The 288,358-nt window shown below is 39.2% G+C and overlaps 3 protein-coding genes across 7 annotated transcripts; all 3 read left to right on the forward strand.

Moving 5' to 3' along the window:
• KIAA1429 (KIAA1429 ortholog) lies at positions 12,506 to 86,392 on the forward strand. 5 transcript variants are annotated; one of them, XM_021089100.1, is made up of 25 exons: positions 18,388 to 19,885; positions 22,737 to 22,852; positions 26,925 to 26,983; positions 29,028 to 29,114; positions 30,702 to 30,750; positions 32,757 to 32,925; positions 38,490 to 38,612; positions 39,627 to 39,899; positions 41,703 to 42,843; positions 46,303 to 46,794; positions 47,806 to 47,960; positions 50,847 to 50,929; positions 53,980 to 54,073; positions 54,217 to 54,761; positions 55,291 to 55,526; positions 56,004 to 56,256; positions 59,337 to 59,554; positions 66,885 to 67,017; positions 77,611 to 77,763; positions 78,209 to 78,369; positions 80,187 to 80,283; positions 82,518 to 82,684; positions 83,406 to 83,737; positions 84,754 to 84,897; positions 86,044 to 86,392. In XM_021089100.1, exons 9-25 carry the CDS (start codon positions 41,828 to 41,830, stop codon positions 86,196 to 86,198), a joined length of 4,434 nt encoding a protein of 1,477 aa, XP_020944759.1. In that variant the 5' UTR covers positions 18,388 to 19,885; positions 22,737 to 22,852; positions 26,925 to 26,983; positions 29,028 to 29,114; positions 30,702 to 30,750; positions 32,757 to 32,925; positions 38,490 to 38,612; positions 39,627 to 39,899; positions 41,703 to 41,827; the 3' UTR covers positions 86,199 to 86,392. The 5 variants fall into 5 exon arrangements, with proteins under 5 accessions (XP_020944755.1, XP_020944757.1, XP_020944756.1 ...); XM_021089096.1 differs by lacking the exons at positions 18,388 to 19,885; positions 26,925 to 26,983 and adding an exon at positions 12,506 to 12,786; XM_021089099.1 differs by lacking the exon at positions 26,925 to 26,983.
• Positions 99,564 to 219,490, forward strand: RAD54B (RAD54 homolog B (S. cerevisiae)). Its single transcript, XM_021089101.1, is given in 16 exon segments — positions 99,564 to 99,674; positions 116,671 to 116,786; positions 116,789 to 116,820; positions 136,722 to 136,890; positions 178,028 to 178,222; positions 181,111 to 181,386; positions 184,120 to 184,282; positions 186,236 to 186,461; positions 186,730 to 186,937; positions 192,671 to 192,810; positions 194,885 to 195,175; positions 199,451 to 199,626; positions 208,973 to 209,234; positions 211,008 to 211,074; positions 211,733 to 211,930; positions 219,057 to 219,490. Coding segments are annotated over 15 exon segments (2,721 nt in total). The 5' UTR covers positions 99,564 to 99,674; positions 116,671 to 116,686; the 3' UTR covers positions 219,275 to 219,490.
• FSBP (fibrinogen silencer binding protein) lies at positions 153,454 to 162,230 on the forward strand. The gene is made up of 2 exons (XM_003355021.4): positions 153,454 to 156,228; positions 160,901 to 162,230. The coding sequence occupies exons 1-2, from the start codon at positions 155,855 to 155,857 to the stop codon at positions 161,424 to 161,426; spliced, it is 900 nt and encodes a 299-aa protein (XP_003355069.1). The 5' UTR covers positions 153,454 to 155,854; the 3' UTR covers positions 161,427 to 162,230.

The following is a 288,358-nucleotide window of genomic DNA, read 5'->3' on the forward strand; positions in this document are numbered from 1 at the left end:
TTTCAGTCTTAGAAATGAGAAGACCATAAACCTAAGGAAATCCTAAAACCACTCACTAAGAGTCAAATTAAAGTGGGATAAGACATCAAACTTAGCCTGCAGCAGGTTCATAGGGTCCCTTGATCTGGTTGTGATATAGGAGCCAGAGTATAAAATAAAGTGTAGAAATCCCTATTACCACCCAGCTGTTTGACATTTAGAAGACTGTATATTATTAACCATGATTTAAGTTTGTAGGTTTAGCAATTAAGAGATTTTATCGCCCCCTCCTCTGCCAGCAGGTGGCAGCATATGTCCGCATCTACGCTTTGGCGTCCAAGATGTGACACTCTCACCTGAGATTTAAATTTGTGACATGACTTTTTAAAGTAACAATAATAAACTTTATTAAAATAGCTGAGGAATCCCCGTTGTGAATCAGCAGTAATGAACCTGACTATGCAAACTATTCCACTTGGAATGATAAGCAGGTGTTCCCTTTGTGGCTCAGTGGTAACATATCTGACAAACATCCATGAGGATGTGGGTTTGATCCCTGGCCTTACTCAGTGGGTTAAGAATACAGCATTGTCCTTAGCTGTGGTATGGGTTGCCTATGTGGCTTGGATCCCTAGTTGCTATGGCTATGGTGTAGACCAGCAGCTGTGGCTCTGATTAGACCCCCACCCTGGGAGCTTCCATATGCAGAGGCTGCAGCCCTAAAAAGCAAAACATAAAAAAATAAATAAAACAGCTGAATTTATTAATATCATTTTGTCTCCTCTTTACTTCTGTCACTGGTACTGACCAGAATCAGTAAACATTCTATGCACTTACGCTAATAATTAGAGACAATTATCTTAACCATGCACACACCACACACGTATATATACATATGTATGCCGAGCTTGTGGCATATGGGAATTCCTGGGCTAGGGAGCAAACCCACACCACAGCTGCTGTGGTGACAGTGCAGAACCCTTAACCCACTGCACTACCCTGCACTACCAAGGGAACTCCCCATAAGTTATTTTAATGACCTCTTTGCTTCTAGTCACGTTTTATTTCAACTAACTGTAAACATCCTGGGAAGGGTAATCTTTCCGACATCTTTTCTATAATTCCATTCTCCTCACAAAAGGTCCATGATCCACCTCAATTTCTCAGTTCACTCTCAGTTTGCAAAGCAAATTTCAGTGTGGAATTCAAGGAAATCCTCCACTGGACCTCAACTGACCTCTTCCATCTTTAGCCCCTATATTCAAACTCATTTACTCACTGATCACACAGGTTCCTCTGCTGTGGTTCAAACAGTTAAACCAACCAAGGACTCCCTCCCCTCCTCTCTGGCCATCTTGTTCTTATCTATTTTTCAGAAGCTATTCAGTTCATATTTCATTTCCATAAAGACTTAACTGACCATTCCGATTCTAATTTATTCAACAAATAATAGAGTACTTATCGTGTTCAGGTACTATTAGACAGGCAGTACCTTCCTTTCTTCCTTCAAGGGGTTTCCAGTTCCTAAAAGGAAGTTTAATTACAATGCAAGAATAAGTGATGCAGTAAAGTATACAGTAAGAGCATGTAGGAGCCCCTTGTTTGTATTGGGTGTGGTGGTCAGAGAAATTTCCCCAAGTCATGAAAAACGAATGGAGAATTAGTTGGCAAAGAAGAGACAAGAGCATTTCAAACAGAGAAAAAGAGCGTGATTAGAAGCATGGAAAAATATGACCCCTCAGGCATCCTTCTGGAGAATGGATTCGAGGAGAGTAAGACCAAGCAGAAGCTTGTTGCAGTACAATGGTCAAAGGCAGAGGAGCGAAGCAAGGATGGAGAGGAGTGGCCACAAGCAAAGGTCATTATGGAGGTGAGATGATCGGGACTGACTAATCAGGATGGGACGGGAGCAGAGTGACAGCCAGGTCTGGCTTAGGCAAGTGAAGGAAGAGGGGCAGAGTAAGGAGTAAGTGGATGGCAGTGTAAGGGTCCCCATTTTATGGGATGGGGGAACTGAAGATGACTGAGACTAAGGAATTCTTCCAAGATTACACAGAGAATGAGGGTCACAGCCCAGAGTACAGCTGTGTGTGTGTGTGTGTTTCTTTTTAGGGCCACACGCATGGCATATGGAGGTTCTTAGGCTAAGGGTTGAATCAGAGCTGCAGCCACCGGCCTACACCACAGCTCACTGCAACGCCGGATCCTTAACCCACTGAGCGAGGCCAGGGATCGAACCCACGTCCTCATGGATACTAGTGCGGTTCTCCAACCGCTGAGCCACGATGACGGGAACTCCAGTACAGCTTATTCTCTTTTTGCCCCTCCAGATCCATTTCCATCCACTCTGCCTGCTCTGTGATCTGGTTGGCTGTACACTGCATCACCTGGACCTCTCAGCCCTCTGGATTCTAACTGGGTTTGGCCCAAGGGAGAAACAGAGAGTGTGGGAGTAAGGAGAGACCAAGGAATTCATTTTCTGGAGGTCTCTCCTGAAACTAGGGTAAGCTGAAGTTTTATCAGAGGTTGAATTTCTCCAGACTGATGTTTCTCAAACTATTAGTGATGAATGATCTTTTTAAAAATTACCACCCATAATTAGTTAACAACTTAACAAAATAACAAAAATGAATTCATTTTTACTAGAAAAGTGAAATTTAAAAATCACAAAGACATACAAAATATAATCACCAGGTTTTATATTATTTGACTTCAGAAATGTAACATTAGTCTGTTAAATTGCTACAGAAGTTTCTAAATACTTACGCTCAGTTTCTTTTTACTCTTTTTTTTTTTTTTTTAAACACCTGAGGCATATGGAAGTTCCTAGGCTAGGGGTCAAATAGGAGCTACAGCTGCCAGCCTACACCACAGCCACAGCAACATCAGATTCTTAACCCACTGAGCAGGGCCAGGGCTTGAACGTGTAACGGTCATGGATGCTGGTCAGGTTCGTTACTGCTGAGCCACAACGGGAACTCCGGGAATTCTGTTACTTTGTTTCTGTACTTATCTCTCTTCATGGTTATAAATAGTTCATAGACTTGCTGGCCTCCTGTTTATACCTGCAGCTCTGTTGGTTTCCTGTCAAGGCTCCTTCCCTTGTTACCTTGGCACTGGGGGGTGTAATGGCTTCTCAGGACTGCTTGTTCATGAATGGTTTACCCTTGACTCTGTTCACACTTCTGTAAATAGTTCCTTCATTAAACTTTTTTTTTTTTTTTTTTTTTAGTTTTATTGAGACACAACTGACATTCAATATGTTTTCGGGATGTTTTCGGGTTTTTTTTTTTTTTTTTTTTTTTTGTCTTTTAGGGCCCTGCCCACGACATATGGAGATTTCCAGGCAAGGGGTCGAATTGGAACTGCAGCTGCTGGCCTATGCCAGAGCCATAGCAAAGCCAGATCCGAGCTGCATCTGTGACCTACACCACAGCTCATGGCAGCACCTGATCCTAAACCCACAGAGTGAGGCCAGGGATCAAACTTGTGTCCTCATGGATACTAGTCAGATTCATTTCCATTGAGCCACAATGGGAACTCCTAATATGTTTTTATTTTTCTTTCTTTCTTTTTTTCTTTTTAGGGCCACACCTGCAGCATATGGAGGTTCCCAGGCTAGGAGTCTAATCGGAGCTGTAGCCTCTGGTCTACACCAAAGCCACAGCAACACCAGATCCGAGCTGAGTTTGCGACCTGCACCACAGCTCACAGCATCTCCAGATCCTTAACCCACTGAGCAAGGCCAAGGATCGAATCTGCAACCTCATTGGTTCCTAGTCGATTCGTTTCCGCTGCACCACGATGGGAACTCCCTTTTTTTTTTTTTTTTTTTTTTTTTTTGCTTTTTATGGTTGCACCTGTGGCATGTGTAAGTTCCCAGGCTTCAGGTCAAATTGGAGCTACAGCTTCCAGCCTAAACCACAGCCACAGCAACTTGGGATCTAAGCTGCGTCTTCGACCTATACCACAGCTCATGGCAATGCCAGTTCCATAACTCACTAAGCAAGGCTAGGGATTGAACCTGAATTCTCATGGTTACTAGTCGGGTTTGTAACTCAGTGAGACACAATGGGAACTCCCTCAATATGTTTAAAGTGTATAATTTGCTGAGTTTTGACATTGTGCACTGTGAAACCGTCACTGTAATCAATATAATGATCATATTCATTATTCAAAATTTTCATTAGGGAGTTCCCATGTGGCGCAGCAGAAGTGAATCCAACTAGTAGCCAAGAGCATGCAGGTTCGAACCCTGGCCTTTCTCAGTGGGTCGGAGATCCGACATTGCCATAGCTGTGATGTAGGTCGCAGGCTTGGCTCAGCTCCTGTGTTGCTGTCGCTGTGGTACAGGCCAGCAGCTGCAGCTCTGATATGACCCCTAGCCTGGGAACTTCCATATGCCACATCAGTCATCTTTCTAATATTTGTTTTATTTCTACAACTCTATGATTAATTTATTTAAGATCATGACTATATTTCATTTTGTCACGTATATCCTGCTGAGCTCAGACTACTTTTTAAGTAGCTATTTCAATTTAGAATCGTTTGATTGCAAGAAATAGAGACCTATTCCAGCTAAATACAAGGGGATTACAGTAAGAAAAATTAATCTTAAACAACAGCAGTGACATGGCTGGCCCCCCCCTCAGTGAACCTGCTTCTGGAACATTCATCCTTTCTTTTTCCCCCTTTTTTGGCTGCCCTCAACACATGGAGTTCCCAGGCCAGGGATCAGATCCGAGCTGCAGTTGCAACCTACTCTGCTGTGGCAATGCCAGATCCTTAACCCACTGTTCTTGGCCATTGACTGAACCTGTGTCCCAGAGCTCCAGAAAGGCTATCGATCCTGTTGTACCACAAGCGGGCTCTCCTTAACACTCACCCTAGTCTAGTCCTTTGTCATTAACTTGACTCAGCTCCATTCCAAGATCTGCATCCTTCTGATCTGCTCACAGCTGGGAATTTCACACAAATCGCTCACCTTTTTGGGTTATTTATTTATTTATTTATTTATCCTTTCCGCTTCGCCCACAGCATACAAATATTCCTGGACCAGAAACTGAACCCCCATCATAGCAGCCAACACAACCTGCTGCAGTGACAATACCAGGGTCTTAACCCACTGCATTCACAGGAAAACTCCTCATCTTTTAGAATTAGGTCATATAAATCAGAGGTCACTGCCAATTCATGACTCCCCACAACCTACCTTATGCCTGGTGACTATCCTTGGTTAGATGGAGCTGGGAGCCCAGGTTACAGCCACCGAATTATTTAAGGAAGAGTTAGATAGGGATAGGATCTCAGATGTAGGAGCATAAGTGGATCCCAAGAGAGACAGAGGCTAGGGGTGGGGGGTGCGGGAACCTCATTAATATTTGCTAATCAATTAACATAAAATTCTTATATAAAAGCAAGTTTTAGCCAATTTGTTTCACTCTAACAGCTATCTTCAAATCCACCTAGCCTTTGGACTTATGCTTTAAGTGTGCTAAAAGAAAGCATCATCCATACTGTCACTAGCCTTTCAAAAAGCACAGAATAACGTTAAGGTTCTGGTTCAATGTGACAATGTAATAGGATCCTGACTGAGTTTGCCTCCTCCCATAAACACACCAAATATACAGCCACATATGGAACAAAGTCCTCTGGAAAACAACAACGAGTTGTTTTGTTTTGTTTTGTCTTTTTTTTTTTGCTATTTCTTGGGCCACTCCTGCGGCATATGGAGGTTCCCAGGCTAAGGGTTGAATCAGAGCTGCAGCCACTGGCCTACGCCAGAGCCACAGCAACGTGGATCCGAGCCGCGTCTGCAACCTACACCACAGCTCACGGCAACGCTGGATCCTTAACCCACTGAGCAAGGGCAGGGATCAAACCCGAAACCTCATGGTTCCTAGTCGGATTCGTTAACCACTGTGCCACGACGGGAACTCCAACAACGGGTTGTTAAGAGCAAGTTTAGATTAAGTTACAATGGCTAGTAGTTAAGTTAGAGAAATGTCATTTCTGCATATTTCAGAGCCTCCAATATGCGTGGAGGCATATTAATATTAATAGCTCTAGGAAGGTGCTATACAAAATTTCCCAAATTATTTTTGATCACAGGAATCTTTTTCCATGGGGCTTCTTTTTTCTTTTTTCTTTTTTTGCTTTTTAGGGCCATGCCCACAGCATATGGAAGTTCCCACGCTAGGGGTTTTACAGGAGCTACAGCTGATGGCCTATAGCACAACCACAGTAACAAGGGATCCGAGCTGCATCTATGACCTACACCACAGCTCATGGCAATGCCAGACCCTAGACCCACTGAGTGAGGCCAGGGAGCTAATCTGTATCCTCATGGATCCTCACGGATTCGTTTCTGCTGTGCCACAAAGGGAACTCCCTGTGAGGCTTCTGGAGGGAACATGCTTTGAGAAATTTTCGATCTGTTGAATACTAGAGCAACTACAAAAAAGGCAAAGTGCCATACATGAGACTTAGGGCCTATATAGTACCAGCTCTGTGGAACTGAACTACAGAGTTTTGGCTGTTTGCCTCTCTTTAAAATAGAGTGCTGGTGTATTATGCATTTTTGAGGCTGGAAAAATGTTGGAAAATAGCTGGGGTCATTGAATCTTTCCCAACAATTGGCACTAATGGATGTGCTTATTTCAAGATAATTTGTGTAGATAATAGTTTACAATCCATGTTTTTCAAACCTTTAGGTAATCTCCATACTACACTCAGAAGCATGATGTGGAAGGTTCACAGCAGGCCATCGGCAGTAGGGAATTATCATAATAAAGTCTCATGGAGAAAGGGCAGCAGCTGTTACTTTTAGTCAGTGTGCTGAGAGAGGGAGGAAAATGAAGGCCTTTTGTGTTCCCACTGGTGGATGGGTGTCATGCAGTTGGCAGTTTGCCAGGCTCCCAAATCAGTTGCTCTTGATGTACTTGATCTTAGGAGAGGCTGAAATGCTTGGCAGTTCCCCCCAATCCTCCTCCTGCTCTGTGTACTGGTGTGCATGTCAGTTGCCTTGGAAAAGAGCTCATCTGTTACCAAATAAATGCAACATAGACTTGTGGGCTGCTTACTTCTCCTACCACCTCTGCCTTTTTGTCAAGCTGCCCCTGGCAAGCATTCAGATTTGCATAAATTGCTTTTCAATTCTTGTTTTTCTTCAAACGGCTCTTTTCATTGCAGGGTGGTGGACACTGAAGAAGGAAAGGCACTGTAGCTGGTAAAACAGCAACAGCTACTATGGGCTGTTTATAGACCACTGTTTGGGGGTTGGGTTTATAATCTGATGAGCAAAACAGACACAAATGAAAGAAAAAGAATAGTACAGTCAAAGCATTTGATATATAAAAAACACGTATAATATATAGTTCTATATGTAATTTGCAAAAATGAAAAAGGAATCATTCAATAAACATTTTTGAGTGCTTAGGGTGTGTCAGGTACTGGGGACACATTGGTGATCAGGGTATAACACTATGTTGGAAGAAGCTCATAGGCTGGAATAGGGACACTAACCTATGAATAAATAAGAGCAAAAGCTGGTTGGGCACTAGAGTACTCCAAGTATATATATAAATGAGAAAATATCAAATCTGAGGACTGGGGGATTCATGGGGTGCAGGAAGTATGTACATACTGCATTTCATTTATGTTTATTCACTGAAGGGCCACTGTGAACACTGCTGCCATGAAAGTACAAGTATTTGAGAGCATATTTTCAATTCTTTGGGTATATGCAGTGCAACTGCTGGGTCAAAATAGAGTCATTCTAAATTTTACTTTTTGAGGAAGTGCCAAACTACTTTCCACAATGACTGTACCAGTTTATATTCCTAATGTACATAGTTTCCAATTTCTCCACATCCTCATCAGTTATTTTTTACTTTTTAAATTTTTTTTTAATTTTTATTTTTTGTCTTTTTGCCATTTCTTGGGCCGCTCCTGTGGCATATGGAGGTTCCCAGGCTAGGGGTCGAATCGGAGCTGTAGCTGCCGGCCTACGCCACAGCTCATGGCAATGATGGATCCTTAACCCACCAAGTGAGGTCAGGGATTGAACCTCCATCCTCATGGATACTAGTCAGGTTTGAAACCCACTGACTGAGCCACAATGGGAACTCCCAAGAGAACAGACTCTTATCAATCATTTGCAAATATTTTATTTTCTTCCATTTTTACAGATTGTCTTTTTTTTTTTTTTTTTTTCTTTTCAGGCATATGGAATTTTCCAGGCTAGGAGTTGAAATGGAGCTATAGTTGCCAGCCTATGCCACAACCACAGCCACACCAGATCCAAGCCACATGTTCGAACTACACTGCAGTTTGGGCAACACCAGATCCTTACCCCCTGAGCGAGGCCCAGGATCAAACTCATATCCTCATGGATGTTAGCTGGATTTGTAACCCACTGAACCACAATGGGAACTCCCAGATTGTCTTTTTACTCTCTCTCTTTTTTTGGCCACGCCAGTGGCATATGGATGTTCCTGGGCCAGGGATAGAATCCGAGGTACAACTGTGACCTATGACACAGCTGTGGCAACACAGGATCCTTAACTCATTGAGCCACCAGGGAACTCCTCTTTTTACTCTCTTGATAGTATCATTTGATGCACAAAGGTTTTTAATTTTGATTAAGTCTAATTTATTTTCTTTTGCTCATGTTTTTGTGTACTAAGAACACACTGCCAAATCCCAGGTGACGCATTTATTGATATGTTTTCTTCTAAGACTTTTATGGTTTTAGTTCTTATACTTAGGTCCTTTATTTATTTTGAGTTCATTTCTGTATATGGTAGAAGGTAAGGGTCCAATTTCATTTTTTTGTATATAGACATCCATTTATCCCAGCACTTTTTTTTTTTTTTCTGCTGTGCCCAAAGCATGCAGAAGTTCTTAGGCCAGCGATCAAACCTAAGTCATAGCAGACACCTAAGCCACAGCAGTGAGAATACCCAGTCCTTAATTGCTAGGCCACTCGGGAACTCCCAGCACATTTATTGAAGAGATTATTCTTTCCCCATTGAATGGCCTTGGCACCCTTGTTGAAAGTCAATTCATCGTATATGTAAAGGATTATTTCTGACTCTTAATTCTATTCCATTGGTCTATACATTTATCCTTATGTCATAACTAGAGTTTTACATTAAGTTTTGAAATAAGGAAGTGGGTATCCTTCAAATTTGTTCTTTTTTCAAGATTGTTTTGGCTCTTTGGGGCCCCTTGCAGTTCCATATATACTTGAGTATCAGATTTTCCATTTCTGGGAAAAAAAAAAAGACTTTTGGAAAGGATTGCATGGGTAATATGTAGATTGCTTTGGGTAATATTGTCATCTTAACAACATTAAGTCTTCCAATCCATGAATTGAGAATGCCTTATCATTTATTTAAGTCTTTAAAGATTTTTTTTCAGCAATATTTTGTAGTTGAATATTCTTTTTAGTTAAATTCAGTCCTTGGGTATTTCATTCTTTTGGATGCTAGTGTAACTCTGTGTAGGTTTTTGAAAACCATATCAAAGGGTTATATTCAAAGTAGAGGAAAACATGTAAGCAAAGACACAGAGATGTGAAATACCTATGGATTCAGGAGGCCTATCTAGATAGGAATCACTGAGTCATCAAAATGAGACAAGATGAAAGAGTAAGCAAGGAGAAGTAAATGTGGAGCCCTATACACTCTGAGAGGTGATGGATAGCTAATCAGGGATTCCCAGAAATCTGGTTAATACCTCTCTTCTTTGACCTTCTACACATCTTTCTGTCCTTTTAATTATAGGTGATGATTGCCCTGAGACTCAGAAAACATCAAAAAGGATTTCTCTTATTTCAGCACACTAAATCATCACTCCTATCTGCTGTGTACTTATGGATTCCTTCTTGCTTCTGGTTACCAGGGAGCAGGTGTTCTGTCTAGCAAAGATTACTTTCTTTTTTTTTTTTTCTTTTTTTTTTTTTTAATAGGGCCGCAACCAAGGCATATGCAGGTTCCCAGGCTAGGGGTCTAATTGGAGCTGCTACTGCCGGCCTACGCCAGAGCCACAACAACACCAGATCCAAGCCTCGTCTTCGACCTACACCACAGTTCACGGCAATGCCGGATCCTTAACCCCCTGAGTGGGGCCAGGCATCAAACCTGCAACCTCATCGTTCCTAGTTGGATTCATTTCCGCTGCGCCATGACAGGAACTCCAAAAGATCGCTTTCTACTTGGCCACCAGGTATCATCCCACCCATCTACTTGGTACTTTGCCACTTCAAATATTCCCATGTCTCTTCATCATCACCGTTTCTCTCCCCATGCTTCATTCTCATCAATCTACATGCTCTATTAGCCTCCATTCCAAAAATACTCTTTAAAATACTCTTTCTTAAGTCCACATTCCCCTCCAACAACCACCTCATATCTTTGTTCTATACAATAAAAGTTCTTAAAAGAGTTGTTTATACTCTTTTAAGTTATACAAGTTTTTTCTTATTCACTTTTAGAAATTTTACCTTTTATTAGGTAATACAATGTACATGGAAACAAATTCTATTTGTGTGCATTAGCCATCAACCCTGGAGGCAATAACAATGATCAGTTTCTTGCATAACTACTTCAGAGACAGTCTAAAAATTCAAGCATGCATATGGTATATATGTACAACACAACAGTGAAACAAACTATGGGCTTTAATTAATAACAATGTATCAATACTGGCTCATCAATTGTAATAAATGTACCACCTTAATGCAAAACAATAATAATAGGAAAATCTCTGATAGGTAAAAAGGGATATATAGACAGAAACTCTGTACTATCTGCTAAATTTCCCGTAAAACTAAATCTGCTCTAAAAATAGTTTATTATTATTAAAATCTACCTCACACTACTCTTAAGTCAAAAAAGAAAATCAAAGTTAAGAAAATGAGACTATGTAAAAAATATCAATAATAAAAGCACTCTATGGTTATTAGTTACAGTTGAAGCAGTGCTTAGAGAAGTGGTTGACAAAAATAACTATAGTAATAAACAAGAATATAAGTAACTTGGGCATTACCATAGAACTTAGAAAAAGAATAGCATATGAGCCTAGAGAACAGAAAGAAGGAATTAGCAAATTCAAAAGCAGAAACTGAAGAATCAGAAGACAGAAAAATGATAGCAATAATAAATATGCATGCAAGAATCATTCTTTGAAAAAAAATCAAATAGTAAAGCGATAACCTGTTAACTAATAGAGGAAACTGGATAACTGGATGGCTGAGGAAGGGGATGGACTGGAGATTTACTTTAAAAAATAAAAATTAATTCATTATTAAATGTTTTGGACATATCAAAAGGTACAAATAAAAATGTACAGCACACCTGTTTAACGACTACCAACCTAAAAAATAAAATGTTATCGGAGTTCCCGCTGTGGCACATTAGGATCAGTGGCCTCTTGGGAGCGCTGGGATACAGGTCCAATCCCAAGGCTCCAGCACTGCTGCAGCTGCAGCTAGGTCGACACTGCTGCTGGGATCTGATCCTTGGCCAGGGAAATCCATATGCTTTGAGGCCTCCAAAAGAGAAAAACAAAATAAAAAACCATTAACAAAGCATTTGAAGTCTATGTCCACTTCTCAATCACATCTCCCTCTGGTTCACTCTCTTGAAATTTTAGTATATACAGTTCTAATGCATTTCTTTTAAATTTTGCTAACATATTTTTATGTTAATTTATTTTATATGTTTTTGAACTATTTAAATGCTCTTTTATACTACACACTCTACAATACGTGCAAAATAGGTGTTTGCTTTATCATTTTTTAGGTTCTCCGTGTTAGTAGATATAGCACTAGTTCATTCTACCTACCATATACTGTTATATGGCGTAAACACCAGAGTTTACAGTTTACTAATGACGATTAAGTTTACAGCTTTTTAAAACTATGAAGAGTTGCCATGAATATTCTTGTATCTGTAGGTGTTTCTTTGGGCACATGCGCAAGAATTTTCCTAGAAGTGAAGTAGGCAGACGTAATTTTACTAGCTAATTCCTAATCGAGCTTCTAAACACTCGTGCTAATTTAGAACTACCGAACGGTTCCACTACGAAATAGTTCCAACCGCTCCCATGTTCATCAATAGGGAGACAGGAAGTCTTACTTCACGTTTTATAATTTTTTAAATCCTATTTAAATAAATCCTTACCCAGTCTGTGGGTTGGGTATTATTACTATTGACAATTCACATTTTGCAGATAAGACCAAAAAAAACCTTTTCATTTTGAAAGTTTCTTTTCTTTAAAAAAAAAAAAAAAAGAAAGGTCTTACTTTTCAACCTCGCTCAATGCACCTTTTTGCAGTTTGGAAAGGCTACTTGTTAGCGGGTTCACAGGGCGGGGTATCCAGAATTGGCAGCGCGGCTGACTCCGCCTCCGCCTCTCCAGAGCGTGCTTTGCACCCGGCCACCCCAGACCGTCGTGGCTGTAAAACGCAGTAGAGCGAGGGAGGTTTGACCCATTGGAGACGCCGTCGTCCCTTCCCTTTTCCCTCCGCCCCCTCGGCTCTCTGAGGGTGTCTCCGCCGCGCTGAAGAAGGCTGGGCCGGAGACTTCCGACAGCGCGACGCGTCAGGATAGGCCCAGGCTTGCGGCGCCAGCGCTCTGGTCACGGGAAGTCCCGCCGTCTCTCCGCGTCCCGAGCCGCTGTCGCCGAGCTGGGAGGGCTGCCCCGGAAGTCCTCCCCCTTCCCCCGCCCGCGGCAAACATGGCGGTGGACTCGGCGATGGAGCTGCTATTTTTAGACACTTTTAAACACCCCAGCGCTGAGGTAAGGCTTCGTGACGTGATTCCGACCCTGCTTTTCGACTTGAGGACCCTTACAAAAAATCGTTAGGTGTGCTTCGACTTTTCCTCGTGCCGATTGTCGCTTTAATTCCTTACATACACCCCCCCGCCCCCACCAACTTGGGTGTGGGCGCCGCGTCTGAGGGAGCTCCTGCATTTCTTTGCGTTACCTTATGCCCGCGTTGTCTTTGGTGGGTTTGGGTACTGTGTTCTCTTTGCTCCCCCACGCCCCGGGTCTGCTTTTGACCTGGAAAGCGGTTCTCATGTTTCCCTCAGGTGGTGTTCTAGAAGGAGTCTTGGACAGCCTGTGTTTGACAGTAGTGGTGGTGACTGAGTGGATCACGTTGGTTACGTGATTTCTAAATCCCGTCTCCTAGGTCTCTTTTCTAACGGGAGTTAGGCTACCCAGATGTGACACCCATTGGGTTTAGGATTGTGGCGGTTTCCAATTTGCCCTGAAACTTGAATAGTACTTCTCCCTTGCAAAGACTTCGCTCACTGGAACGAGAAATAGGTATATGGTACGTCCTTTGAGTGGAGAATGCTTGTGAAGTGGAGAGATTGTGGTTTGAGGGGAGAGAGTGGGCTGTTGTAATTCTGTTCTGTGTTAATTTGAGCGCCCCTGAAGGGCTCTGCGATATGTAAATTAATAGTTGACGAAAGCTTCCCTAAAACGAACAGTAATGAAGTCCCTAGAGAAATTTAAAGAAACCCCAGAGCTCCTTTTTCTCTTTCAGTGTTATCTTAGCGAAAACTTTCCCTTTGAAAAAATTGAGGTATAGTTGATTTATATTATATTAGTTTCAGGTGTATAATATAGCGATTGACAACTTTCATAGATTATACTCGCTTTAAAGCTATTATAAATAATGGGTATATTTTTTGTGCTGTACAATATATACTTGTAGCTTGTTTTATACATACAGTAGTTTGTACCCCAAGAGAGAACTTCTTTCAGAGATAGTGGTGGTAGTGGGTAGTGGTTGTACTTTGGTGCATGGTAGAATAAAAAGTTTAACAATCTTCTTTTTTTTTTTTTTTTTTTTTGTCTTTTTGCCATTTCTTTGGTCGCTCCCTCGGCATATTGAGGTTCCCAGGCTAGGGGTCCAATCGGAGCTGTAGCCACCGGCCTACGCCAGAGCCATAGCAACATGGGATCCGAGCTGCCTCTGCAACCTACACCACAGCTCAAGGCAAAGCGGGATCCTTAACCCACTGAGCAAGGCTAGGGATCGAACCTGCAACCTCATGGTTCCTAGTCGGATTTCTTAACCACTGCGCCACGACGGGAACTCCAAAAGTTTAACACTCTTGATCTTCTAATTATTTTAACGAGTGGTTTATAGGTCCATAAGGATCAGATGTTTGGAAACTTTAGGATATACTAAATGATTGATTTGTAATTTCTCATTCCATGTGGGTCAGTTAGCTGTTTGATCGATGACAATGCTTCTCTTGACTGTAATGCCAGCTAGGCTTTAGAAAACTCACAGTGGAGGCAGTAGTTGGCTAAGAACAAACCTATCATGAGTACAGAAATAAGAGAACAGTTAAAGATGAAAGAAAACCACATGATGAATTAAGTTAGCATTCTAGTTTAGAAAAGTTAGCATTCATACACTTACTGTATATTTAGAAATCTAGTATTTCTTCATTCATTCTTAAGCAAACATTGAGCACCATGGAGAGACTAGGACTTGTAGTAAGTAGCTTCTCCTGGCAATGATTGAGGAAGGCTTGGTAGAGATCACATTTGCACCGACTCTTGGAGGAGTAGAGTTTTTCTGGGATATGGAATGTTAAGATGTTTGTTCTCAAGGAGTTTATAACTAATATTGAAGATGAGGTCCATAAAATTATGATTGAAGTTAGATTATGATGAGTGGATAAAGAGACAGGTGGAAATTTTTTGGGTTTTGTCACCTTTATTTCCAGAATGCCCATCAGTGTCTGATACATTAGGACCCCAGTCAACATTTAGCTCCCTTTTGGTGGTACAAATAAAATGTGATTTCAGAGGAAGGACAGATTGCTTTTCACTGAGAGTATCAGGGAATATTTCATCAAGGCAGGTGGTATATGAACTTGGTGTTTGGTGAAAGAGGATATGTTCCACAGTTATAGATAGAAAGGAGGGCATTCTCCTGGAGTAGTTAGACCTCTGCTTTGCTGAAGTGTGACGTGGCACCTGATAGGCAGGCTTTTTTTTTTGTCTTTTTGCTATTTCTTGGGCCGCTCCCATGGCATATGGAGGTTCCCAGGCTAGGGGTCGAATCGGAGCTGTAGCCACCAGCCTACGCCAGAGCCACAGCAACGCGGGATCCAAGCCGTGTCTGCAACCTACACCACAGCTCACGGCAACGCCGGATCGTTAACCCACTGAGCAAGGGCAGGGATCAAACCCGCAACCTCATGGTTCCTAGTTGGATTCGTTAACCACTGCGCCACGACGGGAACTCCTGATAGGCAGTTTTGAAGCCGGATCACATAGTTCCTTGAATGGTCAGCAAAGGAGCATGGGATTTATAAGAAATAAATAGTTTTTTGTGTTGTGTTTTTGTTTTTAGGGGGCATGCCTGTAGCAAATGGAAGTTCCTGGGCCAGGGATCAAACCCAAGCCATAGCAGTGACCCAAGTGATAGCAATGACCAGGCCCAATCCTTAACCCACTAGGCCACCAGGGAACTCCTTTATAAATAGTTTTTGAGGAGTTCCCATTGTCACACAGTGGAAACGAATCTGAGTAGTATCCTTGAGGATGCAGGTTCGATCCATGGCCCCACTCAGTGGGTTGGCGATCTGGTGTTGCCCTAGCTGTGGTGTAGGTCACAGATGCGGCTCATATTCTAGTTGCTGTGGCTGTGGTGTAGGCCATCAGCTGCAGATCCAATTCGACCCCTACCTGGGAACTTTCATATGCTGCAGGTGTGTCCCTAAAAAGGAAAAAAAAATAGTTTTTGAGCAGGCAAATTATATGATTAGAAAAATTAAGGTAGGTTAGTACATTGGTACATCAGTAATGCCAAAAATGGTTCTGAAAAATTAGAGATGGCAAATTGAGAAAAGGGTGAGACAGTGAAAGCTTGCATTAGCAGGTGTGCATTAATCATCATTAGCATTTATTGAGTGCTTCTGTGCAAGATGCAGTGCTTTGGTAATTTAAATACATTATCTCTAATCCTTCCATTAATTTTGGAAGGTGGTTATCCCTATTTGATAGATAAGGAAACTGAGCATGAGAGGTTTGGTAACTTTCCTAAAAAGGCAAAGCACATTTTCCAGCTCTAAAGCTGTGCTATGCTATATTACAGTGAGATTAAGAAGGAAGGAATAGGTAGGTACAAGGTAAATTTTGATTATAGAGTTGACAGGATGGCAACTGATGGTGTGAGAGTAGTTAAAAATGATGGAATTCTAGTTATAAAGACTAGAGAATTGGTGGGACCATCGTTAGTCAGAAAATTCTGGAAGTGGGTTTAAAGTGTGTTTGATGGGAACAGGATATTTTAGTTTTTGATTTGTTTAGTCATACACCAAATAGATTTGCACAGTAGGAAGTTGGGAATCTGTTTAACAATTATTTATGAAAAACAGTTTCGGAGGCGAGTTATAAATCTAGAGGGGCCAGAGTTCCCGTCGTGCCTCAGTGGTTAACGAATCCGACTAGGAACCATGAGGTTGCGGGTTCCATCCCTGGCCTTGCTCAGTGGGTTAAGGATCCGGCGTTGCTGTGAGCTGTGGTGTAGGTCGAGGATTCGGCTCGGATCCCGAGTTGCTGTGGCTACAGCTCCGATTTGACCCCTAGCCTGGGAACCTCCATGTGCTGAGGGAGTGGCCCAAGAAAATGGCAAAAGACGAAAACAAAACAAAAAAAACCCAAAAAACTAGGAGGGGCAGTACAAGTAGCAAAACAAAAAACCCAAAACTCATTGCCTTTGCTTTCTTTTTCTTTGCTTTTTTTTTTTTTTTGCTTTTTAGGGCTGCACCCTCTGCATATGGAAGTTCCCAGGGTAGGGGTCTAATCGGAGCCACAGCTGCTGGCCTACACCACAGCTACAGCAATGCCAGATCTGAGGCGTGTCTGTGACCTACACCACAGCTCACAGCAATGCCAGATCCTTAACCCACTGAGCAAGGCCAGGGATCGAACCGGCAACTTCATGGTTCCTAGTCGGATTCTTTTCCGCTGCACCACGAGAGGAACTTCTTTACAGTATGTATGTATGTACGTATGTATGTATGTATTTTTTGCCCTTGCTTTCAAAGGAATTTGTAATCTGGTGGGGAAGTCAGGCATTTATTCAAGTTTCATAAGCGGACTACACATAAAGGTTTTGAGTAGTGCTAAATGAAGTACAAATTGCTTTGTGGTTTGTATGCTACTTCCTAAAAAATAAAAAAAATGTTATTTTAGTACATTTTAATTTCATTATAGTAAAGTTAGAAGGTACAGGAAGGCAAAGACTTTCATAATTCCACCTTTTTTTTTTTTTTCTTTTTTGGCCACCCGATGTCATATGGAGTTCCTGGGCCCGGGATCTGATCTGAGCTGCAGTTGCTACCTTTGCCACACCTGTGGTAATGCCAGATCTTTTAACCCCCTGTGCCAGGCTGGGGATCCAACCTGTGTCCCGGCACTGCAGAGAAGGTGCTGATCCCACTGTGCCACAGCAGAAACTTCAGTTCCACCTTTATTAATCCATCTATCATTAACAATTTTAATTTTTCATAAAGCCTCAAGTAAATATATATATATATATATATATAAAATGTATATATACACACACTTAAATATATACCCACTACTTACATTAAGGCACTGAGTTTCTTTTCTCACCCTAGCAATGTGTCTTGCATCTTTATAAATCAAGAAATATACCTAAACAGCATTTTAAAAGTAAACTTCATTTTCAAGCATCATCTCTTTTTTGAGTGTGTAATGCATGTATGAGGTATAAATTCAAAAGTGTGTACAGTAAAAAGTAAATCTTTCTCTTATCCCTATCCCTGTTTCCTTCCCAAAATATTCTATATAGTATCTTTTTTTTTTTTTTTTCTTTTGCTATTTCTTTGGGCCGCTCCCGCGGCATATGGAGGTTCCCAGGCTAGGGGTCCAATCAGAGCTGTAGCCACCGGCCTACGCCAGAGCCATAGCAACGCAGGATCCGAGCTGTGTCTGCAACCTACACCACAGCTCACAGCAACGCCGGATCGTTAACCCACTGAGGAAGGCCAGGGATGGAACCCGCAACCTCATGGTTCCTAGTCGGATTCGTTAACCACTGCGCCACGACGGGAACTCCTTTTTTTTTTTTTTTTTTTTTTTTTGGCTGTGGCATGTAGCGGCTTGATGTGGGAATCTCAGTTTCTCAGAACAGGGGTTGAACCTGTGCCACAGTGGTGAAAGCATGGACTGCTAACCACTAGACCACGAAGGAGGGAACTCCGCCCCACGTATAATATCATTTTTATTGGTTGTATAATATTTATCTAAGTGATAATACAATTATTTTTATATTATATTCTCATACATTTAGGCTTCTGTTTTTTTTTTTTTTTTTTTTAGGGCTGCACCAGCCTAAAACTTCAGCATATGGAGTTTCCCAGGTTAAGGATTGAACTGGAGCTGCAGCTGCCAGCCTACACCACATCTTTAATTAGTTCTCTATTACTTGCCAGAATGGAATTGCAGCTTAATATAGTCTTATGAGGGTGATGGATGCTAGAAAGTCCTACTTAATTCTGGAGTTTAGGAGGCCAGTTTGGAACTTATGCAAACAACAATGATGAAGGTGGCGGGAATAGATAGTTTAGTTTACCCCTAGGAAAGGGTAGAAAGAGAAGACAGGAGAGTAGCAGTAATAGGAAAGTAAAAAGGAATGGATAGCTATACTGTGACCTTTAAACACGCGATGACTCCGTTCTTAGATAAATGTGGCTGAGTGGTGGAATCTGACCAGTCTATTCTTCACTTTCCTATTACCTCCTTAATCATAAACCTTTCATGATTTCCCATGGTCAACCTGTCTTCCTAGGTTTATGCACTCCTCTAGGTATTTTAAGCCCCTAATCCACTATAATATTTTAAACTTTGGAAACACTATTCAATCAACTCTTACTAAGCACTTTTATTTGAAGTCTTTCATTCATTAAATGAATGTGCTAATTAAGCACTATGAATATAATAGTAAACTGAGACTTGGTTCTTATTTTCTTGAAATACTCTAACAGGAGTGATAAAAGAGGTAATTACAATTTAGTTCGATAAGCACTTATCTAGACTTGATCTGGCTTAGCTTTTAAGAGAAAGCTGGGACAGAGGAGTGTGGGAGGGTTCTAAGCAGAAACAGTAGCATGAGTGATGGCATAAAGATGAGAAAAAGCAGAGTATGTCGAGGCTATAAATTTGGAGTGATAAGAAGAGGCCATACTTGTTTATAAGACCAAGGAATTTGGCCTAGTATCTAGAAGTAGAGGAATGACATCGGAGATGGAGGGAAATACACTGAGAGCTGTTTAGAGGTTTAATCAGTAGAATGTGATGTTTGGATGAATGAATGATGTAGGGTGACAAAGAATGAGAAAGAATCCAAAGGTTTTCTGTTTTGGCAGTTGTCCGGATAGTGGTGCCATCACTGATGTAGGACAATTCAGTTTTGGACTTGCTAAGTTTTTGGTACCAGAGGGACATTCAAGTGGAGATGTCCAGTTGGCAGTTGGATATAGTGGTATGGGGCTTGGGAGAGAGGTCCTAGATGGAGACACAGATTTGTAGTTGACTTCTGGCAGTGGGTGAAAATCTTATTTCTTGTAATTCTATTGATTGTACTTAGGTACTTTGCCCTACTTTCCTCCCACGTTTTGCCCTCTAGCCTTGGTGAACTATGCTGGCAATTTCTTGAATCTTCCAAGTTCTCTTTTACATATGCTTCTCCCTTTGCCTAGAAAGCTCTTTCTCCCTCTGTTCCACTGATTCTTGTTTACCTTAAAGACTTACTTAGATCAAGTGGTACTTCTTTTGGGAAACTTTTCCTGATACTCTATTTCTCCCCCTACAAATGTTTGCCTATAATCTGATTTAGGTAAGTACCCCTTTGGATTTTCTAGTTTCCTGTTTGAGTCTGTCATAGAAATTTATCTGTTTGCCTGCCACCATAGATTTTACCTCAGTGGCAGAGATTATGCCTTGTCTTTATATTCTTAGGACCTAGCGCACCTTGTAACATTATAGACATTTAGTAAATGATTAGAAAAAATATTGAATAAAAGTGATAGCAGCTAATATAGAAACTCTTCTACTTACAAATAAAGTAGATTTTAAAAGGCTCTTATAAAACCTTAACCTCAGGTTTTTAGGTCCACCTGTGTCAACATCTTAACTACTGCTAACACTATTCATTAATTAGCAGAGGACGGGGTGGAGGAGCATAGGCAAGCTTCTGGTTTAAGCTTCCTTTGTAAACATGAATGAGAATTTTTACCCATATAAGCAAAGGAGCTTCTAAGAGTAGGCTTTTTTTTTTTTTTTTTAAATTGCCACACCCTCAGCATATGGAAGTTCCCCACGACAGGGATCGAATCTGGGCCGCAGCTGTAACAATGCCTGTGCTAGGCTGGGAAATCAAACCTGTGCCTCTGCAGTGACCCTAGTTGCTGCAGTTAGATTCTTAACCCAGCATGCCACAGTGGAAACTCCTAAGAAGGAAACAGAGCCAGAGTTTGAGGCAAAATGCTTATTTCATATAAATCTACTATAGTATTTGTTGAATACTGCAATATATTTGTAATAATTAGGATACAATTTCAGCTGCTGTCATAAAGTTAGAATAATTGTGGCTTAGATGGAGTTTTCTTATGGCCAGCGGGTTAAGGATCTGGCATTGTCACTGCAATGGCGTGGGTTGCTGCTGTGGTGCAAGTTCAATCCCTGGTGGGAACTTCTGTATGCCGAGGGTGTGGCCAAAAACCCCCCAAAACAGTGGATTATATAAAATAGCATTTCCTCTCTCAGTGTAATTGTAAGTATTTTAAGGCTAATGTGACAGCTCTACGTTATTAGAGACCCAGGTTATTCTGTACCGTTTCTCTACCATTCTTAGGATAGAGACACCAAGACACCTCACCATAACATGTGTTCTAGAAAAGCAGCAGAGTATTGAAGAAGAAGGAGTTTCTCAAGTCCAAACTTTTCCTTTGAGGACATAGCCCAGCATTGCCAGATTATTTACATTTACTTCACATTTATCAAAATTTAGCAACCATATATTCACACTGGCTTACCAGGATCTGGGAAATTTAATCTTTAGTTCACTTGTGCATAGCTCAAGTTTCTGTAGAAGAAGAGTTGTATTGGAAAACAACTAACAATCCGCCTCACTTTGCATTCGTCCTGTTTCTTTTATATCTTTGAGATTATAAAAGTACATTTGAATAGTTCATGTTTTATTAAGATTTCTATACCTATATGTTTAATTATGATCTCTGAGTTGTTTTTCTTTTTTGTTTGTGGGTTGCAGCATGCAGTGGCTTGATGTGGAATCTCTCCCAGACCAGGGATTGATCTTGGGCCACAGTGGTGAAAGTGTTAAATGCTAACCACTAGGCCACTAGGGAACTCCCAATTATGATCTCTGAATTTAAAATGCAAAATTGGAAAGTCATCCTCTGTCACATTTTAGGAAAGATTGATTTGTCCAATCTTTTGGTCTGTTGATTGATATGCACTGTATTCTTTGCAGCTTCAAGTGGCATTCAGGATTCAGTCTTTCTAAATGTAAATAACATGAACCATTTTTTTAAAATATTTTATTTTATTTTTATTAGAGAACAGTTGAAAATGAACCATTCTTATAAACTTTGGTCACTTAGGTACTGATGGTTGGCTAAACTGCTAGGAAAAGTTGATATAAAATAGTAGTACAGGAGTTCCTGCTGTGGCACAGTGGTTAATGAACGGGGTTTGTCACCGTGGTGGTACGGGTTCAATCCCCAGCCTGGTGCAGTGGGTTAAGGATCCATTGTTGCCCCAGCTATGGTGTAGGTCAGAGGCGCCTAGCCCAGGTGTATGCCGTGAGTATGGTCAAAAAAGAAATAAAAGATTGTACAAAAATAATATGAAAAATTTCTTTTTAAATTATTGATCACAAGAGCTACATTTGTCTGATCCTGTGTCAAGTGATATATAGAAATAATAAATGTACCTTAAATTAATCTATGTTTTTATAATAAACTCTTAGTTTATGGACTTTTTTCCTTTTTAAAATTTAAGAGAGGGTTCACTTTAACTATTCAGTACCTAGATGGCTTCCCTCAATCCCTTGATATTAATTGGTATGTAAGTTTGGCAAATTAAGCTAATTGTAGAGATCCACAATCTCTCATCTAGTTCAGAAATCCAAAAATGGCAGAAAAATCTGCCCTGAGTTGATTTGGCCATGTGCTCTGGTTTGAACAGACATGATGCTAGTTAAAATCTTTATTTAGTATGAATGTTTTTATATGTGACTGTAGAAATATTAATGTTTTGGTTGCATAGTGCTGCCCCAGGAGCCACTGGGGTGTTGAGTAATATGCAGTATTTGTATCCTGTTAGCTTTCTAAAAAATTTAAAAAGTCAGGATTTGGAAGAGCATCTGCCTCCAGAGGTTTCCAATAAAGGATTGTAGGTCTGTGTTGGCCTGAGCAGAAACATCAGCAGGGAGGCAAATGCAGAAAATGTTTTAATACAGATAGATTTAATTACATACATTTCATCATCAGCTATTTTTAAGAGTGGTTTTTACACCTTTGTAAGTAACATAAGTGTTTTAATGATACAGCATGTATTTTAAGATTATTTGTGACATTCTGAATGAAACAAATTGAAAATGAATAAATTTTGAATAGACAAAGTGTTTTGCTTACAGCATATTCTTCTCTGTCCTTTTCTTAAAGCAAAGTTCTCATATAGATGTGGTTCGTTTTCCATGTGTGGTTTATATCAATGAAGTTCGAGTCATACCCCCAGGAGTAAGAGCTCATAGCAGCTTGCCTGACAATAGAGCATATGGGTAAGTCAGTTTTCTTTTGTAAAAGTATTTTTTACTAGAGATGATCTAGAAACATGCTCTTAAATGCAAAAATTTAAGGTAATATTTTGTAAGCAAAAAGAATCTTAAGACTTTATTCATTTATGGTTATATTATGTACATTTGCAGTTGACTCTAGGTTTTCTGTATAATCCATATATTTTTATAATAATTGAAAAGAGTGATTATTTGACCTAAATACTAGATTAAATTTTTCCTTCCTTCTTTTTTTATTTTTTTAATTAGTAGAAACAGGTTTATGTTTTCCAAAATATTCTAGGGTCTCACAGTACAGTGGATGAAGTATTTTTAACCTGATCTTTTCCTTGAAAATGAATGAGTCTGAATATTTAGAAGTATATCTTTTATTACATTATTGTGTTTTTTGTTATTTTATAGTATCAGTTTTCATGACTTAATGGTATCTTAACCCAATACATGTTTTGTTTTTTTTTGTCTTTTTGCCATTTTCTTGGGCCGCTTCCGCAGCGTATGGAGGTTCCCAGGCTAGGGGTTTAATCGGAGCTATAGCCGCCAGCCTATGCCAGAGCCACAGCAACGCAGGATCCGAGCCTCGTCTGCCACCTACGCCACAGCTCACAGCAACGCCCGATCATTAACCCACTGAGCAAGGGCAGGGATTGAACCCGCAGCCTCATGGTTCCTAGTCAGATTCGTTAACCACAGCGCCACGACGGGAACTCCCGTGTATCTTTTTTTATAAATATATAGTTTCATGTTAGCCATTAGTTGTACTTAACAAGTGGTTATTTGACCATTGTTACTCTTTCTTAGGCTCTGTGGGAAATAAACTCAATGTAAGACATAGTTCCTGATGTGAAGTTGTTGGTAACTTTAACAACTGACATAAAACAGAAATTTGATCTTTGTTGCAATGTAAAAAACTGTCATCTTCTGTTTTTAATTATATGAATTGCAGATAAAAGCTAAATTTTGGTTGTAGAAACATGTAATAAATATATCTGTGAGTTTTTATCTAGGTGTTAATCTCATGTGTCATTGCCACATTTCATTACATGCATGCTGTGATGGCTCAGTTTCTATTACATGAAAGCGTTAAGTCAGCTACATAGCGGTGATTGTTATGTTACAAATTCAGAGTTAAGGGCTCATTTCTTCAAAATTGTGAAAAGTAGTTGGTTATTTGTAGAAGTAGGTAGAAAATCTTCAGATGTTTCCAGGTCATTCAAAGGTAAAACAAATATAAAACAAAGCAATAAGAATACTTTTTTTTTTGCTTTTGAGGGCTGCTCCTGCAACATGTGGAAGTTCCCAGGCTAGGGGTTGAGTCTGAGCTACAGCTTCTGGTTTATACCATAGCCACAGCCACGAGAGGTCCAAGCCTTGTCTTCAGTCTACACCATAGCTCATGGCAAGGCCGTGGATTGAACCTGCATCCTCATGGATACTAGTCAGGTTTGTTTCTGCTGCGCCACAGTGGGAACTCCACAATAAGAATACTTTATATATTTATTTATTTATTTATTTTGTCTTTTTGCCTTTTCTAGGGCCACTCCCGCGGCATATAGAGGTTCCCAGGCTAGGGGTCTAATCGGAGCTGTAGCTGTCGGCCTACGCCAGAGCCACAGCAATGCCAGATCTGAGCCGCGTCTGTGACCCATACCGCAGCTCACGGCAACACCAGATCCTTAACCCACTGAGCAAGGCCAGGGATCGAACCCGCAACCTCATGGTTCCTAGTCAGATTTGTTAACCACTGCACCACGACGGGAACTCCTCTTTTTTTTTTTTTTTTTTTTTTTTTTTTTCTTTTTAGGGCTGTACTTGAGACATATGGCAGGGGTAAAATTGGAGCCACAGCTGCCGGCCTGCATCACAGCCACAGCAACTTGGGGTCCAAGCTGCGTCTTTGACCTACACAACAGCTTATAGCGATGCTGAATCCTTAACCCATTGAGTGAGGCCAGAAATTGAACCCTTATCGTCATGGATAGTAGTCGGGCTCATTACTGCTGAACCACAACAGAAATTTCTGATTTCATAATCTTTTTTGCCATGTTTAAGAAAATAAACACTCCGGTTTTCTTATAATTTCTTTCTGCTTTTCTTGTGCTTCCAATCTTTCTAGGATGGGAAAGATGGAGTAATGATAGTGTATCCAGCAGTCTTCTCTATTCGCACCATTTTTGGTCAAGAGAGGTCTGTTGCTGTATAACAAATTACAGCAAATTCAGCAGCCTAATCCCACACTATTTCTGAGGGTCAGGAACCCGGGAGCTGCTTGATTGGCTCGTGTTCCCTCATGAGGTTATAACTAAGATAGAGGCCTTGGGATGAAGTCTCAGAAGAATTGACTGAGGCTGAGAAATTTTAGAAGCCTGCTCACATGACTGTTGGCAGATGATTTCCAATTCTTTGCCAGGAGACCCTTTCTTGAGGTTTGCCTGGGTCACAGCATGGATTCTTCCAGGGCGAGTGATCTAAGAATGAGAATGAGAGAGCACGCCTAAGAAGGAAACCACCGTCACTGTGTTTTATAACTTAATATCAGAAGTGACATACTTCAATATACTGCTTTTATTATATTCTATTGATTTCGTATTCTGCCAGGACAGTGTGGGAGGGAGGGTGTGACTATCAAGAAGCAGGGGTTTGGGAGCCATGTTGGAGGCTGGCTGCCGCAAGCAGGCAGAATAGATCTCTGCCATTAGCTACAGTGGGTAAGAGTATTTGTTACATTTCCCCTCTTCTCTCTCTCCTTTTTCTTAGCTGGGGGTGAATGGCAGCTTGTGTTTTAATAATTCCAAATATGAGATTATTATTGGAAACAACTTAAACACAGTATGTTATAGAACAGTAATACAAATGTAAGATGCTGGGAAGCCTGAAATCTCGAGGTTGAAAGTCATGTCAGAGATCAAATGATATTTGTGCAGCATACTTTATGATAGTTATTTTCCTCATTGTAAAATTAAAATCCTTATGGAGTTCTCTTGTGGCACAGCAAGTTAAGGATCTGACAGTTGTTACTACAGTGGCTCAAGTTAAATCCCTGGCTCGGCAACTTCAACATGCTGTGGGTTTGGCTAAATCAAAACAAAAACAACAAAAGATCTTTTTAATCGTTCTATTCTGAGAGAGGGCGAATCTTAACATTTGATGCATTGTGTTTTTAAGTTTGTATATGTGTGTTTTTATGTGTTTTGTTATTTTTTTGTAGAAGTGGTGTCATATGAGGCTAGGTTTTAGAGTCAGCAAGTTTTTTAAGATCAACGTCTAGTGCAGTCAAATTACGGTAGGTTAATTAAATCACTTTTCAGTGCTAGGTACCTGAATCTTTGTTGCCTCCAGAGGAAATAATTTACATTTCAGCCCTTTTTCCCTTCCTTGAGATATTGGAGGCCAGGGTCTGGTTTGAAGTGGAAGGATAGGAGAGAGAGATGAGAGTTGTTGAGCATGTATGTTGAATTTGGGTAAGGTAAATATCTGGTGCCGCTCTGACCCCGTTGTATACTATTCTTTGTGTTCTTTTATTTCATTTAACATTATGTTGGGAGTACTTCACATCACTTAATTTTATTTGAAAATACAGTTTCTAGTGACTGCAGAATCTTCTTTTTTTTTTTTTTTTTTTGTCTTGTCTTTTTAGGGCCACACCCACGGCATATGGAGGTTCCCAGGCTAGGGGTCGAATTGGAGCTGTGGCTGCCAGCCTGTGCCACAGCCCACAGCAACGCTGGATCCTTAACCCACTGAGTGAGGCCAGGGATTGAACCCGCAACCTCCTGGTTCCTAGTCGGATTCGTTTCTGCTGCGCTATGATGGGAACTCCATGACTGCAGAATCTTAACAAATGAATGTACCATCATTTACTTGGCTAGTTCCTAATATGGGGACCATTAGATGGTTTTTAGTTTTCAAATTATTAGTCTAATGAATCTCCTGTTGGGAAGAAAAAAAAAAACTTTGCACATCAGTATTTCCATAGAAACACTTTGTAGATAAAAGTATTTCTGGCAAATGGTGTCAACATTTTTTGTCTCCTGAATTTTATTGCCATATTGTCTTTCAGAAGGATCACACCTGTTTGTACTTCTACCAGGAGTGCATAAGGGAATCTCTGATAGTACTGTGAGCATTACACTTTTTGCCATTTGAATTTTTTCTTTTTTTACTCTTTTTTTGCTTTTCAGGCCTGCACTTGTGGCATATGGAAATTCCCAGGCTAGGGGCGAATCAGAGCTACAGCTACCCACCTATGCAACAGCCACAGCAACATGGGATCCGAGCCGCATCTGGGACTTCCACGCCACAGCTCAGGACATCACCCACTGATCGAGGCCAGGGATCAAACCCACATCCTCATGTATACTAGTTGGATTTGTTTCTGCTGAGCCACAATGGGAACTCTGTGAATTTTTTGTTTGTTTTTAATTTTATGGCTATACCCACAGCATATAGAAGTTCCTGGGCCAGTGAATGAATCCAAGCCACAGTTGTGACGTATGTGACAGTTGTAGGAATTCTGGATCCTCTAACCTACTGCGCCAAGCCAGGGATTGAACCTGCAACCTCCTCTGTGACCCAAGCCGCTGAATTCAGATTCTTTTTTTTTTTTTTTTTTTTTTTTTTTCTTTTTTTGCTATTTCTTTGGGCTGCTCCCTCGGCATATGGAGGTTCCCAGGCTAGGGGTCCAATCGGAGCTGTAGCCACCGGCCTATGCCAGAGGCACAGCAACGCGGGATCCGAGCCGCGTCTGCAACCTACACCACAGCTCACAGCAACGCCGGATCGTTAACCCGCTGAGCAAGGGCAGGGACCGAACCCGCAACCTCATGGTTCCTAGTCGGATTCGTTAACCACTGCGCCGCGACGGGAACTCCTGAATTCAGATTCTTAGCCCACTGCACCATGGCTGGAACCCCCCCATTTGGATTTTTGTAAATAAACAATAAATCATGCCTTGTTTAAAATCAAGATTTTAGTTGAGCCTAAGGAATTTCAGTGAAGGGTAATATATATACATATATAACAGGTGTAGCAAGATTCATTCTAATGCAAATTAAATAGGCTTTAATCTTGACTATATAAATCTATAGTAAAACCAAAATGTTATGCAAATTGTGCCATACAAATTTCAATTTAGACTTTAGGTCTAAATTTAGGGCTCTGATTCTCAAATTATTATAGTCATATGAATGTGGGTTAAGTTGAAATCAAATGGTAGTTATAATTTACAACCTAAAATTAGTTAACTCTTTTTTTGTCTTTTTAGGGCCGCACCCATGGCATGTAGAAGTTCCCAGGCTAGGGGTGGAATCAGAGCTGTAGCTGCCCTCTTACACCACAGCCACAGCAACTTGGGATCGAAGCCGTGTCTGTGACCTACACCACAGTTCACAGCAACACCGGATCCTTAGCCCACTGAGCGAGGCCAGGGATAGCACCTGAGTCCTCATGGATGCTAGTAGGATTTGTTACTGCTGAGCCACATCGGGAGCTCCAAATTAGTTGAATCTTGATTCTTGTTGTTAATAGAATAATGATATGAAGAATTATAAAACTAGATAGCACAATTAGTTAGCACATGCTGTTAAAATACATTAAAATTTTAAAATATTTATGTGTTTGAAAATGGTCCAAGTAGCAGGTGAAAGATATCTAATGGCTACTTTTTTTTTTTTTTTTTGTCTTTTTTTTATCTTTTACTAGGACCGCACCCGCGGCATGTGGGGGTTCCCAGGCTAGGGGTCCAATCAGAGCTGTAGCCAACAGCCTACGCCAGAGTCACAGCAACTTGGGATCCGAGCCTCATCTGCAACCCACACCACAGCTCAAGGCAACGCCGGATCCTTAACCCACTGAGCCAGGCCAGGGATCAAACCTGCAACCTCATGGTTCCTACTTGGATCCATTAACCACTGAGCCACGATGGGAACTCCTATAATTTTTTTAATAATACTCAAAGTGCATAGTTGACCTTTTTGAGAATTGGATGTGAATAAAATTTCAGAAAATATTGTAGTTAACTGTTTTTATTATTTAATTTTAAATCTTAAGAATATTGTATATTAATTCTAGAATTGATCTTAAATTTGTACCTACTTTGTTTTTTGTTTTAATTTAGGGACTGATAATTATAAAGGCTGACATTTCAATTCTGTTTCATTTACAGGGAGACATCACCACACACATTTCAATTAGACTTATTCTTTAACAATGTAAGCAAACCAAGTGCCCCAGTTTTCGATAGGTTGGGAAGGTATGTACTTACTAGGTAATTTTATCAGAAACTCATAAGTTAGAAAATAAAACCTTTTTATTCATTAGATAGAAAAAAAAGGCTACATATGGTGATAGACCCAGGAACTCAGGGCTTAATTTTTTCAATTGACAATATTAAGGAAATATCAAGTTCCTAAGAAGATGTTGGGTTTATTTTTAAAATAAAATTGTAAATGTGTGAAACATTAGCCATGTTTTATTTTTTATTAATGTATGCATTTCATAAACATATCACATGATTTGATAATAACCTAATTAGTAAACAATTCTATTTTGAATTCTTTTTTTTTTTTTTTTTTTGTCTTATCTTTCTTTAGGGCCTCGCCTGTGGCACATGGAAGTTCCCAGGCCAAGGGTCCAGTCGGAGTTTACCTGCTGACCTATGCCACAGCAACGTTGACTCTGAGCCGCGTCTGCAACCTACACCACGGCTCACGGCAGTGCCAGATCCTTAACCCACTGAGCGAGGCCAGGGATTGAACCCGCAACCTCATGGTTCCTAGTGGATTCCTTTCTGCTGTGCCACGACGGGAACTCCTGTGTTTTGATTCTTAAACTAAATAAACACATTGAGATTTTGTCTGTGTTTTTTTTACATTACACTAGTGTGTAATTTAAAATTCCGTAGTTACATTTTTGTAAAGTGAGAATTTTGTTAATAGCCCCCATTTTGATTTATTTAATACATACTAGGTATTACTAATACCATTTGTTTTGATATCTGCAAAATAATTAACCATTAAATGGATTACTCATTTATAAAATAAAAAATTTTTAAAGGCATGTTAGACATGGAAATTTTTCTGTTCTCAGGAATTGAGTTTTTTAGACTTTGCTTTTTTTTATTGATTCTTCACTCACTTATTAAATTACATTGATAATTTAACCTTTGAAGAAATTTTAATTTATTTACTTATTTAGTTATTGCTTTTTTAGGGCTGCACCCGTGGTATATGGAAGTTTCCCGGTTAGGGGTCGAATCAGAGCCTGCACCACAGCCACAGCAACCTACAGCACAGCTCATGGCAATGCCAGATTCCATGAGTGAGGCCAGGGATCAAACCCGCATCCTCATGGATACTAGTTGGATTTGTTTCTATTGTGCCATGATAGGAATGCCAGCCTTTTTTCATTTAAACGAAGGGAACCTAGATAATCTGAAGTGGCCAATGTTTAATACTAGAGAATGTTTTTCTTATGTCAGTACCTGCCTGATAAAAATAGATACTTTTTGAAAATTTTGATTCTGATATATACTTTTTTTTTTTTTGAAGACTAAATGCTGTAATTCTCTACTCTGGCTGTACGTTAGAATTACCTGGGGTGCTTTTAAACAAATATTGATACCCACATTCACCTCAAAGCAGTTAAACCAGAATCTCTGGGGCTTGGGGGGGCTTGTCTTACACTTTTTCTTGATTTTATTTCTTGATATTTAAATGAGGGTGGTTTATTAAAACAAAAACCTAGCATTTAATTAAAATATATGAATGTAGAAAAGCTTCTTCAAAAACTATGATGTTCAGTGTTTGAGCCTATTTATTTATTCCTACTCTTTTGGCAGCCTGGAATATGATGAGAATACTTCCATCATCTTCAGACCCAACTCAAAGGTAATTGTGGACATCAGTTTTCAACTTATTTCCACTGTTGTTTTCACATGCATTCAGAGCTTTTGACCCAGATACACCAGTGATGCAGAATGTTAGCTTACTTGGTTTTAGTTTTGCAGAATACCATCATTTTTTATCTGATTCCTCTTGTATTCCAGAAGCCATTTTGAAATGGAGTAAAGACATTGTAATGCTATTTTCTACTCATATAGCTCTTTTTTTCTAATTTTATTCTTGGGTCAGGAAGAAGCCAGCATCTGTGCTTTTCCTTCTTTCATTTAGGTGGGCAACTTGAGAAGATGACAGGCAGGTAAATTATTATTAGGTATCATTGTACTTTAATTAAGGTTTCTTTTCTTTGTCTTTTTTTTTTTTTTTTTTTTTTTTTTTTTTTTTTTTTAACGGCCGTACTTGCGGCATATGGTAGTTCCTGGGCAAGGGATTGAATTCAAGCTGCAGCTGTGACCTATGCCACAGCTCAGGCAATGCTGGATCCTTAACCCACTGTGCTGGGCCAGGAATTGAACCTGTGCCTCTGCAGTGACCTGACTCGCTGCAATTGGATTCTTAACCCACTGCACCACAGTGGGAACTCCAAGGTTCCTTTTAAAATACATATTTCATACTTTTTCCTTGCATGTCAAAAGTATGCTTTTTTCTTGATACACCAAGTGCCAGTCTAAAAGATCTAAATCATGGAAGACCCAAACTCCAAAAATAATTGTGATCTAGTTTGGGAATACTCGTCCTACTTGTTTGTTTTTGGTAAGAGATGAGTATTTAATCCTCTGCACTTTGTTTAGACTAAAAATTATCTTCTTTATCTATTTATCTTCCTTCCAATGAGTTTGTTAATCTGTGGGCATAGTCTTGGAACCTTTCTTTTGGTCCCCAGTTTCCCTTTGCTAGAGTTTGACTAGGAAGGAGAATAATGGTTTCTTTCTTCCTCTGGAAGGAATACCATCACCACTTATTATTTCATCTTTACCCAGCATTGTAGAATGGGAGAGCTCAGAAATCAGGGCTTTGGTTTCTAGTCCAGGTTCTTCTCCTGACATTCATTTTCTGATTTATTGATAATGTTCACTCTGATTACTTCTCATAGCTATTGTGAAGATAGAATGGTTAATGTAGATAAGCTCTGGGAAAAAAAAGTCATTTTTATAAGGAAATATTGAGGGTTAATGGCATTGATAAGGTCTCTGATCTTTTTAGGATAAGTTTATTTGCAAAAACAATTTGTTTAATGCCTCTGGTTACCATTTTAAATACAGTATAGGTACATAAAATATACCTGCATGTATGATTGGTCATGTAAAAAGAATGCTGTATAATTTTATGGGCTTTATAATGGCTTTATAATAATTTGTACTTTTGTGTGCCTTCATGACCCCTGTAACTATTGGGTTTAATTTATTAATTGGCAGTAACTCTTAATTTCATTTTCATTTCTCTTCTCTTGGTTGGGAATCTGGTTGTTCTTTTTATTTATTTATTCATTCATTTTTTTGTCTTTTTAGGTCCGTGCCTGCGCCATATAGAGGTTTCCAGGCTAAGGGTTGAATCGGAGCTGTAGCTGCCGGCCTATGCCACAGCCACAGCAATGCCAGATCCGAGCCTCCTCTGCAACTATAGCTCACTGCAACACTGGATCCTTAACCCACTGAACTAGGCCAGGGATCGAACCTGGGTCCTCATGGATACTAGTCAGATTTGTTTCCACTGAGCCACGATGGGAACTCCTTGTTGTGATTTTTGAGTAGGATTGGCTAAAGTATAGGATTGGGGAGATGTAGACTTGAGACAGTTTTAGGTATGGTAGCTCTGGAGGGCCATATAAAAGTTGTGCCTCTGGGTGGATTTCCACCAGTAGTGACCTTTGCATTTTCAACATACATTGAAAGACTTTAGTTGAATCATAAAGTAACTTGATATCAGTTTATTTCTGATATGTTAAAACCTTAGTTTGTAAGATATCTCTTCCCTTCCCTCTCTCAAAAAATCAGGTAAATACCGATGGTTTGGTGCTAAGAGGCTGGTATAACTGTCTGACACTGGCAATATACGGATCAGTGGATAGAGTCATAAGTCATGATAGAGACTCTCCACCACCTCCACCTCCACCTCCACCACCTCCCCAGCCACAGCCAAGTTTGAAAAGGAATCCAAAACATGGTGAGAATTTCAAATTTGCTTTTTTTAGTGATACTTATGTTCATTATAGTAGGAAAAGGTAATTCAAAGAGCTCTTCTACCTTTCGAATCTTGTTTAATGCTTATAGGTTATTTCTCAGTCTCCCATTCTTGCCTAGGAGAGTTTCTTTTTTTATTGAAGTGGTTGTATTTTATTTTCTTCCTCTACCTTCCCAGATGCTTTTTTAATTGGCCTGAAGTTGTTTTTTTTTTTTCCCGTTTAAAATATGTAAATGATCCATAGTTACTTGTGGTTTACTGTGAAGATTTCTCTAAAAGAATTGAAGAATAGGCGATAAATTTGGTATATGTTTTGGAATATTCATGTTAAGAGTATTTGTTTTTTCAGGACTACATTTCACATTTGCTTAGGTATCTAAATTTTAGCTAAGGCAGATTTTCCCATTCTTGAGAATCTTTTGCTCATTAACTTGAGACAAGAAAAATGAAAATAGACTCCAGTGACTTTCCTTTTCTGAAACAGGTAGCTGGACTCATGTTTCCTAGGGTCTCTTTTCCTCACTCAAGTGTTACTCATTGTAAGCTGTTCAAAAAGGAGATTTGAGAATAAATTCTGAAGTACTTTTTTTTTTTTTCTCCTTTTTATGGCTGCACCCATGGCACATGGAGGTTCCCAGGTTAGGGATCAAATAGGAGCTGCAGCTGCCAGCCTATACCACAGCCACAGCAACACAGGATCCAAGCCGCATCTCCCATCTACACAGCTCACAGCAACGCTGGATCCTTAACCACTGAGCTAGGGCAGGGATCAAACCTGGATGGATACTAATTGGGTTCATTACTTCTCAGCCACGACAGGAACTCCCATTGGTGGTTATTTTTAGATTTGCACGTATAAGAGAGACCATATGAATTAGTGGTTATTTTTAGATTTGCACATATAAGAGGGACCATATGATATTTGACTTTCTCTGACTTATTTCACATAGCGTTGTGGCCTCAAGGTCCATGTTGTTGCAAATGGCAAGGCTTATTTCCTTTTTTATTGCTGAATAACATTCCATTGTACATTAGAAATATTTTTTTGATGAGGTAGAGCATTTTTTTATGTACCTGTTGGCTATCTCTATGTCTTCTTGGAAAAATGTCTGTTCAGATCTGCCCATTTTTTAATAGGGTTGTTTTGTTTCGTTTTCTCTTGAGTTAAACAAGTTTTCTTCTCTTAAAAAAATTTTTTTTTATCTTTTAATGTTTTATGGCAACAGTCATGGCACGTGGAAGTTCCTGGGCCAGTGTTTGAATCTGAGCCACAGCTGTGACATACACCAGATCCTTTAACGCACTGCACTGGGTCAGGGATTGAACCCCTACCTCCATAGCGGCTTGAGCTGCTTCAGTCAGATTTTTTTTTTTTTTTTCCCCCAGGGCCACACATGTGGCATATGGAAATCCCTAGCCAAGGATTGACTGAGCCACTGCTGTGGAAATGCCAGATCCTTAACCCACTGCACTGGGCTGGGGATTGAACTCTTGCTGCCACAGAGACACTGCCACATCTTAATCTGCTGCGCCACAGTGGGAGGTTCTGGACATTTTATCTTTATTAATTCTTCCAGTCTATGGGCAGAATATCTTTTCATTTATTTGTGTCTCCTTCACTCTTTTTCATTAATGTCTTGTGGTTTTCAGCATACATATCTTTTACATCTTTGGTTAAATTTATTCTTAGGTATGTTATTCTTTTTGATTAAATTGTAAAAGGGATTGTTCTCTTAAAATCTCTTTCTCTGGGGGAAAAAACTGTAACTGCAATGTATACATCTAAGGATGACCTGACCCCCTTGCTGTACAGTGGGAAAATAATAAAAAAAAAAAAAAAAAAAAAAAAAAACTTAGGAATAAAAAAAAAAAAAAAATCTCTTTCTCGTAGTTCATTATTGGTGTATAGAAATGCAACCAATTTTTGTATATTGATGTTACATCCTACAGATTGACTGTATTTGTTTATCAGTTCAATAGATTTTTTTTTTGATCGTGTCTTTAGTGTTTTCTATATGTAATACAAGTTTCCCTTGTTATCTGAAAGTAGAGTGTTCCTACGAAAACTTTTGTAAGCCAAAATGGAATAAAATGAAGGAACAGTTACTTTAGGATGTGTCTTGCTAATGGATGCAGAAAATAAATTGAGATAAAGCAGATGCTCACAGACATAATTCAAAGCTATGGCGGCTTAATGCTGAGATGTTGAGTGTAGCTGCTGGGGAAAGAACTTGGCAATACTACTTGCTCCTTAGGATTATACTGCCTCCGTAATAATTCACTGCCAAACAAATGCTTAACACTGATTTTCACTTTTCACATTTTTTTCTAAAAGAGAAAGAAGTGAAAATCCTCTTTGGAATTTTTTTTTTTTTTTTTTTTTTTTTTTTGTCTTTTTGTCTCTTTAGGGTGTCTTTTGTCTTTTTGTCTCTTTAGAAGCTTGTGGAGGTTCCCAGGCTAGGGATTGAATGGGAGCTGAAGCTGCTGGCCTATGCCACAGCCACAGCAACACACGATCCATGCTGCATCTGCAACCTACATCACAACTCACGGCAACGCCAGATCCTTAACCCACTGAGTGAGGCCAGGGATCGAACGCGAGTCCTCCTGGATGATAGTTGGGTTCGTTAACCACTGAGCCATGATGGGAACTCCTGGATTTATTTTGACAGTGAAAACAGGTACTAATATAGGTCTTTTGTTAAAGTAAACTTTCGAAAAGCAGGGTATGCCTCTGTCTTGTTATCTGCAAAGAGTGATAATTTTATGTCTTTTTAAATTTGGATGCCTTTTATTTCTTTTTCTTGCCTAATTGCACTAGTTACGACTTCCAACACTACATTGAGTAAAAGCAGCAAGAACAGGTATCCTTGTCTTGTTCTTGATCTTAGAGAAGAAGCTTTTAGCTTTTCATCATTGAGAGTGATGTTAGCTATGGGCTTGTCATAAACAACTTTTATTATGGTGAGGTACATTCCCTCTATACCCACTCCTTTGAGAGTATTTATCATAAATGGATTTGAATTTTGTCCAGTGGTTTTTCTGCATCTGTGGAGTTAACTAATGTGCAGGTGTTGAACTGCTGTTGCATCCCTTGGGATAAACCCCACTTAATCACAACGTGTGATCCTTTTAATGTATTATAGAATTTGGCTCGCTGATATTTTGTTGAGGATTTTTGCGTGTATATTTATCAGGGATATTGGCTTATAACTTTCTTCTCTTTAGGCATCTTTGTCTGGTTTTGACATTAGGATAATGCTAGACTTGTAGAGGAGTATGGAAGATTGAGAAGGATTGGTATTAATTCTTCTTTGAATGTTTGGTAGAATTCACCAGTAAAGCCATATGGCCTCTGACTTTTGTTTTGAGGAGGGTTTAGATTACTGATCCAATCTTCTTACAGTAATTGGTCTGTTCAGATATTATAATCATGATTCTGTCTTAGTAGGTTGTATATTTCTAGGGGTGTATACATTTCTTCTAGGTCCTCTAATATGTTGGTGTATAATTGTTTATAGTAGCCTCTTATGAGCCTTTGTTTTTTGGTGGTATCAGTTGTAATATCTCTACTTTCATTTCTGATTTCATTTTTTTTTTTTTTTTTTTTGTCTTTTCGTGTTTTCTACGGCCGCTCCCGAGGCATATGGGGGTTCCAAGGGTAGGGGTCTAATAGGAGGTGCAGCTGCTGGCCTATGCTAGGGCCACAGCAACATGGGATCCAAGCCGAGTCTGCAACCTACACCACAGCTCATGGCAACGTCAGATCCTTAACCCACTGAGCAAGGCCAGGGATCAAACCCGAAACCTCATGGTTCCTAGTTGAATTCGTTAACCACAGCGGGAACTCCTCATTATTCTTTTCACTTTTTTTTTTTTTTTTTTGTCTTTTTGCCATTTCTTGGGCCACTCCCGCGGCATATGGAGGTTCCCAGGCTAGGGGTCTAATCGGAGCTGTAGCTGCCAGCCTACGCCAGAGCCACAGCAACGCAGGATCCGAGCCGCGTCTGCGACCTACACCACAGCTCACGGCAACGCCGGAACCTTGACCCACTGAGCAAGGGCAGGGACCGAACCCGCAACCTCATGGTTCCTAGTCGGATTTGTTAACCACTGTGCCACGACGGGAACTCCTCATTATTCTTTTCTATTGTGTCTAGTCTTATCACCTTGTCTGACATGTATGTTACTTATGTATAGTTACTCTAAGTTTTGTTGAATTTACTGACTTGTTTGAAAATGAAATAAAATGGCAGTTCCCATTGTGACTCAGTGGTAACAGCCCGATTAATATCCATGAGGATGCAGGTTTAATCCCTGGCCTTGCTCAGTGGGTTAAGGATCTGGAGTTACTGTGAGTTGTGGTGTAGGTCACAGGTGCAACTTGGATCCCGAATTGCTGCAGCTGTGGTGTAGGCCAGTAGCTGTAGCTCCAATTCAACCCCTAGCCTGGGAACCTCCGATTGCCTTGGGTGAGACCCTAAAAACAAACACAGAGAGAGATGTAAAATGAACACTTAAGCTCATATATTGTACATATGTTTGTGTATATGTGTATATGTTTTTAACTTTTTATTTTGAAATAGTTGTAGATTTACAGGATACTGCAAAGAAATGTATAGGGAAGTCCTGTGCGCTCTTCCCCAGGTTCCCCCAGTGTTAACATCTTTTACAACTCTAGTACAAATCAAAACAAAATTAGCATTGTTACAGTCTGTAGAGCTTGTTCAGATTTCACCGTTTATTCACGTACTTATGTGTTTGTGTGTGTAGAGCTCTTTGTAATTTTATGTCATGTCTAGTTTCGTGTAACCATTACTGAAGTTAAGTTTTTTTTTTAACTCACTAAGCAAGGCCAGAAATTGAACCTGCATCCTCATGGATACTAGTCGGTTTTGTTATCACTGAGCTGTGACGGGAACTCTGCAGTTCAGATTCTTGATTGTATCATCAAAAGATTCCCTGGTGTTACCTCTTTGTAGCCACACACATCTTATCTGTTCTAATCTTTGGCAATCAATGATCTAGTCTCTGTCTCTGTAATTATTTCATGACTATTACCAAAAAATAGAATCATGAAGTTGGAATCAAGACATTGAGATTGGCATTTTTCATTCAGCATAATTTCTTTGAAGTTTATCTACTTTTTGTATTAGTAGATCATCCTTTATTGTTGTTGAGTAGTAATACATAGTATAGATGTATTATAGTTTACTTAACTGTTCAGTCATAGTGTCCAGTTTTTGACTTTTGCAAATAAAGCTATTATGAGCATTTGTTACATCTTTCTTTCAGGAAAATAAGTCTCCATTTCTCTGGGATAATGCACAAAAGTTATATACATTATATTTTGGCATATGGGAACTCAGAAATTTTCACTTTCCCCATACAAATTAATTCACAAAATTTCTGTTAGACATCAGAAAGGAAGTTTATAAATTCTGAAGATGAAAACTCAAATGATGAATAGCATTTTTTTGTCCTGCATTTGTTTTCACTATACTTTAATAATTTGAAAGTTCTTTTTCTGTCTCTAATAAAACTAGCTGATGGGGAGAAGGAAGATCAATTTAATGGAAGCCCTCCAAGACCACAGCCAAGGGGACCGAGAACTCCACCAGGACCCCCTCCACCTGATGATGATGAAGATGATCCCTTGCCATTGCCAGGTAGAAAAAATATTAATGGTACCTTTTTTTTTTTTTTTTTTTTTTTTTTTGTCTCTTGCCTTTTTAGGGCCACACCTGCAGCATATGGAGGTTCCCAGGCTAGGGGTCGAACCAGGGCTACAGCTGCCGGCCTATATCACAGCCACAGCAACGCGGGATCCGAGCCGCGTCTTGGACTTACACCACAGCTCACAGCAATGGATCCTTAACCCACTGAGCGAGGCCAGGGATCGAACCCGCAACCTCATGATTCCTAGCCGGATTCGTTAACCACTGAGCCACAACGGGAACTCCCAAGATTAATGTTAATAGTACTTTTTGATTAAAGAAAAAAAATTTAGATGCTGGTAATCAAATCTTAATGAATTTGTCCTGCCCCCATCCCGTGCAGTGTTTTCTTGCAGTTTTTTTTGTTGGCACGTGAACTTGTTTAAAAAAAAAAATTGGCAATGTTGAAGCAACATTGCTTTGAAAATAAAATGTTAATGTGCTATAGCGGTATGTACAGAACAGCACTAGTATGTACATAAAATGTAAGACTTGGAAGAGATAAAAATCTGTATAGTTACTTAATAGCTAAAAAGAAGATTATTGAATTAGAACATAAAATAGCATACTTTATTAATTCTCACTGTATAAGGTTGTGCAGTGTATATTCTTAATATTTTTTCGAAGCAAATAATTCTACTGCTATCTGTTTATTTATTTATTGCTTTCTTTTAGGGCCGTACCCACAGCATATGGAGATTCCCAGGCCAGTTGGAGGACAGCTCACGGCAACGCTGGATCCTTAACCCACTGAGCAAGGCCAGGGATTGAACCTGAGACCTCATGGCTGCTAGTCAGATTCATTAACCACTGAGCCATGACAGGAGCTCCTCTACTACTTTTTAAAAAACAGTGTTTATGAGCTAAGTCATCCATGATGTCATTAAGTAGTTGTGATACCAGTCCTTCTGCCTCATGTTATTTAAGCCATTAAAATAATCTGTGCCTTAAATCTCAATTTTTTAGTGTCTGGTGACAAGGAAGAAGATGCTCCTCATAGAGAAGATTACTTTGAGCCCATTTCTCCTGATCGGAATTCTGTTCCCCAGGAAGGTCAATATTCTGATGAAGGAGAAGTAGAAGAGGAACAGCAAGAGGAAGTAGAAGATGATGAAGATGATGGGGATGTAGAGGAAGAAGAGGATGAGGATGAGGATGATCGCCATACAGTAGATAGTATCCCTGAAGAGGAAGAGGAAGATGAAGAGGAGGAAGGTGAAGAAGATGAAGAAGGCGAAGGTGGGTTAAATTAGCTAGGACGTCTTGGTTTTAAGTGCTAGAAACTAGCTTGATGTAGCTTTGAGCAATGCAAAAGAATTTATAGCAGAGATAAATGGCTTTCAAGAAATCCAAGAATCAGTTTGTAGCTGGTCCTCAAGACTTGACTGAAACTGGGATTTCCATCCTTGCTTTGTGTTTCTAGTTTATATTCTGTTAACTATTATATTTCTGTTCACGCTCTATCTTTGATCTTCTCTCTTAACCAGTCAACCTAAACTACGTGGCTATATCTGAGATTCATTTTCAGTTTTCTGGGAGAGATACTCTGTTTATCTTGCTGTGGTATCAGCTGCCCTCTGATAAAATTGGCTTTGTCCAGGGAAGCAGGGATATGCAGTAAATACATGGTGATTAGGGATTTGGTAGTCTCTTTTCAGAGTAAGGATTGGTTTTTTAAGCTGAATGGAATTCCTAAATATGTCTGCAACCTAGGTATTTTGGCAAAATGCTACATTATTTTTAGAAATTCATGGAGTTCCCATCATGGCTCAGTGGTTAACGAATCCGACTAGGAACCATGAGGTTGTGGGTTCAATCCCTGGCCTCGCTCAGTGGGTTAAGGATCCAGCACTGCTGTGAGCTGTGGTGTAGATTGCAGATGTGGCTCAGATCCTGCGTTGCTGTGGCTGTGGTATAGGCTGGCGGCTATAGCTTTGATTCGATCTCTAGCCTGGGAACCTCCATATGCCACGGGTGTGGCCCTAAAAAGCAAAAAAAAAAAAAAAAAAATAAATAAATAGAAATTCAGAAGGAAAAAAATCTCAATTACATAGGGATGTATGGCAGTATGATGCAGTCCTTTAATTAGGCTTTATTTTTCATTTGAAAGCAAAAAGAGATATTCAAACTAATTGGTTCTTAATTTGTCCGAGAAATAGAATGTAACATTAAAGCATTTATGTAGAGTGACAGCTCATATGCCTTAAGAAAATTTTGTTTTGGCAAAGTTGAGCACTTTCTTTATCTTTCTTTTTCAGCCTCACCATTGCATATGGAAGTTTCTGGGCCAGCGATTGAATCCAAGCCACAGTTGCAACCTATGCCACATTTGTGGCAATGCCAGATCCTTAACTCACTGTGGCACAGTGGGAACTCCTAAATGAACAAATTTTTGGAGTTCCCTGGTGGCCTAGCAGTTGGAGATCTGGTGTTGTCACTGCTCTGGCTTGGGTTTGATCTCTGGCCTGGAAACTAAAAAAAAAAAAGAAAAAAAATGTTAAAAAAATGAACAAATTATCTTTAAAATGTAATAAAAACTGTGAAACTGTGTGACAGTCAAGGCAGAGAAGTAAAAGTTAAGGAATATGAAGTTCGTGTTATAAAAAGAACCTAGAATGTTTTTCCTGAAAATATTTGATCTAGTTTTGTAATTATGATATTCTTAGTTAATTTAATAATTTCGGCCCATCATTTAATTTTTCCCATCTGAAAAATAACTTTCTCTTGAGGGCAAGCTTAATTTCTTCGCTCCTGGGAAAGGTATTTTTGGATGTTTTTGAAACATTTCTAATTTTATTGCTGTGAGGAAAAGTTCTGTAGCAGAGTTAGTTGTAAAGGTAATTATTAGAAATTCATAATTATTAGAAATTGTAAAATGCTAGTAATTGTTGATAAGATATTGGGACAGAAGTTCATTTTATTGAGAAATCATTAATTCTTATTTTTTGCCATATTATTTAAACAATTTTTTTGACTAACCAGATTTTTTTACATTGAGCAACAATGATGTAACAATTAAACATTATTCAAACTAATTTTTAGGGGATGATGGTTATGAACAAATTTCCAGTGATGAAGACGGAATTGCTGACTTGGAACGTGAAACATTTAAGTATCCAAACTTTGATGTTGAATATACTGCCGAAGACTTAGCTTCAGTTCCTCCTATGACATATGATCCATATGACAGGGAGCTTGTACCACTCTTATACTTCAGCTGTCCATACAAGACTACTTTTGAAATTGAAATCAGTAGATTGAAGGATCAAGGTCCAGATAAAGAAAATTCAGGGGCAATAGAAGCCTCAGTGAAGTTAACTGAACTGTTGGATTTGTATCAAGAAGATAGAGGTGCAAAATGGGTAACAGCTTTAGAAGAAATTCCAAGTTTAATAATAAAAGGATTAAGTTATTTGCAGTTGAAAAACACAAAACAAGATGCCCTCGATCAGTTGGTAGACTGGACCATGCAAGCTTTAAATTTACAAGTAGCCCTTCGCCAACCCATTGCCTTAAATGTCCGACAGCTCAAAGCTGGGACCAAGTTAGTGTCCTCACTAGCGGAATGTGGGGCTCAAGGAGTCATGGGACTGCTACAAGCAGGAGTGATCAATGGATTATTTGAGCTCCTGTTTGCTGATCATGTCTCATCTTCCCTTAAGTTAAATGCATTTAAAGCTCTGGACAGCGTCATTAGTATGACAGAAGGAATGGAAGCTTTTTTAAGAAGTAAGCAGAGTGAAAAAAGTGGCTATCAAAAACTTGTGGAGCTCATACTTTTAGATCAGACTGTGAGGGTTGTCACTGCTGGTTCAGCTATTCTTCAGAAATGTCATTTCTATGAAATTTTGTCAGAGATTAAAAAACTTGGTGATCATTTAGCAGAGAAGACTTCTTCTGTTCCTAACCACAGTGAACCCGATCATGATACAGATACTGGACTTGAGAGAACAAACCCAGACTATGAAAATGAGGTAGACGCTTCAATGGATATGGATCTTTTGGAATCCTCAAATATAAGTGAAGGGGAAATAGAAAAGCTTATTAGCCTCCTAGAGGAAGTTTTTCATTTAATGGAAACTGCACCTCATACAATGATCCAGCCTCCTGTTAAGTCTTTCCCGACCATGGCACGTATTACTGGACCACCAGAGAGAGACGATCCATACCCTGTTCTCTTTAGGTAAGACATTTTTGGCTTTGGGAAATAATATTACATTTATTAGTGGCAGTTTTATGTGGTTGTTTTTAATTAGGTAATGCATAAGGATACTTGATATTTCAAAATAAGTTTTATTAATACTTAAAGTAGTAATAGCAACTTAAAGATAATAATAATCACAAGAACCTACTGTATATCATGGGAAATCTCAGTAGTTTGTAATAACCTGTATGGGGAAAAAAAAGGATATATATATATACACACACATACACACATATATATATGCACATATATATATATATACACACACATATATATACGCACATATATATATATGTATAACTGATTCACTTTGCTGTACACCTGAAAATAGTACAACATTGTAAGTCAACTATACTCCAATAAGATTTTAAAAATATATGATCAGTATGTTATATATGTATGCAAATATAAAACTGTGAAAAAGATAGTAATCAACAACGGTGCTTATATAAACATGTCTGAGCAAGAATAAATAAGAAACTGCCCGAGAGGCTTCTCGGAAGGTAGTACAAAGAGGATGGCATGAAAAGGAGAGAACTTTTCTGTGTAAACCTCTTTACCTTATCACTCTAATGCATTGTAAATTAAACTGTTAGTTTACTAAATTAATTTTACAGTCCTGGTTAAAGATATATTAAAGGTTCAGTTACCACTTGTTTTTGCCATCTAACTTTTTAGTTACCTCTTGGTACAATTTTACCGTTATTAAGTACCCACAGTAGATTTTTTAAATTTTGTTGTAATTTTTGAGAATTTCTTTTTTGGTGTTTTGCCAGTAAGTAATTTTTTAGGTAATGTAAAAAATTACATTTTGATTTTATTCCTTATTTCTGTGGTTATTTTTTTGCCTTGCTTTGGAGCATAATGTATTAACAGGAAATGAGTACTTGCCATTCTAAAATCTTTATCTATCCATTCCTGTTTTTAGCTGAAACTATCAGATCTTAGTCTTAGTTTGAGTTTTTACAAGACTGTTAAGAGGATAATTGCTAGAGCAAGGTCTGGTAGGGGATGAGATCAAAAGTACAAGTGTAGGGTTTGTCTTTGAATAGGGTACTTATGAGTGTGCAAATATAGATATCTTTGGAATGTGGAGACAGTAGAGGAGACAACGCTTTTTTTTTCCCCCCTCCTTTTTAGGGCTGCACCTGCAGTATATGGAAGTTCCCAGGCTAGAGGGTGAATCAGAGCTGCACAGCTGAGGCCTCTGCCACAGCAACAGAGGATCTGAGCCGCATCTTCGACCTACGCCGAAGCTTGCAGCAGCGCCAGAATTTTAACCCGCTGAGTGAGGCCAGCAATCAAACCTGCATCCTCACAGAGTCAATGTTGGGTCCTTAACCCTCTGAGCCACAGCGAGAATTCATCATATCTTTAATAAGTAGGAAGTGAAGTCATGCACTGAGGATGACTGAATGTAGGGAAAGAGATGATGCTCTCAAAGTTTTAGTCATTGACGGAAAACTAGTAATTAATGCCCTACTAAATATTGTTTTTTCCCCTTGTAGTTGGAGGAGGTACATTTGATATTAGGCTTTAGGAAATAAAGGGCTTTAATTGCTGTGCTAAGGAATTTTGATTTTGTTTTTAGAATGTTGTAAGTTCTTGGATATTTTGGAGTAGCAAATCTGATATCAAAGCAGTGTTCTAAGATTATATTATAATTACAAGATATATTGTGATAGAAGAGAAATGGGAGTTATTAGGTAGATGAGCGTGTCTGAATATTCTAGGTATTAGGTGTTGTGCTAAGTACTTGGCCTAATAATGTGGCACTTTTCAGAGAATGGGAAGACAGACAGATATTGTGCTAATATTGAGAGTTTTTGCGAGAGCATTACTAGGACTTTGCAACTGAGTTTAGTAAGATATAGGAAGGACCTAAAGATACTTTGAGGTTTCTAGCTAGGGTGGCTATTGGAACTGTGATTTTTATGGACAGAAACTGGTATATTAGGAAGGAGAGTGAATTTTGAAAGAAGAAAACATTTTGAAAAGATTAGTTTGAAGTGGCGGCATTGCTCTAGTGTTCCATGTTGGCATCTCCAAGATAACACCCTAGATTTGCTAGGCAGACTCGTAGGACTCGATGCTGTACTCACGACTATGATTTATTACATCAAAAGGATACTAAACATGATCAGCAAAGGGAAGAGGTACATGAGAAGAAGCCTGGGGAAATGCAGAGTCCTTTCCTAGTTTAGGCACACAGAAACCACATAAGTCGCCTAGCAACAATTTGTGACAACACGTGTGACATGTTGCTTTCTGAGGAAGCTCATTAGCTTCTCAGCATCCAAGCTTATAATTGGGGTACCAGAAATCCTAGTACCTAGCATGTACCAGAAATCCAGAAGGAAAGGAGGTGTTTGGTGTAAAGCATATTGTTTTCATAAACAGTTTGGATGCATTGAGTATTCTTATCCGTTGGTGGTTGGGAACCTTCCCCTAATCCAAGTTCCCAGAGGCCAGCCAAGGGCCAGCCTTGCAAGCAAGCCTTTCTAAGAAAGAATAAGCATTCTGAGGCCTGCCATGTTAACTGTTTTCTGAATACTCCATTAGGTGGCTAAGAGTACTGTTAGGGCGTAATAATGTTTGCCTTTGTGATAAGTTAGTTACTGGGGGTGTTTATTATCATGATGTAGAAGCCTGAGTTTAAGCAGAAATATGATTGAAGGGGCAGTTTTATGCTGTGTGATTGCAACTATATGATACTCTGAAAAAGGCAAAACTCTGGAGGCAGTAAAAAGATCAGTGATTGCCAGGGCTGGGGAGGGAGGGAGGGATGAATAGATGGAACACAAAATATTATTAGGACAATGAAAATACTCCAAATCAGTAGCAGTTTTGTCTATTTAGGCATGTTAGGTAAATTTTGACTTTTTTTTTTTTTCCTACTAAAATCACATATATTAAAAAATGGCTCTTGGATTTGATAGAAGTATGGTGGTATTAAATACTAAAAGTTGATAATTTGACTTTTTTCCCCCTAGAGGTACTAATTGAGATACATGGCCTATAGTAAATCTGAATATACTACACGTGTTTTATAGTAGATGTACTATATTCTTCCTAGATATACGAATTCAAATATATGGATATGCCATGAGTTGAATAGGTCTGTGGTTAAAAAGGAGTATTTGATAAGTGGCCAGGAATGAAAGCCTGGGATTTAAAGTCAAGGTGGACTCTGGAAAGAGAAAACTTTTCCACAGTTAGTTACTTATTGAACATCTTTTGAATGCTAGGAAAAAGCCTTACAGAACTTTTACTTTTGTTTGGCCCAGTGGAGAGAGATTTGCTACTTACATTATGTTTTTTGTTAAAGCAGTAAATTGTTGAGGATAAGAATTATGGCTGTAAAAATTTTTACCTCTCTTCCTGCCTAAATGAAGAATGTTTTGCACTGACTTAACATATATCTTACTTCTTCTACAGGTATCTTCATAGTCATCACTTCTTGGAGCTGGTTACCTTGCTTCTGTCAATTCCAGTAACAAGTGCTCACCCTGGTGTGCTGCAAGCCACAAAAGATGTTTTGAAGTTTCTTGCACAGTCTCAAAAGGGTCTTCTTTTTTTTATGTCAGAATATGAAGCAACAAATTTGTTGATCCGAGCTCTCTGTCACCTTTATGATCAAGATGAAGAGGAAGGTCTCCAATCTGATGGTGTTATTGATGATGCATTTGCTTTGTGGCTACAGGACTCAACACAGACATTGCAGTGTATTACAGAACTGTTCAGCCATTTTCAGCGTTGCACAGCCAGTGAAGAAACTGACCATTCAGATCTCTTGGGAACTCTTCACAATCTTTACTTGATTACTTTTAATCCTGTGGGAAGATCAGCTGTCGGTCATGTTTTCAGTCTTGAGAAAAACCTGCAAAGTCTTATAACTCTAATGGAGTACTATTCCAAAGAAGCCTTAGGGTAATTTTATCCTTAACTCCTTAAATTTTCAATTTTATTGGAAAACTACATCACGAATGGGCTAGTGTCTTGAAAGAATGTGTTGTTTTGAAAATAAAAACTATAATTTTTTTACATATAACGTGTTAATTAAGGGTTAGAATGACAGGAACCTTAAAATATAAGATGTGGGTGTAGAGAAATGAAATAGCAGCTTCTTCCAGCTTCCCCATGGTGTTGACAAAGATTCTAACTGTAGTACTCCTGCATATTGGTGTGGAGGTGAATCCTAAGGCATGGGAATATGCACGGACCTTAAGAGTAAGGAGGACTATCTTGCTGTTTTTTGCCCTCACCTTCTAAACTATTCATGGTTCTCTGATTTCAGAAGTGTTTTGACTGGATGAGAGAGATTGAGATGAGTAGTTTTCAAGACTTTGCCCTGTAGGGCAGAGGTTTTTAGTGTATGAGAAGAGAAGCATGCTCTTCCTGGTTCATGCCATACAAAGCAGTGGCATCCTTCACATCAGGGTCTTGACATCTCTCCTTGAGTGACAGGTCTTTTTGAGGGGGCCTATAAAAGGCAAACAACAGTGGCTTCAGTGCCTAGCTGTATCTTAACAGTTCTATAGTGTAAGTCTGAGTAATGATGGTGGCAGGTTGATTCATCACACTTGTTCCCATTTATCCAGAGTGAACAAACATTTTAAAGATCAGTGAACTGTGCTTCCTAATCTTTCATTGCTAATGAAGTACAGTTGTTAATATTTCATTGTTCTTCTAATCTTATTTCTTAACAGAATTTCACTTTCCATTGTGATGCATGTGCTTTGTTATTATACACTTAAAAATAGTGGTTTCAGGTGAATTGGAGGTGGAATTTTAAAATGCGATTTCCTGTTTTTAGGAAGTTAGTCATGTTTCATTGTAAAATTCCTTGGTCTTTTTAAAACCAAATAGGAAAAAGTGTTTAAAATTGTTCCTAAGAAATTATTTTCGTACCCCAAATTTAAAAACCTTATTTTGTTTCAGTGATTCCAAGTCTAAGAAGTCAGTAGCTTATAATTATGCATGCATACTTATTTTGGTGGTGGTTCAGTCTTCCAGTGATGTCCAAATGCTAGAACAGCATGCAGCATCTCTCTTGAAGCTTTGTAAAGCAGATGAAAATAATGCTAAATTGCAAGGTATGGTACTTGAAGTTATTTTAAGCTTTTATGATAAACGAAAGAAAAAAAGCCTTTGAATATCTGTAGTTAGTACTTTATCATGTTTTGATGATATACCTATAATACTCTGTTTTTGGCTTCCTGAAAACAAAATACTATTTATAGAGGTATTTTATATGGTGTTTTTTTGTTGTTTGTTTGTTTGGTTTTTTTGGAGGGGCTGAGCCTGTGGCACGTAGAAATTCCTGGGCCAGGGATCAAACCCACACCACAGCAGTGACCTGAGCCACAGCAGTAACAAAACGGGATTCTCAACCACTAAGTCACCAGGCAACTCCTATATGGTGTTTTTAAAAAGATTTTTAAGGAAATTGTTTCAAGTTATTTATTCTGGAAAGTCATGGAAATTTATGGGTGGTTGAAGTTCAAAGTAGAAGTAAGGATGAACTCAGAAGTTCAGTTTTGTGTATAATTTGCATGTGTGTGTGTGTTCTATATATATATTTCTCAGTACAACACTGTTCTAAATAAGTACATCTTAAAAATCCATGTGTTTAATACATGTGCTATTCTCAAAAGTGAAGAATGGTAAGTATGAACATTATTTTCTAAATGTTATGTTGAATGAAGTTTATGGTTGGCCTTATTATGTGGGCAATCTTGAAAAGTTTAAGGTATTTAATTACAATTTTTTGTTATTTTATTTTCATCACTGGCTTTCTGACTTCTACCAAGCAGAATATTTGATAACATTGAGCAAATGTTATAACTAGTATATGACTTCTTTTCTTTTTAATGCTAGATTTTATGTATGATGCCACCAGTAGAAGTTAGATAGTAAACTCAACTTAGCAAATTGAAAATACTTCCCCTGAAATATGTCTTTATAAAAGAAGGGTATGCAGCATTTTCAAAGGTATTATTACCGCTTTACTACATATTCTAGGTGATGGGTACACTCATATTTTATTTTATTATTCCTTATATCTTTCATTTGAGCCATATACTATATGTATATGAGTTGATTTAAAAATATATAGGAAAGGAGTTCCTGTTGTGGCTCAGTGGTTAACGAATCTGACTAGGTACCATGAGGCCGTGGGTTCGATCCCTGGCCTTGCTCAGTGAGTTAAGGGTCTGGTGTTGCCGTGAGCAGACGCGGCTTGAATCTGGCATTGTTGTGGCTCTGGTGTAGGCTGTCAGCTTCAGCTCCGATTGGACCCCTAGCCTGGGAACCTCCATATGCCGTGGGTGCGGCCCTAGAAAAAGACAAAAAAAAAAAAAAAAATATATATATATATATATATATGAAAAAAATGCTCAGATGTAAACAGTTGTAATCCTCATGGAGTAATGTAGAACCAAGGAGAGATGGCTACTATTTTCAGTTTCCTTCAGTCGTTCCTGTAAAGTATCTAGAACTGTTATATCATGTATTAAGTACATTAGAATACTTTTTTAGGAGTTCCTAAAGAACTCAGCAGTAAAGAACCTGATTAGTATCCATAAGGATGAGGGTTTCAGTTCCTGGTCTAGCTCAGGAGGTTAAGGTCCAGTGTTGTCGTGAGCTGTGGTGTAGGTTGCAGATATGTCTTGGATCCCCAGTTCCTGTGGCTGTGGTGTTGGCTGGCAGCTGCAGTTCCAATTCGACAGCTAACCTAGCTTGGGAACTTCCATATGCTGCAGGTGCGGCGCTAAAAACCCCCCCAAAAAACTTTAAAAATATTTACGGTCATAGAGTATAGGTTTTATGGCATAGCTTCTAGGAGAGTTTTGAATTTAGCGCAGTAAGTGGTATATATTTCATGTGTTTGTTTTATAAACAAAGTTTGCTATTATTTTGGGGTCGATAGTGATTAATTTTACAAAGGCAAACTAGGAAATTGACAGAATTTAAAATTCATGTTAAGGGAAAAGGCACCCAACATATATTTCTTCATGAGTTTGATCCTGTTAGAAATTAATACATTTTGTGTATGCTTTTGGGGGTGTGTGGGAATCAATAGCAGCATTAGGTGAATAAACACTATGTTATTAGTTTATGAGCAATCAAGTTTACAAAAATTTTTAATGTTTTAAGCTGATTGCTTAAAAAAATTCAATTTAATTAGATCGTCTTTTTTTTTTTTTTTTCTTTTTTGTCTTTTGTTGTTGTTGTTGTTGCTATTTCTTGGGCCGCTCCCGCGGCATATGGAGGTTCCCAGGCTAGGGGTTGAATTGGAGCTGTAGCCACCGGCCTACGCCAGAGCCACAGCAACATGGGATCCGAGCCGCGTCTGCAACCTACACCACAGCTCACGGCAACGCCGGATCGTTAACCCACTGAGCAAGGGCAGGGACCGAACCCGCAACCTTATGGTTCCTAGTCGGATTCGTTAACCACTGCGCCACGACGGGAACTCCTAGATCGTCTTCTTTAATCATGTTTTCAGAAACCAAATAACCAAGAGTGGTCACCTCTTATTTCTAAACCAGTATAGTAGGATGTTTTATATTTCATTTTTAAACCTGTTTGAAGAATGAAACGTGAAGTTCTGCAGTGACAGAGTGGGTTAAGAATCTGAATGAAGCAGCTCACGTCACTGCTGAGGTGCAGGTTCAATTCCCAGCCTGGTGTATTGGGTTAAAGGATCCATTGTTGCCGCAACTGCAGCAAAGGTTGCAGGTGTGGTTTGGATTCAGTCCCTGGCCTGGGAACATCCATGTGCTGTGGGTGTGGCCAATAAAATTAAAAAAAAAAAAAAAAAAGAATGAGGCATAAGTTCATCCATGTCTAAAATTTAGATTATTGAAATGAATATTGATCTGATAATGTTTTTCTCTGGAAAATGCCTTTGCTTCCTTTGTTATAAAGGCTTTTATTTTAAAATATTATATTGTGAACTTATTCTTTTTGTTTTTAAGAACTTGGCAAGTGGCTTGAACCTCTGAAAAACCTTAGATTTGAAATTAACTGCATCCCAAACCTAATTGAATATGTTAAACAGGTAAGTAAAACTTAAAAGTGCCTTGATTTTTGTAGAACTGTGTGGTAGTACATAGTAATATTGTATTAAGTCACCTGTATAGAAAATGCAGTTAAGGAGTTCCCTTGGTGGCTTAGCAGGTTAAGGATCCGGGGTTGTCACTGCTGTGGCTTGAGTTGTGGCTGTGGCGTGGGTTTGATCCTTGGTCCCAGAATTTCCAATGCCGATGGTGCAGCCAAAAAAAAAAAAAAAAAAAATAGGTAATGCATTTAAGTGCATTTGGTTGATTTAATAGTCTGGTGGGTACAGATTGGTACTGGATATAGATGGGTGTGTAATTGTATATATACATGAGCACAGATGCACATAATCGTACTGCTTTCTACTACCAGATTCCTATTTTTTTCCCTCTCAAATAGAAATAATATTATCTACTGTTTTGATACATTTGTGGAAGTGTTTTAAAGCTAAATGTTATGACAATGTAACATAATTGTTTTAATCTTGGTGAAAAATAATTTCCCTTGAAATTTTTAGATCAAGTTTGATAGTCAATTCCTGATAATTGCAGTGGGGGCTGTTTCTGTTTGTTAATTTGGGATGGTCAAATCTGCGATTGAGATAATTTATAGAAGTTGAAAATCATAAAGTTTATAATATTGCAGTTCAGAAATTCACTTATAATTCATAATGAAAAAGTTCATTGAAGTCATTGAATCATTAGCTTTAGAAGTTTAATGTTTTCTTTGCTCCTTATTTGATCCAATGTGTATCATAGGAAGAAGGGCCTCTAAAGGTGCTTATAGATACATAAAAAGTTTTAAATGAGGGGCAGAATGGACCTTGAATTATCTGCTTTTTCCTTTAACAGATGAGCTTTATGTATTGTATATATGTGTGCGTCTGTGTGTGTGTTTAAACCATTTTGGTCTTGGAGCTATAGTGTATGTGATTGGAGGAATGTGTATTATCTAATCTGTTGCTATTTTTACCCACCAACAAAAGGGCTGTTTGGATTTATCTGCTTCAGATTTCTCTTTTCTTAACTTGTCTGCCCATCTCTTTTTCCTCCATCTCACCTAAGAGTACTTTTGCCTCCTATAGTGCCATCATATTCTTCTGTTCTTTATGCCTCAAATGATATCTAGAGCTTTTCCTTATATTCAGTCTTTTATTTAGCAGAAGTACGTTTAGATGAACAGGTATTTAGGGTATTTGTGCATGGTGAGAATATATAAAATATACAATAAATATTAGATGGCTTAGATAAAAGTTCTAACCAATTAAAAAATTCAGTTCTAGAAATTTGAATTACATGCTGTAATTAAGAGTTTCAATTTTTTTTTTGTTTTTTTTTTTTTTTTTGGTTTTGTCTTTTTGCTATTTCTTGGGCTGCTCCCGCGGCATATGGAGGTTCCCAGGCTAGGGGTCTAATCGGAGCTGTAGCTGCCAGCCTATGCCAGAGCCACAGCAACTCGGGATCCGAGCCGTGTCTGCAACCTACACCACAGCTCATGGCAACGCCGGATCGTTAACCCACTGAGCAAGGGCAGGGACCGAACCCGCAACCTCATGGTTCCTAGTCGGATTCATTAACCACTGCGCCACGATGGGAACTCCTCAATTTTTATATAAATCCTTGTCTAATTAATTATGGTTATTACAAGTGACTTACATTCTAAGATGTACTAAAAACAAGTTGATCTAAGACTGAAATTCTCTCTGTGGCTCCATGCTGCCTTACATAATTTGTGGAATTATTGAAAGGCAGCAAGAAGAAATTAGAAGAAGAGATAACCAAAGGTGGGAAGCGTATGAAGGAAATAATTTTCTTATTTTTAGATTTCTCCTTTGAGTTTGAGAAGCTGAAATAGGAACTTTTGTTTTTGTCCTTTTGCCACACCCTTGGCATGTAGAAGTTCCTAGGCCAGGGATAGAACCCTTGCCACAGCAGTGACAATGCTGGATCCTTAACCAGCTAGGCCACCAGGGGCCTCCCTGAAATAGTAACTTTTTTCCCCTTCATTTCTTTTTTATTATTTTTTTTAATTATAGTTATTTACAATGTTGTGCCACTTTCAGCTGTACAACAAAGTGTGTATCAGTCATATATATATTTTTTTCTCGTACTATCTTCCATCATGTTGAAACAGTAACATTTTAAAATGCTATTTCTAAATTTTTGTAACCATCTATATGCTACTCCATGGAAACCACAAAAATAAAGGAACTTAAGCATAAGTATTTGTTACTTGGAGACATAGCATGGGCAGGTTCTGAGGATATAGGCAACTATACTTCTTTTTCCTTTAGCCATGCCCAAAATGGCCATCATAACTAGATTCCTTTGGTATCTGCATTTTTCGAAATTACGTTATATAGAGTTAAAACATTCCCTGATGCTTCCTCAGTTTTGAAAGAAATTTAGTACTCACAAGGCTTTGTAAAATCAAGTCATTGCTTCATTTTTGGGAAAGAGGATGTGTAGAAAGGGTATCTAAAAAGAAGCTATTTTAAATTCTTAACACACAAAGTTTCATAGATACCTGTATGCAACTTTGTTTTAGTCAATACTTTTTAATAAACTCACCTTTGTAGTTATTCATTTTATATACATAATATCATATATGGTACATATATGCCAAAGATCAGATAACCTTTATAAAGCTTATTAGCCTTCTTCATGTTTTAAATTTATTTAAGAAGTTTAACATGATGTGAATACTTGAAATTCTTTTTTTTTTTTTTAATGGCCACACCTGTGCCACATAGGAAGTTCCTGGGCTAAGGGTTGAATCCGAGCTGCAGCTACTGGCCACAGCCACAGTCACAGCAACGCCAGATCCGAGCTGCCTCTCCAACCTACACTGCAGCTCACATCAACACCACAGATCTTTTAAGCCACTGAGCAAGGCCAGGGATCAAACCCACATCCTCATGGATACCAGTTGGGTTCTTAACCCACTGAGCCACAATGAGAACTCCTAAAATTCATATTTTTAAATAATTGCCTTCTCTGGGTCTGTTAGGTACCAAGAAGTTAAATTTCCTGTTCATTTTTATTTTTAAAGAATATTGATAACTTGATGACCCCAGAAGGAGTTGGCCTTACCACTGCCTTACGTGTTCTCTGTAATGTGGCATGCCCACCACCCCCTGTTGAAGGTAATGTGGCTACTATACTTTAAAACTGCTAATTTTTAAACATAGTATTAATATCATTTATTAAATAAAACATTCAAAAATCTTAACCAGTGATTATTAACATGTAAGTAATTAAATTTTTTTTCTCCCTTATTTATATAAAGGTCAACAGAAAGACCTGAAATGGAATCTTGCTGTTATTCAGCTTTTTTCTGCTGAAGGAATGGACACCTTTATTCGGGTGCTGCAAAAATTGAACAGTATTCTGACTCAGCCTTGGAGGCTCCATGTCAACATGGGGACTACCCTTCACAGAGTTACTACTATTTCAATGGCTCGCTGCACACTCACTCTTCTTAAAACTATGTTAACGGAACTCCTGAGAGGTGGATCCTTTGAGTTTAAGGACATGCGTGTTCCTTCAGCACTTGTGACTTTACACATGCTCCTGTGCTCTATCCCTCTCTCAGGTCGTTTGGATAGTGATGAACAGAAAATTCAGAATGATATCATTGATATCTTACTGACTTTTACTCAAGGAGTTAATGAAAAGCTCACAATCTCAGAAGAGACTCTGGCCAACAATACTTGGTCTTTAATGTTAAAAGAAGTGCTTTCTTCCATCTTGAAGGTTCCTGAAGGATTTTTTTCTGGACTCATACTCCTTTCAGAGCTGCTGCCTCTACCATTGCCCATGCAAACAACTCAGGTATCACTTCCATATAACATGCATCTTATAAGTGACTGCAGTAAATAACTCTTTTTAAAAAGCCAGTGATTTTGTTAAAAAACAAACAAAAACAACCCTCATCTCCTTCCCCTAAGAAAGACATAAAATAATTGGATGAGGGTGAGATAAAACTGAAGCAAGTTGGTCATTAAGGAAATATGGGAGTAACATTTTAAATAAATATTTGTTAATGTGAATTTTATTATGCTGTTATGTATACTTGTACTTTTGTTATTTAAAAATCCTTCCCTCCTTATCATGTGTTAGACTTTGCCATTAACTAGGTTACTTCACCAACGGACTCTGCTCTACTGACTGCTAACCTGAGAACAATAATTTTTTAGATGCACTGAATTCATGCAAATGTTTAATTGTGTAACAGAAAATTAAATGTTTTAAGCATGCAGTAAAGATGTTCTTTTCATAACAGTTCTTCCCGAACAGTTTTTGTGACTGTAAATAAATATTTAAAAAATCTACGTACACACACATTATACTTTTTTAACAGGTTATTGAGCCACATGATATATCAGTGGCACTCAACACCAGAAAATTGTGGAGCATGCACCTTCATGTTCAAGCAAAGTTGCTCCAAGAAATAGTTCGCTCTTTCTCTGGCACAACCTGCCAGCCCATTCAACATATGTTACGGCGTATTTGTGTTCAATTGTGTGACCTTGCCTCACCAACTGCACTTCTGATTATGAGAACTGTGTTGGATTTGATTGTAGAAGACTTGCAAAGGTATTTTCATTTTGCATTAAAATTTTTTTCTTCAAGTTATTTTTGACACATACATTTTTTTAAACTTAGAATTTGGAAACCAGGGTTTAAAATGCTCAGATAATATGTGTACATATAAATATACACGTATACATATATGCCCACACAGACACACGTGTGTATATGAATATGTATAGATAAATTTTAAATAGAAAGTTTATTTCATTATTTTATGTGCAAGATACCTTGAAGTGTTTCAAGATTTTGGCTGTTTGAAAGGTGGACTATGAAGTACTCTGATTTAAGAAAATATGTTACTGAAAATCTGAATTTACAAAATTTTATAGTAATTGTAAAATTCCAGAGAAATTGTCATATGCAAAGAACGAAATGTTTTATACAAGATTTGTATAAGCTGATATGTATTGAAAAACAAATTATGAAATAATGCCTTAAAATCAAGAATATTGTTTACTAAATGTGTTGATTTTATTTCAGCACTTCAGAAGATAAAGAGAAACAGTATACTAGCCAAACCACCAGGTTGCTTGCTCTTCTTGATGCTCTGGCTTCACACAAAGCTTGTAAATTAGCTATTTTGCATCTAATTAATGGAACTATTAAAGGTGATGAAAGATATGCAGAGATATTCCAGGACCTGTTGGCTTTGGTGCGGTCTCCTGGAGACAGTGTTGTTCGCCAACAGTGTGTTGAATATATCACATCCATTTTGCAGTCTCTCTGTGATCAGGTATTTATAGTTATTTTATAAATTCTTTGTGTGTATATGTTTTTTTAAAAAGCTTTTTTTGATGTAAGTCTTGGCTGTTAACAAAGAGATCTCACCTATCTCATTACTCTTTTTTTTTTTTTTTTTTTTTTAAGTATAGTCTCCATTTTATTGTCTTTTTAAAGGATAGAATTCCTTCAGTCTCTAAGAACTCAGTTCTTTACATGGGCTTTGGTGGAGGTCGTGGGGCAGCACCCGCAGGTCTAAATCGGGGTGGAGGTGTTCTATCCTTCCGGGCTTCACGAGAACGATTCCTGACTACCTTGCTGTGAATCATTACTCTTATTCTTGTTTAGGGAGATAAATTTGACCAGTGAACCAACAATAAAATGATTTGTTGCTACATAACTTTCTTTGAGTTTGTACTTCCCAGCTTTCTCTGAAGAGCTTTTTTCATTTTATGAGATTGTGTCTTTGGATATTTGCTTTATGTGCTACTGTATTCTTTGGGGTTGCTTATGTCTAGTGTGTTCATTTTCCTTCCGGTTATATTATACACCCATTCATTCTTGAATATTGTAGTTTTGTGATTGGTTGAATTACTATATTCTCTTGTTAGGAGAACTTTTGCCGGCATCTCAGGCTACTACAGTTTTAGTGGCTTTAGGCTACTGTGATTTTGACTGACAGTTTATAGTAGTTTTTCTTCCTGCTGTCTATATTATTGACTTCCACTTTATAATTTTATGAATTAATGAGAATTGTTTTTAACTGGTTTTTTTCTTTTTCTTTTTTTTTTGGTCTTTTTAGGGCTGCACCCTGGGCATATGGAGGTTCCCAAGCTGGGGGTCTAATCGGAGCTGTAGCCACCAGCTTATGCCGCAGCCATAGCAACTCCAGATCCGAGATCGCATCTACACCACAGCTCACGGCAACGCCGGATCCTTAACCCACTGAGTGAGGCCAGGGATTGAACCTGCAACCTGTAGTTCCTAGTTGGATTCCTTTCCTCTGCGCCACAATGGCAACTCCTGTTTTTTGACTTCTAAAGCCCATTGTTATTGGGATCTTTAGAGATGTCTATGCCTAATGGCATTTTAGCTTGTCAGAATGCTCCTGCTATCTGATCAGTCAGATATAATTTTCTTTCAGCCAGAATATTTGTAGTAGGATCCCATGTTGGAAGATTACTTTTTTCTACCTTTTTCTATAATTGAGTTTGGTTACATTTAACACTCAAGTCAAGAAGGAACATTTTGGGGGTGACTTGTTTTCACAAAAAGGTGATCTGGTAGAACATAGTTTTGGACTTGGTAAAAAGGCTGTTTTAAGTCATTATACCTCAAAATGTCCAGTCAACTGGTGTTTATTTTATAGTTCATGTTGGGTTGTATGACTATGCTGAGTAACACGTCAGCATCCTAGCTGCCATCACCATATAAACCTCATTCTTGGCCTCACCTTATTATATTTCCCTTCTATTCAAGTTTTATTTTGTAGTTCTGACCCACATTGTACACTGGTTTCCAGTATGTTGAAGTGATTTAAAGTGATAATACATACTTAAAAAACTGTAAAATTTATTTTACTTCTATAAAAAGAGTAGTAGGAATTTTTAGCTATTGTTAGATAAACTTGCTAACATTGAAAAACTTGAATTTTAAGTGTATATTAAAAACTAGAGGAAGAGGCTGTAAATACACAAATATGACCAAGTGTTAATATGTTTGTTATACAAAGAGCTTATCCAGGTTGATAAATAATAGATAAGTGGGGAAAAAATGAACAATTTGGAAGAGGTGGAACTGGTAAACATGGAAGGAAATAGGTCAGTTTCAGTACCGTCAAATAAATGCCAGTGAAAGAAACTACCATTTTTATCTACTACACTTGAAAAACTCAAAGAAAGAGGGAAGGAAGGAAGGAAAAAAGGAAAGAAAGAAGACTCAATGAAAACAATACTTGGGCTGGCAAAGATATACTCTTGTGCATTTGGGTTGTTGTGTAAGTCAGTGTAAAACTTTCAAAAGTAGTTTGACAGGCAGTCTCCAAATCAATAAAGGCACGAATATCTAGTGAAAAAAACTAGAGGAAGATATTTTGTTGGAAGACTGCACATAAATGTTTTTTTGCTCCATCCATTTCTTTGTCTGATGTTTAAATTAAAAAATGGACATACTTATTAAAATTTATTTCTCTGGCTTTTCATAAATTAAAAAATATTCAAATGAATGAGTAGTTCAGTAATTTACAGTATTTTAGTACCAAGAGTACTAACCTAACCTTTTTTTTTTTGTCTTTTTAGCACTGCGCTTATGGCATATGGAAGTTCCCAGGCTAGCGGTTGAATTAGAGCTGTAGCTGCTGGCCTACACCATGGCCACAGCAACTCTAGATCTGAGCCAGATCTGTGACCTACACCACAGCGCCAGATTCTTAACTCACCAAGTGAGGCCAGGGAGTGAACCCGTGTCCTTACGGATGCTAGTCTGGTTCATTATCACTGAGCCATGACGGGAATTATAAAAACTACACTTAGTGTAATTCAGAAGGAAAATTTTCTTTTTTTTTTTGTCTTTTGTCTTTTTAGGGCTGCACCTGTGGCATATGGAGGTTCCCAGGCTAGGGGTATAATTGGAGCTACACCGGTCTGCCCATGCCACAGCCACAGCAACACCAGACCCAAGATGTGTCTGTGACCTGAACCACAGCTCACAGCAACGCTGAATCCTTAACCCACTGAGCAAGGCCAGGGATCGTACCCATAACCTCCTGGTTCCTAGTCAGATTCCTTTCTGCTGTGCCATGACGGGAACTCGCAGAAGGAAAAATTTTTAACGAGATGTTCTTTTAAAGTGAAAATATTGTGAAGCAAAATATTTGTCTTTATTTCTTTAGGTGTGTGTCCTTGTATTAACCTTTATGGAAGGGCAAAACAACTCCTTTGTACTTAATGTGTTTGAATCTATGTTTGGGATGGTACAGTAACTAATATTTTGATAATTATTAAGTATTAATATATTTCTGAAGTAAAAACACTAAGTGATAGTTATAATTATTTAAAAAAATTGTTTTTTCCCAACTTCCCTCCTCCCTCACAGGACATTGCACTAATTTTGCCAAACTCTTCTGAAGGTTCTATTTCTGAACTGGAGCAGCTCTCCAATTCTCTACCAAACAAAGAATTGATGGCCTCAATCTGTGACTGTCTCCTGGCTGTGCTAGCTAACTCTGAGAGCAGTTACAACTGTTTACTGACATGTGTGAGAACAATGATGTTTCTTGCAGAGCATGATTATGGATTATTTCATTTAAAAAGGTAATGCTTTGTCTAATTTAATATACTCGTATTAATTCGTAGCTGTTGTTGAATATTGAAGGTGTGATTTCTCTCACGTGGAGAAGATTTGTATTTATGGAAAAGATTTATTAGCAATGAAATATACTAGTAATAAAATCTTTAGGGCTGAAAATATAAATCAAGTAGATAAATATATTACTGTGGGCATCTTACAGTGTTTAAGCAAGAAATCGTATTGTTCCAGGGTTGCTAATTCATGCTCTAAGATTTTTTTTTGTTGGCATATTCACCTGTAGTTCTTCAAAGATGATGGTAATGTGATTTTTGTGGACCCTAAAGCTAGAAGTGCTGATTCTGTGTTTTTTATTCTCTAGAGTAATGGCTGAGATGAAATAAATATGAAATGATGTAAATCTCATGCTGCTCAGTCTCTCAAGTGTAATTTCTGCTCTGGTCTCTGTGTCCATGCACCCATCTTTTTCTTCACTAGGGAGATAGCTGGTGGTAGTTGATTGATTTCCTTGGGAATTTGTAGAAGTCTGTAGTAGTATGAGATAGAAAGGATTAGGAAACATATTTGTGTCTCTCATTGATTCTTGTAACATTGGATGAAAACTTAGGTTCTAAGTACTGTGTTTGATACCGGCCCCTACTTTCTCCACCTCCTTAGCCTGTCTCTTCTCCAGTGTTCTCTCTCTTTCTCAGTTGGTGGCACCTGCTACACATCCATGTTCTTCCCCCACCATTTCCCATTCTCTCACCAGAGTCCCTAAGTTTTACTTTTTGAGTGTCTTTTTCCTATTGCCTTGGTATTAACTGTATATCTTTTTAAACTCACCTTAGACACTGCACATCCAAAGCTTTCCTTGGTTTCTCCATTCTTAACTGGGTTAACTACTCTCAGAAGTATAAGATGCATACCTCTGTCATCTGTGATGTTGCTGGTTCTACTAGATTCATTTTTTTTTTCATCCTAAGTCACTGTAACCTATTCCCTTTTCTCTCCTTAGTTCTAGTGTTGATCTTTCTGCTAAGTAAGTGCCAAGTAACCCATATATTTATTTGACATCTCTGCTTAGTTATCTAGTGGGCATCCAAACTGAACTAAAGCAGAGCTCTTGATATTCTTAATTCAAACATGTTTCTGTCTTGCTCATCCTGGTAAATGTTAAACTCCAAATTCTTGATTCTTCTCTTTTCCTCACTCCCAGCATTCAATCCTTCAATAAGTCCAGGGCATTATGTCTCTAAAATACATCCAAAATCTGAGCACCTTTTCTCCACTTCCATAGTTACAATTTCTGTCCAGTCTACTGTCTTTTCTTATCATGACCCATCTTCTCTTTTACTTCCACTATTGTCCTGGTAAAATATGTTTTCTGTCTCTCTCTCTCTCTTTTTTTATTTTGTCTTTTTGGGGCTGCACCTGTGCCATATGGAAGTTCCCAGGCTAGGGGTCGAATCAGAGCTGCAGCTGCCAGCCTATACCACAGCCACAGCAACACAGATTCTCAGCTACATCTGCAGCCTGTGCTGCAGCTTGTGCCTGTGCAGATCCTTAACCCACTAGCGAGGCCAGGGATCAAACCTGCATCCTCATGGATACCCGTCAGGTTCTTAACCTGCTGAGCCACAGCAGGAGGCCTCCATAAAATACATTTTCTTAGCACTCAGACAGATCTTTTTATTTATTTATTTATTTATTTTTTGTTGTTGTTGTTGTTGTTGTTGTTGCTATCTCTTGGGCCGCTTCCGCGGCATATGGAGGTTCCCAGGTTAGGGGTTGAATCGGAGCTGTAGCCACCGGCCTACACCAGAGCCACAGCAACGCGGGATCCGAGCCGCGTCTGCAGCCTACACCACAGCTCACGGCAACGCCGGATCGTTAACCCACTGAGCAAGGGCAGGGACCGAACCCGCGACCTCATGGTTCCTAGTCAGATTCGTTAACCACTGCGCCACAACGGGAACTCCCCAGACAGATCTTTTTAAACTTAAGGCAAGATACATGTCACTGTTTCAGTTAAATCCTTCTGATGACCTCCTGTTGCACTGCAAATAAAATTCAAACTATAATGGTCTTTAAGGTTTTATGTAATCTAACCCTTTCTCATCTCTTTGACATCTCATAGCTCTTTTAGCCTCAGTTTTGCTCCCTCTTCAGACACCCCCCCCCCCAACTGCTTTTCCTCTAGTTCTTCTAGGGCTTGTTACTTCCTCAATTCACTCAGGTATTGTATTTTTCCTGTCTAAATGTCTGTCTATGGAGTTCCCTGGTTGTTAAGCAGGTTAAGGGTCTGGGGGGTGTTATTGCTGTGGCTTGGGTCACAGTCGTGGTGCAGGTTTGATCCCTGGTCTGGGGAACTTCCCACATTTTTGGTGGAGCCCCGAAAATACATAAATTCCTCTCTAAAATAACCTATTTTTTGTGCCCCCATTTCTTATTCTCCTTTAAATTTTTCACTGTATTTATACTGTTTGAGATTACATTACATAGGCTTATTACTATTTGGTTGTCTCCTTCATTCGAATATAAGCTACATGAGGACAGGGATAGTTTTCTTGACTATACTGTCCCCAGCACCTAGAAACCTGATTCATAGTAGGTACAATGAATGAATACTAGAGTTGTTTAGTTCACAGATATTTATGGAATGCCCTTTCTCTGGGCCAAGCACTGTTTTAGGTGCTGGATATGTAATTAAAATTTTAAAAACTAAAAAAAAAAAAAAAAAAAAAAACCCTCAGGGAGTTCCTGTTATGGCTCAGTGGGTTATGAACCTGACTAGTATCCATGAGAATATGGGTTTAATCCCTGGCCTCACTCATTGGGTTAAGGATCCAGCATTGCCATGAGCTGTGGTCTAGGTTGCAGATGTGGCTCAGATCCCATGTTGCTGTGGCTGTGGTGTAGGCTGGCAGCTGCAGCTCTAATTTGACTCCTAGCCTGGGAACTTCCATATGCCACAGGTGTGGTCCTAAAATGCAAAACAACAACAACAACAACAACAACAAAAAAAACCCTCTCCTTGATCCATTCATTCTACTAGAGGTAGACATGATAAACATGTAAATACAATACATAGTATGTTACAGGAAAACATAGGTAGAGGGATAGTGAGTGCCAGAGTGAGGGTGAGAGTTGCCGTTTGAAGTATATGCGAAGGTGATCAGGCAGGGAAGTCCTCACTGAGAAGGTGACTGTCCCTTGATGACCGAGGGAGGTGAGTGAAACATGTTAATATCCTAGAGCAGAAGAATTGCAAATAGCATGCCTAACTTGTCTGAGAAATAGCCCTGAGGCCATGGTGACTGCTATTAAAGTGAGTAAACGAGGAGAAAAATAATAGGGCTTAGGGTCTGTAGACAAGGAGAAAAATAATAGGGCATAGGGTCTGAGAAGTTATGGCCGACTGAGGCAAGGGTAAGTCATCAGGGGCCTTTAGGGTTATTTGTAAGGGCAATTGGACAGTTTTGAGCCATAGCATAATCTGGCTTTTTTTTTGGGGGGGGTGTCGATATTTAATTTGAAATTTTTTCTTTTTTTTCAGTTTTTTATTAAAGTATAGTTCATTTACAGTATTCTTTCAGTTTCTGCTATACAGTAAAGCAACCTAGTTACCCATACACACACATTCTTCTTTTTTTTTTCATTTTCTATCATATTCTAACCCAACGGACTAGATTCACTTCCCTGTGCTGTACATCAGAACCCCGTCACCCATCTGTTCGAAATGAAACAGTCTGCATCTGCCTACCCCAAACTCCCTGTCTGTCCCTCTCTCTCCCCTCCTGCCTCCTGGCAAACTCAAGTCTGCCCTCCATGTCCATGATTTGTTTCTGCTTTGCAGACAGATCATTTGTGCCATATTTTAGACTCTGCTTATAAGTGATATTATATAATGTTTTATATGAGAATCTCTGGTTCCATCCATGTTGCTGCAAAAGGTTTTATTCTGTCCCTTTTTATGGCCAAATAATATTCCATTGTATATATATATATATATATATATGCCACATCTTCTTAATCCATTCATCTGTCAGTGGACATTTGGGTTGTTTCCATGTCTTGACTTGGCTTCTTAAATAAAAGATTATTATATACTTTTCACAAAGTTCTCACAACAACCCTGAAGCAGGTCCCACTCAAAAAAATTTTTTTGAGATAATTTTAGACTTTTAGAAGAATTATAAAGATAACAGTACAGAGTTCACATATACCCTTCATCCAGCTTACCCTTATGTTATTTTCTTATGTAACCGTAGAATATTTATCAAAACTAAGAAACTAACCTTGGCATAATACTATTAACTAGAATATAGGATTTATTTAGATTTTACCAGTTTTTCCAGTAATGTTCTTTTTCTATTTCAGGATACTTTGCTTTTAGTTGTATTCTTTGTCTCCTGTATCCATGTTTTTCATGACTTTGACATTTTTGGAGAATTCTTGTAGGGTGTTCATCAATTTAGCTTGTCTGGTGTTTTCTCATAATTAGATTGAGAATATATTTTATTTAGCCTGGATACTACAGAGGTAATGTGCCTTTCTGAATACACCATATAAGGAAATATATTAGGAATATATATATATATAAGGAAATGTATTACTGATGATATTAACCTTGATCACTTGACTAAGGTGCTGTCTGCCAGGTTTCTGTACATCTAACTTAACTAATTTTCTGTTTTAATTTTATTTATTGGGGGGGCGGTGCTGCACCAGTGGCACATGGACATGCCCAGGCTAGGGGTCGAGTCGGTGCTGTAACCACTGGCTTACACCATAGCCACAGCAATGCCAGATCCAAGTCTCATCTGTGACCTACACCCAGAGCTCATGGCAATGCTGGATCCTTAACCCACTGAGCAAAGCCAGGGATTGAACCTGTGTCCTCATGGATATACTCATCAGATTCGTTTCCTCTGAGCCACGATAGGAACTCCAGTTTTCTGTTTTTAAATACTAAACATTTTGAAGAAGAATTTTCTTTGAGCCTGTGTAAATATCCTGTTTCTACTTAAAACTTTTATCCACTTATTTTAGTATCCATCACGCAATCTTAGCATGTGGCAGTTATTACTGTGGTGTTCTAATAGTGATTTCCTGTTTTTCTCATTCCCTTTTCATTTGTTAATTATCCTTCTTAAGGAAGAATTTATCACTTTCCCCTCATTTATTATTTGGGTATTTATACAGAAGATATTAGGACGTTAGACATATGAGAAGATTCACAGACATTATTTTTTTTCTGGCATAATAATCTAACACTATTGTTATTTTGTTACTTAGCTTGAGTTACTGATTTTAGTTCCTCTTGTTGGATAGAGCTAGGAAATATATGTGTGTCCTAACTCATGCATACACACATCTACGTTTATTTTTTTGTATCTATTTATCATATATATTTATTTTAAAAAATGAGTCCATTCTGGTACTTTGACTCTAATCCAATATCAGAAAGTTGATTCTAGCTCTCCCCCTTTCTCTATAACCTTGTCAGTATTTTACGATGTACAGTTTTGTGAATTTTGACAAAAGCCTAGAGTCATGTATCCAGCATTACATTTTCATGTGGAGCCATTTTCATCACCCCAGCAGTCTAGTGTGCCATCCTTTTATAGACAACTTATCTACACGTTAACCAACAAAATGCCATATTTTGGTATTGCTGATTTTTTTAAAATTGTAAACATTCTAAAAGGTACATAGTTTTTGATAGACCATCAAAATAAGGCTTATTCTTAAGGTAGTAAGTAGAAGCTAGTAACTGGTATAGTCCATTTTCTAACTTATCCTTTTTCCATTAATTGTATTATTTTTGTATTTAGTTTCATTCCTATTTGTTGTGCCTTGTCACAAACAAGTCTTATTTTATAAAGTTCTCAAAAGCATGAAACTTATCTTTCTCTTTTGTATTGCTTTACCTAAGTCCTATATGATGGCAACTAAGAATCTAGTCACATTTTTTGAATGCAAATACTGCGTGGTTTGCTTTTGGTTTTGTTTTTTTACAAGTCTTTTTGTGGACATGTATTTTAATTTATGAATTTTGGGGAGACATAGTTCAACCCATAACAACATCTTAGCATGTTTGTTTACTGTTAATATTATACTTACTTCATTTTGGCTAATTATGTCACAACTTAAAGGACGTAATTGAATATTAGAATACTTTGGCCTTAAAATTGCCTTTTGAGCAACTAAGAAATTTGTAAGTGTATAGGATAATTTTAGCAGGACTGTATATTGTCATGATTTTGAATACCTATCATGATTGTTTTTATGCTGGAATCTTTCTGTATCAGGGCTTGCCAAACTATGGGCCATAGGCCATTATCTGGCCTTTATTGTAACATAGCCAGCATTTATGTGTTGTCTCCAGCTTCTTTTCCACTACACCAGCAATTTTGACTAAGACTGCTGTTTTTAAAAGATAGTCTAAGTTGTGTATAACTTGTAAAGTTTAAAATACTTATCAGGCTCTTTTCATATAAAAAGATTGCTGATGTAGCAACATGGATGACCTAGAGATTATCTTACTAAGTGAAGTAGGTCAAACAGAGAAGGACACATATCATATGATATCACTTATATGTGGAATCTAATTTAAAAAACGATAGAAAAGAACTTATTTACAAAACAGAAACTCACAGATTTTGAAATCAAATTTACGGTTACCAAAGGGGAAATGTGGGCTGGGGGGTAAATTAGAAGTTGGGTATTAACACATACACACAGCTATATATAAAACAGATAACTAACAAGGACCTACTGTATAGCACAGGGAAATCTATTCAGTATTCTGTAATAACCTCTATGGGAAAAGAGTCTGAAAAAGAATGACCATATGTGTATGTATAACTGATTCACTTTGCTATATACCTGAAACTATTACATTATAAGTCAACTACAATAAAATTTTGAAAAAATATTTTTTGCTGATCCCTACTCTACCCTTAATTTCTTTCTGTCAGATTACAATCTAAATAAAGATAATCATTCTTTGCTATGACCTCTTTATGTTGTAAAGGCCTCGGGTTATAAAAAGTGTAAAAAAAGGGAACCTGCAAGTTTCTTTTGCTTAGTTTTATGTCTTTACTATGGGGGGGAGGATTTTTTCATTCATTTCCTTTGAAGGTTATCGTTTTTAAAAGGAGATATCAACCATAAAAATTCTTTGTCATGTGGTTCGTGTAACAGATACACCAAAGTACTTTTTTACATTTTTTGAAATGTAAAATTTTAATTTTACTAAATTGTATTCTGTCTGAACTGAGTTCATTTCTTATACTGGATTTATATACTCAGTTTTTAAGAAATTGCCTCTGTTTTCTTTATTTACAGTTCTTTAAGGAAAAACAGTAATGCTCTGCATAGTTTATTGAAACGAGTGGTCAGTACATTTAGTAAAGACACAGGGGAACTAGCGTCTTCATTTTTGGAATTTATGAGACAAATTCTTAATTCTGATACAATGGTAAGTGTATTACATGTATTCAGTATTTCTTAAATTTATAAACTTACATATGTTAAAAAAATCACTTGAGTTCAGAAATATCTTGGAATAATGTGTTTTAGAACTTGGAACTTAGAATGCTATTTTTTCTATTTCCTCACCCAAATATAAGTATAGGTTTTTGACTTATAAAAAAAAGATATTTATGAGTAGAATTTATTGAACTCTACTTTATTACATATCATTATTAATTTATGAATATGCTATGTATGGCTTTGCATTTTTTTAAGATAGAAAAAAATACTACCTCTAGTACATTCTTTTTTAATTTTATTTTAATGTAATTCTTTGCATTGAATTACCTTGGTAGGGTCACTTAAAATAGTCAAGTTTTATCAGTCTCTTAATCAAGTATTTACTTACTGTCATTTAATTGAACATTTACTGGCCCTGTATTGGGTGTTGTGATTTGGGGTGAATGTAAAGTTTGTTATAGTGGAGTATTTGGGATTTGTTACAGACATGAATTAAAGATTGTTTCCCCATCTCCCAAAATCTTATTGTTAAAATCTACTTAAATTTTCTCCCATTAATATTTTCCAAAATCATGATGTATATTTTAGATACAATTCTAGAAGCCGAGTAGTAGGTCTGCCTTTATAATGTGTTTGTGGTTTGGAAATTTCTTCCCAAATGGAGCTTAACTGTATACATTAGTATATTAAAAGCTCTGAAAGGTACTGGATAAATAGATACTGAAATCTAATCCAGTTTTGTCCAGATATGTTGCCTGCAAAATTTGTGTGTATGTCTATATGGCTGTTAACATCATATAGGTTGATATTCTGTTGACATTGGTTTATGAAATTCAGCTCATATTTAAGATTTCTGTTTAGAAAGTTATAGAGGACCTTTTTATTAGTGCAGTATTAATAAAATAAGTGTATGTGATGTTTTCATAAGAAAAAAATAAATTTACTGTTTAGTATATTTCTCTTATGTATATAATTTATATGGAGACTCTTTCCTCCAGTAAGCTCTTTTCGGCTGCCTGTTGAGTTTGTAGTTATTGTTGGGTTGACTTTATTGGCAAATTAGTGTTTATTTTGTGTTATATATAGTTTATTAAAGTGATTAAATTTACCAGATGCTTTGATTCTGAAAGACTGGCATACTTAACAGTAGGACTGGAGTTCCCATCAAGGCTCAGCAGTTAACAAACCCAACTAGTATCCATGAGGACATGGGTTTGATCCCTGGCCTCGCTCAGTGGGTTAAGGATCCTGCATTGCTGTGAGCTGCAGTGTAGGTCAAAGACACAGCTCCGATCCTGTGTTGCTGTGGCTGTGGTAAAGGCTGGCGGCTACAGCTCCAGTTGGACCCCAGCCTAGGAACCTCCATATGCTGTAGGTACGGCCCTAAAAAGTAAAAAAAAAAAAACCAAACAAACAAAAAACAGTAGGACTCTAGCTACCCGAAAGAGATTTTAGAGTTTTTTTGCCACACCCACAGCATGCAGAATTTCCTGGGCCAGGGATCAAAGTTGGACCACAGCTATAACCAGAGCCACAGCAGTGACAACAGTGGAGTCTTAACCTACAGAGCCACAAGGGAACTCCAGATTTTAAAGTTTTACTTGATGGAAAACTACTTATTAGTTTTATCAGATTCTGTGTGACATGTTAATTTGTTTGACAGATTTTCTTAAACATGTCATTGAGCAGTTCTTAATAAAAAAAAAAAAAAACCACTAACCAGTGTTCATTCAGAAGCTGTTTAGGATCCTTCTGGGCCTTCAGGACTGCTAATAAATGTTTTTATTCATCCCTGATCAATGCATTTCCTTTTATTGCCTCCTTCATTGAGACAATCAAGGCCATCCTGTTTAATTTCTAAATCCTTTCCTGCTTCCCTAGATTCTTTCCCTGTTCTTTCTTCTCTTGTTATTTGTTTCCTTAATCAGAGGAAAACGTACCCTACATTACTTCATTTCTATCTATGATGTAGATGGGGGGTGCTTTCATTGCAGTGTCTTAATATGGGATCTCAGTTCTCAGACCTGGGCAGTAGGAGTGAAGGTGCTGAATCCTAACCACTAGACCACCAGGAAACGCTCTATGATTTAGATCTTTACCCCTTTTAATAACCTGCCTCATTCATTTTCCCTCTTCTGTGTTTCCCTCTCCTGTCTCTCCTTGCCTTAGGCTAGTCGGTAGAATCTCTGAATATCCAAAAATCAAATACATTACCTTTCCTCATAAACTTGATTCATCTTTTATGTGCCCTGCTTTTTTTTCTGTCTTTTTGCCATTTTCTTGGGCTGCTTCTGTGGCATAAGGAGGTTCCCAGGCTAAGAGTCGAATTGGAACTGTAGCCACCTGCCTACGCCACAGCCACAGCAATGCGGGATCCGATCTGTGTCTGCGACCTACACCACAGCTCACGACAATGCCGGATCCTTAACCCACTGAGCAAGGCCAGGGATCAAACCCGCAACCTCATGGTTCCTAGTCGGATTCGTTAACCACTGCGCCACGACGGGAACTCCCTCTTACTCCTTTTTCATAATTTTTTTGGTTATAATCCATATCCCATAAAATTCACCCATTTAAACTGACAATTCAGTGGGTTTTAGTATATTAATAGAATTGTGCAGCCATCACCATGCCACTGTCTAATTTCAGAATGTTTTCTTAAGTCCAAAAAAGAAGCTCCGTCACATTAACAGTTTCTCCTCATTAGGAGTTTCTCCTCATTCCCTCTTTCCCCTAGCTCCTGGTGGCCACTAATCTTTTCTGTCTCTGTGTCCATGTCTGCAGAAAGACTGCTGGGATTTTGCATGGGATTGTATTGAATCTGTAGATCTGTTTTGGCAGTATTACTATCTTTAGTCTTTATAGTTATGGATATGGCATGACTTTCCATTCGTTTATGTTGTCATTAATTTCTTTCTATGCTATTTTGTAATTTTCAGTATACAGATCTTGTATCCCCTTTGTTAAGTTTATGCCTTTAAATTGGGAATTTTTTAAAATGCTGTAGTAAATGAAATTGTTTCTTAATTTCATTCTGAATGTTCTTTGGTAGTGTCTAGAAATGCAATCAATAAACAGCTTTACTATGTATCTACTAAGATTTTCTGTATCTTCTTGAGTCAGTTTAAATAGTTTGTGTCTTGGAATTCCCATCATGGTGCAGTGGTTAACGAATCCGACTAGGAACCATGAGGTTGCGGTTCGATCCCTGCCCTTGCTCAGTGGGTTGACGATCCAGCGTTGCCATGAGCTGTGGTGTAGGTTGCAGACGCAGCTTGGATCCAGCATTGCTATGGCTCTGGCGTAGGCTGGCAGCTACAGCTCCAGTTGGACCCCTAGCCTGGGAACCTCCATATGCCGCGGGAGCAGCCCAATAAATAGCAAAAAGACCAAAAAAAAAAAAAAAATAGTTTGTGTCTTTTTAAGAATTTGTTTCTCTTCATTCAACTGGATTGCTAACTTGATGGCACACAATCGTTCATAATATTTCCTTATAAACTTTTTTTATGTCTGTAGGTTGTTAGTGATGTCCTTTTTTTGTTCTTGATTTTAATAATTTAAATCTTCTGTCCTTTTTTTCTCCCCTTTCATTACTCCAGCTGGAAGTGTGTCAGTTTTGTTGCTCTTTCCAAATAACGAAGTTTTGGTTCCTTTGATTTTACTTCTATTTTCTATTCTTATTTCATGTGTTTCTGCTTTAATCTCTGTTGTTTCCTTCTTTTTACTAGCTTTGGAGTTAGTTTACTCTTCTTTTACTAGTTTCTTAAATTGGAAGATTAACTTACTGATTTGAGATTTTTCTTCTTTTGTTTTTTTAGCTGTGCCTGCAGCATGCAGAAGTTCCTGGACCAGGGATTTAAACCCATGTCATAGTAGTGACCTTAGCCATGGAGTGGCAGTACTGGATCCTTAATCCACTGAGCCACCAGGGAACTCCCCTTCATTTAAAAAAAATTTTTATTATGGTTGATTTACAATGTTATGTCATTTCTGCTGCATGGGTAAAATGACCCAGCCATGCATTCACATACCTTCTTTTTTTCACATTATCCTCCATTATGTTCATCATAAGTCATCAGATATAGTTCCCTGTGCTATACAGCAGAATCTCCTTCACTTTGAATTAAATATTTACAGGTATAAATTTCCCTTTGTGCACTGCTTTTTGTACATCATGTTTTTTTGGTTTTGTTCATCTCCAAGTATTTTATAATCTTCCTTCTTTGGCCCATTGATTATTTAGGAGTATATTTAGTTTCCTCATAATTGAAGTGTGTTTAATTCCCACATAATTGTGAATTCCCCAAATTTCCTTCTGTAATTGATTTCTAATTTTATTCCATTGTAGCCAAAGACATTGTATGATTTCAATCCATTTAAATTTATTGAGGCTACTTTTACAGCCTAGGGTATTTTCTATCCTGGAGAGTTTTTCATGTGCGCTTGAGAAGAAGGTGTCTTCTGCCATTTGGAGAAATGTTCAATACATGTCTGTTAGAAGTAGTTGGTTTATAGTTATTCAAGCCTTCTGTTTCCTTGTTTATTTTCTGACTAGTTGTTCTATCCACTACTGAAAGTGGGGGACTGACGTCTCCAGCTATTATTGATTGTCTGTTTCTCCCTTTACTTCTGACAGTTATTGTTTCATGTATCTCAGGGTTCTTTTGTCAGGTGCATATATATTCATAATTATTATATCTTCCTGATAGATCGACCATTTTGTTGTTATAAAGTATCCTTCTTCTCTAGTAATAGTTTGTTTAATTTTATATTATTGGTCTAGCCATTCTAGCCTTATTTTGGCTATTGTTTTTCTAGAATATTTTTTGCTATCCTTTTACTTACACATTATTTGTATTTTTTTAAATCTAAAATTTGTCTCATCTTAAAAAAAAGTGTTTCCTAGTGGCCTAGCAGTTAAAGGATCTGGTGTTTTCCTTTTGCGGCTTGGGTCACTGCTGTGGCACAGGTTCAATCCCTGGCCTGGGGACTTCTGCATGCCATGGGCATGGCTGAAAATAAATAAATTAAATTTGTCTCTTATGAACAGAATATATTTGGATCATGTTTTGCTTTACTTTGTTTTTTACATTCTGCCAGTTTATCCCTTTTGATTGGCATATTCAGTCCATTTATGTTTAATTATTGATAGGTAGAATTTATGTCTGCTGTTTTGCTCTTTACGTATGTATCTTTTTTGTTTCTCTTTATCTCCATTACATTTTTTTGCATTAAACAGATGTTTTCTATGTACCATTTTAATTCCCCCTTTCTTTTGCTTATTTTTAAAAAGTTATTTTCTTAGTGGTTGCCCTGGATACTACATTTAAGACCTTAAGTGGGGGGGGGGGGGAAGGGCATGCCTGCAGCATGTTCCCAGGCCAGGGATTGAACTTGAGCCACAGCAGTGACAACAACAAATCCTTAACCACTAAGCTACCAGGGAACTCCAAGACCTTAATTTAATTGACTCTAATAGTTCTGTTTTATCCCAACATAATTTCAACAGTATACAAAAATTGCACAATATAGCCTTGTTCCCTTCCCTTGTGCTGTTTTTTCATACAGATTACAATTTTATACATTATGAGTTCATCTTCACAGTTTTATCATTATTGCTTTACTCTGTTGTCTTTTAATTCAAATAGAAGAAAAGAGTTACAAACAAAAATATGTTTATACTGCCTTTTACCTAGTCTTTACTGATACTATTTCTTCATATGGGTTCAAGTTACTATTTAGTGTCCTTTTGTGTCAGCCAGAAGGATTAGTTTTTTGTTTGTTTCTTTCTTTGTCTTTTTAGGGCCTCACCTGTGGCATATGGAAGTTCCCAGGCTAGGGGTCTGAATGGAGCTACACCTGCTAGCCTACACCACAGCCACAGCAGTGCAGGATCCAAGCTGTGTCTTCGACCTAACCTACACTGCAGCTCGCAGCAACACCAGATCCTTAACCCTCTGAGCAATGGCCCGGATCAAACCCACATCCTCATGGATACTAGTTGGATTTGTTTCCACTGCACTACAACGGGAACTCCCAGGATTAGTATTTTTTGTAGAGCAAGTTTGCTAGTAACAAGTTCTCAGTTAAAAAAAAAAAAAATGAGGAGTTCCCGTCGTGGCGCAGTGGTTAACGAATCCGACTAGGGACCATGAGGTTGCGGGTTCGGTCCCTGCCCTTGCTCAGTGGGTTAACGATCCGGCGTTGCCATGAGCTGTGGTGTAGGTTGCAGACGCGGCTCGGATCCCGCATTGCTGTGGCTCTGGCGTAGGCCGGTGCTACAGCTCCGATTCAACCCCTGGCCTGGGAACCTCCATATGCCGCAGGAGCGGCCCAAGAAATAGCAACAACAACAAACAACAAACGACAAAAGACAAAAAAAAAAAAAAAAAAAAAAAAGAGAATGTCTATTTCTCTGTCATTTTTGAAGGGTACTTTTGTCAATTTATAAGGTTCTTTGTTGAATATGTTTTTCCTTGAGCACTTTGATTATGTTTTCCTACTGTGTTCTGGCTTCCATGGTTTCTGACAATGTATCAGTTATTAATCTTTTATTAGTTGTGTCACTTCTCTCTTATTACTTTCAAGACTCTGTTTTTGGCTCTTGACAGTTTGATCATGATCGAAGAGTGAATCTCTTTGAGTTTATTCTACTTGGAGTTCTACTTGGAGTTTGTTTATCCTCCTTAAAGTGTCGATTTTCATCAGATTTGGCAAGTTTTCAGTCATTATTTCTTCAGATTTTTTTCTGACTCTTCCTCTCTTTCCTGCTCTTCTGGGACTCTTTATTATGTGTGCGTTGGTGTTTTTTTGTTGTTGGTGGTGGTTTTTGTCATTTTAAGGCTGCATCTGTGGCATATGGAGGTTCCCGGGCTAGAGGTTCAATCGGAGCTGTAGCCGACAGCCTACACCAGGGCCACAGCAACGCTGGATCCAAGCCGCATCTGTGATCTGCACCACAGCTCATGGCAACGTTGGATCATTAACCCCCTGAGCTAACTTTGCATCGTCATGGTTGCTAGTCAGGTTCGTTAACCACTGAGCCATGACAGGAATCCTGGGTTGGTGTTCTTGATGGTACTCCACAAGTCTCCGAGGCTGGGGCTGTTCTTGTGGTTCTTTATTCTTTTTTCTTTCTGTTTCTTAAAATGGATAATCTCAGTTGACCTTGTATAAGTTCATTGATTTTTTTTATTTTTTTGCCAGCTCAAATCTGCTGTTGAATCCTTCTAGTGAATTTTTTTTTTACTTATTATATTAATATAAACAGAAATTATATTCAGTATTTTGGTAACTCATATGTGTATTGATCTTGCAGAGTATTGCATCAGCCTTTTTTCCAGTTTCCTTCCAAACGTTTTCTTCTTTGATACATTCTGAATAGTTCTGTGTGAGTCCCTAACTTCCTAAAGTAGAGATCAGATCACGTCCCTCTACCTTATACTAACTTTTGGTATCTATGGAATAAATTCCAAATGTTTTAGCATGACATTCAGCACTGTTCTTTGTATGGCCAAAAAGCTGCCGTTGCCACTACTTATCCTTACTGGGAGCCATCATCTATAAATCTCATCTACTTACATGTCTCTCCTTGGCTATACTTCTCTTAGCTTGTTGTTTTCTCTCTCTTGGTTGAAATATAATCTGTTTATAGAGCCTGTTTTAATGCATACCAGTTTATAACGCTATTTGATACTACTTTTCTTTCTGCATATTTCACAGCATATTATTAGATTTCTTTTTGTAGATCACTTATATGCCTATTTACAATTTCCTGCTCCACTATCTGAATATTGGGTCATTTAGGTCAAAGACCACATCTTACTAGCTTTTTCCCGGTGTACTTGTCCAATTTAATAGCTGAAGTATATGACAAATGATTACGGAGATTTTTTTGAAAAATAAAACATGAGTTCCCATCGCGGCTCCGTGGTTAACAAATCCGACTAGGGGCCATGAGGTGCGGGTTTGATCCCTGGCCTTGCTCAGTGGGTTAAGGATCCGGCGTTGCTGTGAGCTGTGGTGTAGGTCACAGACGTGGCTCAGATCCCGCATTGCTGTGGCTACGGTGTAGGCAGGTGGCTACAGCTCCAATTAGACCCCTAGCCTGGGAACCTCCATATGCCAAGGCAGCAGCCCTAGAAAAGACAAAAATAAATAAATAAATAAATAAATAAATAAGCTCAACCATCATCAACCCATCCATAATCCTCACCTCCCAACAGAACAAATAAAACTTGTAGGGAGTTCCCTTGTGGTGTAGCAGGTTATATCACTATAGCAGCTCAGGTTGTTGCTGTGGTTTTTGTTCAGTCCCTGGCCCAGAAACTTCCACATGTCATGGGCGCAGCCAAAATTAAAAAAAAAAAAACAACAACAATTCCTCATTAGAACTGTATGTCCTCTTCAAAGCTTAATACAACGTAAATTACTTCCTCAGTCTAGTGTTTTTTTTTTAATTATTTTTATTTTTTTCCATTATAGCTGGTTTACAGTGTTCTGTCAATTTTCTACTGTACAGCAAAGTGACCTAGTCACACATACATTCCTTTTCTTACATTATCATGCTCCATCATTAAGTGACTAGATATAGTTCCCAGTGGTATACGGCAGAATCTGATTGCTTATCCATTCCAAAGGCAATAGTTTCCATCTATTAACCCCGAATTCCCAGTCCATCCCACTCCCTCCTCACCCCTTGGCAACCACAAGTCTGTTCTCCAGGTCTATGAGTTTCTTTTCTGTAGAAAGCTTTATTTGTGCTTCTAGATATTAGTGATACTAGATTCCAGATATAAGTGATATCATATGGTATTTGTCTTTCTCTTTCTGACTTACTTCACTTATATGAGAGCTTCTAGTTCCATCCAGGTTACTGCAAATGGCATTATTTTGTTCTTTTTTAATGGTTGAGTAGTATGTGTTTTCTGAATGGAACAAATGTATTTCAGGCATGGTATCAGTTTGAGTGGCAATCTGTTAAGAATAATTTTCATTTAGTTTTCACTGAAATGTGTCTAGTTATAGGACAGATAGTAGAAGCTACAAACAAAATTTTAATTGTTACTGAGTATTTAAAAATACTAAATCGTTAAAAAAATATGTAAATATATACTAAATCGTGCATCTGGATTGGTGGAACCAATATCTGTTTTGAGCCACAGGGCTGGGAGTTCCCTTTGTGCCGCTGCAGAAATGAATCCAACTAGGAACCATGAGGTTGTGGGTTCGATCCCTGGCCTTGCTCAGTAGGTTAAGGGTCGGAGTTGCCTTGAGCTGTGGTGTAGGTCACAGACACGGCTCTGATCTGGCATTGCTGTGGATGTGGTGTAGGCCGACAGTTGTAGCTCTGATTGGACCCCTAGCCTGGGAACCTCCACATGCTACAGGTGCAGCCCTAAAAGGCAAAAATAAACAGACAAAAAACCAAAACAAAACAGGGCTGTGTTCTAAAGATTTGAAACTGCTTGTGTTCTTTCATTTGTGTCTATGTGGATGAATTTATTGTCATGAACCGAGATTTGTTTTGCCTGATGGACTTTCTCACCATTCCAATGTTCATTTTTATTATGCTCCATATACTTTTTTTTTCTTTTTTTTTTTTTTTTTTTGCCTTTTTAGGCCTGCACCCACAATATATGGAAGTTCCCAGGTTAGGGGTCGAATCAGAGCTACAGCTGCTGACTTATGCCACAGCCACAGCAGCACAGAATCCGAGCTGTCTCTGTGACCTACACCACAGCTCACGGCAACACCAGATGCTTAACCCACTGAGCAAGGCCAGGGATTGAATCCACATCCTTATGGACTAATTGGGTTCATTTCCACTGAGCCATAATGGGAACTCCCTATGTTGCATACTTTGTGTGTGTGTGTTTGTATTTTTTAGGGCCACACCCATGGCATATGGAGGTTCCCAGGCTAGGGGTCAAATTGGAGCTATATCCTCTGGCCTACACCACAGCCACAGCAATGCCAGACCCAAGCTTCATCTGCAACCTACACCACAGCTCATGGTAATGCTAGATCCTTAACCCACCGAGCAAGGCCAGCAATCAAACCTGTGTCCTCATGGATGCCAGTCAGATTTGTTTCTGCTGAGCCACGATGGGAACTCCTGTTGCATACTTTTTAAAGCAGAAAACATCTCTATATGACGGTATATAATCTTAAATTTCATAGTGACTGTTTTCATTAATTGTCGATATCCAGAAAGAGAAATCCAGCATATATTAGTTATAATGCCTGTTATAGCAGGCATTTTACTAACTCGTGTATCAGTTAGTATATTACATTTCCTGGCAGTGCCAGTGTGTTTGTCATTCAGTATTTTTGTTGAGAATCTTGGTGCCAGTAAGTTGAATACATGTGTTTATCTTTTTATTTCTTGAGTCCTAGCTCACAGAAAACTTATTTCAGTTCTTAAAATGACTAAATTCTTAAATCTTGCCATTTGTACTGATGTAAAAACCAAAACATTGAGAGGAAGATTGCAGCAGTCTTAAATATCTGAGCAAGTTTAGAAGCATCTTTGCAAATTTCTCTGCTCTCCAGTTTAACTTGTGTGTGACCTTTACAGGGATGTTGTGGAGATGATAGTGGTCTCATGGAAGTAGAGGGAGCTCATCCATCGCGGACAATGAGTATTAATGCTGCAGAGTTAAAACAGCTTCTACAGAGCAAAGAAGAAAGTCCAGAAAATTTGTTCCTTGAACTAGAGAAGCTTGTTTTGGTAAAAAAAAAAACAAGAAACAAAATAAAAAAGCTTATTCCCAAGATGTATTTTCTTCTCAATTTGACTAGTACACGATTTTCTAGTGCCTTTTCAAAATAGTAAGCTCTCAGTTAGGTATTTATACTCTGGATTAATAATTTGGAGTGAAGTTCTGCATACTGTTGTGAATTCTAAGGAGTACATAAAGGCAATACTTTTTGAATTATCTGTTGTTTGAATGTAGGGTCCCCCTTCTCCCATTCTTTAGAAATAGAATGAGAAGTGTTTTTGGTATCTGTTTTATATTACTATGTTTAATATAAAGTTGATAGTTTCTTAATGGTGCTCCAAATTTCTTAGTAATGAAATAATGCCATCTTGTTTACTAAAGAGTCAGGAGATTATGGACGTAAATGTTCAGGTTTTACCTGTGTATTCTTATTCTGCTTTTGTTTGTATCTAGGAGCATTCAAAAGATGATGACAATCTGGACTCTTTGTTGGACAATGTGGTTGGACTTAAGCAGATGCTGGAGTCATCAGGTGATCCTTTACCTCTTGGTGACCAGGATATAGAACCAGTACTTTCAGCTCCAGAATCTCTCCAGAATCTGTTTAACAATAGGTAAAACAAGCAATGTTTTGTGTTCACGTAGATACTGTGTATTTAATGGCTGGGATCTAGAGAGAACTAGCAAATTATTTTTTCTGTAAGGGCCAAAGAGTAAAAAATCTAGGCATCGCAGGCCACATTCAATCCCTGTTCCATATATCTCTATAGCTTTTTGCTTTCTTTTTTAAAAAAATGCTTTAAAAATGTACAAACTGGGAGCTCCTGCTTTGGCACAATGGAGTCAGCAGCATCTTGGGAGCATTGGGATGCGGGTTCAGTCCCTGACCCAGCATGGTGGGTTAAGGATCCGGCATTGCCACAGCTGTGGCTTAGTTCGAGGCTGTGGCTCAGATCGGATTCCCGGCCCGGGATTTCCATGTGCCGCGGGGCAGCCAAGTAAATAAATAAAATTTAAAAATGTGCAAACGATTCCTAGCTCATAGGCTGTACAAAAACAGGCTGACAAAATGAGGGTAGTAGTTTACTGATTGCTGGTCTGGAGGATATGCCTCTTGATCTTTGGAGCACTATCCTTTTAGAGCATGAGTATTTAATGTGATGCAATTATTCTCTAAATTTAGAGAAATTCCACATTGCTGCTATGTAATAAACTTGGCTTTTTGGAAATAAAGGTAGGGCTCTTTTATTTTATTGAAAGATGAAGATTTTTTACAAACAGGGTTAGTTTCCAAGTTACTGTTTTTTTATGTGTTTTTTTGTTTTGCTTTTTTTAGGGCCACACCTGTGGCATATGGAGGTTCCCAGGCTAGGAGTCCACTTGGATCTTCAGCTGCCAGCCTGCACCACAGCCACAGCAACATCAGATCTGAGCCTCGTCTGCAACCTACACCACAACTCATAGCAATGCCAGATCCTTAACCCACTGATTGAAGCCAGGGATTGAACCAATGTCCTTATGGATACTAGTCAGGTTTGTTCACCACTGAGCCATGGTGGGAACTCCTAGAGGGTAATTTTTTTTTTTTTTTTTTTTTTTTTTTTGTCTTTTTGCCATTTCTTGGGCCACTCCTGCAGCATATGGAGGTTCCCAGGCTAGGGGTCTAATCGGAGCTGGAGCTGCCAGCCTATGCCAGAGCCACAGCAACGTGGGATCCGAGCCATGTCTGCGACCTACACCACAGCTCACGGCAATGCCGGATCATTAACCCACTGAGCAAGGGCAGGGATTGAACCCGAAACCTCATGGTTCCTAGTTGGATTTGTTAACCACTGCACCACGACAGGAACTCCAAGGGTAATGTTTTTAATTTTACTATTCACAAGTTTTACTTAGAAGTTAAGCCAAAATATTTGGTTTTGGAATTCCACTATTTTTTTCTTTTTCAGCCACCCCTGCAGGATATGGAAGTTCCTTGGCCAGAGATTGAATCTGAGCCAGAGCTGTGACCTACACCACAGCTGCAGCAATACTGGATATTTAACCTGCTACGCTGGGCCAGAGATTGAACCAGTGCCTCCAGGGAGACAAGCTGAATCAATAACCAAAGAGCCACAGTGGGAACTCTTGGAATTCTACTTTTTTGTGTGTGTGTCTTTTTAGGGCTGCACCCATGGCATATGGAAGTTCCCAGGCTAGGGGTTGAATCAGAGCTGCAGCTGCTGTCCTATGCCATAGCCACAGCAACACCAGATCTGAGCTGAGTCTGCAGCCTACACCACAGCTCATGGCAATGCCAGATCCTTAATCCACCAAGCGAGGCCAGGGATCAAACTCGAGTCCTCATGGATACTAGTCAGGTTTGTATCCACTGCACCACAGCAGGAACTCCTGGAATTCTACTTTTTAACAAATACTTTTCCTGTTCTAGAACTGCATATGTGCTAGCTGATGTCATGGATGATCAATTGAAATCTATGTGGTTCACTCCATTTCAGGCTGAAGAGATTGATACAGATCTGGATTTGGTATAAGTAACTTTATTACTAAATATTTATAAAAAAAGTTATTGGGTTTTTGTTTGTTTGTTTTTGTGTTATTAGTACTAAAATAGATTACATATTAACATGGCTGTTAAAAGTCTGTCTCAGAACCAGAACTGTATTACTTTTATGTCATTTGCTTGCCTAATGGTATTTAGGACTCCCAGCTTTTTATGCTGCTTATTTTGCCACTTTCTAGTTAGTGATCTGTGTATTTGAGAGCAAGGGGAAAATTACATTTTTGTGTAAGTACTCGAAAGCACTTTGGTTTCTTAAATTTGTAGGTTATAGAATAGTATCCCACAAAATTATTAATTCCTGTATTTGGGTACAAGGAGAGGACTGGGTTGTGGTATTTACTCTTAATTTGGGGAAATGTAAAAAATATATTTGTTAAAGTAATATAGTAGGAATGGAAATTGACATTTTTTAACGTAATACTGAGTAGATAAAAGTATGAAGACTTTAGTGCATTTTTTTTTTTTTTGCTTCTCTGAGATGTATTAAGATGATTTTAGTCACATCCTATTTTACCTTGTATTGTTTTTACAACATTAAATTTATTTATAAATCAAGGGGAAGAGTACTCCAGAAGAGGAATATAGTTGAAGAAAGAAATAAGTATTTCCTGGTCCAAAAAAACTAGTATTCATCATGTGCAATAAAACTAAAGAATGATTTGCTGCACATTTAAGGTGTATTTGATGTATTGAGGATTCCTTTTCCTTCTTTAAAATACACATGCAATTGAATAAAAATTGCATTAAACAATTTTTTTAATTCAGATTGTTCAGGGAGTTCCCGTTGTGGCGCAGTGGTTAACGAATCCAACTAGGAACCATGAGGTTGCGGGTTCGGTCCCTGCCCTTGCTCAGTGGGTTAACGATCCGGCGTTGCCGTGAGCTGTGGTGTAGGTTGCAGACGCGGCTCGGATCCCACGTTGCTGTGGCTCTGGCATAGGCCTGTGACTACAGCTCCGATTAGACCCCTAGCCTGGAAACTTCCATATGCCGCGGGAGTGGCCCAAGAAATAGCAAAAGACAAAAACAAACAAACAAAAAAAAAAAAAAAAAATTCAGATTGTTCAGTGATTCTTTAGAACTGTGTTGTTCAGCAGAACTTTATGTAGTGCGAGGAATGTTCTATAATCTGTCCAGTATAGTAGCCGCTAGCCTCATGTGACTGTTGAGTAATGAGATGTTGCTAGTATGACTTAGGAGCTGAATTTTATTTTGATTTAATTTTAATTCAGATTTAAATAGGCATATGTAGTTAGTGGCTACCATATTTGGTATCACAGGTCAAAAATATTTTTGTCACTAGTTGTTCTTTTTATGGTTATGTTGAATCACAACTGTATTGCCATGATGGTTTTGACCTTAAGTTATTTAAAGAAATTTTCAGTCTTTTAGGTTTAATAAATTTGAATAAAACCTAAGTAAACATAATTTTTATTTCTCTGAAAGTTAGGTTGGAACCTCTTTAAAGTCATAGAACTTAGAGATCTGTGGCACATAATCTTTTTTTTTTTTTTTTTTTTTCTGGGCCACTCCGACGGCATATGGAGGCTCCCAGGCTAGGGGTCAAATTGGAACTGTAGCCACTAGCCTACACCACAGTCACAGCAATGCCAGATCTGAGCCACATCTGCGACCTACACCACAGCTTATGGCAACTCTGGATCCTTAACCCGTTGAGCAAGGCCAGGGATTGAACCCGAGGCTAGGGATCGAACCTGCGTCCTCATGGATATTAGATTCATTTCCTCTGAGCCATGACAGGAACTCCGACATAATCCTTTTATAACAGATATATTGACTATAGGCTTGTGGAATTATGGTTTTTTCAGATTCATTTCGAAGAATTCTGGAGATACACCACTGTTTATATATAGAAACTCTGAGTTCTTTGTCAGGCCGCAGAGGCCTCCCAGATTAATAGCACTTCTTTGAGGAAGAATGCTACCACCCAAGCCTACCCCACCCCCAAAATAAAAGCAGCTGAATTCCTAAGATTTTGAAAAAACTGCCAGTAATGTTGCTTTTTTTTTAAGATTAGGGAAAGATGAGGCAGGCCTATAATTTATTTGTTATGAGAGTCAAATTTATAGGAAATAAATTTCTGTAATCAAATGTTATATTAATATTTACATTTAAAGTATAATGATACATTAATAGTTATATTTAAGATTTGTTTTTCATTTTGTTTTATGACTGCAGGTAAAGGTTGACTTAATTGAGCTCTCTGAAAAGTGTTGTAGTGATTTTGACTTGCACTCAGAATTAGAGCGCTCATTTTTGTCAGAACCATCATCTCCAGGAAGAACCAAGACTACTAAAGGATTCAAACTTGGGAAACACAAGCACGAGACCTTTATAACTTCAAGGTAGATTTTACTTTACTGAAAATCTTGATTAGGGTCAAGTAAGCTTATTTGTTTTAATATATTTTAAGATAGACACATGACTATTAAAGGAAAAAGAAAGTTGACATAATAATTAAGTCGTGAATATTGTTTTGAAGTTTTTTTTAAAGGTAACTTGTCCTGGACATATCTTGTAAATTTGTTAACATTGTTTTAGTTTCTAAGAGTTTAGAAGCTTTGAAAAAGAGCGAACTGGGTTGTTTTTAAAAATTGTTTTCATATCAGTAAAATGTGAATACCATTCCTTTTTTTTTTTTTTTGTCTTTTTAGGGCTGCACCTGCGGATATGGAAGTTCTCAGGGTAGGGGGCCAATTGGAGCTACAGCTGCTGGCCTACGCCAGAGCCACAGCCACGCCAGATCCAATCCAAGTCTGTGACCTACACCACAGCTCACGACAACACCGGATCCTTAACCCACTGAGTGAAGCCACGGATCCAACCTGCAACCTCATGGTTCCTAGTTGGATTCATTCCCACTGAGCCACAACAGGAACTCCATGAACACCATTCTTAACTAGTTTTATTTTGTTTCCCTGGAAAGTAATAGAGAGAAGTACAAAGTTAGCAAAATTGTGATAAGAAATAATTGAAATGTAGCTTACAATGTTGCAAAGAATGACATATTTTCACTGGCAATGTGTAAAAGAAAAAGTTTTCATGGAGTATTTTTGTTTTTAATAGTGGAAAATCTGAATACATTGAACCTGCCAAACGAGCTCATGTTGTGCCACCACCAAGAGGAAGGGGCCGAGGAGGATTTGGACAGGGTATACGACCTCATGACATTTTTCGTCAAAGAAAACAGAACACAAGCAGACCACCATCCATGCATGTGGATGACTTTGTTGCAGCTGAAAGTAAAGAAGTAGTCCCTCAAGATGGGATACCCCCTCCAAAACGGCCACTCAAAGTATCACAGAAGATTTCTTCTCGTGGTGGATTTTCAGGCAATCGGGGAGGACGGGGTGCTTTTCACAGTCAGAATAGATTTTTTACACCACCTGCTTCAAAAGGTAACTACTGTGTATGTTTTCTAATGCGTTATTCTGATACTGGAATATTAAAATACTGAATAGAAGTGATTTAAATGGAAGCAATCAAATAAAGTATTTTTCTGTTATTATAGTTAAGCTACCTTTAGACCAGTGGTAGGTAGTACTATTTACAGAGTACTTTATTGGATAGAAAAAAACAATTTCTAGTTTAACTTTTGATTAATTGCATATTTAATGATGAGCTTAAAAGAAGTCTTACCTAATTATTTTCCTTTTTGCACTGAGAGTTGTGTTTTTCCTTTCTGAATAATACCCATACATTATTATAACAGTTGTACTTATCAGCAGTTTCCTGAAGATAGTTCTGTGTAGTTCACTATTGACTCTCTTATCTACTTGCTTCCTAATGTTATGTTTAATATTTTAAATTACTTCAAGATTTTAGAAACTGAGTTTCTAACATATAAACTTATAAAAATTACACTTTGTCAGTGGATTGATGACATATTTTCATGATTATGAGGATGAAAGAGAATAGGCATTTACATTAATAGTAAACATATAGTTGTGTTAGGAATTTTTTTTTTTGGCTGCACCCACGGCAGGGGGAGGTTCCTGGGCCAGGGATTGAACATGTGTCACAGTCGGGACCTGCACCACAGCTGCAGCAACGCTGGATCCTTAACCTGCTGTGCCACACAGGAACTTCCAAGAAACTATTTTAAGCATTACGTATAATACTCTCATTAACTCCATGAGGTAAGTTCTTTTAGTGTTACCATGTAATAGAAAACTTGTCGGTCAGCTGACCAGGATGTGTAAATATAGGTGGCAGAACCAGTATTTGAACCCTGGCAGTCTGCTCCAGAGTCTTCTAACTACATGTAATGCTGCCACTCCACCTGTATCCCATTTACAAAATTTCATGATTTCACTTCCATTACTTTTGAAGATTAAGTAAAACCTGTCATAACTTCCTTAATCCAGTTGAAGTTATGAAAAAAGTAGATTTTGATTGCGTTGCCCGTGTTTAGGAAACTACAGTCGTCGGGAGGGAACGCGAGGCTCCAGTTGGAGTGCTCAGAATACTCCTCGAGGAACTTACAATGAAAGTCGTGGCGGCCAGAGCAATTTTAACAGGGGTCCTCTTCCACCATTACGACCACTTAGTTCTACAGGTACATGTTTTTCCTGCTTGATACTGTTCAGAAAGAGGGAGGTGAATCCTCCTTTTCAGATTGTTGAATGTCATGTATTCTCTTTCTGGGAGAGAATAGTTCAGAATGTAGATATATAATTCTAGTCCATTTTATATTTATGAATGAGTATATATCTTCTGTATAAATATTCAAAATTTTAGATTCTAAACTGTATGTATAATCTGAGTGGTTTCATGTTTATGTGCTCTGTTTTTATAGTTCAATAAAGAAAGAAAATCATTTAAGATACCTTCTTGACCAAAGTAAACTGAGATATCTTCATAGAATATATATACAGGTTGACTCTTGAGCAATATGAATTCGAACAGCAAGGATTATCCACTTATATGTGGATTTTATTTATTTATTTATTCATTTATTTATTTATTTATTTTTGTCCTTTTAGGGCCATACCTACAGCATATGAAGGTTCCCAGGCTAGGGGTCAAGTTGGAGTAATAGCCACAAGTTGGAGCAATAGCCACAGCAACTCAGGATCTGAGCCTCAGCTGCGACCTACACCATAGCTCATGGCGATTCTGGGATCCTTTAACCCACTGAGCAAGGCCAGGGATCAAAACCTCATCCTCATGGATACTAGTCAGGTTGTTACCGCTGAGCCACAGTGGAACTCATCCCTGGAAATTTGTAATAGTAGATGTTACAGTACTTCATGGTCCATGGTTGGTTAAAATTGAGGATGTGGAAGAACCTCCAGATATGAGGGCTGACTGTAAATTGTACTTGGATGAACCCTCATGTTGGTCAGGGTTCAACTGTATTACATTTTATTTACAGTATTGTCTTGGGTATGTAAGCATTTTTTTTTCCTCCTCTAAAACATTCCTATATCAAGTTCAGAATTCTTCTGGTCAGACGTACCTTTTGGTTTCAAACGGACCCTTTTTTTAAAAAAAAAAAAAAAACAGCTTTATTTGAGATGTAATTCTTACACTTAGTTTACCCATTTAAACAACTTTAACACATTCACATAACTTGGACGTGAATTTTAAAGCAGCCAAGGGTAATCCCTGTCTCGGTTTGAGCTTGGTGTTATAGATTTGTATTTATATAATGAGAAAGAAAAGGATGTTGCAACTGAAAACTGTATTTTTTCTTTTATAGGTTACCGCCCAAGTCCTCGTGACCGTGCTTCCAGAGGTCGTGGGGGACTTGGACCCTCCTGGGCAAGTGCAAATAGTGGCAGTGGAGGCTCAAGAGGAAAGTTTGTTAGTGGAGGCAGTGGTAGAGGTCGTCATGTACGATCCTTTACACGATAAAAAAATTCTTTTGAGAACTTCTGAGTGTATATGAACATGTCATGAGGACAATAAAAATGAAACAAGACATTGGAGGACCAATTTAGACCTAGCAGTTATCTGGATACATCTGAGAGAATATTTTTATCTGAAGAAAGCAGATTTTGTTTGATACCTAACACAAGATTTCAATAAAAATCCAAACTTTGTATGTATGTTTGTATATATTTTTTTCCCCTTCTTATATGACAATTTAGAAAATTTCTTGGTAGAAAATGAACACTGAATGACTTTTGTTTTAGTGTATTTCTTGCCTGTACCGCAAATGTCCCCAATACTTTCTTAGCTCCTGGTGCCCTTTACTGTTTCAGTTGTTTTTTCACAACACACCTAAGACAAAAGAAATGCCTATTAATTCCATTCATTAAGCAGTTAAGTCCAAACAACTTAATGAAAATTTATGTCCTAACCGCTAGTAATGGTAGCTGTTGCATAACTTCTCAAACGTTGAAATTTGCCTGAACACTGCTGGTATTCCTGTTCCACTGTTTTTTGCAGTGTACTTACCACTGAAAATCTAGTTTTGCAAAGTTAAACTGCCATGGAAAGAACTAGAGTGCTGTCAAATATTGAAATGTAAACTACCTCAAACTAGGATTTTATGTTGTGTCCAACAGATGTGTTCTCCTCAAAAATTTAAAATATCCTATAGCACTCATGTTAATTTACTAGGGGGACCTAGTGCAGTTTTGGGAACCTTTTGACTGTACCAAAAGAAAACATAACATTCTTCTCCTTTACATTAGAAAGAAATACATATGTGCTTTGTGTTTTAGCTTTATACCGACTTATACTATTTTATTATGCAATTTTTTAAAGCCTAAAATGAGGCATATCTTAATACTGTTATTTTGGAAATCAGAAACATCTAATAAAGTCTGTACTTTATATCAGAAATAAAGTTTATACTTTGAGAAAATAGTCATATTTTTCCCAAGAGATATCTTAACACACTGAGCCTATATAATCTGGCATAAAATATAGAGTTCTCTTAAACAACAAAGGAGTGTGTGAGTCTCATTCCATTCCCTTATTATGCTGTTTTGTCAAACTCTTTTTAAGTAGAGACCTAGTTTGTTTGCTAGGAAAACCTGAAGAAAAGCTCAGTTCGAAAGATTCTGAAACTTAAGTGAAAGGTAATAGAAATCAAAAACCCAGGATAACCTAAACCTCTATTAATCCTGAAACTAATAAGATCATCTTCTCTAAAGTTGCGTTTTCATAGTAGATAGAATTTGAAGTTTGTACCTAATGCCTGACACAAATATATGTAAAAACAATTGTTTATATTTCTTAAATCATAACATATGGCTACATAGAGAGATGGTTTTCTTTAAAAATTTTTAGTAAAGAGTTTCTGTTGTGGCTCAGTGGAAACGAATCTGACTAGCATCCATGAGGATGCAGGTTTGATCCCTGGCCTTGCTCAGTGGGTTAAGGATCTGGCGTTGCTGTGGGCTATGGTGTGAATCGCAGATGCAGCTTGAGATCCTGCATTGCTGTGGCTGTGGTGTAGGCCAGCAGCTGCCGCTCTGTTTCCACCAGGAACCTCCATATGCCACAGGTGCGGCCCTAAAAAGACCAAAAAACAAACAAAAAAAATGTTCATTGGCGTATAGTTGCTTGGTACTGTTGTGTTTCAGGTACAGAGCAGTATGAATCAGTTATACATACATGTACATTCATTTCTTTTTCAGATTCTTTTCCCATATAAATTATTACAGAATATTGAGTAGGGTTTCCTGCTATACAGTAGGTCCTTGTCTTATCTATTTTATATATAGCGGTCTGTATATGTAAATCTCCAACTCCTAATTTATCCCCTCACCCCAACATTTATCCTTTGGTAACCATAAGTTTGTTTTCAAAATCTAAGTCTGTTTCTGTTTTGTAAATAAGATCATTGTTTCATTTTTAATTAGATTCCACATATAAATGATATCATATTTGTTTTTTTCTGTCTTCACCTAGAACCATAATCTCTAAGTCTATCCCTATTGCTGCATAGATACATTTCTTGATCTTTTTTTTTTAAGCTTTAGGTTGCATACAAACTCAAATCAGAGCTGTTTCTGCTTGTTAGGTTATTGGCCAGTAATTCAGGCCAGCCATAGTAATAAATTATTAATGTAGAAGCAAATTAATACCAGGTATATGTCATTTAGTCTAGCAAAGGAGGTCTTATCCTAACTTTACAGATGGAGAAAGTTTAGGAGCTTTATTCAAAAGCAATAGAAATAGGACTTAAAACCAGGTTGGCTAACTCCTAATTCTTTATCTCTCCTTTCCATTTGGAGGGCTAAGAAGCTACTTTTTAGGTTGTAAGGTAATAGAGAGGAAGTGGAGTTCCAAAGACCTAGCACTGTTTTATCCATTTCAGCAGTGAGCCGATATGTGCTGGAGGATAGTACATACAGATCATACACATTTAGGTCTATATGTAAGACCACATACCCTCAAAAGTAAATAACAGTTTTATGAATATTCTGGTAGACTAGGTATGTGTTGTTTGCAAACATTTGTTTTACATAAGAGATTTCAGGAAAATATTTGGTGTTTAGAAATTAATGAAATATGCACCTCTTCATAAACGTCACAGAAGCCCTCACCAAAACTGAGAAGGCCTAGTATACGGTCAATAAACTATACAAAGAACAAATGCATAACGGCTAGTAAAAATAAACTGTAAGGCCATTCAGCTAGGCTCCTTAGTAATGACCAAAGAACCAAGACAGGAAAAGGCCTTTGGAACTGTGAGTTTAACAAAGACAGTTTCTTTTTAAAAATGGCTGGGTGGGGTGGGGGTGGGGGGAGTTCCTGTCGTGGTTCAGTGGTTAAGGAATCTGACTAGGAACCATGAGGTGGGTTCCATCCCTGGCCTCTGTGGGTTAAGGATCCGGCATTGCCGTGAGCTGTGGTGCGGGCTGCAAGCATTGCTCGGATCCCACATTGCTGTGGCTCTGGTGTAGGCCGGTGGCTACAGCTCTGGTTGGACCCCTAGCCTGGGAACCTCCATATGCCACAGGAGTGGCCCTAGAAAAGACAAAAAAAAAATAAAATTAATTAAAAAGTAAAATATGGCTGGGGGTTTAGGACGACTTGTAAAAGGGCGTGTGGTGTTTGCAAGGGCCCTGTCTGACTGCCGAGCTCCCTCCTCACCCAACCTCCCTCCCCAGGCCTGGGGCCTCTTTGGGTTAAGGCTAGAGTCCCACCCATGCCTGCAACCTCAGTTCTTAAAGTGGAGGTAGCTGCAGAAAGGCCACCAGGGACCCAGACGCAGGCCAAGCCAGGGTGGCTGGGCACCTGCTTGAAGAACTGCCTCATGGCTCCAGAGGGAGATAGTGGGACACGAAGTCTTCCTCGAAGGTGATTGGCTCCTCCTGCAAAACAGAGAGAGGAGGTTGAGAGAAGCGGAGTGAGAGCATCAGTTCCTGACCTCAGTTCACCTGCTGATTTGTCTAATTCTCACCAGCTGACGTGGCTGTTATCAGCGATGGCACTCTACTCTTCAAATGAGGAAGCTATTCAAGAGAGGAAAGGACATCTCTCAAAGTCACAGCACTGGCAGGAGGCAGGGATTTCAAACCCCACCTCCGCCCCTTTCCTCTTAGCCATAGTCATATCCCAAGAGCAAGTTAGGGGATGTTCCCTTTGATGGGATTAATTCCAAACCTTACCTTTTAGGAGAGGAAACTTTACTTTATACCGCACTTTGTGCAGAAGGAGCCCTACTACACTCAACAGCCCAACAGCTCTGGGGACGCTGGGGATGGGTGTGGTGGCTGGGCGGTTTTCTCCTCCCCCGCCCCTCCCCCCAAAGACACCAGCTGTGGGACGCAATTTGAAAACCATTCACAGAGAACTCTTAACCAATAACAAATTATAATTTATAATTATTTATATTAAAAAGTAGAGACAATCAAAAAGAAAAATGCAGAATACTTTTGGGAACAAAAAACATTCTTTTTTTTTTTTTTTGGTCTTTTTGTCTTTTTAGGGCTGCATCTGCAGCATATGGAGGTTCCCAGGCTGGGCGTCAAATTGGAGCTGTAGCCACTAGCCTATGGCAAAGCCACAGCAAGTTAGGATCCAAGCCGCACCGGTGACCTACACCACAGCTCACGGCAACGCCGGATCCTTAACCCACTGAGAGAGGCCAGGGATGAACCTGAGTCCTCATGGATGCTAGTTGGGTTTGCTAACCACTGAGCCATAACGAACTCCCAAAATATTCTATTTACTGTATAATACAAGGAGTCGATAGAATATTTGTATTTGTTTTGTAAGAATAAGAAAAGAATGCTCTGGGAGTTCCCTGGTGGCCCAGCAGGTTAAGAAAGTAGCATTGTCACTGCTGTGGCTCAGGTCGTTTCTGCGATGCAGTTTCGATCCCTGGCTTGGGACTTTCACATGCTGTGAGTTCAGCCAAAAAGAGGAAAAATGCTCTGGAATATTGCTTCATTTTAAAAAGCAATGTTGCTGGAGTTCCTGTCTTGGCACAGCAGAAATAATCAGACTAGGAACCATGAGGTTGCAGATTCAATCCCTGGCCTCACTCAGTGGGTTAAGGATCCGGCGTTGCGGTGAGCTGTGGTGTAGGTTGCAGACGTGGCTTGGATCTGGCTTTGCTTTGGCTGTGGTGTAGGCCGGCAGCTGTAGCTATGATTCGACCCCTAGCCTGGGAACCTCCATATGCTGCGGGTGCAGCCCTAAAAGGACAAAAGACAAAAATAAAAACAAAAAATAAAAACAATGTTGCTGGCAATAATCTGGCTGTGTGAAGCAGTGCCAGTTCCAGTTTAGCTTTATTGCTTAGCATTAAAAAAAAAAAAAATCGCAAAAATACAGAGATTGAAAATGCAGGAAAGAGAGTATGTCTTCTAGGTTATCTACTGTGTTCCATACCCTAGTATAGACTTGGGAACATATGGATGAACAAGATGCATTTTTTGCCCTCAGGAAACTCTCAATCTGGGAGTTCTGGCTGTGGTGCAGTGGGTTAAGAATCCAACTGCAGAGGCTCAGGTCGCTGTGGAGGCTCAGGTTGGAACCCCAGCCTGGTCCCGTGAGAAGGCTGTGACATCACTGCTGCTGCCTCGTATGTTGCAGCTATGGCTCAGGTTCAGTCCCTGCTCTGAGGACCTCCCTATGCCACAGGTGCAGCTATGAAAGGAAGGAAGGAAAGAAGGGAGGGAAGGAAGAAGGGAGGAAGGAAGAAAGAAACTAATAATAGAGAAAATAATCGTGTAAACAACTTTTTTTTAAAGTAAACTTAACAGGGAGTGTATGGAGATGGAACAACTTGGAGTTCTTGAATCATCCAATTTGTACATTTCAAATTGATGTTTTTGTAGAGTTTTTAAAATAAGTGTATTTTTTAAATAGCCAATAAGAGGGATAAAAAAGACTTGACATTACAATATTTGTTGTTATTACCATAAATAACATTTTTGGAATTATTTTTGTGTAAAGACTAGTTAAGATGGAAAAATTATTTTAAAAATTTACATGTGATTTTTATTTTTGAATTTTCAAAGGATAGATTGGGAAGTAATGAGCAAAATCTTGTAAATGTCCTGTAAATTCAGGAGTTAGAGAAAAGGATACAAAATCAAGTACTAGCTGTGGCCTTGAAAGTCAAAGAAATGACAGAAGAGGACCAGGTGAAGGATACACAGTGAAAACTGGGGAAGAGTTGGCAGTTGACCCTTTGGCCTCGATACCAGGGAGAAAACTGGGAGAGCTGGAGGAGGTGGCCCAGGAGAGTGTCTGCCCTGTTAAACTACTCTTCAGCTTTAGCTGATTGCTTGGAAAACTGATGGATCCAATGCTGATGCATCTTCTAAAAAATTTTTTTTAATATTTTGTTTTAAAATCAAAAAATTTTTGGAGTTAATGAATCCGAATAGGAACCATGAAGTTGCGGGTTCGATCCTTGGCCTTGCTCAGTGGGTTAGGGATCCAGCGTTGCGTGAGCTATGGTGTAGTTCACAGACAGCTTGGATCCTGCGTTGCTGTGGCTCTAGCGTAGGCCAGAGGCTAGAGCTCCGAATTGACCTCTAGCCTGGGAATCTCCATATGCCACAGGAGTGGCCCTAGAAAATGCAAAAAGACAAAAAATAAATAAATAAATAATTAAAAAATTAAATTAAATTAAAAAAATTTTATTTCTAGTTAACACAAAATTGGAGTTCCCATTGTGGCTCAGCAGTGATGGAGCTGACTAGTATCCATGAGGACACAGGTTCGATCCCTGGCATTGCTCAGTGGGCTAAGGATCCAGTGTTGCCAGGAGCTGTGGTGTAGGTCGCAGATGTGGCTTGGATCCCATGTTGCTGTGGCTGTAGCGTAGGTTTGTGGCTACAGCTCAGATTTGACCCCTTAGCCTGTGAACTTCCACATGCCTCAGTGCAGCCCTAAAAAGCCAAACAAACAAACAAATAAAACCCACAAAATTTACCATCTTAACCATTTATAAATGTACAGTTCAGTAGTTTCAAGTATATTCATGTTATTGTGCACCAGAACTTTTTCATCTTGCACATCTGAGACTCTGTACTTATTAAACAACAGCTTCCCAGTCCCTTCTTCCTCCAGTCCCTGGCACCCACCATTCTACTTTCTCTGAATTTGACTATGTAACGCATATAAGTTGCATTTATCCTTTTGTCAGTGGCTTATTTTATTTAGCATGATGTCCTCAAGGTTCATCCACTCTGGTACATATGTCAAAATTTTCTTCCATGTAAGGCTGAATAACATTCCATTGTATGTATATACGGCATTTTATTCAGTCATCTGTCTACTTTTTTGGCTATTATGAGTAATGCTGCTATGGGTATATATGGGTATACAAATATCTGCTCAAGACCCTGCTTTGAATTATTTTGTGTATATACACAGAAGTAGGACTGCTGGATCATATGGTAGTTTTCTCTCTCTCTTTTTGCTTTTTTTAGGGCCTACAGCATATGAATGTTCCCAGGCTAGGGGTCGAATCATAGGTACAGCTGCCTGCCTACACCATAGCCACAGCAACATGGGATCTGAGCCACATGTGCGACCTACACCATAGCTCACAGCAACAATGGATCCCCCACTCACTGAGCGAGGCCAGGGATTGAGCCCAAAGCCTTGTGGATACTAGTCAGATTTGTTTCTGCTGTGCCACAGTGGGAACTCCTTGGTAGTTCTTTTTATAAAAAAAGTTTTTTAGGAATAGCCATACTGTTTTCTGAAGTGTCTGCACAATTTTGCATTTTCACCAACAAGGGTTCTGATTTTGCCACATCCTTATCAACATTTGTCATTTTCTTTTTCTTTGTTTATTTATTTTAATAGCAGCCATATTAGTGGATGTGCTTCTCAGTATTTTTTTTTTTTTTTTTTTTTTTTGGCTGAGCCTGTGGCATGCAGAAATTCCTGGGCCAGGATCAAACCCATGCCATAGCGGTGACAAACCAAATTCTTAACCTCTAGGCCACCAGGGAACTCCTGGACTCTTAAGGAGAAGCTGAAGATCTGAATCATTAATGTGTACTCAATTTTCAAGTTTGGCAATTGAAATTAAATAATTATAGTAATAATTTTAATGTATGAGCTAAAAAAGTGGGAAGGTGGGTTCAGGCCTGAAGATAGGATCTTTTTTTTTTTTTTTTTTTTTTTTTTACAGCAGCACCTGTGGCATTTGAAAGTTCCTGGGCTAGGGGTGGAATCAGACCCACAGCTGCAGCTCTATGCCATAGCCACATCTGTGATGTACGCCACACCTTGTGACAACATGGTATCCTTAACCCAGTGAATGAGGCCAGGGATTGAACCTGCATCCTCACAGACACTGTATCATGTTTTTAACATGCTTAATGTGCCACAACAGGAACTCCCACTTTTTTTTGTTTTGTTTTGTTTTTCTAGGGCCACACCTGTGGCATATGGAGGGTCCCAGGCTAGGGGTCTAATTGGAGCTATAGCTGCAGGCCTATACCACAGCCACAGCAACTCGGGATCTGAGCCACGTCTGCGATGTACACCACAGCTCAAGGCAAGGCTGGATCCTTAGCCCACTGGGTGAGGCCAGGGATTGAACCCGCAACCTCATGGTTCCTAGTTGGATTCATTTCCACTGCGCCACGATGGGAACTCCTAATATCTGATCTTGAATCTCTGCTTGCCACACTAGGTTTGGAGATTAAAATATGTTTTTCTGGAGTTCCCACTGTGGCTCAGTGGAAACGAATCCAACTATTATCCATGAGGACACGGTTCAGTCCCTGGCCCTGCTCAGTGGGTTAAGGATCTGGATGTGGCACAGGCTGGCAGCTGCAGCTCCAATTTGACCCCTAGCCTGGGAACTTCCATTTTCCGCACTGTGGCCCTAAAAATTAAATTAAATTAGATTAAATTAAATTAAATTTTTTTTTTTGCCATACCCACAGCATGTGGAAGTTCCTGGATCAGGGATCAAACATGTATCACATTTGCACAATACCATATCTTTTTTTTTTTTTCCCCCGCACCTTTTCTAGGGCCGCTCCCACGGCATATGGACGTTCCCAGACTAGGAGTCTAATCGGAGCTGTAGCCGCCAGCCACAGCCACAGCCACAGCAACCTCAGATCCAAGCCGCGTCTGCGACCTATACCACAGGTCACGGCAACGCCGGATCCTTAACCCACTGAGCACAGCCAGGGATTAAACCCACAACCTCATGGTACCTAATTGGATTCGTTAACCACTGAGCCACAATGGGAACTCCACACAATACCAGATCTTTAACCTACTGCACCACAAAGGAACTTCCTATACTTTTTTTTTTTTTTGTCTTTTTTCCTTCTTTTTTTTTTAGGGCCACACCTGCAGCATATGGAGGTCCCTAGGCTAAGGGTCTAATTGGAGCTGTAGCTGCTGGCCTACACCAGAGTCACAGTATCACCAGATCTGAGCAGGATCTGCAACCTACACCACGGCTCATGGCAATACCAGATCCTTAACCCACTGAGTGAGGCCAGGGATTGAACCAGCAGCCTCATGGTTCCTAGTTGGATTAGTTTCTGCTGTGCCACGATGGGAACTCCCAGGAACTTCCCATACTTGATTTTTTTAAAAAAATGTAGCACAATGTTTTGGTTTTTTTTGTTTGTTTGTTTCTTTTTGCAGAGGCATGTAGCAGCTTGACGTGGGATCTCAGGCCCCAGACCAGAGATTGAACCTAGGCTGCAGTAGTGAAAATGCTGAGTTCTAACCACTAGACCACCAATGAACTCCCACCAATAATGCTTTAAATGTTGTTCCAGCCTCTACTGCCTGGAAAAAAAGTACACCAAATATGACATACTTATTTATTTATTTATTTTGGTCTTTTTTAGAGTCACTCCCATGGCATATGTAAGTTCCCAGACTAGGGGTTGAATTTGATCTGCAGCTGCCAGCCTACACCACAGCCACAGCAATGCAGGATCCGAACCGAATCTGCGACCTACATACTTACTGTTAAATTATTTCTGAAGTCATTGAAATTAGTGCCTGCTAGGAGTTCCCGCTATAGCACAGTGGAAATGAATCCAACCAGTATCCATGAGGACATGGGTTTGATCCCTGGCCTCGCTCAGTGGGTCGGGAATCTGGCATGGCCATGAGCTGTGGTTTAGGTTGCAGACGCAGCTCGTGTTGCTGGTGCTATGGTGTAGGCCGGCAACTGTAGCTCCAGTTCAACCCCTAGCCTGGGAACTTCTAAATGCCCTGGGTGCAGTTCTAAAAAGGAAAAATAAATAAATAAATAAATTAGTGCCTGCTTACGAAATATGTGTAAGTTATGGACATAGAATTATACCAATTTGTAGTTGTCCCAATTCCGATGTGTTTTTTAAGGAGATTTTTAGTTTAGGGACACTATTTTATAATGGTCTTATGGACATAGTTGTAAATGGAGATAGTCCACTTTCTGTCTGAGAAGTGCCGCGGTTGGGAGTTCCTGCTGTGGCACAGCAGAAACGAGTCTGACTAGGAACCATGAGGATGCAGGTTTGATCCCTGGCCTCAGCTCAGCGGGTTAAGGATCCGGTGTTGCTGTGAGCTATGGTGTAGGTGGAAGACATGGCTTGGATCCCAAATTGCTGTGGCTGTGGTGTAGGCCAGCAGCTGCAGCTCCGATTCCACCCCTAGCCTGGGAACTTCCGTATGTGGCAGTTGGGGCCCTAAAAATGAAACAAAAGAAAAAGAAAAAGAAATGCATATTGATGCTTAAATAAACCTAAAGAAATGAAGGTGGGGCCTAGCGATGTGTGCTTTAACAAGCCCTGCAAATGATTCTGCTGAAGTTTGATGAACCACAAGTTTTGTGTATCAGTGGTTTTCAAATATAGGAATTATCTATGGATGTCACTAAAAATGTAGGTTCCAGGAGTTCCTCTTGTGGCTTTTTGGGTTAAGAACCAGATTGGTATGTGGCTTAGGTAACAGGTGAGGCTTGGGTCTGGCATTGCTGTGGCTGTGATGTAGGCTGGTAGCTGCAGCTCTGATTCAACCCATAGCCTGGGAACCTCCATATGCCTTGGGTGCAGCTCTGAAAAGAAACACACACACACACAAAATAGGTTCCAGGGGCCTACAAATCTATTTTTAAAAAGCTTTCCAGGAGTTACCACTGTGGAATAGTCAGTTAAGAATCCAACTGCAGCAGCTTGGGTCCTTGTGGGGGTTCAATCCCCCACCCAGCACAGTGGGTTAAAGGATCCCATGTTGCTGCAGCTGTGATGCAGCTGGTGGCTTAGCTCAGATTCAATTCCTAGCCCACGAACTTCCATATGCCATGAGTGCGGCATATGGAAGAAATAAAATAAATAAAATAAAATATAGTAAAGCAAAATAAAATAAAGTAAAATACAAAGCTTCTCAGGAGATTCTCTTGATCAGCCAGGTTTGGATTCCATTAAATCCTAGATGAAAAGTAATGTCCTGAGCTAAGACAGTGAAATGGAAATGGAGGGATCAAACAGAGAAGATATTTCTCAGACACTGTAGTCCTCTAGAATTATATTAGGCCATGATGGCATAAAATTATACAAAGCAGTTACTGATTTGAAAATACTTTCTGCTGTGGTGCAACAGATTCCGTGGCATCTTGGGAGTGCTAGGACATAGGTTCCCTCGCTGGTCCAGTACAGTGGCAGCTTAGGCACATCCAGCATAGCTGCAGCTTAGTTGAAATTTCGTCTTGGATCTGATCCTTGGCCTGGAAGCTCTGTATGCTGTGGGGTGGCCAAAAAGAAAAAAAAGAACATATAGTGGGAAAGGGCAGGTGCTTGAGCAGAATGAGGGAAAAGCATGTCACTAAAGCAGAGTTGAAGCAGCACAAGACACCTGAGGTTTTGCGATGGTAAGCAGTAACACATGCCCCAAATGATTACTAAAGATGAAGTTTAAAAGACGCCTAGATTTGCAGTTTGAAAAATTTTATAACTTTTGTGATGGCAATTTCATTGGCGTGTGAACTTGGGAGAAGATAAGCAGAATCCCTAATGCTATTTGTAGCATGACTGAGAAGTGAGAAAATATATAGATTCAATTTGTGGGGAACTTGAGAGGAGATTGCTAAAAGCTATGTGGGCCAATGCCCTCCTCTTGCCAACAGTTTTACAAATTGCCTTTGGTTTTGTGGTCCTAGACTGTATCTGCATAATCTAGTTGTGCATTTTGTGTGAACACATTTTTTTATTTTGTTTTTGGGGTTATTTTTGGCCACACCTGGGGCATGCAGAAGTTCCCAGACCAAGAATGATTCCCAGCCATAGCTGTAACCAGAGCCACAGCAGTGACAAGACTGGATTCTTAACCTGTTGAACCATGAGGGAACTCTGCTAACACACATTTAACTACAGACTCTTTGGAAATTCCATTTCTGATCATTGTTTTCTAAGTTCTTAAATCTGCTTCTTTCTTAGCTTCTTTCATATCTAAATATCTAAGATGTTCTTAATTATGCTGCATTGTCTCATGCTGCGTAAGTATCCTCCAAGTGTAATTTTTTTTTTTTTTTGTCTTTTTTTAAGGGCCACACACCTGGCATCTGGAGGTTCCCAGGCTAGGGGTCAAATAGGAGCTGTAGCTGCAGTCCTATGCCACAGCAACGCGGGATCCAAGCCACGTCTGCGACCTACACCACAGCTCACGGCAACTCCAGATCCTTAACCCACTGAGTGAGGCCGGGGATTGCACCTACGTCCTCGTGGATACAAGTCGCCTTTGCTAAGCACTGAGTCATGATGGGAACTCCTGGACTATTTTTAAAACGTGTTTGCTTATTTTGGCTAGGTACCTTAAAGAAATATATTAACAGTTCTGGAGATTTAATGCATAGCATAGTGATTATAGTCAACAAAATTATGATATATAAACTGTATTAAATACTTCAAAGTTGCTAAGAGACTAGATCTTAAATGTTCGCACCACACACACAATAATAACTATATGATGTGGCAGAGGTGTTAGCTAAAGCTGTAGTGGTCATCACAAGGTAATACATGTATCATACACTTAAATTTACATAATGTTACATGTCAATTGTATCTCAATAATAAAAGTGAACATAAGCAGGCTATTAAAAATATATTAACAAAGTTGCTGAAATCATCTCATCCCTAAAATGAGATATAGGGTAAAAATCTATTATATTTGTATACTATTTTTCTTTTTTTTTTTTTTTTTTTAAAGTTTTATTTATTTATTTATTTATTTTTTTGTCTTTTTTTTGTTGTTGTTGTTGTTGTTGTTGTTGTTGTTGCTATTTCTTGGGCCGCTCCCGCGGCATATGGAGGTTCCCAGGCTAGGGGTTGAATCGGAGCTGTAGCCACCGGCCTACACCAGAGCCACAGCAACGCGGGATCCAAGCCGCGTCTGCAACCTACACCACAGCTCACGGCAACGCCGGATCGTTAACCCACTGAGCAAGGGCAGGGACCGAACCCGCAACCTCATGGTTCCTAGTCGGATTCGTTAACCACTGCGCCACGACGGGAACTCCTGTATACTATTTTTCAAAGCAAATATTGCCATACAGACCATCAAACTGCATGAACATATTCGTATAGATATTCTCAGATTTAAGAAGTATATCTCTCTGCTCTAGGGTGTGGTCTGCACCCTCAGCATCTACATCACGCCTGACAGTAGGCACCAAATAAATATTTTCCGAATCCAGCCGTAAACCTGAAGCACCCTTGGAGAAACACAAAGGCACTTGCGCGGTGCTGCGATGAGGTCGTCCAATCAGAGTTGAGCTGGATGAGACGCTGCGGCCGGAAAGTAGTGCGCACGCGCAGTGGGCTCGTTTGCAATTGGCTGCGCTGAGGCGGGAGCTTTGAGATCCTCTGGAGTTGAGGGGATCGCTGTGAACTCCGGTTTCTCCTACCTGGCAGCGCCGCTTCCTCTGGACCCTCGCTGGTGCGTTCCCGGAGGGGAAGGCTTGTGGGGGACAAAGAGAGGAAAGGCGGCGTAGTAGCCTTAGACGGAGGAGGGAAGGCGGCGGAGTGGTTGAGGCCGCCTCCTGCGGGTTTGGGAGCGCGGTCTCAAGTATGAGAGAAGCACTCGCTGCGGGCCCGGCGGTGGCTGGTGGTGGAGGGCGGGCGGTGGGGGTGCGTTCGTGGTGGGGAGGCCTCCGGGAGAGGCGACTCTGAGTAGAGGTGCCTCCGCCTCTGCTCGGCGGTCCTCCAGCCCTGTTCCTGTGGCGCTTGGGTTTCTATCCCCCAGGATTAATCCTGCGTTAATTAACTCGTGAAAGATTTTTGTAGGCCTGTGTAGCGGGGCCCCAAAGTCGAAGGAGCGGCTTAAGCCACGAAGTGAAAAAACTACTACCTAGTGTAGTTGGAAGGCGAAAAGCGGAAACAGCAGGGGAGATCTGCTGCAGGCTCTTGGCTGTTTTATTTACATCCTTCCTAGAGGTTTGATGGTTGCACCCCATCCCTCCCTTCAGAGTCAAACCGAATCCGTAGATTCTGGTCATAATCCTCTTTGACGAACTTCATCCTCCACTAGCCCCCTCACAGCACCTTCATTATCTCCACCCTCCTAGGGCCTTATGTATTAATTGTTATAGATAGTAATATTACAGAGAACATTGAGTGCTTACTCTGTGTTGAACTTGGTTCTTAGTACTTTAAGTATTTCATTTAATCCTTCCAATGGTCTTGGGTAATTATTACACCCCCTGTTAGAGATGAGGAAAGGGAGACACAAAGAGGTTATGTAAACTCTGCAAGATCACTTGTTAGCAAGTGTCAGTCCAGATTTATATTCAGGCATTTGCCTCCAAAACTGTGTTCTTAATTATTACACAGTACACTGTATTAAATTGCCAAGTAATGTAGGCCTTCTGATGTGTTGTCAGCCTCAGTTTGCCATTTTATTTGGGAAGAGAGAAGCAGGTGGGTGTTATGTAGCAAAAGTGAGAGCATTCACAGCAGGGCTGCCAAGTGGGCTTTATTTTTAGGGCCTGGGAGAAGGGCTAATTTAAGAATAAGGATCCACATATTTAGGGGGAAATATATTAATTTTTGTAGTTTACTTTGAAATGCCTCAACAAGTTGGATGGCTTGATGGTTATATGTAAATGGCAGAGCTAGAAATCAAGCCAAGGTAGGCTGGCTCCAGAGTCTATTTTTTTTTTTTTTTTTTGTCTTTTTGCTATTTCTTGGGCCGCTCCCGCGGCATATGGAGGTTCCCAGGCTAGGGGTCTAATCGGAGCTGTAGCCACCAGCCTATGCCAGAGCCACAGCAACGCAGGATCCGAGCCGAGTCTGCAACCTACACCACAGCTCACGGCAACGCCGGATCGTTAACCCACTGAGCAAGGGCAGGGATCGAACCCGCAACCTCATGGTTCCTAGTCGAATTCGTTAACCACTGCCGAATTCGTTAACCACTGCGCCACGACAGGAACTCCCGATTTTTTTTCTTAACCACCACTCTGTCTGCTTCTCACATGCTTGCATACTCAAATTCATTATTATTTTCTTTAGTTTACAGGATAGATAGAAAGGTTGGGAAATTAGACATCACGTGTTAGGTGTAGAAAAGCTTAGGAGTTCTTTTGTGGTGCAGCAGTTAAGGATCCAATATTGTCACTGCTGCAGCACCCCTGCCCCCCAAAAAAGATAGCCTTCTGGCCAGAGAGGGAGTGGATGGACTGGGAATTTGGGGTTAGTAGATGCAAATTATTACTTTTTTTTTTTTTTTTTTGGCCCTGCCTGCAACTTATGAAAGTTCCTGGGCCAGGGATCCAACTCTTACCGAAGTAACCACCCAAGCTGCTACAGTGACAACACCAGATCCTCAATCTGCTGAGCCACAAGAGAACTCCCAAACTTTTATATTTGGAATGGGTAAACAATAAGGTTCTACTATATAGCATAGGGAACTATATCCAATCTCCTGGGATAGACCATGACGGAAAATAAGAATAAAAATAAATTTAATAGAGAATGTATATATATGTATGATTGAGTCACTTTGCTGTATAGCAGAAATTGGCACAACATTGTAAATCAATTATACTTTAATTAAAAAAGAAAAAAAAAAGGAAAAGTTTAAGGGTTTAAGGTGGTGATTCTTAGAATTTAGTATTGGGTTGCTGCTGTGGCTCGGTTTTGATCCCTGACCTGGGAACTTCCACATGCTTTGGGTGTGGCCAAAAAGAAAAAAAAGAATTTAGTGTTGAAAGAAGTTTTAGCATCTAGTCTGTTCTTTTTATTTTGCAAGTGAAAAAGTTGATATCTAGAGAGTTTAATAGCTTGCCCAAAGTTTCTGTGACTATTTATTTTTCTAGTGTTCCTCTTAGAAAGGTATCCCTTAGAATTTTCGCAGTACTGCAGAGTGGTCTGACTAAATGCAGTGAATGGAACCTATTCATTTCATGAGATTTATTTTTATTAATGATATCTAGAATTTGTTACATTAAGTAGGCTTATCATTATTGTGTTATTTCAGTTGAGCTGTAGTTATCTAAAAGTCTTGAGTTTTTCATCTAAATGTCCCATTGTTCTATTTCATTTGATTAACTGGGTCTAAATTCAGGGCCTAACATTTGCCTGTTTTTAAATCATCTTGTAGCAGTTATCTTTTGTCAGTTTCAAGTTTATGTTAATTGCATATCTAGAAACATATACTATTCTGCTGAATAAAAAGGAAGTGAGTTTTTAAAATAATTCAATGAATTATGTTATATTATATTATATTATTATGGCCATAATCACAACCTTATTTTAGAGCATTTCCATCCCAAACCCCCATTCCACCCTTCTCTCCCCTTCATATGTCCCCTTTGGTAACCACAAGTTTTTCGAAGTCTGTCAGTCTGTTTCTTTCTTTCTTTTTTTTTTTTTTTTTTTTTTTTTTCCAGGGCTGCACCTGCTGCTTTGCGGAAGTTCCTAGGAAGTTCCCAGAGATTGAATCGGAGCTGTAGCTGCCAGCCTACACCACATCCACAGCAATGCCAGATCTGAGCCTCGTCTGCGACCTGCACCACAGCTCATGGCAATGCTGGATCCTTAACCCACTGAGCAAGGCTGGGGATCAAACCTGCATCCTCATGGATGTTAGTTAGATTCGTTTTCACTGAGCCACGACAGGAACTCCAGTATGATAATTTCTAAGTCCATCCATGCTGCTGCAAATGCCATTATTTCGTTCTTTTTTTTATGGCTGAGTAATATTCCATTATATATATGTACTACATCTTCTTTATCCATTCCTCTGTCCATGGACATTTAGGTTACTTTCATGTTTCGGCTATTGTATGTGGTGCTGCAATGAACATTGGGGTACATTTATCTTTTTTGAGTCATGGTTTTCTCCAGATGTCCAGGAGTGGGATTGCTGAATCATTTAGTAATTCTATTTTTAGTTTTCTGAGGAACCTCCATATTGTTTTCCATAGTGGTTGCATCAGTTTAGATTCCTACCAACAGTGTAAGAAGGTGCCCTTTTCTTTGAACCCTGTCCAGCATTTATTTTTTGTATCCTTTTTGATGATGGCCATTCTGGCTGGTGTGAGTTAGTATACCTCATAGTGGTTTTGATTTGCATTTCTCTAATCATGAGTGATGTAGAACATCTTTTCATGTGTTTTTGGCCATCTGTATGTTCCTTTGGAGAAATGTGTATTTAGATCAGCCCATTTTTTGATGGGGTTATTTGGACTTTTTTTATATTGAGCTGCAGGAGGTGTTTGTATATTTTGGAGATTATCCCTTGTCAATCACGTCATTTGCAAATATTTTCTCCCATTCTGTGGGTTGCTTATGGTTTTCTTTGCTCTGCAAAAACTTTTAAGTTTAATTAGGTCTCATGTCTCATTTGTTTATTTTTATTTTATTGTCATCACTCTAGGGGGTGGATCTGAGATATCGCTGGTTTTTGTCAGAGGGTGTTCAGCCTATGCTTTCCTCTGAGAGTTTTGTAATATCTGGTCTTACGTTTAGATCTTTAATCCATTTTGAGTTTATTTTTGTATGCGGTATTAGAATGTTCTAATTCCATTCTTTTACCTGTAGCTGCCAAAAAGGAAGTGAGGTTAAAGAGGTTATTTTGGCATGACTTGTTTGGAAAGAATCTGCATTGACAATTGCTATTGGTAAATACTACTTCTAAAGTAACATATAATCATGAGCCATCTGTTTAACAATTTGATGTAAGATTATGCTAATAGAGATCTATTTTGCACTTTATTGATCTTAAACAAGTAGACTGCCAAGTAATTCTCTAGCAAAAATGGATTTACTCAGGATCAGCAAAGAATTGCAATTCAGGGTCTCCAACAATGGTGAGCCACATGCATATCCTGCACAAGGAGAGAAGACCTCTTTTGTAGAGAGAGGAAAAGAAAATTAAAAGGGCTGTGGTAAATGAAGAGTCTGCAGGGAGAATCCAGAGTTTGAAGTATCATGGCTTTTATTGGCTGAGTTCTTGCCGGGGAAGAGGAGCTCTGTTATCTCATAAGGCATGAGAGCTCCCTCTTCTGGCCTCCTGACTCTACGATAATTAAATTTCTATTGATTAATTTTTATATTTTCCCCTTTTGCTTAAGATATTTTTCTGAAAGCATCACTTATCAAGAGTCAGTCAGGTTTTTTGGTTTCAGTGGCTCAGTGTCCAGATGGACCTTTCCTGAGTATCCCTTGTTGGAGAGGAAAATGCACAGGTTGGAAAACTATTGGGGTCACATGGGAGTAACAAGAGTAGGAGGAAGAACTCTCAGACACTTTTAATTTAAAGTCCGTATGTTATCAAAATCCTAGACATTGAAGATCACCTGTAGTGTTACATCATCATGAAAGGGACAGCAGATAAACTTCCAACAGGCCTGGTCTGGTTATCTTTGGAAAGCTGTCTCATCAGATGTCATCTGCTTCAGTTCTTGGAAATCTTTACTTTTGGGTCACCAGATGATGTGTAGGTCCAGTCAGTGTTTGGTGCTTTCTTTCGATGCATCACTTGAATCCAGAAGTTGACCCCTCGGGGTTGGGTTGCATACGCATTGGTTAGTAGTACCTGCTAGGGGATTTGACTTCGAGGTTGGAGAGAGTTGTTCTGGAGGTGTCTTTTCCAATAGATGAAATCTCCAGGTTGCGAGGTATGATGCTTAAAGTTTTCATCTTAGAGTGCACTGTGAAAAAATTGCTTTACCAAAACATAGTTATTTTTATAGAAGCAATTTGGCATTTGCAATATTGGACTGTCTATCCTATTATATTGTATTATATTGTGGGTTAAAAGAGCTAAGTGCATTGTGACTATCTCAAAGGGTGAGAATTTATGAGTTTCAAAAAGGGTGGATCTGAAGATTTAGAAGGACCAGTGGCAGTGCTTTTGGCCAAGGTATTTGAAGGGCCTCTGCAAATTTTGTCAGTTGAGGTTTAATAATGCCATTAGTATTTTTGATTAAACCAGAGCATTGGTGTTAAGCACACTGAAAGTGCTGTAAAACTGGCCAAAAAAATCAGACTAATTGAAGTGCCTGACCAGGAAAATTGGTTCCATAAACTTTTTTTTTTTTTTACTTTTTTGGCCACCCTGCGGCATGTGTAGTTTCCAGGCCAGGGATCAGAGCTGAGCCACAGTTGTGAGCTATACCACACTGAGGCAACACTAACCCACTACGCACTTAACCCACTGCGCCACCCTAGGGATTGAACCTTCGTCCTGGCACTGCAAATATGCCACCAATACCGTTGTGCCACAGTGGGAACTCCATCGAACATTTTGAAGTTTGAGAGGAGTTCTCCAGGTTGGGACAGTCTTTTCCAAAGGGACTTTAGCCACAGAAGAGTTGATATCTTCCAGTAGTTTTTATATGGAGTCCTTAGGGTTTTCTATATATAGTATCCTGTCATCTGCATAGAGTTGATTAGTTCTAGTAGTTTTTGTATAGAGTCCTTAGGGTTTTCTATATATAGTATCCTGTCATCTATATCTCTTCTCTTCCAATTTGGATACATTTTATTTATTTTGTTTGTCTGATTGCTGTGGCTAGAACTTCCAGTACTATGTTGAATAAAAGTGGTGAGAGTAGGCATCCTTTTCTTGTTCCACATTTTAGTGGGAAAGCTTTCAGCTTTTCTCTGTTGAGTATTATATTGGTTGTGGCTTTGTCATAAGTGGCTTTTATTATGTTAAGGTATGTTCCCTCTATACCCACTTTAGTAAGGGTTTTTATCATGAATGGATGTTGGATTTTGTCACATGTGTTTTCTGCATCTACTGAGATGATCACGTGGCTTTTGATTTTCTATTGTTAATGTGGTATATGACATTTTGATTGGTGTATTTATGTTGAAGCATCCTTGTGAACTTGGGATGAATTCCACTTGGTCGTCATGTATGATCTTTTTTATGTGTTGTTGGGTTCATTTGGCTAAAATTTTGTTCAGAGTTTTTGCATCTGTATTCATGAAAGATATTGGCCTATAGTTATCTTCTATGATATTGGCCTATAGTATCTTTGGTTTTGGTATTAGGGTGATGTTGGGTTCATATAATGTCTTTGGGAATGCCCCTTCTTCAGTCTTTTGGAAAAGTGTAAGAATGATGGTTATTCTTTGTATGTTTGGTAGAATTTGTCTGTGAAGCCATCTGGTCCTGGACTTTTGATTGTAGGGATTGTTTTTTGTTTTTTATTTCGTCTTTTTAGGGCCACACCTGTGGCATATGGAGTTTCACGGTATATGGAGTTTCCCAGCCTAGGGGTCAAATCAGCTACAGCTGCTGGCCTGTACCACAGCCACAGCAAGGTGGGGTCTGAGCTGAGTCTGAGACGTACACCACAGCTCATGACAATGCTGGATCCTTAACCCATTGAGCGAGGCCAGGGATTGAACTCTCGTTCTCATGGATATTAGATGAGTTCATTAACCACTGAGCCATGATGGGAATTCTGGGAGTGTTTTTATTACATATTCAATTTCATTTCTAGTGATTGGTCTGTTTAAATGATCTATTTCTTCTTGATTCAGTTTTGGTGGGCTGTATGTCTCTAGAAAGTTGTCCATTTCTTCTAGGTTTTCAAATTTGTTGGCATATAATTTTTTTTTCTTTTTAAAATCAGGCATTTATAAACAAGAAAGCATACATTAATTATATAAAAATAGTTTTTGAACAGTAGAGTAAGTCATATTATCATTAGGCATATAATTTTTCATAGTATTCTCTTATTTTTTTTTGTATTTCTGAAGTATCCATTGAGATTTCTCCTTTTTCATTTCTTAATTTGTTTATTTATGCTCTCTCTCTCTCCTTGGTGAGTCTGGCCAGAGGTTTGTCAATTTTGTTCATGCTTTCAAAGAATGAGTTCTTGGTTTTATTGTTTTTTTCCTATTTTTTTTTAAAGTATCTGTTTTATTGATTTCCTCTCTGATCTTTATGATTTCCTTCTGCTGACTTTAGCTTTTGTTTCTTCTTTTTCTAATTCTTTTAGGTGGGAGGTTAGGTTGTTTATTTGAAATTTTTCTTCTTTTTTGAAGATCTGTATTGCTATGAACTTTCCTCTAAGAACTGCTTTTGTGGCATCCCATAGATTTTGTATGGTTGTGTTTTCATTGTCCTATGTCTCAAGGTAGTTTTAGATTTCCCTTTTGAGCTCCTTGTTGATCCATTTTTTATTTTTTGGTAATGTAATGTTTGGTCTCCATGTTTTTTTCTCATTTCTTTTCCTGTGATTGATTTCTTTTTATTTTATTTTATTTATCTTTTATTTTTTTATCTTTTTTTTTAAAATCACATCAGTAGTTGTATAATGATCATAACAATCTGATTTCACAGGATTTCCATCCCACAGCCCAAGCACACACCCCCCACCCCCCAAACTGTCTCCTCTGGAGACCATAAGTTTTTCAATGTCTGTGAGTCAGAATCTGTTCTGCAAAGAAGTTCAGTCTGTCCTTTTTTTAGCTTCCACATGTCAATGAAAGCATTTGATGTTGGTGACTCACTGTATGGCTGACTTCACTTAGCATGATAGTTTCTAGGTCCATCCATATTTCTAAAAATGCCGGTATTTCATTCCCTTTAATGGCTGAGTAATATTCCATTGTGTATAGGCACCACATCTTCTTGATCCACTCCTCTGTCGATGGACATTTAGGTTGTTTCCACGGCTTAGCTGTTGCAAATAGTGCCGCAATGAACACTGGAGTACATGTGTCTTTGCGAGTCATGGTTTTCTCTGGATAGATGCCCAGGAGGGGGTTTGCTATATCAAATGGTAATTCTATTTTTAGATTTCTGAGGAATCTCCATATGGGTTTCCACAGTGGTTTCACCAATTTACAATCCCACCAACAGTGTAATAGGGTTCCTTTTTCTCCACACCCTCTCCAGCACTTATTGTTTGTAGACTTTTTGAGGATGGCCATTCTGGCTGGTGTAAGGTGGTACCTCATCGTGGTTTTGATTTGCATTTCTCTAATCATGAGTGATGCTGAACGTCTTTTCATGTGTTTTTTAGGCCATCCGTATGTCTTCTTTGGAGAACTGTCTGTTTAGATCTTCTGCCCATTTTTTGATGGGGTTGTTTGTTTCTTTGGTATTGAGCAGTAGGAGGTGTTTATAAATTTTGGAGATTGATCCCTTGTCCGTCGATTCACTTGCAAAGATTTTCTCCCATTCTGTGGCTTGTCTTTTCGTTTTGTTTAGGGTTTCCTTTGCTGTGCAGCAAACCTTTTAAGTTTCATTAAGTTCCATTTGTTAATTTTTGTTTTTACTGTCATTACTCTAAGAGGTGGATCTGAGAAGGTGCTGCTGTCGTTTATGTCAGAGAGTGTTTGGCCTATGTTTTCCTGGAAGAGTTTTATAGTGTCTGGTCTTATATCTAGGTCTTCAATCCATTTGGAGTTTATTTTTGTGTATGGTGTTAGGGAGTGTTCTCATTTCATTCTTTTCCATGTGGCTGTCCAGTTTCCCAGCACCACTTAACTGGACAGGCTGCCTCTTCTCCAGTGTATATTCTTGTCTCCTTTGTCATAGATTAGTTGGCTGTAGGTGCATGGGTTTAATTCTGGGCTTTCTATCCTGTTCCACTGAGCTGTATGTCTGTCTTTGTGCCAGTACCATACGGTTTTGATGATTGTTGCTTTGTAGTGTGGTCTGAAGTCCAGGAGCCTGATTCCTCCAGCTCCATTTTTCTTTTTCAGGATGTCTTTGGTTATTCCGGGTCTTTTGTGCTTCCGAACAAACTTTAAAATAGCGAGTTCCGTGAAAAATGTCCTTGGTAATTAGATAAGGATTGCATTGAATCTGTAGATTGCCTTGGGTAGTATGGTCATTTTGATAATATTGACTCTTCCAATCCAAGAGCATGGAAATTATGTCTTTCCATCTCTTTGCGTCATCTTTGATTTCTTTCATCGGGGTCTTATAGTTTTCAGAGTGCACGTCTTTTGTCTCTTTAGGTAGGTTTACTCCTAGCTGTTTTATTCTTTTGGATGCAATGGTAAACGGGATTGCTTCCCTAATTTCTCTTTCTGATCTTTCATTGTTAGTATATAGAAATGACGTCGATTTCTGTGTACTGATTTTGTATCCTGCGACTTTGCCAAATTCACGGATGAGCTCTAACAGTACTCTGGTAGAGTCTTTAGGGCTGTCTAGGTATAGTATCATGTCATCCGCAAATAGTGATAGTTTTACTTCTTCCTTTCCAATTTGGATTCCTTTTATCTCTTTTACTTCTCTGATTGCCGTGGCTAGGACTTCCAAAACTATGTTGAAGAGTAGAGGCGAGAGCAGACATCCTCGTCTGGTTCCTGATCTCAGCGGGAATTCTTTCAGCTTTTCACCACTGAGAATGATGTCTGCTGTGGGTTTTTCCTATACGGCTTTTATTATGTTGAGGTAGGTTCCCGCTATGCCCACTTTCTGAAGGTTTTTTTTTTTTTTTTTTAATCAGAAATGTGTGTTGGATTTTGTCAAAGGCTTTTTCTGCGTCTATTGAGAGGATCATGTGGTTTTTATTCTTCAGTTTGTTAATGTGGTGTATCACACTGATGGATTTGTGGATATTGAAGAACCCTTGCCTCCCTGGGATAAATCCCACTTGATCATGATGTACAGTCCTTTTAATGTATTGTTGGATGCAGTCTGCTAGTATTTTGTTGAGGATTTTTGCATCTATGTTCATCAGTGAAACTGGCCTGTGGTTTTCTTTTTTGTGTGGCGTCCTTGTCTGGTGTTGGTATCGGGGTGATGGTGGCCTCATAGAATGAGTTTGGGAGTATCCCTTCCACTGCAATTTTTTGAAATAGATTCAGAAGGAGAGGTGTTAGCGCTTCTCTAAATGTTTGATAGAATTCACCTGTGAAGCCATCTGGTCCCGGACTTTTGTTTGTCGGAAGTTTTTTAATCACAGTTTCAATTTCAGTACTTGTGATTGGTCTGTTCATCTTCTCTCCATCATCTTGGTTTAGTTTTGGAAGATTGTACCTTCCTAAGAATTTGCCCATTTCTTCTAGGTTTTTCGTTTTATTGGCGTACAGTTGCACATAGTAGTCTCTTATGATCCTTTGTATTTCTGTGATGTCCGTTGTTACTTCTCCTTTTTTGTTTCTAACTTTATTGATTTGAGTCCTCTCTCTTTTTTGCTTGACAAGTCTGGCTAAGGGTTTATCAATTTTGTTGATCTTTTCAAAGAACCAGCTTTTCGTTTCATTGATCTTTTTTCTGTGGTTTTCTTCGTTTCTAGTTCATTGATTTCTGCTCTGATCTTTATGATTTGATTTCTTTCTTTCTACTAACTTTAGGTCTTGTCTGTTCTCTCTAGAGCTGCTTTAGATGTAAAGTTAGCTTGTTTATTTGAGCTTTTTCTTGTTTCCTGAGGTGGGCTTGTATTGCTATGAACTTTCTTCTTAGGACGGCTTTTGCTGCATCCTATAGGTTTGGGAGTGTTGTATCTTTGGTGTCATTTGCTGTTAGATATTTTTTAATTTCCTCTTTGATTTCTTCAGTGATCCATTGGTTGTTTAGTAGCATGTTGTTGAGTCTCCACGTGTTTGTGTTTTTTGCAGGTTTTTTTCTTGTTGTTGATTTCCAGTCATATAGCGTTGTGGTCGGAAAAGATGCTTGATATGATTTCAATTTTCTTAAAGTTACTGAGGTTGGATTTGTAGCCCAGGATGTGACCAGTCCTAGAGACTGATCCATGTGCATTTGAGAAGAATGTGTATTCTGTTGCTATTGGATGGGATGTCCTATAAATACCTATTAGGTCCGTCTGGTTTAATGTGTCATTCAGGGCCTGTGTTTCCTTATTGATTTTCTGTCTGGATGATCTGCCCATTGCTGTAAGTGGGGTGTTAAAGCCCCCCGCTATGATTGTGTTATTGTCGATTTGTCCTTTGAAGGTTGTTAGCAGTTGCCTTATATATTGTGGTGAACCTATGTTGGGTGTGTAGATATTTAAAATTGTTATATCTTCTTCTTGGATGGATCCTTTGATCATCAGGTAGTGACCTTCCTTGTCCCTTAAAATATTCTTCATTTTAGGGTCTATTTTGTCTGATATGAGTATTGTCGCTCCAGCTTTCTTTTGATTCCCGTTTGCATGGAATATTTTCTTCCATCCTCTCACTTTCAAGTTGAATGTGTCCCTAGAAGTGAAGTGGGTCTCCTGAAGACAGCATATATATGGGTCTTGTTTTTGTATCCATTCAGCCAGTCTATGTCTTTTGGTTGGGGCGTTTAGTCCATTAACATTTCAGGTAATTACTGATATGTATGTTATTATTGCCATTTTATTAATTGCTTTGGATTTGTTTTTGCTGCTCTTTTGTCTTCCCTTCTCCTCTTGTTCTCTCCTCTTGAGGTTTGATGACTATTTTCAGTGTTGTATTTGAGTTGGCTTTTCTTATTTGTTTGTGTATCAATTGTAGATTTTTGGTTTGCTGTTATTTTGAAATTTTGGTGTAGAGTCTGTACACACACACACACACACACACACATATATATGGGATTGTTTTAAGTTGTTGGTCTCTTAATTGCAAGTGCATCTCCAGTGTCCTGCATTTGTACCCACCTCTTCTCACGATTTCTGATTTTGGTGGCATAATTGTGCGTGGATGACTTCGTATCTTTACTGTATCTATACCTTTACTGGTGAGCCTTGTCATTTGTGGTATTTTTGTTTCTGGTTGCGGCCTTTTCTTTTCTGCCTGGAGACGTTCTTTTAGTATTTGTTGTAAGGCTGGTTTAGTGTTGCTGCATTCTCTCAGCTTTTGCTTATCTGTGAAGCTTTTGATTTTTCCTTCAAATCTGAATGAGAGCCTCGCTGGGTAAAGTAGTCTTGCTTGGAGGTTTTTTCCTTTCATCATGTTAAGTATATCCTGCCACTCCCTTCTGGCCTGCAGAGTTTCTGCTGAAAAATCTGCCAGTGACCTTATTGGGGTTCCCTTGTATGTTATTTGTTTCTTTTCCCTAGCTGCTTTCAAGATTTTCTCTTTGTCTTTAATTTTGGTCCGTTTGATTAATAGGTGTCTCGGGGTGTTCCTCCTTGGGTTTATTTTATATGGTACTCGTTGTGCTTCCTGGATTTGAGTGAGTGGTTCCTTTCCCATGTTAGGGAACTTTTCGGCTCTTATCTCTTCAAATATTTTGTCTGTCCCCTTCTCTCTCTCTTCTCCTTCTGGCACCCCTATAATATGGATGTTGGTGCGTTTAATGTTGTCCCAGAGTTCTCTGAGACTCTCTTCATTTGTTTTCAATCTCTTTTCTCTTTTCTGTTCCGCATCCATGATTTCCACAATCTGTCCTCCACCTCGCTTACTCTTTCTTCTGCCTCCTGTATTCTGCTGTTGGCTGCTTCTAGCGAATTTTTTATTTCAGTTATTTGTATTTTGCATCTCTTCTTGCTTAAGTTTTATATCTTGCATCTCTTTGCTCAGCATTTCCTGTAAGTTATCCTTTTTTTTTTTTTTTTTTTTTTTGTCTTTTTGCCATTTCTTGGGCCACTCCCACGGCATAGGGAGGTTCCCAGGCTAGGGGTTGAATCGGAGCTGTAGCCACCGGCCTACGCCATAGCAACGCGGGATCCGAGCCGCGTCTGCAAACTACACCACAGCTCATGGCAACGCCGGATCGTTAACCCACTGAGCAAGGGCAGGGATCGAACCCACAACCTCATGGTTCCTAGTCGGATTTGTTAACCACTGCGCCACGACGGGAACTCCAAGTCATCCATCTTTGCCTCTAGTTTATTTCCAATGTCTTCCATTATCTTCAGCATCAACAGTCTAAAGTCTTTTTCCTGGAGGCTAAGCATCTCCTGATCACTTTTCTGGGGTTTTTTCCTTTCTCCCTTATCTGAGTTATAGTTCTCTGTCCTTTCATTTTTATAGGTTTTTGGTGTGGTGACCTTTTTATAGATAGTAGAGTTGTAGCCTCTCTTACTTCTGGTCTCCGCCCCCCTTGTGGCTGAAGCTGGTATGGGGGCTTGCTGTAGGCTTCCTGATGGGGGGACTGAGGCCTGCCCACTGGTAGGTGGAGCTGATTCTTATCCCTCTGGTAGGTGGGGCTTTGTCTCTGGATGGGATTAGAGGCGGCTGTGTGCCTTGGGCGGGGGGGGGGGGGGGGGGGGGGGGTCTTTAGGCAGCCTGTTTACTAAAGGTTGAGGCCGTGAGCCCACCTGGATGGTTGTTTGGCCTGGGCCTTCTCAGCAGCTGACTGATGGGTGGGGCCAGATTTTCCCAAAATGGCCACCTCCAGAGAAAGGCACACTGATGACTATTCCCAAGAGCTTTGCTTCCAATGCCCTTCCCCCACAACAAGCCACACTCACCCCTGGTTTCCCAGGAGATCCTCCAAGAATGGCAGTCAGGTCCGACCCAGATTCCTATGGAGATTTTGCTTTGCCCTGGGACGCGTGCACATGAAAGCCTGTGTGCGCCTTTTAAGAATGGGGTCTCCGTTTCCCCCAGTCCCATGGAGCTCCTGTGCACAAGCCCCACTGGCCTTCAATGCCAGATGCTCCGGGGGCTCTTCCTCCCAGTGCCAAATCCCCAAGCGTGGGGACTCGACGTGGGGCTTAAAACTCTCACTCCTGTAGGTGCGTCTCTGTGAACCAGTTACTTTCTGGTCTGTGGGGCTTCCCACCTGGGAGGTATGGGGTTGCTTATATCTCGCAATCTACCCTCCTACCTCTTGATGTGGCCTCCTCTTTGTCTTTGGGAGTAGGATATCTTTTTGAGATTTTCCAATCCATTTGGTTGAAGATTGCTCAGCCTTTGGTTGTAATTTTGTTGTTTTTAGGAGAGAAGTTGAACTCCGGTCCTTCTATTCCACCATCTTAATCCCCCACACCAAACATTCTTTTAAAATGTGATTTTCTGGGAGTTCCTGTCGTGGCGCAGTGGTTATCGAATCCGACTAGGAACCATGAGGTTGCGGGTTCGGTCCCTGCCCTTGCTCAGTGGGTTAACGATCCGGCGTTGCCGTGAGCTGTGGTGTAGGTTGCAGATGCGGCTCGGATCCCGCGTTGCTGTGGCTCTAGTGTAGGCCGGTGGCTACAGCTCCGATTCAACCCCTAGCCTGGGAACCTCCATATGCCGAGGAACCGGCCCATGAAATAGCAACAACAACAACAACAACAAAAGACAAAAAGACAAAAGAAAAAAAAATGTTATTTTCTTTCCCATTAATGCCTGAAAAATTATTGATTAACAAACAAATTGTTGAGTTTGATTCTGGCAAAACAGTGATGAATGGATTGTACGACTTCCTGCCTGGTCTAGGAGTTACAGCTTGAGGGAATTAATAGGCAGTTTCATTACAGTGTGAAAAGTGCTTGTGTAGTCCACACATAGGAAGATTCTCTGATGTAATCTTTGAGGGGATTTAATTTGAAATTTTCAGACCAGGAAAAAATGGGTAAAGGCATTCCCAACACTGTATAGGGGAAGGTTAGTGCAAAGGCCTAGAGGAAGAGTACATGTCTTCCTTGGGACACTGCAGTACTACTCATTGTTTTAGTGGTGTGTAAAGAGAGTGTATTCTGTTGTGTGGGTGTGACATATGATATAACTTATTTATCTACTACCTTGTTCTGGACATTTACATTTCCTCTTTACCTCTACTATAAGTAATATTGGCATTATTACATTTATACATAATTCTTTGAAGCTATCTTTGATAATTCCTTAGGGTAAATTCCAAGAAGTGGAATTTCTGTGTTAAACAAGTAATTTTGGTACATCCTTGGTGATGGCCTTTTGGGTAGTGTTTTGCGAAATTGCCTTGAATAGGAGTGTTTGCTAATGTCCATTGCAGGGGTCTGATGTATGCGTGTAAGTTTGTTGTCTTTTATTTCTCTCACCTGTGTCCTTCTGGTGGAAGTAATACTGAAAGTTAAGAATCCTGGGATTTCCCATTGTGGCACAGCAGAAACAAACCTGACTAGTAACCATGAGGTTGCTAGTTTGATCCCTGGCCTCGCTCAGTGGGTTAAGGATCCGGCATTGCTCTGAGCTGTGGTGTGGGTTGCAGATGCAACTCAGATCCTGCATTGCCGTGGCTGTGGTGTTGGCTGGCAGCTGTAGCTCCAATTCATCTCCTATCCTGAGAATCTTCGTATGCCGCAGGTGCAGCCCTAGAACGCAAAAAAAAAAAAAGAAAAAAAAAAAGTTAAGAAACCTGGTTCTTCTGGTTTTCTTTTTGTCTGTACCCATGGCATATGGAAGTTCCTGGGCCAGAGATTGAACCTGCAACACAGCAGTGACCCAATTCACAGCAGATCCTTAACCCACTGAGCCACAAGGGAATGAATGCCCAAGAAACCTGGTTCTTATTTCCTGATTTATATATTTAAAATATTCCACTGTTTTATTATTTTTAAAAATTTTTAATGTTTTTTGTCTTTTTAGGGCCATGCCCAGTGGCATGTGGAGGTTCCCAGGCTAGGGGTCACATTGGAGCTGTAGCCTTCGGCCTATGCCACAGCCACAGCAATTCCAGATCTGAACCACCTCTGTGACCTACACCACAGCTCATGGCAATGCCAGATCCTTAACCTACTGAGTGAGGCCAGGGATCGAACTTGGGTCCTCATGGCTACTAGTCAGATTCGTTTCAGCTGAGCCATGTTGGGAACTCCAATATTCCATCGTTTTAAAAGTAAATAAGATGATAATAAATTGAACTGTAAATTTCTTCTTTTAATTGCCAAGATTGTATTCACTCATTTAAAAATATTTGTTAGTGATGGTAATATATCTGGCATTGTGGTCGATGCTCCCCTCTGAGTGATGCAGAAAACAAGCATGATGCAACCCTCATGCATTTATGGATTAGTAGAATAGAAAAAAAGCAACACACTTGATATATATATGTGAATAATTATATTTCCTTTGATTTTGAAACTGTTATATAAATTGCATTAAAGTCTGTATCATCATTATCTAGTCTATATTTTTATCAAAAGTGATACAATGTATGCTCAGATTTGCAGCATGTAATTTAAATCTTACATACTTTTCTAGAGCTCTTTGTCATGAAAAATAAAATGTTACTAGCTGTTGAACTTATTTTCTAAGACTTTTTTTTTTTTTGGCTTTTTCGGACTGCACCCAGGGCATATGGAGGTTCCCAGACTAGAGGTTGAATTGGAGCTGCAGTGGCCAGCCTGTGCCACAGTAATGCCGGTTCAGAGTCATGTCTGTGATCTACACCACAGTTCATGGCAACACCAGATCCTTAACCCAGTGACTGAGGCCAGGGATCGAACCTACATCCTCACGGATATTAGTTGGGTTCCTTACCACTGAGCCACAACAGGAACTCCTCTAAGGCTTCTTACAGGCTTATTCTTTTAAGATTTTAAAGATGTCATGATTGTAGTGATGATATATTTGGAGGTGATTCTAATCAGACTTCTGATTAGGTGGTTTTTGTTTTGTGTGTTTTTCAGGTTGATACTGCTCAATATGAGACGATCTGCAGCACCAAGTCAGTTGCAAGGGAATCCTTTAAAAAAACCAAGATTTATACCACCAGCAAGAAGTGATCCAGGTCTGAATGAAGAGGTAAAAAGCTGAATTCAGATGTAAAATTATTTGAGGTAAAAACCAAAAAAATTGAAAAGGAAGCATAGTATGGAGAAGCATGTATTTTTTACAAAATGCCGTTTAAACAGTTAACAATACTTACTGCCTGTAGGAATTTTCAGTATCTCTGACAAAGTCTTCTAAAAACTTTAGAAATAATGAGTAAATACATATACATATTTTAAAGGAATGGCCTATAATTAACTTGGGTTAGGTCTATAAAGTGAACTTTTGGTAACAATGAAAGGTAACCTCTGCAAGGGTAGGGGTGGAGATTTTTGTAAAAAAAGAATTACTCTGATTAGTGTTCTTCTTAAAGGTATCAAATAAGTGAACTCTTTAGATAAGGCAATTTAAAGACAAAGCATATATAAATAATGATTTATATCGCTGTACTGGACATTTCCTTTCATTTTTACTTATAAAAAGTAAGTGCTCAAAATAGTCATAATATGTATTCTTTATTGCTATGAGAAAGGATTGTTTTGGTCCTAGGTATATTAATGTATATCAGGGTTATAGAAAGCATATAAAATAGGCAATCTTCTCTATAATTTTCTGATTCATTTGTGTTACAGAGATTAAAGTCTACTAGTCTTTTTTCTCTTTTTTTATTGTAAAATATAGATAACATAAAATTGGCCATTTTACCATTTTTAGGCTTGCAGGTCTGTGGTTGTTAATTATAGTCTCAGTGTTGTGCAATGATCACCACTATCTATCTTCAAAACTTTTTCATTACTTTAAACAGAAACTTTGTAATCATCAGGTAATACCACTATTCCACTGTCTCTGTGAATTTGACAACTCTAGGCACCTCATATAAATAGGATCATGAATATTTGCCCTGTTGTGTCTGGCTTGTTTCATTTAGTGTACTGTCATCCATGTAGCAGGTATCAGAACTTTAGTGCTTTGTGTGGTTGAATAAATGGTATACCATTTTTTATTCATTTATTCATTTATTGATAGATACTTGGATTGTTTCCAATTTTTGGCTACTGTGAATAATACTGCTGTGAATATTGGCATGCAGATTTCTCTTTGAGGACCTATTTTCAGTCTTTTATCTATGAGTGGAATTGCTCAATCATATAGGAATTCTATGCTTAGCTTTTGAGGAACTATCAAATGGTTTTCCGTAACTACTGCACCATTTTACATTCCCACCAGTAGTGTGTTAGAGTTCCAGTTTCTCCACATCCTCAGCAATATTGGTTAATTTGTTTTTGTTGCCTTTTTTTCTTTTTAAATTATTGTCATCCTCGTTGGTGTGAAGTGGTATTTCACTGGGATTTTGATTTTCATTTTCTTAATGACTAGTGATGCTAAACACCTTTTTGTATATTTATCGGATATTTGTCCTTTACAGCTTTTGTTTTTATTTATGTTCTTTTTTGGCCACACCTATGGCATGCATAATTCCCCAGGCCAGAGATCAAACTCAAGGCACAGCAATGACAATGCCAAATTCTATTTTTAATTTTTTTTTATTTTTTTGCTTTTTTTAAGGGCTGCACCTGCAGCCTATGGAGGTTCCCAGGCTAAGGGGTCTATTGTAGCTACAGCTGCTAGCCTACACCAGAGCCACAACAATGCAGGATCCGAGCCATGTCTGTGACCTGCACCACAGCTCATGGCAACGCTGGATCCTTAACCCACTGAGCGAGGCCAGTTATCGAACCCGAAACCTCATGGTTCCTAGTCGGATTCGTTTCTGCTACACCACAATGGGAACTCCGACAATGCCAAATTCTAAACCACTAGGCCATCAGGGTACTCCTTAACCCACTGAGCTTTAATTGATTAAAGGCTTTAAATTAATTGTCTTTTTGTTTTGTTTTGTTTTGTTTGTCTTTTTAGGGCCACACACTCCGCATATGGAAGTTCCAGGCTAGGGCTCGAATCAGAGCTATAGCTGCAGGCCTGTGCCTTAGCCAGATACGAGCCATGTCTGCAACCTACACCACAGTTCATGGTAATGCCAGATCCTTAACCCACTGAGCGAGGCCAAGGATCAAACCCATGTCCTCATGGATACTAGTTGGGTTCTTTACCACTGAGCCACAATGGGAACTCCTGATTTTTTGTCTTTGTGTTGAAAACATCTACTAATTTTTGACTCTGTGTTTTTTGGTATGCATCTGTTTATTTTTATCCTACATTCTTTTAGAATCCTGGCCATAATGTAAAGTGAAAACAGTTTTTCACTTCAAATAAGGTGTTTTTTTTTTTTTTGGTAAAAGTAGCATTGTTTAAATACAGTTCACATACCATCTAATCTACCGACTATAATTTAGTGGTCTTTAGTATGTTCAGAGTATGCAGTGATCACCAAAATCAATTTTAGAACATTTTAATCATTTCAGAAAGAAATAGCATATGTCAGCGCATCCCAATTCCCCAGCCCTTAGCAACCACTAATCTATTTTCTATTACTATAGACTTGCCTGTTATGTAAATGGAATCATACTTATAACCTTTTGTGACTTTTTTTCAATTAAGCTAGTGCTTTCAGGGTTCATTCATGTTATAGCATGTGTCAGTAATTTATCCCTTTTTATTGCTGAATGTATATTCTCTTGCTTCTGTAATAGATTGCCACAAATTTAGTGGTTTAAAACTATGCAGGTGTTTTTTCTTATAGGTCTGTAGGTCAGAAGTTTAACTCAGGTCTCACTGGTCTAAGATCAAGGTGTTAGCAGTGTTGCTTTAATTTTTGTAGGTTTTAAGAATGTTTCCTTTGCCTTTTCTAGGTTCTGTAGGCCACCTGCATTGCTTTGTTCATGGTCCTCTTCTTACATTTTCAAAACAAATGTTAGCAGTTTGAGTCCTTATATTGCCATCTCCTTGGTTCTTTGAAACTGGAACTTATTTGGTTAGATTGGGCCTGTCTGGGGTAATTCAGGACAATCTCTCTGTTTCAAGGTCCTTAACCACATCTGGAGAGTTCCTTTTGCCGCATAAAATAACATATCCACAGGCATTATTCTGCTTACCACACTGAATAATATTTCATTATATTAATATACCATGTTTTATTTATGCATCTATTGGTTGATGGGTGTTTGGGTTGTTTCTATTTTTTAAATTTATGAGGTATTATGACTAATACTGATGAACACTGGTTTATAAATTATTGTGTGAACATATGTTTTCATTTTTTTTGGGTACTTTCCTAGGAGTAGAATTGCTGGATCATATGAGAATTCTATGGTTAACTTTTTTTTTTTTTTTTAAAGATTTCTAAGTGTGTTTTAAAAATTTTTTTGTCTTTTTAGGGTCACACCCATAACATACGGAGATGCCCAGGCTAGGGGTCAAATCAGAGCTGTAGCCAGTGGCCTATACCGCAGTCACAGCAACTTCAGATCTGCAACCTACACCACAGCTCACAACAACGGCAGATCCTTAACCCACTGAGGGAGGCCAGGGATTGAACCTGCATCCTCATGGATACTAGTCAGATTCATTTCCACTGAGCAACGATGGGAACTCCAAAAATATTTTTTTTTTCTTATAGTTGATTTACAGTGCTCTATCTGTAACGGTTAATTTCTGCTGTACAGCAAAGCGACCCAGTTATACATATATATATACATTTTTCCTCACATTATCCTCCATCATGTTCCATCACACGTGATTAGATATAGTTCACCGTGCTGTATAGGAGGATCTCATTGCTTATCCACTCCAAAAGTAATAGTTTGCATCTATTAAACCCAGACTCCCAGTTCATCCCACTCCCTCCCCCTCCCCCTTGACAAGAGCACAAGTCTTTTTTCTATGTCCATGAGTTTGTTTCTTTTCTGTAGATAGGTTCATTTGTGCCATATATTAGATTCCAGATATGTGATATCATTAATCCTATGGTATTTGTCTCTCTGACTCCACTTAATATGAGAGTCTCTAGTTCCATCAATGTTGCTGCAGCTGGCATTATTTTTTTCTTTTTATGGTTGAGTTGTATTCCATTCTGTATATGTACCACATCTACTTTTTTTTTGTCTTTTTAGGGCCACACATCCCAGGCGAGGGGTTGAATCAGAGCTGTAGTCGCTGGCCTATGCCACAGCCGCAGCAACTCCAGATCTGAGCCATGTCTGTGACCTATATCACAGCTCACGGCAATGCCAGATCCTTAACCCACTGAACAAGGCCAGGGATCGAACCTGTTTCCTCATGGATACTGATCAGATTCGTTTCCTCTGAGCCACGATAAGAACTCCCTGTACCACATCTTCTTAATCCATTCATCTGTCGATGGACATTTAGGTTTCCATGTCTTGGCTATTGTGAATAGTGCTAGTATGAACATAGGGGTGCATGTGTCTTTTTCATTGAAAGTTTTGTCCAAATATATGCAAGGTGTGGGATTGCTGGATCATATGGTAGTTCTATATTTAGTTTTCCGAAGTACCTCCATACTGTTTTCCATAGTGGTTGTACCAATTTACATTCTTTCCAACAGTGTAGGAGGGTTCCCTTTTCTCCACACCCTCTCCAGCATTTATCATTTGTAGACTTATTAATGGTGGCCATTCTGACTAGTGTGAGGTAGTTTTGATTTGCGTTTCTCTAATAGTGATGTTGAGCATTTTTTCATGTGCCTGTAGGCCATTTGTATGTCTTCTTTGGAGAAATGTCTCTTTTGGTCTTCTGTCCATTTTTCATTTTTGCTTTTGAGTTGTAAGAGTTATTTGTATATTTTGGAAATTATGCCCTTGTCGTTTGCATCATTTGAAACTGTTTTCTCTCATTCCGTAGGTTGTCTATTTTTTAATGTTTTCCTTTGCTGTGCAAAAACTTGTCAGTTTGATTCGGTCCCATTGGTTTATTTTTGTTTTTATTTCTACTGCTTTGGGAGACTTACCTAAGAATATATTTGTATGGTTGATGCCTATGTTCTCTTCTAGGAGTTTTATGGTGTCTTGTCTTATGTTTAAGTCTTTAAGCCATTTTGGGAGTTCCTGTTGTGGTGCAGAGGAAACAAATCCAATTAGTATCCATGAGGATGTGAGTTTGATCCCTGGCTTTACTCAGTGGGTCTTGTAGCTGATGTTGCCCTGAGCTGTGGTGTAGGTCGCAGATGTGGCTTGGATCCCGAGTTACTGTGGCTGTGGCATATGCTGGTAACTGTGGCTCCAATTCGACCCCTAGCCTGGGAACTTCTATGTGCTCTGGGTACAGCCCTAACAAGCAAAAAAAAAAAAAAGCCATTTGAGTTTATTTTTGTACATGGTGTGAGGGTGTGTTCTAGTTCTGTTGATTTACATGCAGCTGTCCAGTTTTGCCAGCACCACTGTCTGAAGAGACTGTAATTTTCTCATTTTATATTCTTGCCTCTTTTGTTAAAGATTGTTTGACAGTAAGTGTCTGGGTTTATTTTTGGGCTCTCTATTCTGTTCCATTGGTCTGTTTGTCTGATTTTGTACCAGTATCACACTATTTGATTACTGTAGCTTTGTAATAGTGCCTGAAGTCTGGGAGAATTTTGCCTCCTCCTTGTTTTTTTTTTTTTTTTTTTTCCGCTTAGGACTACTTTGGCAATTCTGGGTCTTTTATGGTTCCATATAAAATTTTGGATTGTTTGTTTTGGTGTGGTTAACTTTTTAATGAACTGCCAGACGTATTGTTTCATTCCCACCATTACTGTTTGATGAATACTATGTTCCACATCCAGGTCGACAGGCATTGTTGTTGTCTTTAGATTATAACCATGCTATGGGTGAGGTAATCTCTCTCTCTCTTTTTCCCCCCTCTTTCAGCCACCTCTGTGGCATATGGAAGTTCCCAGGCTAGGGGCTGAATTGGAGCTGCAGCTGCAGGCCTATGTCATAGCCATAGCAATACCGGATTGAAGCTTCCTCTGTGACCTACACCACAGCTTGAGGCAATGGTGGATCCTTAACACACCTAGTGAGGCCAGGGATCAAACCCGAATCCTCACAGGCACTGTATTGGATTCTTATCCAGCTGAGCCACAATTGGAACTCCTCATTTGGGGTTTTGACTTCTATCTCCCTGATGGGTAATGTTGTTCAACATCTTTATATGTGCTTATTGGCCATTTTTGTATCTTTGGAGAATTGTCTTATTCATATCCTTTGTCTTTTTTTAAGTTGAATTGTTTACTTTTTTTTAAATTTTTTAAAGAGTTGTAAGTGTTCCTTTTTTTTTTTTTTTTTTTTTTTTTTTTTGGTCTCTTTAGGGTTGCACCTGCGGCATATGAAGGTTCCCAGGTGAGGGGTCAAATTGGAGCTATAGATGGTGGCCTATACCACAGTCATAGTAATGCCAGATCGGAGCCATGTCTGCGACCTACATCACAGCTCTCAGCAACGCCAGATTCTTAACCCTCTGAGCAAGGCCAGGGATCAAACCTGTGTCCTTGTGGATACTAGTCAGATTCATTTCCACTGAGCAGAACAGTCTATAAGTATTCTTTATATACTCTGTACAGACATTTCTTATCACATATATGATTTGCAAATATTTCTTTTGCTTGTCTTTTCTTTTCTTTTTTTTTTTTATTTTTTTTATTTTCCCACTGTACAGCAAGGGGGTCAGGTTATCCTTACATGTATACATTGCAATTACAGTTTTTCCCCCACTCTTTCTTCTGTTGCAACATGAGTATCTAGACATAGTTCTCAATGCTATTCAGCAGGATCTCCTTGTAAATCTATTCTAGGTTGTGTCTGATAAGCCCAAGCTCCCGATCCCTCCCACTCCCTCCCCCTCCCATCAGGCAACCACAAGTCTCTTCTCCAAGTCCATGTTTTTCTTTTCTGAGGAGATGTTCATTTGTGCTGGATATTAGATTCCAGTTATAAGTGATATCATATGGTATTTGTCTTTGTCTTTCTGGCTCATTTCACTCAGGATGAGATTCTCTAGTTCCATCTATGTTGCTGCAAATGGCATTATGTCATTCTTTTTTATGGCTGAGTAGTATTCCATTGTGTATATATACCACCTCTTCCGAATCCAATCATCTGTTGATGGACATTTGGATTGTTTCCATGTCCTGGCTATTGTGAATAGTGCTGCAATGAACATGCGGGTGCATGTGTCTCTTTTAAGTAGAGCTTTGTCCGGATAGATGCCCAAGAGTGGGATTGCAGGGTCATATGGAAGTTCTATGTATAGATTTCTAAGGTATCTCCAAACTGTTCTCCATAGTGGCTGTACCAGTTTCCATTCCCACCAGCAGTGCAGGAGGGTTTCCTTTTCTCCACAGCCCCTCCAGCACTTGTTATTTGTGGATTTATTAATGATGGCCATTCTGACTGGTGTGAGGTGGTATCTCATGGTAGTTTTGATTTGCATTTCTCTTATAGTCAGCGATGTTGAGCATTTTTTCATGTGTTTGTTGGCCATCTGTATATCTTCTTTGGAGAAATGTCTATTCAGGTCTTTTGCCCATTTTTCCATTGATTGATTGGTTTTTTTGCTGTTGAGTTGTATAAGTTGCTTATATATTCTAGAGATTAAGCCCTTGTCAGTTGCATCATTTGAAACTATTTTCTCCCATTCTGTAAGTTGTCTTTTTGTTTTCTTTTTGGTTTCCTTTGCTGTGCAAAAGCTTTTCAGTTTGATGAGGTCCCATGGGTTTATTTTTGCTCTAGTTTCTATTGCTTTGGGAGACTGACCTGAGAAAATATTCATGATGTTGATGTCAGAGAGTGTTTTGCCTATGTTTTCTTCTAGGAGTTTGATGGTGTCCTGTCGTATATTTAAGTCTTTCAGCCATTTGGAGTTTATTTTTGTGCATGGTGTGAGGGTGTGTTCTAGTTTCATTGCTTTGCATGCAGCTGTCCAGGTTTCCCAGCAATGCTTGCTGAATAGACTTTCTTTTTCCCATTTTATGTTCTTGCCTCCCTTGTCAAAGATTAATTGACCATAGGTGTCAGGGTTTATTTCCGGATTCTCTATTCTGTTCCATTGGTCTGTCTGTCTGTTTTTGTACCAGTACCACACTGTTTTGATGACTGTGGCTTTGTAGTATTTCTTGAAGTCTGGGAGAGTTATGCCTCCTGCTTGGTTTTTGTTTCTCAGGATTGCTTTGGCGATTCTGGGTCTTTTGTTGTTCCATATAAATGTTTGGATTGTTTGTTCTAGTTCTATGACAAATGTCATGGGTAATTTGATAGGGATTGCATTGAATCTGTAGATTGCTTTGGGTAGTATGGCCATTTTTACAATATTGATTTTCCCAATCCAGGAACATGGAATATCTTTCCATTTCTTTACATCTTCTTTGATTTCTTTGATTAAAGTTTTATAGTTCTCGGCATATACGTCCTTTACCTCCTTGGTCAGGTGTATTCCGAGGTATTTGATTTTGTGAGGTACAATTTTAAAAGGTATCATATTTTTGTATTCCTTTTCTAATGTTTCATTGCTGGTATACAGAAATGCAACTGACTTCTGAATGTTAATCTTACATCCTGCCACTTTGCTGAATTTATTAATCAGTTCAAGTAGTTTTGGGGTTGAGTCCTTAGGGTTTTCTACGTATAGTATCATGTCATCTGCATACAGTGACAGTTTTATCTCTTCTCTTCCTATATGGATGCCTTTTATTTCTTTTGTTTGTCTAATTGCTGTGGCCAGGACTTCCAAAACTATGTTGAAGAGCAGTGGTGAGAGTGGGCATCCCTGTCTTGTTCCAGATTTGAGTGAGAAGGCTTTCAGTTTTTCCCCATTGAGGATTATATTTGCTGTGGGTTTATCATAAATGGCTTTGATTATATTCAGGAATGTTCCCCTATACCCACTTTGGAGAGGTGTCTTTTATTTTCTTGATGATATTGGCAGCACAAAATTACACATTTTAATGAACTCCCTTTCATTTAATTTTTTCTTGGTATACTTGTGGTTTTAGTGTTATATCTAATGAAGTTATGAAAATTTACTGTATTTTCTACTAAGAATAGTATAGTTTTAGCTCTTATATTTCAGCCTGTGATTCATTTTGAGTTAGTTTTTGTGTACGGTGTGAGGTAGGAGTCTGATTTCATCCATCCTTCATATCCTTTCATGGGGATATCTAGTTGTTCCAGGAATATTTTTCAAAAAGACTGTTCTGGCCCCCACTGAATCATCTTGACACTCTTGTCCGTAGGTTTATTTTCTGATTCATTCATTTCTTCTTATAAATTAATAGCAAGAAACTAAATAATCTTTAAAAAGAAATGAAATAGACTTTTTTGAAATTATACGGCTGTTTTAAGCAGGGCAACATGCAGACCTTTGTCAACTTTATTGTTGCTTTGCTTTGTCTACTCCATTCTTAAATTCTTGTTTTAAAGTTATTTCTCATCTTAGATTGAATTAATTCATACTAAGAAAGTATTATTTTGGTGACTGAGTTTGTTTTTTTTTGTTTTTTTTACTTAACTGGTCTGATAAATACAAAATCTGGGACAAATCGAGCATCAAAATAAATATACTAATGAATAGTCCCCCGGATCAGAGGTTCCAGAACAGTTGTACCAAGGTGGCGGGAGAGAAAGCGTGGTCCCCTGTACAAGGAGGGTCTCAGGGATCAGTGACCTTTGAGAGTGTGGCCATGACTTTAACCTCAAGTTCCCGGCCAAGAAGATCTAGCCCAAAGGACCCTATACCAGGAGGTGATGCCGCAGAGCTGGAAGACCTGCTTTGCTGGGGCTTGGCTTTTCACTGAGTGCTCCATGTGTGTTTCAGTGGGGGATAATTCTCAGCTCTCCTGCCTCCACTCAATCATTGAGGTCCACACTAGTGATCTTATAGCAGGCCCATGGGAAAGAGTAGGCAGAGATGGGATTAAGATGGTGGAATAGAAGGACCGGAGTTCAACTTCTCTCCTAAAAACAACAAAATTACAACCAAAGGCTGAGCAATCTTCAACCAAATGGATTGGAAAATCTCAAAAAGATATCCTACTCCCAAAGACAAAGAGGAGGCCACATCAAGAGGTAGGAGGGTAGATTGCGAGATATAAGCAACCCCATACCTCCCAGGTGGGAAGCCCCACAGACCAGAAAGTAACTGGTTCACAGAGACGCACCTACAGGAGTGAGAGTTTTAAGCCCCACGTCGAGTCCTCATGCTTGGGGATTTGGCACTGGGAGGAAGAGCCCCCGGAGCATCTGGCATTGAAGGCCAGTGGGGCTTGTGCACAGGAGCTCCATGGGACTGGGGGAAACGGAGACCCCATTCTTAAAAGGCACACACAGGCTTTCATGTGCACGCGTCCCAGGGCAAAGCAAAATCTCCATAGGAATCTGGGTCGGACCTGACTGCCATTCTTGGAGGATCTCCTGGGAAACCAGGGGTGAGTGTGGCTTGTTGTGGGGGAAGGGCATTGGAAGCAAAGCTCTTGGGAATAGTCATCAGTGTGCCTTTCTCTGGAGGTGGCCATTTTGGGAAAATCTGGCCCCACCCATCAGTCAGCTGCTGAGAAGGCCCAGGCCAAACAACCATCCAGGTGGGCTCACGGCCTCAACCTTTAGTAAACAGGCTGCCTAAAGACCCCCCCCCCCCCCCCCCCGCCCAAGGCACACAGCCGCCTCTAATCCCATCCAGAGACAAAGCCCCACCTACCAGAGGGATAAGAATCAGCTCCACCTACCAGTGGGCAGGCCTCAGTCCCCCTATCAGGAAGCCTACAGCAAGCTCCCATACCAGCTTCAGCCACAAGGGGGGCGGAGACCAGAAGTAAGAGAGGCTACAACTCTACTATCTATAAAAAGGTCACCACACCAAAAACCTATAAAAATGAAAGGACAGAGAACTATAACTCAGATAAGGGAGAAAGGAAAAAACCCCAGAAAAGTGATCAGGAGATGCTTAGCCTCCAGGAAAAAGACTTTAGACTGTTGATGCTGAAGATAATGGAAGACATTGGAAATAAACTAGAGGCAAAGATGGATGACTTGGAGTTCCCGTCGTGGCGCAGTGGTTAACAAATCCGACTAGGAACCATGAGGTTGTGGGTTCGATCCCTGCCCTTGCTCAGTGGGTTAACGATCCGGCGTTGCCATGAGCTGTGGTGTAGTTTGCAGACGCGGCTCGGATCCCGCGTTGCTATGGCGTAGGCCGGTGGCTACAGCTCCGATTCAACCCCTAGCCTGGGAACCTCCCTATGCCGTGGGAGTGGCCCAAGAAATGGCAAAAAGACAAAAAAAAAAAAAAAAAAAAAGGGATAACTTACAGGAAATGCTGAGCAAAGAGATGCAAGATATAAAACTTAAGCAAGAAGAGATGCAAAATACAAATAACTGAAATAAAAAATTCGCTAGAAGCAGCCAACAGCAGAATACAGGAGGCAGAAGAAAGAGTAAGCGAGGTGGAGGACAGATTGTGGAAATCATGGATGCGGAACAGAAAAGAGAAAAGAGATTGAAAACAAATGAAGAGAGTCTCAGAGAACTCTGGGACAACATTAAACGCACCAACATCCATATTATAGGGGTGCCAGAAGGAGAAGAGAGAGAGAAGGGGACAGACAAAATATTTGAAGAGATAAGAGCCGAAAAGTTCCCTAACATGGGAAAGGAACCACTCACTCAAATCCAGGAAGCACAACGAGTACCATATAAAATAAACCCAAGGAGGAACACCCCGAGACACCTATTAATCAAACGGACCAAAATTAAAGACAAAGAGAAAATCTTGAAAGCAGCTAGGGAAAAGAAACAAATAACATACAAGGGAACCCCAATAAGGTCACTGGCAGATTTTTCAGCAGAAACTCTGCAGGCCAGAAGGGAGTGGCAGGATATACTTAACATGATGAAAGGAAAAAACCTCCAAGCAAGACTACTTTACCCAGCGAGGCTCTCATTCAGATTTGAAGGAAAAATCAAAAGCTTCACAGATAAGCAAAAGCTGAGAGAATGCAGCAACACTAAACCAGCCTTACAACAAATACTAAAAGAACGTCTCCAGGCAGAAAAGAAAAGGCCGCAACCAGAAACAAAAATACCACAAATGACAAGGCTCACCAGTAAAGGTATAGATACAGTAAAGATACGAAGTCATCCACGCACAATTATGCCACCAAAATCAGAAATCGTGAGAAGAGGTGGGTACAAATGCAGGACACTGGAGATGCACTTGCAATTAAGAGACCAACAACTTAAAACAATCCCATATATATGTGTGTGTGTGTGTGTGTGTGTGTGTGTGTGTGTGTGTACAGACTCTACACCAAAATTTCAAAATAACAGCAAACCAAAAATCTACAATTGATACACAAACAAATAAGAAAAGCCAACTCAAATACAACACTGAAAATAGTCATCAAACCTCAAGAGGAGAGAACAAGAGGAGAAGGGAAGACAAAAGAGCAGCAAAAACAAATCCAAAGCAATTAATAAAATGGCAATAATAACATACATATCAGTAATTACCTGAAATGTTAATGGACTAAACGCCCCAACCAAAAGACATAGACTGGCTGAATGGATACAAAAACAAGACCCATATATATGCTGTCTTCAGGAGACCCACTTCACTTCTAGGGACACATTCAACTTGAAAGTGAGAGGATGGAAGAAAATATTCCATGCAAACGGGAATCAAAAGAAAGCTGGAGCGACAATACTCATATCAGACAAAATAGACCCTAAAATGAAGAATATTTTAAGGGACAAGGAAGGTCACTACCTGATGATCAAAGGATCCATCCAAGAAGAAGATATAACAATTTTAAATATCTACACACCCAACATAGGTTCACCACAATATATAAGGCAACTGCTAACAACCTTCAAAGGACAAATCGACAATAACACAATCATAGCGGGGGGCTTTAACACCCCACTTACAGCAATGGGCAGATCATCCAGACAGAAAATCAATAAGGAAACACAGGCCCTGAATGACACATTAAACCAGACGGACCTAATAGGTATTTATAGGACATCCCATCCAATAGCAACAGAATACACATTCTTCTCAAATGCACATGGATCAGTCTCTAGGACTGGTCACATCCTGGGCTACAAATCCAACCTCAGTAACTTTAAGAAAATTGAAATCATATCAAGCATCTTTTCCGACCACAACGCTATATGACTGGAAATCAACAACAAGAAAAAAACCTGCAAAAAACACAAACACGTGGAGACTCAACAACATGCTACTAAACAACCAATGGATCACTGAAGAAATCAAAGAGGAAATTAAAAAATATCTAACAGCAAATGACACCAAAGATACAACACTCCCAAACCTATAGGATGCAGCAAAAGCCGTCCTAAGAAGAAAGTTCATAGCAATACAAGCCCACCTCAGGAAACAAGAAAAAGCTCAAATAAACAAGCTAACTTTACATCTAAAGCAGCTCTAGAGAGAACAGACAAGACCTAAAGTTAGTAGAAAGAAAGAAATCAAATCATAAAGATCAGAGCAGAAATCAATGAACTAGAAACGAAGAAAACCACAGAAAAAAGATCAATGAAACGAAAAGCTGGTTCTTTGAAAAGATCAACAAAATTGATAAACCCTTAGCCAGACTTGTCAAGCAAAAAAGAGAGAGGACTCAAATCAATAAAGTTAGAAACAAAAAAGGAGAAGTAACAACGGACATCACAGAAATACAAAGGATCATAAGAGACTACTATGTGCAACTGTACGCCAATAAAACGAAAAACCTAGAAGAAATGGGCAAATTCTTAGGAAGGTACAATCTTCCAAAACTAAACCAAGATGATGGAGAGAAGATGAACAGACCAATCACAAGTACTGAAATTGAAACTGTGATTAAAAAACTTCCGACAAACAAAAGTCCGGGACCAGATGGCTTCACAGGTGAATTCTATCAAACATTTAGAGAAGCGCTAACACCTCTCCTTCTGAATCTATTTCAAAAAATTGCAGTGGAAGGGATACTCCCAAACTCATTCTATGAGGCCACCATCACCCCGATACCAACACCAGACAAGGACGCCACACAAAAAAGAAAACCACAGGCCAGTTTCACTGATGAACATAGATGCAAAAATCCTCAACAAAATACTAGCAGATTGCATCCAACAATACATTAAAAGGACTGTACATCATGATCAAGTGGGATTTATCCCAGGGAGGCAAGGGTTCTTCAATATCCACAAATCCATCAGTGTGATACACCACATTAACAAACTGAAGAATAAAAACCACATGATCCTCTCAATAGACGCAGAAAAAGCCTTTGACAAAATCCAACACACATTTCTGATTAAAAAAAAAAAAAAAAACCTTCAGAAAGTGGGCATAGCGGGAACCTACCTCAACATAATAAAAGCCGTATAGGAAAAACCCACAGCAGACATCATTCTCAGTGGTGAAAAGCTGAAAGAATTCCCGCTGAGATCAGGAACCAGACGAGGATGTCTGCTCTCGCCTCTACTCTTCAACATAGTTTTGGAAGTCCTAGCCACGGCAATCAGAGAAGTAAAAGAGATAAAAGGAATCCAAATTGGAAAGGAAGAAGTAAAACTATCACTATTTGCGGATGACATGATACTATACCTAGACAGCCCTAAAGACTCTACCAGAGTACTGTTAGAGCTCATCCGTGAATTTGGCAAAGTCGCAGGATACAAAATCAGTACACAGAAATCGACGTCATTTCTATATACTAACAATGAAAGATCAGAAAGAGAAATTAGGGAAGCAATCCCGTTTACCATTGCATCCAAAAGAATAAAACAGCTAGGAGTAAACCTACCTAAAGAGACAAAAGACGTGCACTCTGAAAACTATAAGACCCCGATGAAAGAAATCAAAGATGACGCAAAGAGATGGAAAGACATAATTTCCATGCTCTTGGATTGGAAGAGTCAATATTATCAAAATGACCATACTACCCAAGGCAATCTACAGATTCAATGCAATCCTTATCTAATTACCAAGGACATTTTTCACGGAACTCGCTATTTTAAAGTTTGTTCGGAAGCACAAAAGACCCGGAATAACCAAAGACATCCTGAAAAAGAAAAATGGAGCTGGAGGAATCAGGCTCCTGGACTTCAGACCACACTACAAAGCAACAATCATCAAAACCGTATGGTACTGGCACAAAGACAGACATACAGCTCAGTGGAACAGGATAGAAAGCCCAGAATTAAACCCATGCACCTACAGCCAACTAATCTATGACAAAGGAGACAAGAATATACACTGGAGAAGAGGCAGCCTGTCCAGTTAAGTGGTGCTGGGAAACTGGACAGCCACATGGAAAAGAATGAAATGAGAACACTCCCTAACACCATACACAAAAATAAACTCCAAATGGATTGAAGACCTAGATATAAGACCAGACACTATAAAACTCTTCCAGGAAAACATAGGCCAAACACTCTCTGACATAAACGACAGCAGCACCTTCTCAGATCCACCTCTTAGAGTAATGACAGTAAAAACAAAAATTAACAAATGGAACTTAATGAAACTTAAAAGGTTTGCTGCACAGCAAAGGAAACCCTAAACAAAACGAAAAGACAAGCCACAGAATGGGAGAAAATCTTTGCAAGTGAATCGACGGACAAGGGATCAATCTCCAAAATTTATAAACACCTCCTACTGCTCAATACCAAAGAAACAAACAACCCCATCAAAAAATGGGCAGAAGATCTAAACAGACAGTTCTCCAAAGAAGACATACGGATGGCCTAAAAAACACATGAAAAGACGTTCAGCATCACTCATGATTAGAGAAATGCAAATCAAAACCACGATGAGGTACCACCTTACACCAGCCAGAATGGCCATCCTCAAAAAGTCTACAAACAATAAGTGCTGGAGAGGGTGTGGAGAAAAAGGAACCCTATTACACTGTTGGTGGGATTGTAAATTGGTGAAACCACTGTGGAAACCCATACGGAGATTCCTCAGAAATCTAAAAATAGAATTACCATTTGATATAGCAAACCCCCTCCTGGGCATCTATCCAGAGAAAACCATGACTCGCAAAGACACATGTACTCCAGTGTTCATTGCGGCACTATTTGCAACAGCTAAGCCGTGGAAACAACCTAAATGTCCATCGACAGAGGAGTGGATCAAGAAGATGTGGTGCCTATACACAATGGAATATTACTCAGCCATTAAAGGGAATGAAATACCGGCATTTTTAGAAATATGGATGGACCTAGAAACTATCATGCTAAGTGAAGTCAGCCATACAGTGAGTCACCAACATCAAATGCTTTCATTGACATGTGGAAGCTAAAAAAAGCACACAATGAACTTCTTTGCAGAACAGATTCTGACTCACAGACTTTGAAAAAGTTACACTTTATAAATGATACAGGGTGGCGGTGGGGGATATGCTGGGGATTTGGGATGGAAATGGTATAAAATTGGGTTGTGATAATCAGTGTACAATTATAAATGTAATAAATTCAGTGAGTAATTAAAATATGTATACTAATGAATAATAGCCTATGGAATAACATGGAAGTCAGAATCCATGCCAATATAGGTGAATATATAAATGAGGAGAAAAATAAGCTCTGTCTTAGAGAGTTTTGGTAAATGATAAAAATAGAAGTAATGATTGTGTTGCAAAGTATCACTGGCTTTCAAAACTAGCGAGTGAATGTTTGCTCGGGAAATAGGATATATATATATATATATTTATTTTTTTTGCTTTTTAGTTCACACGTGCGGCATATGGTTGTTTCCAGGCTAGAGGTTGAATCTGAGCTGTAGCTGCTTGCCTACACCACAGGCACAGCAAAATGGGATCCGAGCTGTGTCTGCAACCTGCACCATATCGTCAACCCACTAGAGAGGCCAGGGATTGAACTTGTGTCCTCATGGATACTAGTCATGGTAACTACTACTGAGCCATGATGGAACCTCCAGGAAACAGGGTATTTGAATAGACTCAACCATCTCCTTACAATATACTTTTAAAAATTACAAATAGATGGGAGGCCCCTTGTGGTACAGTGGGTTAAAAAGATCCAGTGTTGTCACTGTGCAGTGTTTGACTGTTGTGTCAAAGGTTCAGTTCCTGGCCTTAGGATCTTCCACATGCTGTGGGCATGGCCAAACAAAAATTACAAATGGAAAAATCTAACTTTGCAGGGATACCTAGCAGATACCACTTTAATCAAGTGAATTGCCTCCTTTAATGGTACAGATTGATATGTGCCTCCTGATATGATGAACTGTGATATTCCTGTCTAAAATGCATAACCTAAAACTAATCATAAGGAAACATCAGAGAGTTCAAATAGAGGGACATTCTACAAAATAATTGGACTGTATTCTTAAAAAATGTCAAAGTACAAAAGATGAATAGAGGTTAAGGAACTAGTCTAGAAACATGCTGACTAAATACATATATGCTGCGGCCAGTGCTGCAGGGCAACAGGAGATCTTGGAAGAGGTACAGCGCAGCATGATAAAACACACAGACTCTTTTACATCTAGAAGGTAGGGGATCAGGAGGCATTCTGTTCTGCAGAACAAAGGCGTCTAGGTTTTAGCCCACATGGCTTTTATTAGGGAAGGTGACATAGGTTAATGAGCAAAATCAGGTGCAGGTAATGATAAAGCTATCTCTTAGTGGTTGTGCTTTTGCACGTGTGCCAAATTTGTTTACTGCATCATTTCAACAGTTTAATGATCTCTAATACATGTATGATCTGGGATTGCATCCTGACTCAGAGAAAAAACTATAAAAAGACATTATTGGTGTAATTGACTACATTTGAATATGGGCTATAGGTTAGGTAATAGTTTTATACTATCAATGTTAAATACTTGGTTTTGATAATCCTGTGATTATGTAAGAGAGTATTTTTGCTGTTTGAAAATACACTTTGCAGTATTTAGAGGTAAAAGAGCACAGTGTTTCCAGCTTATTCTCAAATACGTAGAGACGCGCACGCACACACACACACGCATGGAGGAGTAAAGAATATATGAGACTTCCTTGTGTTATTTCTGGAATGTTTCTGCAAGTTTGAAGTTATATCAAAATAAAATGTTGCAAAAAATTTATTAGCTTCATTAGTTTATTGCCAAGATTTACTTCTAAAATCTTATCAGATAAGTGTTTGAATGTCTCTGAAATTTATTATAATGAACATTTATAGGGATGTGACAACTATGTCTGTTACTAAGTGTTGTTATTTACAAAACATTTCAAACATACTATGGTAGGCAGAAAAATGGCCCTCCAGAGATGTCCGTGTCCTAATCCCTGGTACCTGTGACTATGTTAACTCCTATGGCAGAAGGGACTTTGACTAAGTGACGAATGTTAAGGACCTTAAGATAGGGGAGTTAACCTGGCTTATCCATGTGGGCTCAAGAGAATCACAAAGGACCTTAAAAGTAGAAAAGGGAGATAGAAGAGAGAGTTAGAGAAAGCAATGCGATTATCGAAGGAGGGTCATAGTAATGAAAAAGATTGATTCTGAAGTGGCGAAATGGAGCCACAAACCAAGGAATGTGGGTGGCTTTTAGAAATTTGAGAAATCAAGAAAATGTATTCTCCTTTAGAGTCTCCAGAAAGAAATACAGCCCTGCTGATAACCTTGATTTTATTTTTATTTCTTTTTGTCTTTTCTAGGGCTGCACTCGTAGCATATGGAGGTTCCCAGGCTAGGGGTCTAAACAGACCTGTAGCCGCCAGCCTATGCCAGAGCCACAGGATCTGAGCCACGTCTTTGACCTACACCACAGCTCACGGCAACGCCGGATCCTTAACCCACTGAGCAAGGCCGGGGATCTAACCTGCAACCTCATTGTTCCTAGTCGGATTCGTTAACGACTGAGCAACAACGGAAACTCCTGATAACCTTGATTTTAGACCAGTGAGACCCAAGTCAGAGTTCTAACTTAGAGAATTATAAAACAATAAATCTACAATGTTTTAAGCTACTAATTCAGTGGTTATTTGTTACATCAGCAACAGAAAACTAATGAATATACAAAAATAGAGAAAATAGGATATGAAGAATCCCATTATTCAGCCTTAGCAATTGTCAGGTTATGACCTATCTTGCTTCACCTCTCCACTTCCCTTCCCAGTTCTTCCCCACTTATTTTGATGCAAGTCCCAGGAATATTTTTTCATTTGTAAATATTTTAGTATTTCTCTCTCAAATGTAAGGACTCTTAAAAAATAACAACACACTGATGGTATCATTATCACACCTACAAAATTAACTATATTAAAGTGTTGCTTTTTGTTTTGTTTGTTTTGGGTATGCCTTTGGCACATGGAAGTTCCTGGGCCAGGGATCAAACCTGTGCCATAGCAATGACCAGAGCTGATTTAGTGACAAGGACATATCCTTAACCTGCTATGCCACAAGAGAACTCTGAAGTGTTGCCTTTAATATTGAGAAATTTAGTGAAAAAAAAACCTAATTGACTATGAAAATGGCATATTCTGACTTGTTTAAAAACTCATTTCATACATTGCTTAAAATACAGTGTAATTATAATCATAATTTTCATTCTGTGATATCTTTCAGCCTTTATAAAATAATAAAAGTAGTTTAAAAAGCAAACAGTAGAATTCCCTGATGGCTCAGTGGGTTAAGGATCTGTTATTGTCCCCGCTGTGGTGCAGGTTAGATCCCTGGCCCAGGAACTTTGGCATGCCAAAGAAAAAAAAAAAAAAAAAAAAAATCACTTCGCTTTTGACGCAGCAGGTTAAGGGTCCGCCATTGTCATTGCAGCAGTCTTGGTTGAATTCCTGGCCAGGGAACTTCTGTATGATGCCAGTGCCACCAAAAAGCAAAGCAAAACAAAACAAACAATAAAAATTAGAATTTTAATTTATTTAAAAATATCTATTCCCTATTTAGATATGAGAAACTAGTACATCATATTTTAAATTAGGAATCTATTATATAGAAATGTGGGAAATTAGATTTAATTTCAGCATAAAATACATGTTTTGTTCTTTTAGGTTCCTGCAAATAAGAATGCATTTCTCCAGTCACAAAATGATCCCAGAATATGCAGTTTTAATCTGCCTCCTGAAGAAAGCGCTAGAGAAATTAATCGTGAGGATAATTACAGGGAAAAATATCATTTGGAAGCTTCTGCAAAGACAACATTAGATCCACATCATACAGGTAAGACTGTACTTTTTGTTTTTGGTTTTGTTTTTTTGTCTCTTTAGGGCCACATCTATGGCATATGGAAATTCCCAGGCTAGGGGTCGAATTGGAGCTGCAGCTGCTGGCCTGTGCAACGCCAGATCTGAGCCATGACTGTGACCCCCACCACAGCTCACAGCAATGCTGTATCCTTAACCCACTGAGTGAAGCTAGGGATTGAACTCAAGTCCTCATGGATACTAGTCAGATTAGTTACCGCTGAGCCACAATGGGAACTCCAAGACTATACTTTTTGTTAATCAGGTTTACACTTCACTAGTCTTACTACAATATGATTTAAATTGATATACAAGGATGAATATGTTATATTTGAAAATAGCTAATATAATACCACTAGATTGTTGACAATTCAGATTTTTTGTAGTCATAATTTATCTTTAATGATTAGATTAATCATATAATTCAGATTTTATACTTTGCAATAGGCATATGTCTAAGATTGTTCATCGTAAACTTATTGTTCAAATAATGGTCTTTTTCTCAAGTATGAAAATAAATTGTGTTAAAGATTTGGTTTAACAAAAGTCTGAAGACATTAACTACTGATATTGGAGAAGTGAACTTGAGTAAAAATTTTTTTTTTTTTTTGCTTTTTAAGCACCACATTTGCGGCATATGGAGGTTCCCAGGCTAGGGGTTGAATTGGAGCTACAGCTGCAGGCCGACACCACAGCCACAGCAATGTGGGATCCAAGCCGTGTCTGCGACCTACACCACAGCTTACGGCAACACTGGATCCTTAACCCACTGAGCAAGGCCAGGGATCTTACCCAAAATCTCATGGTTCCTAGTCGGATTCGTTTCCACTGTGCCACGACGGGAATTCCCCAGAGTAAAATTGTTAATTCATTCCAGATACCAGTGCAAATTAATAAAGATACAAACCCAAATCAACAAAGTGTTTAAACCTTCTAAAGGAAGTTTTTGCGTATGAATGGGTTTATTTCTTAATGGCGAAGAAAGGACTTTCCCAACTGGCCGGGATCCTTGGTCCATTTAGTTCTCCTCATGACTTTTCAGATCGGTAACTTGGGTCAGCACAAAGTTGGGAAAGACTTTTGGAGCTGGTATCAATTTAAAGAGATACCTAGAGACAGCTCTGGGCATAGCAGTTGAGCTTCTGCCTTGGTTCACTGATTTGCCCTTGTCACCTTTCTTTACCTCTTTCCCTTTCTCTTCTTTCCATCTTTGTGAGGTGAATATTGCATTTTCTTCTCTATCGTTAAGCTGTGGCAGATAATGATCTAACTATGCCAACTTCATTTTTATTGTGGTGGCTAATCTCTTTACCAGAGAATGATATTTAGACTTTATAATACATTTCATGTTACTGATTTGGGGCTTTATTTGTGTTCTTCTATAGTTTCTCATTCTCTTCTCTGCTGAATGTGAGAAGGGAGTTAAGAGTTAAGATAAATTGAAGAAGGAGTTAATTTACTCAACGGTTAATCCCTTAATCCCCTTCTCTGATTTAGTACATTCACTGGACTGGGGAACCTGTGCCAACCTCCTGATACCCTCTGCCTCTCATTTAGAGAGAGAGGTTAACTGGGGAAAAGAGCATTGTGAGAAATATCTTGCTTTCTGTGGTGATTGCAGTAGAAGAAGGCTGTATATAGAAAAGTAGGGAGATGAAAGACCTGTATAGCATATATTCACCATTTGACATTCTTTTAATGCTATATGTGATCCACCTTGAAGTCAGTTCCAAGTCTGTATGTACTAATTAAAATATGTGCTTGTTCCCCATTGCCTTTTTATTTTGAAAAATCTTCTACTTATAGAAAAATTGAAAGAATAATACAATTATCATAGTAAATTCAGTGGTTGTTAACATTTGATCTCATTTGTGGGTCTCCCTGTGTATGCAGTTTGTTTTTTTCTGGACCATTTGAAAATAAATTGCAGATGTTGTGTCACTTCACCTCTAAACACTTCAGCATGTGTATCTAAAAATAAATGCTTTCTCTTAAATAACCACATTATTAAACCAAATAAGATTAACTGTAATTCATAATATTTATTCATTTATTGAAATGTGAAAACATTTATTCATAATACCATCCTCTTAGCCAAATTTGTTGCATTTTCAATTTTTTAATTTGATTCTTTGTAAAATTTTTCCCATTTTTTTGTTAAAATTTTTTTTTGTATTTCTTATAATTTCTTTTTCTTTTTTGGGCCACACTCGTGGCATATGGAGGTTCCCAGGCTAGGGGTCTAATTGAGCTGTAGCCACCAGCCTACGCCAGAGCCACAGCAGCACCAGATCTGAGCCTTGCCTGTGACCTACACCACAGCTCACGGCAACACCGGGTCCTTAACCCACTGAATGAGGCCAGGGATCAAACCTGCAACCTCATGGTTCCTAGTCGGATTCGTTTCTGCTGTGCCACAATGGGAACTCCTCGTTTCTTTTTCAACTGAAAGAGTCCTAATAAAGTATATTTTCACTCTGTTGCACTTCACTGGGTACTTCAAATCTTTTCTTTTCAAATCTGTTGTGGTCATGCTGGATTAGGATGGACCCTAAGTCCAATGGCTAGTATCATTATGAAGAACAGACACAGAAATACAGAGGGTAAAAGGCCTGTGACCATGGAGACAGAGATGGGAATTTTACAGCCACAAGCTTAGGATCACCAAGGATTGCTGGCAATCACCAAAAGCAAGAAAGTGCCGTGGAAGGATTCTTCCCTAGATCCTTGAGAAAGAGAAAGGCCCTGCTGCATCTTTTTTTTTTTTGGAGGGGGGGCCGAATTCAAGGCATATGGAAGCTCCCAGGCTAGGGGTCGAATCAGAGCTACAGCTGCCAGCCTACATCACAGCTACCGCAACAGAGGATCCAAGCTGCATCTGCAACTCACACCACAGACCACGGCAACTCTGGATCCTGAACCTACTGAGGGAGGCCAGGGATTGAACCTGCACTGTCATGGATCTCAATCAGGTTTGTTAACCCACTGAGCCACAATGGGAACTCCAGCCCTGCTGACCTCTTGATTATAAACTTCTGGTCCTCAGACTGTGAGGCAATAAAGTTGTTTTAAGTGTTTGTGATACTTTGTTACAGCAGCCCTTGGAAATTAATAATTAATGAATAATTAATAAAGGAAGCCTTAGACTGCCTGTACTCATGGCTATACTTACATTCTTTAGAGCAACAGAAATTCTTTCATTTTTTCTTGATTCCTTTTCATTGTGATGAAGTATGGGACCATTAATTCACCCTCAAGCTGTTCAACTGTACTCTCAATTTTATCTGTTTATCTGCCTCTTCTTTGCTAAACTGTGGCATGCAAAGGCAGGAACTTTCTCTTGTTCAGGTTTTAAATCAGATAGAAGGAATTCAAAAGTATTTTATGACTGAATGAAGGGCTCTTGAAAAATTTGTACTTAAGTCCCTTGGTTAAGCCCTTTGACTCTGAAGTGCTTCAGAGAACTGAGTCATCATTAAGAAGATACTGGTACATTACAGCTTGGAGGTATTGGTAATGTTTGAGAAAATTCAGAAAGTGTTTAGAACAAAAGTCATATTGTAATGGAAATGTGATGAGTGGAAACAGGCAAATGAAGGCAGTAGATGTAAATCAATAATGTGTATAAATCAATAAAGAAATTTGGTTTTAAGGGGGAGAGTAGTATCTTGAGGAGTAGCAGGCAACCAGAGAGGCTTTTTGGTTGTTTTTAAAAGGCAATATGTTATAGGTTGAGAGGAAAGAGCTAATGAAGAGGGGAAGGTTAAGAATATAAAAAGGGAGTGATGAGTTCCCACTGTGGTGTAAAAGGATCACCAGTGTCTCTGCAGCACCAGGACTCAGGTTTGATCCCTGGCCTGGCAGGGTGGGTTAAAGGATCCGGTGTTGCCGAAGCTGCAATTGTGGCTCACATCTGATTCCTGGTCTGGGAACTCCATGTGCCACAGGTAAGCCAAAAATAGGGGGGAAAAAAAGGGAGTGATAAAATATCTCTCTGGTGGAGAGTTGAGTGTTTTTCAAATGGGTTTTAGGTCCCTGGAGATGTACAGACATATTCTCAAGGGTTTATAAATTCTCAGAGAAACTTAGAATTTTGGGTTTTATTTTAAATGATATGAATAAAAGTATATAAGCATATGCTGGATCTTTTGGATAGTCACCATAAAATTGAGTATTATTACAGGATCTCATGATTGCAGGTGAGAACAGAGGTAGGTAGAATGGGGTATACTCCTACCACATAAAGGTTTCATATATTCACATTAGGAATGGTCAAAGTATTGAGCCTTCATATGCCATATTGGAAAAGTTTGTTGAACACTAAATACTTTTATGTACCATATCTGTTGGTACCATATTTGTATTGTGATTAGCAATTTAATTTCAGTAAAATATCACTATCATATTAAATTAATGTGATTTTTCAATTTTAGTGGTTTATAATTAATTTATAAATATTTGATTTTTTATTGTGATGTAACATACATAACATAAAGTTCACCACTTTAACCTTTTTAAAATATACAATTCAGTGATACCTAACACATTTACAGTGTTGTGCAACTATCACCACAAATCTAGAACATTTGCATCACACTGAAAGGAAACCCTGGACCATGAAGCAGTCAAACACCCCTTTCTTCATTCTATTCCCAGCCCTTGGTAACCATGTATCTGCTTTCTGTTGCTATGGATTTGCCTATTCTGGAAATTTCATAGAAATAGAATCATATAATAAATTCCTTTGTCACTTAAAAAAATGGGTAATGCATGCACATGGTCAAAAATTCAGAAGTCGTGAATAATATAGCAAAAAGTCTTTCTTTCCTGATCTCTAGCCATTTAGTTCCCTTCCCCAGAGGCAACCATTTGCCAGTTTTTATTGGCATCTCAGAGATACTCTGTACATCTGGAAACATATTTGTGTGTATTTTCCCCATAAAAGTGAATGTTCATAATCGCTGTCGTACACCTGTAACTTAAACAATATTATACATCAACTATATATCAATTTTTAAAAAGTTCACTAGCTTCATTGTTCTCGACATTGAATTTTTCCTGTAACATTGTATCTTTGAAATCTTTTCATCAGTGCATTTAGAACTACCTCATACTTTTTTTTTTTTTTTTTTTTTTTTTTTGCTTTTTAGGGCTACACTGCGGCATATGTAAGTTTTCAGGCTAGGGGTCTAATCAGAGCTACAGTTGTCGGCCTAGGCCACAGCCACAGCCACAGCTACAGCCACAGCAATGCCAGATCTTTGAACCCGCAACCTCATGGTTCCTAGTTGGATTTGTTTCCGCTGCACTACGACGGGAACTCCTAGAATTACCTCATACTTTAAAAAAAGTTCATAATATTCCATTGTGCAGATATGTCACATGTTCTTAACCAGTGCCTTGTTAATGGATATTTAGATTGCTTGGCATCTTATTATAAATGAAGCTACAATGAATATCTATATATTATAAACATATGTGAGAATATAATCATAGGGTAAATACCCTGGGGTAGGGTCCCAAGGTATGTGCATTTATCATTTTGATGGATAAGGATGAATTCCCTGGAGTTCCCGTCGTGGCTTAGTGGTTAACAAATCCGACTAGGAACCATGAGGTTGCGGGTTAGATCCCTGGCCTTGCTGAGTGGGTTAAGGATCCGGCGTTGCCGTGAGCTGTGGTGTAGGTTGCAGACTTGGCTTGGATCCCGAGTTGCTGTGGCTCTGGTGTAGGCCGGTGGCTATAGCTCTGATTCGACCCCTAGCTTGGGAACCTCCATATGCTGCAGGTGCAGCCCAAGAAATGACAAAAAGACAAAAAAAAGAAAAAAAAAGAAAAAAAAAGAATGAATTCCCTTTGCAGAGGTTAGTACAAGTTTATATTCACACCAGCAATGTATAAACAATGTATATATCATTTATTGTGATGCTCCATCTTTATGTAAGTATATACTTATATTTTATGATATTTGATGATCTAATCATTAAAATGTTTTGTTGTGCTTTTTCTTTTTTTTCTTTCTTTCTTTTTTTTTTTTTTTGTCTTTTCTAGGGCCACACCCACAGCATATGGTGATTCCCAGGCTAGGGGTCCCATCGGAGCTGTAGCCTCCGGCCTATGTTACAGGCACAACAACTGGAGATCAGAGCCACGTCTGCAACCCATACCACAGCTCATGGCAATGCCAGATCCTTAACCCACTGAGCGAGGCCAGGGATCGAACCCTCAACCTCATGGTTCCTAGTCAGCTTCGTTAACCACTGAGCCATGATGGGAACTCCCCTGTTGTGCTTTTTAAGTTAAACTTTTTAACGTTATATTTTGAGATTATTTCACGGTAAAATTCAAGAATATTATTTTACAGAAAAATTCAAGAATAGTACAAAGAACTTTCACACATTTTACCACATTTGTGTGTGTGTAATTTTTCTGAACCAAATGAGAATAAGTAGCTGACATGATGCTTCATTACTCTCAGTATGTATTTACTGAAGTATGCTTTATAGGACAGGCTTCTATATAGTAAAGTACAAAAGTGTATCAAAATTAGGAAATTAAACTTGATACAGTGATATCATCTGATCCACAGAGACCATTCAACTTTTTTCACTTGATCCAATGATGCCCTTTATGGCAAAAATAAATTTGAAAAAATGAATGAGTAAACATTTTTCCTGCTAGTCCAGGATTACGTATTGTATTTAGTTGTGTCCCTTTAATGTCCTTTAATCTTGAACAATTTCTTAGCCTTTGTCTTTGGTGTAGCATTTTAATATTCTTAAGAGGTATAGGCCAGTCATTTATAGTATTCCTCAGTTTGGGTTTGTCTGATGTTTCCTCATGAGTAGATTTATGTTATATATTTTTGTCAGGAATATCACAGAAGTAATTCTTAGTGTGTCATCAGAAGGGATATGATATCAATTTAGCCTGTTATTGGTGATACTAAGTTTGATTGTTTGAATAAATTGGTGTTTGCTGGGTTTTTTTATAATAAAATTATTGTTTTTGCCTTTGTACTTAATATCTATAGGGAGATACTTTGTATAGATATCTTGTATTTAATCAAACTTTCACTCAGTAGTTTTAGCTTTCATTGATTCTTTCCTAAATATGATTACTATGATTGCTGCCAGATGGTGATTTACTAATTCCACCTATATTCATTAGTTGGCATTTTGAGGTAAGCAAGAGATTTTCCTTCTCCCACTTATTTGTTAATCTTTATAGAGTCATAGTGTTTATTTTACTGATTGGTTTATAAACTGTTATTGTTATTTATTGTGATGTTCAGATTGGCTCTAGTTTGACCAATGCCATCACAAGGGCTCCTGTGTCCTTTTGGCAGCCCCCTTCAATTTTTGAGCAGCTTTCTGCTTTCTGGTATAAGATCTTCCTTGCCCTAGTTATTGAAATTAACCAAGGGTTCTGATTCCTTTCTAATGAAAAATGGTATTTAAAAACCAAGATCTGGGGACTAGATATGCTCGTCATTACTGCAGTGTTACTGCTTTTAACCCTTCCAATGATCAATGTTAGGATATATATTTACATCTGTATTTTTTTTTGTCTCCATGTTATAAACCATGATTTTATACCAATACTCTAATTCCAATTTAGTGCCGCAGGATTCAGTCTAGTCTTTACTCTTTACATACTTAACAGTACCTTCTTTGATGGTCAAAAAATTGGTTGTTCCAAATATATTTACTTGTTTATTCATTTCACTTGTATGTAACCAGTCTGTCTACCAAAAAGGGACTAAAATTAGTAGTAAATGTTGTGAAGAAAAGGAGTTTGGATTTTATAGCCTTATGAAAAATGGTTATTTGAACAAAATTTAGATTTTCCTCATGAAAATTATGATGGCATGGTAAAGCATCTTTTGTTTCTGTATGACTTTATTGGCTTTCTTAGCACCATCATAAAAATGATTATTTTTGCAAAATATTTGTGGATTTCTTAACTCTTCCCAAGGACCTAAAATCCTTTGATATTCAAATCAGTCTGTTTTTAAGCACCTATTTTGTCAGCTTTTTACAGTTGATTTTCATTGTATTGTAATGTGGTCTTCAAAGAGACTTTGGTATTATAATTAAGCTTTAAAGGATATTTAAATGGGAACTATGTTTTTTAAATTTATGATCAATTGATAGGTGAATATTTTTTTCTCTTACAGTGACTTTTTTTTTTTATATAACTGTAAGGAATCAGATACTGAATGCTCAAACCCATCATCTCCTTTTTCTCCCATAGAAAAATATTAAGAATTTAAGATGCCATCCTTTGTCCTTTAAGACTCTTTTATTGAAGATTTGGGTCAGGGAATAAGTAGGTCTTATGAATTTGGGGGTATATAAAATTATTTCCCAGTCCAGATTACTTAACAATGTCAGGAGCCCAATCTGCTGAAGAGGGAGAACATGATAGTCTTTTAAAAACTCTAGTGAAGATAAGTCTCCCCCCAAATATTTGCCTTTAGTTCTCAGGAAAAAGAATGGCTTTTGAGGCAACCTGCAAACTGAGACTATTATTTCGAATTCCTGCATTGAACATAATTGAATACATTTGCTCAGCTTTATCCTGGAATCAGTCCAGTAAAAAACAATCCTGGTCATTTGAGTATTGTTTGTCCCGTATGCATCTCTTCAAGTCATCTTGAAGCATGTTTGAAACTACTTAGGTGTTATTCAGGACTCAATTTTCTAGGAGATTGAGTTATCAAATTCTCTCCTAAGTATAGAGCATTGCTTGCTTCTTTCCTAAGATGGGGCACTCATGGGAAAAGGCAACAATCAGATAATATACATATTGAGCAGTGGAGTTGTAGAGGTGTGTGTGTGTGTGTGTGTGTGTGTATTTGTGTTTGTGTATGTGTTTCTATAGGGGAGGGTGTGGTGTAAGACCTAAAATTAAGGCTCAATATTATGTGTTGCTTTGACATCTGGTTGTTAAGTTCATCCCGGGAAAAACAAGACTTCGCTCTAGGCTCTTGCCCGGCTCCTGGAGACACATGACTAAGACATGACTAAGTCTTCCCCGAAATCATGTGACCCAATCTTAAAGACTACCCTGCTACCCAGGAGAATGTCTAAACTTCTGTTCATATCCTACTAACAACTCCCCCAAACTGATTGGTCTGTTCTTTTTCACCCTATTTACATAAGAAATGGCCAATCAGCTTCTGCACAGAAACCCTCTTTCTTGGCACCCACATATAACCTCCTTCTTCAAATGGCTAACTGCTGACCTCCCCTTGTGAGTCAGCCCGGCAGTATACCCTGCTAATAAAGTCTTTTATGCCTGAATTCAGGTCTTGTCCTTTTGGCCGACCTTTCACTGGTAAAATCAGGAGGGTATTGAATGGCCTAACTGCAAGTACCCCTCCTCTGCTCTCCTCCTGAGGATAAAACCCCCTCTTTATTTAATGAATCAGGTGCAGTTTCTGCTTATCCATGAGCTGCAGATTTCAGTTCCCCACCAGTCACAGAATTATTTAAAGAATCCAGTCACGTCCTCTGGCAGGAGCCAGGGTGCACTCTGCACTCTTGGTATTACAAAGCCTGCTTTCTCACAGCCCCTGGTGGTTCACTCTGTTCCAGAAGGCAATCCCCATGTGGTCCTGGATGAGTGTGGTGTCCTCTTCCCCAGGGCTGTGGGTATATGTGACTGCTGTTGGTCGCACCTGTGTAGTGTCAGGTGTTTTGTGACATGCCATTCCTATGACACTAGAGCAGGAATCCCTTCCTCACAACTGGGTGAATAGGAGGAAATTAAAACAGAAGGGGACATATACATGTGCATTTTTTTAAGGAGTTTTAGAGTTTTGCAACCTCAGTAAATTCATTTTTTAAAAGTGAGATAGATGGATGAATAGACTTGCCATCTCTCAAGTCAAGAAAAAAAAAAATCTACTGCTGAATAAACTTTGTGAGATATATTCCCTGAGCTGTTTCTGGGAAAATTTCTTTATTCCCTAGCTTGTAATTTGGTCTAACATTTCTTTATTTACTTGGATTGGGTGCCGACAGGACTGTTCCTGTTGAGCAGACCTTCAGTCTAGGAATCTGCTTTACACCTTTGGGAGCGCAGTATAGAATAAGTGAAATCATGGGGGGAGTTCAACCTCTATTTTTTAGGGAACGAACTGCCTCTTACTGGAATCCTCATTTAAAAACAAAATGTAGAGAAGTGATTTAAGCAAGTTAAAATAGACAATCAGGATAAGCACAATGGAAAGAAAGACACCCCTCCCTCCCATTTATATCAGTTAATATGCTTTTGGTTCAAGTATTTGATAAAAATACCGCTGATAAAATTTTATTGGCATGTGTAACTGGAAATTGCAGACTTTAGGATCAACTGGTCTAGTGGTTTAAAAGATGTTATCACGAGCCCAGTTTCTATCTCTTACGTCATCCACAGGATTTAGCTTCATTCTCTGAGTGGCTCCTCTCATCACATGTTAAATAATAGATCCTAGCAACCATTAGGGCCACATACCTTCTTTTTCTCATCTATCAGATGACATGTTCCTACTCATAACCACTAAATAAGGTTTCTTAACTTTAGGCTGATATTGGGCCACTTTCTTGTGACTAGAGGAATTCCTAACCTTAGACCTAGAGTACCTCAGTGAAGAAGCAGCCTTACTGACTTCTGAGAATCATCAGTGTGTTCATTTGCTGTATACTTTCCATCTCTTTCCTTGGATGTGGGAGCTATCTCACCCAAATTTCCTGGCTGCTGCACACTGGGGGAATATCCATAATGTTAACTGCAGTGAAAGAGTGATTAAGTGAAAAAAGGGATAAAATAAAGATTGTTGTCGTCTCTGCGTGCAGGTAAAAAAAGAATTCTCCAGATTTAAACCTAGGTGTAGAAAAGACAAGTTTATTGAGGCAAGAGACGTTATTAACACAGTGGGCCGACATCCTGATAATCAGGGAGAGCCAACTCTAGTATGATCTTGTCCGTTTTTTATAGGCCAAAGACAAAGGAGTGTGAGGAGTAGTCTTGCCATACACCTGTTGACCTGTTGATTGGTTGGGAAAGAATAGCATCTTCTGATACACTTACTGGTTGGTTGGGGAAGGGAGGGGGTTTTCTGATACACTTACTAGTTGGTTGGGGTATATGTTGACCCTATAGGGGTGGGGTAAGGAGTGGGCTACGTACCTTTTCTAGTGGGGGGCAGGAAGGAATTGGCCAAGTTGCTGGATGGGGGAGGTCCTTAGGAGCATTGTAACAATTACAGTGAGACAGATGGAGTGATAAGGGTCTGGCAGTTCTTACCTTGGCCGGAGACTTTTTTGAGTTTTATCTCCTTAGAGAGGTTTTGAAGTCCCACAAAGATGAGTAGCTTTAGTAACATTTTTAGTGTACAAAATTTGACTAAAGACTAGATTCCTGCCAGCCAGCTTCTGGGGCAGAGGCTCCTTTAGCTCACCATACTTTTACTTCAAAGATAAGACTTGGCCAGAGTTTCCTCATGGCTCAGTAGGTTAAGGATCTGGCATTGTCATCACTGTGGCTCTGGTTACAGCTGTGGTATATGTTCAATCCCTGGCTTAGGAACTTCTGCATGCCATGGGCTCAGTCAAAAAAAAAAAGACAACACTTGGCCAAACTGATTGCCTTCGTAGGTGGCTGGGAGCTATTTGATGAAAATGTGTGTTAAATTTAGAGTAGTTTAAGTAGTTTAGAGTTTCACCCTCCTTGGCTGGAGTAAATTTTTATAAATTCACTCTGAGGTAATTGAAAATGTCTGTATTGGTTTCTATCCCCAATTCCTGAAATAGAGTTGCTAAAACTCTTGTAATTTCTTCAGTGATAAGAGCACTAGGAGCATCTTTTTATTCTAATATTTGGTCTTTGACTCCAGTTCCTGACTCAGAGCTCCTAAATCCCTTGGAATTTCCTGGGTGTTGGGAATGTCTTTTGTTCTAATGAGGTGACTCTGGATGGGCTCCTGGATGGGGGCTGGTCACCAGAAAGACTAAGCCATGATTAGAAGCTTGAAATTTATAGCCCCATACCCATTCTCCAGAGAGAGGAGAGCTGGAAATGGTGTTAAATGATGGGTCATGCCTATGTGATGAAGCCTCCACTAAAAATCCCAAAAGTATGGGGTTCGGAGAGCTTCTGGGTTGGTGAACATGTGGAGGTGTTGAGAGAATGGTGGGGCCCAGAGAGGTTATGGAGGCTCCAGGCCTTTGCCCCATACCTTGCTCACTGATGTCTCTATTGGAATGTTCATCCTTTTTTTTTTTTTTTTTTTTTTTTTTTTGTCTTTTCTAGGGCTGTACTCATGGCACATGGAGGTTCCCAGGCAGGCTAGGGGTTGAATTGGAGCTGCAGCCGCCAGGCTACACCAGAGCCATAGCACCACCACATCCGAGCCCTGTCTACGACCTACACCACAGCTCACAGCAATGCTGGATCCTTAAGCCACTGATCTAGACCATGGATCAAACCCGAAACCTCATGGTTCCTAGTCGGATTCGTTAACCACTGAGCCATGACGGGAACTCCAGAATGTTCATCCTTTATCTATCCTTTTATGATAAACTTGAGAACAGTAAGGAAACTGTTTTCCTGAGTTCTATGAGCTGCTTTAGCAATTTTTTTTTTTTTTTTTCTTATCCTTTTTTGGCCCTCCTGCAGCAAGCATATGGAGTTCCGGGACCAGGGAGCAAATCAGATCTGAGCCATAGCTGCAGCAATGCCAGATCCTTACCCACTGTGCTGCCCGGGATTGAACCTGTGTCCCTGAACTCCAGAGATGCCGACGATCCCGTTGTGCCACAGTGGGAATTCCTCTCCTCCCACTCCTCTTTTTTTGGCCGGTCCTTGGTGTGCAGAAGTTCACAGGCCAGGAATCGAATCCACACCACAGCACCAACTTGAGCCGCTGCGCTGACAGCACTGGATCCTTAACCTGCTGAATCACACGGGAACTCCTAGCAAATTAATTGAACATGAGGAGGAGGTCATGGGAACCTCTGATTTATAGATGATTGGTTAAAATCACAGCTGGCAACCTGGACTTGTGATTGTCATCTGAAGTGGCATGAGGGCAGACTTGTGGGACAGAGCCTGTAACTGTGGGATCTGACACTATTTCCAGGTAGAGAAAAAAAAAAATTTAGGACACCTAGTTGGTGTCAGAGAATTGCTTGGTGCAAGGAAAGCTTACACATCTGGTAGTAGAAGTGTCATTTGTGTGAGAGCAAAGGAGAAACTTTGGAGGAGCACTGAGGTTTTCCTTCTTAGACGCCTTCAGTTTTTTAAGGGTTTTCAGGATCCCTGTAACCTAGCTTTTTGACTGTCTTGAGTTCTTAACATTACAGACTGTCTTCAAAGCACAGTGGTGATGTATGAAATGTAAATGCTATAACTGAGAGTGATTCTTTTAAACCCTATTTCTTCTTCTTTTTTTTTGCTTTGTAGGGCCAAACCCAAGGCATATGGGGGTTCCCAGGCTAGGGGTAGAATTGGAGCTGTAGCTGCTGGCCACAGACAGAGCAACGCAGGATCTGAGCCCCATCTGCGATCTATATCACAGCTCCCGGCAACACTGGATCCTTAACTCATGAACAAGGTCAGGGATCAAACCCTCATTCTCTTCGTTGCTGCTGAGCCACAGTGGAAATCGTTTAAACCCTATTTTTATGTGGCAGATTTTTTTTCAAATTTTCTGAATAGTTTATATTTTGTCTTTTTAAAAAAATATAAAAATTCTCCTTGAAATTATATATATATGTGAATTTTCAGTGTAAAGTTTGGTTTATTTGAACCAAACTCTTTAATCCACATTAAACCACTGGGCTTATTAACAAATGATAGGGAGTTCCTGTTGTGGTGCAGCAGAAACAAATTTGACCAGGAACCATGAGGTTTCGGGTTCGATCCCTAGCCTCACTCAGTGGGTTAAGGATCTAGCATTGCCATGAGCTGTGGTATAGGTCACAGATGTGGCTTGGATCCTGCATTGCTGTGGCTGTGACGTAGGCCAGTAGCTGTAGCTCTGATTCCACCCCTAGCTTGGGAACCTCCATACGCCAAGGGTGCAGCCCTAAAAAAAGCAAAAAAAAAAAAAAAAAAAACCCCACAAAAAACAACTCCCCCTCCAAAAACAAATGACAGTATACTTGCTTATTCTTTTTTTTTTAACCTTTTTTTTTTTTTTTTCTTTTTCTTTTTTTTTTTTTTTTTTTTTTCTGGCTGCACCTGCAGCACTTAGAGGTTTCTGGGCCAAGGATCAAACCCAAGCCATAGCTGTAACCAGAGCCACAGCAGTTACAATGACAAATCCTTAACCTGCTGCACCATAAGGTAACTCTAAATGACAGTATATTTGAATTGTGTTAGTGTATTTAGATTTCATACAGCTTTCATGTCTTAATAGGAACTCATTTTAAAAGTATCATTTTCACAGTAAAATTATATTTTTACAAAGATCTTTCTCAAAACTATCATCTACTCTTTGACACTACTGTAGACTGCCACATTCATTAATTTATAGTGGATATTGAGTGCTCTCAGGTCACAGAAGGAAATGAAGACAGAATTTGTTTTGGTCTTTTTAAGACCGCACCCCCAGCATATGGAAGTTCCTAGGCCTAAGGTCAAATTGGAGCTGCAGCTGTGGCCTATGCCACAGCCATGGCAACACTGGATCCAAGCTGCATATGTGACCTAAGCCACACCTTGTGGCAATGATGGGTCTTTAACTCACTGAGCAAGGCCAGGAATTGAATCTGCATCCTCCAGGAGATAATATTGAGTCCTTAACCTGCTGAGCAACAACAGGAACTCCAGTTTTCTTTTTTATGCAAGAAACTAAGCTATTTTATGGCTGGCTAAAGTTACAAGATCAGACTTTGTTATATATAATTTCAAAATATTTCTGGGGAGTTCCTTGGTGGCCTAGCAGTTAAAGGATCCGGTGTTATCAGGTGTTGTCACTGTTATGGCTTGGGCCACTGCTGTGGTGAGAGTTCCATGTCTGGTCCAGGAATTTCATGCTGTGGGCATGGCCAGAAAAAAAAAGGACACTTTAAAAATATATATATGGAGTTCCTGTCGTGGCGCAGTGGTTAACGAATCCGACTAGGAACCATGAGGTTGCGGGTTTGATCCCTGCCCTTGCTCAGTGGGTTAAGGATCCGGCGTTGCCGTGAGCTGTGGTGTAGGTTGCAGACGTGGCTCGGATCCCACGTTGCTGTGGCTCTGGCATAGGCCAGTGGCTACAGCTCCGATTTGACCCCTAGCCTGGGAACCTCCATATGCCGCAGGAGCGGCCCAAAGAAATAGCAAAAAAAAAAAAAAAAGAATATATATATATATATTTCTGGAGGCTGGCAGCTATAGTTCCGATTCAACCCCTAGGGTGGAAACTTCTATATGCCATGGGTGTGGCCTAAAAGAAAAAAAAATTCTGGATGTTTAATTCTGATTTGAGGTGACTAAATATTAATTTTTATTTGTTTAGGGAACTGCCTGTCATATTTACTATGTATTTGTTGATAGTGTCTCTGAGTATCGTCTAGTTTATTTTCTTTATTTTCATTAAATATCTTGTTCCTGTGGTTCTGCTGTAGCAGATTGCATTCGGTGTCCAGTGTAACATTTGCCATATGCTTTATTCCATTCTCTTTTTCTTTATTGTTCCAATAAGAGTAGTAACTTTGGCCTCTGCATTTGATTCTGTATAAATGGTATACTTTTTATATTACAAAATTCTTATTTTTTCAGCTAGAAAAATAACATATGATTAAGACAGAATAATTCAGTTAGTAATCAATTAAAATTGATGAAGAGTAGCCTATAATATGTGCTGTCTGAATAAAATATTCAGAGTGATCCATTTAAGTTACATCAGTGCATAGGAAAAAATAATTTAAACAGGTGATGGTGATGTGACTATGTGTAATGTCAAAGAAAAATTGTACCAGGTAAGTTAAACAGGCAAGAAGACTTAATCAAGACTATTACAATAAAGGAGAGAGATTGAAGTCAACTCCTAATACAACAGGGATTTATAGCCAACAGGCAGGGTAAGGGAGTCAGTGGGTGGAAAATTACTAAGTGGAGCTTGGTTAGGTGTTAAGGATAAGTGTATGAAGAATTTGGTTAGGGGTCAAGAGTAGGAGGATTCTACATAAGCAAACAAGTTGTGGGTAATGGAAAAATATGCTGCTTCAGTTAAAAAATGTTGTTTAATTAAAATTGAATAAAATTAAAAATTTAATCTCTCAGTCCCAGTAACCACATTTAAAATGCTCGATAGGCACATGTGACTCATGACTCCTATAATTGGTGGAGTTTTAGATCTTTTTGGAGTGCATTTTCATACATATGTACCTGAATTCTGTAGCTACATACGTATTTTCCGTACCTACAGAAATATTTGGCCTTGGGTGTTTTTTGGTAAGCGTAATGGGATTGTATGTATTTTTGTTTTACTTGTTTTTCACTTATGTATTTTGGATCTTGTCAATACATAGAAATCTGCTTTAATTTTTAAATTTTTATTTATTTTACTTAAGTATAGTTGATCTGCAATGTCTTTTTCATATTCTTTTCCATTATGGTTTATCACAGGATACTGAATATAGTTCCCTCTGCTATACAGTAGGACCTTGTTTATCCACTCTCTCTGTAATAGTTAGCATCTTCTAACCCTAAACAACCAGACCATCCCACTCCCTTCCCCCTCCCTCTTGGCAACCACAAGTCTGTTCTCTATGTCTGTGAGTCTGTTTCTGTATCATAGATAAATTCATTTGTGTCATATTTTAGATTCCACATATAAGCAATATATGGTATTTGTCTTTCTCTTTCTGACTTACTTCATTTAGTATGATAATCTCTCCATCCATCCATGATGCTGCAAATCTGCCTCTTTATTTTAATGCTGCCCACAGTAGACCATAGTGTGGATATACTCTAGTGACTTTAACTTGTCCCAACTGATGTGCAACTGCCAAGAAGGCTTTGTTGGTGTTTGGTGTGTATTTTTCAAGGTAGATTCTGAAAAGTAAAATTACTGCAATTTCAGAAGCTTTTACACATGTAAACTATTAATATATACTCTTAAATTGCCATCCCAAATGCCATTTTACACTCCTGTGAGCGGTACACAAGAGTATTTTTTGCTCTGCATCTTCATCCACTCCAGACATTTTCAGTCTTTAAGAATTTTGCTGATCTTAAGGGTGTGTACATTTCCTTGACAGTGAGATTGAACTTTTTTCATATTTCTATTAGTATTTCATTCTTAACACAATGCCCATATTTCTTCCAAAAATAAAATGTTATTTAAAGACAGGATATATTCTGTGTTCTTGTTTTCCTTTGAGTAACTGGTTAGGTTGTTGGAGCAGGTCAGTTTTCAGTTTGCATCTCTATGACAGGAATCATTTACAGTACTATTTTGTACAGTTTTACTCAACAAAAACTGCTCAAAAACAATGAAAGGCTAGGACTACTAAAGAATGAGATTACTTAGTAGGGTATGTCAGAAAACACCTAGCATTCCATAGAGCTCCCAGCAACCTTTCACTTTTTTTTTCCCTGACAGATAACACGTTTAAAGCTCTTAACCGTATTGTCTGGCTTATAGTGAGAATTCAGTAAATTTAATTCTCTTCCATTAAAAGAACGAAAAAGAAGGCAATTGAAAATTTATGGCATTTCTGTAGAACTGTAGTTCTCTGGATAGGGCTGTATCTAGATTCACTTGTTTTCCTTGGACCTTGCTCAGTACTTGGGAACATTTTTAATGGGGGTTCAGTAATTGTTTGATTGAATGGAACTGTGTTCAAGTATGTTCTAATTCATTCTCCTATCGGACAAACACGTATATCAGGAGAAAATAAGCTTATTTCTTTACATTGTTATTTATCACTTTTTCAGACAGGGATTAGAACATATACTCTAAGCACATAAATTGGTGGCCTTGCAAATGACTACAACTAGCTGTTTCCTTTCATAGTCCAAATTGCGTGAATATAGCTAAATAAAAATCCTCCTCTACAACAATAGCAAATGCGATTTTGTTGTATTCAGTCTTAAGGCATTATTATGCTGTTCTCACTGTGAATGGTGTTTTTTTATACATGGTAAAGCAGGCTAGCATATTTATGTACGTTACAGCTGGAATAATCCATTGCTTTAAAACCCTAATTTTTATCTGTTTTTTAGATTTAGTGTTCAACAAAAATTTCTTAAGTAACTGAAGAAAACAACGCGGTGGCTACTGTAGACTGTAAAATGAAGGAGAAGCTTAGCTTTACTGTGGAGTCTGAGCTGGGTGTAACCTAACTAGCTAGAGGATATGTAATTCCTGATTGACAGCAGGACCAGCATTATGCAGATTTTGTAAGAGAGAACAGCAGCTCAGAAACAGTGATTAGGGGCTCTGTTAGGAATCACTAACATTCACCACTCACATCTTTAGTTTTTCATTTTTCTGTCTACTGGATTTATAAACAAATAGCACAAAACAGTTCCTCTTTTGTTTTTATTAAAGTGATACTGCACTGCAGTTTCAGTCAATCAGCTAGGCAAACGTGTTGAAATTCGATATTCTCACTAAATTAGCTAATTTTTAGCTGTGCTCCATGCTTATCTCTAGACCTTTGTGTATTGAATCCTATCTCGAGCTGTTCTCTTTATACACAAGTGTGTTTTGCTTGTGCCTTCCTGTCTTCTTCAGTGAGAAGCTTTATGTAGGTCAGGCTTGGCTTAAGCAGATTTCCTGAACCTGCGTCAGCTTAAGCTGGAGGAATTTTAATAAACCCTCCCCTGTAGGCGTGGGCCTAAATGAGGCTAGCCTAGTTAAGCCTGATCTTTTTCTGTTTGTGAAAAGAGCTGAGCATAGCTGAAGGCTGCATGGTGGTTTCAGAAACTGCCTACTTAATTTGAAAAGAACAATGGTAGGAAAAGCTAGATCTTCCAATTTTACCTTACCTGAAAAGCTTGATTTGCTAAAGCTTGTGAAGCCATATGTTAAAATTCTGGAAGAACACACTAACAAACATTCAGTAATAGTGGAAAAGAATAGATGTTGGGATATCATAGCAGTTAACTATAATGCAATTGGAGTAGACCGCCCTCCTCGAACAGCGCAGGGCCTACGCACTCTTTACAAAAGGCTCAAAGAATATGCCAAACAGGAGCTATTGCAGCAAAAAGAGACCCAATCAGATTTTAAAAGCAATATTTCTGAGCCAACCAAGAAAGTTATGGAGATGATTCCCCAGATTTCCAGTTTTTGCCTGGTAAGAGACAGGAACCACATACAAAGGTAAGCTTTATTTTATTTTGTTGTGGAAAATTATGGCGCCTCCTATCTATTGGGTTCTGGCTTAGATGTGATAGAGGTATGCATAGTAAGCATCCCCACTAGGGGAGAGTGAATAGTGTCTTTGTTTTGCATTCTTAGAAAAGTGAGGCTATAAGGAGTTTTTCTGCTGCATTTGATTTAAGCCACTTTTTATTGTCTTCCCCTCCCCCTTCCCTTTCTCTGTAGTTTTTAAAAAGTAGAGGTTAGGGAGGAATAAATGGGATGCAGTTTTTGACATCACCTAATGAACTTTTTAAGCTTTAAAATTAAATTGTTTAATTAGCTTCTGAGAGATACCTTTTTCTTATTTCATTAAAGATTACATTTCATTGGAATTTTCAATTTTGTATGAAGTTAGCAGTTTCAGGAGAAAGGAAACCTTTGCTTTTTTAGGAATTATCACTGTCTACCCTTACTGAATATTCATTGAGCTAGAAAACCTAAAATCACCAATAAGTAAACTCGTTAATGGCATCATAGTATGTATTAAGATAGTTTAAATCATTTTTCTAACTTATATTTAAAGTTAGAAACACAAGAAAAAGAATTAATGCCTAATTAGGGATACAGATTACTTAATAAAATTAAAATTTTTCGTTGTTTTTACTTGTTAATGGTCTAGTTTCACTTTGATTTTAGGCCATACAGGAAAGGATAATCTGTCCCATACTGTTTTGCAAGGGTAGCAAACTATGAATTTTAAAATATCAATGAGAGCAAGTGGATTAGAAAGTTTTTTGGTTGAATTAGTGCTCTACTTAATTACTTGCCTGGAAATCTTCAAAAACTATTATCTTACTACTAATTCAGATTTTGACCCCTGGCAAAAAATATGAACAGCAGCTGCATGCTTCTGAATCATTTAGGATAATTTAAACAAATTGCGAACTCCTTGTTAGTTGAGGAACCTTTCAAACAAAACTTTACAGGGTACTTTCTTATTGGTGGAAGAGTCATTATATAAGCAAAATTATTAATTACCTGTGAAATCCCTTTGAAGTTAGGAAAGAAATGGGAAAAACCTTTTTGAGCCAAACATATTTGTCATTTGATAATTTACTAGGATAATATATTTGAGCCCAGCTTCTTACTGTGTACTTCCTATTTCTAGTTGATAGCACAGTAAAAAATAGCACCAGTGGGAATCCAAGACATGGATATGCAATATATTAATTCATGGGGTCACTGCTAAAACTGTTCACTGTGATGACAGATGATTAAATCATAATATGTTGAAGGTCCAAAAAAACTCCACAGTAAGACTTTTTGCTTAAGAAAAAAATTTTTTTCCCCTCTTTGAACCATAAACAACAGTGGTTTTGCATTTCAGGTATAAAGCTACCTTTTGGAGATAGGCTTGTATAATTTGAAAACTACACACAGAAACTAGTTTAATTAAGTCATGTATTTTAAAAATAGAGTAATATAGAAGATAAATAATATATAAGATACAAGTATCTGTTTACAATTTTGACCATTTGTGTGTGTGTGTTATATATACACATACATACGTATAACATATATACCTACCTACACATTCAGTCTTTAGGATACCAACATTTTTCTGATAAAATGAGTTGACTTATTTACACATTTCCTATTGTTTAGACAATCAGTTTTTTAGACTTTAAAGGTAAGAATATCAGAAATATGCCACTTAAATTCTTACTTATGTTAGTGTGTCTGTACTGCCATTTTCTATACTGGCATTTTCATTTAATGTATTTGTATATTTAATATATTAATTGACATCATCTTGAATCTGAATTATCTTGGAAGTTATACTATCAACTTAATTATTCTTCTGTATAAATGTGCCTGTTAATCTCATCAAACTCTATATACTTAATAAACTATTACTACTTATTTAATATGTTTAAGGATATACAACTATTTGTAAGGCTAGTTCTACAACTCACATTGATTTATGTCTTTATTTTTTACTTCTTGCTAACATCATATTATATTATTGCATTTTTGTAATCTATGGCTCCTCAAAGTTCATGTTCATACATTTTAGAAGTCCTTTTCTGTTTTATCATTTTTGTGACCTTCTCTAGATCATTTTTAAACTTTGTTATGTCTTATTTGTAATGTTTTAGCTAAAATGGAATGTCAGGATTTCCTGTTGTGGCTCAGTGGTTATCGAATCCAACTAGGAACCGAGAGGTTGGGGGTTCGATTCCTGGCGTCGCTCAGTGGGTTAAGGATCCGGCATTGCAGTGTGCTGTGGTGTAGGTGGAAGACGCCACTCGGATCTTGTGTTGCTCTGGGCTCTGGCGTAGGCTGGCGGCTATAGCTCCGATTCGACCCCTAGCCTGGGAACCTCCATATGCTGCAGATGTGGTCCTAAAAAGGACTAAAAGACCAAAAAAAAAAAAAAAAAAAGGAATGACATATTCCAGATATAAGATATATTTTTAATTTACATTGAAGTATACTGTTTGTTTAACTGTGTTTCATACTCATATATACTAATTAGGAATAGCTATTATGTGAATTTTTTAAATTTAATTTTCATCTATTAAGTTTTTCCCATTCTAGGATTTAGAGATGTAAATAAAAGCAAATCCTACTAATCTGAATTACATTCATTTACTTTGTCTTTTTAGGGCCACATCCACGGCACATGGAGTTTCCCAGGCTAGGGGTCAAATTGCTGCTGTAGCCACTGGCCTATGCCACAGCCACAGCAATGCCAGATCTGAGCAGCATCTGTGACCTACAGCACAGCTGATAGCAGTGCTGGATCCCACTGAGCGAGGCCAAGGATCAAATCTGCATCCTCATGGATGCTTGTCAGATTTGTTTCCGCTGAGCCACTACAGGAACTCCTGAATTACATTTGTATTCCATTGTTTTACTTTTGAAAATCATAAAATGACAAAAAAGGGACAAGAATGAAAATGAAGGAATTTATATAATCTACAAATAGATTTTTCATAACATACTATATATCTTATTATTTAATTTGTACCCCTTAGACATATATCTAATATTTCTGAACATTAAATATTTTGTAAGTTTATATTTTTTTGCTTATGTTCTACTTGAACTTGTCCCAGCATTTTAATCATCCATGTAGAATTCATTCTTAACTATATTATTTATAGTTTATAAAATGTTCTTTTAATAATATTAAGTATAGCATTTTTCTTAATCCAATAAACTCTTGGATTAAGAGTTTAGGCAGAAGTGTAAGTTAAAAAACAAAAAAACTAAAGCCTCAGAGTTCACTGATAGCCTAGTGGTTAAGGATCTGGTGTTGTCTGGCTTGGGTCACTTGCTGTGGTGCAAGTTTGCTTACTGGCTGGGAAACTTCTGCATGCTGTAAGCATGGCCCAAATCCCCTTAGCCTCCCTCAAGAAATTTATTCTTTTTTTTTTTTTTTTTCTTTTTAGGGCTGCACCCCGTGGCATGTGGAGGCCCCCAGGCTAGGGGTCCAATTGGAACCATAGCCACTGGCCTACACCACAGCCACAGCAACATGGGATCCGAGCCACGTCTGCGATCTACACCACAGCTCACAGCAATGCCGGATCCTTAACCCACTGAGTGAGGCCAGTGACCCTCATCCTCATGGATGCTAGTCGGATTCGCTAACTGCTGAGCCACGGCGGGAACTCCCAAGAAATGTATTCTTAATTCACAGCTTCATGTTATACATGAAATTATTTAAAAAACTGACAGAATTTTAAGATACATTGTGTTTGTCATAACAAATACTGTTATGTCAGAGTTTAAATTATGCTAAAACTGTAGTTGCCTCTGAAAGGAATGCATATTTTATGGAAATTTCATGTAAATTTAATAAACTTTGAAAATATCATATAAAGGCCATTTAAAAACATTCCATTAAAAAATTTCATTTATTAATTATTCAACATATGATGAATACCTACTAGGTTCCTAGTACACTGTTATGCTGGGTGCTGAGGAAACAGTGGTGGCTATAAACCCTTGCCCTTGTGTGCTTCACCTGACCACTGGTTGAAAGACTTAATAATTAAGAGCGCCTGAGACATGTGGTTTAGGCTAGCTAAAGGGGAAATACTATTGCATTTGAAATGGAGAACTCCCTGATGGTTGGGTATACCCAAAGTCATAGACAATCTTGATTTTTTTTTTTTTTTTTTTTTTTTTTGGTGACAAATACAGAAATCAGTACCTTTCAGAGATTGCCTTCCATTGTCCTCATGGATTTCATGGACCTTGGTGATTTTTAGATCAGTCAGTACAGAAGAGAAGAAGCAGGAGGTCTAGGAGTGTGGGGATAGCAAGACCTGTAATGAATTAAATGACACTTTACAGCATTTAAGGACCTCAGGCTTGTAGGGACAACTAGTATTTCTTTGAGAGTGTCAGAAATGCCTTTTCTTTGTAACATCATGTCCTTTTAAGAGCCCAGTTTTAAAGTTAAGGGTAGGAGAGAGCTATATATACATATATCTATAACCAAAATTCTAATCTTAGTAATCACTTTATTGTTTGAAGGGTTAAAATTTTTTTGTTTTATAATTTTCTTATAGCTTTAAAGCTTGATAATTAATATATATTAAATGTGAAATTATGCTCTAAAATGCTCTTGGCTTCATTTGATTTACATTTTATAATGCTTTTTTGTGTGCTGTAGTGCAAACTTGGATGAGGAAGCACAGGCTGGTACCAGTTCACTACAGGTAATGTTGGACCAACATCCAGTTGCTATTACAGTGGAGGTGAAGCAAGAAGAAGACATTAAGCCCCCTCCTCCACTGGTTTTAAATTCTCAACAGAGTGATACTTTAGAGCAAAGAGAAGAACATGAATTAGTACATGTTATGGAAAGATCTTTGTCACCATCACTTTCCTCTGTTGATATGAGAATGACATCGTCTCCATCTTCTTTCCCAAGGAGAGATGATTTTTTTCGGCATGAGAGTGCAGAACATTTTAGGTCACAATTAGGGTATGATCCTCAGATTCTGCAAATGCTGAAGGAGGAGCATCAGATAATTTTAGAAAATCAAAAAAATTTTGGATTATATGTTCAGGAGAAGAGGGATGGATTGAAAAGAAGGCAGCAGCTAGAGGAAGAGCTGCTAAGAGCAAAAATTGAAGTGGAGAAGCTGAAAGCAATTCGCTTACGGCATGATCTACCTGAATTTAATAGTCTTTAAGATTTTTTTTTCAATATTGTAATTTGATGATTTTTATTTTGGCCAAATTACTTTTGTTTGAGAATATCCTGAAGCAGAGTACCTACTCTTAAAAAATATTGTGAATCTCTGTTATAAAAAAGCTTTTTTGACATGATTTTCTAATTAATTTTCTTTTGTGATATATTAAAACGCTGGATTGACATGGTTATAAGTTTTTGTCTTCCAATTTTTTCTAAGATACTTAATTGTTGGCCTTACAAAAGATGTTTTACTGTGATCATTATATAATGTGCACAAATACATATGTGAACACGTAAATATTCCTTCAAAGTTGTGAATCCTTAACATTTTGAATTGGCACTTTCAAAGCTGTAGTTCAGGGCTTTTTAAGTCAGTCTAATTTAAGAGCAATACTAGCCTAATAGAAGCTTGTCGATATGACATTGATTTTTATGCTTTCATTCTTGGAAAGGAGTAAGTCCTAGGATTTTAGGGATGGACAGTATTTGGAGAAAACTTTTTCCCATCTCTGCTTAAAAGTAATGAAACTGAGGTCCAGGGAGAACCCAGTGAGTTACTTGGTGTAACAAAGCTCTTTATGGCAGAACAAGGACAAGCACTCAGTTTTTGTTTTTCTGTAACGTCCTCCCCCTGTTAGCCCATAGAAGTTAAAATCCACAAAAATACCTACATGTTAAAAAATTAGAAACATCTATTTCACAAAAAAAGTTTAGAGTTATGAAATCAGGGGAATTGTGTCAATTATCCCCATTCTTTTTTTTTTTTTTTTTTTTTGGTCAGGCAAAATAAACTATTGTATTGGAGCTGTTATATATTTTGATTGTAAGATTTAATATGTCAATTCATTTTAAGTGACTTATTCTGAAAAAGATTTCTTTCATGTAAAATCACAGAAAAACTTTAATGAACAAAGTTAAAATCTTCCTTGGGATAAAAATAGCAAAAAAGTATATGTTTATGATTTATGATATCTGTAGTCTTATGTTTTTGTAAATATTGCTATTTTAGTATTTGTGGAAATAAAACCTTGATTATTAGAGCACGCATATAACTTTTATGTTAAATCTTTAATATGTATATTACTTAAGGATTTCTATTTTTGCCAGGCTTCATGGAGGAAGAGTATTTAAGCCAAGCTTTAGACAGGGTAGGTAAGATTTCAGCAGTGTAGGGGAGAAAGGATGTTTATGTCAGAGTGAGCAGCATGAAAACAGGCATGGAGATTGGGAAAAAGTGGGTCAGTGTGTATAATTAGAGTGCTAACCAGGTGATTTAAATGAGTATAGAGTTGGAGTTCTCTTTGTGGCTTAGTGGGTTAGGAACCAGACTAGTATCCGATCCCTGGCCTTTCTCAGTTGGCTAAGAATCCCAAACTGCGTCTTAGGTCCCAGATTTGGCTCAGATCTGGCGTTACTGTGGCTGTGGTGTAGGCTGGCAGCTGCAGCTTCAATTTGGCCACTAGCCTGGGACCCTCCATATGCCGTGGTTTTGGCCTCAAAAGACAAAAAAAAAAAAGCATAGAGTTGACCAATTTAAGGCTGTGATAATCTAGAAGAGGACATGTACCTTGACTGATTAGAGTAGCTACTGTTTATCTCTAGCAGAATTTTTAGATGCAGAAATAAGCCAAAAATCTGCATTTTTATGAGAATTTTTTTTTTGTTTGCAAATAATTGAAAATGTTTAAAATAGTAAATAGACAAAACATGTGGGTGGACCTCATTCAGCCAGTGGGCTTCTGGCTTGTGGGCTTTGGTGTAGAGTAATTGTTCACCAAAAGTAGATCTTAACCAGCAGCATCAGCATCACTTGAGAATTTGTGAGAAATGTAAATTCATTCCTTTTTTTCTGGCTGCACTTTCGACATGTGGAAGTTCCCAGGTCAGGGACTGAACCTGTGCCACAGCAGCGACAACAAGCCACAGCAGTGACAATGTGGGATCCTTAACTCGTTGAGCCATGAGGGAACTCCTCCATTCCTTGTGGATCCGCAACTCAGTGGGTAGAGTCTAGCGATCTATTTTAATAAGTTCTCTAGAGATTCTGATGAAAGCTAAAAAACCACTCAAGGAGCCACTGGAATGGAGTATTTTGGAGCCTAACATGGTGCCTAAATCATACTAGATTCTCAAAAATTTTTGTTGAAGAGTGGATGAAGGCAAATTGAGGGATATCAGTTTGGAAGTTGGAAGCTGATTGGTGCCAGATTATGGATTATATTAAATGCTGTTTTTAAGAAATCAAATGTGTATATGTAGTGGGAAGCCATGGAAGGCTTTTGACTAGGGGCATATGATTCAAGTTTTGATTTAATGTCATAATAGCATTATTTCAGGGTAGACATTGTAGTGAGAGGAAATTAAATTTGAAATTTAGGTTATGGCTATAGGAATAGAAAGAATAAAAGTAAAATGGACTCTTAAATGGTACTATTTTAGCTTGTTGACTGCTTAATTTCAGTGGCATTTTATATCTGCTATTAGAGTTAAATATTTTATTATAAAATGCCTTGAATGTAAAAAATGATATATCTTTTTGACAATTTCATCTCATTTAATCTGTGCTGTGACTTTTCTTTCAGTCTAATGAATCTTATAACTCTTATTTGAAGTAATATTTTTACACATAATTCTAGTAAATCTTTACAGTAGTAAGCTTTAACTTTTTGAAATTATAGAGAGCAAATTGCCATACAGAATGTAATTCATATTATAATCTTAGTTGATACTACTCAGAATTGTTAATGAATATTCAATTTGAATGCAGCTAAATCAGTTTTCCAAGTGTGTTCTTTGGAACATTAATTTTATGAGATTGTTTCAGCAAAGAGTTATGTGTTCAAAAAATGCCACATACATGTTTTTTGGTTAGATTCTAAAAAAAGTGAGGAAGGTAAAATGTATACTGTACAAAATGGCCCTTGAAATTTTTTTGTTGCCCAGGAAATAGTGCAAACATAGTCTGCTACAGTTATATTTTTCTCCAGCAGTGTTCAAAATTATTGTTTTGTTGCTTATGTCAGGTGACAAATTTGTTAGCATTTAGGGACCAAATAAAAAGCCTTATTTTTACCTATTTTAAACACCAGAATTACACTTATTGGAGTGAGGTTACTGCAGCAGTTTTTCCAAGTCAATCTTGTTTATTTTTAATCTGCAAAAATTAAAATGCATGTGATTCTGTTCCATTTTCATTGCTCTACCTCCATGCAACTATAATTAGCACAGTTTATGAGAATTCCTGAATAAAGAAGACTTATTTGACCCTTGAACTTTTTTGGAGGCTGTTTATTGTTATCTTGCAGAGTATCTTAGGGAAATTCTGAGCTAAAGCTTTTTACTTTTCATATTGAGACTTTTTTTGAGTTTTTGGCTCCTTCCCAACTTACATTAGCAGCTTTTGCTGAGGACAGGTTTCACTAAGGGGAATGTATAGGGGCAAATTCTATTAGTACCAGTGGAATACAGCTGAAACCACCAGACATCCTACATTCTATAGAGAAGTGTTTCGGGCCATGAGCTTTATTTATGAAACGTTATGCTGGGAAATAGGCTAGAGTGATTTTATTTTTAAAATGCAGACTTGGTTCTGTAGAAACACATTACATTTGAAAAATATACTAAGTCAAAAGACTTTCCTCTAATATATTAATGTTATATAGTATTAGTAATATATTAGTAATTTAGATAGTGGATTGGTTATTCTTGCCACCTTGTTGTCTTTTCTTGTTCATGTGCACTTAAATGGATACATTATGTGTCTGTTTTACAACCTATGGTTTTCTAAACCTAGGGATGTTTTATAATGGCATCCGGAAAAAGTTAATGAAGCGCTTTCATTTCTAACAAATGCCACACTTCTTAAGATATTCAAATTAAATACTTCTTTTTTTGTATAATGAGACATTAACTTGGTGTTATTTTATTTTTGAAAGATTAACTCTACCCTATTGCATATTTACTTATGTAAAAATGTTTAACATATGAATTATTTTCCATGTGCCTTCTTTGAGAGTAATGTGAAATTTTAAATAGCTATGTTTAAATAATTGAGTGTGGTAAACTGTAATTAATATATACTATAGATGATACTGGTTAAATGCTTTGTTAATACACTGTCTTTTAAATACAAGGTAATACATTGTACTGATTTGTGTGTGTGCCATAAGACAAAGAATTCAGTACTATAGAGGTTAAATTTTTGATGGGGCATTAATTGAAATCAGTTTCTTTAGGTGATTGTGCTGTAATAGATGCTAAATATACTGTGTCTAAATTTCATAATATATATATTTTTTGAAATGTTAAGATCTAATAATCTCAAAATCAATTAAATATTTGATGGTGACTTTGATTGTAAATAGTTAAAAATAATTGGATGAAATATGGTTGCAATACTTACAAATACAAAAGAAGTAAATCCTTAAAATATGCAATCTAAACTTTAATAGTCATGCTGGATCTTTGTATATGATTTTGAGAAATTGGCTTAATATTTTTATATGTCTTAAGTAGTTTATTTGAAAATAATAGCTATAATTTGAATTTGTATTATTTATTTTTTTGTTTTCACTTCTGTTCTAATGGAAAACAAAGTAAATAAAAATAAAAATACCACCCAAGTTATCCCAAACAATTTAAACTAAAATGGATGTATCATTAGATTTACACTTTTACTTTTATTTTGGCTGTGCCCACAGCATACGGAAATTCCTGGGCCAGGGATCAAACCCATGCCATAGGAGCCTCTGAGCCACTGCAGTGGCATGCTGGATCCTTAACCCGGAAAAAAATTCCTAGACTTCCACTTTGTTAGTTGCTCTCTCATCACTTAAAATTATTTGTGAATTCACTTCTGTTACAAAGATTAAGAAACCCTTTATATATACTGAAAAAGTTGAAAGAATTTTATAGTAAATATTGTATGCTTACCACCTACGTTCTATAATTGTTTTGTTGTATTTGCTTCTTGGCATATTTATCCACCCATAAATTTCATTTTTTTAGAAGAAAACTATTATTTTAAAACAAGTTGTGGAATTAGAATACTTTATTCATAAACACTTAAGCATGAGTATTGTGAACTGGATTTCAATATTTATTTGGGTGTGGGGTTTTTTAGGTAAGAATTACAAACAGTGAAATGTGCAAATCTTAAATGTATCATTTGATGAGTTTGACAAGTGATTATATCTGTGTAGCTTAAACCCACATCAAGATTTAGAATGTTATTGTTACCCCTCAGAAAGTTCTCTCCTGCCCCTTTCTTTTTTTTTTTTTTGATATTTATAACTTGTATCTTCTCATTTTTTTTTTTTTTTTTTTTTTTTTTTGTCTTTTGTTGTTGTTGTTGTTGCTATTTCTTGGGCCGCTCCTGCGGCATATGGAGGTTCCCAGGCTAGGGGTTGAATCGGAGCTATAGCCACCGGCCTACGTCAGAGCCACAGCAATGCGGGATCCGAGCCGCGTCTGCAACCTACACCACAGCTCATGGCAAGGCCGGATCATTAACCCACTGAGCAAGGTCTCCTGCCCCTTTCTAACCAATCCCCTGGCACCTCAGGCAACCAGTTTTAATTTTTAAAATCCATGCATAAGTTTTGCTTGTTTTAGAACTTAATTTAATTGAAATCATATAGGTTTTTTTTTTTTTTTTTTGTCTTTTTGCCATTTCTTGGGCCGCTCCTGCCGCATATGGAGATTCTTAGGCTAGGGGTCTAATCGGAGCTGTAGCCGCTGGCCTACACCAGAGCCACAGCAACTCGGGATCCGAGTCGCATCTGAGTCTACACCACAGCTCACGGCAACGCTGGATGCTTAACCCACTGAGTAAGGCCAGGGATCGAACCACAACGTTATGGTTCCTAGTCGGTTTCCTTAACCACTGCGCCACGAAGGGAACTACCCATACCGTATTTTTTTTTTTTCTGCACCTATGGCATATGGAAGTTCCTGGGTGGGATTGAATCTGAGCCACAGCTGCAATTTCCTTTAACTCACTGCGCCAGGCTGGGGATTGAACCCACACCCCTGCAGTGACCTGAGTTGCTGCAGACAGATTCTTAATTCACTGCACCACAGCAGGAACTCCAAAAGTCACACAGTATTTACCTTTGCTTCTGTTTTCTTTCATCCATCTGAATGTTCTTAATATTTATATATCCACTTATCAGTAGTTCATTGCTTTTTGTTGCTGAGTAATATTCCATTTTATAAATAAACCACAGTTTGTTTATCCCTTATCTTTAGATGGGCTTCTGGGCTATTTCTGATTTTGGCTATTATATATATTCTTGTATAAATTTGTTATGGACTTAATGGTGGATTGGGGAAGATACATATTTTAAGTTTTTAAGAAACTGCCAGATCTTTTCTCAAAGCAATTATACCATTTTATACTTCTCTCAATAGTATATGAATTATTATTTTTTAAAATAAAACTTTGCATGTACATTGATTAGAATGTCAGAAATGAAATCAATGAAAAGCTTTTCTGATATTTAAATGAATTAAAAATGCTGGGCAGATAGCTTAGATATCTGGAAATATTGTAGTTTTATGGATTGTTTTCTATTTTAGCACTTATTGCACATATGCTTTGACAAGAGGTATTGAGAAATATGATGAAATATATAGACTCTGCTATGCTTATAAAGTATTCTGAAAACTAATGCAAAGAAATATCTTCTATGTTTGTTTTACACATGATACTTGTACTTAGTTGATATTCATTCTTTTTTGTTAGGTAAACAAAACTATAGATGATTACCAGTTAGAAGGAATTTGTATATTAATGTTTGTGTATTTTTTAGTGTAATAAAAATTTTATGTTTCAAATCTTAAATTTATATTACAGTTATATGTTAATGCATATTAAAAGTTCTGGCCGCTTTTGGTAATTTTGAAACTCAAAAAATACAGTCTGTAAGAGGATTTGCATTTTTTTAAATTGGATTTGATTATATGAGACATTTTATGTTTTATATGCACCATTGAAAACAGAGTATGTGTTTAGAATCGTTAAGAGGGAAAAAGAAAAGGAATATTAAAGCTTTGGGTTTATGGAATATATAATTAAGCCACCTAACTCTAGTGTTAGAACTCATTCATTATGATGATAAGGTCCACTATTAATATTAAAATGACAGTCTCCTCCTTCCTCTTTTATCAAAGCATGGTTTTAAGCTTTCTTGTGCATCTTGCTGTAGCCATTCAACTCTTCTTTTTTTTTTTTTGTCTTTTTTTGTCTTTTTTTGCTATTTCTTTGGCCGCTTCTGCGGCATATGGAGGTTCCCAGGCTAGGGGTCTAGTCGGAGCTGTAGCTGCCAGCCCACGCCAGAGCTACAGCAATGCAGGATCCGAGCCGAGTCTGCAATCTACACCACAACTCATGGCAATGCTGGATTGTTAACCCACTGAGCAAGGGCAGGGATCGAACCCTCAACCTCATGGTTCCTAGTCGGATTCGTTAACCACTGCGCCACGATGGGAATTCCTCAACTCTTGTTTATGAAGACTATTTTTTTTCTTTTAAAAAAAATGATTGAAGTGTAGTTGATTTACAGAGTTGTGTTAACTTTTGCTGTACAGCAAAGTGATTCACTTATACACACACACACGCATATATATATATATACACACACATTCTTGTTCGTATTCTTTTCCATTATGGTTTATCACAGGATATTAAATATAGTTCCCTGTGCTGTACAGTAGCAGCCTGTTGTTTGTCCAGCCTCTGTATCATAGAGTTTACATCTACTAATCCCAAACTCTGAATCTGTTCCTTGCTCCTTGGCAACCACAGCATGTAAACCATTTTTGGTATTGATTTGGGAAGTACATTATAGGGTTAAGAGAAAAATAGGTCAGAACCAACGTTAGCAATTAAAATTGCAGGTTGAGTGGAATTGTTAGGGGTGATCAGTCTGAGGTTTAGCAAATTGGTCAATATTTTATGCATCACAAGTAGTCTATATATAAGAAGTTATGTTCCATATATGTTTAATTCCTAGTTATCTTCATTCTACTTTTTTTGTACTTATTCACCCTGTCCCTTCCCTGCCCTATGGCCTACATTTAAAGTGGGACTGAATGGGAAAGGGACAAGGGCAAGATGATGCTGATGGTAGTTGACATTCGGAGACCACTTATTGCATGACAACCACTCTTCTCAGTGTTTTACAAATGAATATAATAGGTATTAGTATTATATTCATTTGGCAATTTATAAACTGGCAGAGGGGTAAGTAATTTGTCCAAGGTCACATAGCTAGTAAGGAGCAGACTCAAGATTCAGATTCAGCCTGTCTGGCTCCAGAGTTCATGCTTTTGTCCTCCTTTTGCGATTCTGCAAAAGAAAGGATACAAGTCTGAACATCTTATGTTATTTCAAAGTTATTATAAGAAATTCTCAATTCTCTCACAGTAGCTACTGTCTTTTGTTCTAGTCAGCTTTTTTTTGGGGGGGAAGTATTTGACTCTAGGATGTTTTCCCCAGCCATTTTGATGAAGAGACTGTTTTTATTCCCTCTTTACAGCGATCCTAAGGAATTGCATTTTTCTCTTGGATAACCAAATAAAAAACAGGAACAAATTTTAAAAATGCAGAAAGATATTGTCATTCTTTCATTCAGTGCACAGTGACTACCTCTGGTAGAAATAGTGCAAAAAGAAAACTAATTAAAATTAGCTAAAATTGCACACTACAAAATTTTTTAGAATTCAAAAAATTACCAAAATATCTTGTCTTTTTCGTTAATGCTAAAAACCTCAAAACTTCGTTTGAAAAAATCAGGGTTGGTAAAACAACAAGAATAACACATGACGACTAACATCTAAAAATTGGTAACTTTTTGACTAAAAAGTAATGGATTAATACAGTTTTGATTATATTTGTGCAAAATCTGACCTAGCAAAACTGCATTTGGTAGAAATTATGGTTATAAAAGAAAATTCTTATCGGCAAGAGCTAGTCACTAAAATAGCATACACGGAGAAGTGACGAAGCAAATCTTTGTTATAAGGTTCCTTGAAAATATCCAGAATGTACAATATGTACAATAATGTAGATGAGTTCAAAGTTAATTTATAAGGCTACTTTCTGAATGGAAATTACTTTTAAGGTAATTCTGTTTTAATTTAATATTTTTATAAACACGAATTAAAAATGTGCCTAGAATCAAAATGGCAGTTTTGAAAACTACCTGTTGTTATGGAAATATGGTGGTGAAGAAGATTAAAACAGACCCTCCTCTCAACACTGTATAGTTTAGTGGGGAAGGCTGACATTAAATAATTTATTGCATAATTAGTATCTGAGTTAATACTAAGATGATAAGGCAGATTGATATAATTTAGCAGTCAGGGAAATAATGATTATATATTAAAAAGTCTCACCACTAATAATAAAATTCAAATTAAAATGTTAAGTAAATGCCATTTCTTCCTACTAAATTGGTAAAGATGAATGCTCACACAAAAATCTGTGTATAAATGTCCACAGCAGATTTATTTGTCATAGTCAAGAGCTAGGAACACCTCAACTGTCTTTCAGTATTCCCAACAATAGGAACAAACTTTACAACTTGGGATGGATCTTAGAGATACTCTTGAGGGGGAGAAGCCAGCTTGAAAGGTTATTTACTGTATGATTTCCATTTATTTGACATTCTCAAAAAGACAAAACTATATCGGTGGAAAACAGATAAGTAATTGAATAGGGTAGGGGTGTGACTATAAAGGAATAGCATGAGGGAGTCTCTTGGAGCGATGGAACTCCTCAATATCCTGATTGTGGTGGTGGTGAAATGAATTTATATGTGTAAAATTTATAAAACTGTACACCAAGAGAAAAGGTCAGTACTGTATGATTACTTTAATAATAAAAAATACAGAAAGAAATTTGATAAGGTGATGCTAATATATGGTAGTGGATTGGAGTCTTGGTTATTAGGAATATCATTGGTAATATCGTGCTGCTGTTAAACATTTTTTTAAATTTAGTGATATGGGAAATATATTCATAATAATATATGAAAAGAATGGAAAAATATATAATGTTTCCTAGTATATTAAAGGCACATTTACCCCCAAAGAAAGATATAAAAATTACCCTTTGTTCATACAGCCTCATTAGGGGAGGAAGGCCCAGAAACTGGGGCCATGGCATGGCACTTAAGCCCTTTGCCTACTTGGCTTCTGTTCAGGATTTCAGCAGCCTGAATTTTTTCAGGGACTGATGAGTTCATTGGGCCATGCATTCTGGCCACAACTGACTCAGTTGCATATCAATCATAGGATTTCTCAGAAAAAAACCTTGATGGTTCTGAGGATAATTTATTGTTTAAAAATAGTAAAAATTCACTTTCTAAATCCATAATGCCAATGATGAACATAGGAATTATCTGAATTCTAGTAGTGACAATGGGTTTTGGGCTTTTAGGAGATTGGTTTACCTGGCTTGAAGTTGTACAAGTTTTTTTTTAGACGTATGTTTTCTTTATGTTTAACTTTTAAAAACTATTGAGTTGTAATTCACATACCATATAATTCACCCATATAAATTGTATAGTTCATAATTTTTAGTAGTATATTCAGTTATGTGCAACTATTACCATAGTCAATTTTAAAACATTTTAAATACTTCAAAAAAAACCAAAACCCTGTACTCTTTTTAAAAAAAGTATTTTTATTGAAGTGTAATTGATTTCTAATGTTGTGTTTTTGTGTATAGGAAAGTGATTCAGATATATACATATATACATTCTTTTTTGTTATGGTTATAGGATATTGACTATAGTTCCATATGCTATAGAGTAAGTTCTCATTGTTTATCCATTCTTTACATAATAGTTGCATCTACTAATCCCATACTCCCATTCAATCTTTTCCCCCCAACCCCTTGGCAACCACAGGTCTGTTCTCTCTGTCTGTGAGTCTGAGGAAACTTGCACTCTTGAGCTTTCAGCCCCACTCACCCCAAATTTCACCCTTACCTCCCAGCCCTAAACAACCACTAATCTACTTCCTGCCTCTATAGATTTCCCTGTTCTGGACATTTCATATGAGTGGAGTCACGTGATTTTGTGATTGGCTTCTTCCATTTAGCATAATGTTTTCAAGGTTCATACTGTTGTAACGTATCAGTATTTTCCTTCTTGTAGCATCAGTTTAATGGACATTTGGGTTATTTCTACCTTTGGGCTTTTGTGAATAATCCTGATTTAAATATTTATGTGTAAATTTTTGTGTGGACATTTTTTCATTTTGCACTTGGGCATATACCTAGGAATGGGACTTGCTAGGTCATATGGTAACTCTAGTCTTTTGGGGAATTGCAAAACTGTTTTCTAAAGTGGCTGCAATATTTTATATTCCCACCGGCAGTGTCTGAAGATTCTAATTTCTCCACTTCGACACCACACATTATTATCTATTTGATACAAATCATCCAAGTGGATGAAGTATAGCTTGTGTTTTTTGCATTTCCAAGATGACTAATGATGTTAAACATCTTTTTATGTGTTTATGGTATATAGTTTTACTAAATTATCTGTTCATGTCTTTTGCTCACTTTCTATTCATTTTTGTCTTATTTTTTAGATGTAAGACTTCTTTATTTTTTTATTTTTATTTTTTGCTTTTTAGGGCTGCACTTGCGGCATGTGGTTCCCAGGCTAGGGGTTGAAGCAGAGCTGCAAATGCCAGTCTACACCACAGCCATAGCAACACAGGATCTGAGCTGTCTCTCTGACCTACACCACAGCTTGGGGCAACACTGGGTCCTTAACCCACTGAGCGAGGCTAGGGATTGAATCCATATCCTCATGGATGCTAGTTGGGTTCGTTACCACTGAACCACAATGGGGACTCCAACATAAGAATTCTTTAGAAAAAATTTTTTTAGAGTTTCCATTGTGGCTCAGTGGGTTAAGAAACTGACATAGTGTCTGTGAGGATGCGTATTGAAACCCTGGCCTCTCTCAGTGGGTTAAAGATCCCGTGTTGCCACAAGCTGCAGCACAGGTTGCAGATACTGAAGATGCAGCTCAGATCTGGTGTTGCTATGGCTGTGGTGTATAGGCTGTCAGCTGTAAGAAAAAGAAAGCAAGAAAAAAAGGGAAAAAATTTTATGTAAAATATAGTTGATTTACACTGTTGTGCCAATTTCTGCTGTACAGCAAAGTGACCCAGTCACACACACACTCATATATATATATATATACACACATGCACCCATACACATTCTTTTTCTCATATTTTATTATGTTCTATCCCAAGAGACTTGATATAGTTCCCTGTGCTATACAGTAGGATTTCTCATTGCTCATCCATTGTAAATATAATAGTTTGCATCTGCTAAGCCCAAACTCTTGAGTCCATCCCATTCCCTCTCGGCAACCACAGGTATGTTCTCTTTGTCTCTGAATCTGTTTGTGTGTTGAAGATAGGTTCATTTGTGCCATATTTTAGGTTCCGCATATAAATGGTATCGTATGGTTTTGAGACATAAGAATTCTTTATATATTTTGGAGACAAGTCCTTTGTCTTATGTAGGTGTTGTGGTTATTTTTATCCTTCTATTGCTTACCTTTTTATTTTCCTAATAGCATCTTTCAAAAAGCAAAATTTACAAATTCTGATGAAATTGAATATATAATTTTTTTTTGTATTTATTTATTTATTTTTGTCTTTTTGCCTTTTCTAGGGCTGCTCCCTTGGCATATGGAGGTTCCCAGGCTAGGGGTCTAATTGGAGCTCTAGCCACCGGTCTACACCACAGCCACAGCAACACAGGATCCAAGCCGCGTCTGCGACCTACACCGCAGCTCACGGCATCGCTGGATCGTTAACGCACTGAGATAGTTAGTTAGGCCAGGGATCTAACCTGCAACCTCATGGTTCCTAGTCGGATTCGTTAACCACTGCACCATGACGGGAACTCCAATTTTTTGTGTTTTTTAATGCATTTGTTTTATAACAAACTTTTGCCTACTTCAAGATTACAAATATTTTTTCCTACAACTTTCTCGTACAAATCTGTAGTTTCAGGTTTTATGTTTAGGCCTGGGATCCTTTTTGAGTTAAATTTTGTGTACAGGATGAGTTGATGGTTGATGTTCATCTTTTTCCATGTAGATATCCAGGTGACTTAACAACATTTGTTGAAAAGACTGTCCTGGAGTTCCTGTTGTGGCTCAGTGATAACGAACCCCACTAGTATCCATGAGGACATACATGAGGACATAAGTTTGATCCCTGGCCTCAATCAATGGGTTAAAGTATCTGGCATTGCCGTGAGCTGTGGTATAGGATGCAGAAAGCTTGGATCTGGCGTTGCTATGGTTGTGGTGTAGGCTGTCGGCTGCAGCTCTGATTTGACCCCTAGCCTAGGAACTTCCATATGCCGTAGGTGTGGCCCTAAAAAAAGACAAAAAAAAAAAAGACAAAAAAAAAAAAGAAAAAAGACTTTCCCTTTCCCACTGAATTCATTTCATCAGTTTTGTTGAAAATCAATTGGCTGTATCCATGACTGTCTATTTCTGGCCACTATTTTGTTGCATTGATCTGTATGTCTTTTTATTTTTTCAGTACCAAAGTATCTTTGTTATCATTGCGTGATAGTAAATGTTGAAATCAGTAAGTCCTCCTACTTTGTTCTTTTTAAAAAAGCCACTTGATTATTCATGTTCTTGTGTTTTCATATAAATTTTATTTATTTATTTAGTCTTTTTGCCTTTTTTCTTGAGCCGCTCCCACAGCATATGGAGGTTCCCAGGCTAGGGGTCGAATCCGAGCTGCAGCCACTGGCCTACGCCATAGCCACAGCAACGCGGGATATGAGTCATGTCTGCGACCCACACCACAGCTCACGGCAATGCCGGATCCTTAACCCACTGAGCAAGGCCAGGGAACGAACCCGCAACCTCATGGTTCCTAGTCGGATTTGTTAACCACTGCGCCACAATGGGAACTCCTCATATAAATTTTAGAATCGACTTATTTTCTACCAAAATATCTTGATGTTTGATTGGTATTGTGTTGTACATAGAAATTATTTTGGGGAGAATTGCTGTCTTAAAATTTATATATCCAATCTGTGAAATAGGAGCTTTTAAAATTTAGATTGTTGTTAATGTCTTTAATTTTCACTGTAGAGGTCTAGATTTTTTTTTTAGATATATTCCGAAGTATTTCATACTTTTTTGGGGGGGGGAAGGGGCTATTGTGAATGGAGTATTAAAAATTTTATTTTCCAATTATTTATTGTTAGTCTATTATGAATACAGTTGATTTTTACATAGGAACCTGGCGTCCTGTGAGCTTGCTAAATTTGTTTCATTAGTTCTAGTCATTCGTTTTTAGGTTCCATGCGTATCTCTATGCAAATAACTTTATTATCTGAACATAGGTATATTTTTACTTCTTCCTTTGTTTCTTTTTTCATGTTTTTATGGCTGCACCCATGGCATATGGAAGTTCTCAGGCTAAGGGTCAAATTGAAGCTGCAGCTTGCGGCAATGCTGGATCCTTAACCCACTGAGCAAGGCCAGGGATCAAACTCTGTGTCCGCATGGATACTAAATGGGTTCTTAACCACTGAGCCACAGCAGTAACTCTCTTAATTCTTCCTTTCTGATCGTCATGCTTTTTGTTTTTATTGCTTTATTGTATTGGCTAAGACTTCCAGGAAAACATTGAATAGAAGTTGTGAAAAATGGGTTTTCTTCCCCCCACCCCCAATCTCAAGGTTTTTTTTTTTTTTTTCATTTTCTTTCCCTGTTTAAGTAGATAGTATATTTTAAAAGGTAAAGTAAATTTTTTTTTTTTGAAAATTCTGTTGTTTTGATAGCATTGCGGGGTCAAGGGTGGATTTAGTAAAAGATATAGTGAGTATCTCTTCAGTAATGTGGGAATGAGATTTTGTTCTCTTCAGCTAGAGTAACTTTAATCTAGTCATTGAAAATATAGTATACAAGTTAGGTGAGAAAAAGGAGCTAGGGCTCAGTATGAGGGTGGTCTGTCTTTCTCATAGAGGTGCTGGTATTCTAACGGCCAAGGGAAAAAGAAGAAATAAGCAGAGAAATAAGGGGGGAATTTTGTTTCTAGTGCTAAGTGTACTTTGAATTAATAGATAACTTTAGAGTGTTTTTGCTCCAAAATACTAAAAGATACCATCATTTAGAATATCATATACATACCTTTCAAGCTATTCTGCTGTTACTCTTTGTTTTATTATGTTTTAAGTTGAAGCATAATTTGCCTGCAATAAATTATATAGCTCTTAATTGAGCAGTGATGATTCTTATTAATTGTATATACCCATGTACATACACCAGTCAGAACAAGTTCCTTTCTCCTGTCACTTTCCAGTCAATTTCCCAACTACAGAGGCAGCAACCACTTCCTGGTTTCTATCACCATAAATTAGTTTCCCCATTGCCGGAGAATTTTCTGTGTTAGGCTGTTTGGATATATATATAATGATTTTTATTTTTTCCATTATAGCTGATTTACAGTGTTCTGTCAATTTTCTACTGCACAGCAAGGTGACCTCGTCACATATAGATGTATACATTCTTTTTTCTCACATTATCATGCTCCATCACAAGTGACCGGACATAGTTCTCAGTGCTATACAATAGGATCCCATTGCTTACCCAATCCAAAGGGAACAGTTTGCATCGATTAGCCCCAAATTCCCAGTCCCTCCCAGTCCCTCCCCACCCCAACTCTCGGCAACCACAAGTCTTCTCCATGTCCATGATTTTCTTTTTGGTGGAAAGGTTGATTTGTGTCATATATTAGATTCCAGATATAAGTGAAATCATATGGTATTTGTCTTTCTCTTTCTGACTTACTTCACTTAGTATGGGAGTTTCTAGTTTCTAGTTTCTAGTTCCATCCATGTTGCTGCAAATGGCATTATTTTGTTCTTTTTTGGATATGTTTTTATAAGGTATTACTAGAAATGATTTCAAGACAAGTATAGACCTTTGTAAAAAGAAACTTTTTGTTTCCTGATATGATACTGAATTCTAACATTCAGTGGCCCAAACTAATTGTTCTCTAACTAGGAGAGAGTATTTTAGTGAAATTTAGTCTGATTGCTAATTTGTTGTTTTACCTTTGTCTTTATTTAAGAAAACCACAGGTTCTTCTTTCAGAGAACTTTGTGATCTTAAATTCCTTTCCCTTGATTTATCATGTCACTGTTAACTAAATTGGTTGTTTATTCAAAATGTGATTTTAAGTATTTTTTCATGGATACTGAAATTTTAACTACTAAAGGTTAAAATTTTGAAGTAGTTAGAGAACTACTAGATCTTTACTAGAGTTTTAAAAAGTTGGCAGTGATTATTATGTTATTCTACTTCAACTGAGTTTATACAACTTTGGGATGATAGGAAATTTACATTCATTGTACTCATGGTAGTACTAGTACCTGACATTTGAATTTCTATGTTTATAAATTGCTAACATGAGTATGAGAAAAGTATTCTTTCCTACGTAATCTGACTTGTGTTTTTATGTTGTTGAATGATCTTACTACTTAAAGTCATCTTTAATAATGTGGCTTTTATTTTTTTATTCTAGCTCATTCAGCCCCTAAAGAAGTAATGGTGTCTAATGGACAAGAAGAGGAACCTGATAGCCTGGTTAAATATTTCAGTGTTGTTTGGTGTAAGGCTTCAAAGAAAAAACACAAAAAGTGGGAAGGTGATGCTGTTCTTATTGTAAAAGGAAAGTCATTTGCATTAAAGGATTTGGAAGGCAAAGACATTGGAAGAGGTATTGTGATATTACCTGATGTTGATTTGGTCTAATATTACTATCTTATCTCTGGCTATGAATTGAAAGATAATTGGGTTTTACAAAGGAGTTCTTTAATTGACTTTCATGTCTAAATATCTCATAAACAAAATTTTCTCATAATAGTCAGTCTGACAATCTGCGTTTACTGGCTCAGTGAGGTGAGTCTCATCCCATGATTTCATTTTCTCCAAAAACAAAGTGGCCAGACAGGTACATATATAGTTATTTTGGAATTTTTCAGAGATGAAACAGTTTGTCTTGGTGTGGTTTTCATCTCTCTCTTTCTCTCTTTTTTTTTTCCCCAGAATGCTGAGTGAGTAAAAGTTAAAAAGATTGATATCAGGAGTGGAATGATATTTAACTTCAATGATACCTAATAAAAGTTTGAAAATAGCAAGGAGATAATGGCTAGGCATAACCTAGATTATCACATCTAAACTGGAGTTTACCATTGTTTCCATTATAAAATCTTGCCAGCATGATTTGTACAAGTTAGCCCATAAATCCAGAGTACTAAACACCAACCATGGTTTTTTTGCATTGTCTCTTACTGTTCAGTTCTGAGCATGGTGCATAATTATAGAATCTATTCTCCCTGCTCACCCATTCATTTGAAAATATCACAGTTTTTAGTTTTCAGTAACTGTCACATGCTAAGCACTATGCTAGGAGTAAACATTCAAAGATAGATGTAGTTTATATTTAGTGGGGAAGGGACAATGTAATTGACTATTAGGAAGCACTAAGATAATTGTTTCAGTGAGAATTTCTGCCAAGCACAATAAGAGCATGCATAGAAAGACCATTTAAGTCTGCCTAGGAGGCTAGGGGAAAACTTCATAGGTGTTACTGTTTAAGATAATATTTGAAGTATGAATAGTGTTGTAGGGTATGAGAAAGGGGAATAACATACGCACAGGCATAAAGGTAGGAGAAAGTTAAAATTACTTCAGTGTTTCAGGGGTGTAGTACGTGAAGGGCAGTGACGGAGGGGCAAGAGTTGAAGCTGAATGGAATTATCAGCAATAGAATTTTTTATTGAAGTAGAATTGATTTACAATATTGTATGCAGTAGAATCTTTTATCATAAAAATATTGAACAAATATTATATACGTAGTGTTATGCTTAGTGTCTAGAGAAAATAAAAAGAAAAATTACGGTATACATTCCATGTTGTTGCTTAAGGTAGATTGAGCCTAAATTTTGGGAGAACTTATGTATATGTATTAGGTGAATTTATATTTTAAAGTAAAAATTATCAAATTATCCTGTAATATCTCTTACCCATAAGATGTAGTATATATGGTTAGTATATATGTATAGTTTGTGGTAAAATAAACTTTCCATTGCAAGTAGCCAAAAATGCAAATTATTTTTTTTAATTTTTTATTTATTTATTTATTTTTTGTCTTTTTGTTGTTGTTGTTGTTATTTTTGCTATTTTTTGGGCCGCTCCCGCGGCATATGGAAGTTCCCAGGCTAGGGGTTGAATCAGAGCTGTAGCCACCGGCCTACGCCAGAGCCACAGCAACGCGGGATCCGAGCCACGTCTGCAACCTACACCACAGCTCACGGCAACGCCGGATAGTTTAACCCACTGAGCAAGGGCAGGGACCGACCCCGCAACCTCATGGTTCCTAGTCGGATTCGTTAACCACTGCGCCACGACGGGAACTCCCAAAAATGCAATTTAAATTATAAACAGTTTGTTTTTGCTCTGAGTACATACGTAGTATCACTTACGGTGCTTTTAAAACAATGCCAGTGCTTAGTCCTTGACCTTGGAGGCTGTGATTATTTGGTCTGGTTGGTGGGGATGGAGACTGGACATAAATATATTTTAGGTTTCCAGGTGGCTCTCATACCCAGCAGTTGAAAAACACTGGTTTAAACACTGAATGAAGTTTTATTGGCTTTCAAAGTGAAAACATCCAAACATAAGACTTGGTTGCTTAATTATAGGAATAAATATATCAACCTGGAGATAATCTTGCAAGTTATTGCCTATAATGCAAGCAATTTTTCTTTTAAATAAATTGGATAAACAGCATTTAAATACATTTTCCTACATGGAAAAGACACTAGGAAAACTGCAGACTGGAGGGAGGGCTGGAATTGCAAACATTTTGTGATAATGTAGTCAGATTCATTTGACTCCATCATTACACAATACCCAGAAAAGAACAAGTGTGGGAAACAAAGTTCAGGAGTTTTAAGAAAGCCTTGCGGAGATTTAGAGATGTTTGAGACAATCATATGATTCAAAATGAAATGAGAGATCTTGGAGTGACAGAGGCTGCTGAAGATACCTCAAAATTAAGTTTATTCCTGTTGCTCATTTTCAGGTCATTAATAGTAATTGGATCAATAGTGTTGGATTCTACGTGAAGATAAAACTATAATTGTCATTAATGTGGAGAGATCAACACTGCTGTTGAATTGAGCTCTTTTGGGGAATGGAGGAATCAGTCTTTGGCATTTAGGAACGCCAGCCAAATAACTTCTTATATCAGAGGTTTATCATAAGTGATTGAAGGATATATATTGTGTGGTTACCAGTTGGCACAGATTGTAAATATTAGCTCATATGCCGTGGGTGTGGCCCTAAAAAAAAAAAAAAGCCTTGCCTCTTTAAAGCTTGGCTAATTTTTATACATGTATAATTATTTGTTCTTTCTGATTTGTGTGTACGTGTTTAAACTAAAATGATAAATTATGTTTTTATTCTGGCTAATGGGTTATACAAGGCTATTTATGTTCAAAGTACAGTTTTCATTCTGTACAATTATAGGAAGAGACTATGGTTAACACTTAGTCATCTTAGAGTTTCAATAAATTAATTTTCTTTCTTCTCAATTTAAAGGCATTGGATATAAATTTAAAGAACTTGAAAAGATTGAAGAGGGTCAAACAATGATGATTGGTGGAAAAGAAATAGAAGTCATGGGTGTAATCTCTCCAGATGATTTCAGCAGTGGCAGATGTTTTCAGCTTGGACTTTCTGGGGCCTTAAATTCTTCTCAAACTCCCAAGAAGTGTACCTCTAACCCTTTTAAAAGTGTCTGTAAACTAAGTTCAAAGGAAAATAGACAGAATGGCTTCCAGAATTGCAAACCACGTCATGATCCATATGCACCAAGTAAGATTTAACAGCTAATTTGAATATTCTGTTTATACTGTCTAAAGATTTTTTTGGTATGTGAATTTAAGGTTTAAGTTTTTCTTTCAAGTTTTTTCGGGGGAGCTCCCACTATGGCGCAATGGGATTGGCAGCGTCCTGGGGGTGTTGGGATGCAGGTTCGATCCCTGGCCCCGCACAGTGGGTTAAGAATCCGGCACTGCCACAGCTGTGGCTTAGGTTGCAACTGAGGCTTGTATCTGATCCTGGCCCAGGAACTCCATATGCCACTGGGTGGCCACAAAAAAATTTTTTTCAGGTGAAAGTATATATATTCTTCATGTAAATCTAACATAAGGGATAATGTTGAAGTTGAATGACAATGTGGTTTGAGAATTATTTCATAAGTAAATGTACAGTTCCAAGAATATAGTAATCAAGATGCTATACATGTGTTGAAGGAAGATTATACAACTTGTAGATGTATACACACATACGTACATATGTATGATTTTGAAAAGAATCTTAATATCTTTAGTAGGGAGAAAAATTAGTAAATTCATGAATTAGGAATATTTTTAAACTTCCATTTTGAAGACCATGTGCTTTGATCACATGTATTAGTGAGTAGCAGTTTAATTCAGCATTAAAGTGTTGAAAGGTGAGATGTCATATAAAGAATTAAAATTTTATTCATGAGAATTCAATCAAGTCACTTTTTACATTAATACGTTTTTTTTGTCTTTTTTTTTGGTCTTTTCTAGGGCTGCCCCCGTGGCATATGGAGGTTCCCAGGCTAGGGGTCTAATTGGAGCTGTAGCCGCCGGCCTACACCACAGCTACAGCAACTCAGGATCAAGCCAAGTCTGCGACCTACACCACAGTTCACGGCAACACTGGATCCTTAACCTACTGAGTGAGGCCAGGGATCGAACCTGCAACCTCATGGTTCCTAGTGGGATTTGTTAACCACTGAGCCACGACGGGAACTCCTGTCTTTTGTCTTTTTAGGGCTTCACCTGTGGCATATGGAGGTTCCCAGGCTAGGGGTCTAATCGGAGCTATTGCTGCTGGCCTACACCAGAGCCACAGCAATGCCAGATCCGAGCCCTATCTGTGACCTACACCACAGCTCACTGCAACGCTGAATCCTTAACCCACTGAGCGAGGCCAGGGATCGAACCCACAACCTCATGGTTCCTAGTGGAATTTGTTTCCTCTGTGACACCAAGGGAACTCTACACATTAATTAATTTAATTTAAAAGTTACATTAAAAATGAAACCTAGTCTGTTTACGACTTTAAAATTTGATTGTTCAGTCAACAAGTATTTCTTTCTTTCTTTTTTTTTTTTTTTGTCTTTTTGCCATTTCTTGGGCCGCTCCCGTGGCATATGGAGGTTCCCAGGCTAGGAGTCGAATCGGAGCTGTAGCCGCCGGCCTACACCAGAGCCACAGCAACGCGGGATCCGAGCCGCGTCTGTGACCTGCACCACAGCTCACGGCAACACTGGATCCTTAACCCACTGAGCAAGGGCAGGGATTGAACCTACAACCTCATGGTTCCTAGTTGGATTCGTTAACCACTGAGCCACGACGGGAACTCCTGGGGCCATTTCTTGATTAGAAATCCACAAAGCATGTCTTATTTTGCTCCTGGGATATAGGGTAAAACCCAAGGGTTATGTGTTCTATTTTTACTCCTTAGTCCCCTACTTGCTAGGAAATGACCTCAAAAATGAGAGCTCCTTTTGGTTGCTCAGAAACCTAGGAAGATCCACAGAAAACTTTCCTCCAGGTGATTGCTATGGGTAAACATGACCAGACTCTCATTCCTATGACTTTATATTTCTGCACTGATGGATATTTATTTAATCTCCTGGAACCTATTTTTTTAAATTTCCTTTTCTCATATTTATTCTTCTCTTTTTGTTTGTCTGTTTTTTACAATCTATTTTATTTTTTTAACCGTGATGTACATTTAACCAAATGTATCCAAAAAATAATTTTGATGAGTTTATTATCTCATTTCAGATTTATAAATTGTGACCGGCTCTCTAGTTATATTTAATTTTGGTTTTCGAGTGATTTTTAAAATAAATCTTTTAAATCGTATTAGCATATTTCTAAAGAATTACATTATTTGATGGTTACTTCATGCTGCTTTGCAAAGACTCATGAATGAAGTAATTAACTTTAAGCAAATAATGTTGGTGAAGTCAATGGAAAATTTGTCATTCTTTTCAGTTCTTCCGATTAATAAGAGTAATGGTCATTGTTAGTGGGTACAGGACTGAAAATAAAGAGACCCTTTATATTAAATTTGGAGAGCCTTTCCAGAATAAGAAGCTGTGAGCGTTAGCAGGAACATCTTGGCAAAATTCCAGCCTGTGCTTTCAGTTGGAAATAGTTCTTTTTGTTCTGAATACTGAACTGTTAAGTGTTGTGGCTTACTAAATTCTTTATTAGACAATAGTGAATTTCAGTTGTTTCATAAAGTTTGGAAAGCTCCTTGCATTTAAGTTTGGAAAGCTCTTTGTAATTCTTTGCATGAAATCTTACATCCATAAGTCATGAGATTTTTCTTTTTTAATTTTGTACCTTTGCTTAGCATTGATGTACTGAATTTCAAATTTTTTTTTGTCACAAATGATGGCAAACAGTTCTACCTTCTGAGTAACTGAAGCAAGATGATTTAATTACTGACAAAGTGAATTGGAATATGTTTATAATTATACTTTACTTTTTTCTTAAGATTCCCTTGTTATGCTACGACCAGATAATAATCACCAGTGGATGTTCAATAAGAACCATTTTCCTATTGTGGATGTAGTAATAGATCCTCACCTTGTGTATCACCTTCGACCACATCAGAGAGAAGGAATCATATTCCTTTATGAATGTGTGATGGGAATGAGGTAGGAAAATAATTTGTTTAGTCTAATCTGAACTTTACCTTGTAACATAATGGTTTTTTAGGAAGAGCCTGATATATAATGCATCTCAGTGGGTACATCATGAATTCTATTTTGGTAGGCATGGCAAATGGTAATTAATGTGTGCATTTTTTCCACAAGTGGTTCTTGATGCTGTGTGCCAGACATCTTGCTAGGAGCTAGGCATATAGCTTATGAGGATTTTGGAAAAGGTTTTCTTCTTGTCTCAGCTCTACTTAAAAAAAAAAAAAAAAAAAAGAGTCCCTCCTCCCCTTTTACTTTGTTTGTTTGTTTGTCTTTTTAGGGCCACCCTGCTACATATGGAAGTTTCCAGGCTAGGGGTCGAATCAGAGCTGTAGCCGGCGACCCACACCACACCCCCAGCCACAGCAACGCCAGATTTGAGCCGAGTCTGCGACCTATACCACAGCTCACAGCAACGCTGGATCCTTAACCCACTGAGCGAGGCCAGGGATTGAATCTACATGCTCATGGTTACTAGTCAGATTCATTTCCGCTGAGCCAGATGAAAACTCCCCTCCTCCCCTTTTAAAATTGAATTTTCTTAGAGAATTGTAGTTGAAGTACCAGTGAAGTAGAAGACACACACACACACACACACACACACACATACATACATTCCAGACAAACCAGGTAGAAAAGAATCAAAGGTCTCTGCTAACATCTTAGTAGATTTCCTTCCAGTCCTTTTCCGCTTTGTTCTTAAAGCATAGGACCTTGATTTTTATATTGGTCTTAGAGTTGGGATTGTAAATTGCCTTAGACTCAAAGAAGCCTTTGAATGGTGACAAATTCAGGGAAAACTATGTCCTAGAAAACTTTCTAGATTCATGTTCTCTCTCAAATCTGCTCTTCTTTGTGGAGATCTATCTCAGCTGGCTTGAGAATTCATCTTTGATTTCTTCTCTCTCATCTTCTCTATCTAATCAAACCTGAACTTTTAATTATTTTGACCTCCCAAGTATCATTTGGTTTCTAATAGTTCCTGGCACCTCACTGTAGCAGCCCTAGTAATGGATGCCATAAAATTATATTTTATATGGATTATGCAATGGCTTCTAACTTGTGCATCTTCTTCTGATGCTCCTCAAATTCATTCATTTATTGCCACCAGCTAGCTTTTTCTGAAAACAGTTCTGAACATGGCATTTCCTTGCTTAAAATTATTACAGCTGAGAGCAGTGTTTCCTATTCTGCGATATGCACTCCACTGGGTGGTGTGTGGCATCATTTTAGGTGTACATGACAATGCCAGATCTGTAACCTGCTCGAACCACCAGGGAACTCCCTATTTTTAACTTTCTTTTTTGGGGGGGGCGGTGCACCTGCAGCATGTGGAAGTTCCCAGGCTAGGGATCAAACCTGCACCACAGCTGCCATCCAAGCTGCTAGAGTGACAATGCCAGATCCTTAACCTACTGTACCACAAGAAAACTCCTGTAGTGAATTTCTATTTACCTTTAAAACTCTGCCCAAGGTTCATTTTCTTCCAGCGAAGCCTTCTTGCTCCCTTCCCTCCACTGTGAAAGGGTGGATCACTATTTTCTTTCTGCCACTCACTATGTTTCAGTTAACTGGCATCTTGCAGTGGCAAATTGTTGAACTAAAATAATAATAATAGTGGCTATAATTCATGTTTGTAATTTTTTGGTCTACACTTTGAAATGGAAAACATAAAATTGTTAATTTCAATTTGTTTTAGTAATTTAGTTGACAATAAGTACATCATAAATATAATTACCAGAGATGCAAAAGAGGGGTATGTCATAAATTAGCTGTAAAAGTCTTTAGTGGGGCTAGTATTCATCCTAGTTACAAAATACTAGCTTCTGGTTCTTGACTAATAGGTAATGATATTAGGGACATAAAATATATTCACTTCTTGATTAAAGGAAGTGTAATTATTTCTAACAGGGTGAACGGCAGATGTGGAGCTATTCTTGCTGATGAAATGGGTTTAGGGAAAACATTGCAATGTATTTCACTCATCTGGACTCTACAGTGTCAGGGACCCTATGGCGGGAAGCCAGTAATAAAGAAGACACTTATTGTTACACCTGGAAGCTTGGTGAATAATTGGAGGAAAGAATTTCAAAAATGGTTAGGAAGTGAAAGAATCAAGATATTTACTGTTGATCCGGTAAGAAACTTTTAAAAGTTTAGCCTTGGTCATTTTCTAAATCTCTAGCTTTTCAAATCAATTCTGCAGTTTCATTCTCTATGTGGTGGCAGTTTTTAAGTATATGTAACTCTCCCACTCCTTTGCAGGTAAATGGAATCTTGCCCTGTAATTTGGTTATGAGTTAACATATTCTAATACTTAGTTAATGGTTGTCAGGCATATGCTGCTTAAGTTTGATCTGACAGTTTCTACCCGTGATTTTTAAGTATTACCTTTTTGTTTTTAGGACCACAAAGTAGAAGAATTCACCAAATCACCTTTGTATTCTGTTCTTATCATCAGTTATGAAATGTTACTTCGATCCCTGGATCAAATTAAGAATATAAAATTTGATCTTCTAATTTGTGACGAAGGGCATCGTTTGAAGAACAGTGCCATTAAGACAACTACAGCCCTCTTTAGCCTCCCTTGTGAGAAAAGGATAATTCTAACTGGTCTGTATTTACTTTTGGGAAGACATGATAGAATTTTTGCCTAGCAAATACACAACACTTTTAATATAATGTTTGGCATCCAAAGAATTGATGGTGTTGGATTGAATTCATACTAATAAGCCTGAGTTAGCTGAGTCTTGATAGGATTCTGAATTATCACATCCCTCTGTAATGTTCTGCAACCCAGATTTTGGAGGTTTTTGTTTTTTTGGTTTGTTTGTTTTTTGTTTTTGTCTTTTGGCCATTTCTAGGGCCACTCCCGCGGCATATGGAGGTTCCGAGGCTAAGGGTCCAATCGGAGCTGTAGCCGCCAGGCTACGCCACAGCAATGCCAGATCTGAGCCGCTTCTGCGACCTACACCACAGCTCACGGCAACGCTGGATCCTTAACCCCCTGAGCAAGGCCAGGGATTGAACCTGAAACCTCATGGTGCCTAGTCAGAGTCATTAACCACTGGGCCACGACGGGAACTCCAGATTTTGGAGTTTTTTGAGGAATAAATGCAATGGTATCATGGTATAGAAAGGAGGAGATGCGGCTGGATGGCCTATGCTTGGTTTTCAAGTATGGCATTTATAGTTAGGCAACTTTGGGCAATTTATACTTTTCTGTACATCAGTTTCCTAATGTATGAAATAGGGATGGTTATTCCCTCTATTTCCTGGAGTTGTGTGGGTCAAATGAGTCAATCCACATAAAGTTCTTGGAAAACTCCCCTATACATGATAGATGTTTAATATAAATACCTGTTATTTTTCTATCTTTGTGCTCTATGTATATAGTTTATTGCTGGCCAAAACTTCTGGTCCAGACTCTCTGCTCTGGAAAGGTGAGATAGACTGTGTGTAAATACAAGAGTCCTTTTGTACTCATTCCTATTAAGCTTAACGCCTAGACTCAAATTAGACATGAGTAGCTCAATATAGCTTTTCTCCCACACCTCACTGTGGGCTTGTGTGGCCCTTGCAATTTGCCATTCTGGTAGCAGAAGAAAGAAGGGAATTGTATTCATTACTAATGTTTATACACCCCCCCCCCCATTTTCTGTTCAAGGCACTCCTTGAGTAGCTACGGAGTTAAAAAGATTAACATTCAAAGGGGAAAGAAAAAGAAATAAAAGAGTGATAACTAATATTACTTTTAGGTAATAATAATAATAGATAATAGAATAATAGATAATGTCCTTTAGCAAAAAATGGACAGTTTTAATATTCTCAATAATAAGCAAATACCAATTCAACTAGTATTATGAATTAAATTTAATATTTTCAGTAGAAAATGATGCTGGGGCTTTATTTGAAGGATTGGCCTAATAGTGACCACTGAGATAATTTCCTTTGAGGAATTGGCTTTGCCCCCTTATTTGTACTTTGCCTTCTTCAGCTTGTTTCTGCTTTCCTGTCCTTGTCCCTGTTGCTCTTGAGCTGTGAATTTATGTGAAAACTAGCACTAATAAATCTTTTACATTTAGAAATACTTACAGTTGGTTTTTATCGCCTTGGAATTGCCCAAATAAATTCTTCTTTTTCATAGTGGCAGGATATCTCACCACCAAGGTGATTTGTGTCTTACTCTGGTAGTAACATTTGTGTATGAGTATGTTCAGTGCTACGTACATAATAGATGCTCAAAAACTAAGAATCAAATGAAAGTAATTTTGAGTTTGTTTCCTGGTATTGTCTAGCCCAGTGCTATGGAGAATATTTAGTTACCATTTACTGGAATGTGTAGTGGTTAAGATTCATTTTGCTTAATAGAGGTGCGTTAGACTTCTGGGGCTGCCATAACAAAACACCATGGCACAGACATACACACAGAGATATGTATATATATTGTTGTGTTATAACATTCTTAGAAACTAGAGCATGGAAATCATCCTCTAATCTCAACTTCTTAATAAATGTTAGCACTTTGTTATGTTTCATTATTCACATACACACACATGCAGAAAACATGAGTCATATTTCTTTATTTTTATGTATACATATGAAATACATCTTTATAGGCATATATATGCACATAAAAATATACTTAATGGGAACATTTTCCTATGGCTGCTGCATAATTTGAAATGTGGTGGTGAATATCTATTACAAGCATATGCTTTTTCTATATAGATGCCAAAAGTGGAATTATAGAACCTAAAGGGAAAGTAGTATGAATATGTATAAAGAGCTTTTAGAGCTTTTTTTTTTTTTTTTTTTTTTTCCACACCTTTGGCATATGGCCAGGGATCAAATCTGAGCTGCAGCTGCAACCTATGCTACAGCTGTGGCAATACTAGATTCTTAACCTGTTGCACCAGGTCAGGAATTTAACCCTTGCCATGGAGACAACACCAGCTCCTTGGCCTGCTGTGTCACAGCAGGAATTCCTGTTAGAACTTCTTATGGAGATAATAAATGAGAATATAGGTGTAGGTTATTGGTAATCTTCCAGTTCTTGGGTTGGATGGTAGATTTATGCCTCCTTAAAAAATAAGCAATTGAAAAAAAAAGCTTTTATTGCTGGGATGGCGGTAGGTTAGGAATTTTCTGTTTCCCTAGAAGTTTTACTTCTATAGCTCTGCCAGTAGTTTTAGTAAACAAAATAGTTTTAGTAAATGAAATAGTTTTAGTAAACAAACTTTACTTGAAAATCTTCAGTGTTTCTTTTTTTCCTTTCACAGGATATCGCTGCTTAACTTTACCTTTTTCCTATAGGTTCTGCCTAGTCTAGAATTAGAAAAGAATACTAAAAGCAGTGAACTGGGGACTAAACTACTTCTAGGCAACATTTGTGACAATTTCTTTTTTTCTGTCTTTTGACCTCTTAGGGCCGCACCCTTGGCATGTGGAGGTTCCCAGGCTAGGGGTCTAATCGGAGCTGTTGCCGCTGGCCTACATCAGAGCCACAGCAACGCCAGATCTGAACCACTCCTGCAACCTACACCATAGCTCATCATTTGTGACAGTTTCTTAGAATGGTACTATGCTAGTGTATTGACTCCCTTGTAGCCCCTTCTTTCCCCTTCTTTTCTTTAAAAAAAAAAAAAAACGAATGAATGAATAAATGAATTAGGCCATGCCCATGGCATGTGGAAGTTACCTGGCCAGGGATCAAATCTGTGCCACAGCAGTCACCCAAGCTGCTACGTTGTTAACACTGGATCCTTAACCTGCTGTGCCATAAGGGAATTCCCCCTTTCTCTTCTTTTCTTTTTTTCTTTTTTTGGCTGCAGTGGGCAGGTGCTTGATGTGGGGTCTTAGTTCCCAGACCAGGGTTTGAACCTGGGCTGCAGTGGAGAAAGCACTGGACCACCAGGGAACTCTTCTTTTTTTTTTTTTTTTTTTTTTTTTTGGCTGTCTTGAGACATATGGAATTCCTGGGCCAGGGATCAGATCCAAGACACAGCCATGACCTAAGCTGTAGCTGCAGTAATGCCGGATCCTTAACCCACTGTGCTGGGCTGGGGATCAAACCTGAGTCCCAGTACTCCCAAGATGCTGTAGCTGATCCTGTTGCAACACAGGGGGAATTCTGGGAACTGCCTCTTCCTTTCTTCTTTATTGTCCTTTGGCCAGATCCTAGACACATGGAAGTTCCCAGGCCAGGGATGGCGCCCACACCGCAGTTGTGACCTGTGCCACAGCTGTGGCAACCCCAGCTGTGGCACAGGGGAACTTCCTCCCCCTCCCCTTTAAATCATCCATTGTATTTTCTGCTCTAAATGCTTCTTCTGATGCCCTCCTGTGTTCTGCCTTTTTTTTTTTTTCCTTATAATTTCGCTTTTGCCTCTTTCCCTTGTGTATCAGTTGAGGTAATTTCAGGTGCAGGTAACAGATATCTGAACCAAAGGTGCTTATTCCCCCACATAACTTCAGGTCTAGAGCTAGGAGAGCTTCCAGGAGTGGTGATACAGCAGCTCCACAGTGTTGTCAGGGATTCTGGTTCTTTTTGTTTTCTGCTGTGCCATGTTTGTGTTTTTGACTTCATCCCCATGCTTGTAGCAGGTGACCAGAGCAGTTCCAGACATCACATTTAGCTGTGGTGATATTTAAAGGAGAGCAGGGGCTGGCGCTACCTTTTTCTCTATCTTTAAGAATAAGGAGACTTTCCCAGGCTCCTCTCTGACTTACTCTTATATCTCATTGGACAGGATGAGTCACTTACTCTTGGTGGAAACTGTTGGTGCCCTCTCTAATTCGCCTTTTCTGGGTTGTTACACCCATTCCATAGCTGCTGGGACTACTGCTTAAACAACTCAAATCCCCTGCTTTTCCTCGAGAATTCTCATTGGTTGAATGAGAGCTTCGTTTTCCCCCTGCATCTTGGTCAATGATTGACTCGTATAGAAGATAAGTAAAAAATGCAAGTTCCTTTGCCTCAGGGTAATTTCAGGACTGAGTTTACAGTGCAATTTATGCTTTAAGGCTCCCTGTAATTTAGCTTGAGCGAAATTGTTAGTTTCTTCCTCTACATTTTCTGATTCCTCCATTCCCTTTCTCCTGAGAGTTCTCCCTCATTAATTATGTGTAGCTTAATCCTTATCTTAGGCTCAGCTTCTGAGAACTCAGTCTAAGACAAACCCTTTCCTCTCTTTTCCTTCCTGCTTTTCCCACTCCCCCATCTTTATTAATTATTGTCATGGATATTCTTTTAAAGGCTTAATAAAATGCATACTTATATAATTAGAGTTATTTTCTCTAACTCTGATGCAGCTAAACAATTTAGAACAAATTAGATGTTTTAAAAAATTAGTAAGCATTGGTCCAACATTGGGTCTACCCATTTAATTTTGAATTCTTTTTTTTTTTTTCTCCTTTTTAGGGCTACACCCAAGGCATATGGGAGTTCCCAGGCTAGGGATCAAATTGGAGCTACAGCTGCTTGCCTACACCACAGCTACAGCAATGTTGGATCCTTAACTCACTGAGCAAGGCCAGGGATCTAGCCTGCATCCTCATGGATACTAGTTGGGTTCTTACCCCACCATAGTGTGAATTCCTATCCATTTAATTTTGAAGGAAGTAATTTTGAAATTCCATAATTGCTTTTTTACAATTCTATTTTCTGTTACTGAAATAAGTGTATTTTTCCAGTCCATGTCAACCTTTAAGATTAGTGAAGATCCCAATTTTATTCAATAACTTCATGAAGCGATAATAATAGATGCCATTCACTATTGCTACTAAATGTCAGGCACTTCATATCCACTGTCTCTACTTTTCATTGTAATACCACTGGAAAATTGTCTTCCCACTTTTATAAGTGAAAAAATCTTTAACTTAAAAGAGCTTAAGCAGCTTGTCCAGAGTCGTACATTGATGATAATAATAACAGCAGTTATGGGCCATTTCTTGTGCTCCAGGCGCAATATGAATTGTATATGAAATAACTCATTCGATCCTCACAACCTTAGGAGCTGCTATTATTATCCCTATTTTACAGCTAATAAAATTCAGGTAAGTAGCTTTCTCAGGGTTACTCAGAGAGTAAATGATGCAGGTAGGATTCATTCCCACACAGTCAGCCTCTAAAGCCTGTACTCAGCCACAGTGGATGATACTTTAGTTCACTGTTAAAACCAGGAAAATTAATATGATTATTATTTAAAAAAAAACTTGATTTAGCTGCTCTTTCTTAGACACTTTGCTTGTATTTAGTTGTCTTGGGGGGAGAGTACAAATTTCTATAAAGACCTGACATTGTAAAACACAAACTTGACTTTCTCATCACTTTTCTCTCTTTAGGTACTCCAGTTCAGAATGATCTCCAAGAATTTTTTTCATTAATTGATTTTGTAAATCCAGGAATATTAGGTTCTTTGTCATGTTATAGAAAAATATATGAAGAACCCATCATTACATCAAGACAACCTTCTGCTTCTCAGGTATAACTTACTTTTTAATAAATAGGTTAGAAAAGAGCAGTACATCTGGGAATATTATCCATAACTTGGGTATTTTAATTTTGGAAAAATTAAATTAATAGAGTGATTGTTTTATTTTTGCCACAATCTTTCAATTCCTCTTACTTAAATGACAGTAAATATATAAAAATGTTCATCCTTACTGGTATTTAAAAAGGTAAGCCAAGCCATGAAGTATCTATGGATGTTTTTGTTAGTTGGATTTACATAGTAATAGCAAGTGTACCTGAGAGTACTCTCCTCTACTGGTTGGTATATAAATTGGTACAACTGGAGGATAATTTGGTAATATGCATCAAAAGCCTTAAAATTGGGTATATCTTATGGCCTGGCAATACCACCTTTAGGAATTTATTATAAAGAAATTATCATAGGAGTTCCCGTCATGGCTCAGTGGTTAACGAATCTGACTAGGAACCATGAGGTTGCGGGTTCGATCCCTGGCCTAGCTCAGTGGGTTAAGGATCCGGCATTGCTGTGAGCTGTGGTGTAGGTTGCAGATGCGGCTCGGATCCCACATTGCTGGCTCTGGCCTAGGCCGGCAGCTAGAGCTCTGTTTTGACCCCTGGCCTGGGAATGGCCTTAGAAAAGGCAAAAACACACACACACACAAAAAGAAAGAAATTATCATAGATATTTGAAAAGATTTAGCTGTATGGGTAAAAAATTAGAAACAAACTGAAGAAAAAAAACTAATTGGAAATAAACATTTCCAAAGGCAGGAAAATGTAACTTAGACTCTGCATTATCTGTAGGTACTATATTTCACTGAGCCTAAGATACTGTTAATTCTAGGATGCATCATTACTTTCTATACCAGTAAGGAGAACATGCTATCAGTTATAATTGTAAGAGGTCATTGATTATAAAAGCATCCTATTTCAGAGAAGTTAAAGTAAAATATACCTTTAAGTCTGAGAATTAACAAAATGCTATAATTAGTTAATAAACATTTACTGAGCAATTCTCCATGAACCAGGAACTATATACAAAAAATGGCTTATGCATATATTTAATAGCATAGAAAATGTTTATGATACATTATTTAAAAGTAAAATAACGTTATTTTTTTTACTCCACACTTATGTATTAAATACCTAAAGTGGGCAAAATGCTAAATGCCAGACACTGGGGAATATGATAAGCCAAACTGGTTTCTTGTTCCCATGAAGCTTTATGGTTTGAGATCCTGTTACAAATATAAATAAAAATAAGACACCAGATACATTTGCATATCTGTGCAAACAAAACAATTTGAATTTACGCATAAAAGGTCTTGATATCCTTGGTTGTTTCTGGTTGGTGAAAGCCGGTTTTGGTTTTCTTATTTTTTCATAACTGTATTTTCTAACCTTTCTTCAGTGAACCAGTTTCTTTGTAATAAAAATGAAAAATAATTTTAAAATATAAGGGACATTTTCTTTGATTTATATAGAAACAAATATGTACCTATAAGGTTTGTTTTAAGGTTCACTGTAAAATTCTATATACTCAAAAGATTCTGTATGGAGAATTTAAACATATATTTCAACCATACTGTATATTGACTTTAAAAATGTACTGTAATGAACAATGTGTATTGATTATGAAAGTGTCAACTGTGCTTCGTGCCGGTAATTCTTATAGGCTTAGTTTTAGGATCAATAATTTGTCAAAATATTTTCTTCCAAGCATTTGTTGTATGATTGCTTAGCTAAGGATTTTAAGAGTATGTACCATTAGTCTTCACATAATAGCTTACTTTCAGAATAATTCAATTTGTAGGTTATTGACTTCCAGTGACTCTCAATGACAGCAATAGCCAAACAAAGATTAGGAGATTGTAGCTTCATTTAATTAAATGATAATGCTAAACGTATAAAGAGACAATGGCTAGTTTTTCTATTCTAAACTTGTAGTTCATTTCTTTTGTTAAAAAAATGTGAAGGGAAGCAATTAGTAAATGTTGATCATTATAAACTGTTTAATGTTCATTTTAACTCTGTGTATTTTTTTGGTCTAAAGCACTTTTATTTTTAAGTCTATTTTTCCATAGGAAGAAAAGGAGTTAGGAGAGAGAAGAGCATGTGAACTTACGTGCCTCACTGGGCTCTTTATCCTCAGAAGAACCCAAGAAGTCATAAATAAATATCTTCCACCTAAAATAGAGAATGTTGTCTTTTGCCGACCAGGAGCACTACAGATTGAACTGTATCGAAAGCTGTTGAATTCTCAGGCTGTCAGATTCTGTCTTCAAGGACTGATGGAAAATAGTTCTCATCTAATATGTATTGGAGCTCTTAAAAAACTGTGCAATCACCCCTGCCTTTTGTTCAGCTCAGTAAAAGTAAGTGGAGTCTGAGACTGTGACAGGGATATGAGCCGAGGGTCTCTTCTGTATGAACCTAAGAAGGCAGATTGGACAGATTCCCTATGGTTGTGTTTGTGGGTTTTCCAAAAGCTGTGCAGTGCCTGCAGTATGGTTCTGCCCCAGAGCCTGTCCAGCCTTCTTCTTGGTCCTCTGAGCAGGCCCATGTTCACAGAGCTAAACTAGGGATGGCATGGGTGTCAGGCTCTGCCTTCCACAGTTTGCACCCCTTGCCCTTTGGAGCCTGGTCCTTCTTTCCCTTCCTATTTTATTTTATTTAAAAAATTTTTATGTATCTTTTTAGGGCTGCACCCACAGCATATGGAAGTTCCAGGGCTAGGGGTCAAATCAAAGGTGGAGCTGCTGGCTTACGCCAGAGCCACAGTAGCGGGATCCAAGTCCTATCTGACCTTCACCACAGTTCACGGCAACAATGGATCCTTAACCCACTGAGTGAGGCCAGGGATTCAACGTGCATCCTCATGGATACTAGTTGGGTTCATTACTGCTGAGCCATGATGGGGACTCCTGCTTCCTGTTTTATATGAATAAACCTAGACAGTTTTGTCTGCTTGGTGCTAACAAATATAAACTTTACGATGAAAAAATAGTCTATTTTTTCATCTTTATAAAAGAAATACATGATTATTTATGAAATTTATAAAATTCAGAAAACTGCAAGGAAAGAACATAAAGATCACTTACTGGTTTGAATGTAAATTGGTACAATTGAGAGAGAGCTTGGCAATGTGTATCAAAAATCTTAAAGTTTTATATACCTTGTGGCCTGGCAATACCACTTTGAGGAGTTTATTATAAAGAGCCAAAGCTGTCCAGCCAGGTAAAACCATGTTTTGGCATTAATAATCTTGGCTAATGACACTTATTAAGCACTTACCATGTACCAAACACTAAGTACTTTTCTACTACTATTTTATTTATTCTTCAAAAAGTTCTCTGGAGTAAGTATCTTTTTTTTTTTGATGAGGAAACAGGGACTCAGAGACTGCATATATAATTTTTTTCTGGAGAAACTTAATTTTTTTTTTTTTTTTTTGTCTTTTGTCCTTTTAGGGCCACACGAGCAGCATATGGAGGTTCCCAGGCTAGGGATCTAATTGGAGCGTTGCTGCCAGCCTACGCCAGAGCCACAGCAACATCAGACCTGAGCAACATCTGTGATCTATACCACAGCTCACGACAATACCAGATCCTTAACTCACTGAGTGAGGCCAGAGATTAAACCTCATGGTCCCTAGTCGGGTTCATTTCCGCTGCGCCACGACCAGAACTCTGAGAAACTTAATTTTAATGATGCTATGCTTATTACTTAAAAATTTAATTTTTGCTAAATCAATGTGAATGTTTCACCAGATTAGATGTCTTCCACAAGTTTGAGGTTTTTTTGTTTTTTTTTTTTCTTTTTAGGGCCACATCCGTGGCATGTGGAGGTTTCCAGTCTAGGGTCTGAATCAGAGTTATGGCTGCTGGCCACAGCCACAGCCACAGCAATGTGGGATCTGAGCTGCGTCTGCAACCCACAGCACAGCTCACGGCAGTGCCGGATCCCCAACACACTGAATAAGGCCAGGGATTGGACCTGCATCCTCATGGATGCTAGTCAGATTCGTTACCAGTGAGCTACCATGGGAACTCCTGTTAAGCAGCTTTTAAAGAAATTGATTCTATACACAATGATAAAAATTAAACTGTTTTAGCATATCATGCTTAGCAAAAATAGAAGCCAAAATTCTCCCTTAATAGGAAGACTTTATGGGAGTTCCCGTCGTGGTGCAGTGGTTAACGAATCCGACTAGAAACCATAAGGTTGTGGGTTTGATCCCTGGCCTTGCTCAGTGGGTTAAGGATTTGGCATTGCTGTGAGCTGTGGTGTAGGTCACACACGTGGCTCGGATCCCGCGTTGCTATGGCTTTGGCGTAGGCTGGCAGCTACAGCTCTGATTAGACCCCTGGCCTGGGAACCTCCATATGCCGTGGGAGTGGCCCAAGAAATGGCAAAAAGACCAAAAAAAAAAAAAAAAAAAAAAAGGAAGATTTTATGATGGCCCAGAGTGTACCACTTAATGAAGAATAGGCGTAGGATACTCACACATATGGTACATAATTTATAATCTGAGACTTATTCAGTAAAGCCTTTTTTCTAACATAGCAAATAAGGATCAATATAAAATGGCCGAAGTGAGCCTTTAAGTAATGGTTTATAGATTTGTTCCAATTGAAATTTGACTCTTTCCCAAGTTCAATCAAGATATGCATTTTTCGGGAGTTCCCGTCGTGGAGCAGTGGTTAACGAATCCGACTAGGAACCATGAGGTTGCGGGTTTGGTCCCTGGCCTTGCTCAGTGGGTTAAGGATCCGGCGTTGCCGTGAGCTGTGGTGTAGGTTGCAGACGCGGCTCGGATCCCGCGTTGCTGTGGCTCTGGCCTAGGCCAGTGGCTACAGCTCCGATTCGACCCCTAGCCTGGGAACCTCCATATGCCGCGGGAGCGGCCCAAGAAATGGCAAAAAAAAAAGACAAAAAAAATAAATAAATAAAAAAAAAATAAAAAATTAAAAAAAAAAAAGATATGCATTTCTCGGAGTTCCCGTCATGGCTTAGCAGAAACGAATCTGACTAGTATTCATGAGGACTTGGGTTTGATCCCTGGCCTTGCTCAATGGGTTAAGGATCCAGCACTGCCGTGAGCTGTGGTGTAGGTCACAGACACGCCTCGGATCTGGCATTGCTGTGGCACTGGCGTAGGCCATCGGCTACAGCTCCAATTTGACCCGTAGCATGGGAACGTCCATATGCTGTGGCTACAGCCCTAAAAAGACAGAAAAAAAAAATATGCATTTTTCTGTAGAAAATGTGAATGGGATGTAAATAGTAAAAATATAACAACTCATAACTGGAAGGCTCTTGAGTTGCATGGAGTCAGGGAAGAGATTGCTATGTCTAGCTGATATGAAAAGTCTAGCTGATAATCTGCATAGTGCACCTCCATACATCAGGCTGTCACGGCATAAAGATATCTGTTAGTTGATTCTTTTTTGGGGATGGGGGTGGTGCGCCTGTGGCATGTGGAAGTTCCCTGGCAGGGATCAAACTTGCTCCACAGCAGTGACCCAAACTGTTGCAGTGATAGTGCTGGATCCTTAACTTGCTGTGCCACCAGGGAAATCCTGTTAGTTGATTCTTTTTTGGTCTTTTTGCCTTTTCTAGGGCTGATCCTGTGGCATATGGAGGTTCCCAGGCTAGGGGTGGAATCAGAGCTGTAGCTGCTGGCCTACACCACAGCCACAGCAACTCGGGATCTGAGCAGCATCTGCAACCTACACCACAGCTCACGGCAACGCTGGATCGTTAACCCACTGTTCGAGGCCAGGGATTGAACCCGAAACCTCATGGTTCCTAGTCGGATTTGTTAACCACTGAGCCACGACAGGAACACTGAATTTTTTTTTTTTTTTTTTTTTGCTTTTTAGGGCTGCAACAGTGGCATACGGAAGTTCTCAGGCTAGGGGTCTAATGGGAGCTACAGCTGCTGGCCTATACCACAGCCGCAGCAATGCCAGATCTGAGCCATGTCTGTGACCTACACCACAGCTCCTGGGAATGTCGGATCCTTAACCCACTGAGTGGGGCCAGGGTTCAAACCTGCATCCTCATGGATATTAGTCGGGTTCATTACCCTTGAGCCATGATGGGAAATCCCTCGGGTAGCGATTTTTATTTAAATAATTCAGCGAATTTTACTGTATTTCTAGTTGTACAACCGTTATCACAACCTAATTTTAGGACGTTTCCATCCCAAACTCCCAGTTCACTCCTCCCTCTCCTCTGCCTGTCCCCTTTGGTAACTGTAGATCAAATAGCTTTACTTATTTATTTAGTCTTTTTGCCATTTCTAGGACTGCTCCTGAGGCATATGGAGGTTCTCAGGCTAGGTGTCTAATTGGAGCTGTAGCCGCCGGCCTACACCAGAGCCACAGCAATGTGGGATCCGAGCTGCGTCTGCAACCTACGCCATAGCTCATGGCAACGCCAGATCCTTAACCCACTGAGCAAGGCCAGGGATTGAACCCGCAACCTCATGGTTTCTAGTCGGATTTGTTAACCACTGAGCCAGGCCGGGGACTCCCTCAGATAGCTTTTAATCTTCAGGTTTTTTCCCCCATAATTTTAGCATTTTTTTCCCTCTCCATTTAAAAAAAAGATGAACCAGTGTTGACAGTCATCCTTTTGAATAGGAAAAAGAGTGCAGTTCAGCTTGGGATGAGAATGAAGAAAGAAGACTGTATGAAGACTTGCTAAAGGTGTTCCCCCCTGATTACAACCCGCTCATGTTTGCTGAGGAAGAGTCAGGAAAACTGCAGGTGCTGTCCAAGCTCTTAGCTGTTATCCATGAACTTCGTCCTGCCGAAAAGTAAGATTAATTTAATAGACCTCTTATATGTGCTCATGGCTTAGACATGTTTTTATTCCTTGAGGAAAACATTAAAAACAAGTTGTTTTCTTCTTTGCAGACATGGTCAGCTCCCAGTCTTTTGTAAACTTACATTAATAATGAGTCTATGAGTTTTTATTTAAGAAAAACTAAATGTGAAGTAAATAGGGATATTAAAAAAAGCCCTAGAGATATCTTCTGATCTATGACACCTAACATGTTTCTTTATCTCACTCAGAATCCTTTCTTCTTTTCCTGCCCCTAAATATTGATACTCCAGAGGGTTTTCCCTTTAGCCTCCTTCTCCCTCTAAACACCCTCCCTGGCTTGGATCTACTCCCCTAAGTTTCAGCTGTCATCCATGTAGTACTGACTCCAAATCTCTAGACCAAGCCTCTCTTCTAGTTTCCCCATCCTTTCTGTTTGATGAACATCTAAATCTGTCTGGATATCCTGTTGGACCTCAACCTTCTCATGAACCAAACTGGATTCATCATTTTGCCTCTGCAAGCCTGATCCTTTTCTTTATTCCTTGGCTTGAAGAATGGTACCGTTATGCAAGCAAAAAACCCTTGTCATTCTAGACTCACTTTTCTCCCTCACTCTCCTAATGTCATCAGTCTCTACAGCCTGTTGATTTTATTTCTTAATTTCAGGAATCCATGTACTTTCTGGTACCAGAAAATTTTTTTTATTCTTGTAATTCCTGATTGCGTTATGATGGTCGCATATGAACTGTGCCCCATTGCATATCAATATTGTCCTAAATTGTATTTCTTAAATACAGATGTGAACATGTTATTCCTTTTCTTCAAAATTATCCAGAGGAGTTCCTGTTGTGGCACAGTGGAAACGAATCCATATGAGGATGCGGGTTCGATCCCTGGCCTCGCTCAGTGGGTTAAGGATCTGGCGTTGCCATGAGCTGTGGTGTAGGTCATAGATCTGGCGATGCTATGGTGTAGGCCAGTGACTACAGCTCTGATTCGACCCCTTGCCTGGGACCCTCCATGTGCCATGGGTGTGGCCTTAAAAAGCAAAAAAAAAAAAAAAAAAGAGAAAGATTCCCAGCAGTCTTCCAGAAATTCCCAAACTCTGTAACACACTAGACAAGACTGTTTCTGACATGAGTGGTGCCTCCTTTTCCTCATCTCTCTGGATTCCTTCACATGTCCACTCATACTAGACTATATGCAGAACCTAGTTTCTCTGCTTCTTACTCTTACATCTTGCAGGCTCCAAGGCCTGGTATACCTCCACTTCTCATTCTTCTGGCCAACTTTCTCTTCATTAAGACTCAGCTCAGATACTTTTTCCTCTTGGAAGCCTCTGGCCTCATATTGAGTTAGATGCCCCTCTTCAGTTCTCCCTTCCCATCTTGTACCTCCCTCCAATGGACCTCTTCTCACACTGTATGGTAATCATTCATTCTCTTCCATGTCAGCACCTATGGTGCAGGGATTGTTGTTTTATCTTTGTAGGAAGTATTCAAAATAATTTTTTAAAAAAATATGTATTATAACCACACCTGAGGCATATGAAAGTTCCCAGGCTAGGGGTTGAATCAGAGCTGAAGCTGCCGGCCTACACCACAGCCACAGCAAATCTGAGTCCAATCTGTGACCTACACCACAGCTCATGGCAACGCCAGATCTTTAATCCACTGATCAGGGCCAGGGATTGTACCTGCAACCTCATGGATACTAGTTGGGCTTCTTATTGCTGAGCCACAACAGGAACGCCAAACTGTTTTTGAATTAAGGTGAAAATGTATCTTATTGTACAGCACAGGGAATTATATCCAGTCTCTTGTGATAGAGCATGATGGAAGATAATATGTGAAAAAAGAATGTGTATATGTGTGTGTGTGTGACTAGGTCACTTTGCTGTACATCAGAAAATGGCACATTATAAATCAACTATAATTTAAAAAATACATAGAAAAGATCACAACATAGTAATTATATTTAATTGTTAGGGAATCAAACTTAACCTCTTTGGAGCATTAATCGTATCATTTGACTTGTGCAAATTTTTAGACATTTTTCATAATTCGTTACTAAAACAAGGAAACTTTCCATGAACTCTTTTTTTTTTTTTTTTTTTTTTTGTCTTTTTGTCTTTTTTGTTGTTGTTGTTGTTGCTATTTCTTGGGCCGCTCCCGCGGCATATGGAGGTTCCCAGGCTAGGGGTTGAATCGGAGCTGTAGCCACCGGCCTACGCCAGAGCCACAGCAACGCGGGATCCGAGCCGCGTCTGCAACCTACACCACAGCTCACGGCAACGCCGGATCGTTAACCCACTGAGCAAGTGCAGGGATCGAACCCGCAACCTCATGGTTCCTAGTCGGATTCGTTAACCACTGCGCCACGACGGGAACTCCTCCATGAACTCTTTAATTCAGTTTGATTGAAATTTTTTACTAGATAATATTTTATCTATACAAAAGAGTGTGTATGTATGTGGATCGTGACCCACATCCAGTTTGAACTTAGAGTGTAAACTTTTACTTAGACTGTTTTCATCTTCTTTTTGCTGGTTTTTCCCCCTTCTCCGAATGGGGGATAGGTGGTTGTTTTTTTGTTTGTTTGTTTTTTGGTTTTTGGTTTTTTTATGGACAAGGAATATGAGTGAACAGAATTTTAGAGGAAATGAGAAGAGATAAGTTGTGAATGTAGGTATGAGAATTTATCCTTGGTGATTTTCTAGGGGACAGTTTCCCTCTAGTGGTGGGAAGGAAAGAATGAGGGGGAAAAACAATTTGGGGGTAGAGTTTGAAATGGAGTCATTTTGACTGCTTGTGGACCCTAAGAAAACTGAATCTTGTCTTGTCCCATGAAAGAAGAAACAGCACTTCTGTCAGTGGCACAGCTGGGATTTTATTCTGTTACTTCACATTATCTGAAGAGATGGACTTTTCTGGTTTTATTTTGTTTTAAATTGTGTAAGTTTTACATACTCATAAATTTAGCCTCTTAATTATTTCTAAGTGTATTGTTAGTTACATTTGTATTGCTAGTTGTTGCATTTGCATTGTTGTGCAACCAAGCTCCGGTACTTTTTTTATCTTGCAAAACTGAGCTGTACCCATTAAATAACGACTCCCCACTCTTGCTTTTTCCCAGCCCCTGGCAACCATGAAGACAGAAACCTGTCTATTATTGTAGGTACCTTATATAAATGGAATCATAGAAGGTTTTGTTGTTGTTGTTGTTGTTGTTTTCTTTTTTGTCTTTTTAGGGCTATACCCGCTGCATATGGAAGTTCCCAGGCTAGGGGTTTAACAGCAGCTGTAGTTGTTGGCCTATGCCACAGCCACAGCACTGCAGGATTCGAGCTGCATCAGCAAGCTACACCACAGCTCATAACAATGCTGGATCCTTAACCCACTGAGCAAGGCCAGGGATCGAACCTGTGTCCTCATGGATACTAGTTAGGTTCATTACTGCTAAGCCACAGTGGGAACTCCAGGTTTTGTCTTTTATGACTAGCATACTCTATTTAGCATACTGCCTTCAGGATTCATCCATGTTGTAGCATGTGTCAGAATTTCTTTCCTTTTATTTTTTTAAATTTTTTAGTCTTTTGTCTTTTTAGGGCCACACCCTAGGCATATGGAGGTTCCCAGGCTAGGGGTCTAAATGGAGCTATAGCTGCCGGCCTACTCCAGAGCTACAGCAACGCCAGATCTGAGCCGTGTCTGTGACCTACACCACAGCTCGTGGCAATGCCGGATCCATAACCCACTGAGCGAGGCCAGGGATCGAATTTGCAACTTCATGGTTCCTAGCCGGATTCGTTTCCCCTGTGCCAGGACGGGAACTCCAGAATTTCTTTCCTTTTAAAGGCTGAATGATATTCCATTGTATGTATTTAACATTTTGTTTACCTATTCATTTGTGGACAGACGATTGGGTTGCTTCCACCTTTTGACAGTTGTGAATAATGCTGCTGTGAACATGGTTGTACGTTGGTACCTTTCTGAGACCCTGTTTTCAATTCTTTTGGGAATATATCCGGAAGTATAATTATTGGATCATATGATAATTCTCTTTTTGATTTTTTTGAGGAACCTCCATACTGTTTTTCACACCATTTTACATTCTCACCAACAGTGCACAAGGGTTCCAATTTCGTAACATCATCACCAACATTGCTATTTTCTGTTTTGTTTTGTTTTTTGATAATGGCCATCTTAATGGATATGAGGTACTGTGGTTTTGATTTGCATTTCCCTAGTAAGTAGTGATGTTGGGCATCTGTTCCTCTTCATGTTGGCCATTTATCTATTTTCTTTGGAAAATGTCTGTTCAAGTCCTTTGCCCATTTTAAAAATTGGGTTTTTTTTTGTTGTTACTGAGCTGTGGCCCTTTTTTGATGTGGCCAATTGGGAATAGAGGCCAGGTTTTCCAGGGCTGAGCTGCCTATGCACAAACATCTCCTAAACCTTTAAAATATGTAGCTAAAAATTAGCTCACAGTGTTTGATTTCAGGGATAGTACTCCTGTGTACCCTGATCTGCTGTGTTATCATAATTAGAACCAGATAGTTCTATTTTAGGTATGCAGGCTGAGCTCTTCTACAGTGCTTTTGTGCATGATTTAAGATGAATTAGAACTGGGCGGAGGCATATCTGATAATTCCTGGCTTGTCTAGCTGGTGGACCTTTTATGGAATTTTATAAGGATACTTCAAAGTTTAAAAAGTCCCTCCTCTGTACTGGTTGTTGCATTCATGCCCTAGGCTTCCTGGCGAGGAGAGTTCATGCTGAGTTACAGCTCCCATGTGTCTCTTGTTGGGACACTCTTGTGCTGGGTGCATCTTGCACTCTACCATACAGGGCAGCCTTGCCTATAGATTTCAGCTGCTTTAGGGGACAGTATAGTGACCATTAAACTAATAGCCTTGTTTGAAAGTATGTACGTGAGTGGGCTCTAGACCTCTGAAAGGGGATTGTCCAAGCCTCCTTACTAAGATTGTCGCCTGTCCCATCAAGTCTACATCTAGCCTTCTAAGAACTTGTCAAGGAAGATATTCTAAAGCCAGATTTCCTTCTGTCCATTAAAGTTGTATCAGAAAAAGTATGTTAAAATATGTTACTCATCCCTGTAATAATATAGAAAAGGAAGGAAAAAATGATTGAAATATTAGTATAGGAATTTTGGTAGGTTGCAAAAGTGATCTTAAGTTGTTCCCCTCGCTATATCCATGTTCCTTCCTGGATATCCGTGGGTCATCTCCCATTCTGACTCTGAGCTCAGCCACGTAACTTAGGTTGGCCCATGAGACACTGACAAATGTGGCACAAAAGTGAGCTTGAAAAGCTCTTGTGCAGTGGGACTTCTCCTCACTTGTGGCTTCTTGGACCTTTTTGTCACCATGTGAATAAGCCTGGGCTAGCCTGCTAGAGGATGAGAGACATGAGGAGTTGAAAGGAGGCTTCTCAGCTGAGCCCCTTCAAGAACCAGCTAGTCCCCAGTCCACATGGCTGCTGACTGCAGATGCTCAAGTCAGCAGACATGACCAGCAGAGGAGCCTCCTAGCTGAACCCAGCCCAAATGACCAACCTACAGAATTGTGAGCTAAGTATGAGATAAATGGCTGTTGTTTTAAGCCACTGAGTTTTGGGATAGTCTGTTATATAGCGAAAAGTAACTGATACAGGAATGCAAATATAAATTATTGTTCGATTATCTCTACCTTGTTAGCATAGGTAATTGAGAAAATTGTACCTGTTTAAAAAATGTGCTTTATTTAAAAAATTTCTAGTGTAAATAATTATCCTACCACTTATAAAATTGATAGGAAAAAGTCTCGATCTATTTTTTATTTTTGCTTAATATATCAAACTTTAGCTATTATGTAAATTTTGGTTTACATTTTTCCTTATTTTTTTAAACAATTTTATTTTGTCCAAGTGTTAAAAGGCTTATTATAAAAAAATCCAGAAGTTCATAATTCTGTTTTTCCCCTTTGCATCCTGTTTCTCAGAGGAAATCACCAGCTCCCCTAGGTATTGCCAGATCATGTGCTTATACAGCTATCTCTTGTCTCCTCTGTATTTTCTTTATAAAAACTAGCAGTTTTTTTTTCAGTCTTTATACTTTGAGTTATAATCATGATGTGACTTACTATGGATCATTTTTTCATTTATTGAGCTGGAAATTTGTAGTAGGTCTTTTTAATCTGAAGATTCTGTGTCTGGGAAACAGTCTCTTTCTCAAAACAATTTCTTTTTGTTTTCTTTAGAATTCCTGCCCATCATATATTGAACCTCATGGATTGATTCTCTAATTCTTATCTTTTCTCTCCTATTAGTTATCACTTTTCCTTTTTAATCTATTTCCTGGAAGACTCTCTTCCTATTTCCTGCCTCCCTCCCTCTGTCCCTCCTTCCCTCTCTCCTTCCTTCCATCCTTCTTTCCTTCCTTGCTTTTTTGGTTTCTTTTTGGCTGTGCCCTCAGCCAGGGATCAAACCTGTGCCACAGCAGTGACCCAGGCCACTGCAGTGATAATGCTGGATCCTTAACCTACTGCGCCAAAAGAGAACTCTCTTCTTATTTTTTTTCCAGATATCCTCCTGTTAAATTTTTATTTTGGCTCTCATTTTATTTTATTTATTTTTAGTCTTTTGTCTTTTTAAAAAAAATTTTGTATATATATTTTTTGTCTTTTTTTTGCCATTCTTGGGCCACTCTCACGGCATATGGAGATTCCCAGGCTAGGAGTCGAATTGGAGCTGTAGCTGCCGGCCTAGGCCAGAGCCACAGCAACGCGGGATCCGAGCCGCGTCTGCAACCTACACCACAGCTCACAGCAACGCCGGATCCTTAACCCACTGAGCAAGGCCAGGGATCGAACCCGCAACCTCATGATTCCTAGTTGGATTTGTTAACCACTGAGTCACGACGGGAACTCCTCTTTTGTCTTTTTTTCGAGAGCTGCACCCGCTTCATGTGGAGGTTCCCAAGCTAGGGGTCTAATCGGTGCTGTAGCTGCCAGCCTATGCCATAGCCACAGCAACACCAGATCCTTAACCCACTGAACGAGGCCAGGGATTGAACCCGAGACCTCATGGTTCCTAGTTGGATTTGTTTCCTCTGCGCTATGACAGGAACTTCTTGGCTCTTGTCTTAAATTTCCAAGAAAATTTTCTTCTTTTTTTTTTTTGCTTTTTAGGACTGCACCTGCAGCATATGGAGGTAGGCTAGGGGTTGAATCGCAGCTACAGCTGTCGGCCTACACTACAGCTATAGCAACACAGGATCTGAGAGACATCTGTGAACTCCACCACAGCTCATGGCAAAGCCAGATCCTTAACCCACTGAGCGAGGCCAGGGATTGAACCTACACCTCATGGTTCCCCATTCGTTTCCACTGTGCCATAGTGGGAACTCCCAATTTTCTTATTCTTGATTGTTCTTTTTTATTGCCTCCTCTTCTTGTGCTGTCTCTTTTTTGAAGATATTATTTCCTTAAAGTTGTCTTCTGTTTCCACCATTGCTGTGTTTTTTTCATATTTCTTTTTTTTTTTTTTCTGTTTATTTGTTTTGGTTTCTATTTTTTTTTGTGTTGGAGGCGTGCCTCAAATTCCTTCCTTCCAGAGGTGGCCTTTGTTATCCATATTTGAGAGAGAGACAGTAAAACATTGACTGAATTGAAGGCTCTGTGCACAGGCAGGGCTTGTGTGCTGGTGGCCTGCATTGGGTAATCAAGTAGTGAGCTGGCTTTTTTATTTGAGGATTCCACCTATCTGTGGACCTTTTCTCTGGGGTCATTCAAGTAATTCCTTCCACAGATGAATCTTCCAATAATCTTTTTCTTGGGGTGAAGTGTGAGAGGGATGCCTGGTTGCTGGTATTCTGGGAGCTTGCAGAAAAAGGGGACTAGGATCCTACCATCCAGCATGCAGACCTTCCTTTTGATTTGTCAATATATCCTTGTCTTCTAGAGTTTCCCAGTCTAAGTTTCTTTGGTTTACTTTCTCCAGAGAATAAGCATTCTAGTTGAAAAGGAAAAGTCAGCTGGCTACATGGGAGTAGGACCTAGGTTCAATTTATCAGTACTCCTTTTTTTTTAAAATTGAAGTATAGTTAATTTACGGTGTTGTGTTAGTTTCAAATGTACAGCAAAATGACTTAAGTTTTATATTTATATATATATACACACACACATATATGCATATATGTATATATTCTTTTTCAGATTCTTTTCCATTATAGATTATTACAAGATATTGAGTATAGTTACCAGTGTTCTTGCAGTAGCCCAAGTCTAAACTCCTTCCTTCTGAGGTGCCTTTACAAGAGTCTGTGGTGCGAATGAACTTGTTTCTTATTTTATTTTATTTTTATTTTTTTCATTTCTTTATTACTCAAATGAATTTATCACATCTGTAGTTGTGTAATGATCATAACAATCTGATTTCACAGGAGTTCCATCCCACAGCCTAAGCACATCCCCCCACCACCCAAACTGTCTCCTCTGGAGACCATAAGTTTTTCATTGTCTGTGAGTCAGCATCTGTTCTGCAAAGAAGTTCCGTCTGTCCTTTTTTCAGATTCCACATGTCAGTGAAAGCATTTGATGTTGGTGTTTCATTGTATGACTGACTTCACTTAGCTTGATATGAACTTGTTTGTTATTGAAATCTCCCTCTTTGGGTACTTAGGCTTCACTTTTTCTGTTCTCCTAGCAGATCACCATTCCACTATTCTCTGTTTTAATATACAAATGTTTCCTTGTTTCATCAAAGATAGATTTTGTATTTCTGTTTCTTAATCTCCTGCTGTTCTTAAGGTGACATAAGAGAAGTAAAGAAAGCAGAAAGGTCTTTACTCCACTATGTTTTTTTTTTTTTTTTTTTTTTTAATTCTCTTTTACGGGCACACCAGCAGCACATGGAAGTTCCCAGGTTAGGGATGGAATTGGAGTTGCAGCTGCTGGGCTATGTCACAGCTGCAGCAATACTGGATCCGAGCTGCATCTGCAACCTGTGCGGCAGCTTGCAGGAGCCCTGGATCCTTAACCCACTGAGTGAGGCCAGGGATCGAACCTGCATCCTCATGGATACTAGTTGGATTCTTAACCTGCTGACCCATGATGGGAACTCCTTTACTCCACTGTCTTAATAGTTGAAGTCTCTTAGACATTGACTTACTCTAAAATTAAATTTTAAGGAGAATCTGTATTTTAATTGTACAAGGTCATTGTTGGACATTCGATAAATATCAGTGATAATGTTATTGTGGTATTTTCCTTCAATTAAAAAAAATCTAACATTTCTTTTAAATTGTATAAAAAATTCTCTCTTTTTGATTGACAGGGTGGTGTTGGTATCCAACTATACACAAACCTTGAATATTTTACAAGAAGTGTGCAGGCGTCATGGATATGGCTGTACAAGACTCGATGGACAAACACCGATCTCTCAAAGGCAGCAGATTGTTGATGGCTTTAATAGTAAATACTCTTCTGATTTTATTTTTTTGTTAAGTTCCAAAGCTGGTGGTGTGGGACTTAACCTTATTGGAGGATCTCACTTAATTCTCTATGACATTGATTGGAATCCAGCCACTGATATCCAGGTAAGATGATTTATGCATTAAAGAAACATTGTAGAATGCTTACTGGGGATGCAATACCTGCTGAAGATATGAAGATGATGATGATGATGATCATGGTGATGGTGGTAGGTGCTGCATACTGAGCCCTTATTTTGCATCGGGCACTCCGTTAAGTGCCCTACATTCCATTAATCTTCACATTAGTCCTGCAAGTGTGGATATTACAAGCCCTACTTTACAGATGAAGATTTGGAAGCTTGTTCTTGGCCACATGGCTTATAAGATGCAGAGCCAGGATTCAAACCCAAACCTGTATGTCTCCCAGGCTCTACTTCACTGTGTAGTTGGGCCTTCAGGATGCTCACGGCCAGCAGGGGAAGACAGGAAGTGTTATAGGTGCCATGATCAATGTCTGTGCAGGGTATAGTAAAGACATAAAATGAACTTATTTAGGGGAATGTTTCAGAAGAAACCTTTGGTTTTCTTCAGAGTACAGTCCATCTTCATGTATTTTGAGATTTCTACCTATAGATTTGCACCTTATTTGGTATCTGAGTTGGGGCACCTGGAGACAATCCTCAGGTTTGATGCACTAGAGGGACTCACAGAACCAAGAAAAATAGCTATATTCATAGTTAAGTTTTATTATAGTGAAGGATACAGACTAAAATCAGCACAGGTGAGAGGTACACTGGGCAGAGTCCAGCAGAGACCAGGCACAAGCTTCCAGTTGTCCCCTGAAGGTATATGGACAACACTTCAATTTTCTCAGCATTGATGTGTGACAACACACATGGAATATTGGCAACAAGTTCCCTTGAGCTTTGGTGTTCAGAGTTTTTGTTGGAGGTTGATCATGTAGGCACGGATACCCATGTGACTGACCTTAGTTGCTCAGTCTTCAATCCCCACAGAAGTCAAGCTGGCTTACGGCCCCACCCAGATTACATTGTTAGCATGAACTACATGGCAGGGCCGAAGGCCCCAGGTAAACTGAGATGCTCTTATCAGGCAGGATATTCCAGGGGCTTAGAGTTTATCTTACAAGAGCTGGTTGAAGATCAGACTGTTCTTTGGAAGATGCAGGGTTTGAACATCAACCTTTTACTTTACGGTATCATTGCTAAAAATCCTGAAACCACAGGGATCCATCTAGAGCCAGAGCTGATTGCAGGTATCCTGGGATTCCTTATGGGTGAATCATTAGCTACTTGGACTGAGAATAAACCCTCCATGCCCAAGCTCTGCTTGGTTCTTTGTATTCTTGCTGTCCAAGTGCACTGTGCCAGTTTTTGATTCAGACAGACCCTCTCACTGTTGCTTGGCACCTATGGTTACTTTCCACACAGGGAGTGTTCATCCATCCCTTTCTTTATCCCAGGGGAAAAAAAATGAAGTGGAGAATGCCTGGGCTTTGTTTTTCTAAGCTATAAGTGAAATGTGGAATTCCTAATATCTTTTTTTTTCACTTTTTAGGGCCGTACCCACGGCACATGGAGGACCCCAGGCTAGGGGTCAAATGGGAGCTGTAACCGCTGGCCTATGCCACAGACACAGCCACGCAGGATCCGAGTCGGGTCTGTGACCTACACCAAAGCTCACAGCAACACGGGATCCTTAACCTGCTGAGCGAGGCCAGGGATTGAACATGCAGCCTCATGGTTCCTGGTCGGATTCATTTACACTGCACCACAACGGGAATTCCTAATCTTAAACATATTCATGCAAGTTGCTTATGTGGGAAGGGTTATTAATTTCTACTGTACTCTCAGAATTCTCATTTCTTTTCTATAGGCAATGTCTAGAGTATGGAGAGATGGTCAGAAACATCCCGTACATATTTATAGACTCCTAACCACAGGTAATAACCCTTTAGTATGACCAAAAAAAATGTATTTCCTTTGAATAATTAAAAAAAATTTTGTGGCACAGTGGGATAATGCTCTGGCTTGTCTCTGTGGCATTACCAATTCCATCCCTTACCTGGAGCAGTGGGGCTGTGGCCTAGGTCATAGGTCACATCCACCAGATGTGGCTTGGATTCGTCCCTGGCCTGGGAACTTCCATATGCCATGGGTGTGGCTGAAAAAAAAACTTGTTTTTGTTAATCTGTGCTTTGGCATCAAGAATGTTATTATTGGAGTTCCCGTCGTGGAGCAGTGGTTAACGAATCCGACTAGGAACCATGAGGTTGCGGGTTCGGTCCCTGCCCTTGCTCAGTGGGTTAAGGGTCCGGCGTTGCCGTGAGCTGTGGTGTAGGTCTCAGACGAGGCTCGGATCCCTCGTTGCTGTGGGTCTGGCGTAGGCCAGTGGCTACAGCTCTGATTCAACCCCTAGCCTGGGAACCTCCATATGCCGTGGGAGCGGCCCAAGAAATAGCAAAAAAAAGACAAAAAAAAAAAAAAAAAAAAAAAGAATGTTATTATTTTGTTGAGTAGTATGCTAATAAACATGCTTTACCCTACAAAAATAACAGATGTAAATATCTGGAGGAAATCTAATAAATGTTTTCTCTTCAGGAACAATAGAAGAAAAGATCTATCAAAGGCAGATCAGTAAGCAAGATCTTTCTGGGGCAGTTGTGGACCTAACCAAGACATCGGATCATATTCAGTTTTCAGTTGAGGAACTTAAAAATTTGTTCACATTACACGAAAATTCACATTGTGTTACTCACGACCTGCTTGACTGTGAATGTACAGGAGAAAACCATCCAGGTTAGTTGTATTTTAATTCTGTTATGATGGTAAAGTTAATTTGTCTCTCTCTCGTAGTTAAAGATATTTAAATATGGTATAATTATATTTACCATTTGTATATGTTAGTTTTCTTTTTTCCTTAGGTCATGGAGCAGCTGCTCCATGGGTATTGGAGAAAATTTTAATTAGAACCTTCTTACTTTTCTTTTTTTGTTTGTTTTTTTTTTTTTTTTTTTGTCTTTTTGCCTTTTCTAGGGCCACTTCCACGGCATATGGAGGTTCCCAGGCTAGGGGTCTAATCAGAGCTGTAGCCGCTGGCCTATACCACAACCACACAACTCGGGATCCGAGCCACGTCTGCAACCTACACCACAGCTCACGGCAATGCCGGATCCTTAACCCACTGACCGAGGCCATGGATCGAACCCGCAACCTCATGGTTCCTAGTTGGATTCGTTAACCATTGCGCCACGACAGGAACTCCAGAACCTTCTTACTTTTCATACTTTAGCTTCTTATATCCAAATCAGTTGTGAAAAAATTGACTTATTTAGTAAAATCTTTCAAATCCTGACAATAATGACTTTAGAATTAGAAAAATTTTTGGTAAAAACCACCACACTTGTGGTTCCCAGGCTAGGGGTCAAATCAGAGCTGTGGCTGCTGGCCTGCACCACAACCATAGCTACGCCAGATCCAAGCAGAGTCTGCAACCTACACCACAGCTCATGGCAACGTAGGATCCTTGACCCACTAAGTGAGGCCAGGGATCGAACCTGTGTCATGGATTCTACTCAAATTTGTTTCTGCTGAGCCATGACAGGAACTCCTTTTTTTTTGAGAAATGTTTTTAATCCTTATTTTTGTTTCATAAAAAGGATACACTTGACAGAATAATCCTACTCTTTGTTTATATTGTATAGAACTTAGAAGGGGTTATACTTTCTGTGGTGGTGACACAGGACGCCATACTTCTTAGTACTTCACACCGTTCAGCTAGGAACCGGGTCAGGAGTAGAACTTGAGCAGGCATTGCCCAGTAGTTGAAAGTCACTTGGTAAGTTAAATTGAGATAGGTTTAAGAAGTGAAACTGGGAGTTCCTGCTGTGGTACAACATGAGTAACATCTCTGTAGCACCAGGATGCAGGTTTGATCTCTGGCCTGGCACAGTGGGTTAAAGGAGCCGGTGTTGCTGCAACTGCAGTATAGGTGCCAACTGCAGCTGGGGTCTGATCCCTGGCCCAGGAACTCCATATGTGGTGGAGCAGTCAAAAGAGGGAAAAAAAAAAAAAAAAAAAGAGAAGAAGTGAAACTGTGCAAGACTAACATGAGAGAATTTATATTTTATGTGAGCCACATTGATTTCCTCTGTTGTATGTTTTTTCCATTTTAGTAATTTCTGCTCTTATTATTTCTTTTCTTCCTTGTATTTATCTGATGTTCTTTTTCTTATTTTTTTCAAGTTGCAACCTTAGCTTAATGGTTTTCGTTCTTTTCCAAAATGGGTATTTAAGGCTGTATATTTTCCTCTAAGATGAATCTCATAATTTTGATATGCAGTCTTTTTATTATTCAGTTCTAAGTATTTTTTATTTTCCACTAGGAGTTCTTCTTTGGCTCATGAGGTATTTAAAATGTATTTTAGTTTTTGTTATTGAAAACTAACAAAAAGTTTTTGTTATTTGTGTAGCCACAAATATAGTCTGCGTGATACTGATCCTTCGGTAACTATAAAGACTTGGTGCAGTGGCCCAGTATGTGGTCATTGTAAATGTTTCTCTTGTGCATGAAAACCATGTGTATTCTCTTAATTACTTAGTTTAGAGTTCTGCCGTATTAGTCATATTTTCTGTTACCAAATTAGTTTATTTTCTTATCTTAAAAATTTACATAAATTGGTAATATATTTACATTTCTGAACTATTTAAAAATATAAAATGTATAGGGTGAAAACTCTTTCTCCCATAATGCCCTCATCTGCCTACTTTCTAGCCCTGCTACTCCATTAGAAGCCATTATTAGTTTTTTTTGTATCCTTTCAGGTATGTTTTTATGCATATGCAAGGAACTCTGAATAAAGAATCTTGCCCGGTTCCCTCCTCCCCCTCATAAAGGGTAGTGTAGTTTGTGTATAGTTGTGTACCTTTTTCATTTAATAGTGTATCTTGAGATCTTTCCATATCATGAGAGAATTTCTTCATTCTTCTTTTTCCTCTTCACCTCTGTAATCCTCCATTGTGTGACTAGACCATAATTTATTCATCTGACCCCACAGGTGTATAATTAGGTTCTGTCCAGTCAGTATATATCTTTATTCATACATCTTTTTCATATATTTAAATATGTCTATAAGGTAAATTGTCAGTGTTGCTGGGTCAGAGAGTAAGTGCCTTTGTAATTGTGCTAGATCTTGCTAGGTGCTCTCCATTGGAAGTCATTTATACCCCAGCAACAATATACAGCTTTTCCAATTTAGGAATCCCAAATGTTTGGAACCTGACAGTAAAAAAAGTGTTATGTTGGTCTAGTTTTATTTATTTATTTATTTATTTATTATGGCTGCAGACACGGCATATGGAAGTTCCTAGTCCAGGGATTGAATTTGAGCCACAGCTGTTACCTATTCTGCAGCTGTGTCAACAATGCTCAATCCTTTAACCCACTGTGCTGGGCCAGGGATGGAACCTGTGCCTCCAGCAGAGACCCAAACCACTGCAGTCAGATTCTTGACCCATTGTACCACAGTGGGAACTCCATGGTCTAGTTTTAATGTAATTTTCCTTTATTATGAGTGAAGTTGAGTATATTTTCCTACGGTTAAGATCTGTATTTCCTTTATGTGAATCATCTGCTCTTATTATTTGCCCATTTTTCTATTAATAACCTAATTCTTTGTTAGACATATCTGTTATTGAAAGAAATGTGTTAATGTCTTACAGTATGATAGTGGATTTTTCAGTTTTTTGTTATTCTATCAATTTTTGCTTTACACATTTTATATCTTTGTGAAAATTTTTATTATTGTTTATTTATTTTATTATTATTAGTGTTGCTTTATCCCTAATGTCTTTTGCTTTCATTTGTCTTAATATATTACACTGACTTTATTATTGTTAGTATTTGCCTGTTAACACCTTTCCCCATTCTTTTACCTTAAATTTTTCTGTGTCCTTATGTTCTAGATATCTCTTATGTGAATAGCATGAGGCTGAATTTTCTTTTTTATCCAGTCTGATGTTCTTTTTTTAACTAGAACATTTGTTCTGTTTATGTTAATTATAATTATTGATATATTTTGATTCGTTGCTACTGTCCTTTCCTGTTCTGGTTTCCACCCCCCCAAAAGGGCCTATTAGTGGTTAAGTCAGTCTTTGATTTTTCAGTGTATTTGTTTTTTCTTTCTCTCAAATACTGTCTTTGTTGGCTATGCGATTCTAGTTGAAAGAGTACTTACTGGTCAGTACTTTCGAGGTATTCTGCTATCTTCCAGATTCTCAAAACAATCCGGCCATCTCATTACATTTTATGATCATTACCTTGAACTTTTTTTTTTTTTTTTTTAGAGCAGCAGTTGTGGCCTATGAGAGTTCTCAGGCTAGGGGTTGAATCGGAACTGCAGCTGCAGGCCTACACCACAGCCACAGCAATGCCAGATCCAAGCTACATCTATGACCTACACCACAGATTATAGCAATGCTGGATCCTTAACCCACTGAGCATGGCCAGGGATCAACTTGCATTCCTCATGGATACTAATTGGGTTCCTTTCTGCTGAGCCACAATGGGAACTCCAGAACTCTTTATTGGGTAAACTGCTTATCTATCTCTGCTTCTCTTAGTATGTCTCCTGGAGTTTTGTCTTATTCCTTTGTTTGGAACATATTCCTCTGTCTCCTCATTTTGCCTGATTATCTGTGTTTATTGGAGAAGCAGCCTCATGTGGGAGACATCCAGTGGGGCCAGGCATAGCTGTATGCTCCTAAGGGTGCTCCCATGTGGGCTGCGTGGTCCCTTCTGCTGTGGTGGAGCAGACCAACGTGGGTACCCTGACCGGTGGGGTTGGCCCCTGGCCTTGTTGGCTGCCAGGTTTGCTTCTTGCGGTGGTGATTGGTGGTGCTGGGTCCTGGTGCAGCTGACTATGTGGCCCAGTAGATCCTAGAGCTGGTGGGTGGGACCAGGTTCCTGCTTGTCCAGTTGCTCAGCACATGGTTCCTGGGATTGATATTGGTCTTCTGGTGGGCAGTTAAGCCCCTGGTTCTAACTGGCTAGAGGGTGGACTCCAGAATAGTGCCCACTAGCACCAGTGTCCTTGTGGAAGATGTAGCTCCCCCAGATGGCTGCCATCAGCATCTTTGTTTGTATGGGGAATCCAGTTACTTCCTGCTTCTCCAGGAGGCTTTTCAAGATTAGCAAGTGGGTCTGACCTAGGTTCTTTTGTTTAAAAATTTTTTTTAATTTAATTTGATTTTGTAATTTGGGAAATTTATAGTTCATTTGCAATGTTGTGTTAATTTCTTTTGTATAGCAAAGTGACTCAGTCATACACACACACACACACACACATATACGTTCCCTTTCTTATATTATTTTCCATCATGGGCTATCCCAGGATATTGGATATAGTTCCCTCGACTATACAGTAGGACCTTATTTATCTGTTCTAAATGTAATCATTTGCATCTAATAAGCCCAAACTCCTGGTCCATCCTACCCTCCTCCCCCTTGGCAAACATAAGTCTGTTTACTATGTCTGTGAGTCTGTTTCTGATTTGTGGATGGGTTCATTTGTGCTATATTTTAGATTCCACATATAAGAGGTATTATACAGTATTTGTTTTTTCTCCTTCTGGCTTACTTCACTTAGTATGAGAATCTCTACAAAGCATCCATGTTGCTGCAAATGGCATTATTTCATTCTTTTTTATGACTGAGTAGCATTCCATTTCATACATGTAACATATCTTCTTAATCCATTCATCTGTTGATGGACATTTAGGTTGTTTCCAGGTCTTGGCTATTGTGAGTAGTGCTGTTATGATACAGGGGGTGCACATATCTTTTTGAATTATAGTTTTGTTCGGATATATGCCCAGGAGTGGGATTGCTGGAGCATATGATAATTCTTTTTTTTTTTTTTTTTTTTTTTGTCTTGTTGTTGTTGTTGTTGTTGTTGCTATTTCTTGGGCCGCTCCCACGGCATATGGAGGTTCCCAGGCTAGGGGTTGAATCGGAGCTGTAGCCACCGGCCTATGCCAGAGCCACAGCAACGCGGGATCCGAGCCGCGTCTGCAACCTACACCACAGCTCACGGCAACGCCGGATCGTTAACCCACTGAGCAAGGGCAGGGATCAAACCCGCAACCTCATGGTTCCTAGTCGGATTCGTTAACCACTGCGCCACGACGGGAACTCCTGATAATTCTATTTTTAGTTTTCTGAGGAACCTCCATACTATTCTATATACTATATACTATATACCATTCTATAGTGGTTGTACCAATTTACATTCCCACCAACAGTGTAGGAGGGTTCCCTTTTCTCCACACTCTTTCCAGCATTTGCTATTTGTGGACTTATTAAGGATGGTCATTTTGACTGGTGTGAGGTGGTACCTCAGTCCAGGTTCTTTTCAAATTACTGCTTCTGCCCTGGGACTTGGAGCTTGTGATTTTGCATGAGCCCTTCAAGTGTGGAGTATCTTTTTCCTACAGTCCTCTGGTTTTCCTATGCAAGTCCCCCTGGCTCCTTGGGGAGAACCTCTGCAATTGTGATTGTCTTCCCATTTGTGTGTTACCTGCACAGGGATGTGGGTCTTGACTGAATCTCTGCCACTCCTACTCACATCGTTTCTGGTCTTTCTTTTTATTGTTAGTTGCAGAAAATCTTTTCTGTTAGTCTTCACGTCATTCTCATAGAAAATTGCTCTGTAAATGGTTGTAATTTTGGTGCCCGTGGAGGTGAGCTCAGGGTCTTCCTATTTTGCCAATGTGGCCACACTCTCCTCCTTCAGACCTTAATAAAACAGGTCACCTTCTCTTGTTATACATGCTCGTAGTCCCCTGTGTCTTAGCTTCATACCCTTAGCTCTATTTGTAATATAGCTTCATAATTCCTTAGCTTCAATTTTTTTTTTTTTGCTTTTTTTTTTAGGGTCACACCTGTGGCATATGGGGGTTCCCAGGCCAGGGGTCCAATCAGAGCTACAGATGCTGGCCTACACCACAGCCACAGACACATCAGATCTGAGTGGCGTCTGCAACCTACACCACAGCCCATAGCAATGACAGATCCTTAACCCACTGAGTGAGGCCAGGGATCGAACATGCAGCCTCATGGTTCCTAGTTGGATTTGTTTCTGCTGTGTCACAACGGGAACTCCCTTAGCTTCAATTTTGAAATCTAGAATGCTTGAAAGACCACAGATATTTTTTCCTTTGTAAGTTTACAACAATCTTATTTGGTGGCAGAAACCTTAGCTAAAATTTTGTGAATTTATCAGTTGTCTTTAATCTATTTCATAGAACGATTCTTGCTGCAGAATATTAATGAGTTTGATTGTAGAATGTTATCCCACAATGTTCCAGTTATATTCTGAATTTGGAAATGTATCTGACCTCAAAGACTTTAGATAAGGAATTGTGAACCTGTAATACATCTCTTTGGAAGATTGTTTTGTTTTGTTTTAGGGCTTCACTTGAGGCATATGGAGGTTCCCAGGCTAGGGGTCCAAACGGCAATGCCACAGCTCACGGCAATGCCAGATCCTTAACCCACTGAGCGAGGCCAGGGATCAAACCTGCGTCCTCATGGATACTAGTTGGGTTCATTAGCCACTGAGCCACAACAGGAACTCCTGATTATTTTGTTTAATGTGTATTTCTCCCGATAGGCCATAAGGTCCTTGAAATTGGAAATTGTATCTATTTTTGTTCAGCATTTTGTTACCCATTACTTATACACACTTAGTAAATAATTTGTAAATATTTATAGAAAGAATGAATTAATTGAATTTATTTATTTGAACATGAACCATGGTGATCAAATGTAATAAGTCATATAAACTCATTATATAATAAAACAAGTGTTTTACATAATAGGATATTGATTGGCCTAAGCATTTTCTCATTGCTTTACTTATTTCAGGTGATTCATTGGAAAAATTCCCTCTCTCTAGAACTTGTCAACTTGGTCCACATCAACAGAAGTCTAACTCCCTGAAACCTCTCTCCATGTCACAGCTGAAGCAGTGGAAACATTTTTCTGGAGATCATTTAAATCTTTCAGATCCTTTTCTTGAAAGAATAAGAGGGAATGTGTCATTCTTTTTTCAGAATATAACCAATCAAACAACTGCTACATAATGAAATATTACTTTATGATATTACTATTCTCCTCCCTTAAAAAAAAAATCTTCTAAGCAAATGTAATTTTGGGAAACAAAAGAATTATTTTAATAATAACATATTTTGTTGCAAAATATGTCATAGTTTTGATACAATAGTCAAAGCTATTGAGTTGTTTAATTTTTTGTATATATTCTTAAATATTAAGCATTAAAGATATACTTCTGTCATCCTATAATTTTTTATTAATAATTCCATAATTAATGTACTTTTATTAATATTTTCTAAGGACTTTTCTTAAGGACCATTAAAAGGTAAAATATCTTTGGAAAATCTAATCTGATAAGGATTAGAGATGTGTGAGACAATTAAAAAACTTGGTAAATTTAAACTGTAGCTCAAGGGAGAGAGAGAATCAGAGACTAGGATTGCAAATGCTGAAGATGTTGGATGTAATAGTTGCTGCAGGGTAGTCTGAGTGAGAATGGTCTGTAGGTTCTGGCAGGACAGAGACAAGTACTGGACACTTCAAAGCACTGGTTTCCAGTCTGGGACCTCAGACTCCTGGGGGAGTGACATGCATTCTATAAAGCTGTGTCTACCAAGCACCAAGCATTGTTTGTGGTTCAACTACTATCGTGTTGAAGGTTTCTGTAGTAATTTTTTTTTTTTGTCTTTTAGGGCTGCACCCGTGGCACATGGACATTCCTAGGCTGGGGTCGAATTGGAGCTGCAGCTTCTGGCCTACACCACAGCCGGATCCTTAACCTACTGAGTGAGGCCAGGGATTTTTAGGATGTACTGCTCAGATTGTACCTTTTGGGACCAAGGTGCTCTTTTACACAGCTATTGGGAGTGTCACCTATGACCACTTATAGCCAACTCTCTCCCTGAGAATAGCCCACAGCTGAAAGGAGCTGCTTCAGCCAAGGTTACCCCTCTCCCCTGGGGGGCTGGCATCCACTGATTTCTTGATACAGGGTGGAAAGGCCCAGCCTGACTGCCTCGATTTGGGACAACCCTTCAGGACCATTCCAGCTCCAGAGCTCCTCAGTTGGGGTTATGTTTTAGCTTCATTGCAGTTCAGCTTGTGTCTCTGTCCAGGCCTGCTTCCCTCACTGCCCTATAGATGTCATTCCCAAGAGCATTGCCAGCAAACTCCCTGGTACAAATCTGCTTCAGTCTATTTTCCAGGAAACCTGACCTAAGGCATTACCTGCAGGGATGATGTCACCGAGGAATAGCATTTTAATAGTTATAATCACTGGCATCTGATTGGAAACATTTGTTGTCAGAATAATCATTGAATGGAATGAGGTGATAATATGAAAAATTTTTTTTTCTTTGTCTTTTTAGGGCTGCACCTGTGGCATATGGAGGTTCCCAGGCTAAGGATCAATTTGGAGTTGTAGCTGCTGGCCTATACCACAGCTCACAGCAACACTGGATCCTTAACCCACTGAGCGAGGCTAGGGATCAAACCTGCGTCCTCATGGGTCCTAGTCAGATTCATTTTCACTGAGCCATGATTGCAACTCCTGAAAAAAATTTTTTTCAAGTATTATAAGCCTTGCTTTATACGACATTTAAAAAATAGATCATGTCAAAGTGAATTACTGTTTGTACGTTCCCAGTGTTTTACAATCATCAAATCAGAGCTGCAGCTGCTGGCCTATGCCACAGCCACAGGGGTTAAGGAGTAGTTGGATTCTGGATATTTTTGAGGGTGGAGCCAACAAGATATCTGAATGGATTGAATGTAAAGTATAAGAAACGGAGAAAAATCAAGAATGACTTTGGTGCATTTCCCATTGTGTTCCGCGGTAATGAACCTGACCAGTGTCCATGATGATGCGGGTTCAATCCCTGGCCTTAAAAAGACAGGAAAAAAAAAAGTCTTTGGAATCATTTGGAATAATCCAAGTCTTTTTGGCCTGAGCCGAAGGAGAAATGGGGTTGCCAATAACTGAGATGGGCAGTACTGTGAGAGGAGAGGTTTGTGTGGAAAAAGCCACAGGTTGAGATTTGCTTCTGTCAAGTTTGGTACGCCTGTTAGATATCCAGTGGAGATATCAATAAGCAGTATTATATATGAGTTGAATTCAGAAGCACTGGTGAAGGCTGGAGATAAATTTGGGTTTTGTCAGCATATAGATGGTATTTAATAAAGTCATGAGAGTGGATGATATTACTAGGTAGTAAATGTAACTGCAAAAGAGATAAAATAAATATTATAGCGATAAAAGAATAATGACTACCATTTATTAAATGTTTATTACTGTGTTCTAAATGCAAATTCTTTGCATGTATTAGCGATCTATGGGATAGGGTTAGTATTGTCTTAGATGAACTGAGTTTTCCAATCTGTTCAATAATATGTCCAAAGGTAGTTATGAAACTTAAATGAAGTTTCATGGCCAGAGAGGTATAGAAATCTTTTTCATTTTTTATTTTTTGTTGAAATGTAGTTGATTCAAAGGGTTATGTTAGTTTTAGTTGTACATACACACATATATATTCTTTTTCAGATTCTTTTACAAGATTTTGAATATAGTCCCCCATGCTATACAGTAAATCCTTGTTGTTTATCTGTTTGTTTTATATATAGTTGTGTGTATCTGTTAATCCCAAACTCTTAATTTATCCCTTCCCCCCTTCCTCTTTGGTAACCTTAAGATTGTTTTCTGTGTCTGTGGAGAAATATTATCTTGACTGCTTGCATGAGAATTCCTTTTAGGAATTCCTGTCATGGCTCAGTGGTAACCAACCCAACTAGTATCCATGAGGACGCAGGTTCGATCTCTGGCCTCACTCAGTGGGTTATAAGCTGTGGAGTAGGTCGCAGATGCAGCTCAGATCTGGCATTCCTGTGACTGTGGTTTAGGCCAGCAGCCGAAGCTCCAATTTGACCCCTAGCCTGGGAACTTCCATATACTGCAGGTGCAGCCCTAAAGAGAAAAGAAGAAGAAGAAAAAAAGAATTTTAGTCTTTATTTTGAAAAACACCTATTAAAACTTGGGTGAGACTTTTAAGACCTTGGGTATCTGTTACTGTCAAAGTATAATAGAGGAAGAAAATTTTGGAATTTTAGAGACAGTCCAAGAGGAAAGAGTGAGGAGAGAGAAAAATGAGAATATAGAGGGAAGCTGAGTCTAGGTTAGATAAGAGAAACTCCCCTTGATGGGAAGCAGGGAGGATGTTTGAATTATAATTGTTCTCCATTTGGTTGTTTGCTAAGTAGTGTAAAAATTTATGCTGGTGTCATCTTTGCCTCACCCTGAAATCTTGCCAGAATTTCAGAAGAAAGGCTGAGTTTGGTGACATGGGACAAAGATAGTGTGCATAACACTGGAGCCCAGAGGCTGAGAAGTACAGATGATGGTCGGCCCTTGGGAATCCAGGAAGGGTTTTAAACTCTTGACAGGCCAGGCTTTTGTGGGGGTTCACACTCTCTGAATACACATGTTAAAGGGTAGCCACTTAACATCTGGGTTGCACATACAAAGCACCTTTTCTGCGGTAGATGCTCAATAATATACATATATATATATATTCTTATTATATATAAGAATCTGTCTATTGCTTATGCTCCTAGTCCATAGCTCTGCTCTGTAGCACTTAACATCGTTTGTAATTGTTTATTTACCTGGCTCCCTCTCACCTTAGGCGGAATTCTTTGAGGATAGGGATTTTATTTCATCCTAGTATCTCAGGAGCTTGTATGATCTCTGGCACAAAAAAAGCTATTTTTAAGTAAGAAATGAATTAATGAATGAGATTTTTTTCCCCTTTAACCGTTATGATCGGGTTCCTTGCTCAGAGTTTCAAGGTATTTTTTAAGCCAACTGCTGAGTGTGGAGCTGTGCTGGACACTGAAGAAAGCAGAGCCAGTGGTTTTTCCTTACCTTTCTGGCAGCATAGTGACTTACTTTTTTGCTTCCATGATTTCTATCAGTCTGCTGCACAAGCTGACAAAAGCTGTCAGTGAGATGGGTACTGTTTGAGTCACATACATAATTTATTTCTGATAACATGGATACACCTTTGACACGTCTTCATGTAAAAATCTTTCTCTAAATGATAGCATAAATACATTTTAATCACGTTCTCATTAGGACTAAATCACTAATGACGAATTAAAATGTGGGCAGCTCTAATCTACAGAATTCAATTTCCTGACAGCCTATCCATCCATTTAACAGGGTGTTTGATAAAGGAACAAGTCAAAAAACCCTCCTGTCATTTAGTTTGAGTGGTGCAATCATGGCCTGTGTCCCACTGCCTGGCAACTTCAGTGTCTTGTAACATTAATGTGGCAAGATTGAAATTCTATGGTGCACAGCAAACAATATGCATAACCAGCAGATGGCACTGTTTCTCTGAATTGGTTCCAAATTAGTACATTGGATCCTAGAGGGGTTTGTAGACCTGTTATTTTTGTAGGAAAGAAGGACTCAACAAAGGGATATTATTTTCTCTTCTCTTACCCTGTGTGACACAAGTTGTTGTTTTTGTTGTTGTTGTTTGTTTTGGTTTAGAATAGTTTCCTCTGACCCACTTCTAGAACTGACCTGGGTTCTTTTCCTCAAGTCATTGCAAACTTCCATCCCTAATAGCCTTTGTAATCCACAAAATCAACACCAGCTCAGCATACAGCTTTTATAATAATAATAAAAAAAAAACGGTGGGAAAGAAATCCTTATTGATGCAGACAGAATGGTTTATGGGAGTTTATTACACTTACCTGAACACCTGAAGGGTTAAATGTTACATTCCTTTATTTTTATTTTTGGAAGAAATGTCAGCAAATACTGAAGATATTTTTGAGTAGTTTTAAATATGTATGTCACAGGTAAGGACATAGCCTGGGGTGGGAGAGAAACTCATTTCAACATCTTATCCCTCATCTTTGCCGTTGTCTTTATCTTAATGGAAATATTTGGTCCACGTGGATGTTCATACTGTCACAGAATAGTATAGAGATGATGCTCTACAACTGATGCAGTCGATGTGATTGCACTGCTCAGTCTGCTCAGGTTGCTCAGTTTGACAAACTCACAAGACACAGGAGGCTGCATCCAGCTTTAGGTTTGCTTATCAATGTGATGGGTAACGAGAATGCATGTATTGCAAAATCAGAGCAGAGGTTTCCTGACTCCAGGCAAGGCTTCCAAATGTCCCTGTCACTCTGCACTTGGGGTACACAGGGTCATGGGAGATAAGACTGAAGGTGTGGACAAACCTCAGTTACTGGGAGCCATCAGTGCTGGGTCCTTCAGCCTTTATACCTTGTGAAATACCTCTTTCACTAACAACAACAGCTGAGTTGATGGACTTGGCTTGAGGTCTGTTACTCAAGTGAGCTTAATTCAGAACTCTATCCTGACTGGGAGGAAATGTTCCCCTGGAAAAGCTTTGTGTTTTTTTTTTTTTTTTTTTTTTTTTTGGTCTTTTTGCCATTTCTTGAGCCGCTCCCGTGGCATATGGAGGTTCCCAGGCTAGGGGTCTAATTGGAGCTGCAGCCACTGGCCTACACCAGAACCACAGCAATGCGGGATCCGAGCCATGTCTGCAACCCACACCACAGCTCATGGCAATGCCAGATCCTTAACCCATCAAGCAAGGCCAGGGATTGAACCAGCATCCTCATAGTTCCTAGTTGGACTCGTTAACCACTGTGCCACGACGGGAACTCCAAGAGCTTGTGTTTTTATAAGCAGGTGCAAGGCTCTTTTCAAGGAGGAAGAATGTGGGACATGTGAAATAATATTCACATAACATAAAATTCACCATTAAAAATAATTTATTGGGTTGAAGCTCACATAACATAAAATGAATCCTTTTAAAGTGAATAATTCATGGCATTTATTAAAAACATCTTGCCACCACCACTCTCTTATTCTAGAATATGTTCGTCACCCAAGAAAAGAAATACCGTGCCTATAAGGATTATTCCCAGTGCTAGACCATTCTGGTCTCTTCTCATGCTCTGAATCAGTAGAAAGGGAAGGAGAGGGGTTGAACATTTGTGGTCCGAAGGGCTGGCAGTGGGAGGAGAGGAGGAATGGGGAGTGGTGTGCTGAGCAAGGCCTCCTGTTTGACTACTCTGGTCCCTCAACCCACCTTCCAGCCATCGACAAACAAGCTCTAGTGGTTTTTAGTGCAGGTTTATTTTATCTTTACATTTGCATTAGCATTCTCTAGAGAAACAAAGTCAACAGGGGATCAGTTTGTCTGTTATCTATTTATCTATCTATCTGTCTGTCTGTCTATCTATCTATCTATCTTTCCATCTATCCATCCATTTTAAGGAGTTGAGTCATGTGATTGTGAGGGCTGGCAGGGCAGGCCAAAATCTGCAGGGCAGGCTAGAAGCCTAGAAAAGCAGAGTTTTGAGGCAGAATTCCTTCTTTAGGAACTTTAGTATTTGCTCTTAATGCCATCAGTTTTCCCACCTTCCATAGGTCGTCTACATTGCTTACAGTCAACTAATTGCAAATCTTTTTTTTTTTTTTTTGCTTTTTAGGGCCGCACCCTCAACATATGGAAGTTCCCAGGCTAGGGATCAAATTGGAGCTACAGCTGCTGGCCTAGACCACAGCCACAGCAATGTTGGATCTAAGTCACATTTGTGACCTACATCACAGCTCAAAGCAAAGCAATGCCTAATCCCTGACCCACTGAGCCAGGCCAGGGATTGAACCTGCATCCTCATAGATACTATTTGGATTTGTTTCCACTACACCGCAGTGGGAGCTTCCAGGAGTTATATTAATTGAACTCTCTTCACTGGAGTGTTGGCAAAGAAGTGCATTCCCCTAATAATGGTCAGTCCACCCAATCTTTTTTTTTTAATAAGTGATTTTTATTTTTTCCATTATAGCTGGTTTCAGTGTTCTGTCAATTTTCTACTCTACAGCAAATGACTTAGTCACACACATATGTATACATTCTTTTTCTCTCATTATCATGCTCCATCATAAGTGACTAGATATAGTTCTCAGTGGTATGCAGCAGGATCTCATTGCTTATTCATTTCAAAGGCAATAGTTTGCATCTATTAACCCCAAATTCCCAGTCCATTTCCAACCCCCCCCCCCCCACCGGCAACCACAAGTCTGTTCTCCAAGTCCATGGGTTGCTTTTCTGTGGAAAGGTTCATTTGTGCCATATATTAGATTCCAGATATAAGTGATATCATGTGGTATTTGTTTTTCTGACTTTCTTCACTTAGTATGAGAGTCTCTAGCTCCATCCATATTGCTACAAATAGTCTGCACAATCTTAATGAGCATCAATACATGGAGATCCATTCACTAGACAAGTGGGGATGATGGGGTGTGTGGTACCCAGTGAGATTTGAAAAAGTAGATTGTAAGAGTGTTTTGTAAAGAAGACTGATGTACATATAGGCTAAGATCTTTTTTTAAGGCATTGTTGAATTTATTTTCAAGTTTTGGGTGGAGCATGATTATTTATATGATTGCTATTTAATCTGTCATAACAAGAACAGCAGTGATGCTCATAGCCTGTGGCTTATATCAGCCCTTGGAAATGTTAACACAGTAATGACTATGTTTTACTGTTGGCAATAACCATCACAGAAGGGTGTCACATTAACCTTTATTCTCTGAATCCTGTTTATATTTTAAAATTCGATCACTGGCAAAGCAGACATTGCCGGCTTTATTATACAAAATCAGTAGCTCTTATCTTTTTCCCTTCATTCGTTTATGCCCTCTCAACCATAGGAAGAAAGCATCAAGGAGCAAACCCTTGTTTTCTTCTTGAGGCTTCATTAAACATGGTCAGGTTGGAAATGTAGCTGTATTTTCTCCCAGGGTTGGCTTTGGAAATCAATTTCTTTTTTAAATTAAATTTTATTAAAAAATTTTGTTTTCCTTTTTATGGTTGCACCTGTTGCATATGGAAGTTCCTGTGCTAGGGGTTGAATTGGAGCTGCAGCAGCTGGTCTGCACCACAGCCATGGCAACACTGGATCCGAGCTGCATCTGCAACCTACGCCACAGCTTGTGGCAATGATGAATCCTTAACCAACTGGGTAGGCCAGAACTGCATCCTAGTGGAGACAATGTTGGGTCCTTAATTCACCGAGCCACAAGGGGAACTCTCTGGAAATCAGTTTCTAACTCAGGGGCCAGCAAAAAATGTAGCACTACTGCCATTGTGGGTGACATTTTTTTTCTCCCGACCTTTATGCTCTCTTCTGCTCAAGAGTAAAGCTAAGATGCTAATGGTACACGAGGGGCCCACAGGCTATAAGGAGGGACCTGTGGCTCTGGCATATCAGCTGGAATAAGGGACTTTGCTTATCCAATAGAGCAGCCACTATTGTGCTCACTCTTATGGTTGATGAGTTCCTGGGGAGGAGATTAGGGAAAGGAGGAAGGTTGGGCTAGCGTAAGAAAGCAAGAAAGGAGTTCCCATCATGATTCAGTAGTAATGGACCCAACTAGGATCCATGAGGTTGCAGGTTCGATCCCTGGCCTCGTTCAGTGGGTTAAGGATCCAGCGTTGCTGTAAACTTTGGTGTAGGTCATAGATGCGGCCCAGATCCAGTGTGGCTGTGGCTGTGGTGTAGGCTGACAGTTGCAGTTCTGATTCAACCCCTAGCCTGGAAACCTGCATATGCTTCAGCTGTGGCCCTTAAAAAAAAAAAAAAAAAAAGCAAGAAGGAGGTGACTGGTGTGGGGCCAAAGCCCTTGTTTAGATCCCAGTCTGTAAGCTACTCTATAATACCAGGATATGGTCCACTCGGAACATTTGGTTCAATCCTTCGGTGCTTGGGGGTGTTCGTGGAAGCCCCTGTGACAAGGCCCAGGCTGATGGAGACTTCATCCCTGACACTGGGGCATCCATTTTTAACCATTTGGTAATTTTGCTCTTAACACTAAAGGAAAAAAATGACAACTTTTTCCCCTCCAAACCTCATTTTTCTCTCATTGAGAGTATATGTCAAAGTCCTGACCATGGCCTTGGCCAGACACGATCTGGCCGCATTATCCATATTTTGACCTCATCTCCCTTCACTACCTGCTCCCCGCCCACCTTGCTATTCTTTGAAGGCCCAGCAGGCTCCTGTCCAGGTCCATGGGAGTAGATTCTCAGCAACTGATTGGGAACTTGAGTTGAAGGAAGGCGTATCCAATGGTGTCTAACATTTTCTATGAGAACGAGAAATGTGGGACAGGAAAAAGCCATTGGATGACTTTCTTTGTAGTGAAGGCACTAAAAAAAACGGCAGAGTTCCCGTCGTGGTTCAGTGGTTAATGAATCTGACTAGGAACCAGGAGGTTGGGGGTTCGATCCCTGGCCTTGCTCAGTGGGTTAAGGATCCGGCGTTGCTGTGAGCTGTGGTGTAGGTCGCAGACGTGGCTTGGATCCTGTGTTGCTGTGGCTCTGGCGTAGGCTGGCGGCTACAGCTCCGATTGGACCCCTAGCCTGGGAACCTCCATATGCTGCAGGAGCAGCCCAAGAAATGACAAAAAAAAAAAAAAAGGCTTTTGTGGTCAGTTATACATGTTGTCATATTGTTGTTAGAAACAAAATTCTTAGTGTGGCTATACCCTTGAAAGGTAACTAAGAAAGCACTGCATGGTTGAGAAGCTTGACCAGATGCCAAAGAGCATTGGTGTTTATTTTTTTCTCATGCACTAGGACCCATTGTTAATTGTGGAGAACTAGCTCCTTAAAACATACAGTAAGTGATAAAAAAGGCTCTTGTGCTTATGTACTGAGCTGAGACTAAGATCAACGGCCAGAGTTTTCTATCACTTGCTAATGATGATCCACAACCCTTTATAAAAACTTTCTAGTCTACTAAAGTTCGTTTAAGAAGCAAACCCTGTAAATTTCCTCCCTAGTCCTGGAGTTCACTCACCTCCAACATTTAGTTTCTACGTAGCATGTTAATCTCCAAAGTTTGGAAAAGCCTTTGGAGATCCTTGGTTAGAAAGCATTTGCGGACAGGAAAAATGAACATGTAATTTAACATTTGATGAGACAGCACATCCAGAGTGATAACTGTTCAAAGAGAAAGGAAGATATAATGAGAATCTAATTACAGGTTACTATTTTGTCTATGTGAGACTTATCATTGAGGCATGAAGGCTTCGCTCACTTTCTGTAGCCAAGTAGACCTTTCTTTGACATCTCTGGTCTTCCCTAGCTCCTGATTCCACCGTACTTTGGAGCAAGGCTACATGGGAATTTGCATTGTCCCATCTTGTACTGCACGGAAGGTCTTCGGTGAGACATCCAAGGAATCAGTCTCAACCAGTGTCAAGCAAGGAGGCTCTGTGGCTTTGGTTACTGTCTTGGCTTAGATTAAAAAAATCATTTCTATTAATTGCACTGGGGAGCAACCCTCCTGGCTATGTTCTACCATGAATATATTTAATGGTGTTGCCTGACAGAAGCAAAAGAAGGACAGCTGCTTTATTTCTCTAAAGCTCATCAAAAGAAGAAAATTTCAAAGCTTAGAGAGAAATCACAGGTACTTGCATCTTATAAGAAATATCACCATGGAAACAACACCTCTGTCATTCACTGGGAAGGAAGCTATTATCAGGTGTTAGCGGGATGTCCAGTAGACTTAATATTTATATAATTCTGGGCCTCTCAAGGACTTTCCCTTTTTTTTTTGCCATTTCTTGGGCTGCTCCTGCCACATATGGAGGTTCCTAGGCTAGGGTTCTAATTGGAGCTGTAGCCGCCAGCCTACGCTAGAGCCGCAGCAACTCGGGATCCAAGCCGCGTCTGCAACCTCACGGCAACGCTGGATCCTCAACCCACTGAGCAAGGCCAGGGATCGAACCCGCAACCTCCTGGTTCCTAGTCGGATTCTTTAACCACTGAGCCACGACGGGAACTCCTCAAGGACTTCACTTTTTAAAAAACGATGCTTGCAGCACTTTTGTACCTATCCCAGGGGAACCAGAGCCATAAATTAATTGGACGAATATAAAGTCAACATCCAAGTGGTGTGTTGGTCAGAGCTCTGGGTTGGGAGTCTGTGATCTGGAGGTTCTAGTCAGAACTTCCCCATTGACCTGGTTTCTGATGGTATGGAATTCACTTAATTTTTGTCCTTTCTGGTAGTAATAATAACAAATGATTTATTGATTACTTACTGTGGGCTAGACATTTTGCTAAATGCTTTATAGTCATTATTTCATTTATTTACCTTGACTGTCCTGAGATAGACATATCATTCATTACCTTTGCTTTATGGGGGAAGAAAATTAGACCTAGAAAAATTAAATACTTCCCTAGAGCACAATGCTAGTTAGTGGAAGAAGCTGGATCTAATTCCAGGATGATGTGGCTTTGGAACTCATATGCACCAGCTTAAACTTGCAAGCTAAATGAAAGTGTGAGGAATATCTTGGAGCACCCATCCAGTGTGATGGCCTGTTGGCCTCTACCTTATATACCAGGATTACTTGTTCTCAAATGAAGATAGATGACCAGAAAGATGACCCCCAGAAAGTAAGAATTTGGGAACTTACAAAGAAAAACAAAAGTAGGAATAGAAGACAAGGGAAAAGATTAGACCTATTTCTTTTTCCTTTTTCTTTTATTTTAATGGCTGCATCCACAGGATATGGAAGTTCCTGGGCCAAGGATTGAGTCCAAGCTGCAGAAGTGACCTACACTGCAGCTATAGCAATAATGCCAGATCCTTTAACCCACTGTGCCAGGCGTGTGATCAAACCTGTGCCTCCTCAGCAACCCGAGCCACTGCAGTTAGATTCTTAACCCATTGTTCCACAGTGGAACTCCTAGACTTATTTCTAAAAGAAAAAAAAGGTTATATAGAATAGATTTTTAAAAAATGCATTGTTACTGAGGATACCTATGAAAGAGATTTGTTATTAGGTAGTAGTTATTTATCCTGATTAAAGAACCTGATGTTCAAGAAATATCTGCAGGTAGAGTTCCCTGGTGGCTTAGTGGGTTAAGTGTCTGGGTTGTCACTGCAATGACTCAGGTCACTGCTGTGGTCTGGGTTCTAACCTTTGCCTGGGAACTTCTTCATGCCATGGGTGTGGGCAAAAAAAAAAAGGAAGAAGAAGAAGAAAAGAAATATCTGTAGGTGAGTTGGAAACAAAGCCAGGAGCAAAGGGAAAATACCGTTTTGTGAAAATGATCTCTTGGTGGCAGCAACAGATCACGATCGTCCCTCATTGCATTAGGAATTCCAGGCACGTCTTAAAGCGAGAGCTTCCTGTTTTTATAAGATTTCAAACCACAGGCTGCTGTTATGATAGCTATAAAAATTGGCACCTTGTTCTTGCTATCAATATGACTGATAGGATTATTTTCCAGAACACTTTCTATTACCAGCGTTTACATTCATTTTTTTCCTGGTAGGTTGTGGGGATAGAAGGGGGTGAGTATTATTAATTAAGTGAAAACTGTGCCAACGTTTTAGAAATTGATGGACTGGACCATTGAAATCAGTAACACCTTAGTTATTAACCTCTGATTTTGTTGTACGATGAGTAAAGGTTTACTAAATCGACTTTTGCACAGAATGGAAGATTTGTTGTTTTATTGAGACTGTTTTGAGAGGTCTCCAGGAATGATTTTTTAGTTCTCTTTCATAAAAATCATTAAGGAATTCTTTGTCAGATGGCTTTGAAAACATGGAAACATTAATGTTTATTCCATAAATAGAAGATAAATGAATGTTTGGGGTGTTCTATTTATGCCCGAGGAAGTGCTCATAAAGAGAAATTGAAAACACCTGCCGTTTCTGGGCTTTGATGAAGGCCGGCTCTGGGTCCCATTCCCATCAGTGTCCTTGGAGGCCCAGGATCACATGGTCAGACAGTGAAGCTTTGATCCAGACTTTGCATTTTCTCTGAGTAGCTTAGCCATTGGCTTTGCTACCTCTGAGCCTGGTTTCTGATTCTATAGTACTGCTGAGGAGGAGGCGATAGAAGAGGCAAGCTTAAATTTTTTTTTTTTTTTTTTTCTGTGCCCACAGCATACAGAAATTCCCAGTCCAGGGATCGAACCCATGCCACAACAGTGACCATGCAGAATCCTTAACTGCTAGGCCACCAGGGAGCTCCTTTGCAAGGTTTTTTTGTTTGTTTGTTTTTTTCAAGTGGTGCTTTTTATGAGTAAAGTATCAGCAGATCACATCCAGACTCCTCTAAAGGAAGGAACAAATACTGAAGCATAGAGGATGCTGAGTACCCTGTAGGTAAAAAGAGGTGTGCCCATAAGTTGGATCTGGGTGGAGCCCTTTAACAGGAGAAATACAATTGATGTGGACGGACATACTGAGCTTTCTATCATTCCTATACCCTGAGGTATGGATGGCACGGAGGAAGTGCTCAATGTATGAGTTAAATGAAGACATGAGTGGCTAAGACAATATAAAGCAAGAGAATTCATTATTTCAGTAAGGAGCTCTAGGTCTGTCTCATTTATTTTGTCTGCCGTACATTATTGGAGCCCATATGATATTCCAGGCCTTTTGTTAAACACCTGGATTCAGAGATGCTTATTTTCATTTCTCTAGGTTCTGTCACCTGTCAGTTTGGTGTGAGGAGTGAGTCAGGAGTCTAAGTTTTAGGTAAAACTTAGATTTTTCTTAGTTGGCTAACTGTAACAACACTTTAATCAATTTTTCCCCCATTGATATGCTATGTCACAGATGTCCTACGGGTTTATCTCTGGACTTTTAACATTTTCTATTGATTTGTCTGCTCTGGCACCCACAGCATTTTAATTACTATGGATTTACAAGGTTTATTAATATTTAGTAGGTCAGGGAGTTCCTGTCGTGGTGCAGTGGTTAACGAATCCGACTAGGAACCATGAGGTTGCGGGTTCGGTCCCTGCCCTTGCTCAGTGGGTTAACGATCCGGCGTTGCCGTGAGCTGTGGTGTAGGTCACAGACACGGCTCGGATCCCGCGTTGCTGTGGCTCTGGTGTAGGCTGGCAGCTACAGCTCCGATTCGACCCCTAGCCTGGGAACCTCCATATGCCGCGAGCGGCCCAAGAAGTGGCAAAAAGACAAAAAACAAACAAACAAACAAAAAAACAACAAAAAAATTTAGTAGATCAAACTCCCCTATAGTACCTTTCTTTTTTAATATTTCTTTGATTAGTCTATATCAATTATTTTTCTGGATGTGTCTTAAAATTATTTTGCCATTCGATTTTGGGGAAAAATGATTTTTTTTCTCCCATAGAAGATATTTGCAATATTCTAGGGATATGGCATGTGCCTCTAGGTAGTCATGTCTTCTTTTATGTCCCCAGGGAATATTGTGTTGTTTTCATTATGTGGAAGGAAGCGTTTGATATGGCTGGCTACCTTAATTTACCTCTCTGCTCAAAACTCACCTCCTCAGAGTGGCTTTCCTAACCTCATTTTTAAAATGGTATCCCACACCCATAACTTTTAATTTTGCTTTATTTTTTCTTTATAGCACTTACTGACATAAATATTTATTTATTTATTTACTTATTTATTTTTGCTTTTTAGGGCTGCACCTGTAGCATATGGACTTTCCCAGGCTAGGGGTCGAACAGGAGCTACAGCTGCTGGCCTACACCACAGCCACAGCAACGTGGGATCCCTGACCCACTGAGCAAGGCCAGGGATCGAACCTGAGTCCTCATGGATACTAGTCTGGTTTGTTACCACTGAGCCATGACGGGAACTCCTATTTTATATTTTTGTGGTCTGTTTCCTGGGATAGATTGTAAATTTGGTGTGGGGAGAGACGTGGCTGTCCCATTCACTGCTGTTCCCTAGCCAGTGGCAGTGCCTCACACATTCCACATGAATATTTATTGCCTGTATTGTACCCACTCCCCATCTCTTCCAGATCTTCACATTTTGCCATATTTGTTACAGATTTCTTTTTAAAAAAGAGAGACAACAGTACAGATATCATTGAAGCCTCCTCTGTCTCTAATCTTTCCTCTTCTCTCTGAGTCAAAATTTGAATTTCAACATTTTTATAAACATTCATATGCTTTTATTTCATATTTATGTAACATACACTATATAAAACTATTTAAACCTTATGGTAAGTGTGTACGTAAGAATGAGTAAATGTGTGTGTGTGTGTGTGTATGTATATATACATACATACATATATGTGAGTGTATACATGTTTGCAAAATTGTCTTTCACTCAAAAAATATGTTTAAGAGATTTACCCATGCTGGCATGTATCTCTAGTTCTTTTATTTTATTTTTTAAATTTTTTGCTTTTTAGGGCCTCACCCATGGCATATGGAGGTTCCCAGGCTAGGAGTCGAATCAGAGCTGCATCTGCCTACACCACGGCCACAGCAACACCAGATCTGAGCCACATCTGTGACCTGCACCACAGCTCATGGCAACGCCGGATCCTTAACCCACTGAGCAAGGCCAGGGATCGAACCCGCAACCTCATGGTTCCTAGTCGGATTTGTTTCCTGCTACACCACAACAGGAACTCTTAGAGTATGTGGGTTTTTTTGTTTGCTTATTTGTTCATTTGTTGAAGAAATTCTTTCTTGCCCTGAAGTCATAAGAGATTCTATGATTTCTCCTAAAGTTTTAAGGTTTATGTTTTACATTTAGATCTTTAAATCGTCTGGAAATTTATTTGGCAAATGATGTGAAATGGGAATCTGTGTTTTTGTTCTGATTGCAAACAATTGTCCTAATAATATTTGTTGAACGAATTTATCCTTTCAATACTGGAACATAATGTCACCTCGGTCATAGTTCCGGTTCCCACAGTTGCATGGGTAAGTTCTACACTTTGTATTCTTTTATATTGGTTTGTTAGCCTAACTCTGAAGAAATACTACATTCTGTTAATTAACATAACTTTGTAGTAAATCTTAACATGTGAATGAAAAGCTCACGCATTTGGTTTAAAATTTGTACTGACTTGTTTTTGATCTTTTGCCTTTTCCCATTAATCTTAGTTTCAGTTTGTAAAGCTACAAAGGGCCATTGATATTGTTTTTTGGTTACTCATTCTCTGTTTAGTCCATTTTAATAGTAATACAAGTGTATTAAGAAAAATTTGAAAAGATCTTATTACTCCAAAAAACCACTTTATGTTTGTGTTTTTTCTTGGATTCTGTTTTCTACACTAAATCTTAATTTTTTAATAACAAGCCCGATTATTTCTTCTCAGCAAGGCCAGTTTCTCATTTTATCCCTCCCTTTGTACTCTTGTTTGTGATCCTTTTCCTTTCTTTTCTTTCTATTCCAGTCAATCTTTGAGCATCTTCTAATAGTTTGGCCCCTTTCTAAATTAAGAAATCCCAGTTTGCAGCTACTTAAATACAATCTTTCTAAAAATGGCCCACATTCATCTGCATTCTCAAATCTTAGTTGTAAGGTTTTGTTCCTTTGAGCTGACATAATCTTTAGGCTTGGTGTTGTGCCTAAGTCTTTCCCAAATCTCAAGTAAAACAACATCAGTAGTTCTGCGATTCCTTACATCTTGGATGAATGTTTATTCTTTTTCTCTGGATAGTAAGGTAAGCTTCTCCTTATCTGAGATGCTCTAATTCTGCTGTTTCTTTGGCTGTTAGTAGGCCTACTAGCTGAACACATGCACAAAACACCCATAAAAAGCTTAAAATTTCTGCTTTGCTTAAAGTGTCAGTTAAGGCCATTTTGTGTTCTAGAATTTTCTGTACAGGTCACTGTTAGTGTTCTCTACCTCCAGTAAGTAAAACGTGCAGTTTTAACCAAAGTTTAGAGTACAGTTTATAATGTAGACAAAATCCTTGGAAACTTGGAAACAAATCCTGGCCAGGTGTTTATTTTTAAAAAATATTTTATTTTATTTTATTATTAAATTGTAGTTGATTTACAATGTTCCATCAATTTCCATTGTACAGCAAAGTGACCCAGCCACCTATACACACCCTCCCCCCCCTTTTTTTTTTTTGTCTTTCTGGCCATGTTTTTTAGACAATACCAAATTCAAATTCTGTGGGAGGGAAGGGGGTGCTCTTTACAGGAGATGAGCCCTTCTCCTGGGATTCAGAGCTTCACTTGCTTCTACTGAGAACTCTAAGTGCTTCAGTAATTAGATTGTCTCAGGTTCACCCTGTCTCAGGGAGGATTTCGGTGTCTCCCTTGGAACGAATCCCCTAATAGCCAGAACAGAATCCAATTTTCTCCTTCTTGCAGCGTTGCCGCAGTATATTCCTCCACCAGTGGAAATTTCAGAGTGCTATGCCATCAACCATGGTTTGAGAAGCACGGCCATGCCCCATGGCCAGGAGCAGAAAGCTTGGTCAACACAGAGCTTTTTATTTGAGCCCAGAGCTGGCAAGTTTGATTAAAGACCTTCAATGGTTCCTAGACTAGAGAAACCTCTCCTGTGAATAAAAAGAATGGGATTGAAATTTAAGGTTGTTATATAGGCTGCTTACTTTTTCTTCCATCCCAGACCCTGTGAAAGACATGCCATTAGACCGTGGTGCCCCATAGCCCTTTCTGTTGCTTTCACCCGCCCCTTCTAATTACATGTATGCTTTCACATGTCTTCATTCATTAATGACTTGATCACCAGCTCAGTATTACTTCTGTCACCAGCATCTCTTTATATCACTTTTTCTTTTTAAAATTATGAAATACTTTAATCATGAAAAAGTACCCTATTGTGATAACTACCTCTCTCCATCATACAACTTTACACTATCATAACATCTTGCTGTGTATGCTTTAAGTGTTTTTTCATTAAGAAATAAAACCTGGGAGTTCCCATGGTGGCTCAGGGGAAACGAATCTGACTAGTATCCATGAGGATGCAGGTTTGATCCCTGGCCTTGCTCAGTGGGTTAAGGATCTGGCGTTGCCATGAGCTGTGGTGTAGGTGGCAGATGCAACTAGGATCCTGTATTGCTGTGGCTGTGGTGTAGGCCAGCAGCTACAGCTCCGATTTAACCCCTATCCTGGGAACCTCCATATGCTGAAGATGCAGCCCTAAAAAAATGAAACAAAACAAAAAGAAATAAAATCTAACCAATACATGGTGAGCCCTACTATGATCTCATTCTTCTTCTCAGAAATAATTAATATCCCAAATTTGTCCATAAAATTTTTATAGTATTGTTTTGTAGGCTGTAAAATTTTACATAAGTGTTATAGTCCTGTCAGTATTCTTTCAGCCTACTCTTTCTACTCCACATGTTTAAAAAAATTATTCATGCTGATACAAGTAGCTCTTTTTTTTTTTTTTTTTTTTTTTGTCTTTTGTCTTTTTTTTGTTGTTGTTGTTGTTGCTGCTATTTCTTGGGCCGCTCCCGCGGCATATGGAGGTTCCCAGGCTAGGGGTTGAATCGGAGCTGTAGCCACCGGCCTACGCCAGAGCCACAGCAACCCGGGATCCGAGCCGCGTCTGCAACCTACACCACAGCTCACGGCAAGGCCGGATCGTTAACCCACTGAGCAAGGGCAGGGATCGAACCCGCAACCTCATGGTTCCTAGTCGGATTCGTTAACCACTGCGCCACGACGGGAACTCCACAAGTAGCTCTTGTTTTTTATTTTAACCGCTGAATACTACTCATGGAATGAACATACTACAATTCATTTTTTTCTCCTATTGATGAATATTAAATTTGTTTCCAATTTTTTTTGCTCTATAAATAGTGCTCCTAAATTTATTCTTGTGCATGTGAGCAAGACTTTGTCTAGAAGTGGAATTGCTCAATTATAAACTATTCCATCCTTAAGAGAAAATTACTCTCCAAAGTGGTTTTTGTCACTCTCTTTGGGTGTGAAATGGTATTTTATTGAAATTGTATTTACAAGCAGAACTGAGTATATTGTCATGTTTTTATTGACTCATTGAACTTTTTCTTCTGAGAATTGTCAACTTTAAACATTGGACTTTCTGCTTTTCTAATTTTTTTGTATGAATTCTTTACATAGTCTAAACACTAATCTTTTGCTGCCTGCATAGCAGGTATCTTCTTTGAAGTAGTTTGTATTGTCATTTTGTTACTAGTGTGTTTTAAAGTACAGAGGTTTTTTTTTTAATTATTTTTATTTTTTTCCATTATAGTTGGTTTACAGTGTTCTGTCAATTTTCTACTGTACAGCAAAGTGACCTAGTCACACATACATATAAACATTCTTTTTCTCACATTATCCTCCATCATAAGTGACTAGATATAGTTTCCAGTGCTATACAGCAGGATCTCATCGCTTATCCATTCCAAATGCAATAGTTTGCATCAATTAACCCCAGATTCCCAGTCCATCCCACCCCCTCCCCCCCCACAGCCCCCGGCGACCACAAGTCTGTTCTTCAAGAGGTTTTTAAAATCAGTCTTTCTAGGAGTTCTCTTGTGGTGCAGTGGGTTAGGGATCTGGAATTGTTACTGAAGTGGCCTGGTTCACTGCCATGGTGCAGGTTTGATCCCTGACCTGGGAACTTCCACATGCTATGGGTGTAGCCAAAAAAAAAATTCAGTCTTTATGGTTTTACTTCCTGTGTATTTATTTATAGTTGCTCTACAATGTTGTGTTAGTTTCAGGTGTACAGCAAAGTGAATCAGTTATGTGTATATCCATTCTTTTTCAGCTTATTTTCCCATATAGGTTATTATAGAATATTGAGTAGATTTCCCTGTGTTATACAGTGGGTCCTTGTTGGTTATCTATTTTATGTATAGTAGTGCGTATATGTTAATCTCAAACTCCAATTTATCCTTTCTCCCCATACTTCTTTTGTTTTGGTTAAAAAATGCTTCCTTCCCTAAAGTCATAAGTCCATTTTCTTGTATTTTAGTTTAAAAACTTTAATATTTTTCACATTTAAGTATTTAATCTACCTGAAATTTATTTTTGTATATGTTGCTTAATAGGCATCTAATTTTACTTTTTTCCCCCTTATTTATCACTACTTATTCCAACACTATTTACTGGCTGGTTGATACTTTCCCTATGATTTTTGAGTTGTCTTGGAAAACATCAAGTTTAAAAAAATTTTTATTGTATTTGATTTACAATGTTCTGTCAATTTCTGCTCTACAGCAAAGTGACCCCATTTACACACACACACACACACACACATTCACCACACACACACATTCTTTTTTTTTTTTTACATTATCCTCCATCATGTTCTGTCATAAGTGATTAGGTATAGTTCCCTGTGCTATATAGCAGGATCTCATTACTTTTCCACTCAAAATGCAATACTTTGTATCTATTAACCCGAGACTCCCAGTCCAGCAACCACAAGTCTATTCTCCATGCCCATGAGTTTGTTTCTTTTCTGTAGATAGGTTCATTGGTGCCCATATATTAGATTCCAGATATAAGTGATATCTTTCTCTTTCTGACTTACCTCACTTAGTAAAAGAATTTCTAGTTGCATCCATGTTGCTACAAATGGCATTATTTTGTTCTTTTATTATGGCTGAGTAGTATTCCATTGTACCACATCTTAATCCATTCATCAGTTGATGGACATTTAAGTTGTTTCCATATCTTGGCTATTGTGAATAGCACTGCAATGAATGTTCAGGTGCATGTATCTTTTTCAGTGGAAGTTTTGTCTGGATATATGCCGAGGTGTGAGATTGCTGGATCGTATAGTAGTTCTATATTTAGTTTTCTGAGGTACCTCCATACTGTTTTCTATGGTGGTTGTACCAATTTACATTCCCAGCAACAGTGTAGGAGGGTTCCCTTTTCTCCACACCCTCTTCAGCATTTGTTATTTGTAGACTTACTAATGATGGCCATTCTGACTAGTATCAAGTGGTACCTCATTGTGATTTTGATTTGCATTTCTCTAATAGTGATGTTGAGCATTTTTTTCATGTACCTATTGGCCATCCATATGTCTTCTTGGGAGAAATGTCTATTCAGGTCTTCTGCCCATTTTTCATTTGGGTTGTTTGATTTTTTTGCTGTTGAGGAGATTAGGCTCTTGTTGGTTGCATCATTTGAAACTATTTTCTTCCATTCCGTAGGTTTTTTTTTTTTTTTTTATTTCCTTTGCTGTGCAAAAGCTTGTCAGTTTGATTAGGTCCCACTGGTTTATTTTTGTTTTTATTTATATTGCTTTGGGAGACTGACCTAAGAAAACATTTGTATGGTTGACATCAGAGAATGTTTTGCTTATGTTCTCTTCTAGGAGTTTGATGGTGTCTTATCTTATGTTTAAGTCTTTAAGCCATTTTGAGTTTATTTTTGTGCATGGTGTGAAGGTGTGTTCTAGTTTCATTGATTTACATGCAGCTGTCCAGTTTTCCCAGCACCACTTGCTGAAGAGACTATTTTTCCATTTTATGTTCTTGCCTTTGTTGAAGATTAATTGGCCATAGACATCTATGAAAATATCAAGTTTTTGTATTTATGATTCTGTTTCTGGGCTCTCTGCGATTTCTCATGGATATGCTCGCCTGTCCCTGCACCAGTCCTAAGCTGTATTAATCACTATAGCTTAATACCCAAATGTGTTCTTCAAAATGCTTTGGCTATTTTTGGCTGTTTGCTTTTCCTATTAATTTCAGAATTAGCTTATCAAGATGCACAAAGAGGAGTTCTCTTGTGGTGCAGGGCTTTAAGGAGCTGGTGTCACTGCAGAAGCTCGGATTGCTGCAGTGGTGCAGGTTTGACCCCTGGTCCAGAAACTTCCATATGCCACAGGTGTGGAAAAAAAAAGATGCACAAGAACACTCTTGGAATTTTGATTGGATTTGCACTGACTCTTCAGATTCATTTTTGGGAGACGTGCTCTCTTGAAGATATGAGGGGTTCTCATCTATGAATATCACATCCTCTTCCATTTAATCCCTCCTCCCCTTCTCTGCCTCATCCCATTGCCCCATCCTCAAGCCACCACTGATCTCCCTTCTATCACGGAAAACTCATTTGTACTTTCTAGAGTTTTATACAGATGAAAGGATGAAAGTATTTACTCTTTTGGGTCTGTATTCTTTCACTCAGCATAGTTATCGTAAGATTTATCCTTGTTGCACATACCAGTCATCCACTCCTTTTAAAAACTGAATAGTTCATTGCGTATATAGGCCCACAATTTGTTTATCCATTCACCTGTTGACACAATTTGGATTGTCTCCAGTTTTTGACTTTTGCAAAGAAAACTGCTCTGAACATTCATATAAAAGTCTTTGTGTGGACATATACTTTTTTTTTAGGGCCGCACCCATGGCATGGGAAGTTCCCAGGGTAGGGGTCAAATGGGAGCTGCAGCTGCCAGCCTATGCCACAGCCACAGCCACACCAGATCCAAGCCCATCTGCGACCTACACCAAAGCTCATGACACCAGATCCTTAATCTACTGAGCGAAACCAGGGATCAAACCCATGCCCTTGTGAGTACTAGTTGGGTTCACTACCGCTGAGCCATGGTGGGAACTCCTGGACATATACTTTGATTCCTCTTTAGCAAATATCTAGGAGTGGAATAGTTGTATCCTATGGTAAGTATTTGCTTCAAAATATTTCGTCTTAGTGTTCCTGTTGTGGTTCAGCAGAAATGAATCTGACTAGGATCCATGAGGACCCAGGTTCAATCCCTGGCCCTGCTCAGTGGGTTAAGGATCTGGCGTTGCTGTGAGCTGTGGTGTAAGTTGCAGACACAGCTTGTGTTCTGAGTTGCTGTGATGTAGGCTGGTGGCTACAGCTCTGTTTTGACCCGTAACCTGGGAACCTCCATATGCCATGGGTGCAGCCCTAAAAAGACACACAAAAAAATTTGTCTTATTGTTCTAAACAAGAGGGTCGGTTGAATTACCTAAGTTACTGTTACAAGAAGTATAAGTTCCCTCTATTTTTTCCTTGTACTTTTGTGGTTTCTTTTCTTCTTTTTTTTTCTATTGAAATGTCTGATCCATTGGAATTTATTTACTATAAGGAGTGAGGTATCCAATTAATTAATTTTTTTCCAGATAGTCAAAGTCTCAAGACATGCATTTGACAGCAATATAAATAAATTGATACTGGAATTATACTATTTATTTATTTATTTATTTATTTTTTGGGGGCTATCTCCAAGGCATTTGGAAGTTCCCAGGCAGGGATCGAACCACACCACAGCAGCAAACCTGAGCCACAGCAGTGTCAACGTAGGATACTTAACGCACTGCACCACCAGAGGACTCCTGGAAATATGCTCTTAAAACTCATCACAATACTGGGCTAAAGACCTGGAAATCTTGTTAACCAGAATAAATGGAAACAGAGGCTTGTGGGATGCTTGGAAAGTCAACAAGCAAGTGAACCATTCCCAAATTAAACATTAATTATTGTTATTTAAGGTTCATTTTTTGCCGTACTTAATAGAACAGAAAACAAAAGATAGTTTAACCTCAAATTTTATCTCAGACAATAACTTCATGTAGTCTGTCTTTTTCTTTCTCAATCACAATTATGTAATTTAAGAAAACAAAGTTGTTATTTTGAATTTTAATCGTATTAGTTAAATGTGAAATGAGAATAAAAAGTGAAATATTCTTTCAAGTAGACCAGTGTGAAAAAATGTAAAACACAGAGATTCTGCAGTTCTCTCCTATGAGTCATAGTCTAGAAATGAACATTTCTCCTTATTTTGATTTCCTGATGATTTCTTAAGATAAAGCATCTATGAAGGGCTCATTTTTACATTTCTCCATTGGAAAAAGAAGCCACTACTGTTAGTTTTTTTAGATGTCTGTTGATTCCCAGAATATAGGTAGTGACTTTGATTACCATGTTAATAATGATAATTCTCAAATATTATTACTTTTTTATTTAAAAAAATTTTTTTTGTCTTTTGTCTTTTTAGGGCTGCACCCGTGGCATGTGGAGGTTCCCAGGCTAGGGGTCTAAATGGACCTGTTCTGCCAGATCCAAGCTGTGCCTGTAACCTACACCTACAGCTCACAGCAACGCCAGATCCCATATCCCACTGAGCAAGGCCAGGGATACTCATAGTTCCTAGTCGGATTCATTTCCGCTGCTCCAAGACAGAAACTCCCAAATATATTACTTTAGATTGAGACCTTATTATAATTATTATAGAGAAAGGATTATAACTCTTGCTCAATGACTGTGGTTTGTACCTGGGATTTGAAATACTGAACATTTTGACAGAAAATAAGCTTAATATAATGCATGATTTGTGCAAAATATAAATGTGCTTTGAAGAAGATTAAATGAACTCACTGTTTTAAAAACTGCAAACAGTTATAAACCTTTTTCTGTGTGACTTCCCTAAGCTTTGAGCTATTGTTATCCAAAAGTATTTTGATGTATCTATTTCAGATAGTGTTTATTTACTCATTTATTTGACAGATGTTTATTGATACTCCAAATGAGGTTTAGATACTATTCTAGATGTTGAGGATACAGTGTGGAAGAAAGATGGACAAAGTCCCTGATCTTATGAACTTTATGTTCTAATAGGACAAACAGACAATAAATATACCAGAACACAGTATGATATTGTAGGTTACAATAGATATATGAAGAAAATCATGAGGTTGTGTGAGGATTAAATGAAATTAAATAGTATTTCAAATGTTTTGCACAGTACTTGGTGCATAATAAGAACTTAGTAGGTTGCAGCTATTATTAGTATTTTGTAATTATAAACCCTCAAAAAATGTATTATTTATTTCTGTCTTTTTAGGGCTGCTCCTGTGGTATATGGAAATTCCCAGGCTAGGGGTTGAGTTGGAGCCACAGCTGCCGGCCTGCCCCACAGCCACATCAATGCCAGATCCAAGCCACATCTGCAACCGACACCATAGCTCACAGCAACACTGGATCCTTACCCACTGAGTTGAGGCCGGGGTTCGAAACTGCGTTTTCATGGATACTAGTCACATTCATTTCTGCTGAGCCACAATGGGAACTCCAATTTGTAATTCTGATGGAGAAATAAAATCAACAGATATAGATCCATAGGGCATTTATATACAGAACAGTATAGAGGTTGAGAATGTAGGCTCTGGAGTCAGATAAACATATTTAATCCTAGTTCTGTAATTTATTTGCTCTGTGACCTTAAGCCAGTTACTTAACTTTTCTGGGCCTCAGATTCCTCATTTGTAAAAAGGATAATATTTGTTCCCTAAAAGATATGTTTTAGTAATACAATGCCCACTGCATGGAAAATATTTGATAACAAGTATTTAAACTACAGAAATTCTCAAACATAAGCACAAGGAGACCTGCATAAGAATGTCTATTACTTTGTTTGCAATAGAGAAAAACTGGAAACAACTCAATTTTTAAAACAAGTTGTGTTGCTCATAAAATGGAATGGACAGCAATTAAAATAAATGAACTAGATCTATGGACTAAATATTAGTAAACCTCAAAACATAATATTGACTAAGAAAAAGCAAATCTGGGGGGTTCCTGCTGTGGTTCAGTGGAAACAAATCTGACTAGCATCCATGAGGATGCAGGTTCGATCCCTGGCCTCACTCAGTGGGTTCAGGATTCGGTGTTGCCGTGACCTGTGGTGTAGGTCACAGATGTGGCTCAGATCTGGTGTTGCTGTGGCTGTGGTATAGGCCGGCAGCTGTAGCTCTGATTCGACCTGTAGCCTGGGAACCTCAATATGTTGCAGGTGTGGCCCTAAAAAGACAAAAATAAAGCAAATTTTAGAATGTTATATATACTGATAACACTCATGTTAAAATACCCCCACATAAAATAATACCATATATTGTTTATGAACACATATGTTTTTTGTTTTTGGGGGGTGGGGGTTGGGCCATGTCATGAAAATGGCTTGATGTGGGATCTCAGTTCCCAGACCAAGGATTGAACCCGGGCCACGGTTGTGAGAGTACCGACTCCTAACTACTAGACCACCAGGGAATTTCCTGAACATATATGTTCTGATTATCTTTGTTCATAACAAACCACCCTAAAACTTGGTAACTTAAATCAATGAATGCTTTATTTGGCTACAATTCTGCAGTCTGGGCTCCACAACCTGCCTTCCTGCTGGGTCAGCCATTTGGTGGCTGGCAGGTCTGCTGGCGATGTAGTGAGCAGGATCTTGGAACAGCTGGAGAGGAACATCAGGAGCTTGGAACAGCCGGGCTTTCTCTTTCTGTGTCACTTTGAGGCTTCTTGTTCTCCATGTAGCCACTGCGCCTGGTATCTAGATGCAGTCTCTCACATAGGCCGGATTTCTTATGTGGTGGGTTAGGGCTCCCAAAAGTGCAAAAGTGAAGCAGTTGGACAGTTGGGCATTCAAACTTAAACACGAGACTGGCCCAGAGTCATTTTTACCACTTACAGGCCAGCTCAGACTCAAGGGAGGAGGTCTTCTGCGTGGTATAACTTCTGGAAGGCGTTTTTCATTAGCAGCAACCAATGTAACAGAACCATTGTGTGTGTGTGTGTGTGTGTGTGTAAAATGAACATAAACAACATGGTCAGGTTACACACAAATTCATGATTTTAGTTGCCAATGGCTAGGGAGGGAACGTAATGGGACTGGGGAAAAAGAGCATTTCATTCTTTTTTTTGTCTTTTCTAGGGCCGAACCCGCAGCATATGGAGGTTCCCAGGCTAAGGGTCAAATCGGAGCTGTAGCTGCTGGCCTACGCCACAGCCACAGCAACGCGGGATCTGAGCCGCGTCTGCAACCTACACCACAGCTCACGGCAACGCCAGCTCCTTAACCCACTGAGCAAGGCTAGGGATCAAACCCGCAACCTCATGGTTCCTAGTCAGATTCGTTGACCCCTGAGCCACAACAGGAACTCCGAAAAAGAGTATTTCTGATAACATCTGTAACATTATTTTCTCCAAAAACTTGATCTGATATAAATATAAGTATTATACAATTTTCCTTTATCCTTTTCTTTTTTAAATGAAAAAAGTTCAATAAACAATAACTATTATTAACATGTAGGGATGTTTAGGGTAATAACCCAATAATCTGGAATGTGGCACATATCCTGTGATTAACCAAGAAACAAGCAGCCTCAAGGTCAAAGTTCTAAATAGCTGATTGTAGCTTTATAAATACATTGTATGATATTGAATGTTGAGCTTGGTGGTGTGGTGAGAGCAAATATGCTCATTATTAAACTCAAGCAAGAATTCCCTGCATCATTGGAGAAGAGCGGGAAGTAGCATAAATTGACTGACACTGCTGCAAATATGGGAAGAAAGGGGAGATCAGTTGTGGGCTGCAAACATCAGCAAATGCTCTAGGAGCATGTGTGACGTGACTTAGACCTTGATGATGGGCTAGACTAGATGGACAGGTGGATCAGATGGCTCAGGATTCAAGGTGTCGGAGGGGAAGGGAAATTTTCCGGAAGAGTGAACTCCAAGTCTAAGAGCTTGGGTGGGGGAAACCTAGAGGCCCTTAAAAAGAGCTTGGGGCATTCCCTTTGTGGCTCAATGGGTTAAGAACCTGGCTAGTATCCATGAGGATGTGGGTTTGATCCCTGGCCTCACTCAGTGGGTTAAGGATCTGGTGTTGCCCTGAGCTGTGGTGTAGGCTGGCAGCTGTAGCTACGATTTGACCGGCAGCCTGGGAATTTCCATATGCCACAGGTGTAGCCCTAAAAATAAATAAATTAGTAAATAAATAAAGAGCCTTAACAAAGTGTTGAAGAGTCATAAAAGCATTTTAATAGTAACCCCATATTTGAAATTTCCTTTAAATGAAAAACCTTGATTTATATTGAAAAATTACTTAAAATTATGTCTCTGTTACTAGTTCACTTTGAATTCCAGCTGGTTGAGTTTTTGGCTCTAAGTCCACGAAGAAGAGAAAGCAACTCCTCTACATTGGCACTGAACCCTTGTGTCACAAGTCTGAGAATGACTTAGTCAGTGATGACTTGTCCAAACAAGACCAGGACTGACTCATTAGTGGCCTTGTTATTAACAATGGTTATTCAGCTAGCAGAAAGGAAATACTTCCCAGATGATGAGCATGCTCAGAAACAAGGTTTAATGGGTCTTGGGTAGCCTTGAGTGTGGGGCTGTGAACTGCACATGGAAGTAGAGGTGTCTACCACATTCTAGGCACTTGCAGGCAATCGACACTGAACCTAAATTTGTGCCTGGATGGCTAGACAGGTGAGTGAGAAGCTTCAATAATGAAGTGAAGGAGAATTTTAAAATATAAAATATTTACCAAAAACATTCCTCTTAGGAGATCTCATGTAACTGCTCTGTTTAGGCAAATTCAATCAGTGACCTACAACTCAACACAAGCCTAGGGCATCCTTGGGCCCCTGGTTATGACTTAACACCTTTTTAAGGAGTGGACAAGCCATTTGCAGCAACATAGATGGACCTAGAGAATATTGTGTTTAGTGAAATAAGTGAGACAGAAAAAGACAGTGTGATATTTACATGCGGAATCTAAAAAATAATACAGATGAATTTATATGCAAAACAGAAACAGACTCACAGACAGAAAACAAACTAGTGGTTACCAGAGGTGAAAGGAAGAGGGTGGGGACAAAATTGGAATATGGGATTAAGAGATACAAATTACTATGTATAAAATAGATAAGCAGCAAGAACAAATATATAGGAAAGGAGTTCCTGTCATGTCTCAGCCATTAACAAACCCGACTAGCATCCATGAGGATGAGGGTTCAATTTCAGGTTAAGGATCCGGTGTTGCCCTGGGCTGTGGTGTAGGTCGCAGATGTGGCCTGGATCCTGCATTGCTGTGGCTTTGGTGTGGGCTGGCGGCTACAGCTCTGATTGGACCCCTGGCCTCGGAACCTCTGTGTGCCATGGGTGCAGCCCTAGAAAGACAAAAAAAAAAAAAAAAAAAAAAAAAGAGAGAGAATAAATATATATATAGCACAGTAATTCTGTACTATACTTATAGTATAGCCCAGGGAATTATAGTCATTATCTGCAATAATTTTTAAACTTTTAATGGAATAAAATCTGTGAAAATACTGAATCACTGTGCTGTATACCTAAAACTAATGTAATATGTCAACTATACTTAAATTTAAAAAATTTTTTTATTAAAGTATAGTTGACTTACAATGTTTCTTCAAGTTCTGTTGTATAACAAAGTGACCCAATCACACACAGTTCCTTGTGCTGTACAGTATGGCCCATTGTGCATCCATTCCAAATATAACAGTTGCATCCAAAAAACCCCCCAAATTCCCATCCATCCCACTCACTCCCTCTTCTCTCATGGGAACCCCAAGTCTGCTCTGCTTGGCCATGATCTGTTTCTGTTTTTGTTTTAGATAGGATCATCTATTCCATATTTTAGATCCCACAAATAAATTATATAGTAATTGTCTTTTTCTTTCTGGATTACTTCACTTAGTATGAAGTAAGTACTAGTACTAGTTTCATCCATGTTGCTGCAAATGGCATCAGTTTGTCTTTTTATGGCTGAGTAATATTCCACTGTATATATGTACCACATCTTAATTCATTCATCTGTTGATGGACATTTGGGTTGTTTCCATGTCTTGGCTATTGTGAATAGTGCATAATGAACATAGGGGTGCTTGTATCTTTTTCAATGAAAGTTTTGTCCAGATATATGCCCAGGAGTGAGATTGCTGGATCATATGGTAGTTCTATATTTAGTTTTCTGAGGTACCTCCATACTGTTTTCCACAGTGGTTGTACCAATTTACATTCCCACCAACAGTGTAAGAGGGGTACCTTTTTCTCCACACCCTCTTCAGCATTTGCTATTTGTAGACTTACTAATGATGGCTGTTCTGACTGGTGTGAGGTGGCACCTCATTGTAGTTTTCATTTGCATTCTTTTATTCTTTTACATGTAGCTGTCCAGTTTTCCCAGCACCATTTATTGAAGAGACTGTCTTTCTTCCACTGTATGTACTTGCCTCATTTGTTATAGATTAGTTGACCATGGTGCTTAGGTTTATTTCTGGGCTTTCTATCCTGTTCCATTGATCTATATTTCTGTTTTTGTGCCGGTACCATATTGTTTTGATGACCATAAATTTTTAGTGTTGTCTAAAGTCAGAAAGCTTGATTCTCCCATTTTCATTTTTCTTTTTCAATATTGCTTTGGCTAGTCAGGGTCTCTTGCATTTCTGTATAAATTTTAAAATATTCTGTTCTAGTTCTACGAAGAATGTCCTTTTTAATTTGTTAGAGATTGCATTGAATCTGTAGATTTCCTGGGGCAGTATAGTCATTTTGACAATATTGATTATTCCAATCCAAGAGCATCGTATATCTTTCCAAATGTTTGTGTTGTCTTTGATTTCTTTCATCACATCTTATAGTTTTCAGAGTATAGGTCTTTTGTCTCTTTAGGTAATATACTTTATTTTTTTAAAAACTGGACAAGCAAAGGGCAGCAGAACAGATAATTACAAACAAACTCTAGGAGCCAAGAGTCAATGACCATGCACAGGTCAGCGTCCAGGAGGAGCCAGCAGGCAAAGAGAGCAGAGCCTTTTGTTACCCTGGGAGAAAGCTGGTCTCTGTAGACTCAGGTTGGACTTAGTGTTTGTGTATAGTTCTACATTGGCTGACAAAACTCATGTTTTCACAAGTTTTCATCTACTTTGGCTAATATTGGGGTGCTAGTCATAGAAATGTTAGCAGACATGAGATGATGAAGTTATTTTCTGGAGATTTAAACAATTTTAATCCTCTAGTCCCTTCCCTTCCACTTCTATCCTCTCCATAAGTGTAATAAAGTTAACAGACCTGCTAAAACTGTGTATGTAGCTTTTATGTGAGTAATTCTGATTACAGACCCAAAGTAATGAAGTTGAAATGTCATGGTAAGTTTTGGATTTAAGAATAATGGGAAACTTATGACAATAAATACACAATTTAAGTCAATGATCTCCAAACATTTTTTATTATGAAAATTGTAATTCCATCACAGTTTTGGGGTTTGCCTTCCAATATATAGAATTTATTTCTATTCTATGTACATTTGCTTTTGTGCTAATTGAATTGAAATTCTATTTTTTCCCCCCCAGTACCCCAATGGATCAACTTGGGGTAAAATTTAAAAAAAATTTACAATGTCATGCCAGTTTCTGTTATATAGCAAAGTGACTCAGTCATATATATATATACATATATATATATATATATGTATATATATATATACTTTTAATATCTTTCCCATCATGATCTGTCCCAGGACATATTTCCCTGTGCTATACAGTAGGACCTTGTTTGTTATCCATTCTAAATGTAATACTTTGCATCTACTAATCCCAAACTCTCCTTCAATCCCACTCCCTCCCTCTCCCCCTTGGCTACTACCAGTCTGTTTTCCATGTCTGTGAGTCTGTTTCTGTTCTGTAGACAGGTTCATTTGTGTCATATTTTAGATTCTACATATGATATCATATGGTATTTGTCTTTCTCTTTCTGACTTCACTTTGTATGAGAATCTATAGCTACATCTTGTGTACTTTCTGAGATGCATGAATCTCCAGCCTCCCACCCCAACTCCTATAATTACATCAATGTCACATAATGGTTTAAATAGTTACTTCACTTGTTTAAAGAAAGAGGTTTAAAAAATATTCTCTTGGAGTTCCCATCATGGCTCAGCATTTAATGAACCCGAGGACATGGGTTCAATCCCTGGCCTGGCTCAGTGGTTTAAAGATCTGGTGTTGCTGTGAGCTGTGGTGTAGGTCGCAGATGTGGCTCAGATCCAGTGTTGCTGTGGCTATGGCGTAGGCCAGCAGCTGTAGCTCTGATTGACCCCTAGCCTGGGAATCTCTATATGCTGCGGATGTGGCCCTAAAAAGACATACACACAAAGAATTTAAATTCTCTTAATTCTAGTCACAAGGGAGGAAATGATCTATACTTTTCAGAATTTAAACTTTGTTGGCAGTATTGTGCTTTCTGAACCTACCTTTATTTAATCAAACCAATAAATAAGGTCTCGGGAAACAGCATGAATGGAATAGGGAGCTTTTGGGAGGTGGCGCAGGACAAGAAGTCAGGGACAAAGGGGAAATTCTTTTTTAATTTAATTTTTTTATTGTGTATGTTGGTGTGCCAGGAACAAGGGACACCAAATTATCCAAATTTTAGCAGAAATTGTCTCACTTCTTAAATTGTTTATAAAACTCTTAGTAACTTAAGAGAGATTTTTCTTTTTGTAAGAAAGAACAAGATAGCCCCAACTATGCAAAAATTAGCTTAATCCATAGGAGAGGGAACAATTGGTAGAAACAGAATTACTATCTCCAATCTGATCAATGAATATTAATTGAATACCCATTCTGGGCTAGGCTTTCTTTAAAAATTTTTTTATGGCCGAACCCATAGCATATGGAAATTCCCAGGCTAGGGGGTCGAATCAAAGCTGAGCCACAACAGGAACTCCCAGGCTTTTTTATATATGTGATCTCATTCAGTGTTCTCAGGAATTCTGTAAGATAGACATTGTTATCACTCTTTTACATGGCTCCCATGTTGCTGTGGCTGTGCCGTAGGCGGGCAGCTACGGCTCTGATTTGACCCCCTAGCCTGGGGACTTCCATATACCACAGGTGTAGCCATAAAAAACTTAATTAAAAAAATTACTTGCTGGAGTTCCCATCGTGGCTCAGTAGTTAACGAATCCGACTAGGAACCAGGAGGTTGCGGGTTCGATCCCTGGCCTCGCTCAGTGGGTTAAGGATCCGGCGTTGCCATGAGCTGTGGTGTAGATTGCAGGCGCGGCTCGGATCCCGAGTTGCTGTGGCTCTGGTGTAGGCCGGCCGCTACAGCTCCAATTCGACCCCTAGCCTGGGAATCTCCATATGCCGTGGGAGCGGCCCAAGAAATGGCAAAAAGCCAAAAAAAAAAAAAAAATTACTTGTTTAGAGTCTTATTTATAGCCATAACAATATAGGATATATCTAAATATTTGGGTATGCTTTAGCTAATTGTTCAGTAAATTTGGTTTTAGTCTTATCCATAGGTCATGAATATTATACCTTTCCTGTAATAAACTCCTAGGTATAAAAGCCCAATTTAAGAACGGTGGTGAGAGACTTGATTATATCTGGCATAAATCCTACTGACTGTCTCAGCCCTGATGCCCTCATCATAGGTGCCATTGGCTGACAGAGACCCCCAGATTGGAGCTTGTCTTTCTCCTTAGAAGGAGGATGATAATAGATTTTTTTCCCCAGCCTGTTCTTGAAACTTGCCATCAGTTCATCCTCATTATCCTCCAACACTCTTCTGAGTCATCTCACCTGAAGGTCTTAGAGCTCTGCTTTATTTCAGGAGCTGCAGGCAACCACGTAGCTAAAGAATGGTTTTATTCTTCCCTGATCTCATAAACGTAGAGTTGTGACTCAGTTACATTCTCCAGAGAACCAAAGTTATAGTCATATGTGTCCAGACAAGGAGTTAGACACACAAACAGTGTGGGGTTGCTAAGCAATATAATATACACTACATTAGTTGCGGCAATGGCGCTATTTGCTCTCAGGGCCATGATATGTAGGGGATTCCGGCTAAAGGCCCGAGAACTTAGGTACAGTGAGGTTGGAAGGGTCAAACATGGTATCATTTGGTTGAATCCCATATTCTTTCTCTTCAAATCCCTTTGGATTGATTTCATATTTTGGGATCAGAAGTAGAATAAGACATCAGAGTGGGAGAGGGGGCTGATGAACTATTTAGTGAATCCACATACCTGGGCTTTACGTGTGTGTGTGTATGAGAGAGAGAGAGAGAGAAATACTTCAACTCTATAAACACCCACAGCTAACTTCTACTTGTTCTTTAGGTTTCGGCTTAAATATCACTTTTCCCCAAAAGCCACCCAAGACTGGGTTAGGTGTCTCCTAGTGTGGGTATTTGCTGTTGTTTCTGGTGACTAACATCCAAAACCCCTACTGAATTTGGGGAAGAATTGTCTTATGTGCAGTATTTGTGAGAACTCAACTCCTCTTCCCATCGAGGAATCTGAATGGGGGGAGATTTCTCTCCTACCCAATGGCAGTCCAAGGATCATCCAGTCAGATTCTACTATATGAACATTTGGATCATGAGTGAGTAATAGACGTAAAGATAAAAGAGATAGCTAGATTTCATTTTCCGTTTCCAATGGCAAGGCCTCCTAGGAGGACTGTTCCTTCCACTTGGGATTTGAAACCTTCTGGGGTCCTCCTCATTTTCTGAGCTTGCTCCTCCTAGATCCTGTAAGTCTCCTATAAAAGCCTCTCCCCCACCCCCATAGCCTTCAAGGAAACTTTTTGCCTAAACTAGCCTGAATTATTTACCAAGCTTGACCTGAATGACCTTGAATGAGTCACTCTTCCTTGAGATCATAGAGTGTATGTATTTGTTTCTTATGGCTGGCCTAACAAATTATAAATATTGAGGATCATAGCAACAAATTTATTCTCTCATAGTTCTAGAAGCCCAAAGTCCAGAATCAGTATCACTGGAGAGTTCCCACTGTGGTGCAGTGGAAACAAATCCAACTAGTATCCATGAGGATGTGGGTTCAATCCCTGGCCTCACTCACTAGGTCAAGGATCTGGCGTTGCCATGAGCTGTGGTGTAGGTCACAGACATGGGTTAGAATCCAAATTGCTGTGGCTGTGGTGTAGGCTGGCAGCTGTAGCTCTGCTTTGACCCCTAGCCTGGAAACTTTCATATGCTGTGGGTGTGGCCCTTCAAAAAAAAAACAAAATCAAAATCAGTATCACTGGCCTGAAATCAAAGTGTTGGTGGGGCTGTGTTCCCTCCAAAGGCTGTAAGGGAGAATCTGCATCTTGCTTCTTCCAGCTTCTGCTGATTCCCACCATCACTTGGCTTGTGATTTGTGGCCGCATCACAAATCTCCCTGTCTCCCTTTTATAAGGTACATGTGGTTGCAATTAGGGCCCACCCAGATAATCTAAAATAATCTCCCCATCTCAAGAGTCTTAATTTAATCATATGTGCAAAGAGCCTCTTTTGCCATATGCGTTAACATTCATAGTTTCCAGGAACTGGGTTGTGGATGTCTTCGGGCCATTTTCAGCCAATTCCAGTGTCCCCAGGTTACTCCTCTAGTGTCAGTTTACTTGTCCATTTCCCTTAGACTGTGGACTTCTATAGCTCAGGAGCATGTGTCTTGCCTATTGTTTTTTTCCTGGTGCCAAGCTTCTGGTAGGCACACAAATACATTCATTGAATGAATCAATAAACATGTCAAATCCAAGATACAGTCATTACTCCATCTTTTCAGCACAAGGTTTGAAATTTAAAAATGTAGTGGCAAGTTTTCTCTCTTAATAGGCTTGAGGTTAGCACTATCTCTCTGTTTACTCGAGTTAGTTTTGCTTTCCAACCTCTAACGGTGCTCCTGACTCTAGGACTGAGCCAGCAGACAAGAAACATGTGCACCCCACTTCAACTCCCAGGGCAGACATTGCTAATCGATCACAGTTCTTTTCTCAAAAGTCCGAACACTGCCTTAGAATCGTGGACACAGTGTTCCAGGCAGCTGCTCCCTACTGAGTAAAGTTGGCCTGCAAGATAAAATTTTTCACATCATCATAATCAGAAGATAAGAAATCTGCCTCCTCATTCTGGTCCCTGTCTCATTATTTCTAACGTTAATGCTCTACTTCAACCAGATCAAATACACCACATTCATTCTCAAGTTCATTATGTTCTTCTCTCTCTCCTACCCAGGTAGTAACCCCCATTCAGGTTCCAAGGCAAGTTTCTACTTTAAACTGAAGAGATTTTTCTTTCACCTTGACACATATAATCATTTCTTTTCATGTTGCCAAATGCAATTTGTTTTCTCCAATTATAATTAACACCTACTTACCCCAGTAAGTAAGTTTCCTTTACTTACTCCATCAAACTGATATTTAATTTATTAACTCTCTCCAAAATACAATATGTTAAACACTTCACTTCTTTTCTGGGTTTCTCAGAGGAGACTCATGACCCACCAAAAGTCTCTATCAGTTGTCAGGTGATGCTGATAGGCCCCCAGCTACATTCTGTCTGGTTAGAGGACTGTTCCAGGTGTGGGGGTTTCTGACCAACTGGAACCCAAACTCAGTATCTGGGCCAAGATGGGAAGGTCTACAAGCCTTTACCTTCCAGACTCAGGAGATTTCAATGGCCAAGTGACTGATAATACTTTCTATATACTATAATCATTAATCAGTATGCTCCTTCCTTGCCCTCAGCATGGAGAATACAACAGACTTCTCCCCATAATATTTTCTGTTACATTTTGTGCCACCCAATCCACTTAACCTTGTGAGGAACAACCTTGTGTTCTTATCAAGCTGTTGTTTTCTTCAGAGTTATGGGTTCAGAGTTATGGGAAAATTATCAAGCTGTTGTCTTTGTTTAGAGTTATGGGTTCTAGTTGTCAGATATATAATATTAAATAGCCAGAGATTTTAATGAACTGTCTTTCATACAGGAAAATAAACCTAAAGTGGGACACATCATCCTAAACCTTTTTTATGAAACAAGCACATTTTTATGGTACATGGTTAAACACTTTTTCTAAAATCATCCAGAGCTGCTCTGATTTGGATGTGTTTATTCTTTTTTTTTTTTTTAAACTGAAATATAGTTGATTTACAGTATTTTGTTAGTTTCAGGTATAAAGCACAGCGATTATTTACATACATATGTATGTGTATATATATATGGCAACCTATAACGGAAGATAATCTGAAAAAGAACATAGCATATATACATTATTACAAAATTTTGTGTATAGTTCCTAGTTATTCTTTTCTTTTTGGTGATTGTTGGGATCTTTGAGATCAATTCTGATAGGTTAATATGTCTCTTCATAATGACACATAGATGACAGTTGAGTCAGACTTTTGTTGGAAGTGGTTCTTGTGGCTGGTAATGGAATCTAGGCTGTAAGAACTCTCCCTCATCCAGTGGCACAGCTTGAGTGTGTATTTCTTCAAATCTTGGGAAGTAAAACTGGGGCCATGAGAGGCACATCTTGTCCTTTTTATGTGTGTGTCTGTGTAAGACATCACAAGGGCCTTATATCATTGAGCTGTTTGTTCTCTGGCTGCTATATTTGGAGAAGTCTCATCTGATGTCCACAGATGGTCAGCCATGGCCAACCTCTCCCGGCTCCAGACCATCTCCTCCCTTTCATCCCCACTCCAGCTTTTCTCTCTACCTCTTTGGCTTGAGAGCCCTAGCAGTCATGAATTCAGTCTTCTTTCTCCTCCCACATCAACCATAAGAAAGGCAATGTATGAAAAAAGCTTTTTACATTTTTTGCAGAGTTTAGAATATTCTGTACACTTCTCACTGTTGGAGAGAATGAATGAATGTACTTTTGCATCAATTTCCAAAGTGTTTTGTTTTTTTTTTAGCTTGGCTCAAAGTTTATCTGCCATCTTATATTGCATGCTCTTGTGAGTTTGACTTCCATGCCTCAAGGAGGAGCATCGCATGAAAGAAGGCAACATTGTCCACTATTGTCCCCAGACCTCCAAAGGAATAGAGACTTAGCTAACTGAGTTTTGGTAACCTTTCCTTTCTCTTGCTCCTCTTTTGGAAGCAGTGTTCATGAAGGAAAAAATAATCAAAATGAAGATACCCATGGACCCAAAGAAAGGCAGGTGTGAATTTGGGCTAGATTATCACCTTGAGCAAGAGAGCAGAACAGGACTCATTAAATGCCTTGCCTAATACAGCAGCATCGTGTTAAGAGAATATAGTGCTTCCTTGGAGTTCCCGTCGTGGCGCAGTGGTTAACGAATCCGACTAGGAACCATGAGGTTGCGGGTTCGGTCCCTGCCCTTGCTCAGTGGGTTAACGATCCGGCGTTGCCGTGAGCTGTGGTGTAGGTTGCAGACGCGGCTCGGATCCCGCGTTGCTGTGGCTCTGGCGTAGGCCGGTGGCTACAGCTCCAATGCAACCCCTAGCCTGGGAACCTCCATATGCCGCAGGAGCGGCCCAAGAAATAGCAACAACAACAGCAGCAGCAAAAAGACAAAAAAAGACAAAAAGACAAAAAAAAAAAAAAAAAAAAAAAAAAAAGAATATAGTGCTTCCTGAATAGTTTTGTTATTTAGAGATGGTCAAAATCTCTAACACAATTGAGGTAATGTCACTTAAGAGTAAAGTAAGAATTTTAGACTAAAAATTGCAAGGAACAAGCGCAACATTGTAAATCAACTATACTCCAGTATAAAATAAAAATTTTTAAAAATCCAAGGATAAGCCTCTGCTATGAAGATATTTGAGGTGAGTGTTCGATGCCAGTATTTTTTAGGGGGATGGGACGACCTTAAGCTCCCGCAACTAACAGTCCCCAAAGCAGCTTCCAGGATCCCATTTCTGCCTGTCCTCCAGGCCAGAAGCAGAGCAATTAGAAATCAGGCCCTTGCTGTATCCTTCACTTGGCAGCGTCAAAATATGGAAGTGTTGCTCCTGTTTAGGTTATCTAACGTACAATGCCAGCCATCTGATATTAGTGCTAAGTGGGATTCCTGAGAGAAGTATCAGTGAGGGCAGCTGACCAGGACAGTTGGGAGGGAGGCCTCTCAACTACAGTAAATGGGCCACATTCCTCGGGTGCCTGGTATTTCACTCTTGGTTGCAGCCTCACGTAAACATCTCCAGTCAAGGCTGTGAGGCAGGCAGGCGCCACTGATTCGTGTTTATAACCAATTGGGGGCTATTTGGTGCCCCCAATCCCCCCTTATTACCTAGTTTCAGAAAGGCAAGGATGTTCTTAGGGAAAGGACTTTTCCTAGCAAATGTTGGAATGAAGGCACGGCAAGAGATTAGACCTTGAGAGGCCCAGAGACTCTCCCTCTTTGCAAAGTGCTTCTCAAGCTTTGGTATTCTCACTAATTTCAATAATAATAAATTTGATAACAATATGCTAATTTCAGACCACAGTGATAGTATCAGATGCTAAGCTTTCAATCAGTTTTCAGGAAATGGCTGATGCTGCTGGCCCCATGGACAGCTTTTCTTTTTTTCTTTTTTCTTTTTTTTCTTTTTTTGTATTTTTAGGGTCACACCCACAGCATATGGAAGTTCCCAGGCTAGGGGTCAAATTGGAGCTACAGCTGCCAGCCTACACCACAGCCACAACAATGCCAGATCCGATCCTTGTCTTTGACCTACGCCACAGCTCACTGCAATGCCAGATCCTTAACCATGGAGTAAGGCCAAGGATTGAACCCGTGTCCTCATGGATACTTGTTGGGTTCGTTGCTGCTGAGCCACAACGCAAGTCCCCATGGACCGCTTTTTGAGGAGCAAAGGCTTGGATCAGTGATTTTCATGGAGAGGCAGGGAAGATGTGTATAAAAACCCCCTGGAGGAAATTCTTTCAGAATACACATTCCTCTCTTTTACCCACAAGGACTTTCAAGGGGCATCTATATTTAAAGCATTATTGAGATATAATTCACATGCCATAAATACTCATACATTTTGAGTGTACAACTCAAAAGTTATCAGTATCAGTTGTGCAACCATCACCACAATCTGATTTTAAATAATTTCCATCACCCCCAAAAAGAAACCTCAGCCCCATTTGCCATCATTCCCCAGACCCACCTCCCTGCTCTAGGCAATTACTAATCTACTCCTTGTCTCTATAGATTTGCCTTTTCTCTACCTTTCATGTAAATGGAATCATCCAACATGTGGTCTTTTGTGTCTGGATTCTTTCCCTTGGCGTAATGTTTTTGATTTTCATCCATGTTGTTGCTTGTATCAGTGCTTTTTTTCTTCTAAGGGCCACACCCATGGTTTATGGAAGTTCCCAGGCTAGGGGTCTAATTGGAGCTGTAGCTGCTGGCCTACACCACAGCTCACAGCAATGCCAGATCCTTAACCCCCTAAGCAAGGCCAGGGATCGAACCTGCGTCCTCATAGATGCTAGTCAGATTTGTTTCTGCTGTGCCACGATGGGAACTCCAGTGCTTTGTTTCTTTTAATGGGCACGTGTGCTTGCAAAGAGCTCAGGGTGATTCTATGGCCTCCTGGTTGATGACCGCATACATATACACTATACTTCTTCAAAAATTATCTATTTTTCAAAATAAGGAAGTGGAGAAGCCAGACAAAGCCAAACATCTCCTCTATGCAATTAATAATTGATTTTTTTTTTTTTTTTTTGGCCAAACCCACGGCATGTTCCTGGACCAAGGCTCCAACTTGCACCACAGCAGTGACCGAAGCCATAGCAGTGACAACACCGAATGTTTAACCACTAGCCTACCAGGGAACTCCTGAAGCCAGTATCTTTTGACTTGCAACTCAAGTTCCTTCTCCCTCAGACTCCAGCTCCTGGTGGCTGGCTTGCCTTCTGCTTCCTCCTCCAGGAAGGAGTTATTTTCTTTGGTTCGTAATCCTTGCCCTTTTTAATGCAAGTCAACTTAGTCATTCTAGGCTATTCTGTTCCTTCTCCATTTGTATCTTTTTCCGTTTTTCTTGGCGTGGCCCTAAGAATATATGAGGGTGAAGAAGGCCATGACTAGTTTGGAATAGGTTCTGTCCCACTCTGTAAGTGTGGGGGGTGGTTGTGTTCTGGGCTTCCCAGCTTACCTTTCTAGAGGCTGCTGGGGGGCCAGGCATCATTGCTGCCTGGTTGATGTTCACTCAAAGGAGGAATAAAAAGCCGTCCTCTTCTTGCCGGCTCTGCCCTAATTTGCTGCCATCCCAGGCTCCTATTCCCAGTTTCAGACCAGAATCAATTCTTCTTGGTAAAGACCTAGCGACAGAAGAGCTCCCCAAAGAACCTTGAGCCTTTTATCCTTTAATGGTTCCTCCTTTACTCCAGTCTGATAGTTTTCCTCCTGTTCTTGGCATGTGTAGGATGTCTCTTGGAATCCAGGCTGTTGCATGCTGGGCATGGAACAGACAACTCCTCAACTTTGACAGTTTTAGCATCTCTGACCTCTACTTTGCTTGTAACCTGAGTGCTTCTCCCTGCCTTGAGTTATTTAAAAATGAAGACTTTCCTACCTATAACCTCAGGGTCTCAGAAAGACAGAATTGGAAGGGTCTTTAGATCTTCCTTTCCTTCTTTCTTTTCTCTTTCTTCCTTCCTTCCTTTCCCTCCTTCTTTCTTTCTTTTTCCCTCCCTCCTTCTTTCTTTCCTTCCTTCCTCCTTCCCTCCCTCCCTCCCTCCTTCTCTCTCTTTCTTTCTTTCTTTCTTTCTTTCTTTCTTTCTTTCTTTCTTTCTTTCTTTCTTTCTTTCCTTCTTCCTTCTTCTTCTTTCCTTCCTTCCTTCCTTCCTTCCTTCCTTCCTTCTTTCCTTCTTTCATATTTAGGGCCACACCCGAAGCATATGGCAGTTCCCAGGCTAAGGGTCAAATTGGAGCTGTAGCTGCCAGCTTATACCACAGACACAGCAATGCCAGATCTGAGCTCTGTCTGCGACCTACACCGTAGCTCATGGCAATGCTGGATCCTTAACCCACTGGGTGAGGCCAGGGATCGAACCTGCATCCTCGTGGATACTAGTCAGATTCATTTCCATTGAGTCATAACTCCGAACTCTGAACGTACCTTTTCTAACACCCTCATTTTTCAGGTGAGGAAACAGAATATCTTGAAATCGTCAGCATTTTAGCTCTGTGTGTGTGTGTGTGTGTGTGTGTGTGTGTGTATGTGTGTGTAGTCTGTGTGAGAAGCAGAAGGGAAGAAGTACAAGAGAAGAGATTCTATTGAGAGCTGAGAGCAGACAAAGATATATCAGAAACTGGGAAAACAATGGCATTTGAAATGGAGGTAGATTCCTTAATGTCTCTGTCACCCTCGACTCTGGGATCAAAGCAGTGGTGAGAATATGAATGAGCAGTGCTGGTTTGGTGAGTAATGTGTTAGAATGCTAAGAGGGGGAAAGATTCTGGATAGCTTCTGGAAACCATTTGTCCCTCACAGTCCTGGTACAGAGCAGGTGCTGAATAAATATTTGTTGATTGATTCAAGTAGGGTTATAACAAGTAGCCACGCTCCAGAGTGTACTTTTACAGATACTTTTCAACCTTGAAAAATTTCAGGCTGCGATTTCTCCCTTTGGTTTGCAGGTCTCAAAGGGTGCCAGCCCCAGGGATAAATGTCACCCTTCCTGCTCCTGTCCCCTCATACTAGTCTTTGAAACTTTCCACTAGCTAAGAGATTGTAAGTGTCCATCTGCAACAAATCTGGTTGAATTTAACTCCACAATTATGACATTCTGAGAGCACCCTTCATATTCTTTCCTGTAAAATGGAGCTCAAAGGGAATAGAAAGGGAACATTATGTCTTGTGGATCTGATGGCTAGTTTTTGTTTAGCCCCAGCAACTAGTAGTCACAGTACTTTACAGCTTGCAGAACAATCTCACATACATTTTCTCATTCAATTACCTCAATAACTCTGTCAAGCCCAGGCTCTTCAGAACAAACATCAGGCTGGCCAAGCCCAGGGCAGTGCCTGGTTTTCTGCCTGCTCTTGAGTTCTTTCAGCCTTGGCCACCCAGTGAGGTTTCCATGGCATCTTTCATGATTTATACCAGCATCTCCAACAGGGCCTTTGCTGGGTGCTGCTTCTGGGTCAGCGCACCCTTGGTCAGAGCTGCCCTCAGGGCCGGGGGCCCCCACAGCCCTCACTTTCCTTGGGAGATGTTCTGTGCTCAAAGCCCATGACTCATAAGTGACAGGAAGTTCTTGGCATAATCCCTGCATGCTGAAGGAAAATTAATGGCTCAGAAGTTGTGTTTGGTGAAAGAGAAGGACCCGGGCAATGACAGCAGAATTCATAGCTGGAAAACACCTACTGGTGCCTGTGGAGATGGGGTGCCAGTTTTCCAAAACTGGTGAGCCCTGAACGGCACCAGGGACTAGGCAGAGTTGGCATGGAAGTTCCAGGTGCTCCTCCCTCTCACGGGCTCACTTCTCTCCATCCGCAGCAGGCGCTCTGGACTTTTTACTGCATCCCATGAGCATTTCACCTCAGCAGCCTCCTCAAATTGCTACTGTGGCTTTGTTTTCTCTCCTCCTCATTTCATTAATAGTCCTCTTTCCTCCACAACAAGCCTTGTCTCAGCAGTGTGGTGGGGGGGGGGAGTAGCTGGTTACACTAAGCCTCATGTAGCCTTATAAAATCCATTCTCTTAGGAAGTGGTTTTCATTCATTCATTCATTCATTCATTCATTCATTCATTTTCTCAAGCAATGGATATTTATTAAGAACCCGAGTGTGCTAGATCCTGGGATAGAATGACAAGCATTTTACCCTGATGGAGCTTACGAGAGGGTCTATCCAAGGGGGCAGGGCAGACAATCAAATAAACAATAATGACAATAAATAAAGACAATAAATAAGCAGCATGAAAGGGGAGGGCGTGTGCCTTAGAGCATATGGCAGGAACATCTAATTACTTGTAAGTGGAGTTGGGGAAGGGAAATTCAGAAGGGGAAATTCTGATAATGGGACCTTAGGCAATACAGCAGACCATGGGGGAGGGAGTGGGGGGGTGGGTAGAGCTCTAAGCTCTGGGTTCTGGTCCCAGCCTTGTTCCACCCTAGCCGAGTGACTTCAAAATCACTTTGCTTCTTGATTTATTTTCCTTCACAGTACAAGGGCAGTGGCCTTAGTGGTCTCTAAGATCCTTTTGAACACTAAAATAATTTGGTGGGGTCTGGCTGATGTTTCTTTAGGAGGCCAATTTGTAAAAAAATCTCATTTTTTAAACTTTATTGAGGAATAATTGATAATATAACTGTCTGTATTTCAAGTGTGCATCATGATGATTTGATGTACAATATTCATTGTGGAATGATTATTAAGCTCAAGAAATTAACACATCCATCACCTCCCATAGTTAACCTCTTTTTTTTTTTTTTTTCCTTTTTGGCTGCCCCTCGGCATATGGAGCTCCCAGTCCAGAGATCAGATTCAAGCCACAGTTTTGACCTCAGCCACAGCTGTGGCAACACTGTATTCTTAACCTGCTGTGCCGGGTTGGGAATCGAACCTACATCCCAGCACTCCCAAGACACCATGGATCCCATTGTGTCACAGCAGGAACTCCTATAGTTAACTTTGTGTGTGTGTATATGTGGTGAGAATGCCTACGATCTGCTCTCAGCAACTTTCAACTATATAATACTCTATTATATTAACTGTAATCACTGTGCTTTACATTAGATCCTCAGAACGTCCTCTTTTTATAACTGAAAATCTGTATCCTTTGATCTATATCACACAATTTTCCCTTCTTCCCAGCCCCTGGCTATAACACACATTCTCTGTATCTATGAAATTAGTTGGATTTTTTTTTCTTTTAGATTCTACATATAGTTGATACCATATGTTCTTTCCCTGTCTGACTTATTTCACTGAGAATAATGCCCCTCCACTTTCATCCATATTGTAACAAATGGCAGGAGTTCCTTCTTTTTTATGGCTGAATAATATTCTATTTTATATGTATATAATATTTTCTTTATCCATTCATCTGTCCAAAGACATTTATGTTGTTTCCATATCTTGGCTGTTGTGAATAATGTTGAAATGAACATGAGTATAAACAGGATGATTCTTAAACTTTTTATGGATAGCAGATCTCTTAGAAAACTATTGAAAAGAAATGGGAAGATATTCCATGTTCCTGGATTGGAAGGATTAATATTGTTAAAATGGCCATACTACCCAAAGCAATCTACAGATTCAATGCAATTCCTATCAAATTACCCATGACATTTTTCACAGAAGAACAAATAGTTTGTTCTAAAAAATAATCCAAAAATTTATATGAAACCACGAAAGAGGCAGAATTGCCACAGCAATCCTGAAGAAAAAAAACAAGCAGGAGGCATAACTCTCCCAGACTTTGGACAATATTACAAAGCTACAGTAATCAAACAGTGTGGTACTGGTACCAAAACGAACATATTGACCAATGGAACAGAGTGGAGAATCCAGAAATAAACCCAGACACCTATGGTCAATTAATCTTTGACAAAGGAGGCAAGAACTTAAAATGGGAAAAAGTCTCTTTAACAAGTGGTGCTGGGAAAACTGGACAGCTGCATGTAAATCAATGAAACTGGAACACACCCTCACACGATGCACAAAAATAAACTAATGGGGGCTTAAAGACTTAAACATAAGGCAAGACGCCATCAAACTCCTAGAAGCGAACACAGACAAAACATTCTCTGACATTAACTTGCAAATATTTTCTTAGGTCAGTCTCCCAAAGCAATAGAAATAAAAGCAGAAATAAACCAATGGGACCTAATCAAACTGACAAGCTTTTGCACGTCAAGGAAACCATAAAAAAGAAAAACAAACAGACAACCTACAATGGGAGAAAATAGTTTCAAACGTAACCAACAAGGGCTTAATCTCCAAAATATACAAACAGCTTAACACAACTCAACAGCAAAAAAATTAAAAAAACCCAGTTGAGAAAAGAGCAGAAGACCTGAAAAGACGTTTCTTCAAATAAGACATATGTATGGCCAACAGGCACATGAAAAAATGTTCAATATCACTAATTATTAGAGAAATACAAATCAGAACTATAGTGAGATACCACCTCACACCTGTCAGAATGGCCATCATTAGTAAGTCTACAAATAACAAATGCTGGAGAGGGTGTGGAGAAAAGGGAACCCTCCTACGCTATTGGTGGGAATGTAAATTAATATAACCACTATGGAAAATAGTATGGAAGTACTTTAGAAAACTAAACATAGAACTATTATATGATCCTACCTAGACCAATTGGTGGCATTAATTATGATCAGTAGTTTACAGATGGGGAAACTGAAGCACAGATATGTTAAGTAATTTGCTCAGAATCGCTCAGCCAGTTCATATGCAACAGAGGTAGACTTTACACTCCAAAGCATAACACCAGAGCCCATGCTTTAGTGACAGCTCTGCACTGCCAGACAAAGCTTTCATTGAATAAGGTACAAGCACCTGTATGTTCATTGCAGCACTATTCCCAGTAGCCAAGACATGGAAACAACCTAAATGTCCATCAACCGATGAATGGATTAAGAAGATGTGGTACATATGCACAATGGAATACTACTCAGCCATAATAAAATAACAAAATAATGTCATTTGTAGCAACATGGATGCAACTAGAGACTTGTACTAAGTGAAATAAATGAGAAGGAGAAAGACAAATACCATATGATATCACTTATATCTGGAATCTAATATATTGCACAAATGAATATCCTCAGAAAAGAAACAAACTCATGGACATGGAGAACAGACTTGTGGTTGCCAAGAGAGAGGAAGAGGGAGTGGGATGGACTGGAAGTTTGGGGTTAATAGATGCGAACTATTGCCTTTGGAGTGGATAAACAATGAGGTCCTGCTGTGTAGCACAGGGAACTATATGATCAATTGGGATGGAACATGATGGAGGATAATGTGAAAAAAAGTGTATATATGTATAATGGGGTCACTTTGCTGTAGAGCAGAAATTGACAGGACATTGTAAATCAAGTATAATAGAAAAATTAAAAAAAAAAAACCTATTGAGTTTCTTCCAAGGGAAAAGTATTTAAGCCACACAACATTTTGCATATCATTTTAGGGAATTCTTTCAGCTTTGGGCAATCCCTGGTTAATTTCTAGGGACTTTGCCACAGGACAGTGAAAGCCACTAAATTTGACTGTGTTTGTGGAATGTTGACACAACTGTTGAAGCAGAGAAAGGGCATAGAAACCTCTTGAAATATTACCTGCTGGGAAATGTTTTTCCCAGTAGGAAGCAGAGTCCTTCCTACTTTTGTTTTTGGGGAGCTGCTTTCTCTCAGGACTCTTGTAAATCTCTGAGGAGTTGAATGGCAGTGCAGAGCTGTTGCTGAAGTGTTGACTCTGGTGTTATGCTTTGGGGTGCAAAGTCTACCTCTGTTACATATGAACTGGCTGAACGATTTTGGTGCTTCAGTTTCCCCATCTGTAAACTACTGAGCATAATTAATGCCACCAATAAGTCTCTCTATTTTTTGGGGGTCTTTTTAGGGCTGCACCCATGGCAAATGGAGGTTCCCAGGCTAGCGGTCAAATTGGAGCTGTAGATGCTGGCCCATGCCACAGCCACAGCAACTCGGGATCCGAGCCACGTCTGTGACCTACACCACTGCTCACAATAGTTCTTAGGTTGTTAGGATAATTAAATATGGTGAAACCCAGGGCTTGGCATGTAGTAAGAGCTCAATAAATGAGAGTGACCCTCTCTGATCAACATTAAAGCAACCCTTGCACATCGCTCTTCTGCCTCCTAGACCCGGGAAAGACTCCTGTACCTTGAGGGAAACATGAAGAATGGATCTAAAATTGCCACCTTTATAACAATGTTTTCAGCTGTGGGTTGAAGGATCCAATATGATAAGGACATTTAATATCTCACAGAACAAGGTGTCTAGAGTTGGTGGTTCTAGGACTGGTTAGCCATGACCTGGTCTTCTCTATCTACCTTCTCAGGAATCTCTGGATATTGGCTTTTCAGGGTCAGAAGATGGTTGCTACTGCCTTAGGCACCAAGTGTGAAGGGCTACCTGGCTGAAGAAAAGGGCATTTCTTCCCATAGAAGGAAACACCATCTCCTGAAGCCCCTGGTTGCTTGCCTCCCCAAGAAGACTTCCTCTTAGGACTCTCTGGCCAGAAATGGCCTGGTGCTTGCTCTCCAAGGGAGGTGGTGGTGGTATCTGGAAACTTCAGCTTCAGCCCTGGGGTAGGAGCAGGGTTTTCTGGGAACTATCTGCGTCATCCAGCACATGAACATCCATGGCTTGGGCCCAGACTTCTCTCATATCAGCATCCTGTCTCCATCCTTCCACGTCTCTTCTACAAGTCTGTTTCTTTAGGGGGTAAAATGTGTTAAATTAATATCACCCAGTGAGGTTGATGCTTTGGGAAGACATGCCTGGTGTCCCCTGTCACTTCCATGTCAGTGTGCCCCAGTTTGAGAGACTCAGAGATCCTAAATATATTGCAGCATTCACTGAAAAGCTTTTTGAAAAAGAGAGGGACTCCAACAAAAACCTGTGAGCCCCCAGATTTGGGGGTTCCAAGCTCCTTAGATAGAGATGATGGTGGAGGGCATGGAATGGTGGTGGGGCAAGACTTTATCAGGATGGAGAGAGTGATGAGCTTGGTCAGTCCTGGAATGGGACGGGATTTGCAGTGAAGCACCACCCCTGCCCCGGTTCCCTGCCCCAAGTGATGAGCCGAGATGATTCCTCCACATAATCTCTGGGGAAGGAGACTGTGCCTTGAAGCCAACTTGGCAGCATCTGGTGATGATCAGCTGAGACAGCTTTAAAAATCACTGTTATTATGCCTGCACCATTCCCCAAGCTCTGTACCAAGCACTTGTCATGCACTTGGACTTCACAGCAGCCCTGTGAGATAATATTAGTATGCTCTCCTCATTTCATGTAAGGAGGAAATTTGAAGCTAACTGAAGTAAGCAACCTGACCCGGGTCATTTAGCTTGTAAGTGGCAGAGCTAGAACTGGACCTAGAGTCTGAGTCGAGGCCTCCCCGCCCCCCACCGCAGTGAGGTGCCTCATTAGCTGTGTGAAGTGGGCCACATGCCCCCACCCTCACAACCTCCCACCTCTTCCTCCGCCACCTCGGGGTTGTGGCCTCCATGTTGGAAAGGCCGCTTTGTGGTCTCTTCTGATTTGGTTGTATTTTGCTTCTGTTCCTACCACACCCAACACATACACAGTAGGACAGCCTGCTTTCACACCCGTTTTGGCGGTTTCACACTGGTTTCTCCCTCAGGTTTCACAGAGGTGGGACTAGGCCTTGCACAAGGTCTTCTCCATTCAGGCGTGTAGGAGGGGCGCTGCACCCCTCCTTCCCCACCCCCGACTCCTGCTGTGGCAGCCACCAGTGCCTGTGTGCACCGCCCCCACACCCCCACTCACTGGGGAAGCTCCAACCCCGCAGCTCTTCACGTGCAAAACCACAGGCCAGGGCGGCTCACCGCCCCCATCAATAAATTTTGCAGCATCTATTACTCCTGGTTTTCAGCACCTTGACTTTTAAAACAGAGGGCACTTTCTAGGTAGGTGAGAGGTGAAGATTTGGCAGAGTTTGGAGTTCCCGTCTTGGCTCAGTGGTAACAATCGAACCGGAATAGTTAGTGTCCGTGAGGACTCAGGTTCGATCCCTGGCCTCACTCAGTGGATGGGCAATCCGTCATTGCCATGAGCTGTGGTGTAGGTTGCAGATGCGGCTTGGATCTGGCATTGATGTGCCTGAGGTGTAGACTGGCAGCTGCAGCTCTGATTTGACCCCTAGCCTTGGGAACTTCCATAGGCCACACGTGTGGCCCTACAAAGACTGAAAAGAAAAAAAAAAAAAAAGATTTGTCAGAGTTTTGCCCTTCTCAGAAGTGCCCATGGCTGGCATGGGCAAGATGAGAGCCTGGGATGCAGCTCCCAGCTCCTGCTGGAGCCTGAGGGTGGCCCCTTAGCGGGGCAGCCCTGGGAGTGGGGGTGGGGATGGGCATGGCTGGGAAGGCCTGTTTGTTCTCTGCTGACCAGAGAAGGCTGCAGTCACATCTGGATTGAATCAGCTGTCAGGAGGCTCCTAAATCCTAAAATGCCCACAGAAGGTGTCATTGACTTGGCAGTTCATAACCAAGTCATAGGGGCATGTGTTTTGCCACCCTGGGGCATGGCGTTTAATCAGAGGGGGTTTGCTTTTCATTCTAGAGAGTGACTGGAAGTTGGCTTTCCAGGGGATAACATTATTTTGACTTTGAATCACCTGGTTCTTTTCAAACAAGTTCCTCCTTGTGGCCTGGATTTCTCTCCCTTTGCCAAGGGCAAAACTCCTCCCAAGGTTCCTGACAGGCCCCTCCTGTAAGTGCTGGAGTTGAGTCATGGGGTGGGGAGGTCTGGGCTCCAGGGCTGAGAATTGGGGGATGTGGTGCCAGAGGTGAGTTGGAAATTCTAAGGCAACAGGCCACACTTCACTCTCTGTGCTGCCGACAAGGGCCTCTTGTCTTATTTTTCTCAGATACACTTTTGTGTAGCTGAGAGGGGCCTATTGCCCAAGAATGTGACATTTTTCAGTTGCCTGGGGCTGGATAATTTTCCTGTCAGTGTCTCCTGAGTGTGGACCACGTAGGAATGCTGCCTGCTGTGGGGATACTGACAGATAGAAGATAGATTCCTTGCCCTCTAGAATGGCATATTCCAGTTGGGAAGACAAGATTTAGACACCTACAATGAAATGACAACACAGCAAGAGTCAGCCCCAGTTGGGATACGCCTGACTGAGGAGCAGCCAGTGACTTTAGAAGAGAGGCTGAGCTTCTGGTAGTTGGTGAGAAGTAGGAAGGGGAAATGGGAAAGGGCAGGAGGGCTTCCACAAAGCAGTCAACCACACTGGGCTTCAAAGACAGCTGGTCAGAAAAATGATGGCAGACACTTAGTGGTTCTGATCAGGTATAAGCGCTCTGCTGCTAAGCATTATGCAGATGGTCTTAGTTCAGCCTAAACAATTTTGTGGTGGATGCTACCATATCTCTTTTATTTTTATTTTTTTTCTTTTTAAGGCCATACCCGTGCTATATGGAAGTTCCCAGGATAGAGGCTGAATTGGAGCTGCAGCTGCCAGCCTACATCACAGCCACGGCAATATCTGATCCAAGCTGCATCTGTGACCTATGCCACAGCTTGTGACAATGCCAGATCCTTAACCCACAGAGCAAGGCCAGGGGTGGAACCTGCATCTTCATGAATACTAGTGGGGTTCTTAACCTGCTGAGCCACAATGAGAACTCCTACTGTGTCTCTTTTACAGATGAGAAGACTAGTTCAGAGAAATGAAGAAACGTGTCCAAAGTCACATGGCTAGTAAGATGGGGATCTAGAATTTGAACAGGAGCGAGTCTAGCTCTGAAGTCTTTGATTTTATCTTCTGGTGGCTCTTCAGAGACGACTGTCCATGTGTCTCTTGTGCTCCTGCTTGTCTTGTGAGTGGACTGGCTGTTCTTTGTTTGCTTTTGCCTTTTCCAAGATGTTTGTACAATGAGCCGTCTTGGAGGATAGCAGTGAGGTCTTCTATCAGAACAAGGGATAGGCATGCTCCCTGCTCTTTATAACAGATGCAGGTTGCTTAAGCCCTGGGCTCCTCCTCGGTGGTGGGACCCACTGTGTGAGTAAGTGTTCACTGGCCCTCTTCATGCTATGCTGTGGGAGCTGGAGCTTGGGAGCCAGTGCTGAGTGTGCTGACGCTCAGGCTGCTTGCTGCTTTCTGAGTAATAAGCCCTTTGCCTCTGACCCAGGAGTCTTGTGGCTTCTGCCAGCAGCCACAAAACTGTGGGTGACTCAGTTATTAGCTTGCAAATGGGGCAAAATCCCAGACCCTTCTTGGTGTTGGTATGTGTGCATACTCAGTTATTAGTTTGCAAATGGGGCAAATCCCAGACCCTCCTTGGCAATGGTATATGTGCATGTGTGTTCCTGCCTGTGGGAGCCTGATGTGTGGGGATAAGGGCAGGCCCTGGGTGAGGGGTGGAACTTTGCAGGTCAGGCTGTGGAGGCAGGAAACGGCAGCCTTTTTGAGGATCAGTGTATATATGGGTTTGCCCAACCTGGCGGGTTTGTGTGAGGGAGGAGAGGAAGACAAAGCTGAAGGAATGAATTATAGATAGTTTGTGAACTTTCTACAAACTGAAAACACGAGGAAAAAATGCTGGAGACATGGTTGGTGCCTTGGAATGTTTCTTCAGTATTGTCCAGGAATACATTTTAATGTGGCCCAACCACAGTCACTGACACATACTCACAGCACTTGGCTACAAGGATGCCAGTGGTCCACTCCCAATCTTGCCATGCTTGGCTGCTGCATGGTTTGTGGACCAGCTGTGGCCCTGATTTTCTTCTTTTCCCATTTCTCTCCTCCCAGACAGATCTGGACTTCAGTGGAAAATACAGAAGCAGCCTCAGCTCACCAGTGTCTGGTGCAGAGCTGGTTTTGAAATGCAGTTCTTGGCTTTATCTGGACTGCTGGTTTGCCTGAACTGTGGCTGAGGATGGGGGCCTACTTGGAACCCTTTTCCTTGTCTGCCAGACTGCACCTTGCCCATCTGACTCCTGCTTTAGCCTTCTCTACCCTAGTTCACAGACCCAATCAGGCCCCAGCTGTTCTCCTTGCCTGCCCAGTTTGGGCTGTGACCTGCCAGCCTTTGCCAACCAATACTGGGATGGACAGTGACAAAGATGGTGAATGGCCATCCAGTAGGAGTGGAAGACATTGAGGGCTGTTTGTACAGCCTTCTGCACGGCAGAGCTTATCCTTAGGAATATGTCTTCTCTTTCCCTTTTTTCCTGGTTTGTGGATACATTCTTTCCTTCCTGCCTGCCCCATCCAAGCCATACATCCTCACCTGTGGTAGGACCTGGACCTGTGGAAGGGCCAGGTTGAGACCAGAGCAGCGGTCGGAGCACTGCCTGCATCTCCTTGTTCCCCAACATTTCCATTCAGACCTGTCCTATTGCCAAATGCCACTGCTGCTTTTCTTTACATGAGGCTTTGCTTTGACTGCCAAAGCCCTCTTTTCCCATGTGCCAGGCAGGCTAGAAATGCCATGCCAGGGCATGAACGCCCTCAGGAAACAGAAAAGAATGAAAAAAAAAAAAAAAAAAAAAGAACCGAGTATAAGTGAATTATGGTGCAACTCAAATGGTCTCATAATGAACCTGTAACTGGAGTGTCCGAAAGAGGATTGGCAGAAAAATAGTCAAAGCAATGAGTGCATCCTATCTCATTGTATTAATGAACTATAATTTATTTAATCATTCCTTATTGTTGTCATTTAAGTTACTTCCAATTTTAGAAATAACATTGAATGCTCTTGAACATGAACCTGTTTGTGCCTTTCAGTTTCCTGGGAATAAATGCCTGCAAGTGTGTATGTTGGGCCAAAGGATATAAATATTTTAGAGACTTAAGATTTTTTTTTTTTGAACGGTTCCTCAGAAACACTGACCCCATACAGCCTGCATGGTGCCTGTGACTCTGTACCCATATACACATTGGCTAAACTGTGGTCATTTGATAGGCAGAGTGGTGTTTTTACTGTTGCAAAGTTGCATTTCTTTATTACTTGCTTTTATTTTCCATTTACAGAGCTGTCTGCTCTTGTTCGTGCCCACCTGAATGTTCGTTATCTATCTTGTTCTCACCGATGTAGGATTTTTCTTTGTATGGTAACTTTCATCTGTCCTATATTTGCAAGTATTTCTCTCAATTTTTCATATTTGTCTTTGGCATTTTGGATCAGTTCCCATCGTGTTTCATTTCCAATCATCTTTTTGACTGGTAATGCCAAAATATATTGATGTTTTCCATCCCACGGTTCACCTGTCTATTGTCATATGCTATTACTCATTATTAAAGGTAATGAGGACAAAAGACCTTGTATTCAGTAATGATTGGGGCAAGAAGCATGCATGCATGGCTGGTGTCTAGAGTGGTGCAAGGTGTGCTTGCCCAAGAATGCCAGGAGTCCCCCTGCTCCCCTCCCCCAGTGGGGACTGGCATCCACCTTGGGATACCTTCCTGTAATTCTCAGAAGGATGCTGAATTAGTTAGGGTTCTCCAGAGAAATAGAACCAGTAAGATTTATTCTGGGTGTGTCTGTGAGGGATTGAATCTGAAACCTCATGGTTCCTAGTCGGATTTGTTTCCGCTGCACCACGATGGGAACTCCCTGTTTTAGTGTTTCAATTATTTAATTTAAAAGTTTTTTAGGGAGTTCCCTTCATGGCTCATTGGTCAACCCAACTACAATCCATTAGCATTCGGCTTCAGTCCCTGGCCTCGCTCAGTGGGTTAAGGATCAGGGGTTGCCATGAGCTGTGGTGTAGGTCACAGATGCAGCTTGGATCTGACATTGCTGTGGCTGTGGTGTAGGCCAAGGGCTACAGCTCCAATTTGACCCCCAGCCTGGAAACTTCCACATGCCACGGGTGAGGCCCTAAAAAAAAAAAAAAAAAGAAAAAAAAAAGTTTTTTAAATGTGTTTTTTACTTGATTGATAAAAAGAGAATGTGGATACCATGTTACATTTCCTGCTTTGAGGACTGGGTAAGAAATAAACATTTTGGAGGGCAGTCTGCTTAACTGTAGTGATTAAATTTTTTTTTTTTTTTTTGTCTTTTTGCTATTTCTTTGGGCCGCCCCCCACAGCATATGGAGGTTCCTAGGCTAAGGGTCGAATCAGAGCTGTAGCCACCAGCCTACACCAGAGCCACAGCAACTCAGGATCTGAGCCGTGTCTGCGACCTACACCACATCTCACAGCAATGCCGGATCCTTAACCCACTGAGCAAGGCCAGGGATCGAACCCGCAACCTCATGGTTCCTAGTTGGATTCGTTAACCACTGAGCCTGGTGATTAAAATTGTAATCTAATCTACTGTTAAAGTCTACCCATTTAAATGTTAATCTCATCCAAAAAACACACTCACAGACACACCCTGAGTAATGTTTGACTAAATATCTAAGTACCCCATGACCCAGTTAAACTGAGGCATAGGATTGACCAAAACAGACACGTGGTTGATCAGCAGTCCCAGTGATGTAAGAACATGCATTTGAGCTTGACTCTTAAATAAACAACTTACCATAAAAGTACTTATCTTTAAGAGCCTCAAAGTGAAATCATTTGGGTAGAGTTATGTTTGTGCGACAATGGGCACAGATTTGTTTCGAATAAAGTCTCCACTGTTATGAAGAAACATCCCAAATAAGGGGAAGGATATAATGCAGATATCAACACGAAGTAGAAGTAGGGAAAGATTTTGTTCTCTTTATTTCTGATTAATGCCGTTGTTAACATCTGAGTTGGTATCTGAATTTTCCTGAGTACCCTAGACTGAGTGGTTTTGAGTCTCCTCTCAAGGCACATTCACATTTCTTCTCACATCTAATCCTTGTAGCATCAGCTTGTCTTCCAAACCCCAGTCACTTGCTAACCACCTTCAAGGCTGTTGCTTTACCCTCTACTGCTCCTGTGCTATTATTTACTTTAAATCTATTGCCATTTTTTATTTAAATTCATTTAATATATCTATATATCTTTTTTTTTTTTTTTGGCTTGTTTGTTGTTAGGGCCACACCTATGGATATGGATGTTCCCGGGCTAGGGGTTGAATCAGAGCTGCAGCTGCTAGCCTACACCACAGCCATGGCAACGCCAGATCCGAGCCATGTCCTTGACCTACACCTCAGCTCACAGCAGATCCTTAACCCCCTGAGCGAGGCCAGGGATAGAACCTGCATCCTCCTGTATACGAGTCAGGTTCATTACCACTGAGCGACAATGGGTTTAATATATCTTAAAACTGATGTATTATTCATTTGTAAATGGAGAGCCAGCATTACTTGCTGTAAATGATACCTACCAGTAGATAGTAATAAACACAATAGAGAATGAAACATTTTAAACTGTTAGCTACTGTTGTCCTCACAAAACTCTGAGCTCAAAGCCTGCTCTTTATTGGTTGAAAAAGAAGATTAGCAAGGGTTAGAGGCTTGTTTAAGGTTGGCACCAAACAGAAACTTTGTTCTTGACATAATCAGAAGACTTGAAGGAGATCCGAAAAGAAACTCTCCTCCTTTTCCTCTGATTGGGTGTCATTTAATCATGTGAGTTGCGAAGCTTAAATGACATTTAGTACCACTTAAGATTTTTTTTTTTTTAAACACCCTGGGGAATGCAACCATCTATATCTCTAAAATCTCTATCTATCGGGTAGAGATAACTTTTTATTCATCCCTATATTTCCAGTACTTAGCAATGGTGAGCATCAGATATCAAATGAATGAATGAATGAAGATTCACTGAAGATGCTGACAACTGTGGTGCCAGAATTAGCACTGGAATTTACATCCTCTGGAGTTCAAGCCCTATGTGTTCTCTTCCCAATTCACTAACATCTGGGCTTACAGAGGTGATTATTAAGCTTGGTTCTTCTGGAAATCTCCCCAGCCCCAGAGCTGATTCCTTCCTGAACTGGCTCCTCATACCAGCCAGACACTGCATCTACTGTCTCAGGGCTCTTTACAAAGCCAAGCAGAATTATCCCTTAAACAATCTCTTCCTTAAAACCCCCAGAGTCACTGACAATGGAGAGGCCACTGCTGGGTTTCCTCTGGAGGCGATCAAGACTCCTGGAAGGCTGTGCTTCAACTTGCCTGTCCTGAATCCTTGTGGATTTGAGGATGCCAGAAGGATATTGCCAAGGCCTGGGACCCAAATCAAGGTGATTAAATAAAATCTCAGAATCTCTCTAAGGGACAAAGTTTCTCATAGGGGCTAATTGTTAGGGCATCTGTAGGTATTTTGCAAATCTTAGAGGCTGGTTCATATTAGGCAGGGGTTATTTTCCTTAAATGCTTCCCTGTAAACATGTTGGCAGTTTTTACTTAGATGTCCTTTGTCTCCCACCTTTTTCTTCTCCATGGAAGCTACAGCTGATTATTCACTAAGATTTTACCGAGAATGAATAGTAGGCCCTTTGTGGGAACGTGAGATGTTAAGTTGTGGTCTCACCCTCAACATAATTAGGAGGATAATAGCAAATAACTTAAAAATGTTCCAGGCAGTGTGTTAAATATTTTATGTGCATTGTCTAATTTCCTTCTCACAATGGCCCTAGGAAGTAGCAATCTTATTGTTTATTATTTCCACTTTACAGATGGGAAAACTGGAAACAGAGTTCCAATAATTTGCCTTGGTCAAACAGCTAGGATTCAAACCCACATTCATCTGGACTCAAAACCTGAGGTTTTGGCTGCCACATTTGTTCTCTGTCATCATCTACTTGGTGATTTATACAAAGGAACTCATAGCTATGAAATCTTAGAACACAAGGAAACCATATAATAAATTGTTAAATTAATACTTCGAGGTAAAACTATTAACCATAGACAAATCTCTACGATCATGCTTAGGTATGGGTATGGAAAGTTTTCATTTTTTATTGTCAATTATTAGTATTTTTGGAGTAATTCAGGCCCATTATAACTTTTTCTTTTCAAATAGTCTCAAAGGGTACAAGATGAAAAATGAGTCTTCCACCTCTATTGTGTATTTTCTTTATTATTTGAAGATTAAATTCTTCAACAGAATTCTGCAATAGAAGCAGAGAAAACAAATAGAATGGATAAAACTTAGAGGGAGGGTTAGGTATAGATAGTGAGTAGGCAAGAGGCTTGTGAGATTCCCCAGAAGGTATTCCTATTACAGTTGGAAGTTGGTTTGCTTTGACTAGCATCTCTAGCTCCCTCATTTCTGAATCTTTGATCTGCCTAGAATTAATTTTAGTGTAGGGGGCAAAAACAGTTCTAGCTTTGTTTTCTTCCAAATGGTAAGCCCATGTTCCCAACTTGATTGAATAATCTACCTTCCTTTATTTTTTTGAAATACTAACTTTATCATATATAAGATTTCTTTAAGGAAATGAATCTCTTTTGCGTTGATCTGTCTCTGTTCCAGCATTGGTCCAAAACATTCAGTTACTGTAGTTCTACATCATTTAAAAAAATAATACATACATATGTATGTATGTATGTATAGGGCAATCCTTCCCACTTCACTATAGTTTCTTTTAGAAATATTTTTCATGGCATATCTTGCATATTTATATTTCATATGAAACCTATACCTTTTCTCCCTTAGAATCGATTTGTCTAGTCCCCCTAATAATCCTGTTGGCTTTTTTTTTTTTTTAAGAGCTGCACCTGCAACATATGGAAGTTCTCAGGCTAGGGGTCGAATCGAGCTGCAGCTGCCAGCCTACACCACAGCCACAGCAACACCAGAGCCAAGCTGCCCTCTGCGACCTACGATGCAGCTTGTAGCAACATTGGATCTTTAACCCACTGAATGAGGCCAGGGATGGAACCCGCATCGTCATGGTCACTATGTTGGGTTCTTAGCCCACTGAGCCACAATGGGAACTCCCTGTTGTTTTTAAAAAATTGAGATCAGATTAAATTTAGAGATAATAGAACAATTATGAGATAATTTAAATGCAAGTTTAGAGATAATTAAGTTGGTACTTCATTACTACTGTTTTGCTGTGCTAAATATTAAAGTATATAATTCTATTTATTTGAACCTTATTTTATGTTTCTTCATAGAAACTTAAAGTGTTTTTCATGTAAGTCTGCACATATCTTATGTAAGTCCCAAACATTTTGTTTATTTTGTTCTTTGATTAACAAGATAGTCTGTTATATTTTTGAACTGGTGGTGGTTTCTTTTTGAAGTGGTGGTATAAATAGCAGAGCTGCCAGAACCTAGGCCTTGGTGCCTTCCTGCCTGATTTAAATCTGATCTTTGGCTTTGTGAATTAGATCCAGTTATGGAATCTCTGTGTGTGCCCTTGTTTCTTTTCCGTAGAATAAAGGTAATAGCGCCTGCCTCAGGGAACTCTTTAGAAGATTAAGCAAATTATTTCTGAAGAGTTCTTTGAAAAGTGCCTGATGCATCGTAAGCTCTTGAGATGTTAATTATGTTGCAGAGCTATTGATTTCTATCAGTTAATTTCACAATTCACCTCTTTACTGAATTTTCTTATTTTCTTCTAACAGTTCTTCAGAGAATCCTCTGGCTAATCAAGGTGTATTGTTGTTTTATCCATCAACTTTAGAAGGTATCTCTTAGTTCCCCCGCAGAATAAGATGAGGAAATTAGAGTTCAATTCACTTCCCTCCATTTCTTCTTCCTCTCCCCCTCTCAGCTGCATTAGTCAGAACTTTCATCATTATAGTGTGTTCTATAAATGAAATGAATCTGCTTTGGTACATTCTTTGGTATATACATGTAAATGATTCTTAACCTGGGGCCTTGGGGAAGATGGTATTGGCAGGGGTAGTGGCTGTGAGAGCTTTTCATTTTTTCTGAATCCTCACCTAAAAGCAGACTGAACAACTGGATAATAAAATAAATAACTATGGACAACATTTACCACACAACTAGGTGACAGGGTATCTCTAGGGACTCCCAGACATAAGCAGGTGAGGACAAACCTCTACCAACCTTAGAAGCTGTATTCTATCAGTGACTGTGCAGAATAAACCACAGGGAAGTGACAGGCCACCTTACATACCTGAGACTAGGAGAAGCCCAAAAGATATTCGCTGGCAGGCATGGAAAGCCAATTTGAGAAAAGAACCAAATGTGAGAAAACTTTTTCTTTTTTTGTCCACAGGATGCAGCAGCTTGATGTCAGATCTCAGTTCTCAGACCAGGGACTGAACCTGGGCCACATTAGTGAAAGCACCAAAGCTTAACCACTGGCCCTCCAGGGAACCACCCTGGAGAAGACCTTTGCCCTCCACTCCTGGATGAATTGAAAGGGGCTCATGGTAAGATCTGAAGGGGTGTATCCTTTCTTCTTCTTTTGCTGTCTTCCCTTGTATTTGACAACTATCTTTGGTATTATGTTTGGATTCCTTTATCTTTTGTATGTGTTATCTCAGAGATTTTTGATTTGGTTCCAGCAGTTTGAGGGTAAAGATCAAATGCGATTGCCGTCTCACTTTCCCAGTGGCTCGAAATCATCCTGCATTTTATTTTATATTATATTATATTATATTATATTATATTTATTTATTTATTTAGTCTTTTTGCCTTTCCTAGGGCTGCTGCTGCAGCATATGGAGGTTCCCAGGCTAGGGGTCTAATCAGAGCTGTTGCTGCCGCCCTACGCCACAGCCACAGCAACACCAGATCTGAGCCGTGTCTGTGACCTACACCACAGCTCATGGCAATGCCAGATCCTTAACCCACTAAGCCAGGCCGGAGATCAAACCCACAACCTCGTGGTTCCTAGTCGGATTCGTTTCTGCTGTGCCACGACGGGAACTCCTTATACTCTTTTTAAAAAGAATGAAACAATGCCACCCACAGCAACATGGATGGCATCCTGTATTTTAGTTAGCTTTGCATTTGAATTGTGGTTTTCTTATTTTCTTCCTCCTTACCCCTGAATTTCTGTTTGCCTTTTTTTTCCCTCCTGGGCCATGAGCGTATAACTTCTTGTTATCATCAAGACCAGCTGCTTTTTTTTTTGGCCACACCTGCAGCATATGCAGGTTCCCTGTCTCCTGAAGAGTAATGGATAAAGCAACCCATTAGAAGTAACAGCTGGGTTCCTGGAGTTCCTATCATGGCTCAGCGGAAACAAACCCAACTAGTAGCCATGAGGACACGGGTTTGATCCTGGCCCCGCTCATTGGGTTAAGGATCTGGCATTGCTGTGAGCTGTGGTGTAGGTTGAAGAAGTGGCTCAGATCTGGTGTTGCTGTGGCTGTGGTGTAGGCCGGCAGCTGTAGCTCTGATTCGACCCCTAGCCTGAGAACTTCTGTAAGCCTCGGGTGCAGCCCTAAAAAAGGAGAAATAACAGCGGGTTCCCAAGTGGACTTTGCTGCTTACTAGTTGTATGAACTTGAAGGAATCATTTACCCTACCTGAATCTCACTTGTCTCATCTGCAAAATGAATACTTGCCGTAGACTTTTTCTTTTTGATAGATTTGAGTATCAAACAGAATAGTACCTGCAAAATCCTTGAATACTGCATAGCTCTTTTCTATTTAGATGAAAGAGTCTTCTCACACATTCACTAGAGCCTGGTTTTTTCTTTTCTATTTCATTTGGCCTCACCCATGGCATGCAGAAGTCACTGGGCCAGGGATTGAACACATGCCACAGCAGTGATGGTCCTTAACACCAGATCCTTAACTGCTAGGGTACCAGGGAACTCCAACTAGAGCCTGATTTTTTTTTCTTTTTCTTTTTAGGGCCACACATGCAGCATATGGAGGTTCCCAGGCTAAGGGTCAAATTGGAGCTATAGCTGCTGGCCTACGCCACAGGCACAGCAACGCCAGATCCAAGCCATACCTGCGATCCACACCACAGCTCATGGCATCGCTGGATCTTTAACCCACTGAGTGAGGCCAGGGATCTAATCCACAACCTCATGGATGCTAATCAGATTCGTTTCCGATGCACCACAATGGGAATTCCCCAACCAGCTGCTTAATCAGACTACCAATGTGAATCCATGCATTCCTTCTTGAAGACTAGTTCTCAGAGCTCTCGGATTTCTTGTTTTAATTTGGACAGATTACTTCCTAAGCTGTTGCATGACTGTTATCCTGGGCTTTAAAAAAAAAAAAAATTGGGGCTGCTGATTTAGATCCCCTGTTTACTGGGCCTCATCCTTTTTTCTTGGATTCCTTTATTTTTTATTTGCTTGTTATTATTATTTTTTTTTCTTATTTTTCTTCTTTTTAGGGCTGCACCTGTGGTATATGGAGGTTCCCAGGCTAGGGGTGGAATTGGAGCTGTAACTGCCCGCCTATGCCACAGCAACGCATGATCCGAGCCGCATCTGATACGTACACCACAGCTCATGGCAACGCTGGATCCTTAACCCACTGAGTGAGGCCAAGGATTGAACCCGTATCCTAATGATACTAGTCAGATTCATTTCCGCTGAGCCACGTCAGGAACTCCTGCTTGTTACTTTTAAAAGAATTTATTTTCCAAAAAGATTGTGTGAGACATCTTTTTTTTTTTTTTTTTTTTTAGTTCTTGAATAGGAAACAATGATGTTATTTTTATCTCACACTTCATTGAGAGTTTGATTATGTACAGAACATTAGGTTCAAAATAATTTTTCCTTTAGAACTTTGAGAACTATTTTCTAACATCTACTGTTGCTGATGCATATGACACCAATCTAATTCTTGCTCCTTTATAGTTTATCTTTTTTTTTTTTTTTTTGGTTTCAGGACAAAAGGATCTTTCTTTTGCCCTCGAGTGCTCAGAAATCCCACAATGATGTATTCTAGTGTGGGTCCTTTTTCTTTTCCTGCTCTGTATTTGCTGAGCACTTATAATCTGAAGCCATATATCTTTCTTCAGCTCTGAAATTTTTTCTTCTTTTATTTCCAATTTTCATCTCCTGAGTTTTCACTATTTTCTCTTTCTAAAACTCATGCGGGGGGTACTTCCTGGACAAGTCCTCTATATGACTCAACATTTTGCAAACACTTTCTATTTCTTTGACTTTTGCTCTGTATTCCAAGAGATCCCTGTGACTTTTTCTTATAGCCTCTTCAATAACTTAAAAATATTGAGTTATTTTTTATTGTTTCTCTTTTACGGAAGCCTCCAGGTTTTCTAGGCATTGTTGTCTTAAATCTCCCTAGGTATACTGATAAAAATTAGTTTTATATTGTCTTGTCACTTAATTAGCTGTTTCCTTGAGGTCAGATGTTTGGTCATCTTGGTGCTTCTGTTTCATACCGTGGTTTTCCACTGTTGTGTAGGTCTGCAGATCCTTTGAATGGAAGTTGTCATTGTCAGCTTGGGACCAGTGTGTGTGGACTGGCAGCCTTTGCTCTATATAGAGTGAATTGCTATGAATTGTGTCAGAGAATATTTTGCCTATGTTCTCTACTTGGAGTTTTATTGTGTCACATCTTACATTTAAGTCTTTAAACCATTTTGAATTTATTTTTGTATATGGTAAGAGAGTGTTCTAATTTCATTGATTTACATATAGCTGTTCAGCTTTCCCAGCACCACTTGTTGCAGAGATTGTTTTTTCTCCATTGTACATTCTTGCTTCCTTTATTGTAGATTGGTTGACTGTAGGTGTCTGGATTTATTTCTGGGCTCTGTATTCTGTTCCATTATCCATATGTCTGTTTTTTTGTACCAATACTATGCTGTTTTGATAACAGTAGCTTTGAAGTATAGTCTGAAGTCTGGAAATGTTATGTCTCCAGCTTTGGTCTTTTCCTTAGGATTTTTTGGGCAATTCTGGGACTTTTGTGGTTCCATATTAATTTTAGGATTATTTGTCTAGTACTGTGAAAAATGTCATGGGTATTTTGTTAGGGATTGCTTTAAATCTGTAAATTGCTTTGGGTACTATGCATTTTAACAGTATTAATTGTTCCAATCCAAGAGCCTGGGCTATCTTTTCATTTCTTTGAATTATCTTCAATTTCTTTTACCAGTGTTTTATGGTTTTCAGTATATAGATCCTTCACTTCCTTGGTTAAGTTTCTTTCTTTCTTTCTTTCTTTTTTTTTTTTTTTTTGGTGTGATTTTAAATGTTTTTTTAACTTTCTTTTTCTGGTATTTCATTGTTCGTGTAAAGAAATGCAACAGATTTTTGTGTGTTAATCTTGCACCCTGTTACCTTCCTGAATTCATTTACTAGTTCCAACAGTAAGAGACTTTAGGAGACTTTAGGATTCTCTATATAGAGTATCATGTCACCTACAAATAGTAACCATTTTATCTTTTCCCTTTCAGTTTAGATACATTTTATTTCTTTATCTTATCTGATTGCTGTAGCTAGAACTTCTAATACTATGGTGAAAAGAAGTGTTGAGAGTGGGCATCCTTGTCTTGTTCCTGAATTTAGTGGAAAGCTTTCACCTTTAATTGTTGACTATTAAATTGTCTGTGGGTTTGTCATAAATGGCCTTTATTGAGATATGTTCCCTCTATAGCCACTTTGATGAGAGTTTTTTTGTTTGGCCAGGGATTGAATCTGAATTGCAGCTGTGCAGCTGTGGCAATGCTGGACCCTTTAATCCACTGTGCTGGGGCCAGGAATTGAAACCGCACATCCACAGCAACTTGAACTGCTACAGTTGGATTCTTAACTCACTGCGCCACAGCAGGAACTCCTGGTGAGAGTTTTTATCATGAATGGTTGTTGGATTTTGTCAAATGCTTTCTGTGCACCTATTGAGATGATCATGTGGTTTTTTTCTTTTTGTTAATGCAGTATATCATATTGATTGATTTGCATATGTTGAATCATCCTTGCAATCCTGGAATGATACAATTTGAGCATGGTTATGATCTTTTTTATGTATTGTTGGACTTCGTTCACTGATATTTTGTTGAGGTTTTTGCATCTACATTCATCAAAGATATTTGCCTGTATGGGAATTCTCACTGTGGCTCAGTGTGTTAAGAACATGACATAGTGTCCATGAGGATGTGGCTTTGATCCTTGGCTTTTTTTTTTTTTTTTTTTTTTTTTTTTTGGTCTTTTTAGGGCTGTACCTATGGCATATGGAAGTTCAGGCTACGGGTTGAATGGGAGCTATTGCTGCTGGCCTATGTCACTGCTACAGCAATGCTAGATCCGAGCTGCATTGGGGACCTACACCACAGCTCACAGCAATGCCAGATCCTTAACCCACTGAGCAAGGCCAGTGTTGGAACCTTCGTCCTCATGGATGCTAGTCAGATTTGTTTCCTCTGAGCCAAGACAGGAACTCCTGATACCTGGCCTTGTTCAGTGGGATAAGGATCTGGCATTGCTATAAGTTGCAGCATAGGACACAGATGTGGCTCGGATCCAGTTTTGCTGTGGATGTGGTGTAGGCCTGCAGCTGCAGCTCCAATTTGACCCCTAGCTTCCACATGCTACATGTATAGCCATTAAAAAAAAAAAGACATTGGCTTGTAATTTTTTTATAGTATCCTTGTCAGTTTTGGTAACAGGGGGATGGTGGCTTCATAGAAGAAATTGGGAGTGTTCCTCCATCTTCAGTTTTTTTAGAAGAGTTTGAGAAGGATCAGGATAAGTTCTTCTTGCCCAGTAAAGCCATCCAGTTCTAGACTGGTTTGCAGGAGCTTTTTTTTTTTTTTTTAAATTACAGATTCAATTTTGTGTCTAGTTATGGGTCTGTTCAAATTATCTGTTTCTTCTTGATTCAGTTTTGGCAGGCTATATGTTTCTAGAAACTTGTCCATTTCTTCTAGGTTGTCCAGTTTTGGGCATGTGATTGTTCATGGCATTCTCTCTCTCTCTCTCTCTTTTTTTGTATTTCTGTGCTATCAGTTGCTATTTTTTCTTTTTCATTTATTATTTTATTTGAGTCCTCTCTATTTTCTTCTTGGTGAACCTGGCTAGAAATTCGTCAACTTTGTTTATCTTTTCAAAAAACTAACTCTTGGTTTTATTGATTTTTTTTCTATTTTTTTATCTCTATTTTATTTATTTCCTCTCTGATCTTTATTATTTCCTTTCTCATGCTGACTTTGGGTTTTGTTTCTTCTTTTTCCAGTTATTTTAGGTGGTAGATTAGGTTGTTTATTTGAGATTTTCCTTGTTTCTTGAGGAAGGCCTGTATCACTATGAACTTCCTTCTTAGAACTGCTTTTGCTATATGCCATAGATTTCATAAGATTATGTTTTCGTTTATGTTTGTCTTGAGGTATTTTCTGATTTCTGCTTTGATTTCATCATTGATCCATTTGTTTTTTAGTAGCATGTTATTTAATCTCCATGTGTTTGTTTTTTTCCTGTTTTTCTTTTTGTGGATGATTTCTAGTTTTATACTGTTGTGGTGAGAAAACATACTTGAAATAATTTCTAGCCTCTTAAATTCGTTGAGGCTGGTTTTGTGACCTAGTATCTGGTATATGCTAGAGGATGTTCATATGCACTTTAAAAGAATGTGTATTCTGTTTTTTTTTTTTTTTTTTTTTTTTGTAGGGTCCTATAAATTTCAATTAAGTCCATCTAGTCTATTGTGTCATTTAGGACCTCTGTCACCTTATTAATTTTCTGTCTGACTGATCTGTCCACTGATGTCAGTGGAGTGTCAAAGTCTCCTACTATTATTTCATTCTTGTCAATTTCTCTCTTTTTGTCTGTTAGTATTTGTTTTATTTATTTGTTTATTTTGTCTTTTTGCCTTTTCTAGGGCCACTTCCTGAGGCTTACAGAAGTTCCCAGGCTAGGGGTCCAATCAGAGCTGCAGCTGCCAGCCTATGCCAGAGCCACAGCAACGTGGGATCTGAGCCACATCTGCAACCTACACCACAGCTCACAGCAGTGCTGGATCCTTAACCCACTGAGCAAGGCCAGGGGTCGAACCCACAATGTCATCGTTCCTAGTAGGGTTCGTTAACCACTGCGCCACAACGGGAACTCCTGTTTTATATATTTAGGTGCTCCTATATTGGGTTCATATATGTTAATGACTATAATATCCTCTTCTTTTATCGATCTCTTTATCATTATATGATGTTCTTTGTCTTTTTTATGGTTTTTGTTTTAAAGTCTATTTTGTCTGATATAAGTATTGCTTATAATAAATAATATAATGTCCACTTTCTTGTCATTTCTACTTGTACGAAACATCTTTTTCCACCCCTCACTTTCAGTCTGTGTGTGTCTTTCACCCTAAATGAGTCTCTTATAGACAGCAAGTTGTAGGTTCTTCTTTTTCTATGCAATCTGCAATTCTAGGTCTTTTGATCAAACCATTTACTCCATTGGCATTTGAAATAATTATAATAATTAGGAGTTCCCGTCGTGGCGCAGTGGTTAACGAATCCGACTAGGAACCATGAGGTTGCGGGTTTGATCCCTGGCCTTGCTCAGTGGGTTAAGGATCCGGCGTTGCCGTGAGCTGTGGTGTAGGTTGCAGATGCGGCTCGGATCCCGCGTTGCTGTGGCTCTGGCGTAGGCCAGTGACTACAGCTCCGATTCAACCCCTAGCCTGGGAACCTCCATATGCCGTGGAAGCGGCCCAAGAGATAGCAACAAAAAAGACAAAAAAAAAATTATTATATGTTTAGATATATAATAGCCCTTGTTTTCCAGTTGTTTTTGTAGTTCATTTTCCTTCCCTCATCTCCCAAAAGAAACAACTGAGGATCTGTTAAATTCTCAAAGGTTTAAGTTCTCTCTATTCTAATAACTTATCAGTGGGAAAAGATTTTAACTTTAAGAAAGGGGGAAGCTTAGAAGAATTAAAAAAAATAGAAATCAAAAGAGTTAAGATTTTGGCCCTGGTCTTGTCACTTACTAGTGTGTGACCTTCGGGAAGTCTCTGAGCCTTAGTTTTAACATCTGAAAAATGAGGCTGGGTACTGTCTTTGCCTTCTTCACCTGACTATCATGAAGATAATATTAACACTTTGTAAACTACTGTATAAATGAAAGCTGATTTTCAGAAGGGTCAGCACTGCTGAAGCAACATTTAAAATTACCTTAAGCCCTTGTGTACTAGAGAAAGTATGAATCTGGAGCAGAAACTAGATTTTAGTGATGAGATATGATCTGTACTATAGGGAGTGTTGCCCGTAAGGGTGTACTTATTTCTTCAACAAATATTCACTAAGCACCTTCTCTGTGTTTAGCGCAGTGCAAGGCACTGGGGATATAATGGTGAATAAGTCAGTGTGGTGCCTGCCTACACGGAGGTCATAGATTAGAGGGGGATATGGCCATCATCCAACTAACCACATAAGTTAACATAGTAGAATGGATACTGTATGAGAGCAGAGATTTTGTTTTCATTACTGCTGTGTCCACAGTGCCTAGAATGCTCAATTAATCCTTAATAAATATTCATTGAACTTGTGGTAATCCCTGAGAAGGAAAAGTCTAGCAAGTTCTGAGAGTAAACCTTAGGGGATCTAGCGCTGCCCTGAGGGTTAAGTGATGTTTGAGTCAGGATCTTATGGATGAATAAGAATGAATTTAGAAGAGGTAGGAAAGGATTCAAGCCTAGGGATTGAGGGAGGAGGAACTTGGTGCATTCTGGCAAATGAGAGGAGGACAGAATATTGAAATAGCATAGAAAGAGGAGCAGCAGGAGCATGGAGGGATTCAGGAGTGGGGAGGGAGCCAGGGACTGTGTCCCACAGAGACTTTTGGAACCTTAAAAATATTGTGGGAGCCAGGGAAGTGCTCTGAGCAGGGGAAGGTCAAGTTAAGATTTGTCTTTTAAAGCAATAACTCTGCAGTCCGTGAATTCAGAGAAACCTTTTAAGTGGCAGCTGCTGAAGTTTGGATAAGAGAAAGGGAAAAATGGAGAAAAGTGCATGAAATCGGGAACTATTTTGGAGTTATATCAAGAGGAGTTTGTGATGGATTAAATGTGAGGAAGGAGAGGGATGAAATAGTGATCTCTGAGTTCCTATTTGTAGCTGGATAGGTTGGGGTACATCCACTGACAGAGGGAATTCAGTGAGGTGTTGACTTAGGGTAAAAAGGGCCTTCTGACAGCTTGAGTCCTTGGATGCAGTTCAGGAATCTGTCTTAAGATTCTCCCTGTTAGTCTTCTCTTCCTTCCACTCCTTTTATCTTCTATCTGATTTTATTCTGATGTGTAATGGTTGCCTCTAAGAACAACACCAAACAAGGTATCCCAGAAACTAGAAAGGCTCATGGAACCAATTAAGATGCTCAAATCACAAAGATTATCATATCAACTTAAAACATATGGCAAGAAGCAAAGGGAAAGAGATGGGGCTGGTCACACACTTAGGGAGCAAGGACCGTACTGCCTGAGTCCTGGGCTATGCAATGTTTGCATATCCTGTTTCTCTTCACTACATTAGTATTCCCTGCTGATGGTGTGGTTACAAGGACCAAGTTAAAGTTTGAGTATCAATAGATGGAAAGTACCTGGGGCTAACACATATCCTTGTTCCATCAGCAAGATTACAGGGGCAAGTCCTGCAGGCCACAGCTGTAGCTGACCAATCACTATGGATTTTATCTGTACAAGTATGGGGCCAGGATGGGAACATTAAGTGTGCTATCAATGGTTGGCCAGTTTAGGGGTACTGTCGCTGTCAGCTCAACGGTGGCATAATGGTACCTTATGACTTGGTCCTTCCATCCTTTTTTTAAAAAAATTAAATTAACTTTATTCTTTCAAGTCTTCCATCCTTTTTTAATCCTATAAGAAAGACTTTTGCTTGTTCTATCATATATTCCATTTATTTTATCTATTTTTAATAGACATGACAGTTTTCTGATTCATGTACTCTTCATATTTAACATAGCTTGAGAATTCTGTCTAATTCTCACAAGCTACTTGTTGACTCATTAGCTGTGTTACATCCCCCCTAAATTTAACTTAAATCTCATGTAACTTACTAATATTTTGTGGGTTTCATCCATCCACTTATTTCTAGTGTCTTTTCAGGCAGAATTAAATATTCTCAGTAATAAAACAGACATCACATTAAAAATTAAAAATCATTTGAGTTCTTTAAAACACCTAGCATAGACTAGTACCTTATAGGCT

Source organism: Sus scrofa, chromosome 4 (genome assembly GCF_000003025.6).
Source record: "Sus scrofa isolate TJ Tabasco breed Duroc chromosome 4, Sscrofa11.1, whole genome shotgun sequence".
Lineage (NCBI taxonomy): Eukaryota > Metazoa > Chordata > Mammalia > Artiodactyla > Suidae > Sus > Sus scrofa.

Coding starts and splice junctions, on each gene's coding strand:
- KIAA1429 (XM_021089096.1), top strand. CDS start 12,724: ATGGCGGTGGACTCGGCGATGGAGCTGCTATTTTTAGACACTTTTAAA. Junction 12,787..22,736: donor TTAAACACCCCAGCGCTGAG/GTAAGGCTTCGT, acceptor CTTTTCTTAAAG/CAAAGTTCTCATATAGATGT. Junction 56,257..59,336: donor TGCAGTCTCTCTGTGATCAG/GTATTTATAGTT, acceptor CCTCCCTCACAG/GACATTGCACTAATTTTGCC.
- FSBP (XM_003355021.4), top strand. CDS start 155,855: ATGGTAGGAAAAGCTAGATCTTCCAATTTTACCTTACCTGAAAAGCTT. Junction 156,229..160,900: donor GACAGGAACCACATACAAAG/GTAAGCTTTATT, acceptor TGTGTGCTGTAG/TGCAAACTTGGATGAGGAAG.